Raw genomic sequence first — 288,358 nt, 5'->3', positions numbered from 1 at the left:
CCACAAAACCCCCTGTCCCAGTTGAAGTGGCTTCTGTCCTACAGGGCTGGCTGGGCTTGGCTCCCCAAGCCAAGTATTGTGAAATAGGGTTGCAGCACCATTCACTCAAATTTTGCCTGGTACCCCGCATCAGTCAGTATTTGTTACTAGAGCTGTGTGATTGGTCACACAAGTCACATGGTGGCACTGTTTTGTTCTCTGATTGGATAACTAGACTTTATAAGCAGTAGGACGGTCTGACTAGTTTTGGGAGCAGAGTATTTTACTTTTATTGAGAGGGAGCTAGAGATAAAAAGGTGTAAGGGATTTTAACAGATGCTAGCCTTTATTTCTTTCTCATTTCCTACAATAGTATTACATTCAGGCTATGTAGGTGGATCTCAGATTTAAAAAAATACCTGGGTTACTCCCAGACACAGAGAAAGATAGACATAAACCACTGGAGGCAAGATTTACTGGCTATTTGCAGAAGACTTTAATGTGGCACAATAGACACCTAGGAGTAAGAGGAATTGAGAAAGCAGCTGTGTCCACTTTTATAAGGGATTTTGTTGGGTCTAATTGGAGTGGGGTAATAAAAGGATTTAGTTTAGCTGTGGGCTCTCTGAATGCTGCCTGCAATTATAAAAGCTTTACTTCAGGGAGCTCAAGGACACAGAGCTAACAGGGGTTTTGTCAGTTACATTCAAGAGAGACATTTTTCCCTAGCAGAGAAATTTTGTACTTTGGGGTATAATAGTTTTTGTTGGGTTTAAAATAATATTCTGCTCTAGCATGATTAGTGACATGTTTATGTGTATGAAATAAATGTTCAGCACAGAATAGCTGTGACTTTGGGACTGCCTAATTAACCCCACACCCTGTTTACATTCAAATCTCTTTTGTCACATTCCCACAAAATAATTGCACTTGTGTTTACAAGTGCATTGTGGTCTGTGAAGGGTATGGGCAGAGACCCTGGTCCATCTCACCTGACTAATTGCCTCAGTGCTGGGGTTTCACTGTCGCATCCCCTGTACAACAATATTTCATAGGTATCTCAAGTGTCTTTACTGAATGTACTGGTCTCCTATTTTCTATCACCACCCATCCCTTTCACTACAGTTTAGGACACTCCCTCTACTAGCACCCTTTCTCTATTTTCACAGTCCCACTCCCTGATACTGAGAAGTGAGGATAGCCACCCAATGTTAAATAACTTCTTTGACTTGCAAGGTGGTGACATGGAAAACAGCGGGCAGATCCTCCTTCACCACCAAACCTACCTTATGTGGTCCTCTTTCTTCTTGTGACACTGCTGTTTGTCTTTTTCTGTTTCTTCACCAACACCCAGGGCACGGGCTCCTCATATCACCTTTGTGTTTTTTACCTCTGAGCACAACCCTTATAGGTTGTTCCAGAGGTCATAGGTCCCAGCAGGGCATCCATTCCCCATCAAAGAAGCTGATAGCACTCCTGAAAGTTGGCTGAATTTCCATATGTCACCTTACACCTAAAGTGCCACCAGGCTGGGGACTTTATCCTATTTTACCTCACATGGTGCTGGTGGTGGTATGACATTGCCCATCATACCTGTCTCTATACTCTTCCAAACCTTCTTCATTTCCTTCCAACTCCCAATTCCTCAAGATGGCTGCACAAACACTTCCAGGATCAATCATCCCATAAACACATTTGTAGGATCACTCAAGATTTTTGCTTTACATGCACATTCTTGCAAAACAAAGTCTCTCCACCAGTATTGGTGGAAAGTGGATGAAAAGGTCATGAATGTCATCAAAGCAAAAGCAACTTCAAATTCAATTCAGTGTTTGTGGATCATTTTCTGTGCTATTCTGCCTGCTTTGGATAAAACTCTGAACTCAAGATTTGACAAGTTAAGTAGGGGGAATGCTTTTCAACTTTGTTGTTTTAATATCTGTGCAGCTATCATTTTAACATCTGCACTGAGATTCTGTTAACTGATCATAAACAGGCTGTTGTGTTTCTTTCATTTTAAAAAATAGCTTTTCTGTTCATCTACAAGAAAAATATCTATTCTGATGGATGGATAATATGCACATGGAAAAATAACTTTTACAAGTGACTGGTTAGAGCCTGAAAGTGGATGTTTTGTATGCATGTAAAAATACACAGGCCAGTGATGTCAAAGGCTTAAAAGGAAAGATCATTATAATGTCGCTACACGCATCTATGCTGCTAAATTGCCTATATCCTAGGGAGCAATCCTTACAAAAATAACATATGGTTTGCCAGTCGGTTAAAAAGTCAGATTTCTTTGAATGCTGTCTTCTTCCTAGATAGTACTGCTGTCTCCATTACTTGATATATAGTTTTTCAAATATAAAAGTATTTTTTGTTGCCACACAAAGGACAGCTCTGGAGTCCATGTAAAAGATTTACAAGAAGCACTTAAGAAACTAAAAGGAAATAAAGAGCAGAAAATATCCTAGTTACACAGGTCATGTCAAATATTCAAAAAATTAAATGCATTATGGAATACCAAATCCAAAAAGGTTCCATTCTGTAAGTCAGACACTAACAAAACCACGGACACTCAGAGGAGAACTGAACAGGTTCAGGAATTATGAATGCCTTGAGGCAGGTGGACTGAGATATAATGTGGGTGAAAAAGTCTGTCTCTTGACTATACATTGATTATTGCTGTTATAGTTATGTGAGGGAACTGCATGACTTTAAGGTTTGGAAATGGGAGATGGAACCTTTTGCCTGTTGGTCATCAGACCCCACTGGTGGCAAATGGAAATGATTACCATCTGATGGCTCTCTGATGGCCCCTATGTGAAATGAGTTGGTGGTTCTCAGTCCAGTTGCCAGTGCACAAAATCCACATAGTTAAAATTATTATTCCAGTTTGGCAACCTCAGGAGAGAGGCCAAACACTGATTTGAGAATGGAAACTGGATTATCTTTTTATCCAGTAGGCAATTCCTCTAGCCCACGCTGTATCTTTTTGGTGGATATACAGAGGATTTCAAATTCCAGGGCTATTAACCTGTCCCCTTTCAACCAAAAGAACATTAAACAGTTTCTCTAGAGAGAAAGGGAAGAGGGGCATTCAAAAGACTGAGCAGGATTTAAAGATAGTCTCCCTGAAGCAGACTGAGTTAAGGGAACAGATTATGCCACTCAGGGTATGACTACGCTACTCTTAATAACCCGTGGTTGGCCTGTGCCAGCTGACTCAGGCTTGCAGGGCTTGGGCTGGGGGGCTGTTTAATTGGGGTATGGATGTTTGGGCTTGGACTGGAGTCTGGGCTTTAGGATCCTGCAAGGCAGGAGGGTCCCAGAGCTTGGACTGCAACCCAAGCCCAAACGTCTACACCTCAGTTAAGCAGCAAGCCTCTGAATGTGACCCCCCTTATAAATTAAAAACACTTTTTTGTACATTTAAGACCATTATAAATGCTGGAGGCAAAGCGGGGTTTAGGGTGGAGGCTGACAGCTTGCGACCCCCCATGTAATAACCCGACCCCCGGTTTGAGAACCCCTGCACTACAGTGATCACTGAGGAATGCAGTATCTGTTGGAATTTCTCAGTCAATATTATCTTGACTCTCTCCTAAAGTTATGCAAAAACTGAGGCATAACAAAATCAGAGAGAACTTTTGAGAATGTTGGGCTTAAGTACCTTTCCCAAGGTCACACAGCAAATCAGTGTTCAAACCAGGATTACAACCCAGATCTCCTGACTTCTGGTCTTGTGCTCAGACTTGCTTTGTGCAAAATTGATCATAAATCTTAGTAACTGCTACGGCAAGCTGATCTGATGAACTGGAAAGCAGATGTATGTGATGGACAAGAGAATAAATAGATGAAGCTGGGAAGAAGAAAATGAAAATAACCAAGTCCGATGTATTTGGTTTTTTGGAATGCAGATTCTTGGGGTGATGGGGTTTGAAAGCAGATTTTTCTAGTGGTTTACATTTACAGGCTTCACAGGCAACAAATATCCTTAACTATTTATACCAACCATCATCTACTTTAGGTCTGAAGGCAAAAAGTATATTAAAAAGTGATGTAAATATTAGATTCATTGAAGAATTTTAACAATACCAAAGGACTCACCCAGCATTCCCTGCACAGCCAGGATGCCTGTTGAGTTCAATGGGATTCATTTGGGTTTTTTAAAATTTATTTATGAATTTTTATAAAAACTTCACAAAGTTTTACACAAAGCAAGAATCTATTATTTCAAAATTCTAATATCATATAAATGTAAATGACCCAGCAATCAAACAAGTGAATTCATCATACTCAGCTTTTTTACTGAAAGAGATGGGGGGAGGGGAAACACTGCAGATAAAGAAAAGAATCTCATTACACCATTGTGAGAGTATCAGACTGTAATAGTATTTGACATTATCTGACTATACATCTTATGGAGAACCACAGGGGGAGTAAATACAGAATATCCAATCAAAAACAAATCACTACTTTAAAAACCCTTTAAGAAAAAATCTTTGATCATATCTTCTGAGGAAAGTGACTCTTGTTCAGCCACTAAAATTGTATAATGAGTGTTCTGAGTGCTAAGAAATTCAGGATCAGAACACTAGATATGGCCAGGTTGTCCTTTTTTCAGGCAAAACCTCTGGGGGGCACCGGGGAGGTTCCCCTCTCAGAGTCTCTGTTGGGGTAGGGTGGAGTTTTCCCTTCTCATGGAACAGACTTCTCAGAAACTCTGTGGATTCTAGAACCACCAAAGGTGTCCTGGCACCCAGTGGGCCTAGGCACCCTGTCTCCACTGAAACCACGGTTCTGGGGCACTCTCCTTCCTCTCTCACCTTGCCCCAGTTGCAGCTGCCACCAGGATACCAGTATAGATGATACAGTCCCAGAATACAGGAACAGATTTTGTCCCCTGACCTGGCCTCTATATACTGCTGCAGTGGCACACAGGGACTGCAAATGTGCCCCAAGGGTCCAGGAGAGAATTCCTCCAGCACAGGCACAGAGTAAGTCTGCCAGAAGTGGCCCTGTCCTAGCCCCTTGTAGACCCTGACACAGAGGACTGTGCCAGCGTGGGAGTAGGTCGGCCCATAGCATTAAGTGCTACAGAGGATTCTGGGGCCCCGGTTGCTCTAATTTATGCTGGAGTTGCACTGACCCCAGGAGCAGGCCAGAATCCTGAAAGCACAAAGGCAATTTAAAGACACCTTTCCCCTCCGGCTGCACTTTTCTTTGCACCTCCTGGAGACACAGGATAGAATATTATCCATTTTCTTTTCTTGGGCCTTTCTGTGGGTCTGAAGGGTAGCCAATGTACAGGGCCACTCACTCTTACCCTCCACCTTTCTCAGCCTCCACCCCGTCCCTCAGCATGTTCCTTGGAGCACCCTCCATGCAGTCTGTATCAGGGTGTGGATAAGGATTTAGTAGTGATTGAGCCCCTTCTCTCCAAGCAGGGAGAGAGCTACACCCCAGAGGGGCTCCTCCATGCACACATTCAGGGGGAACAGTCCCATTCAGAGGCAGGGAGGTGAGAGGCTAAACTCAGATCAAATGCAGTTTCTTGTGCCATATTTTATCACAGGTGAACAAACAACAGCTGATCTATTGATTCAGAAAAAAGTCTCAGAACAACATCACAAGCTTGAGACAAGGTAATCAGAGTCCAGAGCCACTCATACCAGCTGTGACCAAAACACAACCTTTCCTCTTAGACTGAACCTTCTAGACAAAAGCAGGAAATAAAAACTGGGAAACAGAACTCTACACACAGACTGAAAGGATCAATCACTAAAGAAGCCGGGCAGCCCTGTCTTTAACATGAAAACCAAGGACAGCAGAAAGGTTAGCTTTGAGGTATCGCATGAGAAGAACAAAGGTTAATGACTGTAAAGACTCAGGTCCAAAGTGGCTCAGACTTCTTGTCAGAGCCATTCGGAGCATTCATTAATAAACAAACCACAAACAAACCAAACTCACCAGCCTCTTTTCTGACAGTTTTGTTTGCAAGCAAAAAAGCTGTGAGCAAGGAAGATATTTATTTAAATGGCCATGCTCCAAAGGATTTTCCTTATCAAAGTAAAAAACTGATGTGGTCTTACCTGTGTTGCTCATAGCACCTTCTGTTGCTAAAAGTGAAAGAATCTTAAATATTTAATTACTTTCCACCATATTTTTGTTGTGCCCAGAAGAGAGGAAGCCATGACTCTGTACCATTATCCTCAACTTCTCCCTGGCATTGCAGATACCCCTTGAGTGGTCCATGTGGGTCAGGTGATCTGTATGTAAAGGAGTGGACCAAAGGGCATGTCATTCTCTGCAGCATTGTTCCCTTCCATCCCTGCAGGATAGTCATGACTAAGTCAGCATCATCTTTCACGGTGTGGGCCATTACATCCCTACTGTGACACCCTGTACCCCATGTTCACCACTTTTATTTGGTTATGATATATTTTGTACAAAGTATGCTTTGTGAGGTATCATTTGAAAAAAATCATAATCTGCTGAACATTATTATCCCGTTGAAATGTGTGTAGCATAACTGCATGCAAAATTATTAGATTTTGCTATATGATTGTTACTGAAATATGTTGTATTTCTGGGTAATGCTCACAAAGCATTTTCTCAGAGACAAAGTCATACTAGCACACCAGCAAAGTGCTAATGGGCCATTACCGGCTTACCTGGTCATCCACCAGCAGGGGAGAAGGTATAAACAAGAAATTTACATTTCATCCCAGAAATGGTTCAAATCTCACGTACACAGGGAACTGTTTGTCTACACCTCTGCGGGAGAGGAGGGTAAATCTTAAAGAAAGGAGGAGGGTGTACAAATAGGAGACAGTGACCTCCACATCATTCCTCTCCTCCTCCTATCTCTCTGCTCATGGCATCAAGGAATACCTGAAGGACATTGAATTGGGGGAGGGTCCATGGCTGAAAAGAAATCCAGCCTGTGAACTGTTACAGCTTATGGTGAGAGAGACCTTTTGCTTTTAATTTCATTTAGATATTAGCTCGGGGTTTTATCTTTTTATTTCTTTTGTAACCAATTCTGACTTTTATACCTTATCACCTGTAATCACTTAAAATCTATCTTTCTTTAGTTAATAAACTTGTTATATTGTTTTATCTAAACCAATGTGTTTGGACTGAAGTGTTAGGGAATCTCTGTTTAGGATGATAAGGCTGGTGCATAATCATTACCCAGTGTTGGAATGATGTACTTACTACAAGCTTATACTGTCCAGGAGAAAACTGAGCAGTGCAAAACACACATTTATTGGGAACAAGGCTGGGACTAAGGATTTCCGGGTGTCACCCGGTATGTACAGTAGTTCATGAGTGGCTGGGAGAACATTCATGTATTTAGCTGGGAATGAATTTACATGCTGCAGGCATGTTCAGGCAGTAAAGTAGTGTAAAAGGTACCCCAGTTTTCAGGGGACACCACTGTTCTACAGTGAAGATTGTATCCTGGGGAATGCCACACCTACTAACCCAAGAAAGGACTCAGGAACAGCAGTTAGGAGTCTATGAGAACACAGCTGCTGCATATGCCATAATGACATAGGAGACAGTGCAAAGGCACACAGCCTCTTTGTGCACCTTTTTGGATCTCCTGAGATCTACATGTTTAGAGGACTGAACCCCTGGCCAATTGCCTAGCTTCTCAGTCATGACAATTCCATCTGAGTGGGAATTCCTGTCCCTTATGTGGGTTTTTCCTGCATAGAGGAATCTGTTCCTCAATTATTTAGAACTTGGATGCAATCCAAAAAATATAAACCCACCAAAAGCTATGCTAATTAATTCATAAGCACAATGTAAAAAACAACAACAACCCTGGCTATTATACCACGAAACCCCTGGAATGAATCTGCTTCTCAAGCTTCTACCTAAAATTATTAGTTCTTAAATAAATATTGCCTGGGATGTATTTGAAGACATCATTTGCAATTCACATCAGATTTACTTTCTAATTAAACAGTGCTTACAAAGTACTAATAATAAAACGCATGTAAAAATCATCAAGTACAAATACCCAGAGTGATACATGCTTGCGACTCCCCCTCATATCCAGAGCATTTATGATATTCTCAGAGTCTAGCAGCTGTTCATGCACTATTGTATTTAATTATCAAAAAACACCTTATTAAAAGGATGTAGTCAACTTAGCTAGGATTCATATTTAGACTCTTTAAAAGGGTGAGCAGTAGAGGAGTAAAACAAATGTTAGTAGGAGATGTGATCAGGAAATGTGAGGCAAACCCCTATTACAAAAAGTGCCACTAGATCTTTAAAGTCCATAACAGCAGACAGAAACTCAATTTTTAAGGTCTTGTCTGGAAGCTCGACACAGTATACTATATAACCTTCTTATCTACAGAACCTAGGAAGGTTGAATTAGTGAACTGACCTTATGGGGATTTAAACCTATGGTTCTAGAGAATCAAGATACAACGAACATAAAGCTGAAGCATCTATACCATCTGCTGGGGCTTTGTCGGCTATCTGGTAAATGTAATATATATCTTGGGTGATATTTATACTAGTGACACAACACGAAGCTTATTGCTTATATCGATTTATATATTAAGTGAAAAATATCTTCTCTAATCTGTACTATCCAACTCAACTGAATATCTTGCACTCAATTCCTAAGAGAGCTGGACAAATACTGCAAAAAAGGACTTGTGAACATATCATTTGAATAAAATCCATGAATTCCCTTGGATGGGATTCACAACCTATTTGCATAAACATTTGTATAAGAAAATCTTTGTTTGCAAAAACATTTACAGAAAGAAAGTGTCATGAATACTCATGCGAATGTGTATTTGCACTGGAAGTATTTGTATGGCCATTTTGAAAGCTCTCTGTGGTTTTGTGACAAATCCAACCAGTAAGCATGTGACTGAGGTTCCTGAGCTACCAATGGACCAAAATATGTTCAAATAAACCATACAATGAATATGTTTTAATAAGAAACAAGTAATATTTGGCTGACTACTGAAACTACATTCACAAACATTAGGATTCCAGTTTGATCCAGCTGTGTTCCGTTCCTTTATTATTCACAAATACTTGACTCTTTGGAGGCAGCCTCAAATGCACTCATTCTAGATATCTATTCAGCCTACTGTGGTCCCTATAACACTTTGTTCATCCAATCAGTGAACAGAAACAAAACAATATGACATGGGTGACTAATCTTAAAGTTTGCATACCAAATACCAACACTACATACTTCATTATGCTTAGGCTTGGAAAGATTAGATTTTTTTTTCATAAATGTCAGTAAACGTCGATTTCACCATACAAACACAAACCAACAAAAAATCTTTCTATTGATAATAACTGAAATGTACAAGTAGGCAAAGTAAGAAAAATGCTGCTTACGAACTTATTAGAGTTTCAATTAAGAATATTTAATGTGTATATTTTGACATGTGATATTGACAATTGTGTTTTAATGGTTTTAAAGCTTTAACTTTTTGAATCTGAACATCTATTGTCATTAAACAATTACTGTCTGAGGCCCCATTGTCTGACTCCCTCCCATAATTTCCTGTAACTGTGAAAATTTAAATCAATAGAAATCAGAAAAAAATGTTTAAAAAAACCCAATGATATCATCCATCAAAATTATTGGGGAAAAAATGAATTCTGCCATGCCTAACTATGCCTCCTTAGACTATCCTCACTTGTAACATCAGCTGAATATTTTCGAACACTGACTATATTCTCCAAAACCAGACTGAGGACAGTATTCACTAAAGATAGGATTTGGCAAATTTCTATTTGACCAGTTTCGCAAATTCACAAAATTCAAAGTCTGTACATGAATAATTTGCAAATATAGAAGGAGGTTAAATTTGTCAACTAAATTGTTAACTGTACCCTGGTTACCTACTGCTATTCCCTACCCAAAATGCCCTGTGGTCTCTCTTGATGTTCGCTGTGTGTTGAGCATAGAAAAGAAATCCAGACAGTGGAAAAGAGAGGTGTGTTGAGGTTTGGACAGGAGAAATTCACAAAGTCTTTGTATGTGTGTGTGTGTGTGCGCGTGCGTGTACATGACAGTATTTAGCCCTGGTGAAAGACTGGCATTTCTGGAGTCTGTATGTTTTATTTAAACTACAAACAGAAGCAGTTCGCAGAAAGAATATGGAAGCTTCCTCAGCTATGAAATGGAGGGAGGCATCTCTAGGAACAAGAGGGGAGTTTAGTCTCCATGGTACAGTCAGCCCTGGGCCTCTCTGCTGGTACTATCAACACATGCGCCAATTAGTGCCAGAGTGTAATAATTTTAAGTTACTCCTGTCCTGGGGTGGCTTTGAACCCTTGGGACGCTCTGTCTCACATTACAACTCACTTGAGCCACATGGTCCTCTTTCTAAGTCTAATTGTGAAAGGTAGTTAAAAAGAATGTTGTGCTGGTATGTCCCAGGCTCTTGTAATCATTCAATGAAGGACACCTGTGTCCAAATTTGGTTAACATATACAAATCAGTTTCTGAGTCATACAAGTTGTGAACAAGGATCACACATTTCTCTTGTTTCTTTTTTCATTCTGCTGGCTCAGGGGCTGGGGGAGGTTCATTATATAGTTAAAAAAAAATTTTTTTTACTCCCTCAAACAAACTGTGGGTAGCTCAGTTGGAGAGGAGCTACTGGAGGAGAAGGACACCTCTCACCTGTTGCTGGAGCTGGGACCCGACAGCAACTGCTGCAGTGCCCAAGATCTGGAGGGACTGCCAGAGCTTCCGGTCGCCGGAGACATCAAGGAGTTGCTGGGGCTGCTGTTAGCTGTTTACCCCAGCGCGAGGTGGATATTGACCCCGGGACCCAGGTACCCCCTCGAACGGGAGTGTAGGAAGTAGCCCAGGGGAGCTCAATATCGTTTGTCTGTGTTGCTGACTGACAGCCAGCCAGTGTGTTGCGGCCAGATTTCCCCGCTGACCCAGTGGCAGACCTCTCTGCCACTGTTAGGGCCCTGGGCTGGGATGCAGAGAAGTTGAGTGGGCCTGTCCCCCCTACCCCTACCACACCACGCCTGGGGTAGCAGCCTCCCCACCACAGGCCAAGAGGCCTGCGTTTGTCAGTGGTCTGCCAGAGCCAGGACCCCTGACTGTTTGCTGCCCCACCCTGTTTGAGGGCCTGGGCTTAGAGACTCATTAGTGCTCTGTGTCCTGAATACTGGCCAGAGCTTCCTCACTTTGCTGCCCTGCCCTGTTTGAGGGTCTGGGCTAATAGACTCATAATTGCTCTGCCCTGAATACCGGCCAGAGCCGCCTAACTGCTCACTGCCTCGTCCTGCCGGAGGGCTGGGGCTTATGGACACTGCTGCTCTACAGTCTGTAGATTATAGCCCCCTAACTGTTTAGTGCCCTATCCAGTCAGAGGACTGGGGCTCCTAGACTCAGTACTGGGTTACTCTGCCGAGTGGCGGAGACCCCGATGCTAATTCCCCCCGAACTGTGCTCTTCCAGACGACTTGTAGTGTAGCCTGATTTAGGGTGTCCTAATAATATTAATTTAATTTATTTATTTTATTTTATTGATTAATAATATTAATAATAATTGATCATTAGTATTAATTAGTATGGGTCTTAGGCTCGCCAATCAGTTTGATCAGAAGATAAAAGTTCTTGTCCCGAATCAGGCTCCACAGAATTTACAAAGGACCCTCGGGGGTATGACAGGAAGCTCACACTGAAACAGATATAGCCTTAAAGACTTTATTAAAATCAATAATAGTAAGTAAATGGTAAAATAATCAGAGTTACAAAGTTACAATTGCATTACTGCTATGCAAAAGATACATATAATAATATAGTATTATATGCTACAAAGCTTTGGTTAATATACTCACACCCTTCCTTGATAACCTGGTGGTAAGAGACACAGGACCAGCCTTGCAATTCAGGTTTCTCAGTTCTTGAGTGAGGGATGCAGTGCTTAGAAAAAGCTAATGCTACTTAGGGTTTACTTGACTAACAAACTTAAAATCAAAACCTAATAAACAAACTAAGAATAAAAACTTAGGGAAACCAAGCTTAGCCTAGTTCCCTTGAAACTTAAAGTTTAAGAAGAACAAGTACAGCCTATTAATAATAGTAGTCATCATAGATAGATAGAATAGATAGAGATAGAGTAGAAATAGAATGTAAGTGAGAATACTCTAGCAAGGTGGGTCACCTCTTTCATAGGGCACAAGTGCCGGAAATCCTTCCTCCTATGCCCAAATTTCATTCCTCACCCACAAAATGTTAGGATACTCTTACTCCATAGGCTAGTATGTATGTGTGTATTGATGACATGTACCTTTGCACATATGTTTCCTTGTGGTGTACCTGTTAAGTCTGTGGGTACAACATTGAAAAAAGCCCTATGCCATTCTCCATTGTCTATTGGTCTAGATAAAAGGTCTTAGACGTAGGTGTGGATACTTATCTATTTAGGTAACAAGATATAGGTCAACTTTACTTTCTGGGTAAAAAGTCTTAATATAGACTAACTTTGCCTTAGCTTAACATACAGGATATGGCCTGTAGGTCCCTTTGCATTACAGCCAAACTTATTTTTAATATGATCTATAAACCTATTACAATACAGCAAATATTTAAACTATAAGAAAATATATATACATATGCAAGCAAGCAGGATAGTCCTATAGGCTACAGTAGCAAGGGGGCGTGGCCTCCCTCCCAGATGGACAGAGGGACAGCTTCAACCACCTTACAACACCAAAGACAACAAAATGACAAAGGTAGAGATTCTTACAGCCACTATTGAAAAACTACATAGATCTGACAGATCCAAGGGCAAACTTTACCCTGCTGTCCTTATTGATTATTATTTCCTAATCCGTTCTGTATAGGTAAAGAAGATCAGTAACAAATATTGACTGATGAGAGTTGTTAGGCAGCTGTAAATCAAAGGCTTTCATCCTGTTTTCTGTGTATGGTCTGGGGAGGTGAAAAGTACATAAGGACGCTGCTGGCTGCACTTGTATGTGCTCTCTTGGGAGTATGGTAAATTGGCCAACATGAATGTTTGATCTCTGTAACACATTGTTTTCTCTCTATAAAATGAAATGAAAGGAAGTAGTGTAAGGTAGTGGTTAGAAAGGGGGGCTGGGAGGCTGGACTCTGGATTTGTTTCTGGTTCTGCCACTTAGTCTGACTTCAGCCAAAATTTTCGAAGACAGTTGCTGATTATGGAAGCCTCTGTTTTTGAGTGCCCAACTTGAAACATCTAGGAGTCTCGACTTATGCACTCCAAAATCCAAGCACCCAACATTAATGGACACTTTTTAAATTTAGGGCCTGAGCCAAAGCTCATTGAACTCAGTCAGACCCCTTCAATGAGCTTTGGATCAGGCACTTGGATTTTAACTTCTGTGTGTCTCAGCTTCTCCATCTGTAGTCAAACAAAATGAGAATGCTCCAGGGAGACAGTGAAATCTAGTGGATAGAGTACTGAGCTGGGGTTAAGAAAATCTATTCCTGGATCTACCATTGATGTGACCTACACTGCTTTAAGTCTCAGGACTAAAATGGGAATCATATTTTTCCACCTTTCTAAAACACTTTGGCCCAGATTTTGAGAGGCAATTGGGCATTCCTCCTCTCAGCGTTGCAAAACTTAAGTGTTTTGGAAGTCCAAATTTCATTTTCAAAAGGGATTAAGGCACTTAAGAGCCTAAATCAATGGGATTTGGGCTCCTAAGTGCCTAAACCACCATTGAAAATGAGTTAGGCTTCTAAATCAGTTAGGCATTGTAACACTGAGCACCATAACACCTTTGAAAATCTGGGCCTCTGTTATCTATGGATGGAAATAATTGTATAAAAACTAAGTATTAAAAGAACAGACATAATACTTTTCCAGGAGGCTATGAGGCTTAATTATTTAAAAGACTTTGATAGGTACTATGAAAGTGCAAAGTATTATCGTTAATAATAATAGTGCAAACAAAAGAGAGCCTTTTTTAGTAAATTAATACAGGGTCACAGATCAGTTCCAATGTTGTTCTTTTAAGCTTAGCATTTCTTCCTGATGGCTAGATGAGAATCTTTGTCCCTTCATTCATTGCATCCAACACTTAATCTCAGATTGCTTTTTAAATATTTAATACCTGCTTGGGACATTTTCCTTTATTGCAATTCTGCAACATGCATCCCTAGGCTCCTAAATCCAGTGCTGGGTCTGAAAACAAACAGAGCTGACTAATTGCTGTATAAATCACATGAACCTCCCTTAGAGTTTCCTGAAGGTCAAGGGAAACATCCAAAGGAGGCTTTGTTTTTTTCATTTTTCACACCCTTCCCTCCACCCACCATCAAATCAAGCAAGGCTTCTCTTAATCATTATCAGAGAGACAAAAGTTATAGCGCAAAGCAATGGACCAGAATTTCACACTCCATTTGCACAATAACTCAGAGGGCCGCTAATGTGCTGTTTGCTTTTTAGCAGGCATCTCTGCAGCCATCACTGAAATGCATTTTGGCGCTGCTCCCAGGGCAACTTAAGTATTTATGACAGCTTGTCTTGAAGTGCCTACATGAACATTAGGATGTCCATGGCAATCTGCAAATTGACCCATCCACATGGCATTGGGGATCAGATGGAAAGAGCTTTAATAATGTGATGAAGGTTAGGGTAGATGTCATTTTTAATTTTATCTTTTTACCCCAAGCTCCAACAGCAGCTGATTCTCCATCCCATCTTTCGGCCAGGATATGTCAACTTGTGAAATCCTCCCATATTAACAGATACTAATGACCTGACTTGAACTATTTTTTATTACACACTCAATCAGATAATAAACTAAAAATATAAACTCCCACCACACACGCACCACCTCCCTGCGGAAAGGGAACATGCCATGCCAAACCAGACTGTTTACTATTTGTCTGCTTTGAGCAACGGATAACTAATTTAAAGCAAAAAGTCTTCATGACAGCTTTCATTTCTACAGTGCTCCAAGGTTCAGAGTTGTATTTTATCCTCTAAACTTTATTCCTATCATTAAGAAGCAAAGCTCCTTAACAAAAAGAAAATTTTATATGAGTACAGATAACAGCAGAGGAGTAGAAAACAACTTCAGCTGAGATCCATTTTCATACACTCAGTTTGGAATGGTGGACTATGGGAGAAAATGTGATCTAGTGACTGGAAAAGGAGATTCTGTAGGTAAAGAGGGAAAGAAAGGTCAAGACTCCACTCAGATGCAGCTGAAAGGTCAGCACTTCTTGGGACAAGTCACCTCACCTCTCTGTGTCTCACTTTCTATATTGAAGGATACTTTCCTGTTTCTTAGGAGTTTTGTGAGACTTAATTTCTGTTCCTCAACTTGTTTGAGCTCTTCAGATACTACAGAAGAGAAAAGTAGTTTTAATCTGTAGGGTCATAGGTAATACCTAAAACAAAAAAGTCACTAGTCATTTATTTCCCTTCTCTGTAACTTTGTTCCCCTTCAGTTCTGTCTGTTCTGTGTATTTGAACTGTAACATTTTCTGGGCACACACTCTCTCCTGATGTGTGTGTGTATAGTACATAGAACAATGGGGCTTCGATCTCTGTTGGGGCCTGTAAGCAGTACTTTCATACAAATAATTAATCTCATAGTCTGGGATTTTTCAAAGGGGGCTAAGGGAAATGAAAGCAAATGGGAGTTGTGTGCCTGATTCCCTTAGGCTCCTTTGGAAATCCCAGCCATATTTCCCATACTGATTTAGGCCCTGATCCTGCATCCATGTGTTGTCAGGTGCCAGTGCGCGGCCAAGAGCTGTAGCAGGAGAGAAGAACAAGCCTGCAACTGAAGCTGTATCTGTCCTAGACTTTTGCCCTTTAAAATTTCCCACCATTGCTATCACAGGTGCATCTCCTCTGGAGGCAGCAGAAGTGAGAGCATTAGTGTACACCAACCACTGACCAGCAGCTTGTCATTCAACTAAGGGTATTCTTCACTATCAGCCGGATCAGCGGGCAGCGATCGATCCAGTGGGGATCGATTTATCGCGTCTAGTCTAGACACAATAAATCAACTCCCGAGCGCTCTCAGTCGACTCCTGTACTCCAGCTCGGTAAGAGGTGCAGGCAGAGTCAACGGAGGAGTGGCAGCAGTTGACTCACTGCGGTGAAGACACCACGGTAAGTCGATCTAAGTACGTCGACTTCAGCTATGTTATTCACGTAGCTGAAGTTGCATAACTTAGATCAATCTCCCCCTAGCATAGTCCAGGCCTTAGACAGAGCAGGCTGACATGACATGCTGATTAAAATGTTGGCAGCAAGTCTATGCTCGTTTTTACACTGCTGCTACCACAAGCAGATGCCCCAGTGATTGTAATACCGCACACACTAAATGGGTTAGAAACTGGCTAATGGATAGATCTCAAAATGTAATTGTAAATGGGGAATCATCATAAAACTGATGTGGTTTTAGTGGGGCCCTGCAGGGATCTGTTTTTGACCCTCCTCTATTTAACATTTTAATCAATGTTAAAAGGAAGAAAACATAAAATCGTCACTGATCAGGTTTGCAGATGACACAAAAATTGGGGAAGTGGTAAATAATGAAGAGAACAGGTCACTGATCCAGAGAGATCTGGATCACTTGGAAAACTGGGCGCAAGCAAACAGTATACATTTTAATATGATTAAATGTAAATGTATACTTCTAGGAACAAAGACTGTACACCATACTTAAAGGTTGGGGGACTCCTAGAAAGCAGTGACTCTGAAAAAGATTTTGGGGTCATGGTGGATAATTAGCTGAACATGAGCTCCCTGTGCGAGACTGTGGCCAAAAGGGCAAATATGATCTCTGGATGTATAAACAGGGAAATCTCAAGTATGAGTAGAGAAGTTATTTTACCGCTATATTTAGCATTCATGCAACCACTGATGGAATAATGTGTCCAGTTCTGGTGCCTACAATTCAAAAAGGATGTTGAAAAATTGGAGAGGGTTTAGACAAGAGCCACAAGAATGATTAAAGGATTAGAAACCCTGCTGTATAGTGACAGACTCAAGGAGCTCAGTCTATTTATTTTAGCAAAGAGAAGGTTAAGGGGTGAGGTGATCACAGTCTCTAAGTACCTACATGGAGAACAAATATTTGATAATGGGCTCTTCAGTCTAACTAATAAAGATATAACATGATCCAATGGCTGGAAGCTGAAACTAAACAAATTAAGACTGGAAATAAGGCATAATTTTTTGACAGTGAGGGTAATTAACCATTGGAACAATTTACCATGGGTCATGGTGGAGTCTCCATCACTGACAATTTTTAAATCAAGATTGGATGTTTGTCTAAAAACTATGCTCTCAGGATGATTCTGGGCAAGCTCTATGGCCTGTGTTATACAGGAGGTCAGACTAGGTGACCAGAATGTTCATTCTGGCCTTGGGATCTATGAATCTACATGAAATATTAAAAAAACAAAAGACAAAAAGGTCTCGCATGGACAAAGTCAAACATAACTGCAGAATGGTCTGTAATCATATAAGTTTGTCATGTGCAGCTGGTTAAAAATTAAAAGAGAAGAAAGAAAAAGACATTGTTCTCATTAAAAATATGTAATTTTTCAACAAAATGTATGTCAGCTGTGCTCTTCATAAAGGTACAATTTAATTTCATATGCAGCTGAAAGTTCAAACAACCAATGATTATAAGTTTAACTACCCGAGCAGGGGAATAAAAAATAAACAGTCTTTAATAAAAATCTGGATGATAGGAATTTTTTTAACAAACCATCAGTGGAAGCAGCGACACCATATTGCTCAACTCTGTGTCAGGCTCTATACCACTACAGCTAAAGGAGATTCTCCTTTTACACAAGTGGCAAGGATAGGATTCTTCCTTCTGCAGGAAAAGGATCAGCTTTCTATCCACCCACTCTTGCAATAAAGTGGCCAGGCTGGCCACTAGAGTAACAACATCCTGGACATGGATCTGTAACAATATTTTCTTCAGACCATTCTTTCAGTTTTTCATTATTGCATCATAGGTAGAAGAAATACATTTCTAAAACACATAGTATTGACTGGACACAGTGTTCACGAGGTGTGTCAAGAGAACATCTTCTTGGGCAGGAGGTTTATTTTTATATTTTTGTCCTTTTTGGTTGATTGATTATTTGTTTGGTTTGGGTTTTTTTAAAGCCAGATGAACAAAGAACATGTGAGCGTGTTGTGTCCATACAGGAGGCAACATGCTCTGTGCTTTAATAAGGAAAATGGAATTGTGGCTTCTTTGAGAGCGTATATATCAGAAAATGTTCTTTGCCTATAGCACCGACAGTACTGAGCAAATACATCTTCCACAGCTCACAAAAGGCAGCCATAGAGCAGCAGGAATTGATTCCTGTACCATTAATCGTTCGCAAAATAATGGAATGAGTTCTTCAGGAAGGACCCAGAACTCCAATTGACTCAGGATCAGGGCCTAAAACACAAACTAGAAAAAGGGCTTCCTATGCATATCCTTCCTTGGCAAAACCTGCTAGTAGAGCTGGGCCTGAACAATGTTCTTGAGATCCCGCAAATACTCATTCACTGCTTTGTTAGATATCTTTGGTTGTCTTTGCTCTGTGTGAAGGGTAAGGGATCCCTGGCAATCTTTAAAGCTTTATCGTGTCCGTAACTGCCTCTCCCCCCAACTGATTCCCCACAGTTGTAATCAGAGGTAGCACTTGAGCTATCAGCTCCACCATAACTTTCACTTAACTTTCTAAATCACACTGAGGATGAAAGACGTGATAGATTACAAAGTTCTGTTGTGTTGTGATGAAGAAGTAGCTGTTTCTCACATCCATTTTCTCAAGTTTATGTTGAAAGATAACATGCCATCTGTGTGGTTGCTGAAATATTTCAAAAGATGTTACATGTTGCCACAAAATTAACGTGGCAACACATTTCCCACTGGCTAGGCCTTCCCAGCATCCAAGGACCCTCTTTCATATTTTCAGCTTTGATTGTTTGCAGTCAGTTGTAGTCCATTTGACCATGGAGAAATCTTTGCACCACAGCCTCCGAGGAAGGGATATGATTCAGATCACATTCTTCTAACTACAGGCCTGAAGCAGCAAATACATTGAAGACTTCTAATGGAATTGCTTTTGCATGGAGTTCTGAGTGGAGACCCTACATCAAGAATGTTGTTAACAAAATCCACTCATGTTCGCTAATGATGACTTCATATCTAAATGAACATGTGTTGAATAAAAATATGAGTGGATATTGGCATGTAATCATCTGTTTGACTGTCTTAATAAAGAACAGGAATTACATGATGTCCTGTGGTTAAAGCGCATAACTAAATCAGGAGATCTTGGTTCTATTCTCAAAGGTACCACTACTTATTTCCTCTGGGATATTACTTCCTTCCCACATAGGGGAATTGTGAGGCTTAAATTAATTAGTGTTTGTAAATTGCTTTGAGATTCTAGGATGGAAGATTCTGTGCAAATGGAAAATATCATCTCAGTGAACACTCATAGCAACATCAGCTCCATAATTTTATAATGTTTTTAACTGGGATTGGAAAACCACACTCACCAGATGAGAGACAGAGAGAGAGACTGAAATACTCTTCTTCTCCTTTAAAAAAAAATAAGTTAAATTTAGCAGTCATTACAGGTGCTAGACTGATAGCGCTGGATGAAGACTGAAGACATTTTTAGTTACTCACAGAATTAGATACAGCAAAGGCAGCAGCAGGGCAAGCTGCTACACAACATGCCTCAACTAGAGCTGGTTGAATAATTCACAGTAAATAATTTATGTCGCAGTCTTGCATTCTGTCCTGTGCAAAAGGGCCCTTACACCTGTACAAGGTCCCACTGAAGTCAGTGGGGCTCCACACAGGCACTGGGGTCTGACTGTATGGTTCACACTGCAAAATAAGCTCAACAGAGTAGGTCTTTTTTTTTTTTTTTTTCCTGTTTGGAAATCTTTCAGGAAAACCCCTTAATTTTCTCTATTTTATTTGTTATTTGAAATTAATGACCAGATCATTTCTACAAATAATTCTTGGTCTGAGGCTGATTTATGAGCAGTCCATTGCAAATATTCAGTGTTTCAGAATTGAAAGTGAAAACACATATAATTGGAGCAAAATTTATTGAACAATCTATTTCTGTGGGTTACTGGCAAAGTTGGGACTAGAACCTGACTGTATTCCTTATGCAAGTGAAATTATAAGGGTCTGCCAGGCTATGTTATAGATGTTCACACATGTATATATACAAACTCATCTTCCCTCCACCTCTCTCTGCACCCCTTCCAATACAGATATATCAGACCTTCCCTTACTGCTCCTTGGAGGGGGCAGAGAATTTATCTCCTCAGCTTACTTAAAGGACACACAGCTCTGAGGGCTGGAGGAAGAGTCATTCAGTTTAAAAGAGAATGGCTATCACCTGTCCCATAATCAATGGGACCCAGGTGAACAGATTGACGAAGTTCTTTACTGAGTGTTTTTAATCACCTTTCTCTAATCAATATCCCTTTAAAGTCCCATGAATCTATTCCCTAACCCAGCAGCTCTTGGCTCAGGAACATTCCCTGCACACAGTTTACTTCTCTATAACTAGAAATAAGAAGTGAGCAAGGGGTGATGTTTGGACAAAAGGAAAATGATTAACCTCGTGTGCAAGGAATGTACAAGACAGGACAGGTAGGAAAGCAAATACTATGGATGGGTTGATCAGTTTGGACTTAACCAGCCCAAGCAGTTCCCTCAAACCCAAATCTTTGTGAGATTTGAAACAGCATAGTTAATGTCTTTTTATCCAACACTATTTTTCATGCTTTCATGTGGAACCAGCGCCAGTCATTGTGAGATTTCTCACCCATTTTTACAGACCCAAGCGGTTCAGAAAAGCACACCAAAACCTAGAGTGCTTATGTGACCAGAATCTAGATTCTGAACCTATCGCCTATCATTAACAAATACATTGCATATGGAGTAATAAATCAAATTGTCCTATCATCTGGAGGCTGGAGGCTGATGTAAATAACACTGGTTTACAGGAGTAACTACATTGATTTCAATGGTTTTATTCTATATTGGTTTTACTGAGATCGTAATTGTGCCCTTCGATTGTTCTTAACCAGAGATCCAGACTAAGGGCCTGATTCTGAAATTAGTTACTACAGGAGTAGTATATCAGAAGTAACTCGATTGGCATCAGTAGAATTACACAAATGTTCAGTTGTTATAAGGAAAAAGAGAATCAGGCCCAAAGTGTCTTTGCTTTCTGGAAGGCAAAATTGCAGTCACAAAATTTATTATTCCTATTGCAGTAGCACAGGACTCCAAACTGGGACCCAGTGTTCTAGGCATTGTACAAACAAACAATACAAAGACAGTCTCTGCCCTAGAAGAGCTCACAATCTAAGATTTAAATAATATGAAAGAAGTCAAATAACGTTTTAAATGTGATGGATTTGAGAGGATAAGATAGTGGCTTTGTGAATTTTGTTTGGATGTTCTTGGCAAGCATGAGGGCGGCATGGAAGAATGCACAAAGGACTTTCTGAGGCTAAACTGAGGTCTGACTGAAAAATCTAGACCTTAATGTCTTTCTGCCTATTTATAATGCTCTGCAAAATTTCATAATTACCCTGTTTTATGTAATCAGGATGATGAAGGACTGGGAACTGAAAGATGCAGGAATATAGAGTTATATACATATATTTTAAATGCCAGCACCAAAAATGAGGTGAACATAAACATAGGCTAGTCACTTATATCCCAATTTCACAGTAGATTTTTGCCGCTGTGAGGCTGTCTCAAAATATTTCTTCCTACCACAATTTATGCAAAAAGGCCCAGAAAATTATTATAAACTAAATGCCAAAAGATGATAGTTCATGAAAAAAATTGCACAAATTAATCTTTAAATGTTAGAAAAATGTCTCCTTTCCCCTACTGACAGTGCTCTCCAGACACATAGTCAGACTCCAGTGGGATTAAGCATTGAACAGAACTGAGATACAGAAACAAATGTGCTGACTGTATAGGGGAGGGGTGCTTTAAAGTATTTTCAAAAATCATACACTGAGTACTATTTGTCATCAGAAAAGTGAAGAATTTAGTATCAAAGGGTATAAGCAAATTTCCCACACACAGCTATGCTGATGCACCTCGGTCTTGACCTAAAGCATCCCTTGTCAGTCTTGGGCACCCCTACACATAACTGATGCGTCTCAGTGCTTGCTTACATAATACCTTGCTATCCCAGTCCCGGGGTCACCAACAGTTTTGCAAATGCACCACAATCCTAAGCTTCAGCACGCTCTGCTATCCAGTTCTGCCTCTCTTAAACCCAAACACAGCTCTTCCACACAAGTCCTGGCCTCCAGCACCTCCTTGCTAATTCAGTCCTGATCCATCACCTCAACTATCCCCAGTCACCACAGTTTTATCAAAAAAAGAACAGGAGTACTTGTGGCACCTTAGAGACTAACAAATTTATTAGAGCATAAGCTTTCGTGGGCTACAGCCCACTTCTTCGGATGCATATAGAGTGGAACATATATTGAGGAGATATATATACACACATACAGAGAGCATGAACAGGCATTCTGTTCACTTTTTTGACTGCTGCTGCACATTGAGTGGATGTTTTCAGAGAACTTATCCACAATGACGCCAAGATCTCTTTCTTGAGTGGTAACAGCTAATTTAGACCCCATCTTTTTATATGTATAGTTGGAATTATGCTTTCCAATGTGCATTACTTTGCATTTATCAACATTAAATTTCATCTGCCATTTTGTTGGCCAGTCACCCAGTTTTGAGAGATCCTTTTGTAGCTCTTCGCAGTCTGCCTGGGTCTTAACTATCTTTAGTAATTTTGTATCATCTGCAAATTTTGCCACCTCACTGTTTACCCCTTTTTCCAGATAATTTATGAATATGTTGAATAGGCCTGGTCCCAGAACAGACCCCTGGTGGACACCACTATTTACCTCTCTCCATGCTGAAAGCTGACCATCTCGAACCTCAGATTGTTTGAGGAGCCTCTGGCTGACTCTAGGAATAACAAAGCAAGGGAATAAGAAAGGAGGTGTGCACCTGCCATGCGCATGCTGTGCTTTTCAAAGGGAAAAGCCCAGGTGCATTGACTTTTTCTTGACTTATGTCCAAACACAGATTTGCCTCAAAATATTCTAGTTTGGAAATGAATATACAAATTCTGTAATTAGGCAGCTGATTTATAATGGTTTCGCCCAAAATTTAAACAGAAAATCCAATCTCCATTCCCTTCCCACACAGTAAAAACCAATCCCAACCTGTATCAACCTAGTAGTTCTAGAATTAGCATGAAAACCATGAGCCAATGGAAAAGGGGTAGACTGCTCACTTATGAATAACAGGCCTGATTTTCACAAACACTGAGTAATCAGAACTCCCATTGGCTTCAGCTGGAGTTGTGGGAAAATCAGACTGAACCACTTCAGTAACCTTGGTCATAGGGACTGCCAATGGCTTATTCTTCCCCTCAGCCCCTTTCACAATCATTTCTTAGTTCCATGGGACAATGGTTCCTGACATGAATTTTACTGTTCATCAGCTCTTATTAAGTGAATAATACAGAGGGAAGTTAAAGATCCCAAAGCACTTTGTAAATTATATATTTTAATCAACTGGTTTATGTGCGCGTGCATGTGCGTGCGTGTGTGTGTGTGCACACATGCATGGGACATCAGTGCCTTCTTCTGAACACTAGGAAGTTCAGAATGGCCATGCTGTATATCATAGTGACAATTGTAAAATATCTAGGTATTTACATTTCTGATGCAATATATATTGGTATACACATGCAGGATTCACTTCACTCGCGACTGAGGCAAGCCACTTAATCAGCAGCTGCTTAATAGCACAAGGCAACACTGCTGAACAATCTAGGAGAGGAAGCAAAGAGGAATCCCACATGAAAATGCTAAGGGAATTTTGGTAGTAGAATTGAATTACCTAAATTGGAATTTGGCCAAGACATCTGATGATAGAACAGCCGAAGGTGGTCTTGCTTTATGAAAGCAATATGCTCTTGGCAGCAGCACAAGTGCCTCCAAAGGTATCAGTTCCCAAAGGAGGAACCCTTCCCTTCATCACTATCCCCTTCTCTGCCTGTAAAAGAGTCGTTTTGCTTTATACTCAGCTCTGTAAAGTTTCATTGCTTTCTCTTGTCCCTTTTTCCATAAGGCCTTTTGTAACCCTAGTTAAAGGATCCAGCACCTCCACCCAGACCCACTTTTCAGCATCTTGCAGTGATCATCTGGCACGTCTCACTGGCACTCAGAGAACACCATGCCCAGGTCTCTGCACACAACACGCTAATTCAATCAGCGCTGTTTCGTTTGCTAATTGTTATTCCAAAAAGGCAATGTTTGATAAAATGGCATGCTATACATCAAATGCAGGCTGGAAACAAATCCATTGTAAGCCTCAGACTTGGACTAGAAGAGGGTTGTTAAGCTCTGTGGCATCCCCCACAAAAAAGCAGCCTCAATGAATCATGCCAGTGTGGAAGGGTCCTTACAAAATGATGCAATTCTTCATTCCGGCGACATTATTGATTAGCTTTAAGAAGACACTTAGCAGGATAAATGACTCATTGTTATCCTCACACCAGACACCTCACATCTTGAGTCCCGAATAAATAGTACTGGATCTGTTGGTTATTTCAAGATCAATAGACATTGGCTCATAATAGGAGAAAATTATTTCATCAATAGGAATTGGCCAGTGCATAATAGCAAAATTTCAGTTTTACAGATTAAAAAATGTGTGTGTGTGTGTGTTTGAGAGAGAGAGAGAGAGAGAGAGACAGATGGGAACATGAGGATGGTATACAGAACTTTTGTCATTTTTTATGCAGGCATGAAAGGGACATTTTTGAATAGATGACCAGAGGTACTCTTGTTTCTAAGTACCAGATTGAGCTTCAGTGAGGTCACTTAACTTGAACTTGGCAGACAGAAATAAAAGCTCATTTGCGAGCCAACCTCCATTTGATCAGTGCAAAGTCCATTTATACATGAATCGCCTCATGAAGCTAGTTGTTTTCTAGCCATTAAAGAAGTGGTAATCGGTCTATTTTGACAAAACTGTACATTTTTGTAATTACTTTCCTTCTAAGTGTTAACCACAGTATGCTCCACGCCGGCTGCATTAAACCAGTAATTAAAGGGTTAATAGTCTCCAAGAATAGATGGGTAATTAGAACACCATGTGTCTTCAGTTTTCATTTGCTAGAAGCTCCTGGGAAAAGAAAAAGATGATACATTTTTGCAACTAGTGTTCTAGTTTGAACCTGTGTTTAATCTGAAGAAACAGCATTTCAAGGGCTGCTGAGAAGAGAAGTGTGCTGCTGGCTTTTAAACTGGTAAGACTGTGGCTTTTAGCTTTCACTCTTTGGAATCTCTTTTGTTAAGGAAACTCAAATGTACGCTTTGCGATTTCTCACTACACAACATGAAGGATCCCAAAGAACTTCACAGATTTTGTATGTACAAGGACTTTTAATCTGTCCTGAAATGCAGCCATCTCTCACTTTCTGTCAGCCAAACTAGCCAGCACTTCTTTTGGAGGCAACATGAAGAATAACTTCATAGAAACTACAAAGGGACTGAGTCAGAATGTAGTTACCCAGCTTGGAATTTGATCAGGAGATTGTGGCCATCTCCTTGACTAACAAAAAATGCCATGGGATCTTGAAGTAATTATGAGCAGTCAGGTTTAAAATGGCATCAGATCTAAAAGATGACAGACTCTGGCATTGAGGCATTGATCTACCAAGACCACCCCCTGAAACTTCTTGTATGTAACTTGAAGTTCTCCCACCCGAGTGTGTACCAGGCTCAACCCTACTTAGTTTGTGAGAACTGAGATGATAATAGCACAAGCTGGCACCTAACCACTGGCTTTGGTGCCAAGTCTCACCTTCCCCACTGCATGGGAAAACTGAGGACATGGTGCACACCAGTCTGTTTTGTCTGTGAGGAAATTTCTCCATTGCAAGGGGACAGTCTACATAGCTGCTAAAATGTATGAGTTTGGGATTTTTTGCTGGTGGTGGGGGGAACCTCCTTCAGGTCCAGGTTACAAAAACAGCACTGCCTCTGAGTGGATTCTTCCTTTGAACAGAGCAGATGTGCAGATAATGTAAGAATTGCATTTGATAACTTTTCCATTTATCATTAGATAGGCAGCTAACTGAGTGGGAAGAGGAGGAATTCCCCTTCCCAGGGAGCATTATGAACATGTGCACCCACCTATCAGCCATGACTTGTCCCCCAGTCAAAGCTAACAGTGAAATAAACGGTGGGTTATTTCCATGGCTTCTGGGTGGTTTAGGAGTTTGTGTGTGAGAGGCATACAGAAAGATGTCATCCTTAATAAAGAAATAAAGAACCTAGTGCTACTTAAAAGGCTTCCCACTTTCATGCATAGCTCATTAAATATACCTTTCAGCTGCCTTTCTATTAACTTGTTCACTGTTAGTACCTGGTTTTTCAGTCAGGTGCACAGTCATCACAACTGTGTGTGCAAATCATGCAATCACAGTAACTACAGGCACATTTTCATATGCATTATCATTTGAAAATCTTTTAGCGATGTGGAGGCTTACCATTTATTTCATGAATAACTGTAAAGCTACCAAAAATAATTAATTAAAATTAGTGATGAGGGAACCACAAAAAATTGGGAAATTCTGTCTCATTTGGATAAGCACCCAAAAGTTCCGATTCTTATCTGAAGTTTCTTTAAAGCACTTGAGTCTACAAAATTGGGCTGGAAATCTCATGAAAGGAACAGATTACAAAATTTCTGGGACTTTGCTTTTGACTGGGCCAATGACATCACCTTATTCATGCTATCTCAGCACTTCTGGCACCAGCTAGAATCCAGAGCAGTGACTGCACTTGAACATGATAAACAAAGAGAAGGAAAAATTTCAGAACATTTTGAAACTTAACAAACCTTTGGCTGGAGTTTTGGATTAAAGATTCAAGTTTTAAATGAAGGTTCAGGATGGGTTTGAGTTTGAGTTATGAACAAGCTGCGAATAAAGGTTCAGATTTTGTTAGAGTTTCAGCAGAAGTTTGGGGTGAAGGTGAGAGGGAGGAATTTTATTTTATCAAAACCAATTTGTCTGTTTCCATCTGAGATCTCTCAGAGGTGATGGATAATATTTTCAAGATCCTAAGTGCCACTGACTTTCAAAGACTCTTAGGCTCCTAGGTCACTCATGTACTTTTGAAATGTTTACCTAATGTGATCGCAAAACCCAGTCCCTCTAAATGCAAAACCTTTACCTCTTACCAGACCATATTCCAGAGCAGGAATCTTCATCTGCTATTTCCCATCCCAATACCTGACACACATGTGCAGTTGTTTCACACCAAGAGCAATGCTTTCATTTCACTCTTTTACTTGGCCTCACAGTTCTTCCTTTGGTAAACCAGATTATGGCCTCATAAAACAGCAGGAGTGCTATGGTAATTGCTTAAATACAGTAACTATTAAAACAACAAAGTGGAGCACTAATTGAATTGCTTTATTGTAACAGATTTTGCATACAAGGGAGGTAAGCGTGTCATTCTCCTCCATATTACTGTGTGCCTGCCACTGTATACTTAGTCACAACACTCATTTATACATTAATTTAGTAATCCTTCTCACTATACTGTGCAAGTGTGTCTGTGAAATTACAGTTCTATTACCTGATGTTCATGGCTAGTAGCAGAAGGGTCTTCTTTAGGCATTAAATGAGGTGTCTGTAGCAGTGGCTCCCAATCCCTGAAATCACAGGCGGATACTAAGCCTAAATCCACCAAACTTTGTCCCCCACTAAAATTCTTAGCTCTCTTCTACCCTACAGAGCTATCAGCATGTGCTATACATTTCAGACAAATCAGAGCCACTTCCAGTGGCTGCTGGGCTCACCATTCTCTTGGATCATGTAATGATGTGACCTGAGGATTTGTGGGAATCACCATGGATCCAGCTTTATCTCCTCCCTAGATGCTGCAATGACTGAAAGTGGCTGGCCAACAGCAATTCACATTGCACTGGATTGTCTTCATTTTGGAAACTAACTGCTGCATCAGTGTCCCCTTGGACTGTAAGGAAAGGATCCACTGTATCCAGATATTTGCCTTAATCCTCCCTCTACATGCTAGTAGTTCAAGCTTGTGTGGCTGGTTCTCATGGTATGCTTTCCCTCCTAATCGTAGTGCCCAGTTCTGCCACTCCTGCTCACATTAGGAAGTAACTCACTCCACTGATTTCAATGGGATTGTTTGTGGAGTGCAACACTACTTGAGACAGGACAGGATAGCAAAATCTGCATTTAGTGATGAGTGTCTGTGCGGCCATCTGCCTCTTACTCAGTTGTGCCCACTCTAGCACATGGTGTTGGGGCTGCTGAGAGTGGGCTCTTTAATGGGTTTTAGATCAGACACTTAGGTGCCTAAGTACCTTTGAGGATCTATGCCTAACTCACACTGATTTCAATGGGTGCTAGGTGGTACCTAAATAGCTGAGTATCTGGGTCCTGGAGCCCAAGTGCAGTGGAAGGTTAGAGTGGCACAGCTGAATGGGAGATGGAAGCCACTTGCTAGTTCAGCCGATCTTAGTCAGTACAACTCATACAGTTGCCCCAAAAGTTTAGGAATATCTGGTTTATAGAGTCAACAGTGGATGTCTGTCAGTCATGGCTCGTCTAGTGCCAAGAAGTAAACCTGCCTCAGTTTGATTCCAATAGATTGGTGTACTGAAACAGACACGTTATGGAATAAATTGAAGATAGAGAATCATTCAACAGAGAGACATTTTTTCCTCTTCCTGCATCTCAACAAATCATGGGGAGACACATGAAACAAAATGGGCTGGATATTCATAGATATTAATGCCAGAAGGGACCATTAGATCATCTAATCTGACCTGCATAACACAGTCCATGGAATTTCATCCAGTAACCCTTGTATTGAACTCAGTAACTTGTTTATGAGCCCAATAACTTGTGTGTATAATGTAAGCCATTTCCTAATGAGCTTTTGGTGTAAGAGAATTCTCCTGTTGCTCTGTGATAAGAAAGCCTTTTTATTGACCTTGGTGGTGTTACAGGAAGACATAAGAAAGTCCCTTTTGTATCAGAGTGGTAACTGTAGGTGTTTCTTCATTATTGTCAAGGCCTCCATCAAAGAATTTTCTCCAATTTGGGGCAATTTACTTGATTTCAAACTATTGTTACCTTTTAATTCACAGATACATTGCAGAAGGGGGGGAATTGAGAAAAAACCTGCAAAACATTTTCTGCAAATATTGACTTGAATGTTTAACTGAATTCTCTTCATTCATGATTCAGAGCCATTAAGTTATATACAAAGCTGATCTATATGACTGTATAATCTTATTGCCAATACCTTCATCCTTCTTCTCCCTTCTGCCATTTGTTACTCACTTCGTGCATCTTGTCTTGTATTACATTTTAAACTCTTTGGAGCAGGAACCATGTCTGTCTGTGTGCCTGCACACTGCCTAGCACAATCCTAAGTGGGGCCTTTGAGTATTACTGCAATACAAATAATAATAATAATTAATATTGGAAAGTGTTATTCATACTATTCGGGGGGGAGGGATAGCTCAGTGGTTTGAGCATTGGCCTGCTAAACCCAGGGTTGTAAGTTCAATCCTTGAGGGGGCCATTTAGGGATCTAGGGCAAAAATCTGTCTGGGGATTGGTCCTGCTTTGAGCAGGGGGTTGGACTAGATGATTTCCTGAGGTCCCTTCCAACCCTGATATTCTATGAAATGGCAGGACCTGGGAATAAAACTCAGGAATTCCTGGCTCCCAGCCCTGGGCTCTATCTGCTAAACTCAATTTTTGGAAATATCAAGATAGTGAAACAAATTGCAAGCAAAGTTCTTTGTACGAACTCACAAACAGGCACATGCCGTTTTTACAATACATATTTTGCCTAGCTAGCTTAGGTTCCATGGACATACTATTACACTTCCCTATAACTGTGGCTCATAGCAGTATTCTGTTTCCATTATAGCATTAGGAACAAGCATTGTTTAGAAAGCAGTTGAAAGAGAGCTCTGACCTGAAATACGATGAGGCATAATGAAAGTAGATTTGGGGGTTGTGGTGGATACTTAGCTGAACTTGAGTTCCCAGCGCAACGCTGTGGCCAAAAGAGTTAATATAATTTTTGGATGCATAAACAGGAATCTCAAGTAGGAGTAGAGAGGTTATTTTATCTCTGTATTTGGCACTGATGTGACCCCTGCTGGAATACTGTGTCCAGTTCTGGTATTCACAATTCAAAAAGGATGTTGATAAATTGGGGAGGGTTCAGAGAAGAGCCATGAGAATGATTAAAGGATTAGAAACCGTGTCTTATAGTGATAAACCAAAGGATCTTAGTCTATTTATCTTAACAAAGCAAAGGTGAAGGGGTGACTTGATTACAGTGTATAAGTACCAACATGGGGAACAAATGTTTAATAATGGGCTCTTCAATCTTGCAGATGCAGATATAACATGATCCAATGCCTGGAAGTTAAAGCTAGACAAATTCAAACTGGACATAAGGTGTACATTTTTAACTGTGAGAGTAATAAACCACTGGAACAATTTATCAAGGGCTGTGGTGGATTCTGCATCACTGGCATTTTTTAAATCAAATTGGATGTTTTTCTAAAATATATGCTCTAGAAACTATTTTGGGGATGTTCTAGGGCCTGTGTTATACAGAAGGCCAAATTAGATGATCACAATGGTCCCTTCTGGATTTAGACTCTATGAATCTATGTAATCTTGTCAGACACAGCTGTCTTCAAGACAGCTCCCCATAACATCAGCTTCCTTGATCTGGAACTGAAGAAAAACCAACAGAGGCAACTCTCCCTTAAGCAAATTCAGATGTCTTAGGCAAAAAAAGTCCATGGTACATTCCCGTCCAGCTCTCTCTGACACCTCCATCCCAATGGACAAGGACAGAATTCATTTCCCACTCTCCATTCACAGCAAATAAAAAATAAAATGTTCACTCTGCATCATTTTCATCTTTCATCTTAATTATCGCTGCAAAGAGTACAGAAATCATTATCTTTATGATGATGAACGTCCAATTAGCATTTCCCATATAAATTTCAAATCATGAAGGAGGCTATAATGGAGAATGAAAATTCCTAATGGTCTTTTTTTCCTAGCTGAAAAATTGAGGTGCTTAACAAAATGAAATTAAATCTGAGCCATTTTCAAACAAGTCAAGAACTTTAATTACTTGACAAGTAAGAAAAAAGAGGCCAAAACAAAATCTTAAAAATAGGCATATTTTAAAATCCTTTCTTTTTCCAGTACATTGCTCAAGCTATCTCCTCCAGATAACTAAACACTTGTCTGGTTGTGCTCAATAAGTTTTAAACTATTGTGAAGACAGATAGAGGCTATTATATTTTTCATTAGTTGCACTATTTAGTAAATCAGAAAATTATTCCAAGTAAACATTCTGTTTACTCTATATGGCATTTTAATTTGTTCCCATTCACAGTACTTATATGTAACATGATGCCAGAGCTAATTACGTCTTTCCGTAGGTTGCGGAGCTGGTGGGGGTCACTCAGGTTATGGCCTAACCCTTTTAAACATGAAAAATAGGTTGCCACCTGACCTGTTTTTGACAGGCTTGGCAGGTTTTTCTACTCTCTTGCAGGTTGCTGGTAAGAGATGTAATTTGCCAAGGGGGTGGGGTTGCTGTGTGCATGTGTGGCTGTGTGCATAGCAATCTTGTTACTAGTGGCCCTGTGGCCATGTATATCATAGCTGGGAGCACGCCATGCATCCCACTCTGTACCCAGTATGAAGCATGCTGCATGCTGGGCCCTCACCTGCTGCTGCCGAAACTGCAGGTGGCTCCTCTCAGCACTGGGGATCAGCAGAACAGAGCCATCACTCAAGGGCAAGGCTTGCTAGAAGGGAGGGGTAAGGTAAAGAGTAGGGTGGGGAAAGCAGGGCTCCTTGGAGGGGACAGTAGGGAGGCTCCCTTCCAGGGCTGAGGCTCCTGGGGGCGGGAGGGTCAGGCTGCTGGTAAATCTATTCCCCGACCACCACTTTAAATGGCACCCCACAGCCCTGCATTCCCAGGCGGCAGAGAAACACTACATCCCGGACTTCTGTTGAGGTGTAGCTGAGGTGTGTCTGAAATGCAACTTGGTTTCAGTTGCCCCTCACTGTTACACTTCAGAGAAAGTGTACCCGACTTGCCATTTTAGCAGCATCTTGGCTACACCTTGCACACAGGAATGGCAATTCTGCATCAGACTAGCGGTCCATCTAGTAGAGTATCCTGTTGCTGAAGATGGCCACTACTAAACACTTCAAAGGAAACCTCCCATCACCACCACCATGGAACATGATGTACTAAACTGCCTTAGGGGATCCTTTCTTTGTTAGTGATTGGTTTATGTTCCAAATTCTAAAGAGCTGACATCCCTTAGAAGCTTTTGTCCTGACTAGTGTAAATTCAGAGGACATTTTTATTATTCATAGAAATGTCTAATCCTTTTTTGAATCCTCCTATAACCTTCACCTCACTAATATCTTATGTTGATGCATTCCACAGGTTCTTTATTCCTTTTCTTAAAAAGCTATTTCTTTCCATCCATTTTAAATATGTTGCCTTCTAATTTTCACTAGTTTCCTCTGGTTCTTGCATTACGAAAAAGGGTAAATAGGAGTGCTTGGCTGATCTCCTTTCTACCATTCATTATTTTATACACTTCTATCATGTACTTCTAAGTTATGTCTTCTGTGTAAGTAGTCTAATACTTATTATATCTCCTCAGCTGGAAGTTTTTCCATGCCTCTAATCATTTGCACTGCCTTTCTCTAAACCTTTTCTGGTTTTGCTATACCCTTTTGAAGGTGGGATGGTGAGAACTGGACTCAGTAATCCACATGATGGTGTACCATGGACTTACCTGAAGCACAGTGTCAGACCCAGGGGCGGCTCTAGCTTTTTTGCGCCCCAAGCACAGCAGGCAGGCTGCCTTCGGCGGCATGCCTGTGGGAGGTCCCCGGTCCCATGGATTCGGCGTACCCGCCGCCGAATTGCCGCCGAATCCGCGGGACCAGTGGACCTCCCGCAGGCATGCCGCCGAAGGCAGCCTGACTGCCGCCCTCGCAGGGACCGGCAGGGCGCCCCCCGTGGCTTGCCACCCCAGGCACGGGCTTGGAGCGCTGGTGCCTGGAGCCGCCGCTGGTCAGACCTCAGCTGCACTACAGTTGCATAATGCAGCTGCGTGTTTCCCACAAGCCATTTACACTTTTCACAGCATGTAGATGTGTATTTAACAAGGACACCCTGAAGTTTACAGAAGTGAGCACCCCACATACATATGATTGTACATATAACATACTTCATTGGGATCAGGGGAAATTAACTGAGCTGATTCCTTACCTCTAGTTAGATGTGGGGAGAGCTAGTAGCCAATGATCAGGTCCTGTATATCATTTCCATTTCTTGTTTAGGACTGTACTGAGGAACATGTGGGATTTTCCACTGCTGGCTGTGTCATGGCCTTTAGTATCAAAGTTGCCAATGAGTGACCCAGGCAAAATGTCTGACAGTTGACTGAAATGTGGAATGCCTGAGTTTTCTTGCACATCATGCCATAATTGACAGGTAACAATTTTAAGGCTATTTTCTCACCGTGTGAATTAAACAAGTCAGTTTTTTTAAAAATAAAACAAAAAAAACCCTAATTATTTGCAACCATAACGAATCCTCAAGTGGGATGGCTGCCATGCTGAACCTTGGAGCTTTCTCTCCCTAGCACAGCCCTCTACCACGTGAGTTAAAGGAGTAGCTGTTGCCCCTTATGTGGACGACCCACTACCAGGGGATCTGATATGCTCTTTACCTAGACAACAGTAGAATTTTGGAGAGCAGGAATCCTGGAATCTATTTCTGGCTACAGAAAGGAAAGTGTGAGCTAGTTAGAGAGGATAGCTGAGTTCATAATGTGAATAAGATTTGAGACTCCCATTTTTCAGACTTGGGTTCTATTCCCAGCTCTTCCCAATGTGCTTTACCTCTCATTTAATTTATTTCTAAAATGGGGAGATTACATTTGCCTGCCTTTAAGGGTAAGCTATGTGGGTTCTGAAGTGCGCAGAAATAAATAGCAGTTAGTAGAGATCTGACCAGAACTTAGTGCACCTTGGCCTAGAACACATGGTATTCATAGAGGATTCTCCCTCTCTCGAGAAACATTGTTCTGTGGGATGATGCAAAAGAACAGGAAGCCAGATTTGACTTTAATGTGGAATATCCTGCAAACTCCAATACAACCAAGAACACTTGTCTCTTTCAAATTTCTGGCAGGATATTGCTTATTCTTCATTGTCAAAAATTTCCAACAAGATAGTCAATGATATTTTTCTAAGGGCTTGCTAGGCCACACTGAGATGTTCAGGCCCTCTAACACTGGTCATCAAAATCAGTGCTAGGTCTTGCTTTTGAGGTGGAGATTGATGAACCCTCCAAAACATTTTCTGTTGTGGAATTGCTTTTGGGTCTGACAGCAGTCAGCAGCTCCCATTGATCTCAATGGGTGCTCAGTACTTAGGAAATTCAGCCCACTTAGGCTCCTAAATCTACAATTAGTCACTTATCCTTACGTTCCTATTTTTGAAAGATTTTGGCCTAAGAGAACAAATAATGTTCTTTTCTTTCCTACAACACTTATAATCCCTTGTAGTGGGGTGGTCACCCCGCTCCTGCCCTGAAGGGCTTAAAACAGCCCTGGGAGATGGCTGTGGCGGGGGAAAAGTTAGGCTGATTGGGGGAAGCAGCCACAGCTGGGACCACACCCCAATCAGACCACAGCTGGCCCTATAAGAGGGCTGAGGGCCAGAGACTGAGACACACACTCTCTCTAGCTCCCTAGAGAGAGAAGGACCTGGCTGCCTGGGAAGCTGAGGAGGGTACCTAGGGTGGAGCAGTGCTGGGGAAGGGCAGAGGGAGCTGGGGAGCTCCAGCCTTGCAAAGCCCCAGGCTGCAGGCCAAGCTAAGGGCCCACAAAAGGGTACTAGCGCTGCAGAGGGGCAGCCCAGATATAGACAGAGGCAGCTGTTCCAACCCCTCTTGCCGATGATGAGTGGTTTACCGACTTCCGTCTGCCCCAGTGAGCAGGGGATAAATGGAGACAGGCAGTAGACACTGAGGCAAGGTGGGGATAGGGGGTTGGGGGTTCCCCTGGAAGGGAAGACCCAGACAGAGGGGGTACTGTGGTGGACAGAACCCCTGGGCAAAGGAAACCGGGGTCAGGGAGGGACACGGGGGCCAGCAGCAGGTGAGACATCATCCAGCAGAGGGTGCTTCAGAGCTGGGAAAGAGCTAATTTCCTGGACAACCAGCAGGAGGCGCCACGCTGGTGAATCTTCGCCCTGCCACAAGTTGTGGAAAATGCGGGCATAGGCGGTCCACCCCTGATACAAGGGGAAGGAGAAGGACTGTGGGACTGTTGCCCAGATCAGAGACTTGAGAGCCTGAAGATGGACTACTACTGGAGAGCCTGTGTGGCCCGGCTCGCCGAGCAGCAATCAGGGCTGCTTTAGCTGCTGCGGGGGAGGGCACATGGATCTCATCGGGGGCCAGGCATCTGGGGCTGGAGGCCGGTGCCGGGGCCTAAAGACTGTTTCGCCTGTGGATGACCAGGACACTACCGAAAGGAGTGCCCCTATTGGGATGGGGCAAGGACGCCCCATCCAGAAAACGCACCTCCTGTGAGGTCAACAGGGGGGCCACGAACTTGTTGGGCCTGCAAGAAGCCCAGGCACATAAGGTGGGAGTGCCCTCAGGGGACTTGTAGGGCCCAGGCTAGCCCTAAGGGAAGGGCTAAGCCTGAAATAGATGATGTGAAGGCCGTGGCCAAGGGAAGGCACAAGAGGTGCTTCCAGTGCCACAATGAGGGTCACCTAAAAAGGCACTGCCCCCTTAGGAAAAGGGGGAGTGCTGACCAAGGGGCTCAGTCTGAGCCTGACCAGGCTGGAGGGACAGGCAAGGCTGGGGCCCCAAACAAGTCACTGTCGGGGGCAGAGAGGCCCCAGACAAAACAGGGAACCCACGCGGGAGCTGAGAGGGCTACAGTGGGGACCCAGACGGTAATAGAGGGAAGCAGGTGGCTCCATATAGTGGAGAGTCTGCGGCAGGAGAGGGATTCCCTGTGGGCCCAGCTGTGAGGAAAGCTGGGGCAATAGGGAGTCCCCCTGTGAGCATTCTTAAGGGGGAGGGTGTGTAGCGGGGTGGCCACCCTGCTCCTGCCTTGAAGGGCTTAAAACAGCCCTGCGAGAGAGCTGCAGCAGGGGGAAAGCTAGGCTGATTGGGGGAAGCAACCACAGGTGGGGCCACGTCCCAATCAGACCACAGCTGGCCCTATAAGAGGGCTGAGGGCCAGAGACTGAGACACACAGTCTCTCTAGCTCCCTAGAGAGAGAAGGACCTGGCTGCCTGGGAAGCTGAGGAGGGTACCTAGGGTGGAGCAGTGCTGGGGAAGGGCAGAGGGAGCTGGGGATCTCCAGCCTATCAATGCCCCAGGCTGCAGGCCAAGCTATGGGCTCACAAAAGGGTACTAGGGCTGCAGAGGGGCAGCCCAGATATAGGCAGAGGCAGCTGGTCCAACCCCTCTTGCCGATGATGAGTGGTTTATAGACTGCAGTCTGCTCCAGTGAGCGGGGGCTAAATGGAGACAGGCAGTAGCCACTGAGGCAAGGTAGGGATAGTGGGTTTGGGGGATAGAGGGGGTACTGTGGTGGGCAGAACCCCTGGGCAAAGGGCACCGGGGTCCGGGAGGGACACGGGGGCAAGTGCAGGCGAGACAATCAGCCAGCAGAGGGTGCACCGGAGCTGGAAAAGAGCTAATTTCCTGAACAACCAGCAGGGGGTGCCGCACCGGTGAGTCGTCGCCCCCACCGCACCCCTCCCTTTTACTCTCCCGATCCATCCTGCTTCTCCATTTTCCCCAGCTTTATCTTCAAGGGAGCAGCTTTGGAGAATTCATGTAGCACCATTTTCCCTTTCTTCCTCCATCCCCTGATGCTCCCAGCTACAGGAAATCACCTCTCCCCAACTCCTTGCCATCCAGTGCTTCTGTTATGGTGTTCCTAAACAAGATGTGGACACTGGATACAAAAGTCTGTGTGCACAAGCAGACCCAAAATATTCAATTTGTTTCCAGAGCTTGGCCATCTACACCACTATTGACACAACTGTAAAGTAGAAAAGCCTTCTGAGTCTTGGTGGCCTGCACACCAGTCATCTTCTTTGGGCTCAGTCTAGTAAAGCTACACTTCAGTTTCTTCCTAAATAATTTTTGACTGTAGAATATAAGAAAAGAGAAAGGAGCACCATCACTTGAGACATATAAAACTAGACTGGCCAAAGCCCTGGAAAAGAGATTGTTGGAATCAAGCCTGCAGTGACCCCTGGAGCAGATGGACAAGAAGACATGACCAGTCTCTTTCTGTTTTGTATCCTTTCATTTCTATTTACACTAGATTGAGGTCCTTACCTAGGCCTCACTCACTGGAGTCAATGAAAACTTGATTGAGTAAGGACTAAGGACTTTGGGGATTAGCTCTAGGATTCTATGGCAAACTGGAGCAGGGTTTATTGGCTCTGGTCTGGCACACAGATATATACTTGGGCGTAACTGAAAAGGACACTCCTGTGTGAGTTCCCCAAGCTAGAGAGAACATATAACATCAAATTAGGATTTGTTCACTGATGAATCAGAGAAGAAGGTTTTATAGCACCATAAATCCAAATGATGTTCTCCTAAAAGCCCATCAGAATATACGGGAAAGTAGGAAGACTTTACTAGCTCATGAATAAATAGCCGTGTGGTCAAAGTTCTTGATGGCAAGTGCAGAAGTAAATTGATGAATGGGCATCTGCAGCACAGCAGCTGATTTTTCAAGCTAAACTCATTAAGACATCTTAATAATGATTGGCAAGTTTCCTCAAACATAGAGGCAGATAGGTGAGGAAGGGTCTATTTAGGTATCTGTCATGTTGTTGATTGAGAGTGAAAAGCATGTCCAATATATTCTCTGGTAAATATGCCTGTTCAGTAAACAAGTTCTGCTCTTTCACATGAGCAAAAATAAGTGTTCTCCAATAAAACCAGGTGTTATCTGGAACATACACTGAATCCTCAGTCACTGCAGCTCTGGACAGAACTGGTGCATCAGACAACTTCAAGTTATTTTGATCCTACAGAGTGGCTTATAATGGGACACAGCAATCTAGTACTTAGAGCAGGGACTTGGAGTCAGGAGCCCACAGTTCTATTCGCAACTCTGCCACTGACTTGCTCTATTTCCTTGGATCAGTCATTTAACCACTCTGTGCCTAACTTGGCCCAGTTGTGATGCTTATCCTTTGAAGGGTGGTTGTGAGCTTTAATCAATCAATCACGGTCTGATCCTGCTCCACTAAAGTCAATGGGAGCCTTGCTATTGACTTCAGTTGGTGGAGGATTAGATCTCTAATCATTGTAAAGTGCTGTTGTAATAATTGGACTTACAAATGTACCGTAATTGTGAGCTCAACTGTGAACAGTGAGTGAAAGTTCATAACTTGTAACAACAAATGTCTAGGGTAAAAAGTGCAAAAGGGAGACAGAAAAACTGAATTGGTCTAAACAAAAAGGCTACTGATATGACTCAAGCACTATGTTAAAATCATTCCTGGTAAACAGAAGTATAGGACCAGATATCCAATTTGCATCCAAATTCGTGTGTTGAAAATTAGGCCTCATTGGTAGACAAAATAATAAGGATGAGCTATTCTGCTATCAATCCCTTTCGGGGTCTTCAAAAAGAGACTTTGGGGGTAAAATCTGGCTACAAGGATGCTGGCTGACTAAAAGGCAGAAATGTAAGCACTAGCTGACTGAAAGATGAGAAAAGAGGAAGGAGCGAGTTTTACAATCATGGCAGCCGCCCCCACTGTCTCCTGGTACCTCGGATCTTCTTCACCCGAATCCTGAGAAATGTCCTGACCAGACCAGGCCAGAAAGAGGGACTCAGATGACACCACCACCTCCAAAAAATGTGTCCAAAAGGCAGCTAAATGCAATGCCCTACACAGCCCGATTCTGGTACAAGTTTGCCTTATCAGCCACATCAAGACCTGGCAATGTCTTGTGCCTGCGTTTTTCCAGCAGTGACGTTGCAAGTGAGAGTCAACACCAGAGATGGAAGCTGCATTTTCTATCTTTGCTGTTCTTTTCTCTCCCCTTTTGTGTGTGTCTTGTTTTATTTTCTTGCAAACAGGATGGGACTTTAACAACTGCAGCAATGACAGCTCCAGTCCATCTCAACTAACTTATTTTCCCCAAAAGTTATTACCATTTTTAATAACATCTAAAAGACTGTCAAAGGGCATTTTTCCTTATAAATACTCCCTACAGCTAAAGAAAAAGGGAGCAAGGGTTATAGTTAAACTGAAAGCCTTACTTACTACTTTACATTTCAAATGCCTTAGCTGTTTTTCTTTCTTTCCTGTATCTTTAATGGACTTTAATGGTATGTTTGCCATGGTGCTAAGCAGGCTGAGGTCTCTGCATATGAAACCACAAACCTTGTTTAAAACTGTTTAATGTTGGACAGTGACAGGGTCATGTTAACATCTTTTACTCTTTAGGCCCATTTATTCCATCTAAATTAATACAACAGTGCTTTGAGCTATTCACATGAAAGATGTTGTGTAAGTGTAAAATATTATTAATGTAACCCTTCTGCCAGATGGATGACAGCAGCAATGAGGGGACCTGGGTTCAAATTGCAAGAGGTCCCTCTTAAAACTAATGAACACCACCACCCCGAATTTGTGGGATTATTAGATATCTTCCCTGGGCACCCTTAATAGGCAATACTTCCCCACTCTCACACACTGAGTCTCTGTATGAAATAAGGAAAACTTTCAGGGGAAAGGGAGCACTTCATCAACTTGGGTAAACACAAACAATGCATAAGTAAAATATTCCCTCCTACAGACTTTGGCAGGAGTCCATTAACTTGGTTCCCCACCTACCGGTGGGAACGTCCAATAGGCAAGTGCCCCTTTATCACATTACTTCCTCCTTCCCCATCTGGTACACTCCACTCATGGTTAGGTGTCATTGGGTAGTGCAGTCCCAGAGGCCTGAGGTGCCTTGGGAAGTGCTGCCCAGTCTTGTCTTGAGGTTCCACCATTTAACCCACCTATAGATATTTCAACTTTATTAGTGGCTAGGTAAGAGGAGCCTCACTGGAATTCACTCAGCTCTGCTGTTATCCTTGAAGCTTCAGCAAAAAATCCTCTCTGTGTTGCACCCCATTAAAGAGCCATCTCTGCACCAGCTCCTATCAGAGTCCTCCCAAGAGTGCAGGATCATCAGTGGAGGGGAACCAGTAATATACAGGACCAGTGGGCAGAGTCACTGCCACGAAGTAGAATCTCTTGTCCCCTTCGCTTTTCACTCACTTGAGTTCCACTATTCAAGCAAGAATGACTTTGTATGCAGTTATGGTGGCTTCCAAAAGGTCACTGGAGGAATTCTGAGCAGGAAACTTATCCAAATGAATCTCTTCTGTAGCCATACTTCATCCTGTTCACCCATAAATGAGGGCAGAGAGCTTTTCCCTTCTGGAGTTTCTATCCATTTGGGGTTCAAGTACATAGCTTATGTTGATGAAGCAACTCGGTGGCCATCCTTCCTCCTGTTCACCAACAGATGGGAGCAGAGAGCTCCTTTCCCTCTAGACAGGGCCGGCTCCAGGCACCAGCCAACCAAGCTCGTGCTTGGGGTGGCACCTGGTAAGGGGCGGCCAATCTTGGAGTGGTGGGGGGTGTTCGGCGGCGCGGCGCTCCACAGGGAAGGGTTGAGCAGCGCTCCGCGCGGGGGGGGGGTGTTCGGCAGCATGGTGCTCCACGGGGGTTTCGGCGGTGTTCCGCGCGGGGGGCTTCGGCAGTGCGGCGCTCCGCGGGGGGGGGGGGGAGTCGTTCGGCGGCGCGGCGCTCGGCAGGGGTTCAGCAGCTCAGCGGGGGTGTTCGGCGGCGCTCAGCGGGGGTTCAGCAGGTCGGCGGGGGGTGTTTGGCAGCGCGGCGGGGGTTGTTCGGCGGCGCGGCCCTCGGCGGGAGTTCAGCAGCTCGGTCGGGGTGTTCGGTGGCGCTCAGCGGGGGTTCAGCAGCTCGGCGGGGGTTGTTCGGCAGCGCGGCAGGGGGCGGGGGCTGTTCGGCGGCGTGGCGCTCGGCGGGGGGGTTTCGGCGGCGCAGCACTCGGTGGGGGGGGTTCGGCAGGGCGGGGCGGCGCTGGGGGGGGGGTGTTACGGCGGGGCGGCACTTTTTTTTGCTGCTTGGGGTGGCAAAAAAGTTAGAGCCGGCCCTGCCTCTAGATCAGTGATTTGCCTCTTGTGGTCAGTGGATCTCTGGCAGTCCACAGACTATGACTAAGACTCTAAGGCAGTGGTGGGCAACTTGCAGCCCATGGGTCACACGCGGCCTATCAGGGTAATCCGTTGGCAGGCTGCCAGACAGTTTGTTTACATTTGCACAGCCACCTGCAGCTCCCAGTGGCCATGGTTCGTGGCAGGGACGTGCTGGCCGCTGCTTCCCACAGCTCCCATTGACCGGGAACGGTGAACTGCGGCCACTGGGAGCTGTGGGCGGCCACGCAAATGTAAACAAACTGTCTGGCAGCCCACCAGTGGATTACCCTGACAGGCCGCATGCGGCCCGCGGGCCACAGGTTGCCCACCACTGCTCTAAGGAATCTGCAAAAGGTTCTTATTACCATAGAATAGTGGTTTTCAACCTGTGGCCCGCAGACCCCTGGGGGTCCACAGACTATGTCTAAGATTTCCAAAGGGGTCTGCACCTCCTTTTGAAAAAATTTTAGGGGTCTGCAAATGAAAAGGGCTTGAAAACCACTGGTCTAGTGCGTAGGTCACAGAGCTTAGATTAATAATAATCATATTGCAATTTGACTTATAGAGGTTCATTATCCTGGGTGAGCTTGGGAGTTTCACATGGACAATAGGATTTGTGTACAGTGAAAACTGTACTTAAAACAAATACCTCTTAAGGAGGCAGTGATGTGTTATAAAGAAGGTTCAAAGATGTATATGTGGAAACAACACTGCTATAACATCAGTAATTTTTTTTCATTATTATTTCATTTTTCATTATTATTACTGAGATTAATTGCATAAAAACAAGATGTTTTGTATCATAAGAATTCATTTGTTTGGGAATGTAGGAATTGTCATTCTGGATCAGAGAAGACTTTCCTACGCCAATAAAGTGTCTCTGACAATGGTCAGGACCAGATCTTTCAGAGGAATGTGCAAGACATTTCAGTCATGAACAATTATGGGATGTACTACCTGTGGAGGAAGTTTTGTCCTAATCCCATCAGTTAATGGTTGACATGCCCTGAAGCCTGAGGGTTTTATATCCCTTCTAATTTATAATCCTACCTAATATAACTGTGGCTGGTCTCATTATCTGTGTTTCAATCATACTAAGCTCTTGGCCTAGTGACAATACTTTTGCTGCTTTTTCCCCCTCAGAATAATAATAAAGTACAATAACATAGATTGTTTTTAATAATTTATTTTCCCATGGTATTCCAATGTGATTTACACATTTTACAAACCACATATTTATAGGAATTTACCTGTTACTGAAATGCAGCTAGCTCTACAGGGTAACACAGCTGCTGTTAACAGCATACAGCAACACTATATAATAATTTAGGAAAGAGAATGATAAATACTATATCCATCTGAAAATGGTGGGAGGCATCAAGATCAACAAATAGCAATTATTTAGCTCCTCATCCTGCAATTTGAATCATTCAGGCACAAGGGTCTGATTGCAGGATCAGGGCCTTATACTGGAATTTGGAGAGGGAGTTGTACATTTACTCTCTGAAAAGCACCATGGGATTTTTAATTAATATGAGCAGTTAGGACCTTAGTTTTATGTTTCATCTGAAAGGTGGAACCTCTAGTAGACCTCATGTCCCCTTCTCAGCTGCCTCACAGCACCATGTTGGTGGCATTGGTTCAGTCCAATATTTTGAAAATATGGCAAATTATCATTCATTTCCCTCAAAAATAAAATTAATCTGGAGTAAATATGGAATGGTTTTCACTTCAAAATCATCCTATTTTGAAACAATTACTTTTCACATAAAAACCTGAAAAAATTCACATTTTTGCAGGAACAACCCTATTTCACAAAATGCTACAAGTGCGAAACTGCCCAAAATTAAATTGTGGACATTTCATGATTTTTTTAACTATTTTCAACAAGCCCTATCTATAAAAAATATATAATGTGTATGATATAGCAATAAGTAGAGCTGGTATAAAAATTCTGAATGAAATATTTTGAAACAAAACAAAATGTTTAGTTTTGGATCAACCCAAGTCTAAACATTTCATTTTGGTTTGTCAACCCAAAACCAAACATTTAGTTTAATAGAGGTCAACATTAACCTCTGCATCTTCTGGGGCCATTGCTATGCTTCATAACAGTAATAATGCCCACATTTCCCCTAGAGACCCTTCTCCCTGACTGGCCTCCATCTTTCATGTACATTCTGTCCCTGTGATTGAGTCACCATGGTGCATCATGGGAGACGAAATAGTTGAACATTTCCAAATTGAAATTTTTCTGAACTTTGTTTCCACAAATAGTTTTGATATTTTGACTTTTCAAGATGAAAACAAAAGTTAAAATATCTGTTTTTTTCAGGCAGTTCTAGCAATAAGAGAATATGGTGTCTGAATGCTTTCTATTAGTAATTGTAATTATAGTATATCTTAATACAGGAAACTGCCTATTGAAGTACACTATCCAGAATCCTTGACCAGAAGTTCAGTGTGTCTTTGTTTGGAGAGTGGAAAAATAAAGCTTCATGGATTTTTAGCCACAAGGACTCTGTCTTTTCTTATAAGACTTGAAATGTCACCTGTGTGTAATTACTGTAGTGCTCTCAGAGTACAGTTGAATGATGATACCTAGAAGGATTTTGTAGGTCTGCTTGTATATTGATATTTTAAGCTTCTTGCTGCTTAAAAATGCTTGGTTTGGGAAAGGCTCTATTCTAAGGGAGTCTAGAAATTCAAATAAACACATGAGATCATCTTTTAGGAAATATGTAAATATCTTGAACACAGTGATCTTTCAAAGTTATTCATGAATTTGGCTCATTAATAATAGTAGAACAGGATGCTCAAAAATGAATACAATTTCAGGCATCTGAGAGAGTTGTAAAAGTATATTAAGAACCTGATTTTTAGCCTCTAATTAGTGGATGTAATTTTGAACCCACAAATAGTAGCCAGATGCTTATCTAGGTAACTCGTCTTATAGCTACCTGGAGGTACATATCAGGTAACTAGATGTGCAATTGCTACAATTTGTGTCCTCAACAAAATGAAACTTCTAAACTATACCCACAAAAATTAAAAACTCCTTTTGAAAACACAAGCCTGAAAATCCCAAATAATAATAATCCCTGTGCATTTTCCTACGTCTTAAATTGAAGTCAGTCAAGTAAGATGCTTGGCATCTGAGATTTCAGTATTAAGTGGACGCTAATAAGACTATAGGCAAGTAATCAGCATGACTAACAGTCTGACAGCCTTTACTTCAAAAGGAAATGTCACGCTGGAAATACTCACAGCCTTTGATCCATTACCTCTTGTGTTGGACTGGCAGATTTGGCAACTATTTCTATGAGCTTTAGGAGTGAATTTGATCGTTTGCCCATTAGACCTGTCTTGCTCCACATGAAGAACTCTTAATAATGGAGCTCAATGTGAGTAGTTGCCTGTTAAACGTTAGTGGACGATGTTTGTTTCAACATTTACCTGAAGCGGTAAAATAAATACCTTGAGGTTTGCGGTATTAATCCAAATGTAGCCACTGACACTTTTTTCTCTTTTTCAAACGTCATCAAAATTGAATCTGAGAAGTAAAAAAAAATAGTTCAAAACTGAAAATTTATAAAAACAGAGGGAAATCAGAACATATAAATAGGGGAGGAGGGAGACTTAAATTGAGGTGGAATAAAACCCATCTAGAACCTTCACCCAAAACACAAATGTTGATTGTGCTTTGTAAAAGATAATGTGTGGGGAGTTCTGTTTTTTAATATTCATGCCCACAATTCTGACTAGTTTTGCCTGGGATCAAAAGCAGAGGTGCAAAAGCACTGCAAGAGAATTTTCTTTTTGAAAGACCTTGCTGAAACCAGGAATTCCATGAAGTCTCACAAAGGAAGTCCAGTCTCACTAGATTTCAAGAGAGCAGTGGAAGCTTTTCAAGGTGGGTTTTGCTTAGCCTATTTGAGTCCGATACATTACAGTATGATCTTTACCCTCTTGCTGTAAATGTGTGTCAGACTTGCCTCCCACCACTTAGATCTCTCCAGCATCTACAGAAGGAGACAGGAGTCCACTGAAGTTTTGATAAGCTTTAGAGGAGTATCCAAGTTGAAGCTTCCTATATTCCTCATGTTCCTTTTTGTCTTCTGCAATAAGTTGTGAGGGTACTTTGAACATGGAATCTTTTCTGCCTTCCAACCTGTTAAGTTACCAGCACAAAGAGGAAACAGCGATTGGGACCTATACCACATCGGGCACAATGTGCTTGAAAAGCTTAGGCTTTGGCTGTTGCTGTGAGCACTGCCAAGTGATGCTGCAGAGAAGGTGCGAAGAAGATGGAAACATACCATCCAACCATGGCATCCAAATCCACATTCCCTTTGGGGGATTTGAGTGATGTCCAGCAAACAAAGATTTTATGTTCTAATGTCTGTCATTAATACAGCGCTCTCAGAATTGTTTCCCCCAGATGGGCAATAAGAAAGGCAGTTTTCTCATTGCTTTGATATTATAGTCTGTCAACCAAGTTGCTAGTAAATCACGGCGCTCCAATGTGCTAGTGCTATGGAAATGTAAAACCAATATTGTGCCACTATCTTACCTATCTTGCATGTTATAGTGACACCCATCAATCTTATAGCTGAGTTCAGTATAGGAAATTTAGTGAGGGTAATAGATAGAGATGGTCACCACATTCGAATCAGGTCTGAAACCAGCTTTTTAGGGTGTCAGATCCAGGATATGGGTTTGACCCATGATAGACCATTGACCCACCTTCAAAATGCAGACAATCTAGATTTGGAATTTAAACCACATACACCCCCAAAGTTTGAATCTAACCCTAAATTTTTATTTTTAGAGTGCTTGTGGTGGTGAATAATTTGCTGTATGTGGATTCTGCCTAAATTGTCAGTCTGAACCTCTAAATCTCTTTCTGGCTTATTTCCATCACCTTTAGTTATTGTCCACAGTCATATTGCTTTGCAGTCCTAAAGGGATCAGCTGGAACTTAAATGTGGCGCTGATAAACCATCATTTCTATTAGATAATACGCACACGGCTGTGCCTCCCCAATAAGCAACCTGCTGTGTCCACAAATTTGCCATGCTTCAGCCTGCTAAAACTTTATTGGGCACAGTATGGAAACTCAATTAATACTGGGAATTACATTGTCTAATGTCACCCAAGTTGCATCCAATTACTTTTTCTTAATATCTTTTTTTAATCACAAGCTGACCTACAATGATGGGGGCAGTGCCCTTCCAAGAGTCCTTTAGTACGAAGACAAGCCTCCGCTGGAGAGTCACAGCTTGGAGCCAGCTGCCTTGTCATCAGCTGTAACCCCATCTCTCCTTCCTGCGGCAGCTCTATTGCTGCGAGGGGAGCTAATTGAATATTGAAATTTGGCGGCTCAGTGGATTTTGCTTCATCTGGGATTCATTTAAATTACTCTTCTTTATTTATTTAGATTTATAATAGATATCTTTAAAAATTGCCTGCCCTAGCCTCTGGGCACCTATGCTATAAATTAAAGATATCATCAGGTTTTAAAAAAAAATTGAGCCAGCAGCTGCACTTGACCCCAAAAACGAATAATTAACTAGAAATGAAATAAAAATCTAAATAATATCCCTCTCTTCTCAGCAGCTTAACTAAATACATAGATCTTGTATCAGGTCAACAAACCCGAGCTATTTCAGATCAAGGGAATACAGCGCCATAGACACCTATGTAAGGTTAAATGGTTAGGAGTATTCCTTCCACAGTTAAGCCTGAAACTAAATAGCCAGAGTGGGCCTAGCTCTACTTTGTCTTATTCACACAAGCTGAAATTCAGCCTTATGCAAAGTGCAAGCACAAGGCCCTGCACCACTTAAGATCTCTGCACAGAGGTGAATTTCATCCCTCGTAAACACCACTGAAGGCAGTGGAACTACTCCTGCCAGTGAGATTAAAAGGATTTGTCTCAGAAAGAGAGAGAGCGTGTGTTTACCCCAAGTACGTTATGTAGGTCATTTTAAATGAATGGTTAATAAAGGGGGAAGATTTTCAAAGGCACAAAATTCAGTTAAGTGCCCACTTCCCATTCACTATATAGCTTCCTTTTGTTCCCTTGAAAACCTCCCTCAAAACCTTTATACCACACCATAGTGTATTTATGTTCATGCCACATGGGTTACAGAAAATAAATATTAGGTACATTTTACAGAGCATTTAAACATTCTATTGGAACTTTTTTTGTAATCCTCAACCTGCAAAACCAGGTCCCTTGGTCACACCAGCTCAAGATCTGGCCCATGGTAACAAAGTGACATTCCACTGACCATAATTCAGCAACGCCGATTAAAACCATCTGAGGATCTGATCCCATAGAGCTGTACAGGGCTCTGAGGGAACTACAATCTCTAAATACTACTTAAAATACTCTAGTTTACATATGTATGTCATATGTTTAAAGGTCAATATCTCAAGACTTTCCCAGACTAGAAAGTAATTGCTGTGTCCCACTGGGAAAGTGGGAATATCTCCTTTCCAATGATATAAAGCTCATTTCTTGCCTTGCAGGTTTCACAGTAGTCAGACTTCTTACCAAAAAGTTTTCCCCATGATCAAACATGATAAAAGATCATGATTGCAGAGACCTCACTGAAGGTAATGATATCAAAAGCCAATGGAGAGATTACTGGGTCAAACTGTATGCTTCAGCGGAGCCACTTATGCTTCAGGATGACAGAAAGGAGAATATAGAGCCAGAGCTAACAATCCTGCAAAAGGAAGTGGGGTGTATTATTATGAAAATGAAGCCTGGGAAAGCACTAAGGGTAGATAATGTACCAGCAGAATTGTTAAAAGTGATTGGTGACCATGGTGTTGATCACATGTAGACAATCTGCAATGATGTAGGGATGACCAGAAATTGGCTGGCTGACTGAACAAAGGGAATCTTTCTGCCCTACCAAAGAAAGAAGACATAACAGAGTGTAGTAATGTATTATCTCACTGATATCGCATGCAAGCAATGTTCTGCTCTACACAATCCAGGATCGCATGAAGCAAATGATGAAAGCAGAACTACTACCACAAGCTGGTGTCAGAGAGAGATGAGGCACACGTGATCAAATCACAAACATCCTTCACAGCATAGAAAAATGCCCAGCATATAATCACCCATTGATCGTGTGTTTCATTGACTACTCAAAAGTGTTTGATGCCATCCAACATGACTATCTTTGGAAGATACTGGCAGACATGAGGATTCCAAAGTATCTCGTTGAACAACAGACCATGGTGCAAATGGCAGCAGGCGACAGTGAGTGGTTTTTCACTGGGCAGGGTGGGACACAAGGCTGTATACTGTCCTCAAGCCTTTTCAACATATCCGCAGAATATATTATAAGACAAGCCCTGGATGGTTTTGATAAAGGGGATGGAGCTGGGATTTCCATTAGTGGAAACCTCTTAACTGATCTCAGATATGCTGATGACATGACACTCTTCACTACAACCACCGATACAATGCAATGAATGTTGGATTCTATTAAAACAGTCAGCAATCCCTGAATGGGTCAAAAATGAACTGTGTGCATGTTGACACAATTAATAAAAACCAGATGCAAGCAGACATCATGATTAATGGTGAAGTTTTAGGGGCAGCAGATAAATTCAGTTATTTGGGATCAGACATATCCAACCAGTGAGGCCATTGCAAAGAAATTAAATAAAACAAACTAGGAAGGGGTTGCTCAGCCATGGCCTCCCTTACAAAGTTTGGAAAAACTATGGTATCGCAAAATGTATGAAGGTTCCATTGGTGAAAAGCTTAATTTTTTCCAGAGCGACTTAAGGATGTGAATTGTTGGAAATTAATGTTGCTGATAAGAACATTGAAGCCTTTGAGATATGTGCTTGCAAAGACTCTTGTGTTTCACCTGGATGGAAAAGAAGATGAATGTTTACATTAGAAATATTATTGGAGAGAAGCAGACCCTGTTGTGAGAAACCAACAGGTGCAAACTTAGGTACTTTGGTCCCATCAGACATAGAGATGGAAATATCGTCAAGAAGGTTATCATGGAAGAAATGATGGTGGATCATCATAGCAGGGGACGACCAGCAAAGTTGGTGGGTAGCAGGTCACTGAGAGGTCAGTTGCTGAGTGCTCAAAGCTCATGACGGATCAAGGAGGCTTCTGAAAATTCTGCTATGATGTCACCAATATTCAGACATGAATACATGGATTTCTCTTACTTACTTACTGACTTTACTTACACAGGTTGATGAGATATCAGCCCTTAAACTTCAATTCAAGCACAGCCCTGTGTTGGTTTAGATTAAAAGTAAAACAAGTTTATTAACAAAAGGACATAGGATTTTAAGTGAGTTCCGATATGAAGGATAGAGTTAGAAATGGTTACAAGCAAATAAAAGTGAAAAATGCTTTCTAGAGACTAAACCTTAACAAAACTACAGGCTTGGTTCAAGGTAAGATTCCTATCGCACTACCTTCCAGAAATATGGCTGATCACCCCTCTGGTCAGGATCTCCCAACATGCTCAGTTTCTTTGTCTTAGGTGAAGATCGCTTGTATCTTTTCCCCTCTAACCCTGTGAACCTTTGACATGGATTCTCTGAAGGTTACCCCCCAAAGTAAAGTTCATTCAAGCTGTGAGGAAGGAGATGTGGAGCCTCGTGGTGAAGGAATTTCCTTGCTGGTATTTGCTAAAATGAAAATTGATTTGTTGCTACAATCTTCTCCCCTGGCATGATGCCGAGTAGCTATGTCCTCCACTAGCTGGCTTGATGGTCCTCTTTACCTTCTATGTACCTGCATTCCCATTGTCTCTTAATGTACCTTGGAAGTACATTCAAGGTGGCAGAACCATATTCTTTAGTCTAGGTTCGAGTAACTTCAGCCCTGCCTGGCAGCCACATTTTAAGAACATAATTCCCAATATGTTTGTAATTTTGCATTTGTCCTCTATACATACACCACACCATAATATTAATGATCAGTATGTATATGATCAGCTTTCTATTGATATCTTATGATACCTTTTGGATGCAAGGTATGACATTAGTGAGTTGAGATACACAGAACTGGTCAGGCTAGCTGAAACTCACTACCAGATATCAGTGAGCCTCTTGCATTAAGATGCTGTTTGGGTCACAATTGTATTCTGGAGTCTCATTCTATTTGTTCTCAGACTCTTGCTATGTTTGGTGAGAGAATTCTACAGTTTTCTGGAGTTCTGAATAAAAAACAATGCACTGTTTTTTATTAATGATATTTGATTGCTACAGAGCACAAGATTTGCAATAAGACTAATTACAGATTTGCTCCTGAGATACTTTACTACAAAATTTGTAGAATATGCACTAAACGCTGCACTAAAAATCCCATTTCCTATATGCATCCCATGCTTCAGAACCATATATCTCCATCATGTTAAGTATTATTTTATTTTGCCTTTAGAAAGGCAATTGATTTTTGCTGATCCCTTGAGCGATTATTTAAGACAGGTCTCACCTTGCTCTCTATATGTTTTACATTTTAGATTCACATGATACACAGCATACATACTATAAATGTGGATACATATCTTCATACATACTATCGCAAAAGTTCAACAGGTTCAGATGTTGATTAGCACCCAGAATTCAGAATGCTTAGGGAGATGCCTGTCCAAAACTGAGTTAGAAGATGCGTTGGGAGGTTTCTGGTACTGCCTGGTACTAGCTGGCAGAAAATATGGCAAAACCAACCTCTTGTACTATTTCAGTGCTTCCGCTTCCTGCCTTGAGTTGAACCAAGGTCTGCAGAAGTGAGAAAATGAAAAATAATCCCTCAAAAGCTTTGGGTACTTCTTTGAACCTCAAAAAGTTGGGGGTTTGTTGCTGTTCAGTTACAGTTTGAGCAGAGATTCAGTTTAGAACTTTCTGGCCATCTCTTAACATAATATAATTTGTATTCTGTATTGGATAGATAGATTGGACTGCATAGTGACAGATGGAACATGGTAGGCAACCACTGATTTGTCATGTACATGTGTTAAAACCTTAAATTTGGAGCCCGATCTACTACTCAATGTAAATATACATTTATGTTGTGACCATCACTGTGGTGTCTGAGAACCTCATATTTTAGGTAACACATTTATTTATCTTTATACCAATTTCCATAATTTAAGCTTCTCTGATTACATAAAACGTGGTTGATAAAGTGGCAGTCAGGAGCTATTGAGTAATCTGCCCAAGGCATTTAGCAACAATTTGGTTGTTCTATAACCTAACAACTATTTTAGCTCCAGGGTACACTGAAATAGAAGTGCTAATTCAGTAGTGGCAAAGGAAGACTAATTATACTGAGGATGCATCCTCCTTTGAGTTTAGTCACTTGAGACCTATTGTCTGGCTACCAGGGAAAAGCCAGGCACTCTCCTCTGCTGAATTATTCATAGCCTTATCTGCTTCAAGGGGCTGATGGAAGCACTGTTCATATAGCTATTTTCAGCAGGCTCAGGCTTTCTCTCCTCAGAAAAATTTATTTTTAGGAAGAAAAATTATTCAAGTCATGAACGTTCAGATAGGGTAACACAGATTCGCATTCTGTGTCATGTTCATCTGATTTTCCAACAAGTAGGAACATTTCTACATACAGAAGGAAGAATGAACCATAAAACAATGAGAGGAAAAATCTCATGAGTAAATAGGCCCTCTACGTTATAATTGCAGGGTGTACTTCAAATAAGAGTGGAGAATATCCTTTGTTTTTCTGTGGACTTTTTGTTTCATTTTGTTTGGGTTTTTTGTTACTTAGTGGTTATTTTTGTAATCTCTGAGTTTCACTTTGAGTAAAGCTCAAAATCCTGAAAAATGTCATGGCAATAGAACTCCTCTCCTCCCTTTCCACCAACAGATATTATCTCCCTCCCTTATCTGGTGCCACCTTCTAGGAGGAAAGTATGCTAGTCATCTCCAAAGCATCCCCATCATGTTTTCAGGCTGTGGCTGTCTGCTCCCCTCCCATAACTTCAGAAGTGGCTAGTTGGCCTGTTTTTCCCATCCTGTTTCTTAGGTGTTCCTAACAAGGTAAGCCAGCTCCCCCTCCAATGGCTATACACAAATCCTCTTTCTAGCTTCCAAATCCTCTTTCTAGCACCCACCTATCTACCACTTTCAACAGTAAGGAGAGTAAAAATGCTCCTTTTGACAATCGTGCACTAGTCCTTTAACTCTGTTGGCTGAGAGCCATCCCAATGTGCACTGGGCCTATAAAAACCTGAGTGTGATGGGCCAGAACCAAAATTCTGGTCCTGAACATGGAGTCTGAGCTTTTTAGCTCTATAATAGGCTCATATGTAGTCTCAGATCTATCAAGAAATTATGGGAGTCATCCACATCTGAGAATTTTGGTTTCTGAAGTAAACCTTAAGCCATGCAAATTTCCTCTGGCTTTAGATTTTGTTATGAAAGATTCTCATAATGCCTCACTGACAGTCCTGCAAACTGAAACCTCTCTTCATCCACAGAGCAGGGGCAGCCCAGGCAGCAGCAGAACAAGCTTCCCCAACATCCTGCCTCCTTGCCCAGGATGTGAGAAGGTAGTTCAGTCCCTGTACTCATTCACTCTTTGGCCCATGTGCTCCATCTGCTAACAAGGGTACCTATTGTTGTAAGTTTTGGGGGTGGGGTTTTAGAGACCCACACACCCAACAATTCATTTCAGATGCCACCAAGCAGCCATGAGACAGTAACAACCTTAATTCACTACCAGCTTGGAATGAATTTGAACCAGCAACCTAGTGGTAAAAGGCCCCTCCATCTTTTGATGTTGCATCTCTAGTCACTGTAAACACCAAAGCATTTTAAAAAAAAACAAGTACAGAATAATCAGCTCCCTCAGCATCATGAATCACTCTGCAGAGCAGTTGAAATTGATGAGAGGGCTCTCTTTAGGTGCTTCTGTTTCTGAGGCCTTGGCTACACTTGCGAGTTACAGCGCTGTAAAGCCTCCTCCAGCGCTGTAACTCACTCCCCGTCCACACTGGCAGGGCACTTGCAGTGCTGTATCTCCCTGGGTACATCGCTGCAGGTACTCCACCTCCCCGAGAAGCATAAGAGATACAGCGGAGTGGCTACAACTCTCCCCTGTGAGTGTGTACCAGGAATCAACCTGCAGCGCTGTACCGATCACCATGTCAAGTGGCCAATCCTCTCCATTGTTGTGACCAGCTGCAGGAATGTGGAAGTGCCGGTTTCAAAGCTCGTTCCACAGAGAAAAAGCAAACAGTTTGCTGTTTGCTTTGAGTGAGTGAATGAATGAGCAGGGGCCCGGGAGTTCGGAACTTGCAAAATAGAGTGCTGACACGCTCCAAAAAGCACTCTCTCTCTCTCTCTCCCCACACTCCCTGTCACACTCCACCCCACTCCACCCCCCGTTTTGAAAAGCACGTTGCAGCCACATGAATGCTGGGATAGCTGCCCATAATGCACCTGTCATAACTATAAAGGGAAGGATAACAGCTCTCCTGTGTACAGTACTATAAAACCCCTCCTGGCCAGAGACTCCAAAATCCTTTTACCTGTAAAAGGCTAAGAAGCTCAGGTAACCTGGCTGACACCTGACAGAAAGGACCAATAGGGGGACAAGATACTTTCAAATCTTGGGGGGGGGAAAGGCTTTTGTTTGTGCTCTTTGTTTTGGGGTTGTTCGCTCTTGGGACTGAGAGGGACCAGACATCAATCCAGGTTCTCCCCCATCTTTCTAAACAAGTCTCTCATATTTCAAACTTGTAAGTAAAAAGCCAGGCAAGGCGTCTTAGTTTTACTTTGTTTTCTCAACTTGTAAATGTACCTTTTACTAGAGTGTTTATCTTTGTTTGCTATACTTTGAACCTGGGCTAGAGGGGGGTCCTCTGAGCTCTTTAAGTTTGATTACCCTGTAAAGTTATTTTCCATCCTGATTTTACAGAGATGATTTTTACCTTTTTCTTTAATTAAAAGCCTTCTTTTTAAGAACCTGATTGATTTTTCCTTGTTTTTAGATCCAAGGAAGTTGGATCTGTATTCACCAGGAGTTGGTGATAGGAAGGAGGGGGGAAGGGTCAATTTCTCCTTGTTTTAAGATCCAAGGAGTTTGGATCTGTATTCACCAGGGAATTGGTGAAAGGTTTCTAAAAGCTTCCCAGGGAAGGGAATGGTGGCAGCGGACCAGAACTAAGCTGGTAGTTAAGCTTAGAAGTCCTCATGCAGGCCCCCACACTTGTACCCTAAAGTTCAAAGTGGGGATACAGCCTTGACATGGTGGCAGCGCTGGGATCGTTTTAAACCCAAAAGCCAGTAAGATTTTTTTTTCCTTCTAGCTGCTTGGAAAGCAGAGCTGAAGGTAGATGCATATCTTATCTCTCCTTGCCTGAAGGCAGAGGTGTTAAGTTTTTTTAACAAGAGCCTTTGTTAAGAGAAGGGTTCAAAGTGAGCAAACTTCGACTGGTAAAAGGAATTTACAAGCTGAATTGTTTTTTTTTTCTTTTTACATCCTCGTGAGTAGCTAGTTAGAAAGTCTCTGTTAACTCAGCAGCAGCCAGAGCTGAGTACATCCCAGTTTCAGTCAACTGCAGAGGGGTGTGACCCAGCACAAGAAAACAGGAAAATGACTACCAAAGAAGAAAAAGCCAAAGAGGAGGCCCACAAGAGAGCTATGGAGCTGAAAGAAAAAGAGATAGAGCTGAGAGACAGAGAAGAGAAAGCCAAAGAGGGGGCCCACAAGAGAGAGATGGAGCTGAAAGAAAAAGAGATAGAGCTGAGAGACAGAGAAGAGAAAGCCAAAGAGGGGGCCCACAAGAGAGAGATGGAGCTGGAAAAAGCCAAAGAGGAGGCGAGAGAAAAAGAAAGGAAGCATGAACTGGAAGTAGCAAGGGCTAGGCAGGATGCACCAGCCCATCCTAGCAACTCCTCTCCAGGTACCACTTCACATCCCAGAAAATTCCCCACCTACAAGGCAGGCGATGATACTGAGGCCTTCTTAGAAAATTTTGAAAGGGCCTGCCTTGGATACAGCATCACTCCAACCCAGTACATGGTAGAGCTGAGGCCGCAGCTCAGTGGACCCTTAGCAGAGGTGGCGGCTGAAATGCCTAAGGAACACATGAACAGTTATGAACTTTTTAAAAACAAGGCCAGACTCAGAATGGGGCTAACACCCGAGCATGCCCGTCGGCGGTTCAGAGCCCTAAGGTGGAAACCAGATGTGTCATTTACCCGGCATGCCTACCACATTGACAAAAATTGTGATGCCTGGGTATCAGGAGCAAATGTTAAATCTCTGGAAGATCTGCTTTCCCTAGTAAAAATGGAGCAGTTTTTAGAGGGTGTTCCTGAGGAAATAGAAAGGTACATCCTAGATAGGAAGCCCAAAACTGTAACCGAGGCGGGGGAGATTGGAGCCAGATGGGTGGAGGTGGCAGAAAAGAAAAAAACTAGTAGCAGTTGGAGCGAATACCAGAAGGGGCAAGCCGAAACAAAACCTTACCACCGGGGACAACCCAAGGCCCCACCCACATCCCAAGGGAAACCCCAGACGCCTTCTTACCCCACCCCACCAGTCTCCACCAACCAACATCGCCCCGGTGATACCTTAGCAGGGCGATGTTTTAAATTTAATGAACTGGGACATATAAAGGCTCACTGCCCCAAGAACCCCAACCGATTACAGTTCATTACACCACAATCACACCAAAGATCCCCAGACCCAGATGCCTCTCTCATACCCTCGGAGTGAAGGGAAACCTTGAGAGTGGGCGGAAAGAAGGTTATCGCTTGGAGGGACACTGGGGCACAAGTGTCAACTATCCACCAATCCCTAGTGGACCCCAAACTCATCAACCCGGAGGCTACAGTGACAATTCAACCCTTCGTGTCACAGTCTGTAACCTTGCCTACAGCCAAGTTGCATGTCCAGTACAAGGGCTGGTCAGGAATGTGGACTTTTGCAGTCTATGACAATTATCCCATCCCCATGCTGCTGGGGGAAGACTTGGCCAACCATGTGAAGCTAGCCAAGAGGGTGGGAATAGTCACCCGCAGCCAGGCTAAGCAAGCTTTCACCCCCATCCCTGTTCCTGAGCCGTCCACCAGGGCCCCGTCTGTGTTACCAGAGACCCAAACAAAGGTGGTGGAACCGGATCCCCTGCCAACGACTGCAACAGCCGTAGTGGATCCAATCCCAGAGGCCCAGCCAAAGCCAGTCCCAGAACCGGAACTGGCAACGCAGCCAGCACCAGAACCATTGCCAGCACTGAGTCCAGCGCTTGCAAACCCGTCTACAACTCCAACGCCAGAGGGCACCAGCGAGCCTAAACTGGTGGAAGCAGCAGATAACCCTACCCAAGAGGCTCAGCCAGAGCCTGAAATACCACATAGTGCACCAGCGGACAGCGGTTCACAGTCAATGGAAACAGCCCCAGCACCTGCATCGCTTCCAGAGGGACCAAGCCCCAGTCCACAGTCCAAGGAGGAACTGATGTCTCCAGCATCAAGGGAACAGTTCCAGGCCGAGCAGGAAGCAGATGACAGCCTTCAGAAAGCTTGGGCGGCAGCACGGAGCACCCCACCGCCTCTCAGCTCTTCTAACCGATCCCGGTTTGTTGTAGAACAAGGACTTTTATACAAGGAGACTCTTTCTGGTGGGCACCAGGAAGACTGGCATCCTCAAAGACAGTTGGTAGTTCCCACTAAGTATCGGGTAAAGCTCTTGAGCTTAGCCCATGATCATCCCAGTGGCCATTCTGGGGTGAACAGAACCAAAGACCAGTTGGGGAAGTCCTTCCACTGGGAGGGAATGGGCAAGGACGTTGCTAATTATGTCCGGTCTTGTGAGGTGTGCCAACGAGTGGGAAAGCCCCAAGACCAGGTTAAAGCCCCTCTCCAGCCACTACCCATAACTGAGGTCCCATTTCAGTGAGTAGCTGTGGATATTCTGGGTCCTTTCCCAAAGAAGACACCCAGAGGAAAGCAGTACGTACTGACTTTCATGGATTTTGCTACCCGATGGCCGGAAGCTGTACCCTTAAGCAACACCAGGGCTAAAAGTGTGTGCCAGGCATTAGCAGACATTTTTGCCAGGGTAGGGTGGCCCTCCGACATCCTTACAGATTCGGGAACTAATTTCCTGGCAGGGACCATGAAAAACCTGTGGGAAGCTCATGGGGTGAATCACTTGGTTGCCACCCCTCATCACCATCAAACCAATGGTCTGGTGGAGAGGTTTAATGGAACTTTGGGGGCCATGATACGTAAATTCGTAAATGAACACTCCAATGATTGGGAGCTAGTGTTGCAGCAGTTGCTTTTTGCCTACAGGGCTGTACCACATCCCAGTTTAGGGTTTTCACCATTTGAACTTGTGTATGGCCGCGAGGTTAAGGGGCCATTACAGTTGGTGAAGCAGCAATGGGAGGGGTTTACGCCTTCTCCAGGAACTAACATTCTAGACTTTGTAAGCAACCTACAAAGCATCCTCCGACACTCTTTAGCCCTTGCTAAAGAAAACCTAAAGGATGCTCAGGAAGAGCAAAAGGCCTGGTATGATAAACATTCCAGAGAACGGTCCTTCAAAGTAGGAGACCAAGTCATGGTCTTAAAGGCGCTCCAGGCCCATAAAATGGAAGCATCGTGGGAAGGACCATTCACGGTCCAGGAGCGCCTAGGAGCTGTTAACTATCTCATAGCCTCCCCCACCTCCAACATAAAGCCTAAGGTATACCATGTTAATTCTCTTAAGCCCTTTTATTCCAGAGAATTAAACGTTTGCCAGTTTACAGCCCAGGAAACAGATGACGCGGAGTGGCCTGAAGGTGTCTACTACGAAGGAAAAAGGAATGGTGGCGTGGAAGAGGTGAACCTCTCCACGACCCTGGGACGTCTGCAGCGACAGCAGATCAAGGAGCTGTGCACAAGCTTTGCACCAATTTTCTCAGCCACTCCAGGACGGACCGAACGGGCATACCACTCCATTGACACAGGTAATGCTCACCCAATTAGAACCCCACCCTACCGGGAGTCACCTCATGCCCAAACTGCTATACAAAGGGAGATCCAGGACATGCTACAGATGGGTATAATCCGCCCCTCTAATAGTGCATGGGCATCTCCAGTGGTTCTAATTCCCAAACCAGATGGGGAAATACGCTTTTGCGTGGACTACCGTAAGCTAAATGCTGTAACTTGTCCTGACAACTATCCAATGCCACGCACAGATGAGCTATTGGAGAAATTGGGACATGCCCAATTCATCTCTACTTTAGACTTAACCAAGGGGTACTGGCAAGTACCACTAGATGAACCCGCTAAGGAAAGGTCAGCCTTTGTCACCCAGGCAGGGGTGTATGAATTCAATGTACTCCCTTTCGGGTTGCGAAATGCACCCGCCACCTTCCAAAGACTTGTAGATGGTCTCCTAGCGGGATTGGGAGAATCTGCAGTTGCCTACCTCGATGATGTGCCCATTTTTTCTGATTCATGGACAGAACACCTGGAGCACCTGGAAAAAGTCTTCGAGCGCATCCGGCAGGCAGGACTAACTGTTAAGGCTAAAAAGTGTCAAATAGGCCAAAACAGAGTGACGTACCTGGGGCACCAGGTGGGTCAAGGAACTATAAATCCCCTACAGGCCAAAGTGGATGCTATCCAAAATTGGCCGGTTCCAAAGTCAAAGAAACAGGTCCAATCCTTCTTAGGCTTGGCCGGATATTATAGGCGATTTGTACCACACTACAGCCAAATCGCCGCCCCGCTGACAGACCTAACCAGAAAAAAACAGCCAAATGCAGTTCAGTGGACTGATGAGTGTCAAAAGGCCTTTAACCAGCTTAAGACAACACTCATGTCTGACCCTGTGCTAAGGGCCCCAGACTTTGACAAACCGTTCCTAGTAACCACAGATGCGTCCGAGCGAGGCGTGGGAGCAGTTTTAATGTAGGAAGGACCGGATCAAGAATTCCATCCTGTCGTGTTTCTCAGCAAGAAACTGTCTGAGAGGGAAAGCCACTGGTCAATCAGCGAAAAGGAATGCTATGCCATTGTGTACGCGCTGGAAAAGCTACGCCCATATGTTTGGGGACGGCGTTTCCAACTACAAACAGACCATGCTGTGCTACAGTGGCTTCATACCGCCAAGGGGAATAACAAAAAACTTCTTCGGTGGAGTTTAGCTCTCCAAGATTTTGATTTTGAAATACAACACATTTCAGGAGCTTCTAACAAAGTGGCTGATGCACTCTCCCGGGAAAGTTTCCCAGAGTCAACTGGTTAAAAATTGTTCTTGGAATGGAACATATTGTTAGTTTTTATATAATCAGTAGTATGTCTAAAGGTACATGTGTCTTATTAACTCTGTTTTCTCCTAGAGCTCCAGGAAGAAATCACAGCCAGTGTGGAACCGGACGTCCAACACTATCTGTGATTTGGGGGGCGTGTCATAACTATAAAGGGAAGGGTAACAGCTCTCCTGTGTACAGTACTATAAAACCCCTCCTGGCCAGAGACTCCAAAATCCTTTTACCTGTAAAGGGTTAAGAAGCTCAGGTAACCTGGCTGACACCTGACCCAAAGGACCAATAAGGGGACAAGATACTTTCAAATCTTGGGGGGGGGGAAGGCTTTTGTTTGTGCTCTTTGTCTTGGGGTTGTTCGCTCTTGGGACTGAGTGGGACCAGACATCAATCCAGGTTCTCCCCATCTTTCTAAACAAGTCTCTCATATTTCAAACTTGTAAGTAAAAAGCCAGGCAAGGCGTCTTAGTTTTACTTTGTTTTCTCAACTTGTAAATGTACCTTTTACTAGAGTGTTTATCTTTGTTTGCTATACTTTGAACCTGGGCTAGAGGGGGGTCCTCTGAGCTCTTTAAGTTTGATTACCCTGTAAAGTTATTTTCCATCCTGATTTTACAGAGATGATTTTTACCTTTTTCTTTAATTAAAAGCCTTCTTTTTAAGAACCTGATTGATTTTTCCTTGTTTTTAGATCCAAGGAAGTTGGATCTGTATTCACCAGGAGTTGGTGAAAGGAAGGAGGGGGGAAGGGTCAATTTCTCCTTGTTTTAAGATCCAAGGAGTTTGGATCTGTATTCACCAGGGAATTGGTGAAAGGTTTCTAAAAGCTTCCCAGGGAAGGGAATGGTGGCAGCGGACCAGAACTAAGCTGGTAGTTAAGCTTAGAAGTCCTCATGCAGGCCCCCACACTTGTACCCTAAAGTTCAAAGTGGGGATACAGACTTGACAGCACCGCTTCCAACACAGCTGCAATTGTTGCAAGTATGACCACACCACTGCACTGGCAGCTGTCAGTGTGGACAGACTGCAGCGCTTTCCCTACTCAGCTGTACGAAGACAGGTTTACCTCGCAGCGCTGTACAGCTGCAAGTGTAGCCAAGCCCTGAGTGATCAGTGTTGTGGGCTTGGACCATGCTGAGTGATTTAGAACTAGTGAGCTGTTTCAAATTTTTATATACAGTTATATTTGGACAGGGTTGTAAGTCCAGGGCATATGCAGGTTTTACACTCCAACCCTATAAACACATCTGCAAGTGAGCAATTTCTTGGGAGTTGCCATCTCAGACATCAAGCCCTTCATCTTTGTCAGATCTGTCCACACACAAACTGAGATGAACCATATGCAGGGAGAATGGTCTCTTCCTTTTAAATGCCATGTGTTACATAAAGTTGTTACACTTCATGCACAGTATACTTGAGCACCACAAATATTTTTTAAAAAGCAACCCACCCCAGGAGGATGTGGGAGCAGATTCACCTCAGAAGAGAGATCAAAGTGGAAAGGAAACTGTGTGTATTCCATAGTATGATTGCTGGTATGATAAGGAAAATTCATTTTAATACCAATGCACAGGCCTGAGGAAGGAAACAGCATGGAGGACACAGGCATGCAGGGGAACTTCCTGTACTGCTTCAGCATTGTTTTGAACTGTGAACAGAGTGGTAGGGGGTATACAGTAAAGAAAGAACTAGCACTGCAGAACGGAGCTAATCAGAGACCACCTACTTGAAACTGTTTTCTTTCTTTCTTTCAAAGTTACAGGGCAGGTAGTGACAGAACCCCTTACTGGTTTGGTCCTACTGCATCAATGTCAGGGGGAAGGTGTGACACAGTGGCCCATTGATGCCAGCTGGCAAAGGGTTCACTGCTCTGGGTCAGCAACTCCTAACAGGCCCGATTAACTCACTACACCTAGCACTCCACTTTCATAGTATTTAGCCAAAGAGGGTCAAGTGAGGTATCTAATAAAAGCTTATGTCATACTGATCCCCATAACCATTACCAGAGGCATGCACACATTATATTTAAGAAGTTGTGTGTATATGTACTGAAATATGTGTCCAAGGCAGAGCTGACAGACAGGTTTTGGGTCAGACAAAGGTCGTTGATTCACCTATCTCTCTGCAGCCTATGTAGATTAAGCACTGTAAACCAGCACAATGGAATCCAAATCTGCACACCGAATAAACACGGGAATAGGAACGTGCCAGGGCGGGGGGGGGGGGGGAGGGAGGGGACATCTTGACTCTGGGGACAAAACAATTAGATTTGGAGGATATAAAGAGAAGAAAAAAGTCATTTTTTGTTATTCTTCACTGAGGAAGCAAAAAGGACGGTGCTTTTAGCATTAATGACAAGGGGATCCTGGCCATGTTGGTTGGAAACACTGGTGATTGCTGTAGATGAAAAAAGCTGCTATTAAACAAAGATTTTAACTGTTGAAGTTAAATTTAGATCCTCAGAAGCATGTTATACCTTTTGTTTTATATGTAACCATTTCAGTTTCCATTGTCCTTATTCATTATCCCATCAATCTTAGCCTATGATAATAAACTTACGATTGTTTTCTTTGTAACTATAACTCAGTGCTGTGATGTTACAAAGGCCCTGATCCTGAATTGTACCAGTCAAGCTGTGTGTATACTGTTCCCTTGGAGACAGCAAACCTGGTAATTTCTGTCAGTGTCTAGTGACAGGGGCTGTATACTACAGGGGGAAGCTTTCAGAGGGGCTCAGGGACTGGGGTACACCTACTGTTAACCTGCAAGGCAAATGAAAGGCTGGCATAGCCCATGGCAGATTGTTTGGGTGACTAACAAAACTGGTGATGTCAGGGAGCTGACGCAGTTCTACCATCAAGTCTCACTCAAAGGGGGTGTGACAAGTGACTCACAGTCTTGGGCACCCTGAGGAAGTGTCACGTAACAATTGCATGTAAATGATTCAGAGAGCAGTGAGCAAGTCTTGAGCTTCCCACACCTGTCAGTCTGATGTCCTCTATAGTGAAATTTAGAAACCATTGTGTATTGTCAGCAGTTGAAACATATGGCAATTGGGATGTCAGGAAAAAGGTACCTCTTTCCAAACAGCAATATAAATCTTGGCCATCCAGGCATAAACTGGATAAATAACTCTGAGAGAACCTGTTGACCTATCAAGTCATAGCCTGTGATGCCCCTTCCCCATCATCTTGGCGCATCAAGTTATCAGTTCATTAAATGGGAGAGGACCAACTGAGATCCACTGGACTGAGTTTAGGTTGGAAATAGGGTTTTATTCCCAGATGTACCTGTGATTCACTGTGTGCCTTGATTTAAAATATAGCATGACCCCTTTTATGTCAGCCCTGCTGCTGAGCTTGGGTTAAAAAATAATCCACCTTTTCAAAGAGACTTAAAATCGAGGTCCTGTCCATTCAGGGCCCAATCCAATGCCCATCAAAGTCAATGGAAGGACTCTTATTGTCTTAAATGAGCATTGGATCAAGCCACCATTCATTAAAGATTCCAAGGCACCTCTTGCAAGGTTAGTGATGACCAAATCCCAGCTCAGGTCTTAATCTAGAATTTATTTTATTTTATTTTATTTTATTTTATTTTATTACGGTGTTATTTGTTATTTGTATCATGCTAACAGTGTGATAATTATCTGAGGTACCTTATCAGTTACACTCTGACTATACAAATTCACTCTGCAGTTATGACAGGATACCATTTTCTTCACTTCTTGTCTTGAGCTGTCACATGGCACTGTTGTGTAATGCTAAACAGCTGCAGAGTCCCATGCCACGGGTGAATGAAGAGTTTCCTGAAGCTGTAGTTCGTAAATCCCTTTGCAAATTGTTTGGGCTGAAAGATGCTATATAAATGTAAGACATCATTATTTTAAAATATTCAGCAAATCCACTGAAAAAAAATCAAATGCATCCTCTGAGATGTACTTCTCTGGAAAAAATATCACACACAATAAGTTACAACAAAAAATCCTAGGTTAAGGATGTCTCATTAGTGCACTACAGCACTAGGCTATGTCTGCCGCTCTGTCTCTTTCTGCCCAGGTGTTTATACCACACCCACACCCATCACCATGATATCTGATCACTTCTTCCATGCTGTGCACCAGGAAAGAGAAGAAGGAAAGCCATTAGCACTATAAACAATAAAATCTCCGACTGTTTCCATGGCGAGGAAAAAATGCTGTCTGGGCTAGTGTAGTGTGATATAAATGGGTCAGTCAACTCCCAGTCATTGAGCCATAGATTTTGAAAGCTTCCACTGAGAAATGCTAAATCTTCAGGGAAAGCCTTATAACCTTTTTCTTACTTTATTAAGAGCTGCAGTGGAGAGCTTTAAAGTTATTATAGAGATGAAAGAGAAATGTGTTATGTTTCCTGGACACACAGTCTCTGAGCTGATGGTTTATGTTATTGAATAATTTTGTGCAGAAGGATAAATTCGCAGTCACTTAATAAGGAAAAAAGAATTTGTTGCAGGTGCATGTCCTACAAAGTGGAGTCAAATACACGACTGCTAGGGGAATGCCTTCAAAATGAAGACAGGAAAGCCCAGCAAGACAGATGAATGTGTCTGTTTCCTTCTTAACTCAATAGACATCACGTTGTTTCAGGTTTTCCCACACACTGACTGTTTTCATTCCACAATGAAATCAGTCTCTGTCTTCTCATTTTTTTAAACTTTGAAACACTTTCCAGCTTGGTTTAGTGTCTTACGCAGCAATGTATTAATAATACTTTGCACTTCTACAGCACCTTTCAGCCAAGGATATGAAAGCACTTTACAAATATTCATTTATTTAGCTTCACCACATCCATGTTAGGAAGGAAAGTGTCATGCCCGTTATACAGCTGGGCAAATGAAGGTACAGAGAGGTTAGGTGATTTGACCAAGGCCAGATGCCCTGGATATGTCTACACTGCAATTAGACATCCACGGCTGGTCTATGCCACCTGACTCAGGCTTGCAGGGCTCGGGATAAGGGGCTGTTTAATTGTAGTATAGACTTTAGGCTCATGCGGGAACCTAGGCTCTAGGACCCTGTGAGGTGGGAGGGTCCTAGAGTATGGGCTGCAGCCCTATCCCAGACGTCCACACTACAGTGAAACACTCCCGCAGCTCAATCCCCCGAGTCAGCTGGCATAGGCCAGCTGTGGGTTTTTATTTGCAGTGTAGACATATCCTGAGAGTCCGATCCCACAAGCTGCTGAGTGCCTTTAATACCCACTGACATATAAGGGAGTTCAGCATGCTGGGCATCCTGCAGGAAGCACCTAACAATTCTAACCCCTGTACCATAGCCCTGCTCTTCCTACTACATTACTCTGCCAGTGCTCCTCAGTCTTGTCTTACAAATCCCCAGCTATTCAGTCCTGGATCCCTACCCCTGCCTCTCAGTCCTGACCTGCAGCACCTGCATTATTCCCGAAATGTGAGGTGATGTGTAATGTAGGAAACTCTCTTAGGTACACTAGAGTCTCCAGCAGGGTGAGCTCTCCATTCTCCAGTCTTTCCCTATGTGGGATCAGAGCCCAGATGTCCAGAGATTTAACCAACATGTGAAGGTATTATTATGCCATTCCCAATGCTGCAACCAAGCACTCAGAACGATTTGCCTCTCACAAGGTTAAATATATATGTATTTTATCTGTGTCCTAAAATTAACCTGAATAAGGACTGTTTAGGAATCTACTGAGAGAATAAACTCCTCTGGCAGAGGCTAAGTCAGAAATAAGGGCCTTATTTGCTAAAGCAAGTTAAGAAAATGTAGACAAGAAAACTCCCATTTTATCAGCTGGTTTCATGGATTTGGCATTCAGAACATGAGGTGTGTTTGAAACCAGTGACCATCTGAACTTTAGCCCCTTCACTGATAGTATTGTAGGGTCATCTGCTATGGAGCTGACCTCCATTAGCATTCTATTCACATAAAAGGAACAGTAGGGTAGAGTGCACTCCACTTGGAGGTGCCTGGAGCACTGTCCTAGGTGAGTTGCTGGAGTGTGAGCTGCCTCATCTTACACTGAAGCTTTAGGCCTCACAAAAAGACCCTTAGTGCTTCCTACCTGCACAACCATGGGATGCTGTTGCAGCCATCAGATAAATAGCCTAAGGGGATAGGCTCCATCTTCATAGCTTTGCCATCAAGTATAATTTATTTGGTTTAGATTTGATGTGAGGGAACCCCAAACATATCTCAGCTTGGCAGGGAGTTTGATTCCATGAGGCTGCCCTTCTGCACATCTGAGAGTAAACAGAAAAGGCAGTGGGATAGACTTTGGAAATTTACTTCTCGCTGGATGCCAGGATCTCCTCACAAAAATACAGCCACAGGAGCATTTATCTGACTATAAAATATTTCCTCCTGCTGGCATGCAGTTTGGCAGTGATAACTCTGGGTAGTTCAGACCTTCTGTAATTTATAAGGGACTGCAGTTAGTGTGGACGTTTTAAAATATTGGGCTGTTCATCACTGTGAAGGATTTATACAGGGCCTTTCATGGTGGTAATCATTCACCACTATAGAGAACAACTCTAACTCTAAGATCAAATGAGGGACATATTGTTTCCTCAGGGAACCAAGTTTGGGAGACATCAGAGGGATAACCTTTCACCCCTTGACACCTAAGCCTCGGTATGCTCACAAATGAGAAAGTGTTTGATGACATGAGCTCAGTTTATTTCAAGGGAGCATTTGAGTACATCAACATCACAAAACTGCCCTCCAGTTAGACATGATTCACAACTGCAGCTCAGGGTGCCGACTGTGACTGAAGTCCACCAGCAGAGTTGTGCATAGAGGCTTTAGGGACTGAATAGCAGAGGATGCTGCATGTCAGGTTGAGGTGCATCAGCAGATCTGAGAATGAGGTGCAGGCAGGCCTGGAATAGCAGGCACACTGCAGGCTGGAATTATGGTGCATTGGCAGAATGGAAAGTCCATGACTGGAATAGCAGGCAGTGCCATGAGTGAGGACTGCACTTGAGGCCTCATGGCTGAAATAGTCCAACCTGGATTGCTCACAAACAGCCTCCAGACTGGAAGTCATTCCCAACTAGGTCTGTGCATGTGCTGCAGCCAACCAGCCACACCTTGGCTCTAACCAGCCTGAAAGATTACCACAGGGTGACCCCAACACACTCCCCGTCTCAGATTTCCCCCAGAAATGTATGTGCTGTACTGCCCAGCCCTTTCCTGGACAGTGCAAATATATTAATGGCAAGTCTACATTACAGTGCTACATCGGCATACCTGCACCGATGCAGCTGCGCTGCTGTAGCGCATCGGGTGAAGATTCGCTGTGCTGACGGGAGAGCGCTCTCCCGTAAGCATAATTACTCCACTTCAGCGAGAAGTGGAAGCTATGTCCACAGGAGAGTGTCTCTTGATGATCAAGCACCAGTGTGGACAGCATAAAACTTGCGTCACTCAGAGGGGAGGAAGGAGCTTTTTCACATCCCTGAGTGACGTAAGTTAGATCTACTTAAGCGGTAGTGTAGCCCTGCCGTTATTCCTTCAAAGGAATAATATGTACACAATTTGTTTCCCCAAATGGAGTTACCCAGACACTTCAACTTGAACACACTGGGTTAGATAAAATAATTAAACAAGTGTATTAACTACAAAGAGAGAGATTTTAAGTGAGTATAAGTAATGAAGCATAAAAGTCAGAAATGATTACAAGAAAAATAAAGATACACTTACTGTTGCCAAACTTAACAAACTACATTAGATTCAAAGCAAAGTTTTCTCACCACATGCTTTCAGCAGTCTTACTGACCAAACTCTTTAGGTCAGGACCCCTCCCCCAGAGTCCAATGGCTGCTTCCTTTGTCTCTTCAGGTGCAGTGAATGTGGTGGGCACGAGGAGCGAGAGGGATATCTGCCCCTTCTTTTTATAGTCCTGCCCTCCTCCCCCCCCCCTTTGAGAAGCATTTCCAGCTAGGTGCAAGGTGACATGCAGTCTGTGTGGAAGGAAACTCCATGCTGTTTCTTTGCTAAGATGCAGATTTTTTCCCCTGTCCCCTTTCCTGCCAACAAATTGCCACTTAGTAAGTAATGGTCCATCAGCCTTGTTTACACCTGGCTGAGGCATCAGCTTACCCTTTGTCTCTGAGGAACTGTTTTGGCCACTCCCAGGACTTATCTAGAAAAAATACTTTTAGTCATTTCAGCTTGTGTTTATAACTTCATATATAATGCTGCTATGTGCGTTTTGCTGTGATATTATTGATTAGTTTTTAAATAATACCTCACAAGGCATACCTTGTACAAACATTATTACAATATTGTGTAGGATGTGAACACAGGGGTATATTCTATCACAAGGAGAATTTACTTATTAGGTTGTGTCCCTTTTTCTGGTCAAGATTTTTTTTTTAAATTGTTTTGGGGGGGTTGCAGGGTTTTTTTGTCTACTGTTTTTTATTTGTAATTGTTTAAAAGGTAGTTTCTGAAAGGCTGAACATGGTCAGATCATTTCACCACTTTTCCCCACTCTACACCCATCATTACTGGCAACCCAGAACTGGTGCTGCTGGTAGGATTGAGGTCCATGTGTAGGGCTGGGTGTGGCATGGGAGAAGGACTGGAATAGCAGGGGAGTCTGCAGGATAAGACAGAGATACTTTGACAGAGCTGCATAAGGACTTACAAGGGCTAAAGGTAAAGACTGGGGTGCATTATTAGACTCGGTGAGGAACAGAATATGAAGGAAACTGAATACACAGACTGGTCCAGGTTAGGATTAATGTGCAATGGTAGAACTTCAGGGAAGAGGGAGTAGCATGTGCTGCTGAAAGGTTGAATTAAGGTACATTGGCAGAGTTGCATGGGAACCCAGGACAGACCCACTATGGGCTGCTGCAACATGGGCATGGAAAGAGTTAACCAAGGTACTATCTAATGTTGGAAGTAACAATAACTAAAGACAAACTATTCAGGGCTGGCAGCAGCAGCAACATCAAAATCATAAATACGTGGGAGACAATTCTCCAAACATGACAAAAGACAGATGAGTTTTGACAGCAGTTGTTAAATACCCAATGTGGGCAGTAGAAGCATTAGTGCGCCTTTCATTACCTTCACTCTAAATGTGCAGTGCTTGGCGCTTTCTGGCCATAAAGTTAATTCTGTGTTTACTGAAACAGATGGATAGATAAGCTTCCAGCTGCAGAGTGCTCGTCTGAGGGAAAAGATGAAAGGGATGTAAATCTATATTCAGATCAAAAAGGGCTATAAAAGATTTCTAGTCATAGAATCCTTTGGGTGGGAAGGTATGTCTCATGGGTTTTTTCCCCTCATCAGAGGCATTGATTTGCAGCTTTAATATAACCCTGTGTGTTTCTATGGGTACTTTCCTGTAGACTCCTCATTAGGATCTTAGGAATGAAGATGAATGTGGCTGCTGATCTTTTTCAAGAGATGCTGAATTAAAAGGGGATGAAGCAGGAACACAGATATTGCCACACCCTAGCAGACCACCAGCCATCAAGTCCTGTCTCAGCAGTAATCAATACCAGATGCTTCAGAGGAAAGTTATACACATTCATTATTCACCTATCAGAGGGGTAGCCGTGTTAGTCTGGATCTGTAAAAAGCGACAAAGAGTCCTGTGGCACCTTATAGACTAACAGAGGTTTTGGAGCATAAGCTTTCATGGGTGAATACTCACTTCGTCTGATGAAGTGAGTATTCACCCCCGAAAGCTACTCACTGACGAAGTGAGTATTCACCCATGAAAGCTTATGCTCCAAAACCTCTGTTAGTCTATAAGGTGCCACAGGACTCTCTGTTGCATTATTCACCTAGCCATGCAAAACTCATGTGAGAGTCCCCATTTTGATGGTTGTGTTCTGCCATCCCTGCTTTCAAGATAATGGAAGAGTCCCAGCCTTATCTGTGGGTCTCATAATGAAAAATACATGATATGAAGAAGTTACATCTGCATATCAAGATGTTGTGTTGATTCATGAACATGTTGCATTTCGGGACATAAAGATACAACATGTTTGTGTATTACTGATGACACACATGTCCCGGAGTTATGACATGATTCTCTTGTCATGCAGGGTCCATTATCTTGTCTAGGGACAGTCAAGCAGGGTGGTTGCCCTGGGCACCTTCTTCCAGGGGGTGCCATACCACTGCATGACTTGGCTGTTGGTTTTTTTGTTTGCTTATTTGTTCAGTTGTTTGGTTGGGGGGTTTTGCTCCAGACTGATTGGCTCATTGATTGGCTGGCCTTTCCCTGCTTCCCTCTCCCCTCCCAGATTGGCAGGCTGTGGGAGATTTTTTTGTTTGGCTTCTTGGGGAAGGGGGAGCACCAAAAACATTTTCTGCCCTGACCAGCAAAATGGCTAGGGCTTCAGGGCAAACAAACAGACTAATAATGAAATATCCATTCCTTGTCTTAACCCTTACTGCAGCACCTTTATCAATCTCCCCATAAATCATAGGAGTTAGGTCTGTAAGAAAACACTTGCTATCTTCTCTTGCCATTTGAAAGCAACTCTTTAGTGCAGTACCACACTTTCCATAGCCCTGACAAACTCACAGAGAAACTCTTCACTTGGTTATCTTGATGACAGGAGCTTTGTTCCATTATGATGCTGACATGGAGAATCTCTTCACAAAGCAAATTCAAAACTAAAAAAACCCCAAATCAATGGTGATGAATTTTAAGGCAGTCATATTCAAGTGCAGGTCTACTCTGACATCTGAGGATGTAAAATTGGCACCTATTCACTCAATAGATTTGTGTACATTTGGTCACACCAAAACCTGGTAAGTCCCCTGCTTTTATCTTCTTTCTGAACAGTTCCTGCCTAGGAGTTTAAATTTCCTGATTTGAAGCACTGAGGAGCACTGAGCAACTTGCTAGCTTTCATTATATCTGGGGGTTTTCTTAATGTCTCGGCTCCTGGAGTCATGGGATTACATGAGGATCTCAGGTTTCTATTTTTTATTATTTTTATTTTTTTTTTTGGTTAAGTTTCTTGCCCTTATATTTGTAAAGTTTGAAAATGTGACCCCTCACATTCAGAAACCAGAAAGCACATAAAGGAACCCAAAGTTTATTTCTTTAAAATTCTTATGAGTTTAAGCTATTCTTCTGATGTTTTGAAGCCTTACTCATGATTTTTGAATACTCAGAATTGACTGCAGCCATCACCATAGATTTAGTGTTATGGCTAGTGCTACCCTGGGCAGTACTCTGTCCATCCCTTCCTGGCCACAGGGCCTGTGAACAGCAAGCAGGGATCACCAGCCAGAGCCAGGCATCCAGCTAGGGGCCAGCAGCTCAGCCAGAGCACATCCTAGCTGATCATAGGAAGCAACCAGTCCCCACACTTTCAGCCCAGGACAAGCAGTAGCCTTGTTAGGCTTAAATTCTGATCATCAGAATATTTTGCTGTTATGTAAATAAGGTAATGTATATTCATTAATATGCAAAATAATGTATTAAGTCATTTACATGCGTTTTCTAGATTTCTGTACGTTCAGCTTTGGTGGGTATGTACTTTGCTGATTTTTGTAGACTAAAAGAGTGTTTACTACATTTTACTTCTGGTAATCTTGTAAAGTCAACACAGCTCTTGAAGACGTAGTCAGATTCCATTCTGGTTCATGCACCACCAGCACAATTGCTAAATGCATTTTTATGGTTGGTGTTATGTAGGCAAGAACACAGCTTGATTTTCAGATCCAAAGTTGAGTTTGCAGAGCTGGAAATTTTAAAAAAAGACTTCTTATTAGCTGAGCCGATCTAATTTGCTATTATTACGAGGCAATAAACATGGAACTCCATAATGGCATTTTTAGTCATTTCTCAGAGAGAGTCTGTATTTCAAGGCAATATTTGCTGTGCCTCTGGTGTATCATAACATTTATTCTTGCTCTGAGTTAAAGACCAAACAGCACAATATTTGGCAATTCCTAATCCTAGGAACTTTTTCTTTGTTTGTACTTCATATGAGATTCACACATCCAAAGTGTCACTTTTTGGTTCTGGGTTTGAAATCCAAAAACCCAAAACAGAACTCAATCGGGACCATCAACTTTTGCCTGGTTTTAAATAGTATTTCATATGATTTCCATACAAAACCATAAATTGTCTCAGGTTCATCAAAAAAATTGCAAATCTTAGCAAAACTGTGGCCAAACCACAGGGCTGAGCTTTAAATTTGTAACAAACAACTCCCCAAATCAGGTAAGGAGCATTATTTACAATGTATGCATTTATACCTATTATTTACATGATGCTACAAAGAAGGTATGTGCTCCCTCAGTGCTTCACAGAAGGTGCCCAGGGAATCCTGGCACATGTGGACCTGATTGCCAAATATTTGAGTAAATCCTCTCACCCACAGACTGGGAGGCAGAGAAAAAGAAGGTTCAGTTTTGTTGGGAAATAAATATTCACCCAATAATTTAATACCAAAAATATCATTAAATTTGTCAAATAAATTATTTGATAAATATTATTTGACCATCTCCACATGTAATCCAAAGGATAACTCCTGCTAAATGCTACCAATTCAAAACCATTAACACACACATTATGCCTCTCTACTACAATGCTGAAAAACAAGAGTGGGACTTTACTGGGGCTGAATCCACCATCCAAGCCACATGTACCATTTCTGCACAGCTTACAAAACTTGGTGGAGTACAGGAATGGTTGTAGAACAGAAACAAGAAGTACTAGCAATAGGGTCCTAAAAATATGGGTGACTATGTTAAGAACATAATTATCCTTTTAAAGGTTATCAAGTAATTGCATCTCTAATTTTGTTTGAATAAAATGTAAATTAATTCACTCTTCCAAGATCCCTGAGAAAAGAGATAACCCTTGAAGCTCTAGAGTAGCTGCTGGAAGAATTTTAATTGCAACTGATCATGTGGAGATATTTCTTCCTCCTGAATAAAAAAAAGAAGGGCTACAAATTATTTTCATGTTTGTTTAGATGAGAGATAGCAACGCCTTTCCTGAGGAAGACCCTGAGAGAAAGGAATGGGTGTATATAAACAGAGATGTATGCAGATTTGTGTAAGCGAGTAGGGTGTGTGGACGTAAAACCAGACTGAGCAACATCATGTGAATATGATCACTTAGTAAATGGTCTGAAGTAAAGCTCTCTATACTTCAGGCTACAGTACAGGTGTGGTGAGAAGGCCTCTGTCTCTCAGTGAACTGTCAGTCTTGAACATTCAGTTCAGGATTGGCTTTTTATATTGGGTTTTTCCCTTATTAATGATAGTCTAAAATGAACCAGGCATGAGTCAGCTCCATTAATCCAGGCTTGGCCCAGGTTCGAAGGGAATGGAACCACAGCCACCTCCAGGATTCTAGAGTCTAGCTTTGGTATTTTTCTTGGGTTCTTTTTTTTTTTTAATTCTTCTTCTTTAATAGGCTCAAATACTTGAAGAGAGTCACAACTGAACCCTGTTGCAGCAGCCAGTTTAGGGTAAGCTTTGAATCAAGAAACTTGAGTTAAAGAACGTTCAAAGGGATGGATTTTCAAATTTTGTAAGAATTGTTGTTGGCTCCATTAAAGGAACTTCAAATTTTAGAATGCCTGTAGAGACCTTAGTAAGCACCTCCAAGGAATACTAAATATTACCCAGTCTTTGGTAAGCACTTGGAAATACTGAGTTATTAGAAACTGCGTAACACTACAGTCATTATGTCCAAGTGCTGATTCATTATGAAAGCTGGGAGAACATTACAGACACTCATAGAGAACCATCTACTAGCATCTATCTGGCTGTCTACCAACCTAGATTCTATAGCATACATTTCTGTAGTATAAAGCCAAGGAGGAAAAGACTTTCACAGAAAAAAAATTGATTTGATTACTGTAGAACAATTAACTGAGTAATTCGCAATTTGCTCATGGACATTCTAAGAGCAGAAAAAGAAGCTTTATTCACTGAGAAGGATTGATCAGCTCTGTTCATGACACAACATCTAAAACCAATCCATACAGCCCAGCATTTGACCGTTCATTCTTGTGTAACAAGATCTATAGGGCATTTGGGAGGAAAGTGCTCTAACACTGCCTTTTCACATGAGAGACCCTAAATTGCTTAAGTATGTTCTTCTGCTCCCCAACATCAAATCATGGAGACAAGTGGTAAAAGACAGCACTTGATAGAGCTCTGAGGCACCCCCTCAGGCCAACCTGAAAGTGGTATTGATTGATAATCTCATCTCAGCCAAGAGAAGGGCTCCTTACAGTGGGACACTGGGGAAGAATGGCTTGAGCAAGAGTGAATGGAATTGGGAACCTGAAGATGAAAAAATGTAGAAGTACTGTAAAGGAGAAATCCATTCTCATGAGATTCCCAGCCCAAATGTGCAGACTTAGGTGAGTCAGATGAGGATCCAGATCAAATCACTCAACCTTTTGATGTTTCTGCCTTTAGGCTGATTGTAGTCACTAATAGTCTGGGATCTAGTCTAGCCCGGCAATTATCCCCAGTCATAATGAATCATGATAAGTCCTTATGCAACCATCTCTCTCCAGGCAGTATAGGGAGGGTTGCTTCATTCCAGAGGCATGTTTGAATATAAAAAGTATGCAAGCTCAGCTGAAGCAAATTCAATTTTTCAGTCAAGCAGATATTTGCAGAAAACTTTTTAAGAATTCTCCCGGAACCAACAGATATGTTAGGAAGTTTAAAGGAAGAAAAGCTAGCCAACATGTATTTCAACTTCCCCGGGTTCTTCTTGGCTGGTGGGTATTCTTCCCTAGAGTTAATCTTGGCTTGTCTACGTTACCCGCTGGATTGACGGGTAGCAATCAATCCAGCGGGGGTCAATTTATCGCGTCTAGTCTAGACACGATAAATCGACCGCCGAGCGCTCTCCCGTCGACTCCAGTACTCCACCAGGGCGAGAAGTGCAGGCAGAGTCGACGGGAGAGTGTCAGCCGTCAACTTACCGCAGTGAAGACACCACGGTAAGTAGATCTAAGTACGTCGACTTCAGCTACGTTATTCACATAGCTGAAGTTGCGTAACTTAGATCAATCCTCCCGCCCCTCTGCCCCAGTGTAGACCAGGCCTGAGTTATCCCCTGCCAGAGAAAGTGGAGTTAGATACTGTTGCTGATTTTTTTAAAGGGCTGGGCCATTTTATTATCGGTTCTATCATTTGTAGTTCTGCATACTAAGTGTAATCAGATCACATGCTTCAGGGAACAGGCTAGTTGCCAAAAAAAAAATCCCAAATTCCTGTACAACACTGTACAGTTTACTAAATGTATTGGGGGAGGGGGGCCTTTGTATGTGTGGAATTGTTTGTTTGTGTTTGTTTGGAGATTTTGTATGTTTGTTTTTGTGTTTGTTTGTTTCCCCTAAAATATCAAGTAATGGCCACCGCCAGAGTTAAGCTACCAGACTTGATGGGCCAATGATCCATCAAGGGAACCCCTATGATTACACAGAGATGTCCTGACAGATCAACAGGTCTTTTCCAGATACTTTTAAATTAAAGAGAAAAAACACAATGACAAGAACCTTCTTTCCCTTATTAAAAAAGCCTAGCTGGAGCTTCCCATTCATTATCTGAGACGGGGGTGTAAAGATAAGGGTTCCTATTTGGTCTATTTCTGAACCAGCCTGGGTAGTTTTGCAGCCACCTAAATAACAAAGAAGATGTTCAATCTGCTGATAATTTGATTCTAATTAGAACCTCAATTCACAAAGCTGGAATTGCACAAAAATGCATAAATGAAACAGCAATTAACCTTTAGTTCTGAGCTTATTTCTTTCCACCCAACGTGGGTCAGTTACCATAGAGATTATGCCTACATGATCTGCAGATGTGACTCAGAAACGGCTGGAGCCTCCATCCCAGCATCTCAGTGTGGCAGCAGGATAATTAAAAATCTGCTAAAAGAGATTTGAAAGTTGATCTGAAACTCCAAGAAAAAAAGCCAGTTAAAAGGAAAGGGGGGGGGGGAGAGAGAGAGAGAAGGGACTTTGAAATACTAAAGGTTCCTTTCATCAGGACAGAATGGGCCAAATCCCGAGAGAGGCTCCCCTTGAAATCCCTGTGCTGAGGATACACAGCAACTCCCAGGATGTAACCCATCATCCGGACTTGCCTAGCTCTTAAACTATTCTACTTATCCATGGTTTATTAACACCATATCAAAACAAATCAGCTGACCAGACTCTCATGCTCTGATGAAATCCCTACAGGGCTTTCCACCAGCCTTTAGCAATGCCTAAGAGAGGCAAAAAGGTTATGTGAGGATGATGAAGGATCCAAGATACTGGTGGGGTACAAGGTTCTGCGCTGCCTTCAGAACTGGGTGGCTGGAGAGCAGCAGCTGTTCGCCGGGCACCCAGCTCGGAAGGCAGCGCCCCATCAGCAATAGCGCAGAAGTAAGGGTGGCAATGCCATACCATGCCATCCTTTCTTCTGCGCTGCTGCTGGCAACGGCTCTGCCTTCAGAACTGGGCTCCCCGCCAGTAGCCACCGCGCTCCAGCTGCCCAGCTCTGAAGGCAGCGCCACTACCAGCAGCAGCACAGAAGTAAGGGTAGCAGTACCGCAACACCCCCCCCCCCACACACACACACACAATAACCTTGCAATTCCACCATAACTCCTTCTTGGGTTGGGACCCCTACAATTACATCACTATGAAATTTCAGATTTAAATAGGCTGAAATCATCAAATTTATTATTTTTAAAATCCTATGACCATGAAATTGACCAAAATGGACCATGAATTTGGTAGGGCTCTACATATACATTATTATCATTATTCTTATCCTTCCCCATAAAACTAAACATCCTTGAGATATACAAAGAAATGTGTAGAAACTAATGACAGAAATGTGGTAACATTTCCATAAGAGAACAACACAGATCTCCACCTCTTCGAATTGAGGTCAGGAGCTGTTATGGCTAATCCCATATGGAACTGAAGCACATGATGTTAGAGGTTGAATGTCACTCACACCACTGTGCTGGATTATATGTGCAAGTAAGACATTGAGAGCTATTACCTCCAGTTGTGCATGAAATCCTATCCAGAATGTCTCAATGATATGGATGGGAAGGGTAAACCTGCCACCTGAGATTGCTTAATGAACACTGTAATTACCAGCACCAATTAACTAATTGTTCACCTGTTAGGAGATAATGCAGAAGCAGCCAACCAACCTTCCACGGCTGTCCCTGATGGTGTTTTGAAGCTGGTGGCAGGAATAGCACAAGCTTTAGAACTCTTTTACTTTGTTGTTTGAAATTAATGATACCATTGTCTCTTTACTTAGCTGAGTATGTATCTAGGTGCTTATATGGTCCCCATCTCTATAATATCTGAGTCAGCACTACCATGTACAAATATTTTAGTATCGATGTCTGACTTGGAGGTTGGAAACATGGGAGGGACGAAATCCATCCCTACTGTGTAAACTTGGCCTCCTGTTAGATTTGGAGATTCGGTCTCACAAAAAAAGCCGCTCAACAGTGCCAGCTGGGACGACGTTCCGAGACGTTCAGTGATGAGGGAGTCAATCTTTAGATCAATTGAAAAAAATACAGGAACGCTGTTCCAGTGGGAGCTGCAGAGGAAAGGGCTCACATACCAACAGTGAGATTGCATAGGAAAAGCAGAATGAAAGGCTGGATCATGCACATACCAATGTGAAATTGTAATCTAGTCCTGATATCTACAAAAGAAAACCCTGGCTCAGAGAGCAACCAAGAGACACAGCTGGGCTCGTGTCTTCTCAACTCTACCAGCAGTGGGACCAATATTGAGTGGTACTGAGAAATGATAACGCCCATTGAAGCCAGGGAGAGTTGCAGGTGCTCAGCAGGCAACTGATCCAACTAAGCTTTCAGGACCCGTCTCAGCACCCTGGCCTTACGTGTCTTTCACAATCAGACCCCAAATGTCATAAATTCATTGTAAATGTAAATGTTTATCAACATTCTTGTAACAAATGGGTTTACTTTAACTACGGTTAAGCACATGTAAATTTCACAGTAATAACTCCCACAATGTCTAGTAATCTGTACCTTTGACATTCAGGAATTAAAGGGAAATGTTTTTTATGAGAAATTTGTTGGGGCTTGCACTTTGTTTCTTTGGGGCGTCTCATAAAATACATATTTGTTTTCTCATCTATTAAAAAAATCTGACTAAGGGATTGTGATAGCAGTGGTTGGAACTAGACATCTGTGATAAATAAAGTGGGGGATAGCTCCCTTTGATGAACACCCAGCCAGCCAGTTAGCTGTAAAATCCCTCTTGGTAACTATTCTTTACTTGCTTTACTTGTAAAGGGTTAAAAAGTCCCCCAGGTAAAGAAAAAAATTGGGCCCCTGACCAAAAGAGCCAATGGGAAGGTAGAACTTTTTAAAATTAGGAAAGAGACTTTGCCTTTGTCTGTTGGTCTCTGGGCTGCAGAGACAGAGCAGCCATGCTAAAAGCAGCTAAGCCAAGTATGATCATAAATCATCAGATCATGCCTAGAACTACTTATCTGAACTCCAATGTGTAAGTAGATCAGAATGTTTAGCTAGACGCGATTAGGGTTATTTCTTTTATTTCTTATTGGCTTGTGGACTCCTCTGTGCTAACCCCAGATGATTTTGTTTGCTTGTAACCTTTAAGCTGAACCCCCAAGAAAGCTATTTTGGGTGCTTGGTTTTTGGAATTGCTCTGTTAAAATCTAGCAAAAGCCTAAGTTCCAGATATATTTTCTTTCTTTTTGTTTTGAATAAAATTTACCTTTTTTAAGAACAGGATTGGATTTTTGGTATCCTAAGAGGTTTGTGCATATTGTTTAATTAGCTGGTAGCCACAGCTAATTTCCTTTGTTTTCTTTCTCAGCTCTTCCCCAGAGGGGGCATGAAAAGGCTTGAGGATACCCCACAGGGAGGAATTCCCAAGTGCTCCTCCCTGGGTCCAAGCGGGTTTTTTGCATTTGGGTGGTGGCAGCGTTTACCAAGCCAAGGTCAGAGAAAAGCTGTAACCTTGGGAGTTTAATACAAGCCTGAAGTGGCAAGTATTAATTTTGAAAATCCTTGCGGGCCTCACTTCTGCACTCAGAGTGACAGAGTTGGGATTCAGCTGTGACAACATCCCTCTCATGTTTCTGCTATTCCTAACCTTAAGTACTCCCACTGCCTTGTCTTTGATTCTCCCACACAAGTCAGCCAATACACCAAATCCTACCCTTCCACAACCCTGTTATTCCAGTCCTAGATCACCCACACAGTTCTGCTAATGTCCCTGCAGCCTCCTCTAGTGTACCAGCCCTGGAACCGTCACAAAACTCTCCTGATAGATCAGTTCTTAATCAAGTAATTTCAGATGGAGTATTTATTTATATTGCAGTAAAGCCTGGAGGCCCCAATTAAGCAGCAGGGTCCCTTTGTGCTAGGCACTGTATATTCCTATAACAAAAAGAAAGCACCCAAAGAGCTTATAGTCTTAGCAAATGACAAGAACACCATCATTCAGAAACAAAGAGGAAATTTAAAATAGAGTATAGAGTACTAATTAAATTCTGCCTCTCTCTCTCTCCACTCATTTAAAGCATCTCTAAGATACCTACTCTGTACAGTGGAATCCATTTAATACAGTGTAACTTCACTGATATGAAGTCGAACAAAAGTCTCAGACTGTTCAGTGCATTGTGATGTGCCTATTCCAATTCTAATCACAGTGGCTCTCAGACTGACATCACTGTATGAAAGATGTGATTGACTGTAAGAGGGTTCCACTGTACATAGAGAGGAATTTCATGCTTACATTGAATCATAAAAAAACAAACTGGCACTAATTGGTTCCCTTGCTGGGAGTTGCAGCAGGGAAGGCTAGATGTGAATGGGCCATGGAGCCTGAACTTCTTTTTTCCCTTTACAGAAACACCCCTTTAGACGTGGATCTTCCAGGAACATTGACGGGGTGATATGAAGGCAGCTTGCTCTGCTGCTGCTCATCCTGTACCTGTACTGGGAATAAACAGAACACATCTGTCTCCAGGGATATCAAATAGGCTAGCAATCTTTCACTAGCATCAGAGTTTCTTAAAGTAAAATATAGTAACAGCTTTCTACATGAGCTGCTGATAGGATTAAGATTGTACAAGTAAGTCTTATGTAATTTAGAATCCTATTATCTGTTGGTCTGTCCAGTTCTCTATCTGTCCTATCTTAGGTATTCCTACAGGCTCATCACCACAGTATCTAGGTGCTAATTCTACAGTAAAAAAAAATCCCTCGGGCAATGAGTTAAGGGGACGTCATTATTTACTTTGTCTGTTTTTCAGTATAAAAAAGAAATAAAGTTTATAGGTTTAAAATACTTTTTGCTGCTTTCCTAGCTCCAAATCAGTTTTGAAATATAAATCTGGGATTACCCCCAATCAGTAGTTCTTAGTATGTTCTGATCTCTTTTGGCAAGTTAAAACTAAGGAACAATGAGCTTTTTAAATGGAATCCTTTTCTCCATTGCCCATGCAGCCAAGTTTCTTGGCTGGATCTTCAGGAGGGCTGTATGGCACAAATAACACAGAGGAGCTACTCCAACCCACACCTCTGCAAGTTGTGAGTTTCAAAAGGAGGAGAAAGTAGAAAATTACATAACAGATCGGTCCAAGGGCAAATGATTAGATAAGAAGAAGGCTTTGAGAAGGGATAGAACTGAGGGGTGGATTAAGTGTTGAAGTCGAACGTAGAAATGAGTTGCAACAGAGGGGTTTAATTTTCTTATCATTTGGTAACAGACATAGCACCTTTCATTCATAGATCTCAAAGTGTTTTAAAAGATGGGTCTTACTATCCCTATTTTATATTGGAGTCAACTGAAGCACAAAGAGGTTAAGTGACTTTCCCAAGGTCACACAAGTAAGGCCAAAGTTGAGGATAAAGCCCAGGGCAATCAATGGCAAAACTCCTACATGGGAGGAGGTAGGCCCAGGATTCCATCCCTGCCTGGCAACCTATTCATTAAACCATTCTGCCTCCCATATGTAATCATTCATGGTTTTATTAAATTTGTTTCCAAAACCTGTTGCTGAACATTGACCTGTTTGTTGATAACAGCAACAGGTGAACTTCAGGTGCTTAGGAAGATTCAGTAAAGAGAAATACCCAAAATTTAGATCCTTATCCAACCTCTTGGGCCTATAAAGCTAGGCTGGGATTCTCATGAAGATATTCAGATGCATGATGATGAGTATAGTATAAATACATTGGATACATAGGTACCAGGCTCTCTCTGTATTCATTATTTTAGCTTCTGTTCTTGGCTGGGTCCTTGATGCCACAGAACATGGAAATGGAAAGACTTGAACCCTTTCCAACCTCCAAAAAGGTCTTTTCCTCCCCATGCCTGATTATTACTTCGTGGGTTTTAGGCGCAATTTCCCACCCTAAGATAAGTTTACGAGACATCCTGGGTGAACAGCCTGTATTTCAGCTTCTACACTGAACTGTCAAGGTCAGACTATTAATCAGTTTATTTTTCTCAGATATCCGCAATGGGTTGATTACCCCAAGGGCATCACTAATTAATAGTCAGGGTTGAAACAGAAGCCAGTTAAGTTTGATGCTAATTAAAGCTGGAGCTCCCCCTCCCCAGGAATCTATAATGAATGATTGGTTTTACAATAATAGAAGCTATTTCTTCCTCCTTCCAACATTTCATAAAACTGTGCTGGAAGCAAGAGGTTTAAGCTTTGTCTCTAGAGCTCATGTTAAATGGTTTGGGACACATCTGTTTTGCTTTACAAAACTGAGATACTATTGTGTTGATGACCATTACGAGAACCTAGACAGACACACTGAATATGGTGTTTCCTTCATGCAATGAGGATGGATGACTTGAAAAGGTCCAATTAACTCTTTGCCTCAAAAGGTATAATAACTACAAAGATTAAGTTCCATATCTCAACTTCCACCTTTACATCTCCCAAAGGTATCTCAGAAGGGGTGAGTTAATTAGGAGGAGAAGAGAAACTGTGTTTTGCTGTACCTGGAAAAAGCTGGTCATAATGATCCCAGTCCATACACTAAATTAACTAAGGACTCATCTAAGGCCAACTGAAGACAATCGAAAGACTTCCACTGACTTAAATGGACTTTCGATCAGGCTGTAAAACAGAAATGAAAATAGAACCTTAATATGTTCCTATTGTATATTCATATCTTCAGATATCGTTGTCTTGTAGAACCCCCACCACTGCTCACTCACCCCCACAAACACAGAGTAATTGCTCTCTATATACTTAGGAAACTATCAATAGCCTATTAACTTGTCATTTCCAGGTCTATACACAGGGCCCTGTGTCACCTTCTGTGCCAGGGACATTTGAAGTCCTGCTATTTGCTTTTTTTGATGGGGTCAGGGTCTCTAAGAGACAAGGGAGAGGAATTAATGCAACATACCCATTAAAATTAATTGCACGCAAACATTAGAAACCAGCCACCCATTTCAGTCATGAAATATGGATAAGGATTTGCTGAAAGCCATTTATATTAAATTACTTTTATGATAATATTTAACTTTTTGGCATTAAATATTTAGTACCCTTTTACTTCCCAGTTTGTGATGAACCTTCGAGTTCCCAGTTCTGTGGCAGAACTGCAGAAGGGAGCTCACCAGTGACTTCAGCACTGGCTAATTAGCCATAAACTGTGGCTGCCCCCACAATCTGATCTCTACTATCAGGCACAGACAGAGGTTTAGAAGTCCTCCACACCTGCCTGAACTGGCACCCAGATTTTTTATTAGGATCCAATTAATTTTGGTAGTGATAATAATTTACACACATATAGAATCCTTCATCAGAAGATCTCAAAGCACATTACAAATTTATATTAAATTAGACTCCACACTATACCTATGGGGAAGGTAATAATCTCTATTTTACAGATGAGTAATCTGAGGCACATAACACATCCTTGCTGAAAGTCACATAGAAATTCAGCAAGACAGTCAGGAACAGAACGCAGGAGTCTTAGCTTCTACCTGTAACCAGTAGACCACATTCCCTCCCAGAGCCAGAAACAAAGTCTCTTGGCTCCTAGTACCATACTCTCACTACTAGTCCCACACTCCCCCCCCCCCCCCCCCCCCGTGCACCCCCAGACCCAGGATCCTGAGTTTGAGACCCATTCTTTAAATACTAGATTATATTCTCTCTCGGAGCTAAAACAGAACCCAGGAGACTTGACTTCTAGTCCCATGTTCTAAACACTGAATGTCACACCCTCCTTCTGTGAACACTCTGACTCTCCCTAACCTTGAAGAGCTTCTGGCTTCTGCAAAAATCCATCTTCCAATGACAGCATGTCTGCAAGCACCTGGTGGCCAGGCTGCTGTCTCCTGTTTTTTAAATCATACAGCCACCAAGAAGGGAAAGGAATTGTTCAGGATGATTTGAAGATGTAAGTAGGATTCAAGGAGGCTGAGGCTGATATCGAGGCTGAGATCAAAGCTACACAGTGTAATAAGGCTGAAATGAATATGCTTTAAAGACATAGGCCCTATCTTCTGCTAGCTTAAAAGCTACCAGTCTTTTTATGGTAAGAGGAGGTACCATTAGAACCATCTTGTTGTTCACTGGGGCCATCAGGAGTACATAACGGGTAACAGAAAACCTAACATTAAATAATGATATGTTGCACATTAAGAGACTAGTCATGTATCACAAAAGTCAATGGGGAATTGTGCCATTGACTTCAAGGAGTCCAGGAACAAGCCCCAATAATACCTTCCATCTGAGAATCTCAAATTGCTTTACAAACATCACTTGGAGCCAGATTTACAAAGACATTGGAAGTTAATGGGATTAGGTGCCTGACACACTTAGGCACAACTATCTGGATCTTTAGGCACTTACATACCTTTATAAATCTGTCCCTTAAACTTCACAGCACTCTTGTGAGGTAGGCACTTAAACCATCTCTTTTATTAAGCTTTTTTTTTTAAGAACCAATGAGAGGAGCTAATTTCTGGCATGGAAATAATGTGCATCTTGCATTTCCACTCTAGGTTGGTAATCAAATACTGGAATGGATTATCAGTTTTACTGCACTGAAGTTACAAACTCAGGTGTAGACTGATAATTCACTACACTGGCATCATTGTATTCCAGGGAGGACTGCAACATGGACAGAATATATTCAAAATCCAAAGGCAAAATCCCTAGATGCAATTTAAGGTTTATATTTCTTTTCTGTGCATAGAAGCAGAATAATATATTTCAATGACCTATTCAAGCATTTATGGGCAAGAAGGAGAGAGAGAAGAAAATGTTGGTTTTACTTTAGAGTTCACAGATTTTCAGGTTACTTTCATCAAATCGGGATCAATGTTGGAACATGAAAAAGGGAATAAAGACAAATGAAACAGAAAAGTATTAAAATCCTTCCTAAGCAGCATTATTTCTGCAAGCTGCTTCACTGACAAACGTGTTTAAACTAAGGTTGAGTGAACCCCGAAAGATTTCCTACAGTTAAGTATCCAGATCTTCTAGTCTGGAAATCTAATCTATATCAGTTTTATAATCTTTACATCTGGCACCTGATGGTTGGATATGAATTTCAGGTGCTCAAAGTCAAGTCTGTGTCACAGGGTAGCTGGCCCCTTTACAGTGAAATGGGGCTTCAACCCTTCTGGGAAAGGATCAGCTCACCTCCCCTAGTGGATAATTATGAGGTCATGTGATTAGCTTGGGTTAGTTAAAGTAGGTGATAAAGTAAGAAAGAACAGACTGCGGGGGGGACAGTGTTCCTGGGGAAGGGAGCCAAGTGAGAGCTGGTAGCACTACAGTCAGGAAGGCTATGAGGCCCAGACAGGACAGAAGCGTGGGAAGCCATAGCTGGTTTGAGGAAGCAGGGAGAGATACTGGCTCCTGCAGGGAGTAAAGGAACTGAAACCCGTTCTGGGAAGGAGGGCTGGGGACTCCTGACTCAAAGGGAGAGAGAGAGACTGAAATGGGGTTGGGGCCTGGATGACCAGTGTGTAAGGGCTAAATAAATTGCATCACAGGAGGAGACTGTTTTAATTTAACATGAGTTGGATGTGTTATTGAGGAGTCCTGTGAGAGCAGAAAACTGAGGCAGAGTTCTGCAGAGCTGCCCCTGGCCATGAGGGGGTGCTTGGCAGATGGCTCCCCTATTACAGTCAGGAAGAGGGAGAAGTATATAAATCACGGATAGTATTTACCACTGCTCTGGAATTACAGACCTATACAGATGGATGATTATGTAGTCTGTAATGGCTGGAAGCCTACAGCGGAAATGAGCATTAATATCACAGATAGAGAGTCTCCTTTAGTTCGAGTGGTGGGGATTTATATTCCTTTAGCATAAGGTCTTAAAGTGAATCTCCCCTTATGGTTGTGGTGTGCTGTGCTGTGCAAAGGATGACAATGAAGTTGATACAGCCTGGAAACTGTTACACTACAGATCAGCATCTCAGTCAGATTAACAGCCTCTTTGGCCTGCAAACCAGCATGCAAATATCCTGATACTGGTTCCTCTCTCTAGACAGCAATTTCCAGAATTTCTCTCTTCCACTTGGACTGGAAATAGCATGACAGCAGCAGGGATTTTTTTCACCTGAGGGTTCAAGCTGCAGTCCCAGTCCAAGATCCATTTGGAAGTAGGAAATACAACACTGGAAAGAAGCAAGTTAACAGCTTCTACAAACCTAAAAATATTCATGTTTTGGGCCAAGGTACAGAACTACACACACACACACACACACACACCATACATTTTTGTTTGTCTGACTTTGGTCCCTGCTTGGTGACAGGAACTCTTTTGGGAGATGTTTCTCTTGTCCATTCACTGCCCCATTGCTGTTTCTACATGCTTTAAAACACAGACTCTGTCCTTTGAAAATGCAGGATTCTTTATTATCTCCGTCAGAATAAACAGAGACTCAAATAAGCAGAGACTCAGGGGTCAGTGTGAAAACAGAGCTCCAAACAAAATGTCAACCTCTATATCACAGCAACCCCAGCCAGCCAAGGCAGGGACTATCTAAAATATACCACCTCTGGGGAACACAGTGGAGGGTGGGAGGATCCAAAAAGTTCAACCAATGTGCACTCTCTTTTGTGTATGCCTTACTTACCCCTCAGCAACATATTAAATGTCCTGACTTTTCCAGCATTACAGGTAAGTCTTACTTGGTCATAAAATTTTGATTTGATCCCAGCATAAACAAATCCTTTACTACCAAAGGAACCAAAACTTCTGGTGTCATCAGTTTGACTTTTGCATTATAAACTTATTGTTTAATGACTGAGATATGCTTATACTTTAAATTAACCATTTAAATATGACAGGATCTTTTAAGCAGTTAATCTTGGTGTACATACTGTTGGACCTAAATTCACTAGCATTAAATATTTTAATAACTGCTACGCTGCAGCCACAACCTCAGAGGGATCAATCAAATTGATCAGGGGGTTCCTGTAGTGGTAACATGAGTATCCAAACTGATCAAACGTGAATATCCTCTGTTCTTTTCTCATCCTGGTGGATTGATGTCTGTTAGTGTTTGCTCTCCCTGTGCTAGCACTGATTCCTTTGACCCTTATCCATGTGATACCTCAGCACTTCCATCAGAATCACCAGCAGTCTGGGAGTTATTTGCAATAGTGGGACAATAAGAATCAGCATCCAGATTTAGTGAGCTGGCTATTATAGGTTGGCTGCCCTCCAGATGTTGTTCCCCAGTGTTAACAGGCACCGTCTTTTCCTGACCTTGAGAATTAAGGAACTGAACATGTATGTCATCATCTGAACTGTTAGAGGAGTCCTGTTCCTGGATAACTGGGGAATGTATCACTCCTTGTGCTTTTCTTGGGTTTCTTCTTGCTGTTGGACTATCAATAGGCAAGTAATCATAGAGCATTGAGAGACTGTGATGTAATACCTTTGCTTTTCCCTGATGATCCTTTGGAACCACTTTGTACTCCAGATGATTCCCCCCTCCTTTTGGTAACAATGTGGATCTGCTTTGCCTAGTAGGCTTTTAATTATGCAGGTTCCCCCATGCTCTGACAAATTCCTGGGGAGAGAGTGGAACTGTAAGGTGTGCGCTCATTGTAACCCTTGTTTCTAGCAGCTGGTTTTCTGGAGGTTTCAGTGACTAAATCTAAAGCTTCTCTCATCTGTGCTTTCCACTTTTGCACATAATCACCAGAGTCCTTGTCAAATTCCTGATTCCTCGCTAAACCAAATATACGGTGGATCGGCAAGTGAGGGTCTCTCCCATAGAAAAGCTAAAATGAAGAAAATCCTGTTGTTTCATAATGTTATGCAATTGGGTTTTTTTATTTTTTTTTATTTTCAGAAAGAAACAATAAAAAATACAAAAAGGTAAATGACGTATGTTACCAAATACCATACATTTCACAGGATAGCCAATCAAATTGCGCAATTAAGCAACCTTACAATTTGTCAAAGCTGCAAGACCAGACAAGACAAATCAGACAATATTACACAGATGTAACATGTTAGGATAGGGATAACAATAATAATAAAAAAAAAACACTGACACATAGGGCAGGAGGGGACTTGGGATGGGGGATGGGAAGAGAGAAGGGAAAAGCAGAGATGTCAGGTGAAATGGAAGTCTGGCATTATTTGAGCTATCTCAGCATTCTTTATCCAAAATGTATCTTCAAATTCATATAATTGCTCTCTGAATCAATAAGCTACTCCTTCTTTAGCTGCTAAATATATGAGCTTGTTTAAGGATTCTTTCCAATTAGATTTCTGGTCTTCAGGGAGAGTTCTCAACATTCCTAGTAGTGTTCTATTAAATCGTTCAGCTTACCCATTTCCCTGAAGATGATATAGGGTTGTTCTCAACCCTGCAATCTTGCAATACTGCTGCAGCCTATGGGACAAATAGTTTTCAAATTCCCCACCTTGGTCATAATGAATTCATTTAGAGAATCCAAATTTTAAAACAAAATCTTTTTAAAATGTCAGCTGCAGTTTTCTAGGATTTGATCCTTGCAGGGCAAGACTACGCAAACCTGGTAAAGGGTCTATAATGACCAGGATACATGCAAACCCCTTCTCCCTAACCCCCCGCTGCTTTTTTTAAGGTGAAGAAAATCAATTCAGACTAGTTCAAACAGCTCTGTGGTACTGAAAGGATGTAACAGGGCTTTGGTATGTTGGTTTGGTCTCATCTGTTGAGTCACTGACAAACCTGGGTTACATAGTTCTGAATATCCTCCTTCATATGGGACCAATAGAAATTGTCTCTAGCAAGGTCAATAACTTAGTCAGCACCTATGTGTCCTATGTTTTCATGTAACTCTGCATAGACTAGTTTGCAGTACCTTTCAGGTGTTACCAACTGATTGGTTTTGTGATAAATGACACCATCTTTATCATGGTACAAGTTTTGGGGGGGTTTCCTCCACTCACACATAAATTAGAAAGCTGACTTGACCTGTGGCTTTTCCTCACTGTTGGTGTGGATCCTTTGGATTTTGCTTCAGTAATTGCTTTTATTATTGGGTCAGTTTGCTGTGCTTCACAGAGTTCTTTCTGAGAGATGGGCTTAGGTATTGAAAATGCACTTGTTAGCTCATTTCCTCTCAATACGGCAGCATCCATAGCAGCTATCCAGGATATATCCTTCTTCTTGGGCCTGTAGTGATTTTTAAGAACATAAGAATGGCCATACTGGGTCAAACATAGGACACTGGGTAGATGGACCATGTCTTCTGACAGTGGCCCATGCCAAATGCTTCAAAGGGAATGAATAGAACAGAGCAATTATAAAGCGATTCATCCCCTGTCATCCAGTCCCAGCTTCTGGCAGTCAGAAGTTTAGAGATACCTAGAACATGGGGTTGCATTCCTGACCATCTTGGCTAATAGCCATTGATGGACCTATCCTCCATGAACTTATCTAATTCACTTTTGAACCAAGTTATATTTTTGGCCTTCACAACATCCCCGGGCAACAAGTTCCACAGGTTGACTGTGTGTTGTGTGAAGAAATACTTCCTTTTGTTTGTTTTAAACCTGCTGTCATCTAATTTCATTGGGTGACCCTTGGTTCTTGCATTAAGTAAAGGGATAAATAACATTTCCCTATTCACTTTCTCCACACCATTCATGATTGTATAGACCTCTATCATATCTCCCCTTAGTCATCTTTTTTCTAAGATGACAAGTCCTAGTCTTTTTAGTCTCTCCTCATATGTGCCCTAATCATTTGTGTTGCCCTTCTCTGCATATTTTCTGGTTCTAACATATGTTTTTCAGATGGGACAATCAGAATTGCATGCAGTATTCAAGGTGTGGGCATTCCATGGATTTATATAGGGACACTATGATATTTTCAGTTTTATTATCTATCCCTTTTCTAATGGTTCCCAACGTTCTGTTTGCTTTTTTCATTTTCGCTACACACTGAGCAGATGTTTTCAGAGAACTATCCATGATAATTCCAAGATCTCTTTCTTGAATGATAACAGCTAATTTAGACTCCATCATTTTGTATGTATAGTTGGTATTATGTTTTCCAGTGTGCATTACTTTGCACGTATCAACATTGAATTTCATCTGCCATTTTGTTGCTCAGTCACCCAGTTTTGTGAGATCCCTTTGTAACTCTTCGCAGTCAGCTTTGGTCTTTTGAGTATTTACAACATCCATAGCTGTTTCCTCAATATACCCTTCCATGAATGTACCCATATCAAGTGGCATAAGGAGTAAAATATCAGCATCTACATTAGATTTTCCAGGCCGGTATCTGATATTGAAATTAAAGTCAGCCAACTCAGCTACCCACTACTGTCCAGTGGCATTCAATCTGTGTGATGTAAGTATGTATGTCAATGGGTTATTATCTATGTAAACAGTGAAGGATGACACATAATATAAAAATACTCTCAAAATCACTCTGTAATTGCCCATTTCAAAGCCAGAAACTACAGTTTCCCAGATGAAAATTAAATCTCTTTTCTCTAGGAGAAAGGCTATGGCTCTAGGACCCTATCACTTGTAACTTGCCCTCCTGTCAATGATACAGCACAGCTCCCAGTCCGTTAGAAGATGCATTTGTATGTAAAGGGCAGGGGGAAATCTGGATAGGCTATTTCTGGGGGTTGTACCAGAATACCAAGCAACTTTTCTAATACTGTCCGATGTTCCTCTGACCAGATGATTGGCTGGCTAGAAGGCACTCGACTTGCTCCATTCTTCCTCTGCTTTCTGAAAGACCCCTTTTTGCCCACAGATGCCTTTACTGTTGTTGTGAGGTAGAAAAGACAACAGGTCATACAGAGGCTTTCCACTTGTGAGAATACTTAATGTGCTGGTAATAATTTAGCAAGCCCAGTAACTTCCACAACTCACCCATGCTGCACGGCTTTTTTCGCTTTCAATGCCTGTACTGCCAGGGTGTCAGCTGGGTCCATTTTATATCCTTCAGCTGTTACAATCTTACCCAGATATCAGACCTCCCTTTTAAATAAAAAAGTCAGATTTTTCAGCCTTTAGTTCGATACCAAATATTTTTTTTAATTGCTGGAGGACTTTCTGAACATGCTGAACATTTTCCTCAAGATTTCTATTATCTCTAAGACCCTCAAGGCATTCTTCCATACACCTCTAGAAGGTGGCAGGAGCATTCATAAACCCAAAACTGTCCCTCTTAGCTGTATGTGTAAATTTTGCAGCTCACCATCAGCCATCTTTGTTTCTTGTGCTCAGTATATCCCCATAACGATTCCAAGATGCAGCTGCTAGCTATATTGCTTTCTAGGTTCCACTCTCTGGAAACATTATTTTCCAACTTAATGGACCAATGGCTCATAGCACCTCCTGGCTGGCTTGCCAAATGTAATACGGTCAAAACACGGATTCTGCCCTTCGAAAACACAGGATTTTTTATTATCTTAGTCAGTATAAACATACAGCACATACCTGTAACCCACAGCAGAGACTCAGGGGTCTGTGTGAAAACAGGGCTGCAAACAAAATGTTCATCCCCATACCACAGCAACTTCAGCCAGCAAGAGCAGTGACTATCTAAAAATTTCACCTCTGGAGAAGAAGAATGGGGGGTGGGGGTAGCTGTCCAAAAAGTTAAACTATGGTACACTCCCTTTTGTGTATGTCTTACACTATGTCCAATCACCACAAGATGCTCCAACACCAACAGCTATGATGAACACAACTGTCTATCCTCTCTAACCACTGCTCATTCCGCTTGGTATTTTTAGTTTCTCTGCAGTAACAGCACAAGGCATTAAATATTATGTCTGGATTTTAAATGGATTGGATAATTTTATGACTGATTTTAAAAATATCTGTAGCTTTACAGGCTACAATACGGGTAATTAAATTCACAGCCTTCAAGTCATCAGCTACTCTCTACCAGGATCAGGGACAGAGTTCCCATCCAATCCCAAACAGCATTGCACAATCTTCCAGGTGTTCTGTCAGGAGATTTGCCTGTCTCTGAACAAGAATCAGGTATAGGTCAGTGCTGAAAAAGGACACCAGACTTGATGGACCAATGCCCTGATCAGGGGCCTATTGCTCTGTCATTGGCTTGAATAGAAGTCGAGTTGGGCCCCTGCTTTGGCAAACCAGTTTACTTTCTATTCCCCCCCCCTTTTTTTTCTCTCTCCTTTTACTTTGCATTCCACAAAAGCAACAATTATTAAACTCATCAGGGGAAACCTGATGCCTCCCCGCACTGGCATGCCCTGCTTGTAAACAACCTTCACTCTGACTCTGACCTCCCGGTTACTAAGTATGGGAGCATTCTGTGCAACAGCTGCCTCTGCTGATACCATGAGCAAAACACTGTAGCGCAGATAACATTTCATTAACAGGAAAAAAAAGATGCTTCAGCTGCTCATAAGCAGTTCTTACATGGCATGGGGGAGTGTGAAAAGAGGTTGGTATTTATGGCGCTGAAATATTTAGTCTTCCTGCAGCCTGGAGCAGTAATATCATACAGGGAAAAGTGCCCAGCTGCTGGTTGTGAAAAGCATCTCGAGTGAAAGACCATCCAACAAAATCCAGCTTATCATTGGCAATAGCAAAGATTATAGCATGGAGCACTTACTGTATTACATTAAGGCTCTCAGTCCTGGGGATCCAGAAGAATTAAAACAGGAATTAGCCATAGTAGCATTGGCTGATTGTGAGGAGCCCACAGCTCTGGTCCATCATGTGCTAAAGAAGAATATTTGACTGTGTGGCAATTGAGAGCAATGTTTAATCATATATGTGTGTTAGGTATCTCAGTATCAGCCATAGACTTCTATACAGCAGGTCTCATTTAGAGCTGCAGTCTAATATAGAAATACTAAATGACTATTAATAGATGTTTATTTAGCATTAACAACACTATTGTATGAAGTAGATGTCTTGTGAATATAGTATAAGTATTTGGGGGGGCTGGAGGTGGGATTGGAGTGGATCTGGTCAAAGCCATCCCAGACTGGGTTCCCTCAGTTTTCCCTGTCTAAAGACCTGCTCCTGCTCCCGTTGATGCAATGGCAAAATAACTCCAACTTCAGTGATGCAGGCCTTAAGCTCCTCTCTTTTCACTCACAGAAGGAATCCTGCTCCAGTGTCTGAGTTAGAGTAACAAGCTCTCCTTCCCCGTGCACCCCCTCTAAAATGGGATCTGAGCTTCTGTTCTGTTCTTCATCACCCTCAGGAAGAGAAGGGCAACAGCAGCAGCGAGCTCTTCAGTGCTTGTTGATTCTACGGGAAGCAAATGAGCCTTATTTCTTTAACTTGTTCCATTGCTTGCATTGTTTCATTGCTTAGCGGGCGGGGGGGGGGGGGGGGAGGGGAGGATTAGAGAGAAAAAACAATGACTCAAGTGCCAGCAATAAGCAGACACACGGCTCTTCACCACATACAATCAAGATGGCTCTGTCTGGATGAGATCAAAGCACATGGAGTAAGAACATTTTCCTGAAGCTGAACCCAAGCAAGTCGGAGATAATGCTGGCAGAAGACATCACTTGAATAGTTTGCAGCCACAGTACAGTCTTCTTTGTTTAAAGGTACAGAACTACAATTAGTCAGTTCAATCCTGGATTCCTCACTGATACTAGGCTCTCACATAACAGCATCTGCGAATAGCACTTTCTGCCATCTCTGGTTGGGTAGGAGACTGTCCAATCCTGGTGGATGATGATCTAGCCTCAGTTATACCCACTTTTGTCACCTCCTGTCTGGCCTACAATAATGCACTATATCTAGCCATGAAACTATCATCCCTTAGGAAACCCAAACAAGTCTAGAATGTTGCAGCACAACAAACCTGTCCTCTGCTCTCTACTTTGGTTTCCCATAGAATACAGAGGCAAGTTCAAAGTCTGAGTCCTAATCTTCAAGACATTCAATGGCCAGGGTCCAGGATATTTGAAAAATCACTGAAAGCTCCAGAATGAAGACCACGATTGACAACCACACTGTTCGGGCACAGTGGAACTTTCCACCATAACGATAAAGCCATCTTTGCAGGAGACAAAGCTTTCGGGGGGGAGGGGAGGTTGGCATAAATGCCCATAGGAACTGAGCACCATTGCAATCCTCACCATTTTCTGCTCCAAGGACAAAGCACATTGCTTGACTTTGCCTTTTCTAATATAAACCCATAGCAGCATGTACATGTTTTCAAAAAAGATCCTACCAAAACAACAATTTTCCCCCAGAGGAGAGGATGAGAGAGAGAATGAACCACATGTGATATATGTTGCATGTCACTTAATGTAGTACTGGAAGACACTCACTGTACAGTGATGATGCTGTATTAGAACCTATATAGAATAGAATATATACAAAAAACTAGAATAAAAAAGTGCTAAGGTTGCAAAGTCAAGCACTCAAGCATTAGGAAATGCCAGAATTTCAGTGGCCTGTGCATCTTTAATTCATCCCCCTTCTTTATATGCATTAAGATATAGTCTTTCATTACGTGATCACATTTTATTTATTTCCACTGGACCCCTGCTTCATTTAGTGCACAGGATAAACAGCGCTCACTGCATGGGAAGCTATTCAATATTCCATGTTATCCTCATTGTTCAATATGTGGTCTTAGGCCTTAGTGCACACTACTCAAACCCTGCTCTGAATACAGAATTATTAATTTCTCATGGGCTTATTAATTTCTATGGTGCTCATCACTGTGGTATCTGAGTGCTTTACAAACATTACTATCTCCTCACCATACCCCTGTGAGGTAAGGTAAAACGGGGAACTGAGGCACACAGACATTAATGTCAAAAGTGTCCATTAATTTTGGGTGCCCAATTTGAGATATCCATAGCATCAGAGAACTTAGCATTTGTTTGTTCAGACCACAGCCCCCATTAAGTTCAGCTGAAGTTATAAGTTCTCAGAACTTCTGCAAATCCAAATGTCTCAAGTTAGGCACGCAGAAAATGAGGAACACACAATTAGAGGCAAATTGTAAACATTTTGGTTTAACTGACTTCCCCAGCAGCACCCGGCACTCTGTGGCAGAGGCAGGGCTAGAATCCAATTTTCGGCATGGCATTACATTGCCTAAATCATGAGACCATCCTTCGTCTTCCTGCAGTTCCCTGCCTCATTCACTACACATCTTCCGATGTCTGCAACAAATGAGGCGGGATCCTACAAACAGCCTCCTTCACTGCACAACCCTGATTTGTTCCCTGATAATGGTCTGTCCTGTGCATTGAATGAGGCAGGGTTCCCATGGACAAGATAGTTTGTGATCATGTAATGAAAGACTGCATCATAATACACACAAGGGGGGCAAATTAAAGCTGCACAGGCATCCTTAATTCTGGTATTTCATAACTTTTGAGTGATGTAGTTTGCAATCTTTACCTTGTAATGAAACTTTCCTGTTGCCTATAAAGCCCAACTCTTCCTTCACAAAAAGTACAAGAGCCAGTCCAAGATCAGACCACTGATCCATCAAATCTGGTAAATGTGTTTTATGCCTAGAACGTCCACCCGCTACATCCACTCTGAAGTAATCTATAATGCCAATTCTCTGTTCCCTTTCAAATACCTCAAGAGTCACTTCTTTGTGATGCCTATGGTAAACAGGCAACTGATAATTGCTTGACATGTGGCCTATAGGGATTAATAAAAGTCTTGTTTATTTGCATCGTTTAAAAAAGATAACTCAGAACTTATGCTAGTCTGCATAGTCCTGTGTTCCTGTTACCCTCATTGTCCATACCCCTTCCTCTCTGTTGTTTGTTATACCCACCAATGGTGTCTTGCCTGAATTTAGACTGTATGCTCTTTGGAGCAAGCGCTGACTTTTAGTATGTTTGCACAGCGTCCAGAACAATGGGGCCCTAATTCTGGCTGGAAATTGCTTTAATAAGAAAATATTTGCACCTTCTGCACTCATTGGAGCCACTGTGTCTGACGGACACAGAGATGGAAGAGGCAGCAATGCTACTTTACCCTCTGCCATGGAAAGAGAGCTTTAAAGTCCAGCCAGAGCTCCATAGGACTGTTGTCAGCCAAGGCTGCTTGGGGGAGGTGAACTGGATCAGTGCATGTCCCATGTGTCCCCCTCCCCACCCACTGTTTGTGAGTGGCTTGCACTGCTGCATGTCCAACCCAGGTGAACTTTCCACTTGTGAAATTTACCCATTGTCTTTATGGCCATTCACTCAGCTCCAAACTCACAAGTGTTCTGGTTAGAACTAGGGCTATTCTGCACTGCAGAATGAACCCAGGGTTAGTAGAAATTGAGTTAGCAGACCCTGCTGTGTTTGTTAACCTAGGGCTTGAGTGTCTACACTTATTTGTAACGCGTTTGTTAGGAATTGTTGAACCCTGGGCCCCAATCTGGGGACCCAGCATCTACACTGCACTATGTGGGCCCAATATCCCAGATTTCCTAGAGCCCTCCCAAAATGAGGCCATTTCAGCCCTTTTTTTGTGGTGCAGTGTGGGAAAACTTGACTGTCCAGAGGACAAAGAAAGTCAACCCATGGGATTGTGGGATACTTTTGGCAGCCTCCCAGAGCACAAGTCTAGTGGGGCTGTGTCTACACTGCAAAGTAATAGAACTTGACTCAGTAGGGCTAGGTCCCAGTTTGACTCAGATTCGGATTCTCTGCCCGTAGGGGCTGCGGGTCTTGGTACCCTGGGTCCAAGCCCTGCATTAGCATGATTACTGTATAGAGGGAAGGGGGGGCTAGGCTTGAGCCTGAGTTTGTACCCTGGTCTTAGATTGCAGTGAAGACATACCCTAGGTGTCCTGAGTCCTGACAAGAACGTGCTTCCTTTTATTCATCCCTGTGATGGGATCCCCGGGGTGCAGCCTGGGACCATGGGACTAGTGTTCCCCCTTAACTCTCCACCCTGGGCTGTCTCTCACAATGTTTTGCTAGTGACAGGCAGCAAACCCATCCAGGCGCTGTGATCACTCAGCACAACCGCATGTGGAGCCCCACACCCAGCTAGATTGCATGAATGCTCCCAGAGCCACTTATGAATCACACAGAGACAGGCACCAGCCAAATCTTCCCCCCCCCCCAGCCAGCTCCCAACCTTGTACCTCAGGAATATACTGTCTTGCACTGCCCAAGACCCTTTCTTGAGCAATGCAAGTTTATTAATTGGTTCACCACTTCATCAATGGAAAGTAGATATACACCAGCCTTTGTAGATTTACCAAGCACTTCAGGCAAACTAACTGGTAAAGATAGAGTAAAACAAGTTTATTGATTACAAAAGATAGATTTTAAGTGATTATAAGTCAGAGTGGTTACCAAAATAAAATAAAATATAAGCACACCGTCTAAACTTTCAACCCTATTAGACTGGGCAACATTTAGATTAAGCAGTTTTTTCTTACCACACTGGATACTGCAGTTCATAGTACACAGGCTTCACCCTTTAAACCTGGGCCAATCTCTTCTGTTTGGGTCTTCAGTCTTCTGAGTGTCCTTGTTGCTTGCAGCATAGGTGGGGGAAGGAGAAAAGGCCAAGCCTGGGGCCCCTGTGTTCTGTTTTATACATCCTTAGTCCCATGTGCTTGGAGAACACAAGTCCAGGCATGTCTGGTGACCATTGCTGAGTCACAGGGTGAAGCAATACCCTGGTGTGTCTCCTGCGAGTGAGTCATTGAAATGTAACTCCTGTGGTGGACAATGGTTGGACAATGGATATCTGCTCAGCACCCACCCGGGTGTTGGTTATCTCTTCCCTTGTCATTGTCACTGGAGAGCTAGTATCTGGGCACTTCTCAAACCCACAGCATATTTTAGTGTAAACCATACAACACAATTCTTATAATTTTATATGCACTAATGATACACCTATTTAGATGGAACAATGGCTTTCAGCAGATCATCACCGATCCCATGATACCTCACATGGCATGCTTTATATGCAATACCACAACTATACGTAAATGAGGAATATGGGAGTTATAGGGCACTCCCCCAAGGTATAGAATGTCACAATTCCCAAATAGCACCTTATTAACTCTCTCTCTCTCTCTGCATTATCTTTCCCCTCAGACAACTGCAAGAGTGCTTTTAATCCCTTAATTATATATTACCTAATATCCCCTATTACACTGAGAGCAAATGTGCCAGTGTATGCCTAGCAACTGCCAGAGCTCAATTTCTATTTATAACACAGCACATAACCTTGGCTCTATCTGGCATGTCTTGGCAGAGAAAACACCAGCCATCGGCTGATGGTGACATTTTGCTTGTCACAGGGTGCAGATGTTTACTTGCTACGAGGAGGTCTCATAGTTGGCATGTCCCAGATGCTTTGAACTCATTGATCATTTGCTTGGATTTCAGTGAAACGGTCTGAAAAGGAACACAGGCCCATGGCATGGAAGCAGAAGATTAGGAAACAGCTTCAGCGGCTGCCCAAAGCAGCGAAGGTTAGAAATGACACTCCAGAACTGGCATGGTATTTCCCACAGTCTGCTGCTGCGTGATATGACTGAGCTTCCATGCACAGTCTGGTTCTAGGAGTAATACTAATCAAAATACTTAGTACTTATCCTCTGCAAGGTGCTTGTATAGATGCTCACAACTCTCTGGTGAGAGAGACACGGCAAGGAAATGGGGGGGAAAGGTGTGAGGGGCAACATTTCAGTGTAAAGGAACAAAATCATTTTTGTCTTAATTTTCTGTAGAAAATTTGTCTTGCTATCAAAAAAAGGAATTTTTTCAGCTGAAGATTTTGGTTTTCTTGTTGTTTTTTCAATGAAAAGGCAGACCCTTTGTGAAAACTTTCATTTCATCAAAACCACAAAGTTTTTATCAAAAAATAATTTTGACAGAAAATTTTAACTAGCTCTAGTACTATTTCTGTTACACAGGTAGGGAAAGTAAGGCCCAAGATGGCTTGGTGACTTGCCCAAGGCTACCCAGCAAGTCAGTGGAAGATCCAAGATTAGAATTCAGTATCTAGTTCCCAGTCCCATGGTCATCCTGCTGACAGCCTGAGATGGGGCAGAGTAATCACCACTTCACTGTACTTGCGGTCATTTACTGTAGGACCCTTTTTGTATTCTTGTCATAGTTAATGGTTTTATTGGAAAATTTTATAGAAAAAATATTGAGCACATCTGCCAGGAATTAAAAGCATGAATATCAATTTACAAAGTCTAAAGTCTCCAACAGGTGAACAGGACCGATGTTTATGAATATAATCCCATATCTATAGATGACACAGCACCTAAACCATTTCAGTGCCCTGCATCTGAAAAAGAAACACATTAAAACAGAAAGTGGAGAGAATGGGTCCTTCATTAGTAAAATAAAATATTGGCTTCTATACAGCCTGACAGCACCTCGGACTGTAATATCCTATTATTATTGCGTTATTATAGACCAGGCCATCATCCAGACTTATTATCCAGATAGAACCATTGTAAACTCTCTGCTGTGGCTGGCAAGATGTTCCCTGAATAGTTGGCTTCCTCACTGAGCTATTCCAGCTGCCACTGTGGAGCCCTCTGGTTGAATGTGGAGCCCTCTGGCTGACACCATATAGTCTATGGCAGTGGAGAAGCTGCCCCCACACAGATCCTTCTTCTGGACAAAGCTCTGTTGTCAAAGTCTCAGCTGTGGAGAGAGCAGAAAACTAGCATAAAGTGACTCTGATTTGAATTAATATTTTGTTTTGCTGGAGGGGAGAGCGGGGGAAGGGAATGCCCCACTGGTAGAAATGTCTCTGGCAAAAACCCCTCTATAACACTCCCTCAAAACGCAACAGTTGTGGTGCTCCCCCAACACCAAGCTGCTTGCTCCAAAGAACACTTAGGGCTTGGCTACATTTGCGAGTTACAGCGCATTAAAGGAGCCCCGGGTGCACTAGCTCACTACCCGTCCACACTGGCAAGGCACGTAGAGCGCTCTGACTCCACGGCTAGAGCGCTCCTGGTACTCCACCTCAGCGAGTAGAATAACGTTTGACACGCCCCCGCTGGCGCGCCCCAGCATCAGTGTGAACGAGGTGTTGCATTACTGCGCTCTGATCAGCCTCCGGAAACGTCCCATAATCCCCTTAAGTCAAGTGGCCATTCTTGTCATTGTTTTTGATATGCCCTTTGAAAGCTCAGTTTGACAGCCAGCATGCTTATCTGCTCCAAGACAAAGCAACCATTACTGTGGGATGCTGTGTGTGAGAGAGAGAGCGAGGCGGGGAGGTCTGCTGCTGTCTGAACTTACAAGACAGCTTGCTGACATGCTCTCAGCCCCCCAAAAACCCACTCTCTCTACCCCCACATACACACAACACACTCTTGTCACACTCCACCCTACCCCCCATTTGAAAAGCATGTTGCAGCCACTTGCATGCTGGGATAGCTACCACAATGCACTGCTCTCTGTGGCTGTTGCAAGAGCTGCTAATGTGGCTAGGCCAGTGCGCTGTCAGCATGGACAGACTACAGCGCTTTCCCTACTGCGCTCTACGAAGGCTGATTTAACTCAAAGCGCTCTACATCTGCAAGTGTAGCCATGCCCTTAGAAAACCAAGTGAGGGCTCAGAGTTTGAGACTAATAGGACAAGTTGATTCCTGGTATCACTCTATTGATCTCAGTGGAATGTCAGCAGGAATGCAATTGCCTATGGTGTCTGTAGGAAGATGAAGATTTAATTACCTTTCTCAAAAAGTACCTACCAGAAATTCTACACTTTGACACTCCAGAAAATCCCACAGTGGCAGAATGTGCTCTGGACCTTTGCAGAACATGTCAAGGATTGAAGAAATTAAAGGTCAGCTCCAATGGAAGGCAGGTCTGCTTGCACCAGGCATTAATTTGCCCCTACAAGCATATCCTGCAGCAGAGAGTGGTGCTCTTCTTTGTTCCAGACTTGTGGCTAAGAACTCAAGTTAAATGGCCTGCTGGGGTACCAATAAAGTAAGGATTTGTTAAAATGAACAAAGAAGGAGCAATACTCATGGAATTAGAGGCAGGGTAAGTAACACATTTGATGACTCCAAGTCAGAGCCCAAATTTGTTTGCTGTTTGCCCTTATTCAGCAAATGTTTTGTGCAGTTGTATTTCAGCCAGTGGATCGCTCCCAAAATATTTTCTGCAAATAGTGTTATGCTTTTCTGCTGTTTGGTCATCTAACTCAAAATGAATTACTTATAGTCTCCTCCAGGAAAATAATCATGTACCTAACTTTAAGCACATGAGTGGGACTATTTATATGCTTAAAGGTACGCACATGTTTAAGTGCTTTTCTGCACTGGGGATTAAATTTGCAGACTGCATGGCTAACATTTATAAACAGGAGGTGGGCCTGAATAACATTGGCATTTGATCCTCCCAGCTGGGGACAGGAGAAATCGCTCCAGGTCACAGAACAACAGAGACCAATAAATGCATTTGTGGGTTGTTCCTGCTCTTATTCAAATCAAAGGAAAAATGCCCTCTGATGAGGTGCACTCCTCACACCCACTCTGAAAGAGTTGAATTAGGCCAAGTGGACCCAATCAGCCAAGTAAGCCACAAACAGGAGAGATTTAGGCTGTGTGGAGGGTGCTAATTAGAAGGAAGCTCACCTATGGGGAACAGGTGGAGCTGGCAACAGTGGTAGGAAGCAAGCAAGCTTGTAGTCTCTTTCCCAGAGTTAAGGGAGAAGGAAGGGTTTACTTAGCAGGCCTAGGAGAGAGGGGTCTGACCAGGAAGGCTGATGACAGACAAGCTTAAAGAAGCATGGTAGGAAGTAGTCCAGGGAAGAGAGCAGTAGGGTTGGTGAAGTCCAAGACCTTAACTCCTTGCTAATGGAACCCACATTAGAGGTTGGGCCTGGGTTCCCCTACTATCTACTGCAGAATGGTGTTGCTAGGAGCAGTGCATGGGAACATTGCCTGAGTCACTGTGGGAGTGACATAGTCAGGGCAGCAGGTGTGAGGACTGCCTGATGCTACTAGTACAGAAGGATTTTGAAAGATTCCCCCAGGAGGGGAACATCATAGTGTGACCTAGCTGGAGGACTGAGTCACAAAGCTTCTGTTCTGGGATTCCATGAACAGGAGGAGAGCTGCAATGGCAGATGAAAAGGGGATGCTGAGCTAGGCAGAACTAATCCCCCAGAAATGCCAGAAGAAGGCACCGCCCAGCAGTGAGCTGAATGTGCCATGACACACCCATTCACTCTTATGGTGTAGGATCAAATCCTGGGGGTGTTGTAGATGGGGTGAGACACTATGCTTATTAACATAGTACTAGCACCCTTTTTCCCAAACCTATGGCCAGAGCCCTTGCACTGCAGACATTCATCAAATTAATTGAATAAGAAGGTGAGTGTCCCCTTCACAGACCCAATTGCTCACTTACTTACATGCATAGAATAATTGCATGTGAATTGGACGGGAGAAACTTGTGTGTGAAATCAGCAAAGAGAAGAAACCTTATGAAGTAAATAGTGCTTTCCCATGCTAACTGCCCAGTCAATGTGGCACCAAGCCTATGTTCTGTCTATGAATCAAGGAATGAAATAGAAAAGTTAAAAGATCACACTGAGAGCTCCCAGCAGTGTGACTGTTTATGTGCAACAAAAAGACTAAATAAATACAAAGAGATGGGTAGAAAAAAGTTCCACCAGCATTTTTTATCTATATGTTTTTTATACAAATAATCTCTCATGGAGCTTTAGCTCCACTTACTGGTTGTAAATTAAAATCCTGCAAACACGCAAAAGGCAGTTCTCAGGTACTTTTAACAGCTGGTTAACTGGCTTGATTCTGATCTCACGGTCTATTGGAGATACCCTGATCTACACCAGTGTAGGTGAGATCAGAGGGCCATATTCAGCAGTCAGCATATATCACCATGCCCCAGTTACTGAGCACAGTGAGGAGCATGCACACAACCGAGCAGGAGTCTGTAGCCTGGATGATGCTCTATACCTACCTAAGCACCACTGCAGAGCAAATCCACATGTGCCATGCTACACATGGTACCAGAGAAGGCAAATGAGTGTGTCTAGGGATATGACATGGGTGTGGCAAGGCAGGGTGTGTGTAGCAGTGATTCAGGAGGCAGGGCAAGCATGCATAAGGACTCTGAAAGCGGAAATTTCTTATTCCTGATCCATCCAGATATGGATACTCAGCACAGATACTTAGGAAAACTGGAGACCCCAGTCAGAAAATGAAATAGTACATGTCAGGTTAGGCAAGAGCTGCCTACCCCTAGTTAACCCATATACCATAGCTGACTGCAGGCCCACAGTGGTAATAAGCAATGTTGGTCTGCCAGCCAAACTCAAACCAGATAGCCTGGACTTGCACCATGCATCAGCCATATCCCAGCATGATAGAGAACATAGGTAGTGTACGCACACACAGGAATTGGTGGATATGGCCTAGGTGGCTTGAGAGAAGCTTACCCACAGAGATAAAACAAGTCCACAGGGAGAAGTAAGGAGGGCAAGAATACACTAACATGAAGGGTTTCCTAGTGCTCCATGCTAGCAGTATTGCACTGTCCCAATTAAATGGCTCTGTACATTGATGCGCAGAAACACAAAAATCCCCCACCATAGCCAGAAGACAAGACCTGGTGAGCTTACCATCCCACACAGGACAAGGGCAGTAGCAAACAAACCCCATGTCTCCCATGACATTGGGCCATCCTTGAGGATCCTGATCAATGGAAACTGGGTGCTCAGCTAACCCACTGCTTGGTGGTGGGTGCATTTGCTGGACATGTGCATTGCCCTGTAGCAACCCACTTGCTTAGGCTCTCACTCCTTGTGCCCAGCAATGGCATGCAAGGGGTCATGAGGGTATCTGTAGATGCCCAAGTGAAGGGAGGGACTGTCTGGTCCCACCACCCTTTCCCCTGCATGTCTAAAATAAGATCTCACTATAACCAGCTGTAGCAGACCAGCAAGTGCTGCAGCAGCAGCAGCAGCACACACCTGCATCCTTTCCAGGGGGGCTGGAACAATTTGTATAGTGGGGGCGGGGGCTGAGAGCCATTGAACCAAACTGTAAACCCAGGATAGAATGGAACCCACTTCAAGCCAGGGAGTGTGGCAGCACCTATGATCCTTCCCATTAAACTGGCCATCCTGCTGTGACACTCTGTGGTGATGTGCACAGAGAGCATATGGCCTGGTGAGTAAGGCATGCACACATGCTGTAGCACACACGCACCCATGTGGATGCTTTCTGCTTCAAGAGGGCGCCTAAGGTACACTCAACCTGCTACCTTGCAGTAATAGGCATTACAGTGCATCCACACTAGCAAAAAGGGCACAGTTAGGTCCCAGTCAGCTAACACACTCTGACCTAACTTGAACCCATTTTTCTAGTTTAGAAAAACCCAAAGGCACAATGCATAATAATGCAATTACGGGGGATTTCCTTAGAAAGGATACTTCAAAGATTAATCATAGATTTCAGTAACTGCTTACTTAACATACCATATGTATTTTCATCTCACTATTGCAGCCTCTGTATCTTTAGACATGGAACTGAAAGGCCTCATGCCAGGCATTTATTGTCATCGAATAAGATTTATAAATCACTTTCTTACCTGCAGACGCTCAGGACTAGTCCCTTCTAAATGCAGGAGAATGCCTATGGTTTGCTGAGGAAATGTGGCATGAACACATTTTATGAAGCTGGAGAGAGTGCACCCTCACCTCCGCCCCGCCCTCAAACCTGAGAGAGGCAGTTGTGCATGTGCATTTTACTGGTTGATTCTAAAAGCTGATTTAGCGCTGGTGAAACACGCTGGATTGCACAAAGGCAGCAGAGCCTGATGGCCTCTAACCACAGAACAAATATGACATGGCATAGGTGCTGGTACTGGGATGCTGGGAGTGCTGCCGGGTTACACTGTCACACCTCCTGACTTGAAGCGGTTTCTATCATATACAGAGTTTACAGTTGGTTCAATGGCCCTCAGCACCCCACTGTACAAATTGTTCCAGCTCCCCTGTACAGGGGCAAGGCCAGTGCAGGCTTCCTACCCATAATGACCCCTGCCAACATACATCAGCATTCACCTGGAAAAAGGAGAAGAGAGTTGAATATCTGGTCTTCCTCTTGTGGTTGTCAATAAGGCACCACATGTGATGCTTTGTAGGTTTTGAAAAACACTTCAACTAGTTGGTCTAACTGGCTTTCCCTTTAATTTCTAATGTTGTCTCCATGCACTAGGTGAAGGCTTTTCACGCTTTTATTCAAGAGCTCTTTCCCCAGAGTTAGTTAAACGCTCGGTACAAAGTTTGTATGTCTGGTAAGTTAGTCATGGCTTTCATTTGCAATGCTCTATAGCGGTTGTTCCCAGCCAGGGGTCTGGGGCCCCCTGGAGGGCCGCAAGCAGGTTTCAGGGGGTCCTCCAAGCATGGTCAGCATTAGACTCACTGGGGCCCAGGGGAGAAAGCCGAAGCCCCAGCGCATGGGGTTGAAGCCTGGGGCCCTGAGCCCTGTCACCCGGGGCTGAAACCGAAGCCTGAGCAATGTAGCTTCATGGGGGCCCCTGTGGCATGGGGCCCCAGGCAATTGCCCTGCTTGCTACCGCCTAACACTAGCCCTGGCTTTTATATGCAGAAAACCAGTTATTGTGGCACAGGTGGGCCATGGAGTTTTTATAGCATGTTGGGGGGGCCTCAGAAAGAAGAAGGTTGAGAACCCCTGCTCTATGGCATTATCGGCTGCATTTCTAGCACATCTCTAGCCTGTCCCTCAAAATGAGACAGCTATCATTTTAAACTCGAACTCTACTAGGTCCCAATACAGCTGCTGCCCTCACTATTTATCACTATAAATTGCTGAATCTTAAAAGCAGAGTTATAGAAAATTTGATTCAGGTTCAAAATATTAATCCCTGTGTCACTGTAAATTTCCTTTACCATTATTTATTGTTGTGTCCTTCATTTGGGGTCTGTCTTTCCAAAGTTGAAGGCATGCAAATTGCACATTAAAATAATGTATGCACATAGGTCCCATCCATCTCTGTCTTTCTATGATTGTCAGTGACTGATTGGCATTAACTAATTTGCACATGCATTTGCTACGGTTATACTTACAAATTAGGTGTCTGTCTGGTTGTTTACAGATGCAAGTACCTGATATTCATATGCAATTGCAGTCATTGTACACACTGGGCCCATTGCACACACTGATGTAAATGGGTGAAACTCCATTGGGGTAAGTGGAGCTGCATCCATTTGCACCAGCAGAGAATTTGGCCCACGATTTGCGTGACTTAATTCCTTTTTAAATCAGAACATTGGAGTTTTGTCCATCATTTTAAAGGCTTGTGTCATGAGTGGAGAGGGGGACTGAGATCAGTACTCTCAGAATTGCAGAAATTAGAATGTAAGCATTATTTATTTATTTGTTTATGTTACTGTAAACACCTATGAGCCCTAGTCATAGACCAGGACCCCATTGTGCTAGGTGCTGTACAAACACAGAAGAAAAAGGTTCCTTAATGCAAGGAACAGATACTTTTGATCATCATATCTTCCCTATATACCCCAATTCCCAGGGGCCAATGGAAAACCCAAGTGATCAGCATAAGTGAGAAGCAAACCCGTCAGTCCCAAGGGGGACTAATTTGAGGAATGTAAAATTTAATGCACAGTGCAGACTAGTCACTAAGGATGAATTTCATCCCCATGCAGATGTCCATTCTAAGAACTATGTGCCACTTAAGTCCCACTAAAACTTTTTTTAAAAAGTCTAATTGGAAATTATTTCTGTGGTTATGGGGAGATATTTTTGTGTTGGGGGGGTTCTGTGTGTGTGTGACACTTTTGGGGGGGATACACAGCTTCACGTAAAAACTTTTACAGTTACAGGCATGCCAATTAGAGCCAATCTAACTTAAATAACCTGCCTTGGCATTAAAATGACTAGTAGCACTTGCCCATGCTGATAAGATGGAGATTTTGCTGATCATGGGGGATCTCATACTTTCATGGTTTCGCATGTAGGGTGCAATTTGGCCCCTGTGCACAGAGTCAGCTTAAGGCCTACGTACCACTGAAGTCCCACTTACCTAAATCTTCATAATGGAGCTTCAGTGATGCATAGGCTTTATGCTGACCCTTTGCACTGGGGTGAATTCACCTAGAAAAACTAAACTCCACCATATGTGCATCTCCATAAGGTGGGGGGGAGAAACCTTTTAAAAAATGAAGAACGCTTGTTTGCCCAGAAACATTCAGCTATTTAATATAAATCCTCAAGAAGGAAATGCAATAATCTACAATACTGAGCTGCTGTATAACCTAAAATATACAATAAAAAAGTCACTTCCCCTGCTGTGAGACACAATCATTAACTCCTGATCTTTAGAGCAGCCAAGTCTTTCAAGGGATACTTATGTGAGATTCTGTACTTTAATATTGACTTTCAAATGAAATGGCTCTGGACAGAGTGCAAAAGGAAAGCACTTCCTACTTCATTAAGCATGAAAGCTTCAGAGTGCCACACAAGTGATTTTTGGTTTGTTGTTGTTGGGCGGGGGGAGAGGTTGTTTTTTTCAAACTGCATAATTAAAAATAAAGCGCACTGAGGCAGCAAGAAGTTACCCATCACTTTCTGTGGGACTTATCTTCAAATGTTTGGAGTATACAATGAAATTACTAATACCCACGACTTCTCATTTTCCCTTTTCCCCACCTTTACAGATTCCTCATGCCCCTAAGGAGATGTGCACTTCTGAGGATAATGTAAAATTCCACTCATGATGGGACAAATAAGTCGGAGGAACTTTAGGTTCAAGACCAATGGATTCACTGGGTCTATTGCTTTGGTGATTGCAATTATCACATCAGTATTTGCCAACAGACACCACACCCTAAGCCTAGGGAGAAACTGGTGTTTCAAAATACCACTCTGTTAATGGTTGGAAATTGCTGACTATTTAATGGCCAACACTGTGCCTCCGAAGCACTGAGAGTTGCCATCTTGGATGTCATTTAATGAAGAGCGACTTTCCAGGCGTTAAGCAGCAATGCTGAAAATGAAGTCAAAGCTCTAGAAACTAAAAGCTCGCTAAATACAAACAGTCTGAAAAATGGGAAAAGGTAAAGGTAATTATACAACCATGGCCAACGGCCAAAAAAATCCTTTGAAATTATGTAGGTCACCTGTTCTTTTAAAGTGAGAAGCAAGAGAGTGAGATGGACTGAGGGGGGAGTGAATTCCAAAACCTATGGCCCAGCAAAGCCAAGGCACAATCATTCAGGATGAAACCCCCTGTTCAGAGGCACAGCAAAAGTCCTAAGCACTATTTAAGTCTATTTAATCCCTACACTGAGGACTTGAGTGTTGAACAGGTCTTGTACTGGCCCTCTCCACAGAGGGTGCATTTCCACCCTTACTGTCTTGAGGCATAATTGTGGGAATCTTAAATAATGAATGGCGTCTGAGCATAAATAATCCATCAGACCAAGGCTGATGGGGGAAGTCTTGAATATAGCCAGGATCTGCACAGTTAAAGGTTTTTAAAATCAACAGATCCATCCTAACATTTAGAAATCAGCAGTTTGGAGCGTGATATGAACATTATAGATGTCTTTGATTCAATGTGCCTGAGGAAAAGTCTGATATTAGGAGGGGAATATCAGAGATATGATACCTGGAGCTCCAACCCATCTCTATTCTCTAGATAGAGGGAGAAAATTGCAAAACAGTTCTCAGGAAGTGGTGATAGAGTGGTCCTTTACAAGGGGCACCTATGAAAAGGGCATGGAGAACTCCCAATGCCCCATTCTACCCACTTGATGCTCTTTACCAGAGATGGAAATAGAATGCAAGAGTCCTAACAGGGCCGGCATTATGGGCAAGCAATCGGGAGGGGGTCACCATGGACACCAACTTAGAGGGCACCAAATCAGGCTGCTGTTCTTTTCGTTTTGCTCAGTTGTTCACAGGGCACTGAAAACACTTCCTGACTTTCTGTTTCCCTTAGCCTTACTTTTAGACCATTCTCCCCATCCCCTTCCTCAGAGCTGGGAGTAGAACCTAGGAGTCCAGACTCTCAGTCCTGTGCTCTAACCATTAGATAAAAATTCTCCCTCACATGCTGCTGCCTGGGTTACTTCCACTAATAAGGATGTGCATAAATGTCCCATTCTGCACAAGGGTACTTCACTAAACCAATATGTCTCTAGGGATTTCTGCAGACCACACACACAAGACAGCCTCACACCAAATAAGAGATGGAGGGCATGGTAGGGACTGACTGCAGCCGTGGCCACAAAGATTGAATCATTTTTTTTAAATATTTCATTGTCTCCAGAAAGTATCTCTCTCAAGCACCTGTTAAAAAATGGAACTAATTGAACTAATGGAAATATTAGATATGCTTAGATAAGCCTGGGTCAAGCTAAAGACCCATGTAGCTCAGCAGGGATGGACTTATCTATGTTTCTCTCCTGGTAATGTCATTACACACAGCTTTAGCCTGGAGACCTGCCTCACACTGCAGCCATACAGCTGCAGGGGGGTGGGATAGCTCAGTGGTTTGAGCATTGGCCTGCTAAACTCAGGGTTGTGAGTTCAATCCTTGAGGGGGCCACTTAGGGATTTGGGGCAAAAATTTGTCTGGGGATTGGTCCTGCTTTGAGCAGGGGGTTGGACTAGATGACCTCCTGAGGTCCCTTCTAACCTTGATATTCTATGATTCATACAGCAGCATCACAAGCAATTTGGGTACTGGCTGCACATGGAGGACCTCTTCATTAGTTCTTAACCACAGGCATTTGTATAGCTGTTGCTACTGCAGGCTGAGATCTGGAAGCCAAAGGCAGACTTGTTTAAATTCACTCCTATGCAGAAAGGCAACACAAGGCCTAGGCACCAATAAGTCTCACTTTAGACCTTAGGTGTCTCAGGCTGTCCGTCCACACCAGCGCTTTTGCCGGTGAAACTTATGTCAGTCAGGGGTGTGATCGACCCAAGTTTTGCTAGTGTAGACCAAGCCTTACTGTTCCCTACTGTTTCCTGTCATCCTTTTGAACTGCTCAGTGTAATAAACAGATTGACAGTTTATTCAATTTGAAATAATTTTAGATAGATAATTGTATTTTTAGGCTATGTTTGGATATTTCCATTTTTAGCCTTTTAACTCAGATGATGTGTTCATTACTCAGTCCTTTTCCTGGTTATACCTTGATACTTCAGCTGAACGATATAATAGTGTCAATGATGGGCACATACACACGTCTCATATTTCAGCACCATAGACAGGTCTAGGACAACTTCTGCTGTTTGTATAATCTATCTAGTAGCAATAGCAGGAGATCGGGAATCAGGACTTGTAGGTTCTATTCCCAGTTCCGCCACTGACTCACTGTGTGATCTTGGGCAAATCACGGGCAAGTTCAGAGCATGGTGGTTACCTGCAAACTAGCTGCTACCTTTCATTTCCACGTAGGTAGATCCACACTGGGAACCTCACAGACAGCCTTCATTGCCTGTCATAAGGCTCAGTTTGATCTTGTCGGTATAAGGCATGCTATGTGCAACTTCCAAATGAGACAACCTCAGCACAGCTCCTATGAAGGCAAGACTTCATTTTGGTTCACATGACAGAATTTCTGTCTAAGGGTGAAAGGGTCCCAAGTTTCAGCTGTGGTAATATGCAAGAGGCACACATGTTATGGGGATGTCGCAGACTGGTTGACACATACAGCTGACAGAAATAGAGGTGCATTGTGCTGCCATGCAAGAGACTCTGGTTTAGTAATGGAAAATAGATCCTCCTAGTTGCTCGCTCATCTAATCTGCGGACTATCGTCCAGTGTGCAAGGGTTGCCAAATGCAGCAGCAAAAGCATTCTTATTTCCCAAACTCATGCTCAGTTTATTTGGCAGGCTGAGGAAATTATTGAAGTTTGTAAGAACAAATGTGCACATATTGCATGGTGCAATTCACAGCCCTTTCCTCTGCTGCCTTTGTCTAGCAAAGGAGCTCTGAAATAATTCATTTCCCTTAAAGACAATGAAGTAACAGAAAGTATTTGTAGGTTTTCTTTGAAGGTGAAATTGAAAACAGAGTGGATTTTGCTCCCACATGAAGCAAACTTCATCAGGAGGAAAGAAAATGTCTAGTCCACTAAATGTCATGGTATTCCAGCCTATGGAGGAAATTACTTACTGGCTTCCCAGATCACAAAAAGCAGAGGGAAAGAGATGGACAGAGAGTGAAGTAAGAGCAAAAGAGATTAAATAGAACAAGAAAGTGAAATTCATGAGCCCTCTCAGCAGGCTGCCACATAACATCTCATTACTGAAATGGATCAGCTGACGTAATGCTGTAACATTAATGACTGGAGAAGAGAAGCACAGAAGCCATTTCACTATCTGTGACTATTGCAGTAAATCAAATCTTTATGCTGTGTCTTTTGTCAGTCTTTCTTTTTTTTTTTAGACTGACTCAAAGCAGAGTCAGGATGTTCCTGAAAAACCAATATGAGGCAAGCAAGCTGTTGGGGACAGACCTATTCTTTGCTAGTCCAACTATGCTATTCATAGTACAGTAACTCCTCACTTAAAGTCATCCCGGTTAACGTTGTTTAGTTGTTACGTTGCTGATCAATTAGAGAACATGCTCGTTTAAAGTTGCGCAATGCTCCATTATAACGTCGTTTGGCAGCCGCCTACTTTGTCCACTGCTTGCAGAAAGAGCAGCCTGTTGGAGCTAGCTGGTGGGGGCTTGGAACCAGGGTGGACCGGCAGCCCCCCTTTCAGCTCCCCCTATCAGCTCCCCGCTCCCCTAAGTTCCCTGTGCAGCAGCCGCCCAGCAGGCTATCAATTGCTGGGCAGTTCAGCTGTCCCTCCCCCCACTGCCATGTGTTGCTCCTGCCCTCTGCCTTGGAGCTGCTCCCGGGAGCCTCCTGCTTGCTGTGCTAATGGGGTAAGTGGGGTGCAAGAGCAGGGGACTAATGTCAGGGTATCCCCCTCTCCCCTGCTCCTGCACCCCATTCACCCCATCTCCATAGAGCAGAGGGGGACACGGGAGGGAGCTTGCTGGCAGCAGCTGCTGTCTCAACTTGCTGATCTACTTAAAAAGGCAATGTACTTAGAGTGGGGTCAGTGTAGTTAAAGGGGCAATGTGCATCTCTCTCTCACACACAGGGTGTGTGTCTCTGTCTCTGTCTGCCATGCGGTCTCCCCTCCCTCCATTCGTGCTGCCTTGTAGAGTGTGAGGCTACATTAACAACAGTGGGTTAACCTTTGAGGGCTCAGCCGAGTGCTAGTTCATCATTTAGCAGTAAGGCATTACCTGGGAAATATCCCACCCTCTTCCACCCTCTGACTTCACCACCTCAACCAAGCTTCACAATCATCATTGCTGTATAGTCTTTTGTCTGGTGAAAAAAATTTCCCTGGAACCTAACCTCCCCTATTTGCATTAATTCTTTTGGGGAAATTGGATTTGTTTAACCTTGTTTCACTTAAAGTCACATTTTTCAGAACATAACTACAACGTTAAGCGAGGAGTTACTGTATAATTCTCCTTGGGGTTTTACCTTGTGTTGTTTAACGTGCTGGTGGCAATGGGGATGGGCAGGGAGGTTCTCTTGTGGCAAACACATTAAGAGCCCCTTTGTCTTTAATTTCATGCCCAGCTGGTGAAATCACAGATTATGTGTGTTCACTGTCAAAATGAAAGATTTGCTTTGGTCAGCATGGAGCCTACACTTGATATAAATAAATCTCTCTTCTCATGATTCCTAATTCAGTGCAATCCCTCAGTTTCCTGTTTTCTCCAATATTATCATTATTGCTGATATTAATGAATCAGGTTTATCATCATAAAATAGTGAACCACACACTAAAAGAATCACACAGAGTACACATTTCATGTGTCCTACCACTCGTGGGCCAGAGTGACTGCCCATCTTCTACCAGTGCAACCAAGCCTTCAGCTGTCCAGAGCAGAAAAACTCAGACTTCTTCCTTTAGCCAAGCTCCTTGGGCACAGGGTTATGCAAATATATTCATGCCATTCTGCTAATATTGTATATCCTGGTGCTCCTTCTGCAGTAGTTAGCCAACAACTGCTGTTTCCAGAGCTTTGCGCATCTCTGATGACACTAACAAGGCAATAAACCAAATGGAACTACCTTGGCTTCTGATGCATTAGAAACACGGTGCAGTCTGATCACCTGATTTCACACCTTTTCCACAGTGCTGTATCTCACCTGGCTTGAATGGAGATGTTCCTTATTTACACTGGTATAAGTGAAAGGAGAATCAAGCCAAGCCGTCTGTAGGTGTGCTGGAGGGGAAAATACCAGAGGGTTTGCCAAATGGAGATGCATAAAACTTCTGCAAAGTAGTGTCTGGTGTTTGTTTATATATATATGTGTATATATATATACACACACATACCACAAAAAGGACTGGGGGCACAGCCTCCTATAGGACATTTCTTTCACCAAATTTTAAAATGGTGCAAGGTGCATTAACCATTTCACTGAGGATTAACATACCAGATACACAATAGAAAAGCACCATCACTGGTGCCTCGTGTTCCTGCTGTTTCCCCTTTGAAGCACCTAGAGGAATGTTGGTACGTGAAAGAATGCTGCTGCTTTCTGCCAGAGCCCTGCCAGCAATTAAAGGGTTAATGCATCAGGCTCAGTACAGCTTGTCTTCAGGTAAAAAAATAACCACCAATTGAAGCCTACAGATTCTGTATTTCCTAATCACTTTGGCTAAGCTCCCCTGAGCTCTATTACAATTCAGCTGACTCTTTATATCACATTCCAGTTTACCTATACACATGCAAAGGGGACCCATGTGTCCTGCAAACATGGGATATTTGCAGTTCCATAAGCATATTAGAGATGGCTGGGCTTTCCATGCTAGGCTTGTTCAAATACATTGTCCATTTTGTAATTGACTGTCAGCTTGATTTACAATGGCAGCTGTGATGGGTTTGACGATTTCAATCCAAAAGGCTCTTTGAAATAAGCAAGGAAAAGTCAATCCAGTGAGGCAACTCAGTTTGCTAATATTATCAAAGAACGGGGAAGGGCTTAAGAGGGACATAAAATGGACTCAGAACAGAAGCAGCCCAGAAGGAGGTAGTTTATAAAACAAATCACAACAGCAGTAGGAATTATGGAAGAGGAAGGAGGCAAAAAAAAAAAAAAAGACAGGAGTCTGTTCAGGAAGTGGATGGAGCAGTTTAAGAAACAAACTAATGTACCTAATGTACTAAGGGCCTGATCCAAACTCACTGAGAGGCTTTCATTTTGCAATGAATGGATTTGGATCAGGTCCTAAACGCTGTGCTCTCTATTTTATTTTAAAATACCCAAAGTCATGGATGAGGGAGAGAGAGGAAGGAAAGAAGATGCTGAGGGAAGATCTGCTCCATGTTTCTTGTTAGGGCTCTGGAATAGTTCGCTCCTTGTCCTTATTTTCAAGCCTCTGCCTAAATCACCTTCTGTCCTCAACTCCCCCTTCTTGAGATGAATGGAGACAGTCCAGCTAAAATTATACTAAGCAGGGGAAAGAGCTATCTTCCAACTATTATTGCTAGAGCTGGTTGACAAATGGAAATTTCACCACATTCCCTTGTAGCCATGGATTTGAAGGAAATAACGTCGCCAATTGTCTTTATTGGACTTAAACTAACAGCATTTATTTAAGCTAATGCTCCTGGGACTTCCTATGAACTAGAACCATTTCAATTTTTTATACAAGGAAATATTTGTGGAAGCTTTGGGGGTGTTTCTCAGGTCTAAAAAATAGCAATAAAAATGAAGCAGAGACAGCTATGGAATCTGTCTTAGATTTTATACAAGTCCCCACATGCAGTTATTTAGAAAGAGGCAATCAACTTCTTTGTAAACTATTGTCCCAACAACTTCAGTAGGACTCCACATGCGCCCAGGGATCTTCCCACCTGGATCTGATTCCAGGATTGGGGCCTATGTCATTAGCCTTTAACCGTCAGCTTCCTTATCCCTCTATACGTAGCCAATTATTACAAACATCAGCTCTGGCTATTTCTATAGACTGATGCTAGAGATCTGTGCTGTTTGTCTTGGGGTGCAAGGTGGAGCAGAACTTAGATTTTCATATTTTATACTGTATGCCATTTCTCCTTGTGGCGCAGAGTCTGGATCCTTTGGCTGATGCAGCAGAATGGCAGCATCTGTTGTGTATGCAGAGTGCTCGTGGTATTTTTAAGGCAATCTATTAATAAGATGCTTGAAATGAAGTAACTCCAGAAACAGACTTGGGTTAACTCCAAGTACTTTGCTACAAAACCTATTAGAACTGGATAGGTCAAACAATCAGTCACAGCAGCAGCAAGCAGCTGGTTGGTGCTAATACTTTATGCTTGCCAGCCTACGAATCTATGATGAGTCCAAGAAAGGCAAGTGATGTGGCTTGTGTTTAAGAACTGAATACAAATCCAGTCTGCAAAGCAAACAATATACCGGCAATTCTGTCCAATGGCTCACCATCAGGGGCGGCTCTAGCTTTTTTGCTGCCCCAAGCACGGCAGTCAGGCAGCCTTCGGCAGCATGCCTGCGGGAGGTCCGCTGTCCCGCGGCTTCGGCGTACCTGCCGCCGAATTGCAGCCGAATCCGCGGGACTGGCAGACCTCCCGCAGGCATGCCGCCGAAGGCTGCCTGACTGCCACGGCGACTGGCAGGCCGCCCCCCACGGCTTGCCGCCCTCGGCACGCGCTTGGAGTGCTGGTGCCTGAAGCCGCCGCTGCTCACCATAGACAGGTAGAATGTAACTCCCGAACTTCTGTTCCAAAAACACTGGCCTCTCTAATGTGAACTGAAGGAGATTTCCCCTTTCACTAGCAGGAGGATTTATGCTCTGCTCCAGCCACTAAAGAGCAAGCACTTGAGAATGTCTGATTCCAGCCAGCAAATGCACATACATGTTAGCCAATCCAAGGTCCTTATTCCAAGCTCCTGAATTCCCTTGGTCCTTTATCGGGATATATTCTCCTTCATTCCCTGGAAAGGTTTAATCACTTCTCTATTTGAATCCCTTCACTCTGCTTCCTTCTGACTAAAGCAGGTTGGAAAGTTACTGTGTCTGTTTTTTAAATAAATTTTGTCATGGAAAAGCTTTTTCAGCCAATATTTCTGAGAAATACTTTTTTCTGTTCTAATTTATGTTGAAAAAAAATTGTGGACCAAAAAAACCAGTGAAAATCTTACAACTAACAAACATTTTAACAGAAAACACTGGTGTTTTTTGACCAACTCTAATCTCTCTGTTTGCATCAGCTTCAAATTTGCTCTTCTTTTTTTTCAGGGTTCTGCACCGTTCCACCCCACCTAGATTTCCATTCATTCCTCTCTACTCCCCATCACCCCCTTTGCTCTGAATTCCACTGAATTCTCCCTCACATCTCCTTCTCTGACCCTCATCTTCATGCCTTTTTCCTTTTTTCCCAATACAACCTCCTGTTTTTGAGGCTTCAGCCCAAATTATCCCCAGACACACTGAATCCATTCCCACTCCACTGTTATTACAAGAGCAGCTCCATTAAGCAACCATTTTCTTGTCATTCCCTTGAGTGGATTCACTTAAATAATTTAATTCTGGCTTTGAATATTATCACATACCCGCCAAAACCTAAGGGAACTTATTAAAATGCCTTTCTTCTGCCCTTCTTCCCAAGCAAGGAGGTAGGATGACCATATTAATTAGATCCCAAAGTCCCAACAGTGTTCCCCGCAAGGGACTTAGGTATAAAATTCCCTCCACTTACAATCCCCCAGGAGATGGGTTTATTTATTTTGTTCTCTGTGGCATGCTTGGGATTGTTGGCTGAGGACTCTTAAATAGGAGAAAAAACTGTGCTGCACCTGTTTAATGCTGTTGAGGTAAATCTATTAGTTGATTTCCTCCTACTGTCTCATCAGAGCTATTTAATGGGGTAAGGAAGGCTGGAGGGATGTACTGATCAAGATTTGCAAAATAAACACAAGATGATCATGAAAGTTCTTAAACAGTCAATCTTGTCGGTTGTACAGTAATGATGGTCCTCAAGGCACTTGTATGGAATAGAATCATCCAATGGCAGACTCGAGAAGAGCTCTCAGGAGTGATGGGCGGGGGGAGCCAGGGCCGGCTCCAGGCACCAGGCAACCAAGCACATGCTTGGGGTGGCGCCTGGTAAGGGGCGGCCAATCTTGGGGTGGCGGGGGGCAGCGCAGCGCAGCGCGGCATTCCGTGGGGGGGGGCGCTCCGGCGGCGCGGCGCTCGGGGGGGGGTTCCGGCGGCGCGGCGCTGGGGGGGGGGGGTTCCGGCGGCGCGGCGCTAGGCGGGGGGGGCGGCGGGGGGCGCGGCGCTCGGGGGGGGTTCCGGCGGCGCGGCGCTCGGCGGGGTGGGGGGGGGTTGGGAGGGGGGCGGCGCTTTTTTTTGCTGCTTGGGGCAGCAAAAAAGTTAGAGCCGGCCCTGGGGGGAGCACAAAAGTTCGGAGGCTTAAGCTAAATATAAGCACCTGACAATAAGGTGCTGATATAAGCTCCCTAAATTAACCAATGCTCTTGAGTCTGAAAAATGGACTGGAAATCTCATGAGAAGAGGATCAAACAAAGGTGCTTGTTTAATTTCCTGCTGGACCAGAAATCTTGAGAGAAGGGACTCCTTCCTTGAAGAAGCTTGCATTACAGCTGTCTATGGTATATTGTTGTTTGAAAGAAGGCTGCAAACTCCAGGGCTGCCAAACCAGCATTCTTTGCCTGGCCGCAGTAACTGCAATTTTTTTAAAAACAAGCTTTATGAAAGCTTCATTGCGATGCTGATGGAAGAGAGTGGGGAGCTCTTTCTACTCAGTCCTTGCTCTCCTGGCAAATTCTGAGACAATGGGCTGAGCAAGTCTCCCAGAAAGAACAGAAAATACCAGCAAAAATTTCAAAGGGAAACCCAGGAAGAAAATGCAAGAGGGGAGGAGGGCAGATTTCTTTCTCACTGTTCAGGGGAGATGACGACAGTAAAGTCGATAAAAATCAAAAGGCCTCTCTGAAATATCGGGAGCCTTTGAAATAACCTTTGAATTAATATTCTATTATCCCCATTTCACCAAAGGTTGTTACTTTTAGGTTAAAGGAATTTGACTGAAAGATATAAAAACCTTTGATCAATTTGATCAATGTGTGGCCCTCACAAATAGAGCAAGAAGGCTACTGAGGGTCAGATACTGGCCTCAGTTACACCAGTATAAATCCGGAGCTCTACTGGCATCAGAGTGGTTATTCTGGAAGTCTGCTGCCCTGGCTAAGGCTTGTGGCAACCTCATAGCTCATTTCAACATCTGAGCACCGAGTCCTACCCACATCTCTCAAGTTAAAGCATCATGAAGGCCCTTCCACAAATGCAAAGAAAAGACTTCTCTTGACAGGCTTCTGATACATCCTTGCCTACATATTCTCTCCCTCAGCAGCAGTCCAAATGCTTTCTAGCTGAAGGCAGCAGGACACAGGTTTTATTAATAATGCAGGCCACTAAACTGCTTTCCTGCCTCCTCCACATGCTTCTCTGATTCTCTCCAATTATCTGCTTAAACTACAGCAGGAAATTAAAAGTGAAAAGATAGTATTAGGCACTAGAGAGACCAGGTGGGTGAGGTAATATATTTTATTGGACCAACTTCTGTTGGTGAGAGACAAGTTTTCCAGCTTACACAGAGTGCTCCTTCTGGTCTGGGTAACTAGCTCAGAGTGTCACTGCTAAATGCAAGATGGACCAGATTGTTTAGCATAAGTAGTTAACACATATTTCAAAGGACCATTCAAAGTGAAGTGGCACATTAATACCCCTCCAGACATAGGGAAGAGAGGACAGTAAAGGAAAGGGTGGGAGAGGGGAAAGCAGCTGGAAGGGGTTGTTAATGGGTTACAGATTATTGTAATAAACCATAAATCCAGTGTGTCTATTCAGGCCGTGATTTTTAATGTCTAGCCAAGTTATGAATTTAAGCTCCCAGGCTCATCTTTTGAAAGTGTTGTGCAGGTTTCCTTTGAAGATGAGGACTGATAGGTCAGATATAGAGTGATCACTTTGTGAAAAGTTTCAGAGTAGCAGCCGTGTTAGTCTGTATCCGCAAAAATAACAGGAGTACTTGTGGCACCTTAGAGACTAACAAATTTATTAGAGCATAAGCTTTCGTGGGCTACAACCCACTTCTTCGGATGCATCAACACAAAATGTAATTGTAGCCCACGAAAGCTTATGCTCTAATAAATTTGTTAGTCTCTAAGGTGCCACAAGTACTCCTGTTATTTTTGTGAAAAGTGTTCACCCACAGGTGATGTGGTGTTTTTGTCTTTTACCACTTTCCTGTGAGTTCATTCAACAGTGTAGTGACTGTCGGGTTTCACCCACATAGTTGCTATTGGGGCATTTAGTGCACTGGATGTGCATGTTGTGATAGACATGTGTAGGACCCATGGATCTTGAAAGGTTTGTTGGGTGGGGGGATTGATTATTGTAGCAATGGAGATATGTCTGCAGGTTTTGCATCTGTTGTTCTGTCAGGGTCTGGTGCCATGTTGAGTTTGTTTCTCCTGATCTGTGGAGACCTTGCTTCTGACAATGAGCTTGGAGAGGTTGGGGATTGTTTGAAGGCCAGAAGAGGGGATTCAGGAAAGATTTCTTTCAGGATGAGGTCCCATTTAGTATGGGTTGTAGTTTTTTTATGATACCCAGTGCGGTGTGGTAGGTGACAACTAGGGCTGTGCGGTCGGAGGGGTTTTTATTTCTGTACTGAAACAGGTTATCTTGGGGTATCTGTGTGGCTACAATATTAGGAGCTGACATAAGAGCAAAGGAAGCCATCCATCCATTGGCTCCAAAAGCAAGCAAGCTCCTGCGAAATTGGTTAAAAGGTTATGACTGATAACATACAGTTTTCTCCTCTAGTCTCCCCCACAAGTGATTAATGTGGCTACCTGCAGGACTGTACGGATACACCACTCCCATGTGTCACAGGGATAGAGAGAGTTAATTTGGTAACATTAGGTGATGGGGAAAGGTAAATGGGTTTTGCCTATCTAGCTTAGAGTTCGACTTCTGACTAGACCAGAGGAATATTTACTTACTCTAAAATGGGTAGGTGAAGTAATGATCGCAGTGGCAATAAGCCTCCCCAGCCATATGGAGAACAGAGTCAGGACTCACCTGTTTGCTTAATTACTAAGACTATCCCTCCTCCTTTCCAATATGAAGCAGAGTGGGCCAAACTCAGCCCTGGTGCAAATCCAATAATTTCAGTGGTGTTACACCAGGGATAAATTTGCCCCAAGGACTCAAAGCAGTCAGAATGTCTCCCGGAGGGGAGACATGCAAGAGCGCATGCAAATGCCTACACTATTCCATGGGGTGCTGAATATTCTGCTCAACTCCCAACAGAGTGCTAGCCAACAGAGTGGGAAGCGAAGCCATATCTCTGCCTACTTTTCACTCCTCCATTGCCCTCTTTGGGTCACCATGCATTGGAGTAGTTACGAGCAGTCCCTGCTCACTGCTGAAATGCCAGGACTACAGTTCTGCCCAGGGCTATGCACGGGGAAGGAAGGCTCCTTACCCCCTCCATCTCACCTACTGCACACGTGCCTAAGGGCCAGGCAGAAACTAGCCCATAGTCTGCAAACTCTTAGGGCTTGTACGCACTACTTCTTATGTTGGTATAATGTATGTCGCTCAGGGGTGTGACTAAGCAATTGAGCAACATAAGTTGTACTGACCTAAGTGCCAGTGTGGACAGCGCTAAGTTTGCGGGAGAGTTTCTCCCACCAACACAGCTACCACCACTTGCAGAGGTGGATTTATTATGCCGACGGGAGAGCTCTCTCCCATTGGCTTTGAGTGTCTTCACCAGGCACACTACGGTGGCACAGCTGCATCAGTGCAACTGTGCCAATGTAGCGCTTCTAGTGTAGACTAGCCCTTAGTGTCCTTCCTCTGATGAAAGGTGATGTGGACGTGTAACATGAAACGTACTGGTTTCACATCAGCAATATCCTGGATTCTCCCCTCCTCGCCAGCAAGCATATGCGGAGGCCAGTAAATGTGCTCTGAGGGTGAGGGGCAAGTAAGAGCCTTATTTTGGAGGTCTAAGACTCATTTTTTTCAGAAGCTATTTGAAGAATCAGACTAGATTTAGCTCAGGGGGGGGATCAACAGAGCCTTATTTCAGATAGTTCCAACTTTGGGAGCAGGATTGCTCCACCTAAAATTGCTCTTGAGCTGTATGTCAGCAGAATGAATACATGTGAATTTATGTAATTTGCCACCATCTTCTCTTCTGAAAACACTTTTGCAGATTTCTCAAAATGTCACCCTTTTGTGGTGTGTTCTTGAACCCTTAAACCTCTCCCTCTTTGCAGGCTGCACACAGAAATCTGCAGAGTGCAGAAAGCCTCAGAGCTGTAGTGCTAAACAACCACAAACCCAGGATTTGCTTAGGATCCTAATAAAAGCCTTACAGTCTCAAGGCACAGGTTATAGTCTCCTTTATATGGCTCCCAATCAAGACAATAGAAGCCCTTATCGAACCCCTCTGTGGTATTTCACAGCAGCGGCCTATAACTCTGTACTGCTTTGGATCACTACAATAGGGTTAATACAGGGCCGGTGCAAGGAAGTTTCGTACCCTAGGCGGAACTTCCACCTTGCACCCCCCTCCCCCCAGCCCTGCGGCAGCTCCCTGCCCCCCCTCCACCCTGAGGCACCACCCCGCGGCAGCTCCCCACCCCCCGGCCGGGGGATCCGTGCGGCAGCTCTGACCCAGGGGAACCCCTGGGCTGCCGGCGGCGCGCGGACCCAAGGGAACCCCTGGGCTGCTGGCAGCGCGCAGACACAGGGGAACCCCTGGGCTGCCTGCCGGCGGCTCAGACTTCCTCTCCCTCCCAGCGCAGCGGCCGCTGGAACACTTTAAAAAAAAATTGGGGGTGCCGCTTTTTAGCGCCCCCAAATCTTGGCGCCCTAGGCAACCGCCTAGTCCGGCTAAACGGTAGCACCGGCCCTGGGTTAATAGGGTGACCAAATGTCCCGATTTTATAGGAACAGTCCCAATATTTGGGGTGTTGTCTTATATAGGCATCTATTACCCCCCACCTCCTGTCCCAATTTTTCACACTTGCTATCTGGTCACCCTAGTACGGTACTACAGTAATTTTCTAGAAGAAAATAATAGATCCCTCCTCAGTCTGCTGTGTTCCACGCAACTTTCAGGACAAACCTTCCTTCTTCCTCCCTTGTTTGAGAGGGCATGAGCACTTCATTGTGTACAGAGCATTAAAGGGATTATTCAAGGATAGCTTGGCATGTCCATCTGAGTCTACGAGGCTCAGCCACTTTTTTCAGTCCCAGACCAGGTGATGGAGGAGGTCATTCTTGAGGAGTCACGCTCCCAGGAATCCATGAGACCTGGCTAAGATCTAGATCAGAATTCACGCTGAAGTTTACAAATGTTCTAAAAGTAACAGCTGACTTCCACCAGAGGCCTGTAAAAGTCCGGTTACCTGTTGCAAGGCCTAGAGGGTGGATACAGTGCTAAAATCAGAATGCAAGTTTATGGCCAAAGAGCATTCACTCACTGCATCCTGAAGAGCTTGTAAATTCCCTCAGGCAGGCTCTAGGTGGATAACAGATGGAGGCAGACAGAGCTACTGATGGCAGGAGGCATGTGCGGTATTCTCTTTCCTTTCTCTGTTGCTTAGTCAAACAAATGGCAGCCTAATCACACCCTGCAAAATTCCCCATCTCTGCAAGTTTATGGCAGCTACAAGATGTAATGTTCGTAGTTTGGTGGTTTGCAATGTAGCTCAAGGCTTGCCTGGTATTTTTCTTGTGGAATGAGGCGAGAAAATATAATTGGAGGCCTTGATGGCTGCATGAGCTCTATTTCTCATTTTTCTGACTGTACTTGAGATTCAAGTGTGCTATTTTGCATTATGATTCTGGACCTGTGCTGCAATAAAAGCCCAACAAACTTAAATCTGGAGCTTTTCAGACAATAGAAGATACTAAACCATCATATATGTCTCAAGCCAGGTTCCTCATTGTGGAATTCCAGTCAGGATCACTTGCTCCTTCTCGCTTTTCCAGAAGCTCCATTTTTGGTCACTGATTGGGCTGCTGTCTGTCTTTGGCCTGTTACCTATCTCTTCCACCTCCTCATTGACAAAAGCAGAGTATCTACTGTAGATGACTAGGTTGAATGGTTCCATGTGTGATTCCCTTCTGCTTTTCATAGTTGTCAGATTCTTCCAACTTCTTCCTCCACATCTATCCATCCATAATGTCTGACCATGTGATCTTTTGCATTTCATCTGATTTGACTTGAACAAGTCCGACATATTCATCAGTAGAGGGCAATGGTGCCTATTCACATTATAGAGCACTGCTGTTAAAACAGCTGCATCCCACCCCAGTAGTGGCTGCAGTTCTGTGATGCCTATTTGCATAGCACTTTGGAATCCTTCAGGATATTGTAGAAATATATAATGAATGTTATCTCTGTGTCCATAGTGGGGTTTAGTTTTCCATGCTTCAGTAGTCATTCTGCTCCTGAAGAAAGCTTATATATTCTTTATCCACCTGGAAGCTCAAACTTTGCCATTGTTTATGGCTTTTTGCTTAGCTTAGTAATGTTCCGATGTTATTGTCCAGCAGGGAGCCCCAGGTGGGATCCAAAGTTGAGACATCAGCTGCTTAAACAAGTGGAACAGCCGACATTAATCTTTGCTTGTGGTGCTCATAACAGGAAAATGGAGCAAACAGGGAATCAGCTCTCAATAAAAGAAATGCCCTTCAGCCTTGCACAATTTCATGTCCAGCCACTAATCAATATATATCATTCCCATAGATCACCGCAGCAGCAGGTGAGAAATTGCCTGGAGAAGGGGCCTGGGTAGAGTAGACAGGTGAGTATTTCCCATGCACAGAATGGTCAAATCAATCTCGCAGAACAGGACTCTCAGAAAGATCAAGGAAAGGCATGAGATGATAACAAGGATACTCGGGGGACAGACCTTTTAAGGTAACGCACATGGCAATAGAAAAGGCTGGTTCTTGTCACAAGGAGTTGCTGGCACTGGAAAAAACTATAAATATAGTTTAAAAAAATCTCTTTAAAAAACTAATGGTAACTGAGAACTAGTTGAAAAATGTCATGTGACTGCACAGCTAAAGTTCTCATCCAGGTCCTCATCGTCTCCTATCTGGATTACTAGAACCTCCCTCTGACTGGCTTCCCCAACACTGACATCAGTACCCTGCATTCCATACAAAACACAGAAGCAATTATCATTTTCCTGCTGATTGTTCTGCCCACATTACTCAAACTCCTTTCTCATCTTTCCACTGAGTCTCCCTTTCTACCAGAAAGCTGCACTACTGGGGCAAATTGTGTTTCCTCTGGCATAGGGGAATCCCTGGCTGCTGTAAATCTGACATAGCCAGCTTGCTGCACTCTGGAAATCTTGAACCAACAGAGCAGCTTCCATGGAGCCGTTAGTACTGGTGCAATTTAGAGCAGCCCTGAGACTGCTCTAAGTTATGCTGAGGATCAAACTGGCCTTCACCTGGTACCAGGATCAAAGGAGTATAAATGTAGCCATGCACCATCTTTAGGTCCTGCACAAAGTGCAGCTCAGTTGTATCCAACGGTCTAGCCTTCAAGCTCTCGGATTGCTGGTGTCTGAATATGCAAAGCTAGGTTCACTCAAGCGCTGCCACCACTCTTGGATTTGGAAGTAGGCCAAGGATTTCCTTTGTGAAGATCCAGCTTCTTTGTGAGTAGGAAAGACTGTAGGAAACAATGCTCCAGAGCATCCAAAAGATGCAGAAAGCTCAGGATTGCACTCTCTACCAGAGTTCTTTACAACAAATAAATCAAACTGGATTTAGAAATAAAAAACAAATCTCAGCAACATAGGATATGATGATCTCTCCCCACCTCCACCCCCATGAGAGGACCTCCCTTCAGGAGATTGTTCTCCTTCAATTGCCCTGCCTGGTGCACACTGTTAGGGACTTTACAACATCTCTCAGACAGAGGGGTTAGTGGGCAGCTGGGCCTGATGGTGGCCTCCTCTACCGGGTGGGGGGTGGGGAGGCACGTTGAAACTGGGTGTGATGGAAGAAAGGATTGGTATTAATGGCTGAGGATTTGCCTGATAGGTAGCACAGTCTCTGCTTCAGCTCAGAAGAGGTTAGAGCAACAGGCACCTGATTCCCAGAAGGAAGAAAGCAATTCTGGTTACATTACCAAGACAAATAGTGCTGTGAAATCAGTTCTGAGAAACAAAAATTGGTCCCTAAAGGTTGGCTAAGTAAATTTTCAATACAATTCAATTCATATGTTCCCTTGGTGCTTTCTGGTTCTTTTTTCCCCCCAGGAAGCAGGTGTTAGGCAGCATACAGTGTGGCAGGCTCTCTTTTTTCCTGACTGATAGTTTATCCTCTCCACTTAAGAGTGTGTTTGCGGATTGACTCCTTTGAGTGCATTAAAACCTCCATTTATTGTTTTAATTCCATGATTGTCTGACCTAGAAGCAAAACCACCCTAGCATATTGTTACTAACTGGAATGGTGAGGTACACAGCCCCTCCCAGCTCACTGTCCAAGCCACACCAGCTGAGACACTGGGAAATCCAGCATTCTCTCTATGGCTCCATTTTCATGACCCAATTCTAAACTACTGAAATCAATAGGAGTTTTACCAATGACTGCAAAGGAGCAGCATGTGACGGTACCTCCCATAAGGCTTTATGGAAATATGCATATGAATGTATATATATAACATAACTAGAATGTGTTTTATACTACATATGCCATGTAACCTATCTCTGTAAAGGTTATGATCTATTGAATCTATTAATCCTATTTGTATGCATGTATCATTTTTGTATTCGAAGTTATGAATATTGGCTGCATACTTGTTTGATTCTAAGTAGGCTGTAGTGAAGCAGTTGGTCAGCTTCCTGAGAAAAGACTATTCTCAGTAAGTGCCCAATCTGGAAACTGTGTCGCCAACAATGAACTTGGAGACACCAATACACATCCGGGCTTTCCCAGGAATGTGGCTTGGCTGGTAAGGAACTCAGTCATGCATGGACATGTGACTTGCCCAGGTGACTCCAAAACTCCAGTTTGGAGCTGGACTTTGCATAGGAGAGGGAAGGGGGTCTCCATCCACAAAAAGAAAGTCTATTTAAGTCCGTGGGAGACCCCTCCATTTTGTCTTCAGCTGGCTAAAGAGAGAGCCTCTCCACCCCCCAGGATACTTGGAAGAAACTGGAACAAAGGGCAGTGACTGCAAGGGGTGTGAGTGATTGCTGGACCCAGGCTAAAAGGAGATTAGTCTGTAAAAGGGAGCATTCTGGAACTGGTGAGGATCTTATCTGTATTCAGTTTGATTAGACATAGATTTGTGCGTTTGTTTTATTTTGTTTGGTGACTTACTTTGTTCTGTCTGTTACTACTTGGAACCACTTAAATCCTACTTTCTGTATTTAATAAAATCACTTTTTACTTATTAATTGACCCAGAGTATGTATTAATACCTGGGGGAGCGAACAGCCATGCATATCTCTCTATCAGTGTTATAGAGGACGAACAATTTATGAGTTTACCCTGCATAAGCTTCATACAGGGTAAAACGGATTTATTTGGGTTTAGACCCCATTGGGAGTTGGGCATCTGAGTGTTAAAGACAGGAACACTTCTGTAGGCTGCTTTCAGTCAAGCCTGCAGCTTTGGGGCAAGTAATTCAGACCCTGGGTCTGTGTTGGAGCAGAAAGGCGTGTCTGGCTCAGCAAGACAGGGTGCTGGGGTCCCGAGCTGGCAGGGAAAGCAGGGGTAGAAGTAGTCTTGGCACATCAGGTGGCAGCTCCCAAGAGGGTTTCTGTGATCCAACCCGTCACACAGCAGTTTAGCAAGGTGCTGTTGTTCCAATTTGCCACCCTATTGCCCTCTGTCATGGAACGGAGGGAGCAGCCAGGGGTTCACAAACACCCCTTCCACATAATCTGAAGGCTTCTGCCCTCCGGGCTCTGCAGTATCTATATCTTCTTTATTGTCCTTGATAATAAAAACCCAGGCAGTTATTAAAGCAAAGATCTGACCATTCTGACAAGCTGGTGGCTTGTTAATGAAATTCATTCTGATGGCATCCGGAACCCTTTGCTTCCCTATTGTTGGTGCTAATTGAGAAGATTGTAAAATCCATGAATTCTCTCCATAGCTTCAGTTCTCTTAGCTGTCTAGACCAGGGATCGGCAACATTCGGCACGCGGCTCACCAGGGTAAGCACCCTAGCGGGCCGGGCCAGTTTATTTACCTGCTGACGTGGCAGGTTCGGCCAATTGCGGCCCCCACTGACCGCAGTTTGCCGTCCCGGGCCAATGGGGGTGGCGGGAAGCCACGGCCAGCACATCCCTCGCCCGCGCCGCTTCCCGCTGCCCCCATTGGACCGGGATGGCGAACCGCGATGAGTGGGGGGCCGTGATCGGCCGAACCTGCTGCGTCAGCAGGTAAATAAACTGGCCCGGCCCGCTAGGGTGCTTACCCTGGCGAGCCGCGTGCCGAACGTTGCCGACCCCTGATCTAGACAATACCATGGCCCAGTGGATAAGGCATTGGAGTGATATTCAGAAGATTGCAGTTCAGTTTCTGGCTTGACCATCAGCTTGTTGGGTGACCTTGGGGAAGTTACTTCACCTCAGCTTCTCCATTTGTAAAATGGGGACAATGATACTTCCTTTGTAACATGCCTTTGAGACCTATGGATGCAAAGTGCCAGATAATATTACTGTATGCAATGTTGTTGTGGCTGTGTTTGAGAGGGAGGTGAAAACCCTGACGATCTCTGCCCAAGGCTTTGGGGGGAAAGTTCTGCCAGACCTCAGATTGGGCAATTGCATTAACTCTATTCAAGCAAACAAAAGTCACCATAGTTAAGTGTCTGATTACTCCTTTACATGCTGAGCTGGCTTCCACCTTGACAGGCAGAGAATTCAAAACATTGTTTAACCACAGGGAATATGCTCCAGTCAATAGGCCCTTGTATTCTATGAGTGAATTTATATGTGACAAGTATGGTGCCCCATCCTTCTTTTTTAGTGTCTGATCCTCAGCCTACAGTGAGGCATGGCACCAGAAAGGTAAAATAATGGCAACCTCGTGTCACTGACTAAAAAGAGGGTTCTTTCCAGAATTGTGAATCAACAGTTCTTTCCCCCCCCCTCTTACAACTACACCCCCTGAAATAGCCCCTGGAAACTGATATCATTCATTTTTCCTCCATTCTAAGTTCATTAGCCATCTGGTTTGTTATTGCAGGGTTGCTCCTAAAGTACCAGAACTGTGTACACTCGACTGTTCTGGCAGAGTTCATTCTGACTGCTCAGGATGTAGGCACACACTAGCTTATTATTGTAGGATAACTTCTGAGCACTGCATGTACACGTTGCTTTGTTATTATGGAGTTTCTAATAAGCCCTGAGACTATACACAACAGTTTGTTAGTGTAGGATTGCTAAATGCAGTGTAGTTGAAGCCATGTCGGTCCTAGGATATTAAAGAGACAAGGTGGGTGAGGTAATATCTTTAGGCAGCCTCGCAACTGACATTGCTTTTTATTCAGAATAAGACCATTCAGGTATTTTTAGTAAATGAAAAATGCTAATAGAGAAGACATGGACTGAATATTCAAACAGCCCGTAATTGTTAAGATAACTAGATGTGCTTGTCCTATAAAGAGTAGCCTCTAACATGCCCTCAGCACGTGACTTTCATTGAATTCATTATCCACAGCTCTCTGATATTCCTTCTGCAGCTGTAAGTAATGGAATGTTTGATGGATTTGTTTTGTAAATGGCCTTTTATTTTTGTGTGGAAACCAGCACTGAAACTGATGAAAGCAGGATTTTTTTTGTTTCAGGCAATTTATGTTGCCTGCTATCTATTAGGAAAATCAAACACTGCATAGCCTTGTCACCATTAACAATGTTCTGAGCTGGGAATTTGCTGTCAGTTATTGGCATGGTACTGAAACACTACTGTGAGCAGGTGAAGTTCCACCCTGCTCTGAGCAGCGTGTACACACACTGCACATAGTCTGATCTCACCCCCTTCCTGGGGCTTACCTTAAACAACAACAAACTTCAGCCTATGTTTTCTACCCAAATGTATCTGTCCCTAGGGATTTTCCTACAGGACCTCCTCTATCCCAATCCTTACTGTTGTTATTTATTATTTGTATTATTGTCGTGCCCAGTAGCCCCAGTCATGGGCCAGGACCCTACTGCACTAGGAGCTGAAGAAACACACAGAAAATAAATAAAGACAGTCCCTGCCCCCAAAGTGCTTGCAGTCTAGGTATAAGACAAAAGACAACAGATGGATACAAATAGATAGACAGGGGAGTACAAGGAAACTGTGAGACAAAACTGGTCAGCAGGATAGCCAGTGGTCTCAACACACCAGCAGTCCAACCTTACTTCACTGTGCCTCAGAGGGACCCTCCTTCTTCTCTTATATTCTTGTTGGAATTAACAAGATTCACCAGTCTGCATGAGTCATTGGAAATGACTCTATCTTTATGCAGGATTCCAGCACCTGAGTTTAGGGCATCTCAATAAAAGAGGCCTTCATGGCATATCAGGTTCCTTGAACCTTCTATCCTGTAACAGCTATCTTATTATTACTCTTTATTTATATTTCAGTGGTGCCTAGAGGCCTCAACTGAGATCAGGGCTTCATTGTGCTACTACTTTACAGAAGTGCAGTAAGAGAGACAGCCCCTGCCTCAAAGAGCTTACAGTGTAAATACAATGGGTTATGAATGTCACTTAAGTGTGAGCCTCCAAACAATTTTTAAAACCTGTTTGTGCTCCCATATCAGTAATTAAATGCTTGTGTAGACTCAAAAGTTACAAACATATTGTTAAACAAACTACAAAAAGCCAGATTCCCTCTACTGACTTCAGTACAGTTGCACTCCACTTACACCAAATCTGAATTTGACCCTCAATGTTTGTGACTAAACAGCTAAGGACATCACAACCCTCCCTGACTGCCTTGGATAGGTCTTATGTCTCCAGATGTTGCAAGAGAAACAGATTTTCCTCATCCAAATTCAGGTCTTAGCAGGCAGCACAGCAGCTGCAGTTAGGGCCCAATCCTGGAAAATACTGAGCCTCTTTGCTCAAGATGTTTAGCACCCACAACTTCCATTAAACTTCAAGGAAGTTAACAGTGCACGTTACAGCATCAGACCCAGAAAGATTGTGTCATAAGTTGGTAAGGTTCCCGATGCAAGGTATGCACATTCTGCCTGGGCATTGTAAGAAATTTTGCCCTCCAATAAGTTAAAAATTACAAGCTGTGGAATATGTGGTATATGCTTGGCTGAACCCACAAACCAGGAGACTGAAAAAGGTCCCAGTGGCAAAGTCATCTGCAAAGAAATTGAGCTGATTCAGGCTAGGCCAGAAATGACTTCACTCTCCCTACAGTATCTTCCATGTGTCATTAGAAAGCAAGTCCACTAAGCAGGAGCAACGTTCTTCAATACCTTCCTGATATTTGGAGTAGAGAGGTGTTTTTCACTGACAGAGGTTATCATGGAACATATGCCACATCACTGTACTTCTCTTCAGCAACTCACAGCCCTTCCAAGTGATGGATAGCTTCTCAAAATGGTTTTTCGTGGTCATGGGATGTGTTATGGACTGATAAGCCTGGTCTTTCCCTCTTTGCTATCTGCAGTTACTTAGGTCTATAATGTACATGCACAAGCCTAACTTTGGTTTCCCGCTACAGTAGCAAAGATAAAACGCTAGACACACAGCAAGGATGCAGCACTAAATTATTTTGACAGAGCTGAGATTGTTTGCCAGAGGATCAGTCTTGAGCAAACAAAGAGGCAGCATGAGAAGTGCATTGATAAAGTGGCCAAGGTTGGATTCCACAGCAGCATCTTTGAGGCTGAAAAGTAGCAGCCCCAGCAGAGGGCTGCTTTCAGGAGAGGAAGGCCCATCTTCTTGTACTACTCTGTGGGATCAACCTTACAAGACGCTGAGGGTCCTCCACTCCTATAGATACCTATAGGAGTGGAGGGCACTCAGTACCTCAGCAATGGTGCTCAATATCTGTTTGTCTTTGTATCTCTCTTTCTTTCTTATACATTTACACAGTGCCCATTACCAGGGCATCTAGGCAATAACAATAACACTGTTTTGCACTTAGTCTATCACTTCCTCTCATCGGATTTCAATGTTTTTAGTAATATTCATGTATTAAGCCATGCAAGAAACCCATGAGATAAATATTATTATTATCCCTGTGTTACGAATGAGGAACTTTTTGGGTGGGTGCAATTTTTTGCCTGTGGCTCAGATCACATAGGTGTCTAAATCCCTTATTACTCCTGCAAAACAGGAGTTTACCCCTAAGTGACTTAAACCGCAGTCTTAAGTAATGCCCTGCAAAGATAGAGGCCAGTGTCTGAAAACCTGGCCCTCAATTAGTTGTCCAAGGTCACCCAGGGACTGGAAATAGGATCCATGGAGTCCTAACTCCCTGTCCCGTGCCTAGGCCACAAAAGCACCTTTCCTCATTGGAATGGTTTCAACATAAACCTAGAGAAGGTATCTTATTTCATTTAACCAGAGACAAATCTTAAAGAAGCCACACAAGTAACAGGTGAAACAATTCCTCCGCCCTCCTCCTCACTCCATCTAGTTTAATATCCACCTGCTTAACCTCAGTGTATCTTTTCCAGCAGATGGGAAGTGGCTTAGGCATTTGGATGTTTAAAGGAGCAGCCTCACTTATAGAGGAAGTGATATGAGACCTTCTGAACCATAGCACTGGTCAGTACAGAGAAAGCATTACCTGCTCACAGTGCGCTCATAGCAAATCCAACCAGGGTATCTCAGCCAGCTTTGGCTTCTGACTGTCCACTTGCAAACATGTGATGTTCCCTCAGTACTTCAGTGATTGGTTGTTCTTTTGCCACTCTCTGGATGGATGAGGATGTGGGACTAGGGGTTGTACATGTATTTTTCACCTCTTCATTATGTTAATAATTATGTATTACTTAGCCATTAATTCTGTTTCTTTTTAATTCAGTGCCATAGGGGATCCCAGAGCCAAGGGAATCGGAAAGTTGGAAATCACTTCTCCTCACATGTCAGTGAAATAATAAAACACTGGGAACTGAATCAGCAAAACAGGGTTAAGGAACAAAGTGCTTCTGAAAATTGTATTTATGTATCAAAACTAATTATTGCAGAATTCTACCTCAGTAGGTCTTGCTTATTTCATTACTGAATCTAGCTGGACTTCCATGCACTGTAAAAGTTTTCTATCTTTTAACTGGTCATAGAAATTTTAAATGAACAGAATGAGGAGTAGTAATAAAGGCTACAAACTTGGTATTTGCTCCATAAACCAGCCCTCAGGCTTTGTTTTGGCTACAGGGTTTTCTGGGGTTGCTTAAAGCACAGCCTTGCATGGGCAGAATGATGGATTCCATTTGAGAATCCACTCCTGATCTTTTAGATCACCACTTCTCTTCAGAGATCTCATTGGCCTAAGGACTTTAGCCACAGTCAGCTGGTGACAGCATGAGCCTGCAGAACAAACTGTCCGAGACAAGACAACTTATTTCAGCAGGGGACCTTTCAGTGGTATCACTGCACTGCAATGGCTAAGTAGCTATATGAGGAAGAGCTTGCCAGATCTTTTTCCTGACTAAAGTGTGAACCTGAAGCCCTTCCTCACATGGCTCTCCTACTGAAGTCAATAGGACTGCTCACCTGAGTCAAGACTGCATGGGCCCTAGATCTATTAACCTTCACTCAACTTGGTGGCATAAAAACTTTCAAGTGAATCTGCTCTAAATGTGTCTAGAAAATAACATAGTTACTTCAGAGGCCCACAGAAATTAGAAACAGGAAAGGCCTAAAAGATTAACTAGTTTATACACACCCAGTCCCACCTAGTGCAAAATTGCTCTCTATAGTTTATTCACATAATCATCCTCTGTTGCAGCAATGCCTGAACTGTGAAACTGAGGTTCCTGTGCTGAAAGCAGACAGTTCCCAGATTACCAGCCCAAAAAATGCTTAGGGACTTCAGAGCACCCAGGTACACCCTATGGGGCTCATTTTCCACTGCTTGTGTCATAATTTACACCTGGGCAAAGTGAGCATAGAACTTTACCAATCTGAGCTGCTAGTGTTTTACAGCTTCTTTGCATTGGTGTAAATGACAACACAAGCAGCAAGCCAGTGGAGAATCAAACACTTTCTGTATGTGCAGACTTCAAAGGATTAAAACAATAATAACTACATTAGTGTTGCGTTTTTCATGCAATGATTCCAATACAATTTGCAGACGATATATATATACTGAAATATTTTTACCTGCCAGTGAAATGCAGCAACCTCTGGGGAGAACACTTCAGCTGCTTAATAGTGTACAGAAAAACACACAACCCGTTTAAAATATAACATGGGGGGAAGAGGGAGAGAGAAGGAAGTGGTAGAGATGGGCATGAACCACAAAGCTCAGTCTGGGCTTCAGATCTGAATCCAAACTTTCCTAAGGTACAGGATGGAAGAAGTGTCAGATCTGGGATTCTGGTTCAGATTCCTCTCTAGTATTTAGTAAGGTAGAATGTAATTATGTGACCTAGGATTTGACCCGAACAGTGGAACCCTCAGAAAGTGTCACAGATCTTGAATCACCATGAAGCAGTTTGAGACCTCCATTTTATACATTATCAAAAACACATTTAACCCAGCATTGATCTATATTGCCTCTTGGTTCCCGGAACAGCTAATCAACAGAGAGAAGAGGGAACAAAACAGTTCAGTTACTGTTTGTATCTGGAACCAGATGCATTCATCTATGCTGTGTAATTTTCTGAGAAACACACAAGTCTTTCCAGGAAACCTGGGCACTTCTGCTCTGTTCAGTGCTCAAGCCTTTAATTTTGTCTTACTCCTTTTCAAGCTGCATAGAACTAATCCATTTCCACAGGAAATGGCTGCTCAGAGGGCCAAACTCAATGGCAGGGGAAGGGGATTAGCTTGAGTTAGCTCACTGGGGTTGATAAGACTAATGAGAAAACAGTTTGCATTGTGCATTTCTATAGTGAGTGCATCTCAAGTAGTTTAACCTTTGGCTGTTTCATTGCCGGCAGCTAGTGTTCATGTTTATATCCTCATAAGAGAAGTACAAGTCTCTTATCCAGGAGTCCACATGCTACGGCATGAATGTATTATTAGGTGAACTCTAAGCAATAAATAATCAAGACATTTCAACCCAGACCTGAAGCAGCTGCTGAGAGCTGATTGTTCCCAGAGCTGAAGCTACGGATACATGTATTGCAGGGATCACTGGGTGCAATGGGGACTACAACTAGACACACACAGGGGGATACATGATATAACAACCCACTTTCCAATTATGAAAGGTTTCCAAACCAGAGATCTTTATGCACCTTATTTTAAAAAAAAAAGTTTAAACTTTCAAATGTTTGTGATACATTTGAAAGATTTAAACTTTTTTAAAGTATTTTTTGTTAAAATGAATTTAGTGCCACTGAAAAGTGCCAGCCTATTTAAAATCCCAGAAGAGTTGGAGGGGTCCACCAAAACAAGATGTCTACTCCCTCAAGTGTGGCAAAAGCCACAGAGGGGCCAGGAATCAATTAAACACAGGGGCCTGGTCTACACTACAAGTTTAGGTTGAATTTAGCAGCATTAAATCGAATTAACCCTGCACCCATCCACACAACGAAGCCATTTTTGTTGACATAAAGGGCTCTTAAAATCGATTTCTGTACTCCTCCCCGACGAGGGGAGTAGTGCTGAAATCGACATTTAGTAGCCATTTTGGCCAATCCCAGGAAGAGGTTGACAAGGAAGTCTCACAGCTTCATGAGGCCACAAACAGCATGTGCATAGAACCTAGGCAGAGGGGATAAAAGGGGGGCGGGCTGGAGAGATGAATGAAAAAGAACCTTAAAGGGAGCAGGGGAAAGCAGACAAACACAGTGATGGGCAGACAGGGGAAGGAGAAGGAGGCCCACCAGCCCACCACAAACTAAGGGGAGAGGGGAATAAAGGGAATTAGGTGGGGGGAAGGGAGAGAATGTTCACTCACATGTGCTCGCAAAACCAGGGTAGATGGTCAAAGTTGCCGTAGTTCAGGAAGGAAGGCAGGGAATAGAAGGAACAGTAGATAAGGTGAAGGGAGAGCTCTATGCTTTCTCTCCACCAGCAGCAACAACCACATCCTCCTCTTCCAGCAGCAGTGGCAGCAACAGTGACCAATCCCACCCCAGAAGTGAAAGGTGCTAGAATGACAGCCCCGCAGACTAGCATCTTCTATCCACAAAACAGGTACAGTCCCACAGACTGTCACACCAAAGATGCTCAGGCCTGCCCTGGACGGACCTCCTCCAGGGATGAGAGGGAAGTTTGGTCTCTGTGGTCCATTCAGTCACTGGTATCTCTGCTGAGGGTTCTCACAAAGGTGCAAGCTAATGCCAAAAGGGATGGTGGTTTTTGTGCTGTGCACACCTCTCCACTGGGAGCTGGACTGAGACACTCACCATATTTAATGCAAGGGTCACTGACCAGCCATTAGATTGTAACAACTTTCAGTCACTGCCCATCTGGGTTGGATTTGAACCATTGACACAGAAGTGGTTCACGTTATCCTTAGTACCATTGTCCGGAAACAGTACCACAAAGAAATGGGAACAAATCCATTGTGATCTCATTGTTGTCACTTCTGTGGGATTTGCTGGTTACTCCAGCAAATGGCAGAACAATGGGAATGGAATGGGTTTTTTTAAGCATTTTGTTAACCTTAAGAGCAAGAATCTCAGCTAGTGTAAATCAGCATAATCCAAGTGATGTCCATGGAGCTACGCTGATTTACTCTAGCTGAGGAACTGGTCCCAATTCTCTACCATCAGCCATAAGTGAGGCACAGAGAATCCCTTTTGACCTGTCTAGCATCAGTTATGACATCAAAAGACAGTCAGACCGCTGAGTCATTGACCTCTCCCACAGGCCTCCATATCAAAGGTCTAACGTAAGCGAGGTTTGCCCGACATGTAAGAGAAGGCTAAATTATTTGTTACCAATAAATTACCTGACAAATACAGTCCTTTTTTATATTTGCAAATTGTTCATGAACCAGTCCTGTTTCCTGAAAATTGCCTTCCTATAAGCATTGATAAAGTCATAGTGTTCAAGGCTAGAAGAGACCACCAGATCATCTAGTCTGATCTCCTATATATCACAGGCTACCAACATCACTCAGCACCTGCACACTGTCATTGAACAGTTTGGAGAATCTAGTTGCTCATGAACTGTTCATTATTCACTCTACACTATTTGTGGCATGTGACTGGCCACTTAAGTCACATGATATTGTTGTTGCCTCCCAGCTGGATGAATGACTTATTTTGTATAGGAGACTGACGAATGGTGACTAGCAAATAACAATTTGTCAATACTCTTGTTCACCTGTGAATATGAATATTTGTACAATGAACGGCCCCAGTCATTCCCCAAATATTTGTGTGAATAAAACTTGCTTGTGTGATTGTTCGCAAATGCCAAATAAAAAGGGAACACACCATGGTTGAACTGATCAGCCATTTGGAGTTTGAATGAGTGGTCAAAGACCCCATTTTCTCAGTATTCAGCCAGCTCTAGCTACATGGTTATTTATTAATAATAATCAATTATTACTGCAGTACCATTTAAATGGTCCAAGTTATTTCTCATTGGAAATTAGATTTAAAAGTTGCTTCGTGGAGTCAACAAAAGCTGCAGGAACCACAAAATACAGACAGAACAGTTAGTGTTCCTTGTATGTATCACTGCATCATATGGGGGACATGGATCAGCATTCCCGTTGCACTCCCCATCAGTACCCGGCCTGGGCAAGCTAATGATCCAACCAGCAGACCAAATTCGGTGATGAATCCTGGTCACGTGCCAATTGAGGCATGTTGCACATATGCTAAGAAGAAGAAGACAGCATCATATGGCACATGAATATACATCCTCACACACCCATGTGACACATAAAGGAATTCTACAGGTTATTAGCTCAAGTTTACCTCCTATTGTGTAGAGATCCTATTTAGTGGTAATATGAAAGCAGAGCATACAGCAGTGATGAGAGTATTGCCAAATTACTGCAAGGTGAGCACTTACAAGAGGGAAAAATAAAAAAGCACACTAGCCAGCAAGTATCTACAAAGCATATTAACAAACCCAGCTTCTCTCACATGCCAGCTTTCCCCCTTCCACATTCCTGTTTCCACTGAACAGACGCTAATTGAAAATTATGTTTTCAATTTGATGCTTTTTTCTAATTTGTTCTTGTTTGGAAGCATTTCGGGACCCTGTGGTTTGCTGAATTTCCAATGCGCTTTGCATGAACTCCCTAGGGAAGCCAACAAAAGGCACTGTCAACATACTCCTGGCAGACAATAAGAATCTCTACTCTAGGTAGAATATTCATACATTCCATGAAACACAGAATCAGAAAGATGTAAGCTCTGCATAAACAGCGGAGACAGATAAAGAGTTACAGTGTGAAAGGGGATGGGGAGATGCTGTGATGTCTGGTCCCCCCTGTGGTTTTATGAGCTCTCTAAGGAGGGGAACCCACCGACCCTGATATCTGCCTAAAAAGTCACCCAGTCCGTAATGGGGAAGATAGTTCTCCAAGGCACAGTACACAGGCTGGTGTACAGTTCATTTAGTATTGTTAGTCATGCACACATAGCTCTCTGTCTAGGCAATACATCTGTCATAACTATAAAGGGAAGGGTAACAGCTCTCCTGTGTACAGTACTAAAATCCCTCCTGGCCAGAGACTCCAAAATCCTTTTACCTGTAAAGGGTTAAGAAGCTCGGGTAACCTGGCTGACACCTGACCCAAAGGACCAATAAGGGGAGAAGATACTTTCAAATCTTGGGGGGGGGGAAGGCTTTTGTGTGTGCTCTTTGTTTTAAGGGGTTGTTCGCTCTTGGGACTGAGAGGGACCAGACATCAATCCAGCTTCTCCCCATCTTTCTAAACAAGTCTCTCTTATTTCAAACTTGTAAGTAAAAAGCCAGGCAAGGCGTCTTAGTTTTACTTTATTTTCTCAACTTGTAAATGTACCTTTTACTAGAGTGTTTATCTTTGTTTGCTGTACTTTGAACCTAAGACAGAGGGGGGTCCTTTGAGCTCTTTAAGTTTGATTACCCTGTAAAGTTATTTTCCATACTGATTTTACAGAGATGATTTTTACCTTTTTCTTTAATTAAAAGCCTTCTTTTTAAGAACCTGATTGATTTCTCCTTGTTTTAAGATCCAAGGGGGTTTGGATCTGTTTTCACCAGGAGTTGGTGAAAGGAAGGAGGGGGGAAGTGTCAATTTCTCCTTGTTTTAAGATCCAAGGGGGGTTGGATCTGTATTCACCAGGAGTTGGTGAAAGGAAGGAGGGGGGAAGGGTCAATTTCTCCTTTTTTAAGATCCAAGGAGTTTGGATCTGTATTCACCAGGGAATTGGTGAAAAGTTTCTAAAAGCTTCCCAGGGTAGGGAATGGTGGCAGCGGACCAGAACTAAGCTGGTAGTTAAGCTTAGAAGTCCTCATGCAGGCCCCTACATTTGTACCCTAAAGTTCAAAGTGGGGATACAGCCTTGACATGGTGGCAGAGCGGTGGGATTCGTTTTAAACCCAAAAGCCAGTAAGATTTTTTTTTCCTTCTAGCTGCTTAGAAAGCAGAGCTGAAGGTAGATGCATATCTTATCTCTCCTTGCCTGAAGGCAGAGGTGTTAAGTTTTTTTTAACAAGGGGCTTTGTTAAGAGAAGGGTTCAAAGTGAGCAAACTTTGACTGGTAAAGGCAATTTACAAGCTGAATTGTTTTTTTTTCTTTTTACATCCTCGTGAATAGCTAGTTAGAAAGTCTCTGTTAACTCAGCAGCAGCCAGAGCTGAGTACATCCCAGTTTCAGTCAACTGCAGAGGGGTGTGACCCAGCACAAGAAAACAGGAAAATGACTACCAAAGAAGAAAAAGCTAAAGAGGAGGCCCACAAAAGAGCTATGGAGCTGAAAGAAAAAGAGATAGAACTGAGAGACAGAGAAGAGAAAGCCAAAGAGGGGGCCCACAAGAGAGAGATAGAGCTGAGAGACAGAGAAGAGAAAGCCAAAGAGGAGGCCCACAAGAGAGAGATGGAGCTGAAAGAAAAAGAGATGGAGCTGAAAAAAAAAGAGATGGAGCTGAAAGAAAAAGAGATGGAGGACAGAGAAAAAGAAAGGAAGCATGAACTGGAAGTAGCAAAGGCTAAGCCGGATACAACAGCCCATCCCAACAACCCCTCTCCAGGTACCACTTCCCATCCCAGAAAATTCCCCACCTACAAGGCAGGCGATGATACTGAGGCCTTCTTAGAAAATTTTGAAAGGGCCTGCCTTGGATACAGCATCGCTGCAGACCAGTACATGGTAGAGCTGAGGCCGCAGCTCAGTGGACCCTTAGCAGAGGTGGCGGCTGAAATGCCTAAGGAACACATGAACAGTTATGAACTTTTTAAAAACAAGGCCAGACTCAGAATGGGGCTAACACCCGAGCATGCCCGTCGGCGGTTCAGAGCCCTAAGGTGGAAACCAGATGTGTCATTTACCCGGCATGCCTACCACATTGACAAAAATTGTGATGCCTGGGTATCAGGAGCAAATGTTAAATCTCTGGAAGATCTGCTTTCCCTAGTAAAAATGGAGCAGTTTTTAGAGGGTGTTCCTGAGGAAATAGAAAGGTACATCCTAGATGGGAAGCCCAAAACTGTAACCGAGGCGGGGGAGATTGGAGCCAAATGGGTGGAGGTGACAGAAAAGAAAAAAGCTAGTAGCAGTTGGAGCGAATATCAGAAGGGGCAAGCTGAAACAAAACCTTATCACTGGGGACAACCCAAGGCCCCACCCACATCCCAAGGGAAACCCCAGACGCCTTCTCACCCCACCACACCAGTCTCCATCAACCAACATCGCCCCGGTGATACCTTAGCAGGGCGATGTTTTAAATGTAATGAACTGGGGCATATAAAGGCTCACTGCCCCAAGAACCCCAACCGATTACAGTTCATTACACCACAATCACACCAAAGATCCCCAGACCCAGATGCCTCTCTCATACCCTCGGAGCGAAGGGAAACCTTGAGAGTGGGCGGAAAGAAGGTTATCGCTTGGAGGGACACTGGGGCACAGTGGACTATCCACCAATCCCTAGTGGACCCCAAACTCATCAACCCGGAGGCTACAGTGACAATTCAACCCTTCGTGTCATAGTCTGTAACCTTGCCTACAGCCAAGTTGCATGTCCAGTACAAGGGCTGGTCAGGAATGTGGACTTTTGCAGTCTATGACAATTATCCCATTCCCATGCTGCTGGGGGAAGACTTGGCCAACCATGTAAAGCTAGCCAAGAGGGTGGGAATAGTCACCCGCAGCCAGGCTAAGCAAGCTTTCACCCCCATCCCTGTTCCTGAGCCGTCCACCAGGGCCCCGTCTGTGTTACCAGAGACCCAAACAAAGGTGGTGGAACCGGATCCCCTGCCAACGACTGCAACAGCCGTAGTGGATCCAATCCCAGAGACCCAGCCAAAGCCAGTCCCAGAACCAGAACTGGCAACGCAACCAGCACCAGAACCATTGCCAGCACTGAGTCCAGCGCTTGCAAGCCCGTCTACAACTCCAATGCCAGAGGGCACCAGCGAGTCTGAACTGGTGGAAGCAGCAGATAACCCTACCCAAGAGGCTCAGCCAGATCCTGAAATACCACATAGTGCACCAGCGGACAGCGGTTCACAGTCAATGGAAACAGCCCCAGCACCTGCATCGCTTCCAGAGGGACCAAGCCCCAGTCCACAGTCCAAGGAGGAACTGATGTCTCCAGCATCAAGGGAACAGTTCCAGGCCGAGCAGGAAGCAGATGACAGCCTTCAGAAAGCTTGGGCGGCGGCACGGAGCACCCCACCGCCTCTCAGCTCTTCTAACCGATCCCGGTTTGTTGTAGAAAAAGGACTTTTATACAAGGAGACTCTTTCTGGTGGGCACCAGGAAGACTGGCATCCTCAAAGACAGTTGGTAGTTCCCACTAAGTATCGGGTAAAGCTCTTGAGCTTAGCCCATGATCATCCCAGTGGCCATTCTGGGGTGAACAGAACCAAAGACCGGTTGGGGAAGTCCTTCCACTGGGAGGGAATGGGCAAGGACGTTGCTAATTATGTCCGGTCTTGTGAGGTGTACCAACGAGTGGGAAAGCCCCAAGACCAGGTTAAAGCCCCTCTCCAGCCACTACCCATAATTGAGGTCCCATTTCAGCGAGTAGCTGTGGATATTCTGGGTCCTTTCCCAAAGAAGACACCCAGAGGAAAGCAGTACGTACTGACTTTCATGGATTTTGCTACCCGATGGACGGAAGCTGTACCCTTAAGCAACACCAGGGCTAAAAGTGTGTGCCAGGCATTAGCAGACATTTTTGCCAGGGTAGGGTGGCCCTCCGACATCCTTACAGATTCGGGAACTAATTTCCTGGCAGGGAACATGAAAAACCTGTGGGAAGCTCATGGGGTGAATCACTTGGTTGCCACCCCTCATCACCATCAAACCAATGGTCTGGTGGAGAGGTTTAATGGAACTTTGGGGGCCATGATACGTAAATTCGTAAATGAACACTCCAATGATTGGGACCTAGTGTTGCAGCAGTTGCTTTTTGCCTACAGGGCTGTACCACATCCCAGTTTAGGGTTTTCACCATTTGAACTTGTGTATGGCCGCGAGGTTAAGGGGCCATTACAGTTGGTGAAGCAGCAATGGGAGGGGTTTACGCCTTCTCCAGGAACTAACATTCTAGACTTTGTAAGCAACCTACAAAGCACCCTCCGACACTCTTTAGCCCTTGCTAAAGAAAACCTAAAGGATGCTCAGGAAGAGCAAAAGGCCTGGTATGATAAACATTCCAGAGAACGGTCCTTCAAAGTAGGAGACCAAGTCATGGTCTTAAAGGCACTCCAGGCCCATAAAATGGAAGCGTCGTGGGAAGGACCATTCACGGTCCAGGAGCGCCTAGGAGCTGTTAACTATCTCATAGCCTCCCCCACCTCCAACATAAAGCCTAAGGTATACCATGTTAATTCTCTTAAGCCCTTTTATTCCAGAGAACTAAACGTTTGCCAGTTTACAGCCCAGGAAACAGATGACGCGGAGTGGCCTGAAGGTTTCTACTACGAAGGAAAAAGGAATGGTGGCGTGGAAGAGGTGAACCTCTCCACGACCCTGGGACGTCTGCAGCGACAGCAGATCAAGGAGCTGTGCACAAGCTTTGCACCGATTTTCTCAGCCACTCCAGGACGGACCGAACGGGCATACCACTCCATTGACACAGGTAATGCTCACCCAATTAGAACCCCACCCTACCGGGAGTCACCTCATGCCCAAACTGCTATACAAAGGGAGATCCAGGACATGCTACAGATGGGTATAATCCGCCCCTCTACCAGTGCATGGGCATCTCCAGTGGTTCTAATTCCCAAACCAGATGGGGAAATACGCTTTTGCGTGGACTACCGTAAGCTAAATGCTGTAATTCGTCCTGACAACTATCCAATGCCACGCACAGATGAGCTATTGGAAAAATTGGGACATGCCCAATTCATCTCTACTTTAGACTTAACCAAAGGGTACTGGCAAGTACCACTACATGAACCCGCTAAGGAAAGGTCCGCCTTCGTCACCCAGGCAGGGGTGTATGAATTCAATGTACTCCCTTTCGGGTTGCGAAATGCACCCGCCACCTTCCAAAGACTTGTAGATGGTCTCTTAGCGGGATTGGGAGAATCTGCAGTTGCCTACCTCGATGATGTGGCCATTTTTTCTGATTCATGGACAGAAAACCTGGAGCACCTGGAAAAAGTCTTCGAGCGCATCCGGCAGGCAGGACTAACTGTTAAGGCTAAAAAGTGTCAAATAGGCCAAAACAGAGTGACGTACCTGGGGCACCAGGTGGGTCAAGGAACTATAAATCCCTTACAGGCCAAAGTGGATGCTATCCAAAAGTGGCCGGTTCCAAGGTCAAAGAAACAGGTCCAATCCTTCTTAGGCTTGGCCGGATATTATAGGCGATTTGTACCACACTACAGCCAAATCGCCGCCCCGCTGACAGACCTAACCAGAAAGAAACAGCCAAATGCAGTTCAGTGGACTGATGAGTGTCAAAAGGCCTTTAACCAGCTTAAGGCAACACTCATGTCTGACCCTGTGCTAAGGGCCCCAGACTTTGACAAACCGTTCCTAGTAACCACAGATGCGTCCGAGCGGGGCGTAGGAGCAGTTTTAATGCAGGAAGGACCGGATCAAGAATTCCATCCTGTCGTGTTTCTCAGCAAGAAACTGTCTGAGAGGGAAAGCCACTGGTCAATCAGCGAAAAGGAATGCTACGCCATTGTGTACACGCTGGAAAAGCTACGCCCATATGTTTGGGGACGGCGTTTCCAACTACAAACAGACCATGCTGCGCTACAGTGGCTTCATACCGCCAAGGGAAATAACAAAAAACTTCTTCGGTGGAGTTTAGCTCTCCAAGATTTTGATTTTGAAATACAACACATTTCGGGAGCTTCTAACAAAGTGGCTGATGCACTCTCCCGGGAAAGTTTCCCAGAGTTAACTGGTTAACAATTGTTCTTGGAATAAAACATATTGTTAGTTTTTATATAATCAGTAGTATGTCTAAAGGTACATGTGTCTTGTTAACTCTGTTTTCTCCTAGAACTCCAGGAAGAAATCACAGCCAGTGTGGAACTGTGATTCCACACTGTGATTTGGGGGGCGTGTCATAACTATAAAGGGAAGGGTAACAGCTCTCCTGTGTACAGTACTAAAATCCCTCCTGGCCAGAGACTCCAAAATCCTTTTACCTGTAAAGGGTTAAGAAGCTCGGGTAACCTGGCTGACACCTGACCCAAAGGACCAATAAGGGGACAAGATACTTTCAAATCTTGGGGGGGGGAAAGGCTTTTGTGTGTGCTCTTTGTTTTAAGGGGTTGTTCGCTCTTGGGACTGAGAGGGACCAGACATCAATCCAGCTTCTCCGCATCTTTCTAAACAAGTCTCTCTTATTTCAAACTTGTAAGTAAAAAGCCAGGCAAGGCGTCTTAGTTTTACTTTATTTTCTCAACTTGTAAATGTACCTTTTACTAGAGTGTTTATCTTTGTTTGCTGTACTTTGAACCTAAGACAGAGGGGGGTCCTTTGAGCTCTTTAAGTTTGATTACCCTGTAAAGTTATTTTCCATACTGATTTTACAGAGATGATTTTTACCTTTTTCTTTAATTAAAAGCCTTCTTTTTAAGAACCTGATTGATTTCTCCTTGTTTTAAGATCCAAGGGGGTTTGGATCTGTTTTCACCAGGAGTTGGTGAAAGGAAGGAGGGGGGAAGGGTCAATTTCTCCTTGTTTTAAGATCCAAGGGGGGGTTGGATCTGTATTCACCAGGAGTTGGTGAAAGGAAGGAGGGGGGAAGGGTCAATTTCTCCTTGTTTAAGATCCAAGGAGTTTGGATCTGTATTCACCAGGGAATTGGTGAAAAGTTTCTAAAAGCTTCCCAGGGTAGGGAATGGTGGCAGCGGACCAGAACTAAGCTGGTAGTTAAGCTTAGAAGTCCTCATGCAGGCCCCTACATTTGTACCCTAAAGTTCAAAGTGGGGATACAGCCTTGACAACATCATACATGTCTATTTATCACAGTGTATACTAAGACCTACACACACCTGTGCATCACGTAATACATGAGCTCACACACACTAAAAAGTATAAACACATTATACATCACAAACTTATAAACCTATACATTTTTGCAATCACACACATACAATGGTACATGAACACATTCTCCTACACATATACCTACACATCACACTCATGCACACACAAATGCATCATACGGCACACACAACTACATATTGTACACTAGTATCTCTCACACAGAGACACATGTGCATTGCATCATACATGAACACCCACACATCATCACATTTCAGTAAACACACACGTCCCTAAACCTGTAATAGTGCACACAATGCAAATCATACTGCTTGCACACAGTCATATATAGCTGTATGCATCATATTCCACACATGCACATACTTGCATGTCACATCTCACAAACACTCACATGTGTATGCGTCAGATTTCACAAACACATAGTCAGCCACAAACAAACCTGTCTCATACCATGCATACCTCTATGCACAGGGTAACACATGCAAACACCCCATTGTTCTTAATGTAATGTAGTAATTAGGAGGAACGCATTGATACCAGCATAATGTTCGGTGAGGTCCCAGGAGGGTGGTTGGTTAAAGAGAAGGTCCAGCACTTGGGTATATGAACATTCAGCTCAGTCTGAGGTCGGATCTACCCTTGCCAACTTTTGGTTGAAAAAAAAAATCACACCCCTAACTGACATATCAATACTGGCAAAGGGCCTTGTGTAGACACAGTTGTACTGCCAAAAATGTCTTTTTGTTGGTTTAGCTTATTTAATTCATGGAACTGGTATAAGCTATACTGGAAAAAAGAACTCTTTTGCTGGAATAAGCTGCATCTATACTAGGAGGGTTTTCTGATATAGGGCAAACCCCTTCTAGTGTAAACAAAGCCTGACTCTCTCTGGCTTCTGGAAATACCTAATTCACATTGGGCCTGCTACCCCCTTGAAATCGAGTCAACATAAAAACATTGTGTTTCAAGTAGTTTCAGGTCCTACATCCACCCCTAAATTGCCTTGCCAATTTCTGTGGTTTTGCAGTTCACCTTTTCCTACTTTTTGAAAGATTTTCTCTCTCCAATTGCTGGGTGAAAGTCCCACATAAACAAGAAACTAACTGACTATGGCAATGGGTATGACTTTTGCTCTTTACATAACAAACATAAAAGGAAGGACCCATCTGCACCTGGGGAGGTCCAATCAAGAGTATTTACTAACTACCTACAACATGCAAGGCCTAGATAGGGTTGCCAACCCTCCAGGATTATCTTGGAGTCTCCAGGAATTAAAGATTAATTAAAGAATATGTCATGTGATGAAACCTCCAGGAATATGTCCAACCAAAACCGGCAACCCTACTAGCTACTACTCTGGCAGGGTTCTGGTAGTTTCTGAAACATAGGACCACTAGAAGCTCATAAACTATTTAAAGAGAAGCGCCCTAATACCTATATACTACATCAGGTTAAACAATGAAACTGATTCTATTCAAATGCACAAAGTAGCAAACTGAAAAAAACAGAAGAAAATATCTTCTTTCTCTAAACTCTTTCAGTTATAGAAACATGAGGTGTCACTTGCAACAACAGTAGGTGTAGCATTTTTCAGAGCAAAGTGTGACTTGATTCTCAACACTGCAGAGAAATGGTTCAATAAAGACCTAATATTGTAATTGGGTTTTTTAATTATTATTTCATTAAACTATTTCTGTTCAGGCCAGGTGTTTGTAAAATCTTTTCTCACAAAACTTGAATTTTGGGCTCTGTTGTTAATTTTGTCCTTGCTTAATGAAAGGAAGAGTCAGGTTGGGTATGGAAATGATGGTTACAGAGTGCCACCTATTGGATTTAGAAACAATTGTTGATCACATCTGTAGAGACACAAATGACTGCCTTCTGTGGATTTAAATCTACTTACATACACTTAGAACAGATTCTGAATAAGTGGCTGTCATCTCTCAAGAAAAAGATCTGGACAGTCTCATCAGTGAGGATGTTTGCTCAATATGCAAAAATGGTCTAAAACAATACAATATCAGGCTGTATTAAAAAGGAGCTGGGGGAAATATGTAAAATATTTTAATATCATTACATGGCTACATGGTACATCCTCACCTTGGAATAGTTCATGTAATCTTGGTCCAATCATATTGAAAAAGACACAATATAAATAACAAAGGGCCAGAGAAGAGCAATGACAGTGATTAGTGATACTAGTGGAGAAGTAATAAACGTTTACTTACACACTTTATGACTGAGGCAGGCAGGACATCTCTAACACGCATACCAGTAAAAACCTTTATACCTTTCCACACCATCGTGTATTCACTATATGGCTCTGATTTTATGGAGGCACTATTTTAGAAATGTTTTAGGGTTTTAAAAAATTATTGGGGCTATTTTTTATATCCCTTTGCTTGTAAAGCCAGGTTCTCTTAGTGCCAAGAGCCCAGCTGTGCAGAGAGAAAATGGAAAATTAAAAGAATACAGGGTCAGATCCTCAGCTGGTGTAAATGAGCTTAGCTCCAGTCAAGTCAGTGCAGCTATTCTGATTTACACAAGGTGAGGATCTGGCTCGCAGTTTAGCAAACTATAAAAATTATCTAAAATAGCGTTTCCACCCCCGATAATGTTGTGATTTTCAGATCTGATCTCAAAGGCTCTAACAGAGCTAGCAGCAGCTCTTGTCCAGAGCCAATCAGAGGGGGGGCCAGGAGAGCCATTTGGTCTGTGCCTCAAGCTCAAAGAGGGCCTCAAATTTAGACACTTGTTACTTTTTTGACATTTGATAAGTTTCACAACTTGTTTTTATGCGCATCCCATTTGCACAGAAAAAGGCTAGAAAAGCATTTATTAAATAAAAAAATATTCAAATTATGTCTCACTCTTTTTCTGGTGCCTTATTTTGTTTTCATGTGTCATCATTTTTTATTTTTATTATGGCTAGGGGCCTCAAAAGCTGGAAGTGGCCCAGGCCTTTTTGGACCTCTGAGAAGGCCTGCTCTTGTCCTCCTATGAAACTGAGATTCCTTCATTTTTAGGTATACTAATCTTCTTTTTCTAGACCTATTTGATCACAAGATACCAAACCTTAAGTCTATTACTGGCACAGGCCTGTATATAACTTGTCCTCTTCCCGTGACCACAGTGATTCTTCCATTGAAAGGAAAGCAGAACTCATTGCTTTTGCTGGTTCTTATTTATGTATTTATTTATTTTTAAAGGCATCTGTTTGAAGCTGCTCAGAGGTTAGAGATAATCCCAACAGAGACAGATTAGCAGGCAGAGCACAAGTGTGAAGGTCAAAGGTGTATGAATAATATTAATTATCAAATGTCTCTCCAATTTATCAAATGGGCATCACTACCAAATATGTGTGCGTGGCGGGGGGAGGTGTATTAGGAGTGTCAACAACTTGGCCAACGGCCCAGATTCAGCTTCTGTGATGCATCTGTGTGGCTCAGATGACATATTCACATTCTAAGGCATCTAAAGTCTCACTTACAAAATAAGTTTCTAGTTTTTGTGGTTATGAAGATACCCTTCCAAACAGGGCCCAATTGTAACTGATTCAATTATGTCTTCCTGAGTTTGCAGACAGCCTGAAACAATGTTTCAGAGAGGTGTGAATTCTTCCACCCCTCATCAATATCATTGCCATGTTAGTGCGAAAGCCTAACAATGATCACTTGAATGTTAGCATTAGCTATTTCATTGCTGACGGTTGTTATGGAAGGGGTTGGGAGAGGAGCCCCTAGGGCTGGGAACTGGGAGTTACTGCAGGGAAGGAGATACAGAAACAGGGAGAGAGATGAGCCGTAAAGGGACAGAGAAGAAGAGAAAGAAGGATGAGGAGGGAAGAAGAACAAAGGACAGAAATTGTGGGAAAATATTCACTCTTTCAGGATCCACACTAAGTGACAATGAAGGGAAGCTCTTTCATTCCCCAATGACTCTTTTTGCCAATCTTTGAAACACAAACACCCCGCCGCCACCAGTTCTGTTATATCCTTTTAGAGAGACACCTGAGCAGAGCTGAGCACAGTGTTGCAAAGGAAGGGCAAATCACTGATTTACATAGTGACATAATATTTTCAGTATTGTTCTCCAGCCCATTTCTTAGATACAGTTCAATCTTCTGTGAATCCACTCAAAACTTTGTGACTAAACTCATCTTCCACTGCCATCAGTCCCTGCCTTCTAGAAATATTTCAATATTCTGCTTTTCCAGAGCAACTCACCCTACTCTATAAGCCCCAGCACAGCTCTGACCCTGCCTCCATTTCTGCTCGTTTCTACCTACTTGCTCTCTCACTCTCTCTGTTTCCCAAGTCTCACTCCCAGCCAGTTTATTTGGATCCTTCTCCCATTCTTAGCTTGGGACCTGCTCTCTCACTGCTCCCTGTGCTCCAGACAGTTTCCTTCTCCTTCTAAAGTTAGAGGTGGGCCTCAATCCTGATGTTCCAATCCGGACCTAAGCATTCCTAGAAATTAGGGTGTTCAGACCCAGGGTTTTGGGTCCACCTTATTCTCGGAGTCAGGAGACAAATATGAAGCTCAGGCCCTGATTGAGGGGTTTGGGATTCAGTGTACTGGTTAGAACCCAGCTATGCTTGGAGCCCAATCCCTTTGCTGAGCTTTGCAGCACCAAGGCTGTCTACTGCAAGCTCTGTGCCTCCTCGTGTAAGTACCAGAATTAGAAGGCCTAAAGGGAACAGAGCTCTCTGCTCCAATTATAGGAGAAAGGGAAATGTCTAGTTGCTATCAAGTAGAATTTATGTAAATTAAGCTTTGTCTTCCTTGTAATTCTGTATAATGTTTTATGTTGCATGACATGTTGTTTTTACTTTCTGTTCTTGGCAATAGTATAATACTTGTGATGTAATTGTATACCTGAAAGGACATATAAAGAACAGGCCATCGCTAAACATTTAAGTCTGTGGATATGGGTTGCATTTTGTAATAATTTATGAATTCTGTATATTGACCTGGTTATTGGGTTGTTTATTGTATGAATATGTTGGCTTAGCTTAGTAGCAGGATGTTGTGGAAATAAGCCAGGAGGCAAGAAAATAGCTCCAGATAAGACACCTCTGGGTAAACACTTTGGGGAGGATGGCATGTTGAGATAATGCCTGAGCTAACTGTGAGGATGCTACTTCCTTGTTTTGCCAGTGCTGGCCACCGGCTGATCAAGAGGACGATAAATAGTTAAAAAGACACACTCTGTCCAGCAGAAGTTGTTGTTTGGGAGAAACAGACTGACACCCACAGACACCCTAGCTCTTCCTAGGCTCCCCTCACAGGGTGGAAGGGCTTAGGTAAGATAGATATGTGTGCAGAACTTTTGTTGTTTTCAAAATCCTTTTTCTCTTATGTTACGCTTTGTTCCTATGGTAAGATTTGAACAATATTGTGGTTTGAGAAGGCTGTTTTGGGTCACTATATTTACTACTGGTCACAAAATCCCAAAGGGAAGAACTGTAGGTATCATGCCCAGATGGACAAGCACAGATGTGAAGCCTGAAACCTGTTTCTAACCCTGTGGCCTGGAATCTGGTCTAAGAGTGGGAGAATCTCAAAATTACACCCCAGGAAAGGTAAACACACAATGCTTGGACCACAGGGGTGCACTCAAAGACCAGAGAGGGGTCGGAGGCGCACCCAGCCCTGTAACCATGACATATGTCATGTAATCATATATAGGAAAACATATATAAACAGCAATCCATAGCTAAACATTTAAGTCCATGGTTATGTTTGTTACAGCCTTACTGTGTGACACTCTATAAACAATGCACCATCATCATCTCTGGAGGCAGAGACCAATGCTTCAGCATGCCATAGAATGCAGGTTTCATCCTATTGGAAAGAATGAGGTGAAGAAAATGTCCTCTGTTTTGCTTAGTCTGGCCTTAGGCTTTGTTTGTGAGGATGAATCCTCTTTCATTTCAAAGTTCCTCTTAAATCAGCAGGATGGCAAGCCTCATGGGATGTGGGGAAGTTGCTGCTGCTGCTGCCACCTTTACCTTTTGTTACATTTTACAGGCCATTTGAGCCTAATGGGTGCATGCGTCCCTCATTGCCTGCAAAGACACTGGCTGTAGCTACTCAATTTTCTGTGTTCTGCATAGTCTGGGGACAAGGAGAGAAACCACCACGTAGTGGAGATGAGGATCATTTGGCCAATTGTTTTTTTCCTGTTAAAATAGTCAAGGTGCTGTCAGGAACTTTAGGATTGAAATTTAGTTTATAAAAAAGAAAGACAAGAGAGTTAAAAAATGTTTCCATGAAATGTTTTAAAAAGTCAGTGAACAATTATTTAAACATTCCCTACACTGTTGAGAACTCAGGGACTTTTATTTGTGCTAATGAACCTGTCTGCCTGTCTAACCTGTCAACTACAATGTCTGTTTGTCTAATAATCTGCCTGTCTCTTTAGGCATTATGTTCCTCATGTGGATTTGCTGGAGAACTAGATAGTGAAAATGACTAGAAACAGAAAATGAAACTGACTAAACAGAGACAAGTGCAGATAGGAAAGGAACAGCATCAGTGGTGAGAAGTAAACTAGATTTGAATGTATTTGAGGCAGTATCTGTTTTAAAATACAGTTTTTCTAATTTACACTGTTACTAATAACACAGGTGAGGATATTTACATGCAGATTGTACATGTATGTGCATGTATTTATACCCTCTCAAATGAACTCACTCAGAAAAATGATAAAAGACAAAAACACCTATTCAATGGGTGAACTTTTCAAAAAGCGACCACTCCAGACCTGACCTCTCAATCCTTGTGCTCAAAGGAAACCTGCATAACACCTTCAAAAGATGAGCCTGGGAACTTAAATTCATAACTCTGTTTGAAACTAAAAACCATGGGCTTAACAGAGACTCTGTTTTTATGGCTCATTACAACAATTTGTAACATATCTTACTGCCTGTTAACCCTTAATTGCCCACTTCATTTTAGTGGACTCCTACAGCATGTGTGTGTGTGACAGGATCCCTGGGGTGCAATGTGGAACTGGGGTACCACTGTGCCCCCTTAACTCTCCAGCCTGGGCTGTTTCTCACAGTGCTTTGCTAGTCACAAACATCAAACCCCTCAAGGTGCTATTATCACTCTGCACAACAGCATGTGGAGCCCCATACCCAGTTAGATTGCATGACTGCTCCCTGAATCACTCACAAATCACACGAGAAAGGCACCAGCAAATCTCCCAAGCCCCCAGCCTTGGACCTCAGAACTGTACCATCTTGCCCAGGTCAGAAGCCTGAGCAGTGTAAGTTCATTACCCAGTCTGCCCCCCCCCCTTGATGTAGAGAGGGCACACACAAGCCTTTATAAACTGAGCAGAGATTTCCCAAGCACTTCAAGCAAAACACACTGTTTTAGGTAAAATGTAAAACAGAATTATTAACTACAGAAAGATAGATTTTAAGTGATTATAAGTGGTAAGCATAAAAGGTCAGATATAGTTACCAAAGAAAATAAAAGATAAGTGCACAATCTAAATCTTAAACCTTATTACACTAGGCAGTATTTGGATCAAACAGTTTTCTCACCCCACTGGATGTTGCAGATAGGTTCTAGTTCTTAATACACAGGCTTCCCCTATAAACCTGGGATTAGTCTCTTCAAGTCTTTGTCTTCCCATAGGGTTGCCCCTGGCCGTAACTATGCATAGGAGCCAGAGGGACATGTCGCCACTTCCCAGTAGCTACTTGAGGTAAGCGCCACCCGGAGCCTGCATGCCTTTCGCCCCTCAACCTCCTGCCCCAGCCCTGAGCCCCCTCCGGCACCCAAACTCCCTCCCGGAGCCCGCAACCCCTTCCCACACCCCAACCCCCTGCCCCAGCCCTGAGCCTCCTCCCACACCCAAACTCCCTCCCGGAGCCCAAACCCCTCACCCCCTCCCGCACCCCAACCCCTTGCCTCAGCCCAGATCCCCTTCCCACACTCTGAACCCCACCCTCCAGGCCGGAGCCCCCTCCTGCACCCCAAACCTCTCATCGCCGGCCCCACACCCCCAGCCGAGGGCCGGTTCCAGGCACCAGCGGAGGAAGCATGTGCCTGGGGCGGGGCACATGCTAAGGGGCGGCATTCCGTCCATTCTTGGGGCACAGTCCAAGCGGCTTTTTTTTTTTTTTGCTTCCGGCAGGCTGAGCGGCTTTTTTTTTTTTTTTTACTTGGGGTGGCAAAAATGGTAGAGCTGGCCCTGCCTCATGCACCCCAACTGCCTGCTCCAGCCCAGTGAAAATGAGCGAGTAAGGATGGGGGAGAGCGAGCGACGGAGGGAGGGGAAATGGAGTGAGCGGGGGCAGGGCCTTGGAGAAGGGGTGGAGTAGGGGCAGGGCAAGGTTGTTCGGTTTTCTGCGATTAGAAAATTGGCAACCCTATTTTCCCAGTATTCTTGTTGCTTCCAGTGTAGGTGGGGGAGGAGAAAGGCCAAAGCATGATGCCACTGTCCCCTCTTTTGTATCCTCAGTCCATGTTCCTGGAAGACACTAGCCCAAGCATGCCTCGTGGGCCTTGCTGAATCACAGGGTTGAGCAATCTCCCTGGTGTGGTCTTGTACAATTGAGTCATAGAGTTGAGCAGTCCCCATGATGTGGTGTTTGCAGAACTGTCATTGAATTGTAAATCCCTTGTTTACTATTCATTCCCCTACTGGTCAATGGTTGGTGATGATCGTTCAACGCCCGCCCAGGTATTGGTCACCTCCTTTGTCATGGTCACTGGCTAGCTTTGGGTGACTTCCAGACTCTCAGCAAATTTCACTAACAGCCATACAGCAAAATCTCATAACTTCTTACACACTAATGATATACATATTTTGACAAAACAAAGGGTTTCAGCAGATCATGACCTTTCATATGATATCCTACATGCCATGCTTTGTATGAAATATGTCATAATTCTATGACGGGATGAATATGAGGGTTCCAGGGTGCTGTTTTGTGGTACAGAGTTCCACAGTGTGAACCCCTTATGTTTAACAATCGGTCCCACCTTGTATTTAGCTTACACACTCTTGTTACCTTCTCCAGATCTGAGGAAGAGCTCTGAGAGACATAAAAACTTGTATCTACCACAACCAATAGTTGGTCTAATAAAATATATTACTTCACCTACTTGTCTCTCTCATGTATTTAGATGTGCATGCAGAGCCAGGTAGTGAATCCATCCAGACAAGAGACTCAATTACTTGATAGATCAAAAACACTAGAGTTGATGTGGACTTTGAGCTCCAAAACCACAGCCTTCTACTAGGACCAAGCAGGTCAGACAATATCTCTTGAGTGTCCCATATGATTGTTCCAGAGTTTCCCTCTATTTATCAGATGTGGTTATGCCTGTATGTGCATATATAGATTTTCTCTGTGGAAGGAGCTGTTAGAATTATATAAGCATTTAAAATGTTGCTTGATTTTATGTAATCATAAAACATTTCAGTGCCTTTTAAATTGGTCAATTTTCTACTAAATAATTTAAAAATGAACATGTTCTATCCCCTTTGATTTTTTCCTCTATTTCTTTTCCCACTTCTTTAATTTTATTTCCACTTTCCTTTTAATTAATATCTTGGTGAATTTTTCTGCTAACTTTTTAAGTGTCTGTTTCCCCTCGTTGTTTTTTCTTTAATGTTTATTTTATTCTCTCTCCCTCCTCCCTTTCTTTTCTTGTATTCAGAAATTCCTCAAGATCACAGTACCTTAGCCATATATCAGCTTCTTTGTCCAGTGTCATCTCTGAAAACTAGATGCCAGTGCTCCCCACAACAATCATGCTGCCGAGAGCCCAGTGAGGGTTCATTGAACTGTAGGAGTAGGGGTGCGGAACTGGTGCTCAGGTGGGCATAGAAAAAGTAGCTGGTGTGGTGTGACTTAGTTGGGTATGTGAATGTGGGGAAACAAGTTCATGTTCTGGAAGGAGATAAGAAGTATAGGGCATTGCTGAACAGCTGCACTTTTGATCACCTGCAACCTTGACCCCATTTAAAAATTTGTGTGTGTGATTTTTTTTTCTGGTTTTTAAGTAGAAGGTATTGAGGGTGCATGGTCAGGACTCAAATTGACAGTGCGGAGGAAGCACTGGTATTCTCATTGGCCTGATATGTTCTCATTAACCCATTACTCAGCAGACAGACAAGCTATTGTATACTGGACCATCTGGAATTTCTCCACAGAGTTCTCCATCTCCCAGGTCCCAGCAGCTGCAGGAATGGAGCCATGTGCCATCTAGATAGTCTCCAATCGACAGGTGGATCGGAGTGCAACAGCTTCTTTTGGTTTAGCTACAGTGCTTAATTTGTGCCAGGGCTGAGCCCCGGCATCATGGGCAGCAGGTATCACAGGCTGGGGGAGGCTAAGCCTCCCCAAACAGCCCTGCATGGCCCTGCCCATGCTCTGCCCCCAGACCCTCTCCTGCTTCCTGCTGATGCTCTGCTGCTCTTCCCCTGTAGCCGGAGCTAGTGGGGGCTGGCCTGTTGCCAGGGGCTGCAGGTGGCTGGAGCCAGTGGTCACGTCGCCAGCCTGCCCGTCGCTGGGGACTGCACTGCCCGCCCAGTGTTCCAGGTCTTGGGGGGAGGGAGCCACACTGCATGCCCAGCACTCCAGGCCTGGGGGCCACGCTGCCTGCCTGCCCATCCGGTGCTCCGGCCTGGGCTGGAGGCGCTTGGATGGCCCGAGGCGGGGGTGGAGGAAACGGGGCAGGAGGGGTGAGGTCTTGGGCAGAAGGAGCAGGCTGGGCCAGGGGCTAGCCTCCCCCAGCTGGTAGTTCACCCGCTGCCCATGTCCGGCACCTCTAGGCTTGGCAGTTTGTAACCCCACTTGCCGGTTATGAAAGGAAAAAAATTGCTTGAGCCCCGGCACCTCTTTCATTACAAATTAAGCACTGTTTAGCTGTACCCTGTGGAACACACCCAGTTTACGCTAAAGCAGAATCACGCCACTCATGAGCCCCTCCGAGCATCCACACACAAATTCCGCAACTCCAGCTCTGCACCTTCCACCTGTGTCTGTGTGTGGACAAGGCCTTGCTGGCTAATGACACCCCAGGGTAGCAGCTGGGGCTAAGTCCGCCGCTGCAGTGCCCCGAGGAGAGCAGAGGACAGGCTCCCGGCAGGGCTGATGATGGGCATAGGCTCTGCCAGGGGTCACTGCAGGTGTTCATGTGGTGGAGGCGCCATTGGCGCCCGGGCTGGGGGCAGCTGGGAAGGGCAAGGGTCTGCTCCTGGGAGACTAGCGGGACAGCAGCAGCTAAGCTGCCCCGGCCTGCAGCACTGCGCAGGGGCGGGGGCCCGCCTTGCCAGTCTCGCCCAGGGCGCGTTCCCCGGCGGCTCTGCGCTCCCCCGCCCGGCCGCAGTGAGTCCGCCGCGCCTGCAGGGGTCGCTGCCGCGGGAGGCGCGGGGCTGAGGGCGTTCGCTCGGCGGTAGCAGTCGCAGCAGTCGTAGCGTCCGTGGCGGTAGACGCCTGAGCAGCAGCCGCAGGAGAAGCAGCCCTGAGCCGCGGCGGCCTCGGTTCCAGCTCCGGCCCTCGCCGCACGATGCCGACCGTGGAGGAGCTTTACCGCAACTATGGGATCCTGGCCGATGCCACCGAGACCGCGGGGCAGGTGGGTCCCGGCCGCGGCCTGCAGGGCCCCGTAAAGCCCCGGGCTCGAGTGCGGCGGCTCCCGGCCGGGGGGAAGCTGCGGGGCGCAGGCCGGGAGCGGGCTGCGGGTAGAGGGGCGGCTCGCTGAGGCAAGGGGGGGACCTGGGAGTGGGGGATCGGCCTGGGGCTGAGCAGGTTGGCGGGCAGCGGGTTAAGCAAAAAAGTAACTGATTAAAATATTGTTCACGCCGCCAAAAGCGTCAGCCTGGGCCAGTGGCGTTAGCGGTGAAAGCCTGGCTCGCTTCTCTTCCCCACCGTTTGCTGTTGATGCTGACCTGGCCTCATTCAGTTGGAGGGGACTCGACCTTGCATTTGTTACACGCCGCTTTGATCTCAGGCGTAAAAGGGTTTTGCAGCCAACGTTTCCCCAGGACGTTGAAGGCCTGACTTCCAGAAGTGCGTAGCGACCACTCCTCCTGTTCCGTTTTATTGGGAGTTGTGGGCAGCTATCACCTCTGAAAAATCAGTTCCTTGAAGCTCCCTCCTGCTTGTCAGGCCTGTGGCTCTCTTTTAAATGTGGTGTTCTGGCGTTTGAGTTATTAACTCAGTCTCAGAAAACAGACCTGCCTTGATCGGTGTTTGGCCCAGAGAAACTTGTGGCAGTCATAAAAAGAAAAAAGACATGCCTTGCGTCTTTTACATTTATTATTGCCATCCAGAACAGGCTGTGTTGGGTAAAGCATCCTTTCTGCAACAGTGAGGAGAGTAGGATGTTAAAAATAGAATTCAGTTCATTTTCTTTAGAATAAAATATTCGGATTTTTTGTTCCCATTATAGTATGTTGTTTGGGAAACTTCCGCTAGCATTTTAAGGTTTCACTCCTGCATAACTTTATGTAAATAAGTAGAGTAAGCATGTGCAGAAGAGCTTGCAGGATCTGGACCTGTGTGCAGTGCACAGCTAAGCAGATGTAGGAGTGAAAATGAAAATAGCCAAAGTAAGTAAATGACAACTGGTGCATAATAATTGAGGGATTACTGGTCAGAGAGGAAACTTATTTCTAAGTATAGAGATTGTGTACAATAGTTTATTTAAAAGCCAGGTGGTAGGAACAATATTTGAATAAGACCAATATGATTATTCATCTGTGAACTACTGTCACTTAGGGTACGTCTTCACTACCCACCGGATAGTAATCGATCTATTGGGGATCGATTTATCGCGTCTCGTCTAGACACGATAAATCTATCCCCGAACACGCTCCCCATCGACTCCAGAACTCCACCAGAGCGAGAGGCGGTAGCGGAGTCGATGGGGGAGCCACGACCGTCGATCCCGCGCCGTGAGGATCCGAGGTAAATCAATCTAAAATACGTTGACTTCAGCTACGCTATTCACGTAGCTGAAGTTGCGTATCTTAGATCGATCACCCGCCCCCCCAGTGTAGACCAGCCCTTACAGATGTACAATTTGGGGACAGAGAGATTGCTTGTCCAGTTCTGGCCAGCAATCGTCTTTAGGGCATGAAAAGAAAAGCTTCTCAGTATAATTTCCTGGCTTGCTAGATGAATAAAAAAAAAATGCCTTGGCAAGGCCAGGTGAAAGATCAAATGTCAAACTTCATCTGAGAGAGAAACTAATTATTGTAGTTCTTGTATCTTTTACAAACAATTCCTTCCCCTGTCCAGATAGTAGGCTTCCAGGTTCCGATCCTGCCATAGAACCCTGATAATCATGTGGAACTCTTATCAACTTCATTGTGACCCTGCTTGTGTTTAAGGGTCTGCTCATATAGATCTGATTGTAGCATTTGGCTCTTAGATGGTATAAATATTTAACGTTATTCAGCTGAACAGAAGGTGATTTGTTGGTCCAATTGTCTATTAAGGGCCTGATCTCTTACTGAAGTCAGTGGAAATTTTGCCACTCACTCAAAAGAAGTAGAATACCATAAGCCATTTCCTACCTTATTGGTGGTTTGGACAATAATTTTTTTTATTAAATGACGCCTTTATTTTTGGTCAATAATTTTGTTGGTTTGTTTAGTAGTCAGCACAGTTATGTCAAAGCAAATTATGGTCCGGTTAATTATACATGAACTTTTTGTAAATAGGTTGCTGTATTAATGATTACTCTCAGTTGCACTTCAGTTTAAAAAGTCCTTTCTTGGTCCTAGGGAAATCCAAAGTATGCTCTGCTTTATATAGTCCGTCTTCTCTTCTAGCATAAAGATGCGTATCAGGTGATATTGGATGGCGTAAAGGGAGGTGCCAAGGAGAAGAGACTAGCAGCACAGTTTATTCCAAAGTTCTTCAAACATTTCCCTGAGCTGGCTGATTCAGCTATCAATGCCCAACTGGACCTCTGTGAGGATGAAGATGTTTCTGTAAGGATACATGCTGGACATTTTGTAGCAAGCTGCTATATTGAGTCTTATTTTGTGCTCCCTTTTATTCCTTTCCCATTTTATATAAGTATTTTCTTGCAAAAAATTGGACTTCAGTGTCCATGTTTCCAAGCATATTATGTCTGTGTGTCATAAAATTATAATTGAATTAATAATACGTTACTGCCTTCCTCTTATTTCAGTCAAAACAATTCTGATCACTTTGGGTGAAATAAGCTGATTCCTACAGAAGCTTGTCACTTAGCTCATGATAATGCTTATAATGCAAATAATGTCTGAAAAACACATTGTAATTGGACTCATCTTCTATCACCAGATAAATCTTCCTTGGATTTTTTTCTTCACTATCCCTTGTGACTCTACCCTTTCTAATTACAGAAAAAAATTATCTAGCCAGAGACTGAACTAAAAATATTTTTCATATCCCTAACACTTTTTTATATCAAAGTACTTTACATGTATTAAGCCTTACATCTTCTCTGGGAGGTAGGGAAATATTTCTCCCATTTTACATTTACACATTGGAAACATGAGGCACAAAAAAAATCAAAGACCTGATTTTCCAGCAGTTCTCAGCACCCACAACTCCAATTTGCTTTGATGGGAGTTCTATAGGCTAAGCACCTCTGGAAATCAGACTTAGGTGATTTGCACAAGGTCAGACAGGAAGTCTCAGCTGTGCTGGGAAGAAACCCCAGTATTTCTGACTCTATCTTGTACACTAACAGCAATCCCATCCTTTCCGTTTTAGCCAATAATACCTATCTAGAAGTGGTCGAAAATGATCAAATAAAGGATGGAAGTTGTATTATTTTTTAATACAAATTTGGTTCGTGAGGTTTTGATCAGTTAGTGATATTTTTTATGTAAGTGTTCAAATAATTTGTTAAAATGGCATTTGCCCAAAAATATTAGGCTCAAGATGAAATCATAGTTATTTTATAATCTGCAAATATCTGTTTATAAGACTTCTCCAAACCAACCACAGATGTTGAAGTTTGAGCTGTCACTAGTGTCTGATTAATAGTTGGGGCAGAGACTTTTCAGTATGGAACTAATGGCGCAGCAGAGTTAAATAAATCAGAAACCTCACATGGGTTCTGCAGTTCACATCAGAATATGCAATTCAGAAAATTTGAGTTCAGCATTTAATTCAGGGATGCTACAGGAAGTAGAAGGTAGCAGAAGTCACACACTAAATCATCTTACTCTTTGCTTAGATATCAAACGCGTGGTTTTTTCTCATTTAGCTGTTTTTCTTCTGAACCTTTTTAGAGTCAGTGCAGTCTCAATCTTCCTGTAATTATGTGCTAAGATTTTGACTCTTCTGTTCAGATGATGACAGTATTTCATTTTGACAGATCCGACGCCAAGCCATCAAGGAGCTGCCTCAGTTTGCCACAGGAGATAATCTTCCCCGGGTGGCAGACATACTGACCCAGCTTCTGCAGTCAGGTAACATGTACTGATGATTTCCTTGCCTATTTCCTGCTGCCATGTGCTTCTGTTACATGTATGTTTGTGGCTGGTTTGGTTGAAGAGAGTTACGGTTGTGGAAATTGAATTCTTCCTCTGTTGATTCATTAGCTTGTTATGTAGCAATCTGCCACAGTTGTCTTCATGTCCTATTTTTGCTCCATTTCTTTTCCCCCGTTGTTCACATCTTACATCTGCAGTGCAAATATGCTAGCCTCCAATTCTGCTGGGAAGTGACTGATTATCTTAATTTAATGCAAAATGACTTAGAGTTCTCAGTATTTTTGTCCAGCTTTCCATGGCCTGGACTACCCTTGCCCTCAATACAAGAGCTAATGAACTTTTCATATACTGGTGCCCTGGATCTGTCTTGAATCAAGTGTCCATAGGGATCATTTATTTCCTAAAGGCTCTGAAAGACCAATGGATTTGTCTTCTTTGGCACAATTTAAATGTTCACATTTTCAGTGCACAATAAATTAAAATGTTTAACATCATTCAGTATTTCATATACAGTAACTCCTCACTTAACGTTGTAGTTATGTTCCTGAAAAATGCGACTTTAAGTGAAACGATGTTAAGCGAATCCAATTTCCCCATAAGAATTAATGTAAATGGGGGGGGTTAGGTTCCAGGGCAGCTTCCCCTACTCTGCAAGCACCAGGAGTGGGAGGCCTCAACCCTCAGCCCACCCACTCTACTCCTTCTCCCAAGCCCCCACCCTTGACCCACCTCTTCTCCCTCCCCACCTCCTCCCCCTTTACTTTGCACACTGCGTCCTGGCTCCTCCCCCCTCCCTCCCTTCCCTTCCCTTCTAAACACCGCAAGCCAGCTGATTGCCACGTTCGGGAGGGAGGGGGGAGGCCTTGTGCAGGGCTGGGCACTTAGGCTCAGATCCTCAAGGGTATTTAGGTGCCTGATTCCAATAGGAGTTAGGTGCCTAAATACCTTTGAGGAGCTGGGCCTTAGTGAATAAGTGATATATAATTGCTAGCATCAAAATGTTATTTTTCTCATAGACCATCTATTTGTAGTTCCATTTATTCAACACTATACAGAACCAAATGCTAAAAAAATTGATTTTTGGTGGAAGAAACTTATCAACCATTAGAAATGGATGCAACAGTCACTAATTCCTGCAGAAGCCTGTGAAACATCCAGAGCTGGTGCTAGCCCATTGGGAATCCTAAGCAGAAATATTTTTGCTCGCTCCTCCCCCCTCCCTCCTGCCCGGGGCAATCAGCTGGCTTGCAGCGTTTAGAGGCAGGAGGGAGGGGGGAGGAGCGAGGACTTGGCGCAGGCTCCCCCTCCCTCTCCCCCTGCCTGGGGCAGTCAGCTGTTCGTTCGGGAGGCAGGGGAGGGAGGAGGACCCTGCGCACCGAGTCCTCGCTCCTCACCCCTCCCTCCAAAACGCCGCAAGCCAGCTGACTGCTGCAGGCAGGAGGCGGGGGGGAGGAGGGGGAAGGCGCTGATCTGTGAGGTCTGGCGGTGGGGGGGGGCGTAGGGAGGCTGCCAGCTGTGGAGAAAGCAGACAGCCAAACAACATATCAGTGGAGCATTGCACAACTTTAAATGAGTTTGTTCTCTGATTGTTCGGCAACGAAACAACATTAAGCGGGACGACTTTAAGTGAGGAGTTACTGTACAATATATATTAGTTTATTTTCAAAAAGAAAACCCCAGTGGCTTTGTAGAGAGCTAAATATTTACTAAATGTTCAGAGTTATTTTGTAAATGCACTGTTTTAGTCTCTCCTAGTCAGTAAATGGGAAATGTTGCCTTTCAGAAGGGACTTGCATTTTGATGCCACTTTGCAGCAGAAGCCCTATTTGATACAAAATAAGAGGGAAAGAATTTGCTTCCTCTTTTTGGAAAGCACTGGAGAACTTCAAACTTGTTCTAAAGTAAATCTGTAAAATTATTCATCATTAATATATCGGTTGGTATCACTTTGGTTACTACAGGTTTAACCATCTCTTCAGCTAACCAAAATACTTAGTTATGATAGTTAACTTACAAAAGTTTGTGACTCTGGTTTTTAAAGCTTTCTATTGGTGAAATGAATTTTTTCATTTCTATTTTGTATCTTCACTGTCAGGATGACAGGAAATATTTGTTAAACATTTAAACTCTGCAGTGACTTGCTCTTTGTAACCAGATGTCAGGAGCAGAAACCTTTTTGTATTATGCTGGAGTATTCTTTTGACCTCTTATTCTTGCCCTTACTTCAGCATTTCAGAAAGATGCATGACTTTGAATTTTCTCTCCCCCAGATGATTCTGCAGAATTCAACTTGGTGAACAATGCTCTACTAAGTATATTTAAGATGGATGCTAAAGGTAAAGAACAGACTCTTTTATATATAATGTTTTTATTGTTTACCAGTCGTTGGTAAGTCTCAAGGAGCGAGGAATAGTACTTGTATCTGCTGCAGGGCAGTGTAGAATTTTAAGCAAACATTATTACTTGCTGTTCTGAGTCACAGATCTTGAGCTGCTTGGCTTATATAAATACAGATCCATTACAACTTTGGAATAGAGTGGCACCCGAAATGTGTTGTTTTATATGCAAACATACATGATCTTTCCCTTTAAGAGCTATGTGTTCTGCTGTGCTGTATGTTTACCTTGTTTCTAAAACTAGCAATTTTAAAATAAGTTCTGGAGCTTTTCCAATTTGGAAAGTAGTTTTCTTTTTACTGTATATCATAATTATAAAATCGTTGAATGGTTTGCATTAGTTGAATTTTGTTTGCATTTCAGGGACACTGGGAGGTTTGTTCAGTCAGATTCTTCAGGGAGAGGATATTGTGAGAGAACGAGCCATCAAGTTCCTCTCTACAAAACTCAAGACCCTGCCTGACGAAGTGCTAACAAAGGAAGTAGAGGAGCTCATATTAACTGAATCAAAGAAGGTAAGTGTTGTATTACACTCCAAATTTAGGTTTTGTTAAATCAGCTTTTTTTGTAATAGAAACGTTTCCAGTATTTAATTATTTAAAACACCATGCACAGTTATGGCATGTATACATGATTCTGTGATTACCCTGCTATGTTTGCAACCCAGATGTTACAGCATTATGTTAGTGTGTGAATGCGAAAGTAACTATTTTTTCCACTTTTGTTTATAATCTATTTTCATTGTCCAGACTGAGAGAAATGCCAAAATCAAGAGAACCGACCAAACAATAAGAAGTAAATTACATGGTTAAAGTTCTTTCAGTTTTAGGCATTAAGTTTTTGTTAGTAATCTAAGGAGACTTGATATTTTAAAATTATTGGCTGCGCAAAGTGAGGTCCTATGCTCAATTTGATGACATTCTGTCTGTGTGACCCTCTAGTTACTTTAACCCAGAGGCATATACAGAGATACTGTATGTTTTCCCATTTTTTAAAATGCAGGAAGCTAAAACTGAACGATAGGATAACAGCGCTATTTACCAACTTAAGTGTAATAGGAGACGAGTATTGCAAATTGCCTCAGTGGGATTCTGTTTTCTGCTTTTATTTTAAGGTCCTTGAAGATGTGACGGGTGAGGAATTTGTCCTTTTCATGAAGATATTATCTGGCTTAAAAAGCTTACAGACAGTGAGCGGGAGGCAACAACTGGTGGAACTCGTGGCTGAACAAGCTGACCTGGAGCAAACCTTCAATCCGTCCGATCCAGATTGTGTGGACAGACTCTTGCAGTGCACTCGACAGGCAGTGCCACTCTTCTCAGTATGTATTTCTTTCCTTTGTATAGTTAGTACCATATTAAAGTTACTGATGGTAATGTCTTTAACGTCATGACTAGTTGTGTCAGAGTGATTGCACAGCTGTGACTTACAGTCAACAGTTTCTCTAACCTAAGTCTTGCATGTATTTTGGACTGATCTGTTCTGGAGCAGTTCCATTCAGATTTGTAAACTTTTGTGTCTTCCCTAAGTTCCTGCTTTCTCACAAATTGAAGAATTTGATGTGAATGATGTCAGTCTCCCACCTCTATTCCTCGGCATATGTGGTATTTGTCTTGGTGTGTTAGCTGAGAGAATTGAAATTTTCTTTATTGGTTTTGGAAGATAATCTTACAACATGACTCTAGGCGCTCTCTCTCTAATAAACTCCGTGCTCAGCAATTTCTAGGCTTAATTTAGTAAAAATAACTTTCTTCCATGGTTACAGAAGGTTTTTAATACCATTCTTTTTGCTCTTTGTTAGCATCCCTGGCAGATGGGCAGTTCTGTTGCATTGGCTCTATGTGCCCAGTGTAGTTTTTAGGAACTACGCTTTCAGAATCAGGGGGAAAACATCACAACTCCTCATTATAAGAGGGGGGGTATGAGAAATGAAGTATGTCCTTGTGGTTAAGGCACTGGATTATATTTGTGGCTGTGTCACAGACTTCCTTTGTGATCTTTGGTAGGTTATTTAATCTTTGAACCCTAGTTCCCCAATTTGTAAAATGGAGAATCCGCTGAAATTCTAACCCTGGCACTGATTTAACTGTTTTTGATGCACTCCTCCACTCCAGGAGATTTTGACAGTCTGTTAAAGGAAAATGTGGTGTTTTATTTTCGTATCTATAGCACAGAAGGAACTGAGCAACTTCTGAGACATCCTGTGCTCAAAAGAGTTTTGTCAGCTTTTGCCCCAGTCTTGCAAGGGAAAGTCATTATAAGATAAAGGCAGGATTTAAGGTCATGGGCAGGGACTTCTGGCCAAGTGAAAGCTCCATCTCCCAGCTATTTCAGACACAGATTACCACTTGTACTGAAAGAGAGTCATTGAAAGGAGGCTTCAGCCTAACTTCAGAAATAGGTTAATAACTTCTTTTTAAAATACTGACACTTGCACAACCAGAGTAGGATGAGTCCTTGCAAAAGTTCCTGGCTTGTGTCTCGTCTTTTTTGCTCAGACTTTGGAATCTTGTAACAATCCCCTCTTTAGACATAAAAAGTGAATATTTGCCAGGTATACTATTAATTATACGTGGTAATTATACATACCCTCATATCCACTGGGCTGACCTAGCACTATCTGCTGTCGAGAGAGAGCTGGGTTTGAATCCTAAGCTCACCCTCTTGCTCCATTCTCAGTGAGGGTTAGGAATATTGCAGAGGTGAGAGCACAGAGTCCAATAGACAAATGTTCTGCTGATAGATTTAAATTTAAACATTGATTAACTCAGTCCATTGCCAGGCATATTGCAGTAGTTTAAGGGCTGTTTTCAGGGAAACGGAACTGTTATAGATAGGAAAAAATAAGCATATGCAATTTTATCAAAATCCCCTGTAGCCTAGGCACCACTCTTAGCTGTAAGGGCCCGTGTGTTTTGAGGGGGGAAATTGGCTAAGGGGTAGCAAAATCATGGGTGTCCATTGGGCAGGGAAGGTGGGAGAAAATTAAATCAAACTCCTGCAATAACCTTAGTGTCTTTCTGAACTTTTACAGAAAAATGTTCATTCTACAAGGTTTGTGACTTACTTCTGTGAGCATGTGTTACCAAACCTCAGTTCCCTGACTACTCCAGTGGAGGGCCTTGATATCCAGTTAGAGGTAAGCTAAGCCTGTAAGAGCTAATAAATCTCAAACATACACATCATAGTGCCTATTGCAGAAGTGAATGTTTCTCTGCATAACTCTCTGGGATTGTAAAAACTACAGTGTGTTTTCCAGCAATGTGCTGGTCTACTGTTCTGTGGCTCGTCCAGTTAATAACATGAGGAAAGACCACAGAACTCTACCAGCTGATGGAGCTGTGTTGAGCAGAACCTTCCTTCTAATGCCTAAGAGTAAACACAGAAAGCAAAAGCTTTGCCCTAATTAAGAGGAATAATGACTATAGTCATTAGTCATATGGTGACCTCACTGAACTCTCCAAGCTGCTGCTGTTCCTTCGCATTGTCTTCCAAATAGCCCCCTTAGAGTTACCACTTTGTCAGCAATGTGCTTGTGCTGTGCAAAAAACAAACAAACAAAAAATGAAAAATTCCTGCCTGAAAGAGCTTACAAGCTGAAAGACAGATCCAGATAGATAAGATTCACTGAGAAGCCATGAGGGAATAACTTGAATACCTTTTTATATTCATTATTTTTATTGTGTCACTTCTTGTGGGCATCATGGAGGGAGTGTAGCTTTAGGAGGGACTTAAATGCATTGAGGAAGGAGGCTTGAATGAACATCTGGCAGATTGCAGACAGGAGATTCAGACAAGCTTAGTCTGGCATTCACTGCATAACAATTGTTAAAATACATGAATAAATATTACTGTCACATGTTAATTTTCATTAGTTCTCTACAAATCTCTGCTACTTAAAGCCTGCATTAAAGGTAAAATGTCTCTCACCTGGCATGAGTTGTATTTTATAGACTTTCCAAAATCATGATTGATGTTTGTGGCAATTGTATGTTGCAATATGCTGAAGAAGCCATGTTAATGTTGCAATCCACTTTTATTTAAAATTATGCAACTATGTGATTATAACTCTTAGCTTTACCAAGAGCTGTTCTTATTTGTAGGTATTGAAACTACTTGCTGAAATGAGTTCGTTTTGTGGTGACATGGAAAAGTTAGAATCAAACTTGAAGAAGCTTTTTGATAAATTACTGGTAAGGCAGACTTTTGCTGTGATACAGTAATAAAAAATGCACTCCTCAAAGTGAGTGACCTTCAGTAGCTTATTACCCATTTATTTTGGTCCCTTTCTGTTGTAAAGGTAGTTACCCCTGGTTATTCTGTTCAAGACAAATAAGTGCAAAGATCTCTTTGCCCACTTTGAATCTCTCAGTAGCATTGCAGAACTGGATGATTTCTCTACACACCATTTTTGATCTAAGTTGAAGAAAGTAGCATTGTTTGTGTTCGTATGATGATCTTAAAATCCGTCAGTGCTAGCAGTAGTGGCAGGGCTACCACAGACGCTTACTGGCTCAGAGCAGGTATAGTTGAGATGCTGATAAAAGTGTTGGTAGCTGATCTGCAGTGGCCTGCAAACAAATGATAGTAACATGGAGCTAGTGCAATGAAGGGAGACTCTGTTAGAATTGTCAGAAAAGATAAGGCCCTATGTAATATAGCTTAAACTAGTTTAGTTGGAGTCTGTACAAGACTGCAGCAGAGCCTATAGAAAAATGTTAGTTGGTCCTCCCTGCAATCCAACAATGCACAGAGTGGTACTAATAAATTAGGTGGTTGCTGGACTGGCTGTTTCCAAACACTGAAGTTACAGAGAAGTTTTGTACGATCATACATCCAAGAGAAACTGTTAAATAGTTAGACTGCTAACCTGCTTACATATTTAGCTAACTGATTTGGTAATGCTGTTTATTTCCTATATTGAGGTTTTAATTTTCATAGCATTGCCCTCTTGTGAAAGTGGGTGAGATGCAAAGAGTGGAGAAAAGGGAACAGGTGAGTGAAAGTGTCTCATGTATCTATTCTGCTTGGTGTTCATCAGGAGTACATGCCACTCCCTCCAGAGGAAGCAGAGAATGGGGAAAATGCTGGCAATGAAGAGCCCAAGTTGCAGTTCAGCTATGTGGAGTGTTTGTTGTATAGCTTTCATCAGCTGGGGCGAAAGCTTCCAGACTTCCTCACGTCCAAGCTCAATGCAGAGAAATTGAAAGACTTCAAAATCAGGTAATGTATGAGAGACTGGAATGATCACTTAGCTGCAAACCTAGCTGGAATGGGCATTTTGGAAGTGTTAATGTAGAATATTATTGATCCTTCCTCTGCTGAACTGTTTGGGTGCGGGAGAAGAATAAATCAGATTAGTAAGTAAAATAATGAACTGATTGAAAAATGTTTTCAGCATTTATTTAAAAATAAAACTCTCGTCATATCATGGTTTTCCTTTTGCTTGTGCTGTTCTTTTACAGGAATGGGTGTAGTTTTGTGCTTGGCTTGGTTGGGCTTCATTAAATACTTAAACTCTTTTTTCTGTTAGGCTACAGTATTTTGCCCGAGGATTGCAGGTTTATATACGGCAGCTTCGTCTGGCACTTCAAGGAAAAACAGGTGAAGCCTTAAAAACAGAAGAGGTATGTATTCCCCAGGAGCAGTTCTCTTATCAATTCTACTGAAATAGCTATTGCAAACCATTATAAATGCCAACCTTTTTTGCTGAGATGACTAATTGAATGATACTGGGAAATGACTGTCACTATGCTGCTTAAGCCTACTAAATGAATGTAGATTGACACTGCATTTCAGGCAAATACTATCAATACAGCTGATAGCAAGTATTTTAGAGGCGAGAAAGCTCTTGTCGTTTGAATAAACTTTGTTTCGTGGTCTGGAAAGTAGCAAATGTTTTCTAGATTTAGTAAGTGCTAGATGACAGCATGTATGAATGCACCATTCTCTTACCTCTACAGACCCAGGTTCAGTTCTCCTCATGTGCAAATGAGTTGCAACTCAAATTTGTTATTAGTATTTCTCGGTACTACAAAAGTACTAAATTAAGTGCCATTGGCCATGTCCAAGTTTGGCCAGTGTGTTGCAGGTCTGCAGTCAAGGAAGCTGAAAGAGCTGTGTGAGGGCACAGGACCACAGTGCCAGAGGGTGCTGGAAATCAGGACTGGGGTGCACTGATTAGCAGGGAGTGCAGCAGATTGGGACTGAGGCTCATTAGCAGAGCTGTACAGTGGCCAAGCACTAGGACAGTGAGGGCAACAGATAAGATTGAATTGGTTTAGCAGAGCTGTGGCGGGAAGCTGGCATAGTACATTGTTGTACTGTTGCTTGTCTCTAACCAGTGCTGTCAGTCACTTTCAGGAGCATTAGCCTTAATTTTTTTTTATTTTTTTTTTAATAAAGGCAGTTTGCCAACACTTTATACCAGAAAGCAATGTTCAGTGTCCTGGGCTTGTTAATGTGACAGTCTTGCAGTTCTCTAAGCAGTTAAGTTTCCCATCTGTTGCAGTACCGATCATGGATTTCAGAAGCAATGTTACTCCACATACAATAAACCAGTGATGCTAGCTTCCTAAGTCAGTATCTGATTATTCAGTAGTTGTGCCTGATCCTGGCCAGTCTTCCTTGCATATTGAAACAAGACAGTGACGGAGAGTTTTCTGCATTTGCTTCAGTTATGCTCTCTTGACTGGGTTTGTATTGTAAGCCTGAATGGGTGGCAGATAGATACATGGAGTGGTTGCATGACTGGCAGTGGCATCTATCCAGATGCCATTTCTGGAGATGGGGGACAGTTCTAAGCCACAACCACATGCAGCTAGATGCAACAGGTCACAGTTGAGCTTTGGCTTTTAGATTATAGTAGTGTTTTGTTCACCCACAGATTATGTCTGTTTGGCCTAGTTACACACCATACATTTCGTTTTGAATGAGACAGCTAAAAGTATTGAACAAAGAATGGTAGGAAATTGGAGATCCTGGAATTCTATAGCCAACTGAATTTCATTAAATGCAAAATTACTGAGAACTAAAAATTATAACAGCTAAATCATTTACAGAAATGTGCTATAGATCTCTAATCAAGGCCCTAGAAACTTATTAGGAAGTGTGCAGTAAAATTCCAATACTTTTGTCTTCACTAAATGCATCTGATGTAATCTCAAATTACTAGAATAGCTGGAATTAAAATAGCTGTATTTTTCCCCTTTTGCAGAACAAAATTAAAGTGGTTGCCTTGAAAATAACTAATAACATCAATGTTTTAATCAAGGTAAGCCTTAAATCTTCTGTTATGTCTAAGTATGGAACAGGTCTGTAATAGAAGGATCTCTGAAAAGGAAGGCTCAGGAACAAAGAGCTATTGAGAAATTTCCCAGATGGGGATCAAATTTTATTGTCAAGACGCTGCACTGTCATCTCTACCATGGAGTAAATCAAATTCAGCATTGGCACTACGTTAAACTTCTTCCCTTAAGTTTTTGTTAATTTCCTGGTCTGAGGAGATGAATGCTCCCCTGCTGTCATGCAAGTACATTTCCTTTGTGAACTCTCTGGAGCTACATGTTAGCAACTAATAATGGAAATTAATAAACAAAAGGCTTATTGAATTGAAAGTAACAGTGACTGGGTGACTGAAATCCATTTCAGTACTCTACCTGCTCACTGTATAAAGTTTGTGGCATCATTTTCAAGACATCCAACCACCTTGAATTGGGTGGATTACCCTGCTGAGGAGCTGGACTTTTTAAGTGTTGCAGCCCTTTGTTTGTAGGCCAGTAAATTGATGATTCAATATCATGAGGGGAAGATTTACTTTAAAAAACACTATAATGGGTCAGTTGTCCTTTGCAGTGTCATTTTGATCAGAAATTTCGGCCAATTGTACTATAACAATGATGTTCAGTTTAGGATTTACTTGCTGTGTCTGATTTCAGTGGGTTTGATGGAGTTTACAGTATATTTAAGCATAAAAGCAAGTTAAGGATTGAGCAAGTCTTGCCTCGTAACATTCCATTCTTTGGTATCTATAGTTAGAAATATATCCCTGAAATGTTGACTTAAGGTTTAATGTAATGTTTTTAAAGCAAATTGTTTTGATTATACTTTCCCTTCAAAGTTCCTACCATGGCACTCTAGTGTGAGCCAATTCTTTGCTCATTCCCATGCTGCTGCTTAGCACTGTGGTGGGGATAGCAGAGATCCCACACAGGAGCCATTGTAGTCATGTACAGTACACATGTTAATGTATTGTGCAGAATCATAGCATGAGATACTTCTGTTAATACAAAATTAGAATTTCATATTAGAGTGCATGGAATAAAGTAGCTGAATTTTTTAAGTGGTTCATCCAGGTAATTCTTGTTTCTGGATCCTAGGACTTAAGTCATCTTTGGTTTTAAAGAGCTTGTTTGAAGGAGGTTGAGGGAAATAAGGAAGTATGATTAATACAGACTTATAATATAGGTAAGATGATGTAGTGTTATTGGCGTGGACTTCATTTTGTGGTAAAATGTCCACAATTTTGTTTCTTTAGGACCTTTTTCACATTCCCCCTTCTTACAAAAGCACAGTTACGCTGTCCTGGAAACCTGTACAGAAGGCTGACGCAGGGTAAGAGTTACCAGGAAATCTTGCTTAATGTTACGTTGTTTCATACACACATTGTGGAATCTTTATTTTGTGATGTACAATAACTTGTCAGTATGTGTTGTTCAGCACGAGCTATAAAACAAAGATTTGCATGCAAAAAGCTTAGATAGAATTACGGTTACAACTGCATAATAGTACCTTGTAGTCATTGTGCATAAGTGATAGTCTCAGGATCCAGTTTGCCACACTGTGAGCCACATAGCAGCTCTAGTTGTTGGCGAATGGTATGAGGTGTCAAGACTTGCTGGGATGATACAGTAGAAAATTTAATCAAAATGAGGATCAGTCTTTTAGGAAGGCTCTACAATACCATCTTCCAGAGTGTCTTCATTAACTACTCTGCTGGCTTATAAGCACTAATCTATGGGGCTGAGCATACTGTGTCTGTATTTATTACCTCGGGGATAGTGCAGCATCTTTCAAAGACCTCTTTATATTTTCTTGCCTTTGTAGTCAAAAAAGAACTAGTGAAGATACAACTTCAAGTTCACCACCGAAGAAGGCTCCAGCAGGACCAAAAAGGGATGCCAGGCAAATATACAACCCACCCAGTGGGAAATACAGTAGCAACCTGGGCAGCTTTTCTTATGGTGAGTTGGAGACTTTGGAAGAACCTTGCAGTGTGAATTATACCCCTCTGGGAAGGATGTCAGTTAAGCAAGTTCCTTTCCAGGTCCTCAGTCGATCCAGAATTTGCTGTCATGATTTTTCCATGTAATTGTATCTATATTTTTTTAATCACTGGTCTAGTAATAGGATAAGTTGACCAGCCTCATAGCTAAGCAACTTTGCAACATAATTTTAGCAGCCACTGGTCTCTTGCAGATCTGGGGATTAAATTGTTTGAAAGCTAAGATTCCACATTATATTATGATTTAAAATAATTTTCTGTTCTTAACAATGAAAATTCTGTTGTCATCTCCAATATTGTAATTTTTGTCATCACCAATTTTAGACATGGTAGGCAGACCTTTAGGGCTACAGGCTGTTTTAACTTTTAATATCATTTTAGAAATTATAGCTGGTAATGATTCTATTCATCTAATTTGTCCCCGTGTTAGTGCAGGATCCGCTGAGGATGGTAAACTTTGAGTTCCTCATTCAAATATGTCTAATTTTAAATATCCAAAGTTCTGTCCTTCCCTTTGTAAAGTTAAGCTTAATGTAATTTTAAAGGCTCAATATTAATAACTATTACAAGGGGAGGAAAAAATAGTAGGGGGCTAAAACATTTTGATGTATTAAGGCTTCCACTGGGATCAGACTCTAGATAGGCTACTAACAGAAGCCTGAGAAATCTTGAGACACTTTGGTTCTTCCAGTGAGATCAAACTTATTCTTAATGAAGCTAAATGAAAAACTGACTCCAATATACAAACAGTTCATTTATGTCCTCTGGTTCTTCCAGTGGCGTTGAAGCCTTAAACTGAAAACATTAAGGTACCAATACAGCAAAACACTTAAGTATATGCTTAATTTTAAGTAGGTGATTAGTCCCATTTGAAGTCAGTGTTTGAGATATGTTATGATGGATAGGCAATAAAAAGTCTTAATAAAATTGATAGAGAACCTTTCAAACCAATATACTATAATCTTGTCAGAAGGTTTTAAGTACTGTTGCGTAGATGGGGTTAGCCCAGGTAATTGTACCTAAAATAATAGAACAGCTGTAACAGGCATGATATAGTATTGCAATTTCATTTTTAATCTGCTATTCAAACACCAGAGACCTGTATGAGATAAATGTTTGCATTTATTTTCAGAGCAGAGAGGTGGTTTCCGGGGTGGCCGAGGGAGAGGCTGGGGAGGACGAGGTAATCGCAGTCGAGGAAGAATCTACTGAACAGACCATTGCATTCTCCAGAGCCATTATGGGGTAAAACACCAGTAAAAGTGAAAGTACTGCTCATCAAAGGATTGCCTGGAGTACTGTATCCCTTCAAGGACTGCCTTCTGCTAAAGACTGACTTAAATGTTCTTTATACCTTTGTATGTATGATCTACTTTTCTAACGGACTACAAACTTGTCCATAGTGAAACTACAACTGTATTTTTGGATGATTAGTCAGCAATTTTGAGTTATTTTAGAAGTGTCTTCAGGGTTTATTCAGAATTGGAAAACAGCATAGATGTTTTATCTGAAACTACATCTTGACAGTTTGTATATTAACCTAAAAATCAGCTATTGCTCAACTAAAACTATATTGTAATTGAGTTTATATATTAAATAATGGACAGGAAAGGGATGACTACAAAGGTACACGTCCGTTAAGATTGACAGCTGCAGTAATCCTTTCCTCATCTGTAACAATATCTTGCAATATGTGGAGAAGAGTACCATTATTAAACTAGCATTTGTTTACTCTTTATAACAGAATCGTTGACTATTCAGACAAATGCTGGATTTTTAAAGTCTGTAACATGGACACACAAATTTTTGCTTGTAGCATGAAGCAATCATTTAACGTAAAGTTGTTGAGAATGTGATGTTTTTGTACCTCTTGCTCTTCTCCCTACATTGTAATGCAAAAGTGGTGTTTTGCAAATGGGTTTTTAATGTTCAGTGGGAATATGTATGCATATGCCATGAAATTTCAGTAAAACAGGTTAAAAAACAAAACAAAACTAGAAGTACTTCAGGAGTGGGAAAAGTCAGATGCAATGATTAAGCTTCATAGATTGGAGTTGGACAGCAGCAGTGGCCTGGCTCTTTCCTGTGCGTTTGAAGATTTCTGGGGTGGTTGGCACTTGAATTTTTTAAAAAAAAAACCAATACCAACTGCATTTTAAAAATACACAAAATTTGATTTTGGGTACCACTGAAAAAATCCAGCTATGTTGTTTGATTCAGGTGGAGAATTAAAGACTCCGTACTAGTTTGTTCTTCGTGGTAACCTAAGATTTTGATTTAACAGTGGACACCCAGTAAATACAACTTTATTTAAGAGCAGATATGGCACAGAGGTTTGGTTTTGTCCCCCCGCCCCAACTTATTTTCACCACTTTAACTTTTTTGCTTTCTCCTCAGGTCATTCTAAAGATTGAACATTGTAAAAGGTGTGGTGAAAAGTTGGGGGAAGGAAGAAATATTAAGCAATTCTGTTGACATAAAATAGCTTAGGCTTTAGAGGACTGAAGATTTCCCTAACTTTTATTTTCAATATTTTGATGACCGTACCCCAAACCAAATGCCTAAAAGTAATGTTTTCCTACTAGTTTCATGTGTATTTGTGAGGAATAGCTTGTGAATCTGACACAGGTGTCTTCATTAACATTCTCTGATATTTATCACTGCAATCTGAGGAATGCAGCATTTGTATTTCTGGAACTAGTGCAAGATCCTGTAGAAAACTGGCCATTTCTTAAAAAAAAAAAAAAAAGCCAGAACAGCAAAACTACAGAAGCTGTCTCCAAACTTGATTTCTGTGCAGCTTTGGAACAGTGATGGTAAACTTTGGACATTCCATAAGCACTTAAATTGAACTTATTTTACTGATTACAAGACGCTAAATTCAGATGGTCAGTAAGAAACTGAGCAATTAAACTTCAGCTTTCAGCTATAAATTGACATGATCAAAATGTCATTTTGAAAATAGGCACGGGATCGATGTTCTATTTCCAAGTGAAAATTTACCATGTTGCACATAGGGCAATAATTTGTATTATTTGAAGATTTCTTAATGAATTTCAAAGCCTATTTGTAAGCACATTTATATTCTAATCACTGGATGCAAGCAGCTTCTTTGCTCACTGAAGTTTGAATGAGAACTTCTGAGACATCTTTTTCAGAGACGGTGTGCAGCTTCAGCAAAGTTCTTGCTGCCTCAGAAATAGCTAGTTTCCCCCCTTTCCTTTCATTCTCAATTTCTGATTCAGTGAATTCTTTTGGAGACACCTGTTCACCACCTTGTTCAACTGTAAACGTTCCCTTATGCTTTTGGAATAAATTCATTTTGTAATTTTGTTTGAGTGGCTTACTGTTTCATGATTACTGTAGTTTTAAACAGTTTCATACTTTAAGACCATTTTGTGATGGCTCACTAATGGGACATTACAGTATCTTATAATTTTCTAATGGCTTTCATTCCAATAGGATCTCCCTGATTATTTCACAAATATATAGAATTAATTGTTTAATCTACAAATTAGAAGCAGCCATCATTAAGACAATGTTGTAGCTATTTAACTCTCTAAATCAACACTACAAGCAAAGTTTCAGATAGGAAATGAAAGATACACCTAATAGAAATAGCATGAGTTTAGATCAGCTGAATGCAATGATCCATGCTACAATTCATAGAAATGTTGGACTGGAGGGGACTTGAGAAGTCAGCATCCAGCCTCCTGTGCTGTGTCCGGACCAAGTAAACCTAGATCGTCACCGACACGTGTTTGTCCAACCTGTTCTTAAAAACCTCCAATTATGGGGATTCTACAGTCTCCCTTGGAATCCTATTCCAGAGCTTAACTACCCTTATAGTTAGAAAGTTTTTCCTAATATGTAGCCTAAATCTCCCTTGCTGCAGATTAAGCCCATTATTTCTTGTCCTACCTTCAGTGAACATGGGGAACAATTGATCACCATCCTCTTTATAATAGCCCTTAGCATGTTTGAAGACTTATTGGGTTCCCACTCAGTCCTCTTTTTATCAAGTCTAAACACGCCTATTTTTTTTTTTTAAACCTTTCCTCCTAGGTCAGATTTTCTAAAGCTATCATTTCTGTTGCTGTCCTATGGACTCCCTTTAATTTGTCTGTATCTCTCCTAAAATATAGCATCCAGAATTGGACACAGTATTCCAGCTGAGGCCTTACCAGTGTCAAGCAGAGTGGGACAATTACCTCCTGTCTCTTACTGACAAAACTCCTGTTAATACACCCCAGAATATTAGCCTTTTTTGCATCTGCATTATATTGACTCATTCAATTTGTGATCCACTATAATCTCCAGATCCTTTTCAGCAGTATTGCCATCTAGCTAGTTATTCTTCATATAGCTGTGCATTTGATTTTTCATTCCTAAGTCAAGTTCTTTGCAGTTACCTTTATTTAGGTGGGATGCCAGTATGAACATATCTTGCTTGGGGAAAGTAGTGTATAGCATTGTAGATCCAAACTCCCATTGGCAGTGACTAGATTCATTAGCAGCTAGAGGCTATTGAAATGATCTCTGTGAAATGAGTTTACTTCCATCTACTCTCTGCCTCATTTTATTTGGTAGAATTTGCTTGGCCTGAAAATCCTATCAAGTAGTCAGACTTCCAGGAAGCATGTCTCCGCTTTAGAAGAAACTTAAGCCCATATGTTGATTTGGATTTAGGCTGTTTTAATCTGAATCAATTTAAGGTAGTTTTCTTTTTAAGAAAGGAATAAAACATCAGCCATAGGTAGAGAGAATTATAGTAAACAAGCTTGGAGGCCATATGAATGTACTCACAGAGGCTATCTGTCCAGCAACACAGGCTTGCTGAGACACCATTGCTGTGATTTGCTCTTTTCTCTGGTTTCCAGATGCCTATAGGGTCAAATTTAAGGTTTCAGACCTCCTCAGGCTACTGTCCAAAAATCTAAATCAAACAGAAGTACCTTCAGAGCAAGGAAGTGTATGTCAAGTTTCCTGCATTCCAGAAAAGTTCAGTAAAGAAATCATGGGAAGGTTCAATGACATTGGGTACTGCTGCCAGTCAGCCACACAATACCTTCAGAAAGTGCACTGTTGAGCATGGCTTGGGATGCTTGAATGTGTTCTGTTACTACTGTGATGAGAGGTAGGGAGTGGGAGAGATTTGGATTTTCCATGTAGTTCAAAGGCAAAGTTCAGTTTCCTTCCAAGAAGACCAGCAATGGTTTAATGTTTCCATTCAACCCAGAAAAGGCAGCGCAGCAATCTGCACAACCTTGTAAACTGAGCTGGAAGCTACACTTTGGTTTGATTTTAATAGGGAAAATATAGCTTGCGGGTTACAGGCAGATGCCAGTTTCACCAGGCCTACTGCAGCCACCATTCATAAGACTTCAATGCTTTGACTGCACACAGTGTCCTAGTAATAAAATCAAATAGAATTGTCTCATTACAATAATTATGGCATTGTATGCTTTAAATCTCTAGGTCACTTTGCTCAGGTAATGAAGGAGAAGGAAAAAGTGCTCTGTAAATGACTGCCTCTACAATGACATGTAAACACCATCAAATCCACAGCTAGTAGTGCAACTGCATATTTAAAAGCTTTTCAATATCATTCCATATACCTTTAAATTGGTGATCTTAGGGGAAGCACTGACCTTAATGCCCTGTAGTACTGAAGTAGCAGAACTTGGTTTTCCACAATAAATCAGAAACAAGCCTTCAAATGTGTAGCAGAGCACATTTCAGAATCTGATGCCACTATTAGTGAAACAGCATAATGCAGATGGTTCTATATCCATCAGGCTATTCTCTGAGTTTGAAGATGGAGAAGGACAGAATCTAGTTGTGCACATTTTCAGATTGAGCATTCAGCAGCAAGAGTAGGTAGCTCTAGCAAAGGATTAGACATGAGCAGGGGTTCTCAAACTGGGGGTTGGGACCCCTCAGGGGGTCATGAGCTGTCAGCCTCCACCTCAAACCCCGCTTTGCCTCCAGCATTTATAATGGTGTTAAATATATAAAAAAGTGTTTTTAATTTGTAAGGAGGGTCGCACTCAGAGGCTTGCTATGTGAAAGGGGTCACCAGTAGAAAAGTTTGAGAATCACTGGACTAGGGCTATTCTGCATATGGAGATCTGGATTCCCAGCCAGGAGGACATTATCCATAACTATGAAGGTGCCAGTAGCAATTCCTTATTTAAGGTTCTCTTCAGTGCTTCTTTTAAAGCAGGAATTGAACTTATTAGGTGTTACAGGAAATAAACTTAATTTTCTGAAGATTAAGAGAATTTGTTAAATTTGAGTTAATTGGTCTTAATTTTAAGAAACAATCACTTCTAACTCCAGTGAAAGTTTTTGAGCTTTCTACGTTAACAAACACTAGCTTGTTACTAACCCTTCAAACCTACCCTGTCATTAACTCGTTGAAAAAGCTGAGACTAGCACAACCAACACAAATCACATGTTGCAACTTTCATTCTGCCTTGTGGGAGCAAATTTGGGGAAAGGAGATTCTGAAATTCTGGTATCCCTGTAAGACCCGAGTCAAAGTTGTGGTGTGTGTAGTATATGGTGGTTCTGCTGTTAGCGAAGTCTGTGCCTAGGCATGGAGGAATGTGAAGAGTATGTACTGTTGGATGACTGAACTTTTCATTTATTTTGTGGTTTTGTTAGATGTTATATGTTAAGTGATATACAATGTAATGCTTTTGTATATGCATAATTTAAGGAATTAGAATTACTGTATTTTAAATAAATTATGATATAGCTTCCATCTCTGACTAGTAGTAGAAGTGGCATTAATTTACATTAAAAGTGAAGACAAAACTAGACATAAGACTGTCACATTAAAAAAAATGATAAATACAAATGATAAATCCCAGGCCCAGCAGTCCAAAATAGAACAAGCAGGATGCAGAAAAATGCCTTTACAAAATCACAACAACATTTAATCTTAATGTATGTGACAGAATGGAACCACAACTCCAAAACTTGGGACAACCAAGTTATCTTCTTAGATGACTAAATCTGAAGTCTTATGCCTTGCCTGTTTGAAATGGGTAAACTGTACAGATTCAAGGTGCAGTTTGCACAAATGGACTAGCTCTACAATAAAGTTTGCATCAGCGTAGTTATGCCAGTTGCTAAAAAACAAAACAAAAAAATTGAAGACAAGACTTTAGCTTCCTCTCCACAAGTGGTCAGGAAATGTTTGCAACTTAGTCATGGACCTCAAAGCCTATTTATTGTAGGAATGGCCCAAGTCACGTGAGGGACCATTTCAGCCTACCTGATATTACCGTCCTAACCAGCTACATTCCACGGATATGATGGAGCTATCATTCTCAATGGTGAGTGTTCTCAAAATAAAGACAGAGTTTTGACATAGACTGGCCCACAAATCTGCAACTCACTTCTGCAGGAAATCAGGATGAACACTCAACCTACTCCTCACACAATAACACCACCCAAAAAAAAAAGTCGTTTCTCCTGATAGGACACAGTGGTGAGAATAATGATAAGAATAATTGAAGGCTCTAGTCTATGTCGGTTTGAAGATGACCTTCCAAATGTGAAGTAAAAGTATAAGCCTACACAGGGCTGTCTGTCTGAATCTGCAGACAACTCTAGCACCTCAAGCTTCTCAGAGTCCCAAGCTACAGCAGAGTGAAAACTGACCACATTGAAAAGCAGCAGGTTCACTTCATTCTGTTTTCATTTGTGTAAGTTTTGCACAGCTGCCATAGAAACCACTGGAACTATTCACTAGGGCTGAAAACTTAAAATGGGAGGCTAGGGGAGATTCTCTTATACATTGGAGAAGTCAGGAGACTTAGAAGAAGGGGAGAAAATGCTGATTCACCTTCCTAGCAGCCAGAGGTGTTTTGAAGTAGACACTTCAAATTTATTAGCGGGTGGCTAGCCAGAGCCTACAAAAGATGGGAACCCCAAAGCAGTCAGCAGACTCCAGGGACAGCACCTTGGCAGGAATCCCAGTGGTTGAGTGTGAGGAAGAAAGAGGCTTGACTTTTCAACTCTGTGTTGCTCCTAGACAGTACCACCATCATTTTAGTTTAATTCTTTGGCTATTAGGAGTCAAGTACATATTTAAGCCCTTAATATGGTAGGGGAGTGTACAGGCTGAAGGAGTGAAAGCAAGAGTTGGGCAGAATAAACTAGAATGAAGAAGTAAGGAATGGAAAGAGGTTGTGGGGGACAGAAAAGAGCATGCAGGGGAGGAGGCAGCAGGCAAAGAGGGAAGAAGAGTTCACAGGATTAGGTCTGGGGTTGGCTTTTGGACACATGGGTGGGTCCATTTCTCCAGCTTTGAGCACAGCAACAGTTGTCCGCACTAGGCCTGGGCCCCAACCACTAGGGTGACCAGATAGCAAGTGTGAAAAATCGGGACAGGGGGTGGGGGGTAATAGGAGCCTATATAAGAAAAAGACCCCAAAATCGGGACTGTCCCTATAAAATCGGGACATCTGGTCACCCTACCAACCACTCAGCCCTTGGGTCAGGGTTCAGGTAAGGGCCAGCATGGAGAAAGAAAATTAGCAGTACTCTATCAAATTCTACCTACTTAAGACAACAAATGGAGATGCCATTCCCACTAGATTGGGCAGATGTTTAGAATATGAGCATGCATGCTTTGCTGGGCTTCTTGGACTTGGCTTGACTTCACCTCAGGGGAGTTCAGGTACCCTGCTAGGCTCCTGAAGCTCTGATGCCCCTTGGTGGGTCTCTCCTAGGCACCTTCTCAACTGGAAAACAAAAAAGGGCGTAACAGCTCCCAAGTACTGTCAACTGTTGGCACCAAAAGGAGTCGGCATTCGGAGTCCATAGCGCAGATCTCCACGTAACTGTGATCTTGCCTCACACGCTGTGAGCAGCAGCGACCTCGCTAACCAAGTCGGCCTTTAAATGACCAGTACAGGCCAGATGAGCCGACAAGCCGCGGAGATGCAGGGGACAGGTCAGCCCCTCGGGCGACCACCGCTGCAGCGGTAACGGCCGTTCCCCTTTCGGGGGCTCTCTTCGGCTCCTCTCTGTAAAGCTGGGGTTGGGGGGCACCCGCTCCAGCAGCGGGGGGAACCGAGCACCCCCCCGGCCCCGCTCCGGCAGCGGGGGGAACCGAGCACCCCCCCCCAGGCCCCGCTCCGGCAGCGGGGGGAACCGAGCACCCCCCCCCAGGCCCCGCTCCGGCAGCGGGGGGAACCGAGCACCCCCCCCCCCAGGCCCCGCTCCGGCAGCGGGGGGAACCGAGCACCCCCCCCCCCCAGGCCCCGCTCCGGCAGCGGGGGGAACCGAGCACCCCCCCCCCCAGGCCCCGCTCCGGCAGCGGGGGGAACCGAGCACCCCCCCCCCCCCAGGCCCCGCTCCGGCAGCGGGGGGAACCGAGCACCCCCCCCCCCCAGGCCCCGCTCCGGCAGCGGGGGGAACCGAGCACCCCCCCCCCCAGGCCCCGCTCCGGCAGCGGGGGGAACCGAGCACCCCCCCCCCCAGGCCCCGCTCCGGCAGCGGGGGGAACCGAGCACCCCCCCCCAGGCCCCGCTCCGGCAGCGGGGGAAACCGAGCACCCCCCCCCCAGGCCCCGCTCCGGCAGCGGGGGAAACCGAGCACCCCCCCCCCCCAGGCCCCGCTCCGGCAGCGGGGGAAACCGAGCACCCCCCCCCCCCCCAGGCCCCGCTCCGGCAGCGGGGGAAACCGAGCACACACACCCCCCCCAGGCCCCGCTCCGGCAGCGGGGGAAACCGAGCACACACACCCCCCCCCAGGCCCCGCTCCGGCAGCGGGGGGAACCGAGCACACCCCCTAGGCCCTGCAGCGGGGGGAACCGCACAAGGGACATTTGGGACTGTTCTCCTGTTTCCAGCCCTTCACCTGGGCGCGACGAGAGGCCCGGCCCCAGTGGGGAGAGTCGTGGCTCTCCTGCTCCCAGCAGAGCGCTCGGCCCCGCCCTTCCCAGGCCTAAGCCCCTGCAGCCCGGCCCGCTGCAGCCTCAGCTTTAGGACCCGGCGCGTACAGGCAGCCGAAACCAGAGCGGCTCTAGCACCCCAGGGCAAGAGAAGCCGCTGACAGAGGAAACACACCCCCTCCCCTCCGGACGGGCCAGAGTCCCGCCCTCTCCTTGCCCTCGCTCCCACCCCAAAATGGCGGAGCAGGCATTTCCGGTTCCGGGTAGTGCAGGAAGGCTGGGATCGGGGAAGATGGCGGCGGCAACAAGAGCGTCCGGGTGGGGCCGGCGTTGGCCGGTATGGGGCCGGGTGCTGGGCCTGGCTTTGCTGCTGGGTTTAGGGGCACGGCCCGGCGCCGCCACCACTCACTGGGTGGTCACCGAGGATGGCAAGATACAGCAGCAGGTAAGGGGTCCTATAAAGACCGTCACCCTGGAGATGCCTCACCCCAGGACGAACACCCCCATAGTGTGGGGGTAGCCAGTTCTCAACGAGACTGTGGAAACCGCCTCCCTGCTGTCGCCATGGAGATCTCTTAGGGTATCCCCATTGGGTCTGTCCCACGACACCCCTCTCCAAGCCATCGTGCCATTTCCCTCCCTCCGTTCCCTTGGAGACATCGCCATGGTGACAAGTCCGTCCCACCCACCATCCCACCCCGCTTGTCTTCCCCAGCGTGACCGTTGTTGCTATGACTTTCCCCGCCGGTTACCATAGCTCTTTCGCCCCCCTCACAGAGCCGGTTCCCAGGGAATCTCTCTGCTGCTGCCGGTCAGGGTGGGCCTAGTTAGGTCTGATCCCTGCAAGGTGCCCAGGGCAGGAACCCCTGTTAGATGCACCTCTCTCCTCCCTCCCCTCCATTTGGCAACTGATGGAACTTTGTCTCTGCCATTTCCCTGTCTGGTACCAGAGTGTCCCAGAGAAGATGCTGAAAGGGTCAGGACGAGCAGATGTGTAGGTTTCATTTTGTAGATGGAGGCATGTTGATGTCACATGGTAATTTCTCCAGAGGAAACTCCCTGACGGTTGTTGCATAGGGTATGGGTACTTCTTCCTACTCCTTGAGCCTAGTATAGGGTAATACTTGTTCTGGGTGGTGATACCTAGGCTGAACTCAGTGTGTTGGTACAAAGCCAGGCTGATCTGAGAGCTCATCTCACTGACTAGCTCATAGTCATAACTGCTCAGCTAGTTCTTCACGTGTGGTGCCTGTTGGCTGAATGTCTGTTTTAAGTAGCACCAGAGTTTCTAGGAATTGATTAGAGACTCTGTAATATTCACCAATGAAGTACTGACAACCCAGCAGGCCCTCAATGGCTATTGAGGTTATTAATCAGTAGAGCTAAGTACTTGGGGAAGTTGAATGTAAATTCAGACTAAAGCTATGTTTTGAACATTCAGGTTCAGTGCCTGGGTGTAACTCACTAAATTTATAGATGGTGACACAAAAGAAAAAGAAATCTGAGTTCTGAGTCACAACACCGGAAGTAGCTTAGTTCTCCTATGCAATAAGTGCTCAGTACCCCCGTGGTGAAGCTTCAAACAATCCTTTTGGTATTAGCAGATCTCACTGTCCTTTATCTGGAAGACATGGAAAGTGACTGCTGTGCCTGTTGCTTTTGTAGCTGAATCTCTTTGCTTTAGTGATGGTTAAAATCTGAAGTATGGATGAGTTTGGGATTTTCTCTCCTGATCCTCTTCCCCATTCCTATGGGCTGGTTTAGGATGAGACAGAAGCGATATTTGCACTGAAATGCAGCTAGCTGTTATCTCCACTGTACAATATTTGTATATTCTTGGTCACAGCTTTTCATTTTGATACTAAGGTTTGTTTCCCAGTTCAATCAATTACTGAAGCAAAGTAGTTCCCATTGATTTTGCTCTTTTCTTACTGATTTGTTCCCTCTGTATTGTAAAGAGAAACAATCAAAATCTACTTTACACTAAATAGACTTTTAGCCTAAACTTCAGTTCAAAAGCCAGTTCAGCATTCTGAAAGGAAAAGGAGGAGAGGAAACCCTAGAATGGAGAAAGTCAGAGCATATTCTCCCTTTCTCTAATTGATGAATCAGAGAAAATAGGGAAAGGTGTGTTAGAGACTTAGACATCCTGTCTTCCCTCTCTAAGAAGGAGCTACTTGGGGGGAGGAGGGGGGGCTAGTGAAATGGGCTGTTAAATTGTATGTAGTGTGGCTATATGAAGTGTGGTGAGATGGCTTATTCTTCAGTAGTTTATTATCAGGGGGTAGCCGTGTTAGTCTGTATCTACAAAAACAACAAGGAGTCTGGTGGCACCTTAGACTAACAGATTTATTTGGGCATAAGCTTTCGTGGGTAAAAACCTCACTTCTTCGGATACATAGAGTGAAAGTCTTTCACTCTATGCATCCGAAGAAGTGGGGTTTTTACCCACGAAAGCTTATGCCCAAATAAATCTGTTAGTCTTTAAGGTGCCACCAGACTCCTTGTTGTTTCAGTAGTTTGTAACTATGATTGTTCTTCATAAGGTGGTGCAATTGTTCAGTGCATCTTTCCGAATGAGATCTAAATTCTCTGGATGATGGTAGGAAGAATGGATGGGAAGTTCCAGTTTTGAGAAAGTAATGGCTTCTGTCTAGGCGTTTTTTTCTCTTCCAGGAAGACCTTCAGATTGCTAAACATCCCAGCGTTCTTAGTCAGAAGGTAATATTATCCTAGAAAAACCCAGGAAGAGAAATCCCTATTAAGCAGTGTTTTTCTCAGTGTTCTAGTTGGGGATGCCTGGCTGTTCCTATTAAACTGAAATCTACGTTGTTGTCAGTTTGAATTTCTACAGTGCAATTGCTAATATTACTGAAGAAGCTTATGGTTATCAACTTTTCCAAATATAAAATAGCATGCCTAGTTCCTCTTCAGTTTAGGTACTACAAATTTCAAGGAGCATCACTTTTTATTTATGGTGTATCAACTGCCCCAGGGATTCATTCCAAGTAATAAGCACTTCTTTTGTTCTCTCGTCAAGCAAACCTTGGACGTTTGCTGCAATAGCATAAAGCTCTACTAGTGAATGTGAAAATACCCCATCTGTTTTTACAGTCTCAGCACTGTTGGAGCAAGCCCCCTTTGCATCTGCATCTTATTTAACATCCTTTCTAGGTCTCTGCCTCATCATCTCCCACCTCCTTTCCAATCCTGGCTGAAAATATTCTACTTCAGCAGGTTCCTTATTAATTTTTCCTTCCCTCTGGTGGTATTTCTATTAAAGCACCTTGAGATATAGTTTGTATAAAAAAGGCTCCAAAGTTCTATTTCCTGAAGGTTGCTTTCATTTATTTATTTATTTATTTATTTGTTTATATATATATATATATATATATATATATATATATATATATATATATATATATTAGTATCTAGGTGCCATTAAGTTTGTATCCTAGCAAATACAAATGCTGTACAACACCAGAGATGACTGAGGTTGTAGTCTTATCTGTTTCTGATAACTAAGGCTTATGCAGCAAAAACTGTAGTAACCTTCAGCAAAGAACATTTTGTAAGTTAACATATATCCAGCATATCCTGTTGAAGGAATTCTCTACCAAGGAGAGGGTACTTATAATCTTGAGGGTTTCAGTTCATTAATGGCATGATTTTGTTTGGACTTCAGGTCATTTTGTTTCATTGCAGAAAGCAACAATCTCTAACTTGTCTTGTGCTGGCATTGGCAAGGTAAATCATTTATTAAAAACTACAGACTTAGAGGACACAGGGATGACCCAGCAGCTAGTGTATGCTTTTCTGACCTCAGCTGGATGAACATGTGATCATTGTTCACTGTGAACGTTGTCACCAAGGAACTGTCTGGCATATTGTAAATGCATTTCTAATGTGGAGCTGGAGATCTTGTATCTTTCCCATTGGAATGGTTTATTATGCAGAGTAACCTTATTACCTTGATTTGTTTCCCATCTCTGAACTTGTTCCTTTGTCTTAACCCCAAAGGAGATGATTATAGAAATCTCATTCTAATTTACATCAAAATCCTAACTTAATAGCTGGTGTGTGGTCATTGAGTTTCCATTCTCACCCCAGCAGGTCTGCATTGAATTTTAATTTTTCATTAATTTGGGTTTTCGTAAGTTAAAAACAGAACAACTGAACTTATTTCCCTTGCCAAGTGGATTGAAAGATAGTCTAGTTTTATTGCTGCATCAGTAAATGCCCTTTCTTCAAATACCAAAATATGATCATGTAACAGCTTAGCGCTGTAACACTGGTCTACAATTTTTGAGAAGTCATCTGCTTCAGAGATAAAATGTGCTATTTATTATGTATTTTGATGTGCTGAATTCAAATATGACAAAACAACTGATTGGCTACTGTTTCTAAGATATTTAAGTTTTTACATTTGATGTCTATGTATATTGTGTAGATAGTAGAGTTTTAATCATAAATTGTAAACCTAGGTCTTTTCATGTGTTTATGGTTGCTTTACATGATAATATTTCACCTGTCCTGTTTATGTAACACTTTAAAAATCAGCAAAAGGGTTATATAAGTAAAATTTATTATGAAACAAAAGGCAAAAAACTATTCTGTACATAGTTTAGTCCTATTCAGTGTCTACTCGGCGCTTCTTGGCTTGTCTCTTGTATTCATTAAATGGAGCATCTCTTGTCACTGTCCAGCAATAGTCTGCAAGCATTGATGGGCTCCATTTGCCCTGATAGCGTTTCTCCATTGTTGCAATGTCCTGGTGAAATCGCTCGCCGTGCTCGTCGCTCACTGCTCCGCAGTTCGGTGGAAAAAAATCTAGATGAGTGTGCAAAAAATGTATCTTTAGTGACATGTTGCAACCAAGGCTTTTGTATGCCTTGAGGAGGTTTTCCACCAACAACCTGTAGTTGTCTGCCTTGTTGTTTCCGAGAAAATTTATTGCCACTAACTGGAAGGCTTTCCATGCCGTCTTTTCCTTGCCACGCAGTGCATGGTCAAATGCATCATCTCGAAGAAGTTCACAAATCTGAGGACCAACAAAGACACCTTCCTTTATCTTAGCTTCACTTAACCTTGGAAATTTTCCACGGAGGTACTTGAAAGCTGCTTGTGTTTTGTCAATGGCCCTGACAAAGTTCTTCATCAGACCCAGCTTGATGTGTAAGGGTGGTAACAAAATCTTCCTTGATTCAACAAGTGGTGGATGCTGAACACTTTTCCTCCCAGGCTCCAATGACTGTCGGAGTGGCCAATCTTTCTTGATGTAGTGGGAATCTCTTGCACGACTATCCCATTCGCAGAGGAAACAGCAGTACTTTTTGTATCCAGTCTGCAGACCAAGCAAGAGAGCAACAACCTTCAAATCGCCACAAAGCTGCCACTGATGTTGGTCATAGTTTATGCACCTCAAAAGTTGTTTCATGTTGTCATAGGTTTCCTTCATATGGACTGCATGACCAACTGGAATTGATGGCAAAACATTGCCATTATGCAGTAAAACAGCTTTAAGACTCGTCTTCGATGAATCAATGAACAGTCTCCACTCATCTGGACCGTGAACGATGTTGAGGGCTGCCATCACACCATCAATGTTGTTTCAGGCTACAAGATCACCTTCCATGAAGAAGAATGGGACAAGATCCTTTTGACGGTCACGGAACATGGAAACCCTAACATCACCTGCCAGGAGATTCCACTGCTGTAGTCTGGAGCCCAACAGCTCTGCCTTACTCTTGGTTAGTTCCAAATCCCTGACAAGGTCATTCAGTTCACCTTGTGTTATGAGGTGTGCTTCAGAGGAGGAGGATGGGAGAAAATGTGGGTCCTGTGACATTGATGGTTCAGGACCAGAAGTTTCATCCTCTTCCTCTTCCTCGTCTGACTCAAGTGAGAATGATTCTGGTGCATCAGGAACCAGCAGTCCTTCTCCGTGGGGTACTGGGCATATAGCTGATGGAATGTTTGGATAATGCACAGTCCACTTTTTCTTCTTTGACACACCTTTCCCAACTGGAGGCGCCATGCAGAAGTAACAATTGCTGGTATGATCTGTTGGCTCTCTCCAAATTATTGGCACTGCAAAAGGCATAGATTTCCTTTTCCTGTTCAACCACTGGCGAAGATTTGTTGCACAAGTGTTGCAGCATATGTGTGGGGCCCACCTCTTGTCCTGAGTTCCAATTTTGCAGCCAAAATAAAGATGATAGGCTTTCTTAACCATAGTGGTTATACTGCGCTTTTGTGATGCAAAAGTCACTTCACCACAAACATAGCAGAAGTTATCTGCACTGTTCACACAAGTACGAGGCATCTCTGCTCACTTTGGCTAAACAGAAATGTGTCCCTTTGCAAAATCAAACACTGACAAATAAGAGAGCACGACACTGTATGATTTCTAGAGCTGATATAGGGCAATTTGTTCAGCAGAGTGATGTAAGCTTTGTTATGATTGCATCATCCATGACTTCTAGGAATAACATTATGCAATTCATATCATGTGTGACGCAACGCCAGCTTCAGATTGCGTCATTCATTGTTTTGCCTAAAAAGCAAGTACTGTCCAAAACCAGTCATAGATTTATTCAAAGATCCAGTCAAAGATGTATTTTAGTCATTTCTGGTTTAAATTGAGATCCCTTCCATTTATAACTCACTTATCCTCCGCCATTCCCAAGTCAAGGGTCGTATATACTGAACCCAATAGCATATCTTGAAAACTAGAGCCAATCAACAATTTTAATCATCATTTTCATTCTCAGTGACCCAGAATTAGTAAAGTTTGACTACATTTATTTCAGAAGCATTTTGGCTGTAGAGCAGTGTAATCAATGAACCACAACAGACAGTCCTCCACTGCCTATGGCAACAAGATATCAGAGGGACTATTTACCACTTCAGTGGTGGAAGCACATGAGTGGTGCCAGATGCTACATGAGAGCATACTCCTTTGGTACCAGTAGATAATACACTTAATAAATTGAGTGTAAACCTAAATTCCTACCAGTGCATCTTTTTCTTTTTGTTTTAATTTTCCAAAACGTTACTGGTTTTTAGTTAGGTCCACAATTCTTTCAGGTGAGTCTGTCTTGTTACCAGAGCAATTGGTCATTCAATCAATTGTATAATTATTGTTACTATTCAATACAATAATATTTAATTGAGCAGGACAGGTGGCTACACATTTTCAATAGGGCTGTCCTCTGCAGCTATTTTCTTTCTTTCTCTTAAACGTTGGCAGTAGGAGCCCTTAGGCAGTGCAGCTTTGTGTGTAGTGCTTAAGTGAGGCCACATGTAGTAGGCACTTGTCTGATTTTCACATTCTAGGGTATCCTGCAGTATTCTGTTGAATGATCTAATTACTTTCTCCAAATCACTAGTTCTCGGGTTCATTTGCTACTGCTTCACAATTTTTCACGGTTATTCTAGCCTCCCAGGTCCTACTTTAATTATGAGCCTGTGTTCTGGGCGTTGGTGCCCCCATAGCTTCCCGTCTTCTGTTCACGGAGGACTCTAACCTGCCATGGAGACTCCCTGTTTACAGTCATGAGGCTCAGGTTTGGAGCAGACTCAATTTTATTGCCAGTTTGAGTAATGCCAAAGTAAATGGGAAGTGGCGAACACTGATTGGTGACTAAGGTCTTAACCTGGTGGTAATAGCACTTAATTGACTTAGGTGGTTGTCAGGGTTAGTATTTACAAAGAAAGTATAGTTACAATTTTATGGAAGGGAGAACTGAACTTGAGGTTTTGATTTATTCAGAGCTATAGAGGTAGCCCAGGTGGAGATTAAGTATCTGAAGTGCAGGTGCGTGAGGGTATGTCTATATTGCAGTCATGTGGCATGATTGTAGCTTGAGCCAACGCACATGAGGTAACTTTAATCTAGCTAGCTCAGGTCCCAGAGCAGTGAAGCCACAGCAGCTTTTGTGTCAACACAGACTAGCCCCATGAGTAATTACCCAGGATTCTGGGCAGGCTTATAGAGCATAAGCTGAAATGTGGGCTGCTGCAGCTTCACTGCTCTGGGACTCAAGCAAGCTAGATTAAAGCCAGCTCAGATATGTCTACTCATGTTGCAGTCGTACCCTATGATTGCAATGTAGACGAACCCAACTATGTGTAGGCAAGGCTTAAGTGATGGTGATGGGAAGATAATATGAAGCCTCTGGGTCTTATTAGGTTAGTCACTAATCTTAAATAAGCAACAGTGACAAGTAACACCATCCCTGACCTTCACTTTGCACAGTGATCCACACATTTCTCTGCAAATTGGACTACAGGTTACTCACTGCATCAGGAGCTGAAAGTGGAGACAATATAGAAACACAAGTCTTTTTGCAAGATGTTGCGTTCTGTACCCTTATAAGTAGGGCCCTACCAAATTCACGGCCATGAAAAACGCATCATGGACCGTGAAATCTGGCCGCCTCCCGTGAAATCTGGTCTTTTGTGTGCTTTTACCTTATACTGTGCAGATTTCATGGGGGAGACCAGCATTTCTCAAATTGGGGGTCGTGAACTAAAAGGGAGTTGCAGGGGGGTTGCAATGTTGCCACCCTTACTTCTGCGCTGCCTTCAGAGTGGGGCGGCCAGAGAGCGGCGGCTGTTGGCTGGGTGCACAGCTCTGAAGACAGTTGCGCTGCTGCTGGCGGAGCGAAGTAAGGGTGGCAAAACCATACCATGCCACTCTTCTTCGCTGCTGCCTTTAGAGCGGGGCAGCCAGAGAGCGACAGCTGCTGACTGAGGGCTCAGCTCTGCAGGCAGCTGTGCCAAAGTGGGGGTGGCAATACCCTACCATGCCATCCTTACTTTTGCGCTGCTGCTGGTGGTGGCTCTGCCTTCAGAGCTGGGGTCCTGGCCAACAGCCACCACTCTCCAGCTGCCCAGCTCTGAAGGCAGTGCCGCCACCAGCAACAGTGCAGAGGTAGGATAGCAATACTACAACCCCCCTACAATAACCTTGCTATTGTTTGAACATTGCTTGTCCCATGTAGGCAGGGCCTAAATGATCTCTTCAGTCATGCAGCTCTAGACTTTCAACACTCAGTTTTGCAGATACCTTTGTGTGAATTATTTTGGTTTACAAGCAAAGGCATAGGCTTAAACACACAGCACTTGGAGTGTGAATGGTATGTGATTGTGGGAACGAGACCTACATGGATAAAATGGATCTCTTTCTCAGAATATTGCTAGCACCGCACATGCTGCTTTGGGTAAGGAAATGTATTAGTTAATGGGAAAGAAGAGAACCATTATCAAGGGGAAGATATGCTTCAGAAACTGTGTGTTGGGACAACCACCGCAGCAAACAAGAGGCCACTGCTCTTTACTGCCAAGCATCTCATAGAAACCATTTCATATGCTATGGGATTGTTACAAGATCCTTGGAACTTACCCCCATAAGACAAATAGAGGCCTGCCCATAGACTGATTACTAGAGAGGATCAGTGTGCATGCTTGCTGGGAGACACAAAGCTGATGGGTGAGAGGATGACCTAGACAGCCCTATCGTAGAATCCATTGCTTTAGCTCTATTACAGTTTATCATGAATTAGGTATATGGCTTTTAATGTGGGCAATAGACTCAGCATTCCTATAGGTTAGTAGATCAGCTAGAAAGGGCAGGGCTAAGCTGTAGAAGACCTTAGAAGTGTAAATGATCAACTTGTGTTTACACTGGAAAAAGGATTGTGGGTGTGGTGTGAGAGTAGAGAAAACGATGAAAGGAGAGGGTCATGAGCCAGGAAGACTATTTTGGTAGCTTTTTGAATGATTTGAGGAGCAAGATTGCAGCTGTTTAAATGCAAAATGTCATGGAAGATAGATTTGGAAAAGACTTCCCATCGCCTTCCCTTCCTCCCCCCAAATATAGGATATAGTCTCCAAAGATCAGTTGGTAGTATGATTTTCTAACTTGTAATCATGTCTTCATAAATTTTGGGGTGTGGAATGCCATAAAACATTTGGTTGGTAATTGTTCAGTTAAGAATGCTGCTTTGTTTAATGTGATATGGCACACTTCTTCTGTGGATCTCAATGCTCTTTGCAAAGGATGGGGAAGTCCTGGTATATCTCCATTTTGCAATTAGGTAAACTGTAGTAGAGAGAGGTTAATATGCCATATTCAAAGAACTTTTATATAGGCTGCAAAAGAGGAACACTTTGAGTATGTTGGATCCAGAGTTTCATCACAAACCTATACTACTTAGAGATCATCTGCATTCAGATTCTTCAGTAGACATCAGTCCTTCGTAGCAATTGTATTATAACATGGAGACCCCTTAGTTTGTCAGATCATGCTAGGGTAAATGCCATCTCTGAGTCCTCTGAAACTGGAAGCTTTGAACATATGAAACACTTGAATATGGAACCTAAGGTATGAAATTTAAGAGGAGAAAGTCAAAGTCTTACTCAGGAAAAAAATGTTCCATTTCATGGTTTGCTAAATTCAGGCTCTACAGCATTCTTTAAAAAAGGTCAAAAAACGTATTTGATCATATTCCTCATTATTTATACTGATGTAGCGTATTTGTAATGATTGTTCTCAGAAAACCAAACTCTACCTCTGTATGTAAACTACAGACTCTGATACTTAAGGTGAAAATGCTGGAGAGTGGGAAATGTGCCATTACCAAACTTGATGTAGTTTCCTGGCAGGTGGAGATGGCTGAGTAAACTCAAGGATGTTACTGCTTGGTTATATTTATTGGAGGGGGGGAGGGGTATTCAAGTTCTTCTGAGCAACAATCTCTTTTCATTTTAAAGGAATAATATAGTAAAATATTACAAGGCTTGGATACTATGCTGGGCACTAGAATAAACTTTAAAATAGATTGCAACCAGTATGGCACTCATTCATTTGCTCACATTCAAATGTCTGCAAATGACGTAAAGGTCTTAAGGACAGCCACCTCATTCACTATGTAATACTGGCTTGTGTGCTGAATGAGGAGGGCTCTGTGGGGGAGAATCAATATGTGATCAAATAACTAAAGATTGTCACAATTGAACTTGATTTTGTAACCCTAACAATATTCTTAACGTTTCTTGGTATGGAATTTTCTAGGCCTTTTCTATTCTATAATGGACCCTCTGTGGCACTCCCCCCCCCCCCCCCCCAATGGATAATCATCAAGGTTTAAACCTGGAACCTTCAAATCCACAGTGCAGACTTTATTCATTTGTGCTAAAGGAGCAGCTGCTAGCTGGCATTGGTAATAGGTGTGATGGGTTGTCACCCCGGGATGCAGTTTGGGAGCCATGGGAACTGTTGTACCCCTCTAATGACCCAGCTGGGCTGGCCCTGCTCACAGTGCTTTGTGGGACATTTACAGCCAGCCTCACCAGGCCCTGTTATCATCCAGCACAACAGCAGGTGGCGCCACTCACCCAAACTGAGCTACCTGAGTGCAAACAGCAGATAGCAGAAAATTTCCCAGCTCCCCAGGTATGCACCCCACTGCTGGAGGATAAACCCAGAATTATACCATCTTGCACTGCACAGGGATCTGTACCATGTAAGCTCATAAATAGTTCAGTCTCCCCTCCATGCAGTAGTGTAGCTAGCGGGGTTCAGGGGAAGCGGCCGCTTCCCCTGACCACATTCCCCAAAAGTGGCGCCGGCGGAACGGGGCCGCGGGCTGGCTCCCGGCGCTCCGGGCGAGCGGCGGAACGGGGCCGCAGGCTGGCTCCCGGCGCTCCGGGTGGCCGGCGGAACGGGGCCGCGGGCTGGCCTGCTGGCTCCCGCCTCCTGGTGCTCCGCAGCCGCAGGCTGGCTCCCGGCGGCTGGCGGAACGGGGCCGCGGGCTGGTTCCCGGCGCTCCGGGCGGCCAGCCCTGAGAGCGTGGCCGGGGGTCTCGGTGCCCCGGACAGCGCTCCGCATGGGGAAGCAGGGTGGCCCTGCGCATGCGCCGCTCTGTCTTTCGGCGGCATTTTGGCGCATGCGCAGGGCCGCCGAAATGCCACCGAAGGACCGGCGCCTTTTTTCTCCGCCGCTCCTCTTCTGCTGCAACCCTGGCTACGCCACTGCCTCCATGTGGGGAAGATATGCAACAAGCCTGTGTTAACCATGCTGAGATTTTTCCTCAACACACTTCACCTAAAGGCACATTCGTTTAGATAAAGCAAAAAAACAAGTTTACTAACGACAAAAGATAGACTTTAAGTGATTATAAGTGATAGCAAAGCGATCAAAGCAGATTACCTAACAAATAAACAAAACTGCAAACAGCCTAAGATACTGGATAGATTGGATGTGAATAAGCAATTTCTCACCCAGGGTGATGATTTAAGGCTCCATGTTTGTCACGGAAGTCATGGATTCTGTGACTTTCCATGACTTCTGAGCAGCCCTGTGTGGCTGGCCCAGGAGCTGCGTGAGCACTCGGGCAGTCCCCGGGTCAGTCGCACTGGCTGCTGCCAGAGCAGCCTTGGGGTCCCCCCACCCCCTATCAGCAGGAGTTTGGGTGGGGGGGGGGGGTTAAGGCTTGGGGTTGGGGCCAGTGCTTACCTGGGGGGCCTCCTCTCCCTTAGCTCCCCATGTTGCCTCTGCCGGCAGCCAGGCACCGCCCCCGCAGCTCCCAATTGGCCGCGGTTCCCAGCCAATGGGAGCTGCGGAACCGGGGCTTGGGATGGAGCAGAGGCAGCACATGGAGCTCTAGGGAGCTGGGGCCCCGCTTCCCAGGAGCTGGGTAAGGAGCCTGCCCCAGCCCCACCAACTTCCTCCCCTCCCCAGCACCCACGGCGCTTCCCCTCCCCAGCACCTGTGGTGCTTCTCTGGGATGCATCCCCTCCCCCAGCACCTGTGGCGCCCCCGAGTCTCCTGTCCCCCCCCTCCAGTTTTAGTCAGGGTTGTTTTTAGTAAAAGTCATGGACAGGTCACTGGCCCGTGAATTTTTGTTTACTGCCCATGACCTGTCCATGACTTTTACTAAAAATATCCGTGACTAAAACGTAGCCCTAGTGATGATACAAACAGTCCATCAGGTTTCTATACATAGGCTAGAAATCCTTTTAGCCTGGGACCAGCACTTCCCCCAATTCAGACTTTGTTTCTCAGATGTTCCCAGGAGTTCTCTTGAGTGGGGAGTGAGGCCCCTAGATGATGTCTCTCACACACAAACCCTTTTATACAGCTTTAACATATGGCGGGAACCATTCGTTCCAAAAACAGTTCCCAGCCCAGTTTGTGGAAAAACACAGGTACCCAAAATGGAGTTCAGTATCATGTGGTCTGGTCACATGCCCTTGCTGAGTCATAGCAGCCATTACTTACAGGCCAGCTGAAACATTTACGGGAAGGCTAAACTCTTCCATAGCCCATTGTCTTTGCCATCAACACTGTCTAGCCTCTTCATTGTTGTATCTGAAAGGCTAGCTTGTGTAAGCACATTTGAAATACAGATACATAGTCAATATTCATAACTTTAGATACAAAAATGATACATGCACACAAATGATTTACTGAATATCACTATCTTAACTTTTCCAATGACACCTGACATGACCTATCTTATACAAAATGCATCATAATTATGCCATAATCATATCACTATGACTAATATGGGGTGTAGTGTCACAGTAGGCCAATATCCTCTGTGGACCTTTGTATAGAAAAGGATGTATTGATAATCCCATGCATGTGTAAGTAATTACAGATTGGTTGGCCCACTGTGGTGTGTGAAGTAGAGCTAGGGGAGGACACAAGGAGCTCCCCATGCTGTGGCTAGCTCCAATTCCAGTTCTTATACTTCCTGAGTGCAAAGTCTGAGAGGGTCTGGATCCAGGAGCAGTGTGAGACACTTGTCCAAAGGACCTGAGGGGTACTATGGCACTGCCACTTCCACACCAGGTGGCAGAGCTAAACTGGCATCAGGAAAGGATCACACCATTCCAACTCTGGTATGCAGTTCCACAGCTAGCTGAATGCCTCCTACTGCACTTCACTGTCATGGACTGTGACTTGACTTACCCACAGTGTAGCCCTACATATTGAGCTACCAGTCCCTGCATATGAACTATTGAGACAGAGGCAGGATGTTTTTGGTTGAAAACCTTAACTTCTGGAGTGTGCTTTGCTCTTGATCTGACACTTCCTGGTGCAGTGTTATGCTCATTTATTTCCAGTCTTCTGAGTAAGTAAATTCTTGAAAAGGGTTGAAAGTAGATGGGTACGTTAAGGTGATAGCTTACATTACTTTTGTGTTGTATACTTAGAGGGATTTTATGATGGAAATGTTTTAAAACTGATCACTGCAATCTCTATTTAAGGTCCTTGGTACTACAGTAATGGACGTTTTAGAAATTCATATAAAATAAGGGGTTTAATCATCCATTTGCCATTATCATTAGTGGAAGCTGTACACCTAAAGATATTTGAACAGGGTTGAAAATAAATCCTTAACTGAATTGTAAACTCAGAGCCCCTTCAGACTGTCAATGTCTCAAGATAAAAACTTCTGAAATTAGTTCAACAGCTCCATAAAACTGGTTTGAGCCTTTGTTAAATGATATTAATTTTTATTTTTAAAACTCTATTTGTCAAAGCTGTAACATTCTCCAGATTAAAACAATTACATTTTAAACTGTCTTGCAGGTGGATTCGCCAATGAACTTAAAGCATCCTCATGATTTGGTGATACTAATGAGACAAGAAACAACAGTGAACTACCTCAAAGAGCTGGAGGTAATGCAGTGTTGTGAGGATTAATACGTTACTGTTTGTAAAGTGCTTTGGTGAAAAAGGCTGTGCAAATGCCAACTAGGGATAGAGGTGTGAGCAGGGAACGTAATTCACGTGTCTGAGTGTGCAGTGCTGTTTCAGTGGAAGAATAAGGAATTCTTCCCTGCCTTTATAGGCTTTTTTCTGCTGGAAGGCTGATAAATCTGGTGATATTGTCCTGGGCTGCATTGCTAAATATATTGTTAATATTCATAACATTATCCATAAAACCTACATTAGCTTTTTAAAAAATATTCCTGCTAAATTATTTGATTCTGCTGCCTGGTGTAATGAATTCCACAGGCTGCTATAGAGAAGCATTGCTTGGAGTTCTAAATTGGCTTAGCTGCAGACTGTCAGCTTGCCTCTGTGAGTCTTCCGTGACTCGGCCCTCTGGCCAGGTCACATAATTCAAAACACCTTCCATGGCATAATGAACTCAAAAATAGAAACTGTTCCATGCCCTTCTGGGCCAATTTATAAGCAAAATAAATTCTGACCCTTTCTGGGTTAAATTCCGTCTCTGGAATTGAATCAACCGGGTTTCATCTGCCACTGATTGAGTCCAGGCCTGGCCTTGTTCCTCTGGCTGCATCCTAGGGAGTGTCCCTCCTTACTCCTCTGGCTCCACCTGGGAACTGACTTGCTGGCTGCAGGCAGCTCCTTTTATTTTGGCCTGCTGGCCATTGATTGGCTGTTGCTAGTCCCACACCCTTCTGACTGCTGGAGGATCAGATCTCACTGGTTTTGAAAATGGCTGCTCTTTTCCTCTCAACTAACTGTTTCCTGGGGCAGGGTGCAGCAGAGCAGTGGGCCCTCCTGTATGGAATTGCAAAGGCGTGGTACACCCTGTCACAAGGAGTCTACACTTCATATTGTAGTGTTTCCTCTTTCTGTTTGTAAATTTATCTACAGTGAATTTTGAGTGGTATTTGGTCATTCTTTAGGGACAATGAGAGAAATAAAGGAGGATCTGGTCAGTTTATACTTTTTTTTCCCCTGTAAGCGTGTGTGTGTGTGTGTGTGTGTGTGTGTGTGTGTGTATAGATATATATAGATATATAATAGATATATATATATATCTTGGCTAAATCAAAATATCTGTAAAAGACACTCTGAAATCAGGGAAAATGTCTCTGATTTCTGAAGGGAGACCTGTTTAGGTGGTGGTGCTGTTGGTGGTTTGGATGGGCTGCTTTGGTAAGAAAGAAACTTGGCTTGGGCAAGTGTCCTGTCAGTAGGGATATAGAAACATGCATATATTAAGGAAATAAACTCTTTTTCTCTTATTCCTATAGAAACAGTTAGTTGCTCAAAAGATTCATATAGAGGAGAATGAAGACAGAGACACAGGGCTGGAACAAAGGCATAATAAAGAGGATCCAGACTGCATTAAAGCAAAGGTGCCCTTGGGGGACCTGGATCTGTATGATGGCACATACATCACCTTAGAGAGCAAAGATATCAGGTAATGAGATGAAACTCTTGTACTTTAATAAGGTTTTACAAAATGAAAATTAATACCTGAGCGTGAGATCAAAAAAAGTTCATATAGAGAATTTTTAAGAAATTGTCAGATGATAGTTCCCTTGGATGGCAACTGTTTTTATTGTGTGTTACCGTTGGAGGGGATTTCACTGTATGTGGAGGAGTACTGCTTTCCTCCCCAAACTAATGCACTTCAGTCCTGACCTGTAGTGTTGCATTTTGGGGCTTTCGTCTATGATGATCTATAAAGACAGTAATGTTCCTAACCAGGATTTCTCCTGAGCAGTGACTGTCAGTCATGTGAATCGAGCTACACGGTGGTGGTTTTTTTGAAGTGGATAAACTTCCTCTAGTGTGGAGCAGACTGAAACCACCTGGTTCATTTTTAACTCAAGACAGATTTGAAGTTGCATCTCCAGAAGTAGAAAGCTAATGAATCAAATGCTACTTAACCGCAATGCTTAGAAGATCAAAGGAATATGAATAGTCCGTGTGAAGCTCAACTTTTTTGGTTGAGGTGATCTTCAGGGCTGATCTTCCTGTCTTGCCATGTGTGTACTTGAGGGGTGGAGAAGGGTTACTTTATTTAAAACTTCCTCTCCCTAGATCTGAGATGACTAGCCCCATTTCCAGATTCTACAGGTTTCTCTTCAATGTTCATAATATTTGTATATCACAATCTAAAAGACTTCTCTGGTCAGAATGTATTGCTATCTGCCTTGTAGAGGGAAGAATAATTACAACAGAAACACACTGGTTGGACAGATGTTCCTCAACATGTATTACCAAAATCTCCCAACTAGTATCTTTCTAACTATCAATCTGTCTCTTCTAAGGCAGCTAACAATTCACTGATTTTGGGCTTTGCTCTGAAAGTGAAGTACTGTTATCCCTTGTACTGACTCATAAATCTGAGAGAGTGCTTCAGGGGTGCTAACTAGCTTAAAAAAATTAGCATCTGTGTTTGAAGTAGTGGTCAGTTTAGCACAAAATGTTGGCACTTTTGACTAACTCTATTTCACTAAAGCCTCTCGTGAACTTTATGTATTAAAGCACTTGTAAGCACTGAGTTTGATATGTTGCTTTCTGGTTTTAGCCCTGAAGACTATATAGACACACAGTCTCCTGTACCTCCCGATCTAGAACAACCAGACTGTACAAAAATTCTAGATCTTCCATACAGCATTCATGCTTTTCAGCACTTACGGGTAAGTAGGCAATTGCAAGGTGTTTCTCCTCCTGTTGCCTGATGGTTTGAAGAGGTTTGCTGTTATAGCTTTTGGGAAACCTTCCAAATCTAAATGCAGCCTGTACCAGCAAAAGAGTGCTTGTGCTGGTATAGAAAATTTGTATAAAAATCAGACCTCTAAGCAACATTACCATAGTGGAAAAAGTTTCTAGTGTAGACCTGGCCTTAGTGTCTATTTCTTGATGATTATTTTTTTAAAAGAAGTGGTTTTAATAAAAGGTTTCTGTTACTTCCGAGAGAGAGGATATTCTTGCATTTGAAGTAGGAACCAGGGTTTCTCAGTTCTATGCCTGTGTGGGTCCTGAATTATTTTCAATAATTTTCAAAAGCAATCACTCACTCCTTTTGTGCATTAACTTTTGCAGTGCCTCCCCTGACACTCTTTAAGTCTGATGTTCTAGAGATACTCAGCACCCACAGCTGAAATTAATGGGAGCTGCCAGTATTCAGTACCACAGAAAATAAAATCCTAGTTATCTCAAATTGGGGTGGGGGGGGGGACCCCAAAGAATCCAGGATGAGAGGCTGCTTTTGGATGTGTTTGCATTAATATCATTCTGATGTTTTCCCATCTGTAAAAGAGTGAGTATAATGCTTGTGTCTCAAGGATGAAGCTTAAGAAACTTGACAAACTTTGAGATACTTGGGTGGAAGATGCTACAGGAGCATAAAGTATTATTTTGTAAATTTTCCTGAAATCTTCTGTATTGTACTCTTGTAGCCTCAATAATAAATGTCTACTGAAAGTTGTATGTTCTCTTCCCTCAATCTAGGGTGTTCAAGAGAGAATTAATCTTTCCGCACCCTTATTACCTAAAGAAGATCCTATCTCCATTTACTTATCCCGACGTTTAGGAAGAAGTATAGAAGACATAGGTCATCATATTTATGAAGGTCTAATGAAGGTATGACAGTAGGGACCCCCATAGTTGTGGCATGCACAATAACATCCTCAAGAAGCTCTTGTGTTGCTGAATATACAAGGTATTTGTGGAATACAACACTATAGGTACTGTCTGTCCACATACTATTCATTATGTGCAAGTGCCAAGAAATGTTGAGATCCCTGGTACATGGGGCAGCACTTCAGTGTTTTCCCCTGGAAAGTCAACACATCACGGGATGCCATGTCTTTCACTGCAGTGAGGATCAGCAGCCAGAGAAGTAAATGGACATGATTTAAAGTTCAGCTTTAGTAACTGGTGAGATGTAGCTCATCAAACCACAGAAAATAAACAGCCACCACTTAACAGCCTGAACATTTGAAATAGAACCCAAATAATTAAAGAGCAAAGGCATCAAAAAGAAAACAATGGAACTGAATGGCCATTTTTGCAAAGATTTTTCTGCACTATACTGCTGTGCACACTCCTTATTCAGCTTAAAATAAAAATGTTGGTGCTTAAATGGTCACTTCAGGCACCCTTGTGAAAGTTAATGTTGGGGTTCATATATCCTTGATGTATTTATATGCTGATTCATTCTCCCTTTAATGCTCCCAGCTCCTATTAAAGGGCATTGTTGCAGAAGGAGAGGCATAACTGAAGGCATGTTCAGAGTTTAATTTTGCCTCCCATACCAATTGGAAAGTCTAGTCAGCCTGTTGGTTTATACCATGACTCTTGGATTGTTACAGTTGTTACAGTCATGTGTTTTCTTACAGAACTCTTCTTCCTGGGTGCTGTATAATATGGCCTCATTTTATTGGCGAATAAAGAATGAGCCATATCAGGTAGTTGAGTGTGCCATGCGGGCTCTCCACTTCTCCTCAAGGTGAGAGCAGCTGTTACAGGTTCCTTTTCCAGTCTGCTTTCTGTTTATCCTAAACAGTACACCATTTTTTTAGTTACTGAAAATTGTATCCGAAGAAATAGATGATAGAGTCTACTGAATAGAGACTGCCAGAGTTCCATTATTAGGCAGCTATATTTTTAAATAGTTCTTAAGAGCGAGAAATAGCCAGGAGGTAAAGACTGAAAATTTTATTAAATTTACATTAGAATTGTGCAGTCTTTCACTTCAGTAATCCACAAACCTGACAGTACCAAAAGAATGACAATCTTGCTGCTTTTTAGTAGAAATTTATTGACCAAATTCTGTAGAGAAGGTATGAAATATGCTGCAGAACAGTTGGTACAATGAGATGTGAACATAACCAGCACTAAGCTACTTGTGTCGAGGCACATCTTGTAATGGAGTCTTGTCAGATTGGGAACACAGGAACAACGGTGGCTGTTGCAATTTTAGGGCTCCAGTAGTGTCCCTGGAGATTCTCTAGTCTGGTGGGAAGGGTTATTCTCTGGCTACTAAATCTGTGATCGTCCCCCTAGATGAATGCGTAGCGTTCTGCTGTATCAGGAAAGTACACAGTGATCAGGAAAGTGCCACCAACAATATTAATATCCATTTAAAGCCACTCTTCAAACATCAATTTTCAAAATCCAGTGGCTTTCCAGGAAAACACCATTTAGAAAAGGTTAACCTGGGACAGCAGTACAAGAGAGGGTAGACACTACCTATAAGGTGCATTAATTAAAACTGAAAACTGATGACTCGGAGAAGTTGCAATGTATGGTGTTTGTAATTAAGCTCAGTGCTCTTATCGCTTCTTATCCTACATGGTTGGCACTGAAGAAATCTCTGCTGTGCCATTGGGAAGGTTGTGTAGCTGAATAGTGGTGGCTTTCTTTAGAGGTTATAAACCCACTTTTGATTTCATTCTCAAAACCACAACTTGAGGTTGACTGTAGGTGGCTGAAGCACGGCTTTGAACTGCTATCTTAGTATATTCTAGTAAACAGTACATTCTAGTTTTCTGAAACTTGCAAGATGGCACTTCAGCAAATTCTATAAATACCTTAATGAGGCAAATCCTGCTTGCTCACTCTGGCTTATGATGTGACTTTTGGAATGATAAAGGAGAAAGAGGATGGTCTTGTAGTTAAGACACTGGTCTGGGATGTAAAAGGTCTAGGTTCAGTTTCTGGCTCTGCCATGAAATCATGATCTTGATGCAAGACATTTAATGCCTTCCTTGTCAGTTACTCATCAGCACAATGTGGATAATACCTCACAGGGATGTTATAATGATAAATCCATAAATATTTTAGGATATGCACAGATACTATTGTGAAGAGATTCAGTAATGTAACTAGTTTTATTTTAAATGTGTGTTGCTCTATGGTTCTGGTTTGATTCTGGGCTGCTAAATGAAGCTTGAGTAGTTGAGTATAGATCATATACACCCTGTATGAGAAGTAAAGGTTACATGTACATTTTATTTTAAAGTACACAAATGGAGTATAAAAAAGAAAAACAGTACAACGTTTTCATAAACATAATGCCGTCCATCCAAATGACACCTTGTCTGGAACAATACAATATTAAAAGTTAGTTTCCCTGTCTGTGAAAAAACTACTCATTACTCAGTCAATCTAGAAGCCTGTTTGGGTGAACATACTTTTAGAATATATTTTGGGTAGATCAGTGGTTCTCAAACGGGGCACACATACCCTGGGGGTTTGCAGAGGTCTTCCAGGGAGTACATCAACTCATCTACATATTTGCCTACTTTTCCAAAAGGCTACATAAAATGCACTAGGGAAGTCATTACAAACTAAAGTTTCATACAGATAATGACTTTTATATACTTCTCCATATACTATACACTGAAATGTAAGTACAATATTTATATTCCAATTGATTTATTTTATAATTATATGGTAAAAATGAGGAAGTAAGCAATTTTTCAGTAATAGTGTGATGTGACACTTTTTTGTATTTTTATTTCTGATTTTGTAAGCAAGTAGTTTGTAAGTGAGGTGAAACTTGCGGGTAGGCAAGACAAATCAGACTCCTGAAAGGGGTATGGTAGTCTGGAAAGGTTGAGAGCCACTGGGCTAGATCATGCAATTAAGGCATGAAGTCAGCATTGCATACTTGCAACATTTACTAGCTGCTGTTAGTTTTGGAAAGTCCTTGTAATATGTGCCTGGAGAGCACATGAGAAACATGCATAAAGAAACTCATTATCAGACATCTTTTTTTTTATATATCTATATTTTTTTTCCTTCTTTCTCTAGGCACAGTAAAGATATTGCACTGGTAAACCTGGCAAATGTTCTACACAGGGCTCATTTCTCAGCAGATGCAGCCATCGTGGTCCATGCAGCTCTGGATTACAGCGACTTCTTTACCAGCTATTACACTTTGGGAAATATATACGCAGTAAATAACGATTTTTATTTTCCAAGAACTGTAGAATATCAGATACTGTAATTTAATCGCTTTGGCTGTAGTTGCAGCACTTTTAAAATACAGCACAATAATTAAACGATCCTGCAATAAATTTCACACATTGTTCAAGCTTGATGTTTAAGTTGGTTGGATTCAGACCTCTTTGCAGAGAAATTAATCTCTTTCAACTAACAAAGAAAAGCTTATGTCTGCAGTTGAAAACATCTCTTAGAGCAAGACCAGTCATCTAGCTGATTTACCGAACAACATGGTTCTAATTTCAGAGGAGATTGGCTGCTGATTAAAACAGAAATCAATATAAATTGAAGTAAAAAAACTGATCTTTATTAATCGCTGGAAGTGTTTCATTAAATATTGCTGAACAGAGGCTAACTTTCTCTCTCTCTCAATCATTCTTCAGATGCTTGGGGAGTACAACCACTCAGTCCTGTGTTATGATCATGCTTTACAGGCCAAACCAGGGTTTGAACAAGCTGTAAAAAGGAAGCATGCTGTCCTATGTCAGCAAAAACTTGAGCAGAAACTGGAAGCTCAGCATAGGTAACTGAGACATGCATCCTCTGAAAAGCCTAACAAAAATTCATATGCAAGTGGTCTCATTCTCAATGTTCTGTTCCTGTGATTATTGCTCACCATTGCGGTAAAACGGTGATATGTTTTAACTTACTACAGTTTACAACTATTGCATAATCATAAATAATACAAATATTGTAAGCAACCAAAAGTTTCATATGAATGTGAAACAATTCAACATAAACTTTCCTGGTGTCAAATTTTAAGATCACTTCAGCGAACGTTAAATGAGTTGAAGGAGTATCAAAAACAGCATGACCATTACCTGAGGCAACAGGAGATCTTAGAGAAGCACAAGCTGATCCAAGAGGAGCAAATCCTGAGGAACATCATCCATGAGACGCAGATGGCAAAAGAGGCACAACTAGGTACAGATTTTGTAATGAGCACTGAGTGTAACAAGTAAGAGTTAGTCACTTTCAGTCACAGCTTAATGTAGTGAAACAATTCACTCCCATATTTGGTTATGATGCTCTTAGGTGGCCATTTCATTTTGATTTTGAAAAAGTTGTGTGTGAAATGTTCTCACATCAGTCCATGGGTTCTTGTCTGGCAAAGGCAAAAATCTATAAAACAGCACGCTTAGTTTCAGGAAGAGGGAGCATGTTCTGTTGTTCTTGGGGGCCCTCAACTAGTACAGCTCATGTTGATTGGCTTAATGAGGAACTGTAGTCCATCATAGCTAGAAATGGAAATGGTGAAAATTTTGAGGCCTTTGAATAATGGAGGCAGGATAATTGTGCAGGAAAACATCTGGAAAAAAAATCATCTCTTTCCCCCCTCCCCCCTCCCCCCCCCGCCCCACCACTTAATACTAAACTATATTTGAATTTTGTTAGATAAGTTATTCTAAGGACTTATCTACATAGCAGGTTAGTGCTGGGTGTGAATCTGCAGTGCACTAGCTTGCCACGCGCTAACTCGCCATGTGGACTTTGCTACAGCGCACTAAAAGTTCTGTAGTGCATTTTGATGTCCTCTGATTTCAACTACAGAACTTTTAGTGCACATGTCGTAGAGTGTTCGTAGCAAGGCAGTGTACTCTGTGTCCATACCTGGCACTAACTTGCTGGGTAGACAAGCCCTAAGCTATAGGCTCTAGACTTGAGTGAATTTTGAGTAAATCCAGGACACTCAATGCACTACAAGAACAAACATTTGGAATGTAATGTCCTTTCTTCTGTGACATTTGTAGTTAAAGGATTAAATCTATCCTACATCTCCAGTATCTGAGCAACCCTTCAGTTTTCTCAGCAGCACTCAGGTGTCTATCCATTTGGAAAAGACTGACTGCCAAAAAAGCTGAATGAAGTGCAAAAGGACAGTAGGAAAATGAACAGGAAATGCAGAATTGCGTATTTCAAATCCCAAACTCCATGCAAACTGTATTGCAGGAAGTCAAATGTCATGTAGTCCTTTCCACAAATATTAGTTTAGCTGTCTTCTTTCAAAGATGGAGTTCTCCTTTAATACCAGTCAACAAGATAGCTTGGAACTAGACTCTGATAATGTGCTGGTTTTGGTCAGCTGAGAAACAGTCTGCTCTTTTACATCAATGAACTTTTGTTAATGTTTGTGCTCCATAGGGAACCATCAGATATGTCGGCTTGGCAACCAACAGCACAGCTTGCACTGCCAGTGGGACCAGCCTGTTCGCTATCACCGTGGGGACATTTTTGAAAATGTGGAATATGTTCAGGTTTGTCTACTATGAATTAGCACCATTACTAGCCACTCAAGCAACACAAGTCCTTGAGGCTGGCGTAAGATGTCCATAATTGTTACCCCAAAAATACTTTTTTTTTTTTTTTTCTTTTAATAGATCAAAATATAACTGTAGGAACTGTATAGTCCTGCTAAAAGAGTAAAAGGCACATTTTGCTAGTGTAATTTTCCTGTGACCCTTTTGCTAATAATGGGAGAACCGGAAATAACTCTGGATTTTGGCAGCCCAATGCCTGTTGTTTAAAGATTTTGTTTTGTTATATAGGGAGGGGGCAAAATGAGGGCTCTTCTCAACTATCTTTTTGGGAGGAAAATGTTCTAGAGTGTTTTGTGAAACCCCAACATTGCCCTGGAGTTTCCATCCCTATTTTTTTCCCCTCTGTATAGAATGCCCTCTTTCTACTAAGTACAGGCATCAGATGATTTGAGAAGGAGTGTAGTTGTCTTACATGAATATGCTAGATGTCATGTAGCTAGGAGTATGCCTCTAGAGATGTGAAACATCCATTTCCAAATCTGGTTTTCTTGAAGGACACAGCAAATGTACACTAGGTAACTAATGTACATAAAGAGACAAATGCCTTTAAGGAATCAGTTGTCCCTTTGGATCCACATATAATACTTCCCATAGAATAAGGTACCCCACTATGACAGCTGAAAAAGTGTGTGTATATAAATAATTGTTGGTTTTTACTTTATATACGCTTTTAAAAATTATTTAAGATGGATAGCGATACTTCCCTCTTTCTAGACATTTTCAGTCCGTTCATCTTGATGAATATCCTAAAAACTTTTTGTAACATAATGAGATTTAAAGAGGAGGGAATCAGCATTATATACTTCCTAATATTTTATGTTGCTAAGAGTTTGAGTGGTAATGTGAGTTCTGCCCATCTAACAATGACTCTTAATACTAATAGAGGTGCTGCTGCTGTTCTAGTAGCTTAAAATATCAGCTTTTATGCTTTGGGTTTGATAGTGCCTGAAGAAAGGGCTGGTCCACACTAACCCCCCAGTTCGAACTAAGATACGCAACTTCAGCTACGTGAATAACGTAGCTGAAGTCGAAGTATCTTAGTTCGAACTACAAGGTACTTACCGCGGGTCCACACGCGGCAGGCAGGCTCCCCCGTCGACTCCGCGTACTCCTCTCGCGGAGCAGGAGTACCGGTGTCGACGGCGAGCACTTCCGGGATCGATTTATCGCATCTAGACAAGACGCGGTAAATCGATCCCAGAAGATCGATTGCTTACCGCCGAACCCGGAGGTAAGTATAGACATACCCAAAGGTTGAAACAATCTGCAAAAGTAGATATCATATTTGTAAAAAGTTTTGCAAAGCCTGGTATTAATAGAAAGGGTTTCACAATATGTCTTTAAAAAACAATAAAATAGTATTTTGCTTTGAGCTGCATTTTCTCCTTACATGTTTGAAACCCTAATATTGTGCTAGTGCAAGAGGACCAGAAATGACTCATAAATTGACCAGTTTAGTTTTGCTGCCAAAGCTAAGGGAATTGCAAGAAGTAAACAACCTGCATAAGTGATGAAAAGCAAATCAAACTTACAAAATTCAGTGTTAGTAGTTCACTACCTTGAAAGGAAATACTGTCTAAAAATAGTGATAATGTTCCTGTCATTTTCTTCTTTGACAGTTTGGAGAAGACTCATCAAGATCCAGTATGACATCTGTGAATTTGGATCTCCATGCGAACCACAGCGATCTCAGCCACTCTTTGCAGTCTTCTCCTGTTGCCCATTCTATTGTTTCACTGTGGGGCCTGGAATCAGATGCCTACAGGGTGAGCAAAGAGTATGAGCTCGCTCTTTTATACAGGGCTATCATGAAAGATTGTGTTCTCCTTTAGTAAAAATTTATTCTAAAGCAGCAGTGTCCAATCACTCATATGTAGCAGAACTTATGTGCCTGGTACTCCTGAGTTCTCCTTCATTGTCTCAGGTAAGCTGCTGTGCTGAGCACTAGTGGACTACTACTTCTGCCTGTCTCCCATTCATTTGTGTGAACTCTACCACACAATGTGAATTTGGGTTGCTCTCATGACTGCAAAATTGGGATTTAGAGTCCAAACCTCGGTTCATGGTAGAGCAGCACAATTCACTAAAAATAGAAAGCACAGTGCTGATACAACCGAAATCTTGGCTTGATAAACTGGGACAATTTCCAGAAAAGGCAGGAAACCATTATCTTAAGGGAAGAGTTTTTTTCTTTTTTGTCATCCTAGTGTATTCCTGAGGCATTCTTATCAGCTAGTTAATGTGAGGGTTAAGATTGATGAATTATTTCTCAACTGTTTAAGAATTTTTTTTCTTTGCAATTAGGATAAACAGCATATTCTTTGGCCTAAAAGATCAGACTGTGTAAAATCCTTTCCAACAATCCCGAACCCAGAGGAACTGCCAACCTATTTCCTGCCTCCAGAAAACAGAGGATTCAGGCAAGTGTTGATTAATCATAAAGTGAATTTCCCATTGTATTGTTTAATTTGGTTGTAGTGATGTGACCATATTATGAGAATCTGGGGTCACTGACCAACTAGTGTATTATTCTTTTAAGGTGGCTGGGTCTCCCTCTGGTTGGAGAAGATGGTGTGTCAATCTGTCTGATTACACTGCTCTACAGCCAAAATGCTTCTGAAATAAATGTAGTCAAACTTTACTAATTCTGGGTCACTGAGAACGAAAATCATGCTTAAAATTGTTGATTGGCTCTAGTTTTCAAGATACGCTATTGGGTCAGTATATACGACCCTTGACATGGGAATGGCGGAGGATAAGTGAGTTATAAAGGGAAGGGATCTCAGTTTAAACCAGAAATGACTAAAATACATCTTTGACTGGATCTATGAATAAATCTATGACTGGGTTTGGACAGTACTTGCTTTTTAGGCAAAACAATGAGTGATGCAATCTGAAGCTGGTATTGCGTCATATATGATATGAATTGCATCATGTTATTCCTAGAAGTCATGGATGATGCAATCATAACGAAGCTTACATCACTCTGCTGAATAAATTGCCCTATATCAGCTCTAGAAATCATACAGTGTCGTGCTCTCTTATTTGTCAGTGTTTGATTTTGCAAAGGGACACATTTCTGTTTAGCCAAAGTGAGCAGAGATGCCTCGTACTTGTGTGAACAGTGCAGATAACTTCTGCTATGTTTGTGGTGAAGTGACTTTTGCATCACAAAAGCGCAGTATAACCACTATGGTTAAGAAAGCCTATCACCTTTATTTTGGCTGCAAAATTGGAACTCAGGACAAGAGGTGGGCCCCACACATATGTTGCAACACTTGTGCAACAAATCTTTGCCAGTGGTTGAACAGGAAAAGGAAATCTATGCCTTTTGCAGTGCCAATGATTTGGAGAGAGCCAACAGATCATACCAGCAATTGTTACTTCTGCATGGTGCCTCCAGTTGGGAAAGGTGTGTCAAAGAAGAAAAAGTGGACTGTGCATTATCCAAACATTCCATCAGCTATACGCCCAGTACCCCACAGAGAAGGACTGCCGGTTCCTGATGCACCAGAATCATTCTCACTTGAGTCAGACGAGGAAGAGGAAGAGGATGAAACTTCTGGTCCTGAACCATCAATGTCACAGGACCCACATTTTCTCCCATCCTCCTCCTCTGAAGCACACCTCATAACACAAGGTGAACTGAATGACCTTGTCAGGGATTTGGAACTACCCAAGAGTAAGGCAGAGCTGTTGGGCTCCAGACTACAGTAGTGGAATCTCCTGGCAGGTGACGTTACGGTTTCCATGTTCCGTGACCGTCAAAAGGATCTTGTCCCATTCTTCTTCATGGAAGGTGATCTTGTAGCTGCAACATCGATGGTGTGATGGCAGCCCTCAACATCGTTCACGATCCAGATGAGTGGAGACTGTTCATTGATTCATCGAAGACGAGTCTTAAAGCTGTTTTACTGCATAATGGCAATGTTTTGCCATCAATTCCAGTTGGTCATGCAGTCCATATGAAGGAAACCTATGACAACATGAAACAACTTTTGAGGTGCATAAACTATGACCAACATCAGTGGCAGCTTTGTGGCGATTTGAAGGTTGTTGCTCTCTTGCTTGGTCTGCAGACTGGATACACAAAGTACTGCTGTTTTCTCTGCCAATGGGATAGTCGTGCAAGAGATTCCCACTACATCAAGAAAGATTGGCCACTCCGACAGTCATTGGAGCCTGGGAGGAAAAGTGTTCAGCATCCACCACTTGTTGAATCAAGGAAGATTTTGTTACCACCCTTACACATCAAGCTGGGTCTGATGAAGAACTTTGTCAAGGCCATTGACAAAACACAAGCAGCTTTCAAGTACCTCCGTGGAAAATTTCCAAGGTTAAGTGAAGCTAAGATAAAGGAAGGTGTCTTTGTTGGTCCTCAGATTCGTGAACTTCTTCGAGATGATGCATTTGACCATGCACTGCATGGCAAGGAAAAGACGGCATGGAAAGCCTTCCAGTTAGTGGCAATAAATTTTCTCGGAAACAACAAGGCAGACAACTACAGGTTGTTGGTGGAAAACCTCCTCAACGCATACAAAAGCCTTGGTTGCAACATGTCACTAAAGATACTTTTTTTGCACTCTCATCTAGTTTTTTTCCACCGAACTGCGGAGCAGTGAGCGACGAGCACGGCGAGCGATTTCACCAGGACATTGCAACAATGGAGAAACGCTATCAGGGCAAATGGAGCCCATCAATGCTTGCAGACTATTGCTGGACAGTGACAAGAGATGCTCCATTTAATGAATACAAGAGACAAGCCAAGAAGCGCCGAGTAGACACTGAATAGGACTAAACTATGTACATAATAGTTTTTTGCCTTTTGTTTCATAATAAATTTTATTTATATAACCCTTTTGCTGATTTTTAAAGTGTTACATAAACAGGACAGGTGAAATATTATCATGTAAAGCAACCATAAATACATGTAAAGACCTAGGTTTACAATTTATGATTAAAACTCTACTATCTACACAATATACATAGACATAAAATGTAAAAACTTAAATATCTTAGAAACAGTAGCCAATCAGTTGTTTTAATTGTCATATTTGAATTCAGCACATCAAAATACATAATAAATAGCACATTTTATCTCTGAAGCAGACGACTTCTCAAAAATTGTAGACCAGTCTTATAACAGGCAGCATTTGTGTTCTTTTGGAGGCTCTCCCTCTTCCCACTCCATAAGAGGAGTCACAGCCATCTAATGCTCTGTCCACATTACAGCTATAACCAAGTCAGGAAACCAGTTCCAAAATTACTATCCCCTTACCTGGATTTAAGATGGTTAAAATGTAGTATGGACAGGACCAACCATGTGCCACTCAGCTGTTTGTGTGTTTACATCCCACCATTTGAAACATGAACTCATGTCTTCTCGGTTTTTTTCACTGCCAGAGTCCATTCGATCCTGAGTAGCCCAGGAGAGGCCCATGTGCATGGAGAGGCCCAGCTGCCAGATTGTTCGTCTATTACTGATGTCCATAACAATGAAACTCTGTACACGTTGGTCAAAGAACTAGATGGTCATCTGGAGCTGAAATTTAAAATGCCGGATGATCATGCAAGACAAGTAAGAGGCACTGTTTTCATAGGTAACCTTTTCATTCTGAGTGTCTGCCTTTTATGGCCTTAGAGCTAAGGTCTTCAAGATTTGACAGATTCTGGCAACAAAAAGATGGGCCTGATTTTGCAAGGTACTCAGTACTTCCATAGGCTTCCCCTTGCTGGGAAGTGTAAGCTCTTAATATCTGGCATGAGATCCTATGACATGGCCTCTTTAAACACCTATCAAAAGTGTGTGAGACAAAAAATGATAGTTAATCTAGAAAGTACTGTTTTCTTCTAAAACCTCTGAAGACCACATGAAAACTGTTCATTGGCTTTACCACCTCCTTGTTGGCACAGGAGAGACACCTGCTTATAGCTGTCTTTCCTTATTGCTTACTGTCCCTTGGTTGCTTTAATGGGTCTTTAGACTCTCCCCTCCCCCAGACCACCAACAGTGCATCTGTAGTGGTCACTTTTCAGCTACAGTACAAAGAAGGGGCTTCGGAAATTTTAGGGTCATGAGACTTGAGCCACCCAGATAGCTATATCCTGTAAAAACTGTGTTTGAGAGATCACTTTAAAATCTTCCTTCCTATTTTTTTGTTAAATGCCTTTTCATGTTGTTCAGATCTTGCATTCACGTATCAACAATCAAACTATTACAGAGGAGCAAATAGGAGTATTCATCTCTCATGCTATAAAGAAGGTAAGTCAAGAATTGTAGTTTGAAGTAAATTTGAGAATCCTTGTTTATCTATGTGTGTGATAACTAGATTCATGCATCCGACGAAGTGGGCATTCACCAACGAAAGCTTATGCTCCAATACATCTGTTAGTCTTAAAGGTGCCACAGGACTCTCTGTTCCTTTTTATAGATTCACGTTGTTCAGTGGCACACTATTTACAATTTGCCTTGCCTGGGGAGTATAGCAGAGCTGAAATTTGTAACTTCTTTCGATCTAGGTTTCACAAAGAACCACAAATATTCAGAGAAGCATCCCTTTCACTCAGCTTACTCAGTGGACCCTATTATAGCTTCCTTCCTACGTAAGAACACTGGTGGAGTGAGTGAATTTCATTCCTGTGAAAATTTGCAAGATATTGTGCGAGGGAATACAATGCCATTTCCTGAATCAAACAAATAATACTCCTGGAACTAACATGATGTTGGCCAACCAATAGTCCTTGTTTTGCTTATGTTGTATTCCTTTCCCCCACCCTTTGTCTGGCTTGTCTGTTTAGATTGGTAGCTCTTCAGACAGAGACTGTATTAAGTGTTTGCACAGCACTTAGCACAATGGGACCCTGATCATGAGTAGGGCCTTTGAGTGCTACCACAATACAAATAAGAATAGTAAATGTCAGGATGGAGGAAAACTTTTGGAGAAATCATATTAGATCTTAACAGATGTCAAATTAACTCTGTTGACATGCTGCCTTTCTGTGTGTACATCCCGTTGGCAAAGCCTAAATACAATATGTGGAGTGTTTGTGCATCTTTTCGTTGCCCATAAGAAGGAGAACGGATCTGAGTGATATTCATATTCTTGTGCACATAACAATCCTTTGCAGGCCTAATGTCTTACCTTCTGAGTTTTCTTCAGTGGCCATCCGAATGCATAGGTTTTTTCTTGGTAATACTCAGTTATTTCATGGCTTTAGTGCTGAAAAAACTTCTCCAATAAACAACTTCTTAACCAGTTAGAGCATGTCATAAGCATGTTCTTGTCATGCTTATGTGCACAAATTGCAGAGGACGGGGCATTTTCAGAGCAGAAGTTCAGCAGTAAGCATCATGGTCTTCCTGGGGAAAGACAAAATGTGTCTGCAAACAGGTTTGAATGTTTAAAGTAATGACAGCATTATGTTGAAAAAATAGGATTAAAGCCTTGGCAGTACCCTTATAAGCAGTGCCATTGCTAAGTCATGCACAGCATTTATTAATTATTACTGTAGCACCTAGAAGTCTTAGTTATGGACCAGGACCCCATTTGTATTAAGTGCTATACAAACAGAACAAAAAGACAGTCACTGCCCCCAAAGAGCTTACAAATGAAGTATATAATACTTGGATGCATACAGACAGGCCAATGTGAGGATTACATGGAAACAGTGAGACAATATTGGTCAGAATGATAGGCAGCATGTTGCTTGTCCCTGACAATGTGAAGGGAGGGAAAAGGAATTGTGCACAGAACCCTGCAGCTGTTCCATTGAAAATGATTTTATTTTAATTAGGGTGTCTTTTGCAGTTAGTAAAATCAGCTAAGAAAGCTGTAGTAAATCTGAAAATAACTGCTGCTCCTACGAGGTGCTGGGAGGAGGAACCAGAATTTACAACTAGAAATACTAAAAAATCAGTCTTCCCCCCCCCCCCCCCCCCAAAAAAAAACAAAACAAAAACCTGAAATACAAAAGTCTTTCTAGGAAAAAAAGTTCTAGACGACAATAGCTATTACTACAGTTATGTCTAGGACTAAAAACCAATTACTCCCTGCATATATAGACCATTGCATTTAGTACTATGTTTATTTTTTTTGTGTTTCTGTATAGGGCCTAAGAATGCACCCCTGACAGATCTGCATGCATGTGTGACATTATTCAGTGAGTGGTCTCATCAATAAGACTTACTCACACAAGTAACATTACACATGTGTAAATTGTTGCAGGATTGAAGCATTAGATTTGTCCTACAATTACAGATTAACCAAGAAACATTGGAAAAGGGATTTGACAGCATATTAAAATATCCATTATATCCTGTAATGCAAATAAAACTTTTTAGTATAAGGCTGTTGATTCAAAAATACTGAAGAAATACCATTATCTACAAAATTTACTTCTCTCTGAAAACTTTTACCCACTATGGTTATAAGATTTCTACAACTGAAAGAGAGAGAGTATTTGTTTTACATATTTTGTTGTGCATTTGACACAACTCTACATAGTTAGTTTCATTGTTCCTTCTCTAAACAATGAATTAGTCTGTTTATGTAACTATAGGTCAAGGGCCAGCTAAGAATAATTAGAAATCTGATTGTACATTTTATCCCTCTGCCCGACCATGTTTACTACTTTAAGTTGTGAGCATTTGGGGTCAGTGACTATCTTGCTATATGTTTAGACAGTTGCCAAGCACATTGTGGGCACTACCCAAAATATGAATGGATAGATAATTATTTAAAATAGGAAAATGTGATGCTAAAACCTCAAATTGGCTTTTTGAAACTGACTACTTCTCAAATTGATGGTTGCCACATGTGCAATGTGGGTCTTACACTCTGGAATGGCAAAGGGCTAAGAATCATTGATTCCTGTGGCCAGGCAGCATTAAAGGACTTTGTGGAAATCATTCGGGGCAATCACATGAATCAAGGATGCTAGCTGAATGCTCTTGCTGAGCAACAGGTGCTACTAAATTAACATTAGTTCATCTATCCTGCACCTGTGAAGTTCAACTGGTAAGCTAACTACCTTCAGCCAAGGTAGAGGGTAGAATAAATTGTATCCAGTTCATAAAGCAATACACTGAGTTGCTTATGTTGGAGAGAGTTTATGGTAAGCGATTGTATATTCCTGAAATGTTATGACTTTTTTTTTTTTTTTTTTTTTTCAGCCAAGGGATCCTTTATGGCTTATGCTTAATGAGGCTGGACTCTACTGGCGTGCGGTTGGAAATAGCACCTTTGCTGTCACGTGCTTGCGAAAAGCATTGAACTTAGCCCCACATGAGTATCAGGATATCCCTTTAGTCAATCTAGCTAACCTTTTGATTCATTATGGTCTTCATCTGGATGCCAGCAGGCTCCTGCTAAAAGCTGTGGCCATCAATAATTCTGAGGTAAGGGTTGCTTTTGTATTAATTTAGTAATAAACAACAAAACTCTTCCTGGAAGATTGCTTCATTAATTCCCAACCCCAAGTTTTGTTCTCCTCATACATGTAATTCTTCAGGCATCTCATTTGGAACGTGTTCATTTAAGTTGCTGCTTCATGTTTGATAAGATCAGGAAATTAAAGTGCCAGATAACACTGGATGCTTAGAATATAAATGTCTGGAAGAATAAATAGCTTTAAATATGGGCGACAAATTAGGTTGCGTCTGGACAACAGAATTCCAACCAGCTGGCTGTTGTTTTTTTTTATTCAATTCCTGGCATCACTGGTATCTAAAATGGAGATTCTTGATGCTATGTTAACATTTAATCCTTGTGTGTTGGAGAAAAGAGAAACTATTACATAAAATGTGTTTAGATCAGGTTTGATAGGAGGTAAGCTATTGAGAAGTTGCTTCTACCCAGCAGTTTCACCCTCATGTACAACCAGTCTTAGTAAGTGTGGTCTTGTGACTAAAGCACAGGACTGGGAGTCAGGAGATCAAAGTACTGTCCTAGCCCTGCCACTGACTCATCATGTAATATTACGCAAGTAATTTACCTACTGTGGCTCAATTTCCCCATCTGTAAAATGGGGCTAATACGTCTTCCCTATTTCATAGTGCTGTTGTGAGGATTAATTAATTCATGTTTGTAAGTGCTTTGAAGTTTTCTGATGGAAGATGCAAGAGAAATGAAAAGTATGTGACTGTACCCTCTTCTTTTGGAAATTGATGGTTGCACAATTAGATTTGGAAATCTACATGTACGTCTACATAAACACTTACTGCAGAACAAGCTGGGGTGTAAATCTACAGCGCTCCAGCATGCCATACATTAACTGCATGGACTCAGGTACTATGCGCCAGAAGTTCCCTACTGCGCATTCAAACAGTAGTAAATCAATGCACACTAGAAAGCTTTTAGTGAACAGCAGGGTCCATGTAGACTGTTAGTGCATGGCACTACACCCCAGCTTGCCATATAGTGTTTGTGTAGCCATGCCCTCAATATTAGTCATCACTTAGCTGTGCAGAAGAGTTAATTTGGAATCTGCTGCCTCCCACATAATGGGTAGATAAATATAAAAATAAATAACATGCCTTTCAGAAATGTGGGAAGACTGTGCAAAACTGGATTATTGAAACACTAGCCAGTACTGTGGAACTTTTTTTTTTTTTCTTGGGGTGTTGTAAGTACTTGGGAAATAATGTCTTCTCTTCACTTCAAGTTTAACCAATGAGCTCTTCATTAAAAGAATAAAAATGAGTTCCAATTGTCAGAACAAGACTGTTGCATTATCAAAGAAAATGCTGCTGATCAAAAGGTATTCCAAAAGAAGTAGTGTGCAAAAATAGTCTCTTGGCTATCTAGATATCCATTCATAACACACACCCATCTCTGCTGCCTGGATGATTCCTTTGTTTTCTTGATTAATCTCATGCATTTTACATTCCGTTCTTTTCATTTTTTTAATGCCACTTGTGATATCTTGGGAATAGACTATTGCAAAAGCTTTTGTATCTTTGCAAATATTTTTATTAACTTTATTTCTCATTAACTATAAATATGCCTGGTATAAAGTTATGGTATATTTCTAAATTTTGTAGAGTAAGTACTTTGTAGCCTGCAAACGATTTGAAGAAAATTTTCTCAGAGAAAACATTGATATTCAATTCTCTTTAAATATAAATAGACCATGTTTGCAACTTTCCTCCTTGTAATAAGATAGAGAGAGAGAGAGAGAGAGAGAGAACTACTGGATTGGCCAGAAAAAGTTGTGCAAGTCTTAAACAAAAGGGAGAAACAACCCTAAGTGAAATGAGTTTGTCTCACTCCAGTTCCCAGGGGACAAGAGTCCAAATCACAACTCCTCCTTCCCCCATCATATTTGGGGCCTAGAGTTGAGGCACTTCAGCAGTAGTATGGGAAGCTGATGGTTGCACAATTAGATTTGGTCGCTTCTGCCTATGCTGTCCCTCTTATTTGGACAAAGGACTTGAGTCTCCAGGGTTGTCAGTCCCTCCAGCACTAAATTCACTTTAAAATAAGTGGAGAGGGCAAAAATAGAATCAGCTGTGTAGCATCGGGGTATTTTTAATACAAGAGCTAGCAGCAATTTTGCAACAGTTTGAAAAGGAATCTAACCAGTTTAGATTGCAGATAAGTATATGAAAAAGGAGGATCATAAAGCAAGGGATAAGTGATGAAATGTTTGAATTAGGAAATTGGAGGGAGGGAGGGCGTGACAATACCCATGGTATTTAGAAACGGGTTGCACTAGCAGGAGTTTCTTCAAATAGTTCTTCCAAAGGTTCTTCCAGTACCTTTGGCAAAACTCTACAGCAGTTCAAGACTAAGAGTATTGCAATCAAACTTGAGTGTGCCGTGCTATAGTGATGTCAGTTAACTTACCACAAAAGCCTAATATTAACAATGCTAACCAGACTGTGGATAGATTAGAGTTAGCATTTAAAGGGGATTCTCTGATGTGTAAGGGAAAGACAAGCTGAACAAGAAGGTATGATTAACAATAGGGCAGGATGATTTGGGGCTTGTATGAATGAATGAGGTGCAATGAATTACCAAAGGCACCCAAGAAGTAGTACCACCAAATGAAGATAGCAAACACGTGATGGGAGGTCATAAGAAGAAGAAGAATCAATTAAACTGTCTGACTAAGGTTGGCTGGAGCATCAGACTGAATTCAAATTTGAATTAACTCTATGGACATGAATTAGTATCTTGTGACTTAATTGCATCATCAGATTGTTAAAAGCACACACTCTTCTGAAGCATGTTTTTAATACTACAAGCAAAATTTTTGAAAGCCATGACTAGTCTTAAAAGTTCCATGACAAGAAGTATCATTTAGTGGAGGAAATTGGCTGCTCTGTTGCTTCAGCATGGCTATTATTCTGGTCACAGGGTTAAATGCAGCACTTAATTTCTCTACATAAACCATAAAGATGCTTTTGAAAACAAAGTGTAATGCTTCATTGTGTGCCAGGACTTAAATCACTGGATGATATCTAAAAATGCATGTCAAAGTTAGTTTTGAAGAATTATTACAATGTCTTTTGTCTCTGCTGCAAGAGATTGCTCTTGGCTAGTCAAAGTTATGAGTAAGAGTGTTGGCTTACTACTGCAAAGAATTGAACAATGGGCCAAAAGACACTAATCCCAAGTTAGTGTGAAATTGGAGCTCTGAGTAATTTAATTATTTTCCGGAGAACAATAAGCTTGGATTGGCAAAAGACTAATCGGCACTTCCATCCCATATTAGATCTCATGTTACGTGGTACCTTTTGCTTTAGACTTCTTGGCTCCTAAAAACTCCCCTAAAACATTTCCCTTCACATTCTTTGCTGCCATATGTAGAATGTGCTATGTTTAAGATGGGCTGTAAATAAGTGGTTTGTTACACCTGTGGGTATATCACAGATTTATGTCATTTTAAAAACCTGAAATCCTAAGCATAGCCAGTATGTCCAACTAATTATTGGTTTTAAAACCAATAATTTAGGTTGATTATTCTGCATTCTAGGAATAAGCAGTCCCTTATCCCTAAGACCCTTCTAGCTGATTTGGGAGTGTGGAGGGCATGAGACTTGGTCTATTGCAATAGCTACCTTCAGTTTTGAACTGGGAACACATTTGTTGTGCTGATACAAGGTTGCTTTTCTCTTTGCAGCCCCTGACTTTCTTGAGCCTAGGAAATGCCTATCTGGCTCTGAAGAATATCAGCAGAGCCTTGCAAGCCTTCAGGCATGGGCTGGATTTAACTACAAAGTGTCAGGAGTGTGAGAGCAACCTGAAGTTGATCCGCTGTCTGCAGTTTTGTCCTTTTGTGTACAACATCACCTCTTCTGTATGCAGTGGTAAGCAGCTGCTGAAAAATGGTCAAAAAGTGACATAGCCTTACAGTCAGAGTGCACTCTACTGGAGTTCAAGACCGCTGTATTCTTTCCCAAGAATCATCCCATTTCCCTCTGTTTACACTTCTCTCTGCCAGCAAGGACTAACATTGAGGCACATCTCCTCTAGGAGAGAGGATAGTACTCCATTCAGGTCTACTTATGTTACTAGAGGTGCTGCAGTTAAGTACAGAGCACATGCTGCCTTCACAGCAACCTAACCCCTCGTTTTATAGGTAATGAGGGTTGAATCCATGTGTCTCCATGTCATTGCACAGCTATAACTGGTGGTGTTACTCTTAGCCCCCTTATATGCCCATTTAAGTTCTTCAGACAAGTATTGTGAGATCTTCCTTTTAAGTCTATAGGTTCTGGTAGGGAATATTGTCTATTATAGTTAATTTTTTAATCCAGTACTTCCAGGCTTGAATAATAGATTTTAAATGGCATTTACTTTTTAGAAATGCTCCATAATGCACTCTTACTACACTACATGATCATTTCTTTGTTCATGCAGGACCTACAGTAAGTGTTTCTGGATTTCTAGTTGTTTTTTAAAAAAAAATCCACAGTGAGATGGGGGCTGGAAAAGATATGTTCTTTTAAAAATATGTCTGGAGATGTGATGCTTTGTTGCCATTAATGGCTACTCTAAGATCCAAAGTACAACCTTGTGGAGCCAAGTGAAATTGAGTGAACCTTCCTCTCATTGAATATTTCAGATGTCTTTTATGTACTTGCTAATGGTGCATGTGCTGCTCCCAAGCTATCCTGAAGACCATTTCTGAATGTATTTGGCAGCCCCTTTTCTGTGAAACCATCACCAAGGGACACTTCTGGGTGATTTTACTCAGTATTTAAATGAAAGCCTCACATGATGAGATAAATGTGTTTGATTTTAATATTACTAATACCTTCCCCTAAGGATTTCCTGAGTTCCTGAAAACGTATGGGAACAAATCTCTTCTCTGATTTAGCATCTGGAATTGAACACTTTAAATATATACCAAGAAATATGTTGGCCTTTGATCGATGTGAATGCAACACATCACAGGTGATCTTCCAAGACTATGCCACCAGAGTAATATTATTTCCTGATGCATTTACACATTTTCATTTCATTATTTGGTGCGCAAAACAAAAAGCCTTTGGTTGGCCTTTATACATATATTTTAGTAGGTGGTGGTACTGCCCAAGTGTTAGGCTGCTCATTTACCTCCATTCCAAAACCCTCTTTCCTGACGCTGACTTGGAAGGAGCTCTTCATTCTGGGTTACCATCCCTAAAATCTGTTAAAAAAAGTCATTTCCCAAATGGTGTGTCAATTCGAAATGTTTTCCCTTGCAGTTTTCCCAGCCAGAATGGAACTGTACTGCAGCCTTTTGTGTGGCTTGTAAAAATCTTCCTCTGTCTTGTTAAAATGATTTTAGTGGGGTTGGTTGCTTACCTGAATCCCTAGAACCTTGTTGGGCTGAAACCTTAACAAAAGCCAATTCTATTTTGAAATAGAAGCAGAAAGAAAAGACACCTTTTTAAATTACTCTATTTAACATGACCCAAGAGTCTCATGAACAGTGGCTCTGTCTGAAACTACCTGTGCTTCTACAAGAGTTTTTCAGTCTCGCAGTTCCTTGTATGTGCACCTTCTTGATCTCATCATCACCACATTTGAAAGGGTACTTCAACAAGTGTTAATTGCTGCTGTTAGCATGGTTTCCCCAACCAGGGCTTTTATTTTCTGTACATGTTATAACACAGGGTTGTAGACCACTTTAGGAGACTTACATGGTTCTCAGGGGGTGGGAGGGTGGGGAACCTCTGCCCACACTGCTTGTGAAAACTATGCAAGCAGTATGGCTTTTGCTAATGTGACCATGTGTTAACAGAGCAGGAATGTTTAACTGGGAGGTCCTTTAGGGAACCTGTAAGGCTTATAATCAAAAGGGAAGCTGAACATTTACCAGGTATATTAACTTCATTAATGCCAGAAATCAAGTTTCTAGGTGTCTTGCCATACATTTGTACTGTTCCCCTTTTTTTGTGCCTCTTCATGTCATGCTGCTCCTTTGTATTGTAGAGATGGGAGAGACCATCTAGGTCAGTGCTTCTCAAAGTGGTGGTCTGCAGACCGCTGCCGGTCTGCAAGCCATCTGCTGCCGGTCCGCGGCGAGTTTCCTCATAAGAGCGTCGAATAGGATAATAATATGGCACCGGTCCCTGGCACATTGGAGGAAAAAAATTGCCGGTCCCTCACATCAGATAACTTGAGTTATCTTATGCATCACTGGCCAATGCAGAACAATTAGCAGTATGAAATTGACACATGGTGTAAATGTCTTTGTTTTATTGAAATGTTTTTAAAATAAACTTACCAGTGTATTCAACCTTGATATTGATGAGTTTTCTGGTTTAAAACATGGGTTTAAACCAAAATCTAAAATCTTAAGAATGCAAAAATGGAGAAGCAGACTTGTTTGTCTGTCTTTTACAGGGGGAGAAGAAAGACAGTTCCAGGATGCTGAGAATGGTTTGGGAATTTTTATTCATTGCACATTTAGGCTACATCTACACTACAAGCTGGGGGTGTGATTCCCAGCTCATATACACATACTCATGCTAGCTTGGGGAGAGCTAGCATGATTATAAATAGTAGACTATAGCCTCACAAGTACAGGCAGCATCCATGCTGAGTAGGTACACATGGGTTTGTACTCAGCATGTCTAAGCTGTGCTACTGCTGCCCATGCTTCCATGGCTACGCTGTTTATAACTCATGCTAGCTCTCATTGAGTATGTATGCAAGCTGGAAATTGCACCCCTATGCCATGGTGTAGTTGTAGCCTCAGATGGACTGAAAAGGAAAATATACATAGGTTGTTGGAAAGTGGGGGCCAAGACTTCAAAAGTGTCTGAGACCATCATAAGTGTACACATACTGAGAGTGCACAGACAAATTGGGGTTTGCACAGAGATACCTACATGTGTGCACATGTATTTTGGGTTGTCCCTGCCTGTCTCAGGCCTGCACACAAGTGTTTGCACAACTTTGAAGAAATCACCATTTTTAGTGGTAGGATTTTAATTTCAATTCTAGCTTTTCGATGAGACCGGTTTATTGTGAGGTTTAGTTAAGAACATAATTAGTGTGGGACAGGCACATATATCCCATGATTTAATTGCTGTTTAGTATTATACCATCTTATGAAATACAGTAAGCCATAAACTGTATAACCAAAAGGATGAACACTGCATTGCAAATATGTAAAACAACCCACAGTGTTCTCATCTAAAATCTGTTACATCTTAAGGTATTTATAGAAACATATGAGAAGTACATAAGTAACTTACTAAGAAGTACATGAGTAATTTACTATGAGATGCACTTGCTACTGCTGGCTTCATAGTAAATTGAAACACTCTCTCAGTGATAAGATGCATACTGTGTACCTATATGCTGCTTACTGAATCATACATTTTAGAAATGGAAAAAGACCAGTCCTTCCACTGCCAATGCAGCACATTGTCAAGCATATGTTTGAATAATTTCAGCAATGGGGATTCTGTTATTTGCCTTGGGGCACTCTTCCAGAGCCTAAATGAATTATTGCTAAAAATAGTCTCCTGATGCTCATGATGTTTTTGTCCCGTTTTTCAGCTTTGTCCCATTGTTTCTATATATATACACACCTGGTGGGTCAAGCAGCGCGCACACACACACACACACACACCCCACTCCTTAATTTTGAAGCCCTTCACATGTGTTGCCAGATATAAGCGCACTCTTGCAGCATGTGCTATGCTTAAAACGCAGAACCTGCGAATTAAACTTTTGTATAATCCCTGGCCTTTGAGAACTATTTGTCTTGCATTCTTTAAAAGAATCACTAGCAAGGTTGCCTGTGCTTCAGTTTACAGGCATGTCTGCATGTTGTATTATCCCTGTGCTCTGCCTGTCTGCTACATAAGTGTGAATTGGGACAGGTTGCAAGACACACAAGGTATTGAATTCTTCTTTGCTTTGATTCTGTGCCTGCTTACAAGAAAGGAGCAAATGGGCTCAGGGAGGAATTTGTGAAGCAGCATGGTCTAATGGTGTGAGTACGGGATTAGGAAGTACACATTGCTGAACTGTAGTCATGGTTTGCATAGACTGTTTGTGAGGCTCATGTATCTTTTTTCTGTTTTGGTTTTGTTTCCATCTGTAAAATGAGGGTAGCTCATCCCTACCTCTTAGGAGTGTTGTGACACTGGATTAACGTTTATATAGAACTTTTGAAGGTGTGCTATAGGAATGCTAATTTTTTATTGGATGCTTATTACTGCTAGATTACCCACCCTGCCTGAAAACAACCACCATCTGAGTAGCAAGCTTTATTTTCCTCCCATCTTTGTTTTGCGGGGAGCTGACTGACCTATTGGAATCAGGGCACTTAGTGTCTGAAGCAGGTTAAACTTAACAGTCCCACTCTATCTCATTTTTATGTTTAGTTTTCACCTTCCAGATCTAGGGCACTAACCCAGTACTGTTGAGGCTGGGTTTTAAACACTGCAGGGGAATGGGTTAAATCCACAAAACCATTTTCATTGTTTTTGTCAAAAATGGTTGATAAAAACCTAACCTTCCGTGTCCCTATAAATACCCACAGTGATATTAAACTTTTACTTTCAGGTTTCTAGACAGGCAATGTCACTGCAGGAAATGTTTCTGTCAACAGGTGAAAATTATGGACTCTTGTTGTTGATAAATAGAGTCTTTAGGCACTATCATTCTAGCATCTGCGTTCACTTTACATAATTTAGACCAACAGAAACACTTCCCCAGTTTCCTTGGAATGGGGGGAATACCAACCAAGAGACTAACTGCCAAGGGTCCTACCTATGCTGGCCCTTAATGGAAAGTGATGTGGGAACTCAGATGTTTAATTACCTGGGGATCAGTTATTAGAAGAATGACAAGTCAAGTATATTAAACATAATTGGAAGGACAGGCAGCACAACAGCTGTTTAAAGTAGTCTTAAAGGGTGTGCAAGTAACAGGATCAAAGAAATTGACATAAAGGAGTTAAAATGCAAACAGGAAACATTGGTGAACTCCATAGCATCCCAAAAGCTACTTTCAGGAGTTAGTCATTCCTGTCAACTATATTCTGCTGGTACTGCCAGTGCAGCAAGCTGCAGATGTTCCATCTGATAATGAAAAGAACTCTGTCGTGGATGTTATTGCACTTTTTTTTTTATCCCTGAACAGCTGTGAGAGGTTAAAAACCTCATGTTAACATAAGAAGCTTCCTCTTTGAAAATTCTTTAACCCTTTGGAAAGCGGTTGTCCTTACACTGCATAATGCCATAATCTGAACACTCAGATGTTGGGAAGTGCTGCTTGCCATAGCACAGAGTAACTTTGAACTCCACTAAAGATTAAAGTTGGATCATTTCTCAGGTGACTGCTGAAAAGAGGCAGATTCTGTAGTATGGGAGCTTCCCATGCCCTGTGCTCAAAAAAGCTGCTTTGTTGCATATAATGCTAAACTATAGGCAGGCAAAACCCCCTTTATTTTTAAACAAAATATTATTTTGCCTATATGAATAATTGCACCCCTCTTTCTAATTGTTTCCATTTGTATGATCTCCTGGCCTCAAGTTGTTGTCATTTTAAAAAGCAAACCTTTTTAAAAGGAAGATTTAAACAACCCCCTAGTATATAGACTGAATACATTTTCTTCCATTTTGAAATCATAATTTGTTTTAATGATTTAGACTTTCCAGGGTCTTTTCAATCTCAAATTGTCTCTGACTTATACACCAGGTGGGTGTGCTATTATTAAATATTCTAGTTCTTGTGCCTTTTTATTGGTTACAAAGTACAGGTGAAGTTTGCTGTAAGCTTTTCAGCATACACTATGTTCATACCACCATTTACTATGAATGCAAATATTTTTGCGTATGGGTGCCTGTTTTCCTAGGTAATATGCATTTCATCACATTCTTTTTGATGTTATGATGTGTATTTTGCAACACAGGTTATATATTTAACAGCAGTTGTACACTTTATTTTTAAGAGGATGCTTTGGTTTTGGTGCCCTCTTGTGGTCTGAATATCCTACACCATAGGAAATCAAAAGTTTGGATTCCTTCATCCACCTCCTTTTAAAATAAAGCATGGGGGAAAGTATTTGCTCCCTTTATTATAAAAAAAAAAAAAAAAAATGCATTTTTTTTGTTCTTTCTTTGCCTTTTCAAAGTTTACACACTTGGGGTGCTTAGACCATAAACCAAGTGATACTAGCTTCAAAGGAGAAACTATATGCTTGAGTCTCAACAGAACTTTTAGATAGGTACTATTCAAGCAGCAGATGCCCATTTGGTTGGGGAGATAAGGTATAGAACTGAGAGATTAAATGACTTGCCTAAATTAACATCACAAGTCAGTAGCAGACTCATGAGTGGAACCCAGGAGTCCAACTCCCCAGCAGCAGGCTGCAACCACTAGACCAGGGGTCGGCAACGTTCGGCACGCAGCTCGCCAGGGTAAGCACCCTGGCGGGCCGGGCCAGTTTATTTACCTGCTGACGCGGCAGGTTTGGCCGATCGCGGGCCCCCACTCGCCGCGGTTCGCCGTCCCGGGCCAATGGGGGCGGCGGGAAGCCACGGCCAGCACATCCCTCGCCCGCGCCGCTTCCTGCCGCCCCCATTGGCCCGGGACGGCGAACCGCGGCCAGTGGGGGCCGCGATCGGCCATACCTGCCGCGTCAGCAGGTAAATAAACTGGCCCGGCCCGCTAGGGTGCTTACCCTGGCAAGCCGCGTGTCAAACGTTGCCGACCCCTGCACTAGACTGTACTCCTAGTTCTGTAGAGTAATATTTCATCCATACAAACTCTAAGCAAAAACACTTTCAAGTGCTATACACTTCAAATAAAACTAATTATGAAACACTTTTTTTGTGTGTTATCACCTATGGAAATATTTCATGTGAAATAAATTATGGAAAATACCTCTGTCCTTTACGTACCTAGGATTGGACCCTAGGATAGTCTGTGGAGCATAGTTAGCCTTGCCGTTCCAAATGGAAAGCTGCTAAAGGTATCCTTTCCACAAAGTTTGTCTTGGATATAGTCCGTAGACATTTGTGCTTATTGTATTGGCATCAACTGAGGTTTCCCTTGCTCAAGCTGCTTTAACTTGCTTTTTCTTCAAGACATTCTCATCTCTATCTAGAGGTGTCTGGTTTTGATATTTTTTTAAGGCAAGTTCAGAATCTAATTTTGTTGTAGAGTTGTTTGCTCCAACTAGAAACACACAAAGTTTAAGACCAGAATGGGCCATCATGGTCATCTAGTCTGACCTCCAGCACATTGCAGGCCACAGAATCTCACCCAGGCACTCCTGTAATAGAGCTGTAACCTCTGACCGAGTTACTGAAGCCCTCAGATTATGATTTAAAGACTTCAAGTTACAGAGAACCCACCATTTACACTAGATTAACCTGCAAGTGAAACACACATTGACTGGGTTAGATTCTCAAGTGAGTATTTTCATTCAAATAAAGCTTATCCCATTTCTTAATGACTCCCTCCCTTATCCGCTGAATGGAGGATGCTTGACCTCTCCTGAGTTTTCATTATTTAGAGGTCATTGTTAGTATGTCCCTTGAATTCGGTATGCGTTAGAGGGAGGGAGTTAGCCTGTTACATTCACTTCTTGCCCCCTATTGTCCTACTAAGTTTAACATCAATCAGGTCTTGACTGCCCTTGAAAGTTAGTGTGGATTAAGGTAGAGTGTGAATTTAAAGCACAGTAGCTGTTCCTTATAAACTCCATGTCTTGACATTCTCGTTCTAGAAAAAGAGTGCCTTGTTCCTTTTCATTTAACCCACTTTTTTGTTCTGGTATAAAAATGTTTCCACATGGATTTGCTCTGGAACTTTGTGTAGACATGCCCTCAGTTACTTCAATAGCAAGATAAACTCTCTGAAGAGTAGTTAGGGAGAGGGAATTACATTAGGATTTGTCTTGGAGATTTTGTTTATAACATAATTAAGAAACTCTAAATATCTACTGATGGCTACCCTTTGTGCTTCAAAGGCTTTGACAAATATATACTTATTCTGTTGGCAAACAACTAAATAATGGCAATATTCTCCCTGTGGATTGAACTTTTTTTCTTACCACTAACCCTGGGATCTGAAAGTCAAGCTGGATTCTTTCTGCCCCGAGCATTGTCAGCAACAGAGACCCTGCAACTGCATTTCAGTTAACGGATCTGTTGCTTTGCAGATAGAATCAGGTCACCTCTTGTTGTCATTGCAGAGCCAATGCAGATTAGAGTGGTTCAAAGTGGTTCAAACTTTGTCTAGTCAGTAAAGTGAACAGATGTGCCTGATTCCACACAGATCTATTGAATAAGAGTGGTACTTATTCCAGTTGTTTTCTCTTTAGAGGTAGACCCAGCAATGACGGATATCTAAAGTTTTGCAAATCCAAGGGAACTCATTCTGGTAGGGCCTATAGAAGTCTTTTAATTGGTCTTCTGGTCTCTCACTGATCCTCCGGTTCCAAGCTACAGTCTCACCAGTCCCAAGGAGGGAGGCAACAGTTCCCTCTTCCCTTGCAGCTTCTTTCAATAATCATTCAAACCAAGAATTGATCACTTAAAAACCAAAATCTGCTTTGGTTGAGTTCCACATTCTAAGTAGCTAATCCATTGGATGTGTCTTCACCACATATAACTAGGAGACAGTTTTTTGTCAAAGAATTACTCTAGCAAACAAGATTCCTGCCTTTGTTGCCTTAATGTAGACTTTCTGGTACTCTCAGGACAAATTTGTGCCGAGGATGGCTGCTTGAATGAAGTCCTTCCCGGTAGACTTTCTTTCTTGTCTAGTGGCTCTTTTGTGCAATAGATGTAAGCCAAGGTACAGTAGTTTCCAAACTAGCTTGCTCCCATGGAAAGTGAAAAGAGATAAGATTCTTCGCAGTAATTCCCTGTAACTGTTTCCCTCTTCCCCCTCCCCCCCCCAAAAAAATTAAAAACAATTTTATTATTTCCCTATCCATGTATACACCACATTTAAAAATCCTCTCATGTAGTGTTGGGCACAACACTGAATTCTTAGCAACCTGAGTCCTGCAGCAAGGTTCTGCAGGGAGGTTTAACAAAGTAGTTGTGGGTCATTTCCAAATTACTATGATCTCTTGGGGAGCAGTTCATCTCTTTGAGTTTGATTCTTTTAGACCACATTAGACAATGCTGTTCAGAGTAAAGAAAAGGGTAGAAAAGATTGGATCCACCTCAGGGTGGTCCAGAGCAGATGTGAGTTGTCTAGAGTACAGTTGGAATAGGGATGCCTGCTTCTATCTTACATTAGGGGCCCAAATATGTCCTCATTAGCAACTTGCCAGGATCCTGATGGTTGTACCCATTTTGGTTAAGCTGGAGATACCTTTTTAATCTCAGAGCGTGGCCTGTGGAGATTGAAGGGCCTACCATGCAATGCTTTATATTCAGGTTATATCAGATCAGCATGTGGTGCTTTGAGCAATTGGACTGAGATGATGGAATGTATGCTGGCAGTGGCACCTGTAGTACTAGTATCACTGGGCTATATAACCCTACTCAAGGAGAAGTTGAGCCCAGGCCTTGTCTAACTCCACAGCCATTTTTGGCCCATGAAATAGACTTTGGTTACCATTGGTTTATCTATTTTATTGCCTTGTTTTTCTTTTGCCTGATCCCGATTCTTGTGTTGTCTGTCTTGCACTGTTTTGAGTAACCTCAAAAGCTCTCAACCTATAACCTAGTATAGCTACCAGTGACTGTGGAACTAGGACAATTGAAAGCTTCCCTACAGAAGGAAACGGGTGTTCCTTGGGCCAATATTTACTTGGGGGTGGGGGGAGAGGGGCGGTGTGGTCTTTCAAACATCCCACTACAAAATCCCTATCCTAGCTATTGGAGGGAGCTTGGTACTGATTTAACAATGGGGAAGAAATTCTCAATATTGGAGCCTAAAATAGTGTGTCACTGGCAGTCCATCAGTCTTATTTTGCTTTCACATGCTATTCTTGTCAGCCTTCACTTTCTGCAGGGATTCCTTGGCTGGGCTCTTGAGGAAGCTAATCCTACTTATTGAACCTTATGGTCTATAGCCAAGAGGGAGACATTTATTTTTAGTCTTCTGCATAGTGGGTGATGTCCCTCACTGTATTGCTTCTCTGGGCTGCCCCTCTTAAATTCTTCCTCTGGCCAAGGATTCTTGCTTACTTAACAGCTAGAACTACGTTGACATTGAGTAAACATGGGCTAAATTGCTAAATCTAAGGACAAAATATTGAAGGTAAGACCTAATTTGTAGAATGAAAAGCAAATGAGAGAAGAAATCTTCCACAGCTGCTTCAGTAATTTTACAAAAGCCTGAATTTCTCTCACATTTTTTTTTTAAAAAGTAACCAGTGTGATATAGAATTGGTTGCATCATATAAACTTTAAAGACATTCATAGTTTTGTTCCAAATGTGGCCTATATTTAAAAATTGTAACCTGGTAGGAAATGTCCCATTGACTCACCATTTTTCACTATATAGTGATTTAGAAACTTTAAGACAAATTAGTGCAGGTTGTGTTTTTGTTTTATTATTGGTCTCTACAAAAACAAAACGTGAACTCCTCAGCCCTTGCTGCCAGCTAGCAAGCAGTGTTTTCAAGTTCTATCACCAGTGATACTGTGTAAACCAAAAACGGTAATTTTGGCTCATTTAGGAACAAAACAGGGAGCATCCAATGAAACTGAGGCAACAAATGTAAAAAGGATAAAAGAAAACACTTTTTTACACATTGCATTATTAATTTATGTATCTTGATGGCCCAATATATCTTTGAAGCCAAGAGCTCACTGGAATTGGAAACAGGTTTAAACAGTTATATAGACAATGAGAAAGTCCACAGTTACATTAGATATGGCTGGGGAAAAAAATATGGGATATAAATTCTTGTCCTTTAGGCCATAAGCCAACTGCTAATTGCCTAGAATTAGCAAGTAATTTCCCTTACGGGTAGGTTATTCCATAATTGCCCATTAGAGGTGTTCTTGCATCTTTCTCGGCAGCGTCTGGTACTGGCCAGTGTGAGAGACCTGATATGAGACTTAGATAGACCTCTGGTCTGATCCAAAATGGCTATTCCTACATTTCTAATAAATGTGTGTCAAATGAGTAAGAAGAGAATAATTATTATAGAGAAAAGTAATATGTTGTTCTGGGCTCCTTTTAGATCCTGCAAGCAAAGGAGTGGTGGGCTAGGACAGAGGGCATGTGTTCTTCGAGAAGTGCTACTGATGCTTGAGTAGGTGGCACTCCTCCCTCTGCATCAGCAAATATCCCAGTCCTCCAGTACTGTGCTGCTTAAACTCCAAATGAAAATAATGAAAGAACAGCAGGAACTGTGCTATCCTGGAAGCTCAGCTCCTCTCTACAGCAATGATGGAGATAGTCTGTTCAGTTTATACGAATGTTGGTATGTTGTTTAATAATGATGTGGTAACTATATTTAATCAGGTAACGTCATAACCCAGTATGAATGTGAATCCTCTGTATTGTCTGTAACAGACAGGGAGATTTGGGGCTGGGGGGGAGGGTTGACTCTCTAAGCCAGGGGTCGGCAACGTACGGCACGCGTGCCAATTTTGAGTGGCACGCAGCTCCCTGCCGCGGTCCCGGTCCCCAGCCCCCCCGCCCACCGCTCTCCCCTGCGGGGGCAGGGGGCAGAAGCTTGGTTCTGCGGTAGCCAAGCTTCTCCCCTCCCCCGCTTCTTCCCCCAGTGTGGTGCTTTCCGGCCCCTCCTCCTCTCCATCCCTGGCCAATCAGCTGATGGCACTAGGGAGGGGGAAGAGCGGCAGCGTGCACACAGCTCCGTAGAGGACGCAGAGAGAGGTAGGGACGGAGCCTGGGGGAAGGGGGTGGAACAGGGCATATCCCTTCCAGCCCCCTGCCATGAGCCGCTCAGGACACGGGGCTGGGAGCACCCCCACGAGCCGAGCACCCCAGCCTTCTGCCCTGCAGCCCTATACCCCCCAGCCCTCTGCCCTGAACCCCCCATCCCAACACACACCCAGCCTTCTGCCCTGCACCCCCACAGCCCCATTCCTCTGCCCTGAACCCCCCCACACACACTAAGCCCTCTGCCCTGAACCCCCCACACCCCAACACACACCCAGCCTTCTGCCCTGCACCCCATACACCCCAAGCCCTCTGCCCTGAACCCCCCACACCCCAACACACATCCAGCCTTTTGCCCTACACCCCCCCCACACCCCAGCCCTCTGCCCTGATTCCTGAACCCCACACACACACACACTCCAGCCTTCAGCCCTGACCCCTGAAACACCCACCCCCATGTCTGGGGTCCCGGCCGCAGGCCCTACTCAGCCCGCTGCCAGCCTAGGTGAACAGAACCCCAGGCTGGCAGCGAGCTGAGCAGGCTGGTGGCGTAAGATCAGCATTTTAATTTAATTTTAAATGACGCTTCTTAAACATTTTGAAAACCTTGTTTACTTTACATACAATAGTTTAGTTATATAATATAGACTTATAGAAAGAGACCTTCTAAAAACGTTAAAATGTATTACCGGCATGCGAAACCTTAAATTAGAGTGAATAAATGAAGACTCGGCACACCACTTCTGAAAGGTTGCCTACCCCTGCTCTAAGCAGTGGCATGTGTTTAACCAGGTATGCTGTAACAAGGAAGAGAGTGTTTCTAGCCTTGGGATTGTGGAAAATAGCTGTTTGTCCAGTCAGAAATGCAGTTTATATGGTGAAGAAATTTCTGAATGTCTGTCTAATATCTCAGAAGTGAATCTGGAATTAGATGAAGCGCAGAAAGAAGCTCAGGGAAACATTTCTTTAGAGCAAATCAGAGTTGATGGTCAGTTTGAAGCCCTAACTGAGGAAGGAAAGGGCAGATTTCAGGTGGGTGATGGATTGCTGGCAAGTGAAGTTTATAAAAGTGAGTCTGACCCAGGTAAAAGTGATGTGCTTAAAGTAGCTCAGTGGGATGAGCCACTGTTTGTGGAAAGCAACAGTTTATCTGTTGAAGGGAAAACTGTTTCCAATTGTTTGCCTGTTAAAAATAGCAATGTGCCTAATGAAGGAGACTGTAAACTCCAGTCCTTTGTCTGTGGAGCAGACAGATGGTGCCTGTCAGCCTATGGTTGAGGATATTTCAGTTGTCACAGAGGTGGTTCTGGACTTAACTGATACACAAGAAGGAAGTGTTCCTAAGCTTGTGTTTGGTAACCTGCATGGTGCCAGTGAGGAAAGCTGCAGAGGGAAAGAATGTGCCTCTAACAACCCTTAAACCATGGAGTTTAGCAGATTGCCTGAAGGGGAGTTATGTGAAAATCCTCTTAATGTTCCAGAGGTGATTCTGGGTGTAAGTGAAACTCAGAGGGAGTTTGTTGTGGCTCCACAGAGCAATGCTTCTGTAGAACAGAAAAAAGATGGACTGTTGTTTAGAAAGATTCCTAAAGAGAAAAATCTTCAGAGTAGTCTTTGCAAGCAGTTTGCTGCAACTGATGGGTGTGGAAGTGAGTTGATTGAGTTAACTCAAGGTGAATCACTGTATGGAGAAAGCCACAGTTTGTTGGGTTGATACAATCTACCTGGCTGACGAGAGGGGGAAGATTTGCCCCATAGTTGGTAGCACAAGGACACACCTGGTCAGCCACGGGATTCAGTGAGACACGAGGCATGGTATGACCAAAATATTTATAAATACTGACTTGTAACAAATTTGGTGTTGCTGTTAAGGTTAAGCCTTCTGATGTATTTGATTTTGATGTGAACCCTGGTAAAAAAGGGTGCCATGTGTATGACTTTGATAAAAAGCCTGTAAGCATATTGGGGATGATACCTGAAAACACACTGCATGCTAAAAAGCCTTGTAACAGTAAAATGGTATGACTGGTACATGTAAGCATTCTTGAAACTTGGCACAGCAGAAAAACCTTAACAAATCGAATCTGCTGTATAGAAAGGGAAATTGAGGTACACCACATAATGGTGTTCATAACTAAATGCCAAGGCAATTCCACCCTTGAAAGCATTAATGTCTATATTAGAATAACATCAGAGAGAGGATACTTTCAAAAAAGAAAGAAGCTGTATATAAAGAGCCTGATTTAGTCAAATAGAATTTTGATAAACTATTTCTGTTGTACCCTAATACTTGTGATGTAAACTGGAAGTGTAATAATATAGGACCTAGAATGGAACATTCTTGTGATGCATTCAGCAGTGTCTAGGGACACCCCTTTCTGCATCAATTTTGCGTGGGGTGTGTGACACTCTATGGAATCTGGGGGACACTACTTGTGCTATGCTGCTGGGTGACACCCCCGGATAGTTTGGCATCAGCACTACTTAGCCTGCTTGATGGCCTGTTGAGAGGAAACAGAGGATACACATTATGACTCAGCAAGGCATGCATGGACATGCCTATGGACAGAAAAGGCTTCCAAGCCATGTGCTGGGCAGCTTGTGTTGGAAACAAAGGAAGCACAGGCCACATCGCAAAAGACTATAATAAAAGGAAGCTGCATCTTCTCCATTTTGTCTTCAGTCCTGCTTCTTACCTCTGAAGGAACTTTGCTACAAACTGAAGCTTTGAACAAAGGACTGAATGACCCATCTAAGCTCTGGGTGTATTCCAGAGGGACTTTCAAGCCAGCAAACTCACCAATACTGCTAGAAAGCCGATATATGGACTTTGAAGTCTTTGTACGTATGTGTCTGTTTTACAATTTAACATCTCTCTTCTTGTTCTTTCCTTTTTCTTTATAATAAACCTTTAGTTTTAGACTCTAAAGGATTGGCTGGCAGGGTGATATTTTGGGTAAAATCCAAACCTATACTGACCTGGTGGCGTGACTGAGCCTTTGGGGTCAGAGGAACATTTTGTATATGTGAGCAGAGTTTAAAATAACTTCTCATTGTACTGGACTTAGGTGCAGATTGGTAGCCAGAAAACTGAAATGCAATAAAGGGGGCTGTGTTTCTTTTTTGCTTCTTGATAACCAGTGTGGGGGATCAGAAGCACAGTTTGTGACTGGTTGAGGAGAATAACTTCAGTGTTACTTCCAAGACTGCTGGGTATCTGCTCTCCCTTTTGCAGCCTGCCCTGACTTTGGCATTTCCAGTGAGGGCTGCCCCAGACACCACTGGTCACAGGGGGTAAAAAGGTGCTTATACCCATATAACTTACTCATGTACAGGAAGGAGAATAAGCTATAGCAGTATAACGGCATTTTTATTCTAGTACAACTATTTTGGTTTAAAAAAAAAATCACACCTTTGGCCGAAATAGTTACACATATACAAAATCTGTGTGTAGACCAGACCTGACTCTTTTATAAAAAGTGAGGACAAGTAATTCTGGGTAGACTTCTTTTTAATTTGAACTTAGTGGATCTCTTTTGCCTTGATTTGTGGTAATGACAGGAGAATAGTCATCAGACCCCCTGCAGGAAGTTCACTGCTTGCAGCCAATGGTGGGGTCCGTCTCACAAGTGAGCTGAATGGTCTGTTATGTGATTATGAACTGACATAGCCATGTGGAGAGAAAAGTAATAGTGTTTTTAATTTTAAATATTTTTATTTAGCAAATGCAGAGTCAAGTACATAGGAGAACTCACTGAGGACGAGCCATCAGCATTCTGAACTTGTGTGTGTCTCTCTCTCTCCCCCCGTTTCTCCAAAGGAAATAGAGTAATTTTTGAGGCACTAATTGAAATTCAGGCCATAATGCTGCTTAACCTGCTGCTCTATATGTAGCACTGGAGCACCCTGAGAGGGCATTGCTAATCTCATTTTCTAGTCTCTCTTATCTGCTGACGGGGATGGAGAGTTAAATTTAGATACCTTCTTCCATGTTTGGGCCCCGTTCCCAGACAGCTCTGAGAGCACACTGTGGCTTCTATACCCACGTCATAAAGAACGAGCTTCTGTTGTAGCCAGTGAGAGCAAGGAGAAGAAAGGGAGGGTGTGCGGTGATTTAATATAGCTAGGTCCCCTCTTGTCCTTCATTCCCCCCTTAATTATTGAAGAGGATTTTTTTTTTTTAAAGAGTTCGCTACACTGTTTGTAAAGCAGCCCAATGGATTCTCCGAGGGTATGTTGTTTTGGTGTGTGTCCCTTTCAAACCACACAACATACAAATTTAAAGAGGCAGATCTTCCTCTTCAATTTTTCTTTTCATGTTTTATTTATTGTTGGTTTATATTTCATAAGGGCAATTTGTGGTGCTGTGCTCATCAGGGATAGGTCCATTATGCAATGGTAAGGTATTGCCATCACTTAACATGAACAAGAAATCTGGTTATATCAGACAGCATCTCTGTTAAAATAAATAAATTAAAAGCCTTCATCATAAAAACTGCTGTACTGGGAGATTTATGGTTAGTTTTAAAAATAAATCTATAGCTAAGCCAATTTAAATGAATTTTTTGGCTACCCCCAGGTTAAAAAACAAAATATTTTCCTACAATTGAAGACTGATTTACTATGCAATAATTCTCTTAATTGAAAACCTGTTACTGGGATAATGTAATAAAAAGAATGAAGTTTACATACTTCATTGTAAAATTAGAATGAGGTGGCTTGTTCTGTTTGCATAAGGCACAACATGTTGTGATGCAGTCTACACACTGGTGTATGTGGGTGGGATGTTCAGAATAACTCTGTGTAGGCCTAACTTTGCTCACATGAAACTATTAACTTCCATGGGAGCAGACTTAGGCCAGCACGGAGTGCTTTTGCAAACCCCAGGCCACGTGACTAAAGACCACTGTCAGGTAACCTAAAGAAGGAGTTTACTACTAACAGTTTAAATTATAATTGACAATTTAAAAAAAAATTACCTTTCACTTGTCACCACTCAGGAGGGTTGTTTAGCTTTTGCATCTAACTCATAGGTACTGTTGCAAATACTATTGACTGAAAGCTTCCAACTTTGTAGGGGAGTGTTCACATTTAAAAAAAAAAAAAAAAAAAAACACCCTGTAAATATGAACAACCTTTCTGTATGAAACAATGAAGAGTTAAGATTAAACTAATCTGAATTTTGAGTTCTTCATTGATGTTAACTCTTCAGTAATATTTGAGAGTTCTACAACTTAAGCAGCCATTAGAAATCATAGCCTATGCTTTCAGGAGTACAGTGCACATCCAGCAAGTTAGGTCCAAAGCAGTGACCAGGCAGCAGAGAAATGGAGAGCAGGAAAGGAGAGCTATTCAGTTAAACATTTGCTACTGAGCTGACTTTGCAGTATTCCACTGGAGAAGGAAACCTTATGTCCTTCGCTGCCTGCGAATGCTGGATGCCAGCTGTAGTCCTTGGCAGCACTGCCTATGATTTTTACTGGCTACTTGATGCTTTGGAACTTTAAGTATGTTTGCTTTATTTATAAGCATTGTGAAGCCCAATCTTGCCCTTATTGAAGTCAATGGCAAAATTTCCATTGGCTTCAGTGGGAGCAGAATCATGCATTGTGGTGGCAAAATGCCAGTTCAGAGTTTGAAGAATGGGAAGAGAATTGTTATTTATTATGATGCATGTCCTACTGCAGTTTGTTTGTTTGTTACATATTTTACCATAGCGCTGTAATCTCAGTGAGTGAGTCAGTACACCAGTGGAGTCTGTTATTGCTTTATCTTCCTCATTTACTTATTTTAATTTTTTTTAACTGACCCACTAAGACACACCCATAACAATGTTGGGAAGCCCCATGATCATAGCATCTTTCCTTATTCCATCCCTTCCCTGCTGCTTGTTTCCTTTATTCATTGTAGCTCATCTCAAGACTAGATTGCGAGCTCTCTAGGGCAGGGGCCTTGTCTTGCACATCTTTGGGTGCTGTAAAATAGCAAACGATAACCTCAGTGTCAGTCCTGGAGCAGGATTCTCTGTAGCCATTTCAGGAAGGCTAGGTCATGCCATCAGAAAGAATCACTGGTGACGCTGTAGTCCCAGCTTGCTCAGTAAGTGTCTCACTTTGTGCTCTGTGCTAACAGAACTCAGGATGGTGTGTTTTTAATAATATTGTAAATATGTATTGCTCTATAAAGAAACACTAGGCAACGCAGTGCCAGATGGGATGGTGTGGATGCTGATAGGTGTTTAGAGCCAAATCCCAGCTAATGTTAAATGAGCGTGACTGCACTGAAGTCAGTGGAGCTATGCTGTCTTATGCCATCTGAGGCTCTGGTTATTCTCTAGTTTCTGCAAAGACTATTTCTTTTTAACTAAGATTGCACACTATTCAGTTAATTTAATTAATAACTAATGCTATCTTATACTACAAGAGTGTCTTCACTCCAAAGGTGTCAAGTATCAGAGGGGTAGCCGTGTTAGTCTGGATCTATAAAACGCAGCAAAGAGTCCTGTGGCACCTTATAGACTAACAGACGTATTGGAGCATAAGCTTTCGTGGGTGAATACTCAGACATGCATCTGACGAAGTGAGTATTCACCCACGAAAGCTTATGCTCCAATACATCTGTTAATCTATAAGGTGCCACAGGACTCTGCCGCTTTTCACTCCAAAGGGTCTCAACGTGTTTTGTAACCAAAATGGCGTACAAAAGTAAATCACCCATAACTGAAAAGTAGGTTGAAAAGTGGGATGAAAAATAGCAGCTGTTTAATAGTGCACAAAATTTTAAGAAACTGAATATCATATCCACCTGAAACTGCAGGAAGTATTCAGAGATGTAGAATGTAATCACCCGAATCATAACCACTGGATTTAACACTGCAACTCTTATAGGAGGTGCCAGGGGAATCTTAATTACTGTAAGAGGTCAAGGCCTTAGTTTTATATCTCACCTGAAAGATGTCACCTCTAGCAGCACAACTGCACCTGACATCATGCTGGGACGTTGGTTCAGTATTGATGTAGAGAGAAGAGTGCCACCGACTGAATCACGCATACCACTTACATGGAGTCAAGTATCAGAGGGGTAGCCGTGTTAGTCTGAATCTGTAAAAAGCAACAGAGGGTCCTGTGGCACCTTTAAGACTAACAGAAGTATTGGGAGCATAAGCTTTCGTGGGTAAGAACCTCACTTCTTCAGATGCAAGTAATGGAAATCTCCAGAGGCAGGTATAAATCAGTGTGGAGATAACGAGGTTAGTTCAATCAGGGAGGGTGAGGTGCTCTGCTAGCAGTAGAGGTGTGAACACCAAGGGAGGAGAAACTGCTTCTGTAGTTGGATAGCCATTCACAGTCTTTGTTTAATCCTGATCTGATGGTGTCAAATTTGTAAATGAACTGGAGCTCAGCAGTTTCTCTTTGGAGTCTGGTCCTGTCTTGCATCTGAAGAAGTGAGGTTCTTACCCACGAAAGCTTATGCTCCCAATACTTCTGTTAGTCTTAAAGGTGCCACAGGACCCTCTGTTGCTTTTTACAGATTCAGACTAACACGGCTACCCCTCTGATACTTGACACCATGCAAGGCACTGCATTTAGCCGTATGGAATGGAAATCTATCAACCTCATGAAGAAACTTGCACAAATACAGACAGATATCATCTTCCTTTCCAAATGCAAACGGATGGACATCATACCAAATGGACTGAAGGTGAAAAATCCATTGCTATCTACATACTGCACAGACCACAGTGAGAGATTATGCCATACACTATCAAAGAAACTGAGGAACCACCTGATCAGCATCCTATACAGCAAACAGATAAACATCAAGAAAGAGCTCTCCAACCTGGAGACTTTCATAAATAACCAACCCTCCACACAAATGGACTTTACTAAAATAAGACAGGAGATCTACATTACACACTTCACCTCTCTACAAAGGAAAAAGGACCGTAAGCTGTCTAAAATCCTACCTGGCACATTGGGCCACAACAGGGGTACCCCTAACTCACCCAGCAATATCGTCAATTTATCCAGCTACACACTCAACCCAGCAGAGGAGTCTGTCCTATCTCGGGGACTCTCTTTTTGCCCCAGCACCCCCACGAACATGATACAGTTCTGCGGTGATCTGGAAGCCTACTTTCGCCGCCTCCGACTCAGAGAATACTTTCAAGATAACACTGAACAGCGCACTGATACACAGATACCCTCCCACCAACAACACAGGAAGAAGAACTCCACATGGACTCCTCCTGAGGGTCGAAATGACAGTCTGGACCTATACATAGAATGCTTCCGCCGACGTGCACAGGCAGAAATTGTGGAAAAACAACATCGCTTGCCTCATAACCTAAGTCGTGCAGAACGCAATGCCATCCACAGCCTCAGAAACCACCCTGACATTATCATCAAAGAGGCTGATAAAGGAGGTGCTGTTGTCATCATGAACAGGTCTGACTACCAGAAGGAGGCCGCCAGACAACTCTCCAATACCAAATTCTACAGGCCACTTTCCTCAGATCCCACTGAGGAATACACTAAGAAACTGCACCATCTACTCAGGACACTCCCTACACTAACACAGGAACAAATCAACATACCCTTAGAGCCCCGACCGGGGTTATTCTATCTACTACCCAAGATCCACAAACCTGGAAATCCTGGACGCCCCATCATCTCGGGCATTGGCACTCTCACTGAAGGACTGTCTGGATATGTGGACTCCCTACTCAGACCCTACGCCACCAGCACTCCCAGCTATCTCCGTGACACCACAGATTTCCTGAGAAAACTACAATGCATTGGTGACCTCCCAGAAAACACCATCCTAGCCACCATGGATGTAGAGGCTCTCTACACAAACATCCCACACACAGATGGAATACAAGCTGTCAGGAACAGTATCCCTGATGATGACACAGCACAACTTATTGCCGAGCTCTGTGACTTTATCCTCACGCACAATTATTTCAAATTTGGTGACAATATATACCTCCAGACCAGTGGCACCGCTATGGGCACCCGCATGGCCCCACAATATGCCAACATCTTTATGGCTGACCTGGAACAACGCTTCCTCAGCTCTCGTCCACTCACGCCCCTTCTCTACCTACGCTACATTGATGACATCTTCATCATCTGGACCCATGGGAAGGAGACCCTGGAAGAATTCCACCATGATTTCAACAGCTTCCACCCCACCATCAACCTCAGCCTGGACCAATCTACACGGGAGGTCCACTTCCTGGACACCACAGTACAAATAAGCAATGGCCACGTTAACACCACCCTATACCGAAAACCCACCGACCGCTATGCCTACCTTCATGCCTCCAGCTTCCACCCCGGACACACCACACGATCCATCGTTTACAGCCAAGCACTGAGGTACAACCGCATCTGCTCCAACCCCTCAGACAGAGACCAACACCTACAAGATCTTCACCAAGCATTCTCAAAACTACGATACCCACACAAGGAAATAAAGGAACAAATCAACAGAGCCAGACGTGTACCCAGAAGCCTCCTGCTACAAGACAGGCCCAAAAAAGAAACCAACAGAACTCCACTGGCCATCACCTACAGCCCTCAGCTTAAACCTCTCCAACGCATCATCAGTGATCTACAACCCATCCTGGACAATGACCCCTCACTTTCACAGACCTTGGGAGGCAGGCCTGTCCTCGCCCACAGACAACCTGCCAACCTTAAGCATATTCTCACCAGCAACCACGCACCGCACCATAACAACTCTAACTCAGGAACCAACCCATGCAACAAACCTCGATGCCAACTCTGCCCACATATCTACACCAGCAGCACTATCACAGGACCTAACCAGATCAGCTACAACATCACCGGCTCATTCACCTGCACGTCCACCAATGTTATATATGCCATCATGTGCCAGCAATGCCCCTCTGCTATGTACATTGGCCAAACTGGACAGTCACTACGCAAGAGGATAAATGGACACAAGTCAGATATCAGGAATGGCAATATACAAAAACCTGTAGGAGAACACTTTAACCTCCCTGGCCACACAATAGCAGATGTTAAGGTAGCCATCTTACAGCAAAAAAACTTCAGGACCAGACTCCAAAGAGAAACTGCTGAGCTCCAGTTCATTTGCAAATTTGACACCATCAGATCAGGATTAAACAAAGACTGTGAATGGCTATCCAACTACAGAAGCAGTTTCTCCTCCCTTGGTGTTCACACCTCTACTGCTAGCAGAGCACCTCACCCTCCCTGATTGAACTAACCTCGTTATCTCCACACTGATTTATACCTGCCTCTGGAGATTTCCATTACTTGCATCTGAAGAAGTGAGGTTCTTACCCACGAAAGCTTATGCTCCCAATACTTCTGTTAGTCTTAAAGGTGCCACAGGACCCTCTGTTGCTACTTACATGGAGATCGCCTTTCCAAGTGCTTGCTGGATCCCAAACCTGGATAATTTGAGACTGCCAGGATCACCACCCAAGATGGTATTGTTGGTGGTAGGCTCACTAGTACTAAATTACATTATAAGCTCTTTGAGGCATGAACCATATCTTCCATCCTGTTTGTTCTGTAAAGCACCAAACACACTTCTGGGCCTGTAAACACGATAAATGATGATATATTGCGTTGAAATTTCAGTTGTATGGTGGCTATATCTAAAATCTTCAGTTTTAAATTTTAATTTGTAGACACCCTAGTAGTGAGTGTCTCCTTAAACCAACCTTCCTGAGATCCATGAATTTTCACTAGTTTTCATGTGAGACTGAGTAATGTACATGTTCTCTCTCTTACTGTTAGCTGGCAATACACTATCTAACTGCGTGGTTCTATATAGGCAATTGTTAGTGAGGTTAAACGGGATGCAGTTTATAGTGTAACATTCCTCAAATATTTACAGTTGGACTTGCCTATCTACCGAGTAGCATTTCCATCTCTGGGAAGCATAGGGGTGTGCTGCTCTGACAATGAAAGAAACACTTGAGTTATGCTGTAGAACTATACTAAATTCACTGCAAGGTGTACTATATTGTGGAAGTAAATCCAAGTGCACAAGTATGGGATTAATTTTCTTTTATTAGCACTTGCATCAGTCTGTTCTGTACCCTGACACACACTCACTAGATTGACTTCCCGCTGTGCTGGGGTTGTCTGGTTACACTGCAGTGGTTTTATTTAACAAGGAAACCCTTGTTCTCAGACACCTTAGCTAGGTAAAATAATAAGTCAGGCCCCCCCCCAAAAAATCTTGGTTTTAAAAATTAATGCAGGTTGGGTCCTTGTTGTTTGACTTGTGGTGATGGTGGAACCTTTATAGTTCATGTTTGCAAGCATTTCTTTGCAGCCACGAGTGCTAGAAACTTTTTTAATTGTATTTTTTAATGAAAGCTGAGATTCTTATGTAATCACATGAAGCCAGGAGCTGGGACTTGAGAAAAACACTACATATCATGAGACTCACGATAAAATATTGAAGCTTGGTAACATTGTAATCCGTGAACCAAAAAGCCAAGAATAAAAACACAGCATAGATTCCATTCCTGTAATTAACTACATGCTTTAAAAATGAAAACCTGTGTATGTTTTCACTTTGATTCGCCTACATTGTTACTAGCCCAAGGCTGGGAGATGCTATATGGGAATCAGGCTGTGAAAATAAGCAATGTGCCATTGCTGTCCATGGCAAGTGTAATGCAAGAAGTAAACAAACAGCATTATTGGTGATTAATTTAGATTTTGTGATATCTGAGTTTGAATCACTTAATTGCTGTTAGTGTCAAAAGTTTGACTCCATGGTTGAGTCCCTTCTGAACACTCTGCTTCCATGAGACCCACAAGGCATAAGCCAACAGTAATAATTAATGAAAACCTCTGCATTTTCCAAGTCATCCAGTCTTTTATGCATACGAGTTCTTTGGGGCAGGGACTGTCTTTGTGTTTGATTCTATACTGTTCACAAAAAAGTTTTTGACTTAACAAATAAGAGATGGATATTTTGCCCCAAATATGATTTTTATCTTCTAGCGAAGCCTGGTTACTTGAGTTGCAGTTTAGAATACACATACAACTCTCTTAGCTCTTCCCAGGATGGGATGATCAGGGCTTGCCCTCTCAGCAACTCCTCCCCTTCTCCTGCTCACTACCCTTTTTCTATCACCACATATGCACAAATGTGCATTCCAATCACTGCTAGAGGCTGAAATCATCCTTCCCCATTTTCCTCTTTGTTGCTGTACTACTCTTTTCCTTCCTTCCCTTTCTTTTCAGTGCTGTTTATCTCCTTGTGCTAAGGAGAATGGAAGATCTAATGGGTCTTCTCCCTATTGTTTAAAATTTTTATTACAGTAATACCCAGAGGCCCCAATCAGGATCAGGACTGCATTGTAGTAGGTACTCTACAAACACAAGCACAGTTGTCTCCAAAGTAATTGCAATGTAAAATGATATAGGGAGTGTTTCATTGTTTTGATACTTTATATATTTGTTACTAAGTGCCACCTATCCCCTTTTGGCATGACAGGAAATGTTTAGGAGGGAATAGGTGGAGGAGAGGGCCTTACATATCAATTAAATGAGGACATTCTGACATCTCTGATCCCTTCCCTTTCTTCGTGGTATTCCTGTATGCATTCTCCGCTGCTGCCCTACAAACAGCTTGGCTCATTGAGTGATGGCCCTGACTTCAGGGTATCCCAGTCAATCAGGTACTCATACTATGGTAATGGGGGCATGTAAGTTCCAAGTTAGATACCTTCTCTCTTCAGAGTATTTGCATACTGCAGTTCTATTAATTCAAATGAAATGTGCCTGTTATGTTTAGCATTTGAAATCATGCGAGTGTCAACCATGATTACACATGATTGTTTCTAGCACCATTTATCTGGTGGGTTGAGACTTTCATCTGGAAAAACCATGCCATAAACATGAATTTTATAACATGATACCGTGGGGAATGAGGAGGGAAATGCTTATACCATTTCTCTAAGAAGTGTGGAAAGAAACAGCCATAATTATTGCTAGCCTAGTGTTCGTCATTGTATGCCCACGGCCTATCAATGAATTACGGGGATGGAAGGAAAATAAACACAGATGTGGCAACTAACAGAACATCAATGCAATTGATGTACACTCCTACTCACAAGTGACTTTCAAATCAAATCACTGAGGATTCCCATACTTAATGTGTCCCTGATTTTCCCATTAAGTGGACTCACTTTATAGGTAAAGAGCTTCCCCCTTACCCTCCAATTTCTAGTTCTGCAAAGTTAGCTTGACTTGAAGAATCAATTTGGGCTATTTTTTCCCCTTCTCTTACATCAAAACCTATAATAAAGGCCTGGCAGGCCAAATTACGACCTAGTATCACCTATGCAACCTCTTTATCGTCAGTGTAACACAGATGTAACTGACTGGAACTTAGTAAACAATTCTGTCGGTATTACACACGGTAGAATAGAAACCTGTGTTCTGCCTTAGCTTTATCAGCAGCAGCTCCACACACACAACAGATCTGCTGAGTAAGAAAGTGACATTTTTATAGTCACTTTTCAGAGTAACTAGTTTATTGCACATCTCCAGGTCACTAGTTTTCATATAATACCAGCCATGTGAAGATCTGTGAAGAAATAGCAAAACCCATCACTCAAAATTCAGATAGACACCCCTGGGAAACTAGAATACAGGAGAAAGGTTGGAAATGTACACCTGGGTTTTGGTCAGGAACTGTCTTTTTAATCTGTCTGTACAGTGCCTGATGCGATGGAGTTCTGATCTGTGACTGGGGGTCCTAGATCTTATAGTAATATAAATAATTAATAATAAAAGTCTACAGCCCATGAATGATCACATGCTTCTGGGCTATGTTAGTACCTTTTAGTCCATTCTTCTAACCCCATGTTCTCCAGTTGTTCTTCTGGCACCCATCATTGGGGGCAGAGGATTTAAAGTTCTAACTTGAGACTTTTCACCAGCATCAGTAACTTGATCCAATCTGCAAAGATCTTTGGTTTCAACTAGCTTCTCTCTTCTCCAGTGATGCCAGGCAACTGGAAGCAGTAATTAAAAAAATTAGGCCACTTGGCTTTCTATATATAGCAGCACTTCTGATCCCAAGAAACCAGCACTCTCATGCAGTCTGTTTTTAGCTGTCAGTGTTTGTAAATTAATATTAACGATGCTAGTCTTAAGTAATTCTTTTAAATGTGTCTTAGTATTTTTCCCCTGCTGTTCCCAGGTATTTTTATTTTAAAATAGTAGTTTTTAAAAAAAATCTGTCTGTACCTCAGTCTCTTCTGCTTTCTTCTTCTTCATCAGAATGCTAAGTTGACCAAGGTTCCCTCCGCTGAAGGGCATCATATTCTTAGAATGCACCTGACTTGCATCAAAGTCAGTCTGGTTTTGATGTCAGCCAGAAGGACTAATTTCAGCTTTGGGATCCTGTGCACACCATTTCTTATAAATTACACATGAAGCTCTCTGCGTATTGCAGAGATTTAAAAAGATGAAACCAATTAAATTTTCATTGAAGGGGGGGAGTAGAAGGGGGAAAAGGCAGAGATACAATGACTGGTGAAAGCAGTAAAATGTGAAAACCAGAAAGAATTTAATTGTATGGCAGATGTTAAAGCAATTTATAAAGTTTAGTCTTTCCATTTTGTTTCATCATTCACCCATTTCATAAAATAATTTAGTTTAGCCAACATCTCAGTATACAGCTGAAAAGCTAAAGAGCAGTAAATATTTACTGTCACTAGGAGGCTTACAGATCTAGCGCTTTTTTGTGTGTGTGCGCCTCCCCAGTAAAAATGTGTGAGCTGATTATCAGAGGTTCTGATCACCCACAATTCCCACTGTTTCAGTGGGACCTGAGAGTATTCAGTACCTCTGAAAATCAAATTATTGGATTTTTTTCTACAAAGACAGAGAAACTCTTTGATACTGGAACTTTAGAATAAGCTTTGGAGACGGCATGATCTGTTCCATGGTTTTTCAGTCTGAAAGTTAACAACCATCCTCCCTTTCTCTGTCTCTGTCGGAAGGAGATCCTAAAACTGTATGCAAAAGGTTGAAAACCACTGATCTATTCAGGAGCTTATTACCACACCCATCACTGTGGAGTCAGTGCACTTTCCATAATGTATTAAGCAATGTGACTAGCATCTTTGAGGACAGAGTTGGGGACTGAGCCTCAGGACTCCTGCATTTTATTTCCAACTCTGCCACTGATTCACTACTTCGCCTCTCAGTATATTCATCTGTAAACAGAATGCAATAATTCTTACCTCACTCATAGGAGACAAGAAGAAAGGTCCAGTGGTTAGGACAGGACACTAGTCTGAAACTCTGAATACCTGGGCTCAGTTCCCTATTCCAACACAGATTTCCTTTGTCATTTAGTCTCTCTGTGCCTCAGTTACCCAGCTGTGGTAAAATGGTGATAATAGCACTTCGCCCCCTCACAGGGGTTTTGTGAGGGGTGGGCATTTGATTCCTTACATTGATAGATAAAATATACTAGGTGCTCAGATACTACTGTAACGAGGGTCAGATAAGTGCATAAGGTAGGAAGGTTGAGATTTACTGTTAATTAACCTTGGTAAAGCATTTGAGATCTGTGGTTGTACTTTAGACATTGAAAATGCTGTTACAAGTTTGTGGTTAGATTCTTAAGTGGCTACTCTTTATTTCAGGCTATTTTTCAGACTCTGTTAAGATTTAATCCCATTGTTTGTTTACTTTGGGGTTTTACCTAAGAATGTCAAGAGAGCAGTATAGTCATAGTGCAGGATAAATGGATACATTGCTCTGTCTATGCTCATTACTGTCTTTCCTTCTGGGTCTGATTTTTGTGAAATTTCTCCCAGACATTTTGTGTAGTCCTTTTATGTCTTCAATGAGTTCTGTGCTTCCAAATCTGTATGCCGACACCAAGGAGTTCTGAATTTTGAGTTAAATTCTCAACTTAATGAATTTATGATTTTGGCTTATGTTAATAGTAATAACGTGACTAAATCGTGCTTCAGAAATATACATCCAAGTTAGCACCCAGTGTTTTTTCCCCCAGGTACTAGTTGCTCCAGTAATCTTCCAGGAGAAGAAACTGGGCTACTAATGAAAGAGAAAATCAGAGTAGATTAAGCATCTGAGATTCTTGTATTCTGTAACTTTTAGTGGCCTAATCTAGCAAAGTGCTTAGCACTCTGCACTCCCACTAAAGTCTCATTGAGTTGAGGTACCTTGTAGGATAGGCTTATTTGTCTCTATGTAGGAGAAGAAGGAAAGGGGTGGAATGTCATCTCTGGATTGTTGCTTCTGCTCCTTAATAATTCAGGGTTTGTATTAGATGATGTGTCCAGAGGAAGCTGTTTTATAATGTGTGTGTATCTTTCTCTGTTTTTTACAGGCCACTGTCATGAGAGAAACCCTGATGGCAGCCATGACAAGCAGAAGTACTTTGGTGACCCCCAAGAGTCTGTAATAACAGCTGAGGAAGAAAACTCTGAAGGAGATATAGAAGAAGATCCAGAAGCCTTTGTTCAGAGTTCAACAGTAGACCCTTCCTCCCTGAGACTGGAAAGTAAGTCAGCCTTGGAATTTCGGTGCATGCTTGGACAATGAGCCACTTTCTACACTTCAAGCCTGGCTTCCTTTTCAGAAGAGCTGTTTTCCTTCCTATAGATGTGCTCTCCAGTTTTGCTTGCCTCAAGGATGAAACACCTATGACAAGACAGAAGAAAGGCTATTTCTTAATTCAGTTGATTTCTTATTTGATCTTTCAAGTCCTTCCCAAATAGCAGACAAATTAAAGGTGCTGCAGACCAAGGCTATGACTGAGTTTCTTTTACCTCTCAAGTGCCCGGTTTCTTTTAGTTTGTGTGAGCAAAACCAGAGCCTGTGTACAGTATTCTCACTTACTGGAACATGACTTGTTTCTCGAACTGCTGCTCCTCCCAAAGTGAAATAATAATGAAACCTTTAAAAAGTTATAAAGTTTTTAAAATAGTGTGTGAAGCATCTTTGACACATTCTGCCTCTTTAATGCGAGTTTTACTAGGGGTGTACTGTAGAAGGCCTTAAAGCAATCCCCTGCATGACACAAAAGTTAGAGAATTGTGTGCATTAATATTTAACACCCTTCAGATTTTGAGCGCCTCAGACAGCAATCCTTGTGAGTTTTCCTCCCTTTTACTTTCCCTAATGAAACACAGTAGTAATGAGGTAAACTGCTGAAATAGATAACGTTTTACTCTGTAGCATTTGAAAACTTCTTATTTCGTCTCCTTATTCCTGTTAACAGTTTTTACAGGGAGAGAGAGGAAGAGAAATACGTAACCTTTAAAACAGATCATATTCTGTTCCCTACTCTTCTTCCTCAAGCCTAACAGCAAAAAGCATTAGGTTACAAGTAAAAGCCCAGAGAGTAGGGTATAGTCCAGATTTAAGGATACTATTTCCTAGAAGACACTGTTGATTTGTATACCCATCTCATTTGCACCTGGATAATTCCTGAAGCAACTGTACTAGATAAAAGTGGAGAGAGGAAGACAGAGTTGGTAAGATCAGGACATGGAGAGGTTTACTCCATGTCAGTGCTCGAGCTCAGAAAGCTACAGAGAAGCAGCTGTCTGTCTTCCCACTGAAACAAAGAATTGTCATGGACCGGGAGAAGAAGAATGAGAATTGATCTAGAGTTGCCCACTTTTGAATCAGCAATTGATGAAGCATCATTATGGGAAGACTTATATTTTCATAAAGACTTTCCAATAGCTTCTGTCCATTTGTGATGCACAGTGAGTGAGCAGTGATCTTCCTATTCAAAAAAAGAACAGGAGTACTTGTGGCACCTTAGAGACTAACAAATTTATTAGAGCATAAGCTTTCGTGGGCTACACGGCTGCTACTCTGAAACCTTCCTATTCAATACTTCTGATTTTGAAAAAATAAATGAGAAGTTGGTACTGAGAGCACAACTGTCATGGTCATAGCAAGGTCTAAATTTCACCTAAGCCTTGTTTGCTTATGTCACTTTGCAGAGTCCTTTGTGTGAATGCATGTGTTCATGGTGAGGAAGGGAATTTAGTCAAATGAAATATTTCAGTTCTGTTTATTAAAACAAAATATTGTCATCAATCCAGCTTTCATGAGCAGCCGTATAATAACAAATCAACCCGGGTAACTCAACAGTTTTGAAGAACTTTAACAAGCCAGGGTGTTTGAAGTAAATCAGTTTTCCAGCTCTCAGCAAGTGGAAATGGTGATTTTTAAAAATTGTAGGAAGTTCCTCGCTTGAATTATCCATGGTGTTTACTTTTTTTAATTAAAGGTCTTAGATGGTCTGCATCATATTTGCACAGGTAGAAGACTTGAGGCATAGAACAGTAATATACCTTTGTACTGCCTTTGGGTACTATTGTAACACAAATAATTTTGGTGACACTTATTGACATTTAATTTCAGACACAGTTGTTGCAGAAAGCAATGACACAGAAGGGGTGGAGAGTTTGGGAGATGCTCAGATGTCTGAAGAGATGTTGGCCTTGGTGGACGAGTTTGAAAATTCCTGGTCTCTCGAAGCCTTTGAGGGGGCACTGGAGGTGAAAGGTCGTCGGATGGACTTGCAGGGAATCCGGGTTCTAAAGACGGGTTCTCAGGATGGACTGGCTAGCTCCTGTTTTGGAGATTGTGGAGATGATGATGAAGCTGAATGGGTAAGAGCACTCATTTGCAAGATATAGTTTAGTAGCATTCATAAGTCAGATCCTAATTTACCATGACTGCAACAACAATGATTTGAAGGGAGGCTGACCAGTTCAGCCTGGCATTCAGAGTCTTTTAACTCTAGGTCACCAGTCTTTCCTGGATCATAAATGACCAAAAAACATGACCACCTGAGAGCTGGTTGATGGCCTGTGAGAAATAAGTTGGTAGTTTCAGTTCACCTCCTAACAGACAAAACTGCCACCAGCATTGTTACTAATTGACATCTTTATTGGTAGCAAAGAGGCCAAGTATTGAATGAACCATGGAGCCTGAGTACACCTCTTATCTTTGGGGCAGTCCAGGCCCTCCTAGGCAATGGTTGAGTCTCACTGCTGGTGAATGGGAATGAAATTTGCACTGCATTGTGCAGGCAGAGGATTTCATTCTCCTGTGCTCTCAGATCTGGCACTTACCAGAACTGAATTCATTTTGATAAATACATTCATAAATTTAGAGAGACATGGCAGCTGAAGTAACTTTTATTAGAGCTACTACTGTGATGAGGGAGCAGCTTTTGAGCTCCACAAAACTCTTCTTTAGGTATTTTTCTGACCTCATGAAGAGCTCTGTGGAATGTGAAAGCTTGTCTCTTTCACAAACAGAAGTTGGTCCAATAAAAGATTTTCACCCCCATTTCTCGCATACCCTGGGACCATGACAACAACATGAAAAACATTAATAAACAATGGACTTTTTAAAAAAAAAATCTACCTTGATGCATTCAAAAAACTAAAAAACAAAATGCTATTCTGCTTTAACTGGCCTCGGACTTTTACCCTCAATGGCAAATTAATATAAAAGGAAGGGTACAATATTAACTGAAAGGTCTAGTTAGTGTGAAGATACCTGATGTCCATTTTGATGGTGCTAGGAACAGAACAAAAAGTAAAGTGTTCCAGTTCTGTAGCAATTAAATGGACTTTCTCTCTCACATACACAAATGAAATACATTAGAGGATTCATGTGTGCAATATGGTATAATTTGTCACAGTTACCCCTACCAATGTTATTCTTTTACAGATCACATTCCAGGTCAAACGTTTAAAGAAACCAAAAGCAGAAAGCTTGGATCTTCAGGAGCCCCCTGGGAGAAATGGAGAGGAAGGGGTTAATGTAGAAGATGAAAACCTTTACCAAATGGCACTGGAGATCAGTGGCCCAAAGATACCCTCCCCTGGACCACCAGGTAAATTATTGTTTTCAGGGAAAGCAAATCCCTCAGTGCCTCACATTCCATTGTATTAATACATCAAATGGATAATAGTGAGATTATAGAGGTATATTTCGGTCTATATGAATAAGTGGCACAATTAGAATTCTATCCCATTAAAATTATCCTAGGAGCCCCTATTTCTAGAGTACAGTTGTGTTTTATATAGCATCTTTCACCTCAGCTGTTTCCCAACACACTTTGGGGGGTAAAATGAAAACTAATAGAGGAAAATTGAGAGGAGAAAAAGCAAGGGAGGAAAGATGTTTTGGGGCAATATTTGAATGAAGCCAGAGAGATAATGAGGTGGAGAAGGTGGTGGTGGTAGTAGTAGTAGTAGTAGTCGTAGTATTTACCTGGTGTCATTGAAGTGCACAGCATTTTTGTATGTTCAGATACCCCGGTGACAGACACAGTATGAGATACATTTGATATAATGAACAATCCCTGCCCCAAGGACTTTACATTCTGAGACAAAAACCAAATGTGGTCCCAGTCACAAAGTACTACTGAGTTTTTATTTTTACGATGTTTTCTTTGTTGATGGCCTGAAACAATGACTAGACATCTGTTCCAGATGGTAGGAATTGCAGAAGAGAAGACTCTTGCACCAACTGAGGTGAAGTAAGGTGAAGAGAGAGATTAAGGTTGTGCTAGGGAGCAGAGAGGGAATGCAGGAGGAAAATAGAAAGAAGCAAGATCTGTAAGATAGGCTTGACCCAAGTGTGAAGGTGTGCCTCCACCACAGGAGGTATCAGTGGTATTCTGCACATGCTGGAATCGGAAGCGCCTGGAGCCTGGGGATGCCATAGAGGAGAGAGTTCAAATAGTCAAGATGAGATGAAGTGAAGGTATGGGGAGGATTTCAGCAGACATGGAGTCTAGAGAGTGTTGTACGTGGGTAATGTTGCAGAGTTGATGCTAGACGTATTGTTTTTTTCAAGCAAAGGGCTGCCTTATTGCAACAAATTTTAGTCACTGACCAGTTGAAAGGTGGGATGGCCGAGTGGGTAAGGTGCTCAGCTACAATCCTGAAGGTTGTGGGTTTGAGTCTAATTCAATCTCAGAGGCCTGGTCTACACTAGGCGTTTATGTCGAATTTAGCGCCGTTACATCGAATTAACCCTGCACCCGTCCACACCACGAAGCTATTTAGTTCGACATAGAGGTCTCTTAAATTCGACTTCTGTACTCCTCCCCAACGAGGGGAGTAGCGCTAAATTCGACATGGCCATGTCGAATTAGGCTAGGTGTGGATGGAAATCGACGCTAATAGCTCCGGGAGCTATCCCACAGTGCACCACTCTGTTGACACTCTGGACAGCAGTCCGAGCTCGGATGCTCTGACCAGCCACACAGGAAAAGCCCCGGGAAAATTGGAATTCCTTTTCCTGTCTGGGCAGTTTGAATCTCATTTCCTGTTTGGACATCGTGGCGAGCTCAGCAGCACTGGCAACGATGCAGAGCTCTCCAGCAGAGATGGCCGTGCAATCTCAGAATAGAAAGAGGGCCCCAGCATGGACTGATCGGGAAGTCTTGGATCTGATCGCTGTGTGGGGCGATGAGTCCGTGCTTTCCGAGCTGCGCTCCAAAAGACGGAATGCAAAGATCTACGAGAAGATCTCTAAAGCCATGGCAGAGAGAGGATACAGCCGGGATGCAACGCAGTGCCGCGTGAAAATCAAGGAGCTGAGACAAGGCTACCAGAAGACCAAAGTGGCAAACAGACGCTCCGGATCCCAGCCACAGACATCCCGTTTCTACGAGGCACTGCATTCCATCCTAGGTGCGGCTGCCACCACTACCCCACCACTGACCGTGGACTCTGAGGATGGGATATTGTCAACGGCCGGTTCCTCGGACATGTTAGCGGACGAGGAAGGAGATGAGGAGGACGAGGCAGTCGACAGCGCTTACAACGCTGATTTCCCCGACAGCCAGGATCTCTTCATCACCCTTACAGAGATCCCCTACCAACCGTCCCCAGCCGTTAACCTGGACACAGAATCAGGGGAAGAATCATCCAGTAAGTGTTTTAAACATCTAAACATTTATTTTTAACAGAACAGGAATATTAACAATAACATCAATGGGTTTCTCATGATTAGTGTGCCCTAGGTGCTTAACGTTTCAGTCCTGGGCAGTGCAACTATTAAAAAAAAATCTAACAATGTCCGGTTTTGCATGATAGTTCTGCCCAAGCCGCTCTACTGTTTAGTCCCTGCCAGTGCAGCTACAGTAAAATGCGGTCTATATGTCCGGGGATAGAGCTGAAATCCTCAATGGACATCTCCACGAAGCTCTCCTGGAGGTAATTGGAAAGCCTTTGCATCAGGTTCCTGGGGAGAGCGGCCTTATTGGGTCCTCCGTAATAGCAGACATTTCCACGCCAGGAGACAAGCAAGTACTCCGGGATCATTGCCCTGCAGAGCATGGCGGCATACGGCCCTGGTCTTTGCAGGCTTTCCCGAAGCATTCTTTGTTTTTCCGTGTCTGAGATCCTCATCAGGGTGATGTCACTCATGGTGACCTGCTTTGAATTAGGTAGGGGAATGTTAGTATTGGGACTGCTTGCCCGTTCCTTTACAGAACTGTAACCGGCGGTTTACAGCCACGCGGTGGAGGCGGGAGAAGGGCAGCATACAGGGATCTTTCCCTGGGACAGCCGCGAGGGGGTGGGACAGGGGCAGAGCTCATGCTTGCCGGATTGCTGGCAGCAGGGACTGGCATTGCTTTCAATGTGAAAGGAGGCCAGTGCAACTATTAAAGTTTTAAGCAGCCACAAGTCTACGGCTTACCATGTCGGCCTGCTACACAAATTCCGGTGTCCTGCCCCGCTTCTCTGATCTGCACTGCAAGACCCCAGGCACTGAATGCGAAGGCCGAAAATTCGACCTTGTCCTGAGTGCGCATGTGATAGGTGCTGTGCATGGTCTTCTTTACAGAGAAAGACTATGTTCTTTGTTCACAACTAAATTTATCTTTCTGAGGAATTCACTCCCTTTTTCCCATTCCCACAGCTGCGACTGTCTCCCAACCCAGCCTGGCATCACACTCCCAGAGGCTAGCGCAGATTAGGCGTAGGAAGAAGAGGACACGGGAGGACATGTTCTCGGAACTTATGGGCTGCTCCCGAGCCCAGGCAGCACAGCAGACCCAGTGGAGGGAGAACTTGTCCCAAATGCACCGTTCACACATGGAACGGGAGGAGAGGTGGCGGCAGGAAGACCAGCAGGCGACTCAAACGCTGCTTGGACTAATGAGGGAGCAAACGGACACGCTCCGGCGCCTTGTGGATGTTCTGCAGGACCGGAGGCAGGAGGACAGAGCCCCGCTGCAGTCTATCTGTAACTGCCCTCCCCCGCCACCAAGTCCCATACCCCCCTCACCCAAAGTCCAAAGAAGGAGGGGCGGCAGAGTCTGTGAAAACTCTCACTCCACCCCTGCAGACTGCTCTACTACTAGAAGGCTCTCATTCCCCAAAATTTGACAAGTCCTTTCCTTCCCGCCTCACCCAAGCCCCTGTCCAAGTTTCACCCCCCAGTTTCATGTGTAGTTGCTAATAAAAAATATGTTTCTGTTAATTACTGTTTCCATCATGTTCTTTAGAGGAGAGTCTGTCTGAAGGCGGGGAAGGGGGTTGGTAATTGGACAGAACAGTCACCTTTACCAGGGTACAGAGGCGGGGGCAGGTTCAGCAGCAGGGCACACACACATTGCAGTCACTAGTTACCCTGGTCATTCTGGGAGGTGGTTTTAGTGTTCTGTGGGGGGTGGGGGGTGCTCTGTGACTTTGTGGCGGGGGAGGGCAGTTACAGATCTTATGCAGCGGTCCTTATCCTGGATCACAGAGCCACGCAGCAGGGGATCTGTAACCGTCCTCCCCCTGCCACAAAGTCACATAGCCCCCCCACACACAGAGTCCCGAACAGGAGGGGTGGCAGGGTCCGTTGAAACCACCAGTCCACCACTGCGGAGCCTGTCATTCCTGGAGTTTGGAAGCGTCATTTGCATCACTACACTACACCCGCTCCCCACCACAGTCTGCGTCCCAGGTTCAACACTTTCCCACGAAAACAGTAATAAAGAAAATGGTGTTCATTAACAAAATTCAAGTGATTTTATTTTTAAACGTGTGTTGGAAGGGGGGGAACGGGGTATGTAACTGGAAAGGATACTGAACATTTAGTGGGTAAAGAAACGGGGGCAGGTTCAGCTTCTCTGTACACAAACTGAAAAGTCACTGGTTACCCTGCTCACTCAGGAACCTAGCTTTCAAAGCCTCCCGGATGCACAGCGCGTCCCGCTGGGCTCTTCTAATCGCCTGGCTGTCTGGCTGGGCGTAATCAGAAGCCAAGCTACTTGCTTCAACCTCCCACCCCGCCATAAAGGTCTCCCCCTTGCTCTCACAGAGATTGTGGAGCACACAGCAAGCTGCCATAACAATGGGGATATTGGTTTCGCTGAGATCACAGCGAGTCAGTAAGCTTCTCCATCTCCCCTTGAGATGTCCAAAAGCACACTCCACCACCATTCTGCACTTGCTCAGCCGGTAGTTGAACAGTTCTTTTTCAGTGTCCAGGGCGCCAGTATAGGGCTTCATGAGCCAGGGCATTAGCGGGTAGGCTGGGTCCCCGAGGATGACTATAGGCATCTCCACATCCCCAAGAGTTATTTTGTGGTCCGGGAAGTAAATACCTTCCTGCAGCCGTCTAAACAGACCTGAATTCCTGAAAACACGAGCGTCATGAACCTTGCCCGGCCATCCGACGTTTTGTAAAACGTCCCTTGCAGCACCATTGAAAAGTAGCCCTTTCGGTTGATGTACTGGCTGGCCTGGTGGTCCGGTCCCAGGATAGGGATGTGAGTTCCATCTATAGCCCCACCGCAGTTTGGGAATCCCATCGCGGCGAAGCCATCTATGATGGCCTGCGCGTTTCCCAGGGTCACTACCTTTGAGAGCAGTACCTCAACGATTGCGTTGGCAACTTGCATCACAACAACCCCCACGGTAGATTTGCCCACGCCAAAGTGGTTCGCGACTGACCGGTAGCTGTCTGGCGTGGCAAGCTTCCAGAGGGCTATGGCCACTCGCTTCTGGACAGTCAGGGCTGCTCGCATCCGGGTGTCATTGCGCTTCAGGGCAGGGGACAGCAACTCACAAAGTTCAAGGAAAGTCCCCTTCCGCATGCGAAAGTTTCGCAGCCACTGGGATTCATCCCAGACCTGCAGCACTATGCGGTCCCACCAGTCCGTGCTTGTTTCCCGTGCCCAGAATCGCCGTTCCACAACATCCACATGACCCATTTGCCACCGTGATGTCCTCGGCGCTGGGTCCCGTGCTTTCTGACAGGTCTGTGCTACTCTCAGACTTCAGGCCCTCACCGCGGTGCCGTAGCCTCCTCGCCTGATTTATCTGCATCTGCCTCTGGGAAAGGTGGATGATAAGCTGCGAGGCGTTGACAACGGCCACAACTGCAGCGATGGTCGCAGCGGGCTCCATGCTCGCAGTGCTGTGGCGTCCGCGCTGTCACTGACCAGAAAAGTGCGCGAACTGATTTCCCGCCGGCGCTTTCAGGGAGGGAGGGCGGGAGTGACGGTTGGATGACGACAGTTACCCAAAACCACCCTCGACACATTTTTTTTCCCCAGAAGGCATTGGGGAAAAATTGGCTCGACCCAGAATTCCAATGGGCAGCGGGGACTGCGGGAACTGTGGGATAGCTGCCCACAGTGCACCGCTTCCAATGTCGACGCTTGCCCCGTTAGTTTGGACTCACAAAGTCGAATTACTGTCCTTAGTGTGGACACACACGTTTGACTTTGCAATATCGATTCCACATATTCGATTTAAGTAAAATCGAACTACTCTCGTAGTGTAGACATACCCAGACTTAAAGGCCACCTCCAGTTCACCCAGCTGCAAAATGGGTACCTGATCCATTGGACTAGGACAGTCAAAGCAGTTGGACATGATGCTGGCCACATCACTCCATAGTGTACTGTTCGCTATGAAACCGACATGCCTGGACCATGTTGTGTCAATGAGCCATTGGCTCAGGGAAACTTTTTGACTTTGACCAATTGGGGTGGATTTGACCTTGTGACTTAGGAGGCCACCTTGAAGGTTCTACTATGCACCTTTTAATAAGCTCCCATTTTAGCAGTTGGAAGACTTGGATTTGTTTAATATTCAAACAGTAAAGATTACTTGAGGCTAAGCAGGTTGGAAATTTGGATCGTACCTGTGACCTTACACTCCCCCATAATGCTGAGCTCACAAATATTATCTAGCTATCTCGGTCTTAGGTATTTGTATGGTGTCCGTTACTGTAGTATCTGAGCATCTCATATTCTTTAATATATTTATCCTTTCAATACACCTGTGAGGTAGGAAATACTATTTATCCCCATTTTACAGATGGAGAGCTGAAGCACCGAGAGGCAAAGTGACATGCCCAAGGTCACGAAGGAATCTGTGCTAGATCAGGGAAATAAGCTCAGATGTCCCACGTCCCAGGCTAGCTCCCTAACCAGCAGACCATCCTTTCTCTTGTTATATATTATCATTCCTCAGTGAGATGATCACCACCACCACCAGCAGGGGGGCTCAGAAATGTCCATGTGAACTACTGAATACTTAAGAGTGAAAAGCATTCCAGAGTACTGACATGCTAAGAAATGATTACCCTGGCATGAATTTTCCCAGTGATGCACCGAGAACAACTTCCTTTAGCAGGCCTCTAATCAAAGTGTTTTCTATGAGTTGATGTAATAGATTTATTTTAATTTTGCAAAAAGGGAAAGCACTTTCATGCAGGGTTAGGCGGTAAGATTTGGATCCAAATGGCGAAAGAAAATCAAGTAAGTAGAAATAGATCTTGAAATGCTGCCTAGGCAATGCATTTAGCTCTTTGCTTGCTTGCTTTTTTTTTTCTACATAGTATTGTTGATGTTATTAAGCACTGTAATAGTTAGAACCATATAGGGCCAGCATAGTTAGCCTCTTGCTGAGCTGCTAAAATATTTTTCTGCTTATACACTCCACTTGTTTTGAAACTACCATGTGAGAGACAGTATTGACTGGTGGTTAAAACAGGAAATCTGAAATCTTAGGGCCTGATCCAAAACGCACTGAAGTCAGTGGAAAGACTTCAGTGGGTTTTGGCCCATTGGTCTTATTCCTTACTTTGTCACTGATTTCTGCATAACCATGGACAAAGTATCCCCCTGCCTCAGTTTACTCATCTGTAAAATGGGAAGAATAATATTTACCTAATGGGAAGTTCTGAGATTTAATTTCTTAATGGTTTCTAAAGTACTCTTAGATCCGCAAGCAAGACTCTGTAAAAGTTATCATCCATCATGATCAATAATAATTTTATTCCCTGAAAAATATTGACATTATTCCATCTCACCCTGAAACAAGAAGAACAGAGGCTATAATAATCAAAAAATATTTGCATTGGTTCTGGAAGTAGTTGCAGAACTGACAAGGAAAGCTCAGCACCTCCTTGGTAATATTTTCTATTTAATAATTTACCTCAAGAAACTCCAAGTGCAGAAATGCAGGTAACACGTTGCTTTTTTTGTGTGTAACCCAGAGAATAATTATTCTTAAACTACAGATGTGGAAAGGTATTAATAAAAAGGTTTTTAAACATACACATTGCAGCCTTTCATATCCTATTTAGGCTCGGATCCTGCAATCAGATCACCATAGGCAGACCTTTGGGTTCCACACAGGTGTGGGGCTCTTTTCACAGGGATCCAATTGCAGGATGGGGCCTTAGCTCTTTGAGGCAGGGAATACCTCACATGCCTCTATATGTGTAAAGTGCTGTGTAAATCTGATCCTTTATAAATCTTTAAAAATGAATCTTTGTAGCTTGTTTTTTTTAAGATATTGCCTGCTTCTTTCTAGGGAAAAGGCGTGACTATCGCAGCCTGGGCTGGCCAAGTCCTGATGAGTGTTTGAAACTCCGCAGGGTGGAGTTCACTACTGTAGCCAGCACATGGCTAGCTGTTTCTGCTAAAAATATTGAGTGAGTATCATGCGTGTGAACGTAATCAAGTAATCGGGGTAGGGTGGCTGTATGGTCTTATTATGTACATATGCCAAACATCTTAGTGGCCTGCTAAAGCAAATGGCAACTCTACTATGACTTCAGCCAATCTTGATACCACCTCTATGGTACTCTACCCAGGGAGGTGAGTCTTTAACATGGAGCCAACAGCAGGGCTGGGGACTGTGACAGCCCCTTTGTTCTTTGATTTGAGGGTGTCTGTCCCCATGGGCCACCCACATTTGCAGTTTAGGGGTACTGGTAGATCCTCAGTTGTTTCAGACAGTCCTATAGCAGCAATGAACAGGGCGGCTATTTTCTATCTGTACTTGGCAAGGACCTTTTCTCTCAAATACAAACCATGTTACTGTTGTCACTGACTGTCACCTCAATATACATGGGGCTCCTCCTTAAATCCATTCTTGTGCAGTCTGTTAGTTATGCACAGTATCTTGTGAGCATGACACCAATGCTCCCAGGTTTACTTGGGCTGCCTGCTGGTTTCCAGCTTGTGTTTAAGGACTGAGAGAGTGCTGCCTGTGAGCGATAGTGTTGTAGTTGCGGTCAATGGAGGTGCTGAATTAGATCCCAATGTTATAATAGAGAGGAGGCTGTCAGCAGGTCATTCTCCAGCAGGGCCTTTCGATTCTGGAACTTGATACCCACCTTGGTCTGAATCTGTTGACGTTCAGGGATTGCTGCAAAGGCCATCTATTTGCTAGGGCTTTGGGGAAGGGCTCTCGGTTTGCATGGGTATGTTTTGGTTTTTTTGATTTACATATTGGTTAGTTTAATTTTTGTTGTTCTGTTGTTGGGTGGCTTTTCCTTGTAAGGACTGTTAAGTCAAAATAAATAGACTATCTCCCTCCCTTCCTTTCTAGCCCATGCTGTAATATTGCAAGTCCCCTTCATATTTGCATCCTTCACAGAAGAGAATATAAAACCTATTGGTTAGTCAGACAGAGGAGGGTGAGCTGTCTTGGATTTGGAAACCTGCTCTAACTAATGTAAACACTGAGCCAGGTTGGGGGTGTGGGGGATGGGGGAGTTGCATGATCTGTATAATCATACGTGTATGAAGTGCTAATGGAAAAACTACCAATATGCCTCTATCCTTGGTGACCTATATCAACTCTGCTGCTGTAAGGAAACTAGCTTGTGGTTAACGGCCACTCCTGAAGAAGAGCTCTGTGTAAGCTCGAAAACTTTCTGTCTCGCCAACAGAAGATGGTTCAATAATGCCACTCAGTTATGCAGTCTAATAAGACAGACAAGTATCAGCTAGAATGGGTTAGCAAAGAAGTCTGCTGTTTTAGAATTTTGTCTACAAAGTGAAGGTCAAATTCCTCCTGTTCTTACCTGCTACATAAGCTGTTTTTGTTAATTGACTCCTCCCTCTCCTGACCAGAAGGGTCTGTGTATGACTTAGAACTTGTTTTTCTTCCTTTCTAGCATTACAGAGCACATCGATTTTGCCACACAGCTGCAAGAACCAGCCATGGAGCCCCTTTGCAGCCCCAATCTACCTGCCAGTATGCACACCTTGGACCATCTGCAAGGGGTCTCCAATCGGGCTAGCCTGCATTACACTGGAGAGAGTCAGCTGAAAGAGGTACACCTCTGTCTTCACATTGCTCTTTGAAGGCTATCCGAGATTTTAAGGATCAAGAGACCATGAGGTTTATGTCAAGGATGGGATGGTTCCGAGGATTTGTAATAGACTAACAAACCTTTCCTCACTGATTCACTGCTCATGGGTACTAATGAATGACCAAACTTACTACCAAATAATGATGGTCTCACTTCATTTTTTAGTAGATCAGAGACCATATTATCAATTCCCCTTTTGGCTTTCTAAACAAAAGAGACGAGAATCAAATGGTCCCTGGACACTGAACTACCTTCTCACTCCTAGAAGTGGTCCCTCTAATGCACACCGGAGAGGAAATTTGTCTAGTGACTGCCACCAAGGCTATACCTATTCTGTGGCTAAACAGTTGCTAGAGTTGTCAATCTGGGATCTTTTGCCAATAACAAAGTTATGTAAAGAAAAATTTACCATATATGTTGAGCAGATCACAAAATGTTGAATCCATCTATTGTCATGTTTTCAACATTTCAGTATTGTACTTCAGGGGCCATGTTCTCATTGCCAGCTAGTGCATTTGTACTGTACACAAAAGCCCCCAGATATGCAGGCAACACAGAGTCCTTCTTAGGGGAGGGATCCAGTCTTTGCTGGGAGACAGCATCAGATTTTAAGAAGCCATTTACTTATCTGTGTTTCCTTGATTTCATCTTGTCAATTTCCACCCTCTAAGCACCTGCCTTTTCCTCCTCCCCAGGTATTACAGAATCTTGGCAAAGACCAGTATTCACCACAGTCATTAGAACAAGTCGGAACTCGAATAGCCAAAGTTTTGGAAAAGGTATGTGTGTGTGACAAACAAAATTGCAACAGGGTCTTAGTGTCCTGTACTTTACTTGCCTGACAATCCAGCCCTCAGGGCTATCTGTCCAGAAACTCGGTCTAGGACCATGGTGATATTGGATGATAGTTTAAAGAGAGTTCTATCTCTATGCATTACCTGCAATTGCTTGTAAGCCTTTTTCTGACCCACATTCTGTGCTTATATAATGTGAGGTGAAGCAGTCAGATCTCTGTGCGTGTCTCTTTAATAAAATAACATTTGTAAAGTTCTTTGGTATCCCACCCATATATCATATCATATCCCTGTGCTGGGCAGCATTGATTGTGATACTTCATTCTTCTTCACTGGCTTCCATCTGAGGATCTTGAAGTACTTTGAAAACATTAATAAATGTAGCCTTATGGCACCCCTGCCAAATAGGGACAGTGCTGTTGTGTCTGTTTTAAAGCTGAGGATACTAAAATATACAGAGATTAATGTCCAGATTCTCCTCTCTTACACAGCTACAACTCCCACTGAATCCAATGAGCTTCACCCAAATAAGGGAACCAGGAATTTGGCCTGTGATCTCCCACAGGCCTCTCACTAAGACTATGGCTGGGTTAAGCATAGAACACAGATCGTCCATCAGCTAGTTTTCTTCCTTAGCCAAATAACTTATCCAAACACTGCAAGACTGCTATTGAGTTAATAGAGAGAGAGAGAGTGTGTGTGTGTGTGTCTGTCAGTCAGTCAGTCATAAAACAATGTTCAGATTTTATACCTGGACCCAGTTTTATTACATCTGCTGTCTGACTGACATCCACCAAAATAAGTTGATCAGGTGAAATTCAGAACATTCTGCTCCAAAGCGGAAAACACTAAACCAGGCTGATTTATAAAGTTAATGGAAGAGGTTTCCTATTTGGGCATCTCGGCATCAATGGTCTGTCTTGACATCACTCATTTCAGCAATACTGGACTATCTACTAGCTCTGAAACAACCTAGATTTTGTTCCATAATGGTCCACTACTCTTTGGTAGAGGCTTCTAGATCAGATGCCCACTTTGGTAGGGCTGTCCTGACATCTTTGTTTAAGTAGGACTCCGACTAGACATCTCCAAGCAGCCAGATAGCTACTTGTTAGTTACCAAGAGTGAAATCTATGTGGACAGTCACTCAGTTATCTACCCTACAGTAACTGTGGTTCTTTAAGATGTAATACATATGGCTTCCATGACCCGCCTTCTTCCCCACAACTATGGAGTCCTACTCCTTTGGAATCCTGTATTGGTGAAGGAACCAGTGGACAGTTGGGCCTGTTCTTTCTTTTGTGCCTTCAGCTGGGGGGGTGGGGCAGCATAATGACAACTAGGGTGCAGGTGTAGTCCCAACAAACACTGCTGGCTAGGAGAATTCAATCTTACGTGCATGGATCGTAGGCATGCCAAGAGTAGAATCCATGTGGACAACACGTCTGAAAGGACCATAGTTACTCTAGAGTAAGTAACTCTTCTTTCTTTAGGTTGCAGAGTCAAGCAATCGGAAATTATGAAATGCCAGAATTCAGGTTGTCCATGCAACATTGATTTGGCCTGCTGGTGCAGATACATTGTTACAGTCCTTAATTACATACTATTTTTCCATAGGACTCGTGCTCAAGAGTGCATAAGATGGATGCACAACAGGTCACAATGAAAGTTGCAGAAGCAACCATAAATTTGGCATTTCCTAATTTTCAGGCATTTGACTTTGCAATCTAGCTGTTTTGTATATCTCATTATTAGGTAACACACACTTTTTTGCTGCCTTTTCTAAAGGTATATTGTTTAATTTTTAAATGGAAAACATTGATTATGGAGTGTAGAGGGAGGAGGTGGGGCTGGGAGAATATTTTGTACAGGTTTGTGTAATTCTTTTCCCCCTGCTGCATTGTTTTTTTCAGAATCAGACTTCCTGGGTCCTCTCCAGCATGGCGGCTCTCTACTGGAGGGTGAAAGGTCAAGGGAAGAAAGCAATAGACTGTCTGCGGCAGGCCTTGCACTACGCGCCGCATCACATGAAGGTACGTACGACACTGCTCACCGCTGAAATGAAATACTGGCAGCTCTTCCCACCTTGTGGCTCATCTGTAGCCAGATAACAAGTTCTCATCAGTTAGCTCTCATCAGCAACCCCCAGCTAGTGTAAATGTCATATGCACTCTCACCTGGCCAACGCATTGACCTAGGATATTAGCCAGTCCTAGTGAAGGTCCTTGAGGCTTTCATCACCTCTTTAATGTAGGATGTATTTTTACACACCTGCAGAAGACACAGTTATAAGTCTCCCCTGAGCCTGGAAGGGCAGGTGAATGTCCTTCAAGACTGACATGCTCGGTAATAAATGGCAGGCAGGCTATCAATACATACATGAATCCCTTGATCATATGGAGTTGCCTTAGTTGCTAAATTTATGTGGGTATGCTGGAACAGAAATTTGTTGTTTCTGCCACCCAGGGATTAGTTAATATGTTCTAGGAGTGCTTAATGCTTAAATAGCACTTTCCATCTACAAAGAGTTTTACCTGTGTTGGGGAGGTTGATCATAGTCATTAGCCTCTTTTTACAGCTATGGAAACTGAGGCATAGAGTGGAGAAGGGACTTAGCCAAGGCTACACAGTGAGTCCATGGCAGAGCTGGGATTAGAACTGAAGAGAAAAGAAGGAAGAATGATTTTGTTATTAAGGCATTGGATTTCAATTTGGGAGATCTGGGGTGTGTTGCCGGCTCTGCCACAAACTTCCTGGGCCAGTCACTTAATCTTTGTGTGCCTCTATTCCCCATCTGTAAAATGGCGATTAGAGTGCTTCCCTACCTCAAGGGGTATTGGGAGGATGTACATGTTTTTGTGCGGTGGTCAGATACTGTGGTGATGGCATCCACATGGGTGGAAAGAGATAATTTAGTTTATGCCTGGCTTCCCTGTCCCAAGTGCAGTCCACCTGACAGCACTGTATCTATTTCAGTTCTACTGCATCTGTTTCACTTCTGTAATTCAGTCTTCCTTTGCCCTGTATATCTTAAAGGAAGACTGGAATTAGGAGATTATGCATTATGCCTTTCTAAACCCAGGGTTGTGAGTTCAATCCTTGAGGGGGCCATTTAGGGATCTGGGACAAAAAAACAAACAAACTGTCAGGGACAGTACTTGGTCCTGCTAGTGAGGGCAGGGGACTGGACTCAATGACCTTTCAAGGTCCCTTCCAGTTCTATAAGATAGGTATATCTCCATATATTATTATTATTAACTCTTTTTATTTATCTCCCTACCGCTTTCTTTTTATTGAACTGTTTAAGGCTCTTCAGAATTGGTTCCCTTAGCAATGTGTTTTGTGGGAGGGATTGGAGTAACATGATTGGCAATTGTTAGCACACTGCCAACTTGGCAAGAACACAGCCCTGCAGTGCTGACCAATCTCCAGCAATTTCATGTCATTGCTCAATACCAGAATGCTTTCCAACCTCAGGACTTGTCTTCCTATTTGAAGGAGCAGCTGTCTCCAGAAAACATGTGGGCTTGGTTTGTTGAAATCCAACAGCTTGAAAACTCTGTGAGGCTTGGCACTGAATGAACAGCTATTCAATATTTTGTTTTATCCTCATGTGTGTCTCCATGCCTTATTTACGGCACATTATTCAAACCCTTTTCTGACTACAGAATTTCCTTGTAGGTTTTTCTGTGGCACTCTTCACTATAGTATCTGAGTGCTTCACAAACATGAATGAATTTATTTTTACAACACCCTGTGAGGTGAGGTGGTATTCTCCCCATTTTAACAACCGGGAATGGAAACACCGGGAGACTAATGTCAAAAGTGTCCATTAGTCTTGGGTGCCCAATATGAGATGTCTAGGGCCTGATTTTTCAGAGTACTTAGTATTATGTAGCAATTTATGTATTCAAAGCATAGCTCTCATTGATTTAATCTGCAATTGAGAGTGCTCAGCTCTTCTGCAAATCAGACCCCCATCAGGTGCCCAGAAAATGAGGAATAAACAATTAGTGGCCACCTGTGAAAATTGGGTTTATGCAACTTTCCCAGCATCACATAGGAACTCTGTGACAAAGGCAGTTCTCCAGGGCGGCCTTCAGCTGCGTTAACAATAAGACCATCCTTTCTCTTCCCAAAATCCCCTGCCTCATCACTACACACCTTCTAACTTCTGCAACATATAAGGCAGGGGTCCTACAGTCTCCTTCACTACACAACACTGATTTATCCCCAGAGGAATCCTGTGGGGGGAAAATAGTATGGGATCATGTAATTAAAGATTATATCATGCATATGCTCAAGGGGGCCAAATTAGAATTGCACAGGCAACCTTAAAACTGGCATTTCTTAACTTTTGAGTGCTTGACTTTGCAACCATCATGAATGTTCTGTTAATGTAGATTTTTGTGTGTAATTACATATAAATATTAGAGATGTCTGGATTTGTACTTCTGAAGTCTAAACCCATGAGAAATAAAATAGGAGCCACCCATCCATCTCCAAGAAATAACCCAGTGGGAAGGAAGAGATGGTAGAGCCCCTGCCAACTCCCTGATTCAGGGTCAAGAGAATGCAGCTTGTACTGCCCACTCCCTTTATAGCTCTGGCTCTTCTCTTTTCAGGATGTGCCACTAATAAGCCTAGCGAACATCTTCCACAATGCAAAACTTTGGAATGATGCCATCATCGTGGCTACCATGGCAGTGGAAATAGCCCCGCACTTTGTGGTTAATCATTTCACACTGGCTAATGTCTATGTTGCAATGGTGAGTAGCAGCTGCTAGATTTTCTCCCATCTCCAGATACAGCGTAAAGCAGCTTTGAGCCCAGGAGCAAGCTTAGAATTTCAAGGCTAGAGGTGCAGGAGGCTGGAAGTGGAGATGAGCAAGATCAGAAAGGAGGAATATTCTTTCAAATATGCTCTTTGAATTATTCCAACTTCTACACTGATTATTCAATACTGGGATGGCTACTGTATTTATACATCGTGTCACAATGCTATGGCTATGAGGCCTAGTAATGACAGTAGCAAACTGCAGATAATTCTGCTTAATCTCCCCTCTAAATAATGTCCTAAAAGTTTACATGGCACCAGAAAATTGGAGACAAACAAAGAAGAGTCCCTGTCTTGAATAGTTTGCAGTCTATAGGCCCAAGTGGTACAATACAATACAAAATAAGTGGATAACGCAAGGGAGGCATAATTTCAATATCTAGTTTATCAGCCCACAAAGATCACTAGTTGGTAGAGAGAGTTTAAACTCCCTCACATTGTAAACATATTTCTTTCAACATCTTTCACCCTGTTGATTAAAAGGAGCAAGTGTCTCTCATGTGCCTAGATTATCCACTTCTTATTGGACCTATGTTGTATACTTGATTCTGATCAACTAGCAGGGCTGGTGCCAAGAAATCAGGATGGTAAAAGGGGGACCATCAACTTGAAATCTAGTTAGTATCAACGAATGAGTCTGAAGTATTTTCAGGTACTACACTTGCCTCTGATTGCCCCTGCCAATTTTTCAGGATTTAGTCACATATTCTTAATTTTTTAAAATGTTTTGACTCTCCGTTGTTGCTGTATGAAAGTCCCACACAAATAACAGAGGAAACTGACTGGGTGGTCAGGTACTACTGTGGTGGGGGTGGAACATATACATAATTAGATATATTGTTGCACTAACTGCACACAGTGCTGCCAAATGCACAGTGGAAACAAACTGAAAATATTGTTTTTCCTCTATCCCTTTATATTGTAGTAATCTGAGTGATCTCTTGAGATAATACTATGCAAAACATGTCAGACAGAAGTGAAATTGAGTTGCTGGTGTCCCTTTAAAGTTAACCTTCTTAAAATACATACCACCATGCCTTTTCCCATCCTCAGCACACCCTTTCCCTGCCTCCAAAATGTCCCCTGGACCTAGGGGTTCTTGGCAGGGGTGGGGCACGACAGAGCTGGCAGAAGGCTTCCTGGACTTGGGATGTTCCCTGTGTGGGGCCTTTTTTGCACCAGTTTAGGCAGTACATAGGGCCTGCAGCATGGAGACAAATTCCCTTTCTGGGTCAGGTTACACATATATCAAAAAGAGTAGCTCCAGCAGAGTGAATGGGATTACTTTACTGTTTCTGGGAGCAGAATCTGTCCCAGTAAGCTAAGTATCTAAAATGTCATATTAGCTACCAATACAGCATTAAAAATGTTGACGTACACTAGATTTAACCAGCAAATTGCCGTATAATTTGGAAATGTTAGCCGTCTGGCAACTGGAGAAAATTCTGGGAGATTCTACTGAGTCTTACACAAAACTGTAGAATTGTGTGGAAAATAAAACTAAAGGGACATCAGGGTAAAACCAAATCACTATAAAAGTATCCTTATGTGTGTTACTAACAGAACTGTAAATAATAGAAGCTAAAAATGGAAAAGTCTCTGGTTCTTCACATCAGATGCTGCTCGTTAATTTCTCACTTTTCCAATAAGAAACTAGTTTGGGGCTGCTTACGTGTAATTCCACAACAAATGCTCCTTCTTGTGTGAATCACAGAAAAACTATACTTTGTTGATTGGTCTGTGTAACTATTATAAATAACACTTGGCATCTTTTATCCAAAAATTTCAGAGAGCCTCACAAACACTGATTTAATTAAGCTTCCTAACCTCACGGGGAAGTGAGTATTATCCCCATTGTATAAACGGAAACACTGAGGTACGGAACGTGTATGACTTAAGCAAGACCACTTGTTGAGTCAACGGCAGAGCAAGACCCAGGAGCCTTAACTCTGAGTCTCCTGCTCTAAGCGCTAACCCACACTGCATTTCAATGAACTATACAACTTGTGTTTTTTTAAAAAAAAAAACGGAGATAGAAAAAAATCTTGAAAAATAGGCTACAGTGCTAGGCATTATATCTCCTTTCATCAAGGATCTCAAAGTGCTTTGCAAATACTTATTGATCAAGTCTGCACGGCAATTAAATGCCCACGGCTGGCCCAGGTCAACTGGCTCAGGCTGCAGGACTTTAAAATTGCTCTATAGATATTTGAGCTCCGGGTAGAGCCTGAGCCTGAGCCTGAATGTCTACACAGCAATATTTAGCCCTGCAGTCCAAGCCCTGCAAGTCCAAGTCAGCTGACCCAGCCCAGCCATGGCCAGACCATGGGCCTTTTATTCTAGTGTAGCTCTACCCCAAAGGTCATATCCTGGGAGGTGCTGAGCATGCTCAACTCTCATTGACTTAATTGTCACTCATCACTCTGTGGGATTGGGCCATAAACCACACAACATCCCTGAGAGGTAGGTGAGGAAAATAGAGAAATCACTTCAACTACTTCTGGGGTAGAACACCACACATTTAATGACCCCCCGCAGCACTGCACAATCATTTAAGATAGGAAGTGAATAGAATATGTTGTGGCTTTTGCTGTTTTGAAAGCTGACATTTTCAATCTTCTTTCCTTACAGGAGGAGTTTGAAAAGGCCATGAGATGGTATGAATCAACGTTAAAACTCCAGCCTGAGTTTGCACCAGCAAAGAGTCGAATCCGCACCATCCAGTGTCATTTACTCATGAAAAAAGAGCGACGGTCTCCATGAAGATCAGCAGCAGCTTCTTTTTTCTTAAGAAAACAAAATCATTGTTCACTATTCTGCTTTTAATGAGGGGTGCTAAGATAAATTGGGGAATCAAGATTTCTAACAACTCTTGGAAAGAAATGGGGTTTGGATCAAGGGATTTATAGTTTGTTTTTTCAGGTGGAGGATTATCTTTGGGAAATAAATACATTTCACAAACCATGATTTAAAACATCTGTGTAAATATTGAGCCAAGAAACTTTCCATGTGTCCATGAACTACTCCAGGATTATTAGGTTTTTCTTAATGCTCAAATTGGCGCCAGCACCAACAATAACTTGCTTCATTTTGTAGCATTTAAGTCAATGGAAATGCAAAGCACATCCCTGCACCAAATAGCAAAAAGTTATAATCAGCTCTTCACCCATCAGAAATTCATGCTTTACCCAGTCTCGTCCAGTCCATATTGCTGTGTTACCAGCTTCAAGTTAGTTTGTGGGGAGGAGGGAACATGATTTAATACAAAATCTTAGTTAAAAAAACAAAGTGTTTTAGGAACATCAAGCCTTTTTTATACTGTTATTTCTGTTGGGGGATGGGGATGAGTAGGAGGATGGGAACAGCAGGAGACCACAGTCTAAATGGTTTACGTTTTGGTTACAAGACAAAAAGAGGTTAAATCAGTTAAAATCCAAATAAGAGGTTTTATATCTGTCTGTATATTCAAAGCCCTCTGAAGCCCTGAGTCTTTGTTTTACTAATTCTTTGTTCGCTGTATTTTTACCCATCTCGGAATAAGGTGCAAGTGTTGCAGTCTATCTCTCTGAGCCTTAGAGACCTTGAACTGCTGAGAAGGAGAGAGAACAGAAATTGTGAGCAAACAAGTCAGGTGGAGTGTTTCCATATCAATCTTCTTTGGTCGGTGGAGGACCTGAAGCTCCAGACGACATTGTTGAATCAACAAGGGCACATACTTGGAACAAAATAAAATTATGTTTATGAACAAAACCCTGGCCTGTGGTTTAATTTTTCTGTGCCTCAGATTCCCCTTCTGGGAGAAAACAGGGAAATGATAGTTTGAGCTGATCGGAATACTTTCGACTAGATTAAATTCATCAACATTTGTTTCATCGAAGCTGAAACATTTAGCAAAGACTTAGCAGTTTTGATGAAGTTTTTGTCAGTAGGGTTTTTTTGAGAGCGAGAGAGAGAGAGACTCTCACACTGTGTAGTGGATAGTTAGGACATTAACGTTGGGATGTAGGAGATCTCTGGAGCGAAGAACTCTGCTCTGAATCAGGCAGAGTAGGGACATGAACCTGAGTCTCCCATATCCCAAGGCAGTGCCTTAAATGTGCACGCTCACCCCTTCCCAGACACAAAAGCTCAGGTTTTGATCCAAAACCAGACATTTTGAGACAATTTAATTTGTGCAAAAGCACTTGAAAGGGTTTTCATCCCAGTGCAGAACAAAAATAAATTTTGGAACCTCAAAAGTGGTTTTGAAGCAGAACTGTCGTCGTCCAGTCAGATCTAGTGATACTAGCACAGATGCAGCTTGTTGAAAAATGAGGGGGCGGGAAAATCACAAAAAAGTCAACATTTTTTGTTTTGAGGTTTTTAAACATTTTAGAACTCTGTTCTTTTCAAACGTCATTTACCTTTTTCCCTCTTCTGTTCCTCCCGTCCCATTTTACCTCTTTTTGTTTTGCCATTGAAAAAGGGGTAGAGGGAGAAAAATCAACATTTTTGTGGCTTTTATTTAAAAAATGGAAAAATTTGGATAATTTTTTTTACAAAATTTCTGGTTTTGGACAGAAGCCATTTTTGACCAGCTCATAAAATACCCCTGTAATGAAGATATATGGGTTCTTTAATGCACTCTGAAGATAAGTGCTGAGAATTATTTATTCCAAACAATTTCTGCTTATCTAGAGAAGATGATGCAGGTCTGACCAAATACTACAGTTGTACAGATTCATTTTTATAAAAATAAGTGAATATGTATGAGTTAAGCGATGTCCTCTGGTTGCCAACAAAGCCCAGGGTGTCACAAAATTTATTTCCTAGACTAGAAGTTTACTGAAAGCTAAAGGTTACTGAGGAGGAGGGATATGTATATAGGCAAAAATACAGAAATGGTCATTTCAGTAAGACAGATTCTCCAAAATCTTTTCCTAGAAGATCTGGTAAAAAACAGCTATTGGATCTGAACTCTGAAGAGGCTTGTTGTATGGTAGTCTAGCTTGGTTTCTGTAGGCAAGAGGTAGAGTGCAGATAAATTGAAAGAAATCTCATCAGTTGTCTGCTTGCGCCAGGAATAATTATAGTAAAAGACTTGCTTATAGTTGAACTGAAGCAACAACCGAGCTGGAAAAATGTATTTACAAAGTGGCTTTTCAGTCTGCTGCTTAACTCAGCCTTTGTTTGCAATTAGAGCTGATAATAGATGTTTGGAGCCACCTAGTTGGTGGTACAAACCCTCCCTTGCTGCTTCATCCACAAATCTTAAAAGGAAAAGTACGGTCTCCTGTTCTGGCTCTAGACTGAGGAGGTTCCTTCCTCTTGCTCCCTTATATCTTCTGGTCAGTATCAAGAGATTGCCACACTCTGGATTCTCTACACTGCTGCTGTCTCTTTCTGGCTGGTGCCAGTTGTTCATATGAATGCTAAGGCCATGAGAACCTAGAGCAGCAGTGGGAGGAAAGTAGAAAACTATCGTTGGCCTTGGCAAATGATTCAGTAAATCTTTATGGACCACTAGAAATTATGCTCAAATACAGCAGAGATGAAAATGTTTAACAATACCATAGTAGACCAGATGTAAAATACCATGAGGACCGCTGTATACTTTTCTCTTAGAAATAGCCATGCAGATAGCATACAACAGGATGGAACAAACACTGTTGATCAGTAACTGAGAATGTGTGCATGACAATATCCACAAACTGGTACCATAAGCAAGAAGATCTCAGAACTCAGCGCTACAGGCCTTTTTAATCTGATTACTTTCCAGAGTTCACATCAACTTCTTCAGACAAATACCTAATAAATAATTCGTCCATTATGGGAAAGTCTGTTCTTTGAAATCTGTCTGCATCTTGGCTAAGTACCGCAAGGAAGCCTCCTCTGCCTTCCCACCAAAGAATTTATATTTACAACTGTCCATTGCTTATTTTTTGTTTAATTTGTACAATCCACCTGTCCTATAACTTTGGGCACATTCACAATTACTATTTAAAAACATTACAAAACAGATCTGAGTTGGCAGTAATTCTGAAACCCTCCTTTTGTACCCAGACTAAAACTATGTCTATGCTATAGACCGGGGTAGGCAACCTATGGCACGCGTGCGAAGGCGGCACACGAGCTGATTTTCAGTGGCACTCACACTGCCCGGGTCCTGGCCACCGGTCCGGGGGACTCTGCATTTTAATTTAATTTTAAATGAAGCTTCTTAAACATTTTAAAAACCTTATTTAGTTTACATACAACAATAGTTTAGTTATATATTATAGACTTATAGAAAGAGACCTTCTAAAAATGTTAAAATGTATGACTGGCACGCAAAACCTTAAATTAGAGTGAATAAATGAAGACTCGGCACACCACTTCTGAAAGGTTGCCGACCCCTGCTATAGACCTTTACAACAGCACACTGGTACCACTGCAGCTGCGCTGCTGTAAGGTCTCCCATGTAGCTGCTCTATGCTGACGGGAGAGAACTCTCCCGCCAACATAATTAAACCATCCCCAACCAGCGGCAGTAGCTATGTTAGTGGCAGAGCATCTCCTGCCGACATAGAACTGTCCACACCAGTGCTTTCGTCAGTGAAACTTATGACAGCTGGGGCGTGTTGTTGTTTTTTTCACACCCCAGGACCAACGAAAGTTTTACCGAAGAAAGTGCTAGTGTAGACATAGCCTAAGACCTGTTCCACAAAACCATTCCCTAAGAAAACATCTGAGTGCATATAGTCTTTGTAATATGCCCTGAATCAATAGAGTTGGGGTGTGTCTGATCAAGAGGTGAAACCAAAGAGAATGTCCTTCATTCCAAACTCCATGCCTCAATAGGGACTGACAACTTGAGTATCCCAGCTGTTCTCAAATATCAGGTTAAAACATGAGGTAAGGTATGCTGGACCCAGACCAGAGCAGAATTTTTTTTTTAATTGGCTTTGTAAATTAAAACTAACACCCTGAATTGGAAGCCAAGTGCATTTTATGGAGCAGAAAGTGACATGCTCCATGTAAAGTCTAAGTAAAATAACCAGTTCATTCTGCATAGACTGACATTTCTAAGTGTAGTACAATAGTAATCTAGTCCAAGAGTGACAAAGACCTGGATAGTTGATGCAAATTCTCACAGCTGATAGCAAATGTAACAATCACCTGGACCAAAAAAAAACCTCTTGATCACTGCTGCCATGTGGGCATCTAGCAATAGCCAGTGGTCCAGTTATGTATGTTATTGACACAAGGTGGGTGGGCTCTCCCCTTCCCCAGATAGCTCTGTCATCTTAAGGTAATGCCATAGATGCCTTGTGCCACCAATAATCTCCCAAAAAGGGAGATTCAGGACAGGGGGTGATAATTAGGAAGATTGTCCGTGTCAAGCTCACATCTTGATCCATGGACTAACAACATGAGAGATGCTTGCACACTGTCCTCATAAAGGGAAGGGAAGTGGAGGCAATCTCCACCAATAGTGGACCCAGTACCACCCTACTAGTATCAGCCAAGAAGGACACATGTCTTAATTGCAGGTGGTAGCCCAAAATTCCCAGAGCACATCCAGGAACTTGGGAAACTAGATCAGCTGAAAGTGGAGAAGAAATTGCGAAAGTGCTCTGCCACCACTGAGGTTCCAAGTGAGTCCAAATCAGAGTGCTTTCATCCAATGGGAAAACTCACAGCAAAAAACATTTGATCCTCCCTCTCTCCAACAAAAGGCAGCTCATGGCAAAATCAGAATAGTTCTGATCAGAATTTCATGAACGCTATAGTGGAAGGGGGGGAAGAACTTCATTGCTCCCATCGTGGCCCACAGCACAAGATTTTATCAAATCTTTTTGTAATGTAATAGATTGAAGTGGGAGCATGACTTCCACGACCAGTACCCTAGCTTCTTCTTTCCTCACTCCGTCTGTTGCAAACCAACTGTACAGAAGTCAAAAACATGCCCCTGAAAACAAACTTCTTTGATTAAGCTTATGAACCCCTAGTTCATGCACTCCTCTATAGCTTACTGTGCAAAAACTTAATCTGGGTAAAAACTGTAGAACTACAAGCCATGTTCTTAGCATTCTTATTGAATCGGGGTTTAGGGCACTCGCTCTGGAGTCAGGAGACCTGTGTTCTGTTCTAAGGTGGGAATACACACAGCAAAAAACATTCGATTCTCTGTCCAAGAATTCTATTCCCAGCTTTGCCACTGACCTACTGTGTGACCATGGGCAAGTCATTTCCCCCTCTCTGTGCTGCTTTTCCTCCTTCCCCCTCCCCCCCCACCCTTTGACTGGCTTGTCTATTTAGAAAATAAGCTGTTTGGGGCAGGGACAGTTGTCACTATGTCTTTGTACAGTGCCCCAATTTCAGCTGGGGCTTCTGTGTGCTACATAATACAAATAATATGAATAATAATTACTATCAGAATAACCAGTGAAGCTCATAAAGTAAGGAAAGGAGGAATTTAAGGGCCACCGTATCAATAGTCAGCAGGCAGTTTTAAAGATCATCCCTTGAGTAATGAGAAAAAATCAAGATCCTTTCCCCTAGAAAACTATTGGTTCTTGTGTGTAGTAATCAAAACGATCCCCTGGTTTCAAGCATCATAAGTGGTGTCCCTCTGGAATGCTGCCAGTAACTCTAGAACCTTGATTTCTTAGGAGATCAGCTGATCATATTCCTTTACATCAATTGAGATCCTCTTGAATACAGGTCCAAAAAGGTAAGCAAGGCTTCCATGTCTCCATGTACTTGGGTCAGTTGTTAGAAAAAAAATTTTTATTGCGGAGCACCCAAAAATGCACTAGGCGCCATCTGGACACACAGAGGTTCAGCCCCTTCCCTGAAGATTTTATAATCTAAGACCTGTCAACATTTAGGCATGCAATTTTAAGCAATTGAATAGTCTCCCTGAGTTAAATAAGACTAGTCTCATGTTAAAGCTAGTCACATGTGTAAGTGTTGACAGGATCAGGGCATAGGCAGAGATATGATTGGAGGAGCTTTATTGCTAACCACAAGCCTTCAAAAGTCATGAATCAGGTCCCAAAACATCATGAGATTGTTTAAAATCTCATGATTTTTTAAAGCCAACTTGATTTCTTTTTGCCTTTGGTTTTTGAGCCTTTAGGGGTGCACTGGGATCATGTTTCCCAGTTTTTCTCTGCAACCATGAGGGTCAGAAACTTACTTTTGTTTTTAAAGGAAAGCTGAAAGTCCCACCTTATCACGTGTCTTCAGGAGCTGGAGCTTTAAGAAAAACATGAAATATGGCAAGATTTGCAATAAAATTGTGAGAAATGATAACACTTGAGGAGGGGAGACAAACCAGAGGGAAGAGGTACTACTGAGGGAATGTACGTTTACAAATACAAGATGAGCTAGGTTTACTGCATATTCTACTGGTTTGGCTTGGTTTGGTTTACAAATTTTAAGCACGTCCCCTTCTTTAGTCCCTCAGAATCATGATATTGCTAGATCATGTCTCATTATTAACATTATTTTATTATTTATATTTTATGATGCCTGCAGCATGCTAGTTGTTTCACAGCAAGGCAGGCCTCAGCTCTAACGAGCTTAGCATTTGTGGGCCCCAGCCTACAAGGAGCTCTGGGTGGGCACAAGAATCCACCAGTATGGGGCTCTGTGCAGGATCAGGGACTGAGTGACACTTATTTATTCAAATTTTTATCAATATCCATTGGTGTCCAATCCAGTGCTGCAAGGAAGCGAGGATATAACACAGACCAGCAATAGGCGGGCAGGGAAGCAGGAAAAGGTTACTCAGTGCAGGCACATGTTTTTTCTGGGTAGTTGAGGGTTTTGTTTTTTTTTATTTTATCTACAATGTCTTTTAAAGGATCAAACAGCCATTTTTTGTTAGGCATTGCTGCAGAAGTGGACTTTCAGGAGGTGAGGGTAGATGAACAGATTTTGAAAGGGAGGGCCAAGTGTAATGAGTATCGTGATAGAAGGCACAGACGTGTGAGGAAACAAAAAGGGGGAGAATGGTTGGTGTCATTGATGGAGCAGAGAGGATAGGAAAACAAAGGGAGCCCAGGTCAGAGATATAGCCTAGGCCTGTTTGATGTAAGGCTTGGAAGGTAAGGACAAAGGCGTTTTAACTTGATGCCAAGCACCAGAGGAAGGAGGCTGTGATAGTCACGGTAGGAGATGATCAGGGCATGAACGAATGGTTTGGCCACTTCGATGAAAAGGAAAGGGCAGATTTTTTTTTGAAATGTGGAGGAAGATGGACCTAAGTGACAGAGAGAATGGTGGTGGTATCGAGTCTTGCGGAGAATTGGAGGAATAGACAGGGCTTGAGGAAATATTATTAACTCAATTTTGACCACATTAAGTTTGAACTGATGGAGAGCCATCCTGGATGAGACACCAGGAGTGGAGAAGTGTATCTGAGTGCATTAAGGATCATCCTCTAATACCCTGGTTGCTTCTTGATGTTAGAGAATAGATGATGTTGTTACACTAATTTCTTCCCTTGAATACGTATTGCCACCAGACTTATGAGGTCTATGGCCCTGTTGCCCCAGCAGCATTGTCCTTGTTTGGTTGGCATTAAAGTGCTCCACATTTCTCTGCCTAGAACAAAAGATATGACAGCAGCAAATCAAGCAGTGGTCTTTCTAACCTAGGAGTGAAGTAGTGAAAATCTTTGCGCTATACCTTTTTAGTTGTCTCCATCTCTGTCTAGACTCAAAATTGTCTCCTTCCTAAGCTTATTTAATGAGATTATTATTATTTATTATACTTATTTTAGAGCTGTTTAAACTAAGCATCCTGGGTCCTATATGGGAAGGGAAATGGAGAGTTGACTGTCTTTCTATTCACATTTGTCCTCTTTTCTTGTAAGTGATTGATTGGAAATGGCACAGCATGACTACAGCAACCACGAAAGGTGCCCGCAGTTTGGAAGGTGGGGGAGATCTCTGTTCTCTGGGAGCCACCACCAGGGAAGATGTGGCTTAATTGTTGACCTGGTGGTGGCTTTTAGTGTTTCTGAGAATGAGAAACCAATGGCTGTGACTAATGCTGAGCAGAAATGCTGTGAACTTCTTCCGCCTGCACTCAGCAATGCACCTCAGTTTTGGGATCCTGGTCATCTCCCTCTTGCTCTGCTGAACAAGGAATCCCTTTAGGGTTGCTGTGCAGCATGGTGGTTTTGTAATGTGGACAAATGCCCTCTGAGCACCACACACCCCAAAAACACTGTTCCGAGGTCTCCAGAGGGAAATGCTTCTTGGCTTGGCCTGTCTGGCCACTTGGCTCTTTCTCTCGGCATCCAAAGGATTTGGTCTCTTTTAGATCTCTGTGGCGTGATTTAAAGTGCTTTCCTTGCCATGTTGATTGTGGCCTGAATAATCTCTCTGCAAGGCAGAGAAATAGTCATTGCCCATTATCCATATGAATCCAAGGGGAAAACTTCTATTTTTCCATCTTTTTATTTACTGATTTAATCCCAATTTCTTTGCACATCTCCTTTCCCCTAGTATTTGAGAGGCAATCAGACAGCTGCAGAGCTTGAGGAGCTGAGGCCTGGGTAACTCCTTGGCTTAGCAGTTTTTGCCACCAGTACTGGGACTGGTCTATTCAACATGAGACCAGCCTTCCAAGGTCATGCTTCTGACCTTCAAGAATTTTTCTGTATGCCAGGAAAGCCAAGCTGAATGTCTTCAAAACCAATAGTGTCAAGGTGAAGGTAATTTGGGGGGAGGGGGTGCTGGGAAGGGGATTTAGAAAAGTGGAGTGAATTTTTAGTGTTAGTGAGAGTGAAAAACTCACAGTAGAACAAAACAGGGGCAGAGCAGGATTGAAATATTTGGTATGGCTCTTCAAATCCTAGGCGCCACCAACATCTCTTGATTACACTCTTCCAAGACACAGTATCCCATACTCACCTGCAGACTGGCCCCAAGGTCTCCAGAGGGATACTGGGCAGCAAGTCCTTTTCTTTTCTTTTCTTTTCTTTTTTCTTTGCCGCCCCACATCCTGCCAAACATGAGAGGAGGGGGAATGGTAGTCATTGCCTTCTTCTCCACTTCACTCTCCCTAGTTTCTCTCCTCTTCACTCCAGGGCAGATCCTAAGAACATAAGAACGGCCATACTGGGCCAGACAAATATTCCATCTAGCTCAGTATCCTGTCTTCTGACAGTGGCCTGTGCCAGATGCTTCAGAGGGAGTGAACAGAACAGGGCAATTTAGCAAATGATCCACCCCCTGTCGTCTAGTTCCAGCTTCTAGCAGTCAGAAGTTTAGGGACACCCAGAACGTGGGGTTGTGTGTATGAGCATCTTAGCTAATAGCTATTAATGGACTCATCCTCCATGAATGATTCTTTTTTGAATCCAGGTATTCTGGCTTTCACAACATCTGGCAATGAGTTCCACAGGACGACTGTGTGTTGTGTGAAGAAGTATTTCCTTTTGTTTGTTTTAAACCCGCTGCCTATTAATTTCGTTGGGTAACCCCTGGTTTGTGTGTTATGTGAAGGGGCAACACATCCTTATTCACTTTCTCCACACCATTTGTGTTTTATAGACCTCTATCATATCTCCCTTCAGTCATCTCTTTTCCAAACTGAACAGTCCTTATCTTTTTAATCTCTCATGATATGGAAACTGTTCCATAACTCTAATCATTTTTGTTACCATTCTCTGTACTTTTTCCAATTCTAATATATCTTTTTTAAGATGGGGCAATCAGAACTGCACACAGTATTCAAAGTGTGGGTGTACCATGGATTTATATAGTGGCATTATGACATTTTTCTGTCTTTTTATCATCCCTTTCCTAATGGTTCCTAAAATTTTGTTAGGTTTTTTTTTTGACTGCCACTGCACATTGAGTCGATGTTTTCAGAGAACTATCCACAATGACTCCAAGACCTCTTTCTTGAGTAGTAACAGCTAATTTAGACCCCATCATTTGGTATATATAGTTGGGATTATATTTTCTAATGTGCATTACTTTCTATTTATCATCATGGATTTTCATCCGCCATTTTGTTGGCCAGTCACCCAGTTTTGTGAGATCCCTTTGTAACTTTTTACAGTCTGCTTTACACTTAACTATCTTGAGTAATTTTGTATTGCATGCAAACTTTGCCACCTCACTGTTTTTTCTAGATCATTTATTAATATGTTGAACTGTACTGGTCCCAGTACAGATCCTTGGGGGATCCCGCTATTTATCTCTCTCCACTGTGGAAAACTGACCAAATATTCCTACCCTTTGTTTTTTATCTTTTAAGCAGTTACTGATCTATTAGAGGACCTTCTCTTTTATCCCATGACTCCTTACTTTGCCTAAGAGCCTTTGATGAGGGATCTTGTCACAGGCTTTCTGAAAGTCTAAGTACACTATATCCACTGGATCACCCTTGTCCACGGGTTTGTTGACCTCAAAGAATTCTAATAAATTGGCGAGGTATGATTTACCTTTAGAAAATCTGTGTTGTCTCTTCCCCAACATATCATGTTCAGCTGTGTGTGTGTGATAATGCTGGTCTTTACTAGAGTTTCAACCAATTTTTCTGACACTGAAGTTAGACTTACTAGCCTGTAATTGCCAGGATCTCCTCTGTCACATTATCTATCCTCCAGTCATCTGGTTCAGAGGCTGATTTATTCAATAGGTTACATACAACAGTTAGTAGTTCTGCAATTTCATATTTGAGTTCCTTCAGAATTCTTGGGTGAATACCATCTGGTCCTGGGGACTCATTACTGTTTAATTCATCAACTTGTTCCAAAACCTCCTCTTGACATCTCAATCTGGAACAGTTACTCAGATCTGTCACTGAAAAAGAATAGCTCAGGTGTGGGAATCTCCCTTACATCCTCTGCAGTGAAGACCATGCAAAGAATTCATTTTGCTTCTCCACAATGTCTTTGTCTTCCTTGAGAGCTCCTTTAGCACTTCGATCATCCAGTGGCCCCAGTGATTGTTTGGCAGGCTTCCTGCTTCTGATATACTTACAAAAATATTTGCTGTTAGTTTCTGTCTTTTGCTGGTTGCTCTTCAAGTTCTTTTTTGGCCTGCCTAATTATACTTAATTTGCCAGAATTTATGCTTCTTTCTATTTTCCTCAGTAGAATTTGACTTCCAATTTTTAAAATGTTTTGTCTCTAACAACCTCTTTTACTCTGCTGGCTTTTTTTTTTTTTGGTCCTCTTACTGTTTTGTTTTGTTTTTATTTGAGAGCTACATATCGTTTAAGCCTTTCTTATGTTGTTTTTAAAAAGTTTCCATGCAGTTTGCAGGCATTTCACTCTTGTGACTGTTCCCTTTAATTTCTGTTCAATTATCTCCTCATTTTTGTGTAGTTTTTGACATTGAATGCCACTGTGGTGGATTTCTTTGGTACCCCCCCCCCCCCCCCCACACACACACACACATGGATGTTAAATTTAATTACATTACATTATTACTATTACCAAGCAGTTCAACTATATTCACCTCTTAAATCAAATCCTGTGTGCCACTTAGGACTAACTCAAGGATTGCCTCTCCCCTGGTCGGTTCCAGGACTAGCTTCTCCAAGAAGCAATCATTCATGATGTCTAGACATTTTATCTCTGGATCCTGTTCTGAGGTGACGTTCCCACTCAATATAGGGATAGTTGAAATTCCCCATTGTTATATAAATTAGTGGAGATATTGTATCTCCTAGAACTGGAAGGGACCTTGAAAGGTCATCACGTCCAGCCTCCTGCCTTCACTAGCAGGACCAAGTAGTGATTTTGCCCCAGATCCCTAAGTGGCCCCCTCAAGGATTGAGCTCACAACCCTGGGTTTAACAGGCCAATGCTCAAACCACTGAGCTATCCCTCCCTCCATTGGGATTCTCTTTCTTTGTAGCCTCTCTAATCTCTCTGAGTATTTCACAATCATGGGACACTTTCATTTGACTGTTTCTCTTCAGTTCCTACCTGTACTTTATCAACTTCTATCCTGTCTTATTTAATAGGATATAGAGCATCCCCTTTGATAAATTTTCCTCTAAGTGATTGTGTCTGTCTGAACTGTGTGCTTCTCCGCACCTTTTACTGTCCCCCTGCCCTTAGTTTAAAAGGGTTTCCCCCTTCCATGCTGGGAAAATAGTCTTTACAGACACTGAACCACTCCAACATTATCACTACTATGGCCCTCTCAGCTGTTAAATGGGAAGCTGCAGCATAGCTGAGAGGTGATCCGTAACAACTTATCTCTGTGGCCTCCTGGAAAAACTGGACATAGCTGGACTCAGCTCCGGGGGTCTCTCCTGCTGGAAGCAGGTCAGACTTGCTTCCTTCCTGCTCAGTAGTGCACTTTGCTGGGGAGTCCACGTCATGTTGAAAACATGCAGTTGGACCTTTGTCAAATCCCAAATCAGCATGGCACTGCCCGGTAAACACAAGTTTTCCCAAAGTACCTTATTCTGGCCCTGCAGCTATCGCATTCCTGCCTCACCCCAGGCAATTCTGAAAATGTACCTCAGTCTTGGCCTCCAGCAGCCCCTGTGATTTCAGTCCTGGTGCCCTGCACTTTTCTGTCAACACCCCTCTATTTTCACCACAGCACTCGCTGATATTCCAGTCTTGCACACCCCAGTTATTGCTGTGCCAGCTCTCCTCAACTCCAGCCAGCAGCACTCCTTGCTATTCCAGTTCTGGGTTCCCCATATACAGCTGTGCCAATGCCCTGCAGCTCTAACCTAGAGCATCCTTGTTCTTTCTTTTCTGAGAAGCCTCTGTCAAATGAGAGAGATTTTTATAAAAAATATGAACGTATGCCCACTGGGGAAAATACTGAGATCAGCAAACGGCCCCCTCTGGTATCCCCAGGTCACTACTGGGAAAATTCTTGTGCATGAACCCATAATGCCAGCATTTATGTAGTGACCTCCATGTGATAATCAAGGGGAGTAGCCAGATCCATTGCTAGAAGGGAGGAAAACATGACTAAAAGAGGCAAATACTGTTCACTCATTAACTCTGCCCTATGCTGGAGAGAGGAGGCAAAGGAGACCAGCCTCGGAGCTGGATTACTTTGTTCTTCCCAGCAGAGGGAGGAACAGCACTGCCTTTTGGAAATGGGAGAACAGGGTGATTTCAGCACAAGGGCCACTTTCACTCCAAGCATATCTCGCCCACTACACTTGTGAGTGGCTGAAAGGAAAGAAGCTGAGGCCTACGCTTCCTCAATCCTGCAGGTGGCAGCTGGACCCCAGCTTGAGCATTACGGAAACTAGCTCTAGTACAAACAGACAAACGTGCATGCGAACTGGTGGGCTGCTCCCCACACTTGGAGACAGCAGGACTGGGTGAGGGAAGGAAGAAGACTAGAGGGGGGACAAAGGCTTCTGGAAAGCCGTGCCCTTCCCAACACAGAGGGTTCTCCCCTCCTGTTTGAGCCTCTAAAGACCCCTGTCACAAACAGGTCCACTGTTTTCAGACATTCCCAGCTTTCCCCATGCACCACTCCCTATTCCATCATAGATTTTGTTATAGATAGGGGCAGCAAATATAGGACGGGGGGCGGGGGGTTGCAGCGGCTTGGCTTTGGTTTCTGTCAGTTTAAACTCCTGCCATTCTCAGCAGCCTGGACACAGAGTGTTTCTTGAAATTTGGCTTGTAGATTATTAAAGGATCTGAATTCTCAGCAACCCTCCCAGTTAATTCATCACACAGCCAGTTAGCACAATGGGTGGGCATATGTGCCTCTAGGGATTGGTAATGGAAATATAGAGCTCTTCCCTTTAGATCACTGGTTCATGTGTAACCTAGATTAACAATGAATGATCAGGTTACCACCTGATTCTTTGGTAGCCTGTGTAAAATGGCTTTGGTGGACAGGGGTCTGTATTACAAAGCCACCAGCATTGTTGGCACTGATCCTCTCCCCCACCCCACCCCGCCCCACCGCCCCTATTGAGGGCAAGCTCAGAGGAAAAGGAATGAAAACTGAGCTGCACTCTTATTAGTAAAGATGTTCCTTCCAGGGTGAGGTCCACTGGCAGGGAGAAGTGTGAGGAAAGCTTTCCCTGCTGCTGCTCCTATGGTGCCTGTCGCTGTGCACAAACAGGGGACCATCATCTGCCCCGATATCAGTCTGGCACCCTTCACCAGCACTAAAATTCACTAAAGCAAATACAAACATTTGGTTCATTTGCTATATAAAGCAGAGAATTGCCTTGCTAGAGCTCTGCTGATGTCACAGTGCTGAGACCACTTTACATGCAATGATTTGAAAAAGAGGAATCGTGAGCTCATACAGTTGGAATGTAGCTTTGATTTAGGATTTCACACTTTGTTACTGAGGCCTGTAGGCTTTCACTGTGTGTCATTTTCAGAGCCAGCCATTGTCTACTTCCACTTTCTCTGGATCCATTGGCTAAATTCCATGCAGATTATTGTGTGAGTCTTTTCATAGGAGACCTTGAAAACTGAGGTGCTGTGTGCTCTGCATGGACATTAGGGACTGGCTGCAGGCCACAAAATTTGGCTCTGAATCGAGATTCAGATTTCAAACACCCTGAAGTCCAGGGCATTAAGATCTGGGATTCTGATCTGGATACAGCTCTATTAGATATTAAAGATCCCATAGCATGTTTGGTAAAAGAGAGTTGGGGGTTTGGTCCGGTATCTAGGATGTACATCTGCTCTCCTTTCCCTCTATGCTGTGTACCCAGTTGTTTGCTGGATTGTCTCCTTCCCAGTTTAGAGGTAGCGGTATTTTGGGAGGGAAGGTGGGGAAGTGAAATGACTCCCATGTATATGTACTTTGTAAAGTACATTGGGATCCTGTCCTGGGGTATATATGTACAGCGTCAGTACAGCATACCAGTAAGAAGCCGGTATCGGCCAGTACGCAGCCCACATTAAAGCGTGCCACGGCAGCGCTTTAACGTTGCTGGCCCTTCCCCGTCGGCGGCCCTGCCAGACCCTACCAGCCACCGACGGGGGGTGGGGGGGGTGGGGGTGGAGGGGGTGTGCAAAAGGGGCAGCTGCCCCGGAGCTGGTGATTTAAAAGGGCCCGGGGCTCCCAGATGCTGCAGTAGCAGCAGCAGCGGCCGGGAGCCCTGGATCCTTTTAAATCGCTGCTGGAGCCCCAGGTGGCGGGGGCCAGGCAGCGTGGATGGGCTGGCTGTGGGAGGCTGACCCCCCCAACCCCACCCCTTCTGCTGAGGCCCCGCCCCTTCCGGGGGGCCGGAGCCGGCCCCTGTACCGGTAAGAATTTAATATTACTTTCACCCCGATCCTGTATGTGTAGTTTGTAAAACACATCCAGATCAGACAATCGATAAACTATAACTGTACATCATTATTACAGCCGCTCCCCATGCAAAACTAAGTCCAGCCACTTCTTATACATTCTCAGAGATAGTCTGAGGCATGCAGCAGTCAGTTCCCTCATGCCTCTGTGGGCTATGGATGAACACCAAAATAGAAAGAACGTTGTAATCTGAGCACATTCAAGTTCCACCTCTGACTCTCCCTCTGGCCTTGGACAAATCACTTCATTTTTCTGTGCCTCAGTTTCTCCATCAGGATTAATATTATGTCCCTATATCATAGAATATATTGTGAGGCTAAATTAATGTTTCCTCAGTACTATGAAAATGAATATCACTATAGAGAGTGCAAAGAATGATTGTTATTCATTGTTATTGGGACCCACCTTTTCCAAAAAGAAAAACAGTAGAGCTCCATGGGCACAAGAGGGCGCCATTCTAAAAGGTCTGACCACATAGCATATCAAAAAGAATGGAAGACACCCTTTTTCTCCATTTAAATGATATTTAGTTTAACATTGTGAAGTTCAACATTTACAATGAGAGGTTTGTGCCAATGCGTTTTGGGCGGACTGAGAAGGTTATCTAGAACTGAAGATCAAGCAGTAATAATTATCTGTATGCACTGGACAGGACACAACCAGTACTGAATCAGAGAAATTAACAATGGAAGTGTCTAATAGAGGTGATCTAGTTGAGGGCAGGATTGGTCCCTGCAGTATACTCAATGGAGCTTTATCCAATCAAGCTGTAATTTTTCCAAGTGATAATATTCCACCTCTTGTCTCTTCCACAATAAAAATTGTCTCCTGATATTCAGGCTAAATTTTCCTTTGTTCAGTTTCGTTCTTTGCACCACACTAAACAATTCCTCTCCTTCTTTGTAGATGGTTATTCTGTCCTCCTGCCCTTAGTCATTGTTTGGCTAATCTATACATATTTCATGAATTCTCCTGACCTTCCTTATAAGCAATCCCCTCAGCTCCTTTATCACACTGGTTGCTCATTTCCCCAGATTCTGGTACCAAGGTGTCCAGAGCTGAATGGAGAATCAAGTTGCAGGGAGTTCCCCATTTATCTTTCTTGGCACTTGTCAGTGCAGTAGCCAGTAGCTAGAACACGGCACTTCAACATATGTATTCTAGATCTCCTAGAATGTAGGATTCAGGCCAGAGTCCAACTCAAGCAGATTCAAACATAATAGTCTCTGGATTTGGTTTCAAACCAGGTGTCAGAGACCAACAGACCCACTTTCTGACATATGGACTCAGATTCTGTTAAAAATAAAGTGGGGGGGGGAGGGGAAAGGTCAAATTTAGGGATGAATTTGTCTCCGGAATTAGGAGTGAGAGACACAGCCTTTTTATCTCTGCGTCCCCGGTTCAGCTGGGGCTCGTCTCAGTAATGACAAGTAGTTGCTGTCCAATCGCTATTTGGGGACCTGGGTGAAAGGAAATGTGGGGTGGGGGTCTCAGTCCAGTTCCTAGCGAGCAGCTGTCTACCTTCCCAAAATTGCTGGCACATATTAATGTCAGCTGAGAACCCAAGAATTCAGTGAGAGATGAGGGAGTCTGAACAAGTCTTTCACCCCTAGGATGTGTGGCCCCTCCAGGGCAGGGCACATTGGCTGGACTCAGTGTGGGGAAGCTTGCCCTGCTGATGCCCATGTTGTACCCATTCTGTGGATACACAGAAGGCAGCAATCTCCAGGGCTGTCAACCTGGCCCCTTTTGCCAGCATGAAACGTGCTTTAAAATGTATTCTAAAAAGCCAGGAATCCAAACACTATTACATGCAAAGAAATCATGAAAAACAACAAGGAACAAAAGCTCTCAATCCAAGCTAAGCACTGCACAGACAGGAACCTGCTCTGACGTACATGAGCACCCCATAGGGATTAACTCTCTCCTGCCTGACAAAGCCAGCCTCACAGTCTCCATTTCGCAGGGTGTGTTGTGCGCTACAAATGTATTTAATTCAGATAGATAGATAAATAGATTAGATAGATGATTGGCAAATATCGAGATCTGTCTCCACCCATACAACCCTTGGGGCCAAGATATTTCTTCCTACATGAAGGATCCTAAGGAATTTCTCTTGTGAAACTGACACATGACATAGGCAGCAAAGGTCTGAAGGGAAATGGGAAAGTAATTTCCCTATTCTGCTTCCCTGTCTCCTGAATCTTGACTATGGGGCAAGGGCAGAAATTACACTACTACCAATCTTTACTACAGCACCTTTCATCTAAGGTTCTCAATGTGTTTTACAGCCATTAATTCATGAGACCTCACAAAATCCCTGTGAGATAAGCCAATATTATTAACCTCACTGTCTAGATGAGGAAGCGGAGGCACAGAGGCAAAGGGCCTCACCCAAGATCATACAGCAAAACAATGGGTAATGGTTGGAATAGAACCCCCAAGACAGGATTCTCAGCTCTGTCTTTAAGCACTAGAGCACGTTCCCTCCCTTTCATAAAACTGCAGGAAAAGGCTGCTGCACTCCCAGCCACCCAACAGAATCTTCTTTAGGAGGTCGTTGTTGATGGTACCTGAGAAGGAAGGGGGAAAGGACCACTGTCTCCTGGGAATATACAAGGCCCCCTCTCTCAAAGAATGTTCAGTAGGTTGGGTGGACCAAAAGAATAAAGAATCTCAGCACTGGTTCTCTGCATAGTCTTTTATTTGTGTAGTGGAGTGTCAGCCTTGGTGGCAGTATAATTTGGGAAGGGCTTGCTTCAGTTATTGGTTATGTCAGGAGTTAAAACAACTGCTGCTGTCCCCCATCTGAGCACAATGAGAGGGTTTGATTTTCAGATGTGTCTCGTTCTCTGATCCCTTTCTTGCTGCGTGTATGCGTGGGCAGTTCACAACCTCACATCAGTCCCATGTGCTCTGGTTCATAGCTCTGCTCTCAGGGTTTTGAAGTACCCACAGCCGTGAAGAGAAAATCCTGGAGAAGCCTTGAGGAAATCTCCAGACATCCTGACACTTTAGAGGGAGTGGCACCTGGATAATTTTTTCATGATCAGTGTGTTTATGGGGAAGAGGACTCAGCTCCCACATCAGTTTTGACTTGACATGACTAGCATCTTAGAGGGCCTGGCTAGTACCTTTGATGGAGAAGTCTCTGGACTGTCTGTTATCAGCCATCATAATAACCAGTGTTTCCTGGAGCTGGGCACAAGACCTGGGTAATCTTATCATTTTGAAACTCTCCCCTTATTAAGCATCTGTGACATCTGCTAGTTCTCAGAGGGACAGGTAGGTTATAATAGGCACTACGTTTCGCTTAAAAAAAAAAGAGGAGAAAATGTAAAATGTTAATTTGCTTTTGTTCTACTGGATTTTAAACAAAATGACATAATGGCTCTAAAATCTCCACCCTGGTTGTATTTGTCTTGGGGGAAAGAGAGAAAAGTAAAATGGCTTTAGGAAAAGATTTGTGACACAATGAAGAATAGAGTGTATCTGCTTCTGATGTAGATTTGGGGGAACATTCAGCATAAAATGGCAGGTCTTTGAAATCTGTAGTGTTCATAAAATGGCCATCCATCCAACAACCTCATACGTAAATGTAGACCGAGAGCTATACTAAAGCCCCATATCCAAATGTCTCTGAATTTTGGTGTTTTCCAACTCTGCATCCAGATTTTGTGGCTTGAGCCTGTCCCTAAAATAAACCAAATTGTGATTGGAGGTACTGAGCTAGTATGGCAGGACTGTAGTATAGAGCTTTACGTAGATATAGATTAGACAGAAGGAAGGTATCTGGCCAGCATATGGTGCTGACATATCAAGTTTGGGAGCACCCAACCACATTTTTGGCTGGTCCTGTTTAATCAGCTTGAGCTGTGTTTAATAATTCAGCATGCTTGTTCCGCACAAGTGCTGGACAGCTAGAACCATGTCCCTAGTGCGTTATAAAAATATCAGTGGAAAGTCCCATATTTTGCATGGTTGGACTTTTCTGAAACTCATTTGTCTTTCTAAGCTAAATTTCTTCAAATGCAGCTAAGGTCCTTGTCTTCAGTGAGGCTAGAATGTAGGAGTGAATTTTAAGTTTTAAAAGAGAAACCACTTTAGGGTTATGAGAGATTTAAAAAAAAAAAGCATCTGAAAATCAAAAAGTGAAAAATCACCAAGTTCAAGCTTGTGTATCTCCAAAACCACTG

At 42.8% G+C, this 288,358-nt stretch overlaps 2 protein-coding genes across 3 annotated transcripts; both read left to right on the top strand.

Moving 5' to 3' along the window:
• The first annotated feature begins 155,603 nt into the window (after nucleotides 1-155,603).
• Nucleotides 155,604-174,674, top strand: API5 (apoptosis inhibitor 5). Its single transcript, XM_065402349.1, has 14 exons — nucleotides 155,604-155,796; nucleotides 158,000-158,161; nucleotides 159,544-159,637; nucleotides 161,932-161,997; nucleotides 162,421-162,572; nucleotides 163,172-163,378; nucleotides 165,092-165,196; nucleotides 166,161-166,250; nucleotides 167,099-167,280; nucleotides 167,591-167,684; nucleotides 169,274-169,330; nucleotides 170,594-170,670; nucleotides 171,163-171,299; nucleotides 172,473-174,674. Exons 1-14 carry the CDS (start codon nucleotides 155,728-155,730, stop codon nucleotides 172,550-172,552), a joined length of 1,572 nt encoding a protein of 523 aa, XP_065258421.1. The 5' UTR covers nucleotides 155,604-155,727; the 3' UTR covers nucleotides 172,553-174,674.
• A 6,871-nt stretch (nucleotides 174,675-181,545) lies between these two features.
• Nucleotides 181,546-269,649, top strand: TTC17 (tetratricopeptide repeat domain 17). 2 transcript variants are annotated; one of them, XM_065403195.1, is made up of 25 exons: nucleotides 181,546-181,698; nucleotides 195,862-195,951; nucleotides 197,286-197,455; nucleotides 198,572-198,683; nucleotides 199,498-199,629; nucleotides 200,388-200,497; nucleotides 202,807-202,951; nucleotides 203,382-203,521; nucleotides 203,762-203,922; nucleotides 205,141-205,253; nucleotides 206,936-207,082; nucleotides 207,621-207,736; nucleotides 210,720-210,894; nucleotides 211,501-211,578; nucleotides 214,489-214,713; nucleotides 218,442-218,628; nucleotides 246,998-247,171; nucleotides 249,052-249,302; nucleotides 250,375-250,540; nucleotides 258,489-258,609; nucleotides 260,083-260,242; nucleotides 260,976-261,059; nucleotides 262,988-263,107; nucleotides 265,700-265,843; nucleotides 269,453-269,649. In XM_065403195.1, exons 1-25 carry the CDS (start codon nucleotides 181,546-181,548, stop codon nucleotides 269,639-269,641), a joined length of 3,663 nt encoding a protein of 1,220 aa, XP_065259267.1. In that variant the 3' UTR covers nucleotides 269,642-269,649. The 2 variants fall into 2 exon arrangements, with proteins under 2 accessions (XP_065259267.1, XP_065259268.1); XM_065403196.1 differs by lacking the exon at nucleotides 269,453-269,649 and adding an exon at nucleotides 268,543-268,875.
• The last annotated feature ends 18,709 nt before the right edge of the window (nucleotides 269,650-288,358 follow it).

Source organism: Emys orbicularis, chromosome 4 (genome assembly GCF_028017835.1).
Source record: "Emys orbicularis isolate rEmyOrb1 chromosome 4, rEmyOrb1.hap1, whole genome shotgun sequence".
Taxonomy (NCBI): domain Eukaryota; kingdom Metazoa; phylum Chordata; order Testudines; family Emydidae; genus Emys; species Emys orbicularis.
This window is presented reverse-complemented; position numbering and strand designations above follow the sequence as displayed.

What these genes read in the sequence shown, in the direction of transcription:
- API5 (XM_065402349.1), top strand. Translation starts at nt 155,728, where the DNA reads ATGCCGACCGTGGAGGAGCTTTACCGCAACTATGGGATCCTGGCCGAT. An exon ending in TATTAACTGAATCAAAGAAG is followed by an intron (nt 162,573 to 163,171) that starts GTAAGTGTTGTA and finishes TTTTATTTTAAG; the next exon opens with GTCCTTGAAGATGTGACGGG. An exon ending in GTACAGAAGGCTGACGCAGG is followed by an intron (nt 170,671 to 171,162) that starts GTAAGAGTTACC and finishes TTGCCTTTGTAG; the next exon opens with TCAAAAAAGAACTAGTGAAG.
- TTC17 (XM_065403195.1), top strand. Translation starts at nt 181,546, where the DNA reads ATGGCGGCGGCAACAAGAGCGTCCGGGTGGGGCCGGCGTTGGCCGGTA. An exon ending in TCTCTCATGCTATAAAGAAG is followed by an intron (nt 211,579 to 214,488) that starts GTAAGTCAAGAA and finishes TTTTTTTTTCAG; the next exon opens with CCAAGGGATCCTTTATGGCT. An exon ending in TAGCCAAAGTTTTGGAAAAG is followed by an intron (nt 261,060 to 262,987) that starts GTATGTGTGTGT and finishes TGTTTTTTTCAG; the next exon opens with AATCAGACTTCCTGGGTCCT.